The 277,471-nt window shown below is 35.4% G+C and overlaps 38 protein-coding genes, 1 long non-coding RNA gene, 3 other non-coding genes and 4 pseudogenes across 77 annotated transcripts in view; 22 read left to right on the top strand and 24 right to left on the bottom strand.

Moving 5' to 3' along the window:
• The window catches only part of LOC147535063 (DNA photolyase), a 6,406-nt gene extending 5,163 nt beyond the window's left edge, over nt 1-1,243 (top strand). For all 3 annotated transcript variants that reach the window (XM_086645997.1, XM_086645998.1, XM_086645999.1), the window contains 4 exons: nt 152-199; nt 319-429; nt 656-746; nt 856-1,243. In XM_086645997.1, coding sequence (XP_086502123.1) covers nt 152-199; nt 319-429; nt 656-746; nt 856-944 — 339 coding nt within the window. In that variant the 3' untranslated portion in view covers nt 945-1,243. The remainder of the gene's footprint in view (nt 1-151; nt 200-318; nt 430-655; nt 747-855) is intronic.
• A 461-nt stretch (nt 1,244-1,704) lies between these two features.
• Nucleotides 1,705-6,575, bottom strand: LOC147535062 (protein NRT1/ PTR FAMILY 7.3-like). Its single transcript, XM_086647398.1, has 5 exons — nt 6,266-6,575; nt 4,622-4,733; nt 4,197-4,414; nt 2,930-3,495; nt 1,705-2,766 (listed from the first exon to the last, which is right to left on the bottom strand). The coding sequence occupies exons 1-5, from the start codon at nt 6,326-6,328 to the stop codon at nt 1,896-1,898; spliced, it is 1,830 nt and encodes a 609-aa protein (XP_086503524.1). The 5' UTR covers nt 6,329-6,575; the 3' UTR covers nt 1,705-1,895.
• Nucleotides 6,576-14,416: 7,841 nt separating this feature from the next.
• Nucleotides 14,417-16,619, bottom strand: LOC147535061 (MYB-like transcription factor ODO1). The gene is made up of 2 exons (XM_086647492.1): nt 16,137-16,619; nt 14,417-15,364 (listed from the first exon to the last, which is right to left on the bottom strand). Exons 1-2 carry the CDS (start codon nt 16,397-16,399, stop codon nt 14,815-14,817), a joined length of 813 nt encoding a protein of 270 aa, XP_086503618.1. The 5' UTR covers nt 16,400-16,619; the 3' UTR covers nt 14,417-14,814.
• Nucleotides 16,620-30,020: 13,401 nt separating this feature from the next.
• LOC147535060 (endoglucanase 8-like) lies at nt 30,021-37,197 on the bottom strand (annotated as a pseudogene).
• Nucleotides 37,198-43,122: 5,925 nt separating this feature from the next.
• On the bottom strand, nt 43,123-45,533 carry LOC147535059 (endoglucanase 8-like). The gene is made up of 6 exons (XM_086648300.1): nt 45,168-45,533; nt 44,970-45,062; nt 44,692-44,865; nt 44,391-44,505; nt 43,810-43,973; nt 43,123-43,726 (listed from the first exon to the last, which is right to left on the bottom strand). The coding sequence occupies exons 1-6, from the start codon at nt 45,516-45,518 to the stop codon at nt 43,403-43,405; spliced, it is 1,221 nt and encodes a 406-aa protein (XP_086504426.1). The 5' UTR covers nt 45,519-45,533; the 3' UTR covers nt 43,123-43,402.
• A 9,500-nt stretch (nt 45,534-55,033) lies between these two features.
• Nucleotides 55,034-57,292, bottom strand: LOC147535058 (endoglucanase 8-like). Its single transcript, XM_086648176.1, has 6 exons — nt 56,885-57,292; nt 56,538-56,630; nt 56,268-56,435; nt 55,919-56,033; nt 55,521-55,684; nt 55,034-55,357 (listed from the first exon to the last, which is right to left on the bottom strand). The coding sequence occupies exons 1-6, from the start codon at nt 57,233-57,235 to the stop codon at nt 55,034-55,036; spliced, it is 1,215 nt and encodes a 404-aa protein (XP_086504302.1). The 5' UTR covers nt 57,236-57,292.
• Nucleotides 57,293-60,195: 2,903 nt separating this feature from the next.
• On the bottom strand, nt 60,196-64,896 carry LOC147535057 (endoglucanase 8-like). 2 transcript variants are annotated; one of them, XM_086647930.1, is made up of 8 exons: nt 64,879-64,896; nt 62,876-63,034; nt 61,872-62,279; nt 61,492-61,584; nt 61,167-61,343; nt 60,973-61,057; nt 60,596-60,759; nt 60,196-60,519 (listed from the first exon to the last, which is right to left on the bottom strand). In XM_086647930.1, the coding sequence occupies exons 2-8, from the start codon at nt 62,921-62,923 to the stop codon at nt 60,196-60,198; spliced, it is 1,299 nt and encodes a 432-aa protein (XP_086504056.1). In that variant the 5' UTR covers nt 62,924-63,034; nt 64,879-64,896. The 2 variants fall into 2 exon arrangements, with proteins under 2 accessions (XP_086504056.1, XP_086504055.1); XM_086647929.1 differs by lacking the exons at nt 62,876-63,034; nt 64,879-64,896 and having other exon boundaries at nt 60,973-61,093; nt 61,185-61,343; nt 61,872-62,237.
• Nucleotides 64,897-67,404: 2,508 nt separating this feature from the next.
• On the bottom strand, nt 67,405-71,415 carry LOC147535056 (endoglucanase 4-like). Its single transcript, XM_086647490.1, has 7 exons — nt 70,965-71,415; nt 69,810-70,217; nt 69,605-69,697; nt 69,214-69,504; nt 68,812-68,926; nt 68,564-68,730; nt 67,405-67,972 (listed from the first exon to the last, which is right to left on the bottom strand). Exons 1-7 carry the CDS (start codon nt 71,181-71,183, stop codon nt 67,643-67,645), a joined length of 1,623 nt encoding a protein of 540 aa, XP_086503616.1. The 5' UTR covers nt 71,184-71,415; the 3' UTR covers nt 67,405-67,642.
• A 561-nt stretch (nt 71,416-71,976) lies between these two features.
• Nucleotides 71,977-75,575, bottom strand: LOC147535055 (hsp70-Hsp90 organizing protein 3-like). The gene is made up of 7 exons (XM_086647489.1): nt 74,388-75,575; nt 73,343-73,631; nt 73,162-73,247; nt 72,836-73,059; nt 72,682-72,748; nt 72,508-72,567; nt 71,977-72,318 (listed from the first exon to the last, which is right to left on the bottom strand). The coding sequence occupies exons 1-7, from the start codon at nt 75,282-75,284 to the stop codon at nt 72,205-72,207; spliced, it is 1,737 nt and encodes a 578-aa protein (XP_086503615.1). The 5' UTR covers nt 75,285-75,575; the 3' UTR covers nt 71,977-72,204.
• A 3,167-nt stretch (nt 75,576-78,742) lies between these two features.
• On the top strand, nt 78,743-92,847 carry LOC147535054 (tubulin-folding cofactor D-like). Of its 24 annotated transcripts, none has more exons than XM_086647477.1 (20): nt 78,964-79,225; nt 79,328-79,400; nt 79,835-80,141; nt 81,372-81,919; nt 82,558-82,660; nt 83,555-83,731; nt 84,511-84,690; nt 85,387-85,503; nt 85,694-85,798; nt 86,214-86,384; nt 86,475-86,690; nt 87,209-87,407; nt 88,308-88,513; nt 88,597-88,821; nt 88,915-89,454; nt 89,547-89,816; nt 90,417-90,461; nt 91,354-91,539; nt 91,856-92,185; nt 92,434-92,847. In XM_086647477.1, exons 3-19 carry the CDS (start codon nt 79,899-79,901, stop codon nt 92,147-92,149), a joined length of 3,825 nt encoding a protein of 1,274 aa, XP_086503603.1. In that variant the 5' UTR covers nt 78,964-79,225; nt 79,328-79,400; nt 79,835-79,898; the 3' UTR covers nt 92,150-92,185; nt 92,434-92,847. The 24 variants fall into 24 exon arrangements, 13 of the variants coding, with proteins under 13 accessions (XP_086503612.1, XP_086503607.1, XP_086503606.1 ...); XR_015227547.1 differs by having other exon boundaries at nt 79,012-79,225; nt 91,055-91,539; XM_086647483.1 differs by having other exon boundaries at nt 79,012-79,225; nt 92,491-92,847.
• Nucleotides 92,848-93,351: 504 nt separating this feature from the next.
• Nucleotides 93,352-95,083, top strand: LOC147535053 (uncharacterized). Its single transcript, XM_086649143.1, has 2 exons — nt 93,352-93,394; nt 94,131-95,083. The coding sequence occupies exon 2, from the start codon at nt 94,151-94,153 to the stop codon at nt 95,060-95,062; it is 912 nt and encodes a 303-aa protein (XP_086505269.1). The 5' UTR covers nt 93,352-93,394; nt 94,131-94,150; the 3' UTR covers nt 95,063-95,083.
• Nucleotides 95,084-99,294: 4,211 nt separating this feature from the next.
• LOC147535052 (pectinesterase 2-like) lies at nt 99,295-101,557 on the top strand. The gene is made up of 2 exons (XM_086648455.1): nt 99,295-100,219; nt 100,616-101,557. Exons 1-2 carry the CDS (start codon nt 99,325-99,327, stop codon nt 101,302-101,304), a joined length of 1,584 nt encoding a protein of 527 aa, XP_086504581.1. The 5' UTR covers nt 99,295-99,324; the 3' UTR covers nt 101,305-101,557.
• Nucleotides 101,558-103,771: 2,214 nt separating this feature from the next.
• BETA-VPE (beta vacuolar processing enzyme) lies at nt 103,772-107,592 on the top strand. The gene is made up of 9 exons (XM_086650334.1): nt 103,772-104,373; nt 104,510-104,674; nt 105,595-105,751; nt 105,917-106,002; nt 106,110-106,309; nt 106,497-106,545; nt 106,636-106,845; nt 106,943-107,146; nt 107,239-107,592. The coding sequence occupies exons 1-9, from the start codon at nt 104,167-104,169 to the stop codon at nt 107,419-107,421; spliced, it is 1,461 nt and encodes a 486-aa protein (XP_086506460.1). The 5' UTR covers nt 103,772-104,166; the 3' UTR covers nt 107,422-107,592.
• A 439-nt stretch (nt 107,593-108,031) lies between these two features.
• On the bottom strand, nt 108,032-108,103 carry TRNAT-UGU (transfer RNA threonine (anticodon UGU)). Its single transcript has one exon. It is a non-coding gene; the product is annotated as a tRNA-Thr (tRNA).
• A 2,497-nt stretch (nt 108,104-110,600) lies between these two features.
• On the top strand, nt 110,601-114,261 carry LOC147535049 (putative methyltransferase PMT17). Of its 2 annotated transcripts, XM_086646932.1 has the most exons (3): nt 110,665-111,311; nt 111,355-113,071; nt 113,658-114,261. In XM_086646932.1, coding segments are annotated over exons 1-3 (1,938 nt in total). In that variant the 5' UTR covers nt 110,665-111,310; the 3' UTR covers nt 113,878-114,261. The 2 variants fall into 2 exon arrangements, with proteins under 2 accessions (XP_086503057.1, XP_086503058.1); XM_086646931.1 differs by having other exon boundaries at nt 110,601-113,071.
• Nucleotides 114,262-114,636: 375 nt separating this feature from the next.
• TRNAI-AAU (transfer RNA isoleucine (anticodon AAU)) lies at nt 114,637-114,710 on the bottom strand. Its single transcript has one exon. It is a non-coding gene; the product is annotated as a tRNA-Ile (tRNA).
• Nucleotides 114,711-116,249: 1,539 nt separating this feature from the next.
• On the bottom strand, nt 116,250-117,386 carry LOC147535047 (auxin-responsive protein SAUR36 pseudogene; annotated as a pseudogene).
• A 15,663-nt stretch (nt 117,387-133,049) lies between these two features.
• LOC147535046 (12-oxophytodienoate reductase 1-like) lies at nt 133,050-135,113 on the top strand. Its single transcript, XM_086647915.1, has 5 exons — nt 133,050-133,319; nt 133,463-133,603; nt 133,744-133,874; nt 134,002-134,163; nt 134,358-135,113. The coding sequence occupies exons 1-5, from the start codon at nt 133,261-133,263 to the stop codon at nt 134,939-134,941; spliced, it is 1,077 nt and encodes a 358-aa protein (XP_086504041.1). The 5' UTR covers nt 133,050-133,260; the 3' UTR covers nt 134,942-135,113.
• Nucleotides 135,114-139,535: 4,422 nt separating this feature from the next.
• LOC147535045 (12-oxophytodienoate reductase 1-like) lies at nt 139,536-142,861 on the top strand. Its single transcript, XM_086647914.1, has 5 exons — nt 139,536-139,771; nt 140,040-140,180; nt 141,611-141,741; nt 141,868-142,029; nt 142,111-142,861. The coding sequence occupies exons 1-5, from the start codon at nt 139,713-139,715 to the stop codon at nt 142,692-142,694; spliced, it is 1,077 nt and encodes a 358-aa protein (XP_086504040.1). The 5' UTR covers nt 139,536-139,712; the 3' UTR covers nt 142,695-142,861.
• A 934-nt stretch (nt 142,862-143,795) lies between these two features.
• LOC147535044 (12-oxophytodienoate reductase 1-like) lies at nt 143,796-145,780 on the top strand. The gene is made up of 5 exons (XM_086646892.1): nt 143,796-143,885; nt 143,966-144,106; nt 144,399-144,529; nt 144,629-144,790; nt 145,026-145,780. Exons 1-5 carry the CDS (start codon nt 143,818-143,820, stop codon nt 145,607-145,609), a joined length of 1,086 nt encoding a protein of 361 aa, XP_086503018.1. The 5' UTR covers nt 143,796-143,817; the 3' UTR covers nt 145,610-145,780.
• Nucleotides 145,781-150,217: 4,437 nt separating this feature from the next.
• On the top strand, nt 150,218-150,559 carry LOC147535043 (12-oxophytodienoate reductase 1 pseudogene; annotated as a pseudogene).
• Nucleotides 150,560-157,234: 6,675 nt separating this feature from the next.
• LOC147535042 (putative 12-oxophytodienoate reductase 11) lies at nt 157,235-160,018 on the top strand. The gene is made up of 5 exons (XM_086646889.1): nt 157,235-157,498; nt 157,861-158,001; nt 158,446-158,576; nt 158,905-159,078; nt 159,291-160,018. The coding sequence occupies exons 1-5, from the start codon at nt 157,425-157,427 to the stop codon at nt 159,893-159,895; spliced, it is 1,125 nt and encodes a 374-aa protein (XP_086503015.1). The 5' UTR covers nt 157,235-157,424; the 3' UTR covers nt 159,896-160,018.
• A 12-nt stretch (nt 160,019-160,030) lies between these two features.
• LOC147535041 (putative 12-oxophytodienoate reductase 11) lies at nt 160,031-163,149 on the top strand. Its single transcript, XM_086646891.1, has 5 exons — nt 160,031-160,312; nt 160,843-160,983; nt 161,670-161,800; nt 161,959-162,135; nt 162,289-163,149. Exons 1-5 carry the CDS (start codon nt 160,242-160,244, stop codon nt 162,891-162,893), a joined length of 1,125 nt encoding a protein of 374 aa, XP_086503017.1. The 5' UTR covers nt 160,031-160,241; the 3' UTR covers nt 162,894-163,149.
• Nucleotides 163,150-165,026: 1,877 nt separating this feature from the next.
• On the top strand, nt 165,027-177,086 carry LOC147535040 (putative 12-oxophytodienoate reductase 11). Of its 2 annotated transcripts, XM_086647664.1 has the most exons (6): nt 165,027-165,303; nt 169,015-169,155; nt 169,529-169,659; nt 169,848-169,875; nt 170,449-170,598; nt 176,265-177,086. In XM_086647664.1, the coding sequence occupies exons 3-6, from the start codon at nt 169,600-169,602 to the stop codon at nt 176,867-176,869; spliced, it is 843 nt and encodes a 280-aa protein (XP_086503790.1). In that variant the 5' UTR covers nt 165,027-165,303; nt 169,015-169,155; nt 169,529-169,599; the 3' UTR covers nt 176,870-177,086. The 2 variants fall into 2 exon arrangements, with proteins under 2 accessions (XP_086503790.1, XP_086503789.1); XM_086647663.1 differs by lacking the exons at nt 165,027-165,303; nt 169,015-169,155 and having other exon boundaries at nt 169,583-169,659; nt 169,848-169,877; nt 170,452-170,598.
• A 213-nt stretch (nt 177,087-177,299) lies between these two features.
• On the top strand, nt 177,300-179,423 carry LOC147535039 (putative 12-oxophytodienoate reductase 11). Its single transcript, XM_086647662.1, has 5 exons — nt 177,300-177,482; nt 177,765-177,905; nt 178,053-178,183; nt 178,338-178,514; nt 178,684-179,423. Exons 1-5 carry the CDS (start codon nt 177,409-177,411, stop codon nt 179,289-179,291), a joined length of 1,131 nt encoding a protein of 376 aa, XP_086503788.1. The 5' UTR covers nt 177,300-177,408; the 3' UTR covers nt 179,292-179,423.
• Nucleotides 179,424-182,737: 3,314 nt separating this feature from the next.
• On the top strand, nt 182,738-186,056 carry LOC147535038 (agamous-like MADS-box protein AGL12). Its single transcript, XM_086647671.1, has 6 exons — nt 182,738-183,235; nt 183,450-183,534; nt 185,025-185,086; nt 185,213-185,312; nt 185,405-185,446; nt 185,755-186,056. The coding sequence occupies exons 1-6, from the start codon at nt 183,054-183,056 to the stop codon at nt 185,845-185,847; spliced, it is 564 nt and encodes a 187-aa protein (XP_086503797.1). The 5' UTR covers nt 182,738-183,053; the 3' UTR covers nt 185,848-186,056.
• Nucleotides 186,057-189,123: 3,067 nt separating this feature from the next.
• LOC147535037 (GDSL esterase/lipase At1g71691-like) lies at nt 189,124-192,424 on the top strand. Its single transcript, XM_086649292.1, has 6 exons — nt 189,124-189,169; nt 189,468-189,960; nt 190,635-190,756; nt 191,143-191,382; nt 191,655-191,904; nt 191,992-192,424. The coding sequence occupies exons 2-6, from the start codon at nt 189,543-189,545 to the stop codon at nt 192,216-192,218; spliced, it is 1,257 nt and encodes a 418-aa protein (XP_086505418.1). The 5' UTR covers nt 189,124-189,169; nt 189,468-189,542; the 3' UTR covers nt 192,219-192,424.
• Nucleotides 192,425-193,065: 641 nt separating this feature from the next.
• On the top strand, nt 193,066-195,421 carry LOC147535036 (ras-related protein RABA2a-like). Its single transcript, XM_086648428.1, has 2 exons — nt 193,066-193,545; nt 194,723-195,421. The coding sequence occupies exons 1-2, from the start codon at nt 193,381-193,383 to the stop codon at nt 195,203-195,205; spliced, it is 648 nt and encodes a 215-aa protein (XP_086504554.1). The 5' UTR covers nt 193,066-193,380; the 3' UTR covers nt 195,206-195,421.
• A 611-nt stretch (nt 195,422-196,032) lies between these two features.
• On the bottom strand, nt 196,033-198,938 carry LOC147535035 (ras-related protein RABD1-like). The gene is made up of 8 exons (XM_086650448.1): nt 198,688-198,938; nt 198,523-198,595; nt 198,380-198,427; nt 198,249-198,296; nt 197,497-197,568; nt 197,106-197,261; nt 196,775-196,878; nt 196,033-196,310 (listed from the first exon to the last, which is right to left on the bottom strand). The coding sequence occupies exons 1-8, from the start codon at nt 198,699-198,701 to the stop codon at nt 196,214-196,216; spliced, it is 612 nt and encodes a 203-aa protein (XP_086506574.1). The 5' UTR covers nt 198,702-198,938; the 3' UTR covers nt 196,033-196,213.
• A 1,088-nt stretch (nt 198,939-200,026) lies between these two features.
• Nucleotides 200,027-200,100, top strand: TRNAI-UAU (transfer RNA isoleucine (anticodon UAU)). Its single transcript has one exon. It is a non-coding gene; the product is annotated as a tRNA-Ile (tRNA).
• On the top strand, nt 200,078-203,386 carry LOC147535033 (uncharacterized). 2 transcript variants are annotated; one of them, XM_086647644.1, is made up of 7 exons: nt 200,078-200,331; nt 200,403-200,469; nt 200,586-200,665; nt 200,786-200,936; nt 201,757-201,885; nt 202,041-202,265; nt 202,895-203,386. In XM_086647644.1, exons 1-7 carry the CDS (start codon nt 200,228-200,230, stop codon nt 203,033-203,035), a joined length of 897 nt encoding a protein of 298 aa, XP_086503770.1. In that variant the 5' UTR covers nt 200,078-200,227; the 3' UTR covers nt 203,036-203,386. The 2 variants fall into 2 exon arrangements, with proteins under 2 accessions (XP_086503770.1, XP_086503771.1); XM_086647645.1 differs by having other exon boundaries at nt 200,154-200,331; nt 200,414-200,469.
• A 261-nt stretch (nt 203,387-203,647) lies between these two features.
• Nucleotides 203,648-206,467, bottom strand: LOC147535032 (zinc finger/BTB domain protein). The gene is made up of 3 exons (XM_086647647.1): nt 205,324-206,467; nt 204,459-204,573; nt 203,648-203,938 (listed from the first exon to the last, which is right to left on the bottom strand). Exons 1-3 carry the CDS (start codon nt 205,549-205,551, stop codon nt 203,865-203,867), a joined length of 417 nt encoding a protein of 138 aa, XP_086503773.1. The 5' UTR covers nt 205,552-206,467; the 3' UTR covers nt 203,648-203,864.
• GXMT1 (glucuronoxylan 4-O-methyltransferase-like protein (DUF579)) lies at nt 206,358-207,482 on the bottom strand. The gene has a single exon (XM_086647646.1). The coding sequence runs from the start codon at nt 207,480-207,482 to the stop codon at nt 206,598-206,600; it is 885 nt and encodes a 294-aa protein (XP_086503772.1). The 3' UTR covers nt 206,358-206,597.
• A 1,215-nt stretch (nt 207,483-208,697) lies between these two features.
• On the top strand, nt 208,698-215,850 carry LOC147535030 (uncharacterized). 5 transcript variants are annotated; one of them, XM_086646310.1, is made up of 11 exons: nt 208,698-209,785; nt 210,358-210,600; nt 211,423-211,597; nt 211,764-211,922; nt 212,340-212,436; nt 213,485-213,555; nt 214,063-214,114; nt 214,803-214,851; nt 214,932-215,072; nt 215,213-215,332; nt 215,428-215,850. In XM_086646310.1, the coding sequence occupies exons 2-11, from the start codon at nt 210,404-210,406 to the stop codon at nt 215,558-215,560; spliced, it is 1,194 nt and encodes a 397-aa protein (XP_086502436.1). In that variant the 5' UTR covers nt 208,698-209,785; nt 210,358-210,403; the 3' UTR covers nt 215,561-215,850. The 5 variants fall into 5 exon arrangements, with proteins under 5 accessions (XP_086502436.1, XP_086502437.1, XP_086502438.1 ...); XM_086646311.1 differs by having other exon boundaries at nt 208,866-209,775; nt 210,348-210,600; XM_086646312.1 differs by having other exon boundaries at nt 209,287-209,775; nt 210,404-210,600.
• A 2,412-nt stretch (nt 215,851-218,262) lies between these two features.
• LOC147535029 (electron transporter, putative (DUF179)) lies at nt 218,263-221,017 on the top strand. Its single transcript, XM_086646308.1, has 3 exons — nt 218,263-218,893; nt 219,841-219,995; nt 220,126-221,017. Exons 1-3 carry the CDS (start codon nt 218,638-218,640, stop codon nt 220,801-220,803), a joined length of 1,089 nt encoding a protein of 362 aa, XP_086502434.1. The 5' UTR covers nt 218,263-218,637; the 3' UTR covers nt 220,804-221,017.
• Nucleotides 221,018-221,232: 215 nt separating this feature from the next.
• Nucleotides 221,233-226,233, bottom strand: LOC147535028 (putative serine/threonine-protein kinase At1g54610). Its single transcript, XM_086646307.1, has 8 exons — nt 224,446-226,233; nt 223,870-224,154; nt 223,447-223,764; nt 223,043-223,270; nt 222,786-222,886; nt 222,501-222,597; nt 221,997-222,413; nt 221,233-221,842 (listed from the first exon to the last, which is right to left on the bottom strand). The coding sequence occupies exons 1-8, from the start codon at nt 224,968-224,970 to the stop codon at nt 221,639-221,641; spliced, it is 2,175 nt and encodes a 724-aa protein (XP_086502433.1). The 5' UTR covers nt 224,971-226,233; the 3' UTR covers nt 221,233-221,638.
• Nucleotides 226,234-228,447: 2,214 nt separating this feature from the next.
• On the top strand, nt 228,448-233,752 carry LOC147535027 (FAD/NAD(P)-binding oxidoreductase family protein). The gene is made up of 9 exons (XM_086647308.1): nt 228,448-228,829; nt 229,184-229,407; nt 229,956-230,066; nt 231,099-231,152; nt 231,316-231,603; nt 231,954-232,145; nt 232,247-232,405; nt 232,704-232,940; nt 233,269-233,752. The coding sequence occupies exons 1-9, from the start codon at nt 228,664-228,666 to the stop codon at nt 233,581-233,583; spliced, it is 1,746 nt and encodes a 581-aa protein (XP_086503434.1). The 5' UTR covers nt 228,448-228,663; the 3' UTR covers nt 233,584-233,752.
• Nucleotides 233,753-235,408: 1,656 nt separating this feature from the next.
• On the bottom strand, nt 235,409-237,343 carry LOC147535026 (uncharacterized). Its single transcript, XR_015227515.1, has 2 exons — nt 237,231-237,343; nt 235,409-235,992 (listed from the first exon to the last, which is right to left on the bottom strand). It is a non-coding gene; the product is annotated as an uncharacterized LOC147535026 (long non-coding RNA).
• A 3,802-nt stretch (nt 237,344-241,145) lies between these two features.
• Nucleotides 241,146-242,871, bottom strand: LOC147535025 (uncharacterized). The gene is made up of 2 exons (XM_086651287.1): nt 242,629-242,871; nt 241,146-242,307 (listed from the first exon to the last, which is right to left on the bottom strand). Exons 1-2 carry the CDS (start codon nt 242,804-242,806, stop codon nt 241,457-241,459), a joined length of 1,029 nt encoding a protein of 342 aa, XP_086507413.1. The 5' UTR covers nt 242,807-242,871; the 3' UTR covers nt 241,146-241,456.
• Nucleotides 242,872-255,516: 12,645 nt separating this feature from the next.
• Nucleotides 255,517-258,836, bottom strand: LOC147535024 (uncharacterized). Of its 2 annotated transcripts, none has more exons than XM_086647714.1 (4): nt 258,322-258,836; nt 257,896-258,082; nt 256,738-256,895; nt 255,517-255,780 (listed from the first exon to the last, which is right to left on the bottom strand). In XM_086647714.1, the coding sequence occupies exons 2-4, from the start codon at nt 258,059-258,061 to the stop codon at nt 255,673-255,675; spliced, it is 432 nt and encodes a 143-aa protein (XP_086503840.1). In that variant the 5' UTR covers nt 258,062-258,082; nt 258,322-258,836; the 3' UTR covers nt 255,517-255,672. The 2 variants fall into 2 exon arrangements, with proteins under 2 accessions (XP_086503840.1, XP_086503838.1); XM_086647712.1 differs by having other exon boundaries at nt 257,896-258,090; nt 258,322-258,677.
• Nucleotides 258,837-259,200: 364 nt separating this feature from the next.
• On the bottom strand, nt 259,201-260,618 carry LOC147535023 (uncharacterized). The gene is made up of 3 exons (XM_086647711.1): nt 260,346-260,618; nt 259,670-260,157; nt 259,201-259,432 (listed from the first exon to the last, which is right to left on the bottom strand). The coding sequence occupies exons 2-3, from the start codon at nt 259,991-259,993 to the stop codon at nt 259,289-259,291; spliced, it is 468 nt and encodes a 155-aa protein (XP_086503837.1). The 5' UTR covers nt 259,994-260,157; nt 260,346-260,618; the 3' UTR covers nt 259,201-259,288.
• Nucleotides 260,619-262,282: 1,664 nt separating this feature from the next.
• LOC147535022 (uncharacterized) lies at nt 262,283-263,502 on the bottom strand (annotated as a pseudogene).
• A 2,328-nt stretch (nt 263,503-265,830) lies between these two features.
• On the bottom strand, nt 265,831-267,117 carry LOC147535021 (uncharacterized). Its single transcript, XM_086650164.1, has 4 exons — nt 267,096-267,117; nt 266,728-266,809; nt 266,376-266,561; nt 265,831-266,233 (listed from the first exon to the last, which is right to left on the bottom strand). The coding sequence occupies exons 1-4, from the start codon at nt 267,115-267,117 to the stop codon at nt 265,831-265,833; spliced, it is 693 nt and encodes a 230-aa protein (XP_086506290.1).
• An 86-nt stretch (nt 267,118-267,203) lies between these two features.
• On the bottom strand, nt 267,204-268,256 carry LOC147535020 (histone-lysine N-methyltransferase, H3 lysine-9 specific SUVH1-like). Its single transcript, XM_086650163.1, has 3 exons — nt 268,241-268,256; nt 268,021-268,103; nt 267,204-267,635 (listed from the first exon to the last, which is right to left on the bottom strand). The coding sequence occupies exons 1-3, from the start codon at nt 268,254-268,256 to the stop codon at nt 267,204-267,206; spliced, it is 531 nt and encodes a 176-aa protein (XP_086506289.1).
• A 13-nt stretch (nt 268,257-268,269) lies between these two features.
• On the bottom strand, nt 268,270-270,993 carry LOC147535019 (large ribosomal subunit protein uL3y). Its single transcript, XM_086646802.1, has 6 exons — nt 270,835-270,993; nt 269,918-270,026; nt 269,675-269,785; nt 269,262-269,566; nt 268,764-269,173; nt 268,270-268,681 (listed from the first exon to the last, which is right to left on the bottom strand). The coding sequence occupies exons 2-6, from the start codon at nt 270,000-270,002 to the stop codon at nt 268,423-268,425; spliced, it is 1,170 nt and encodes a 389-aa protein (XP_086502928.1). The 5' UTR covers nt 270,003-270,026; nt 270,835-270,993; the 3' UTR covers nt 268,270-268,422.
• Nucleotides 270,994-272,624: 1,631 nt separating this feature from the next.
• LOC147535018 (small ribosomal subunit protein eS12-like) lies at nt 272,625-274,645 on the bottom strand. Of its 2 annotated transcripts, none has more exons than XM_086647441.1 (5): nt 274,529-274,645; nt 273,960-273,999; nt 273,240-273,531; nt 272,987-273,052; nt 272,625-272,897 (listed from the first exon to the last, which is right to left on the bottom strand). In XM_086647441.1, the coding sequence occupies exons 2-5, from the start codon at nt 273,965-273,967 to the stop codon at nt 272,838-272,840; spliced, it is 426 nt and encodes a 141-aa protein (XP_086503567.1). In that variant the 5' UTR covers nt 273,968-273,999; nt 274,529-274,645; the 3' UTR covers nt 272,625-272,837. The 2 variants fall into 2 exon arrangements, with proteins under 2 accessions (XP_086503567.1, XP_086503568.1); XM_086647442.1 differs by having other exon boundaries at nt 273,240-273,528; nt 274,529-274,612.
• Between the last annotated feature and the right edge of the window lie 2,826 nt (nt 274,646-277,471).

Raw genomic sequence — 277,471 nt, 5'->3', positions numbered from 1 at the left:
TCATATTATACCCATTAAAGTGTACGGAGTATCTGATATTTCGAAACTTAATAAAAATATTAAAAAGGAGTATTCATGTTACATATCTTGTAAGTTATTTTGCTTCTGGGTGTTTCTTAATGCTTGTTCATGGTTGCAATCTTATCTGTAGAACCCCGAGAAGGCTGATGATTGGCTTATCAATGAAATGCTAAGAGCAGTATCCTCATTTACATGTGCTAATCTTTGGGAGCATTCTTTTCGCAACGTATTCTATTTTACTTGGATTTATTAGTGAAATTTGAAACTCTCATCTGTTTCTCTTAACAAAAAACTAAGTCTCAGGATCCTGGTGTACATGTAGTTCTTGAAAGTATTTTCAGCTTCAACCTTTCAATTCCTCTTAACCATCTATTGAAACCACATGAAGGAAAGGTTTTGATAATACAGGTAATTTCTGACAAACAAATGTATATCAAATCTTTTGTATGTATAGACGGCCAACCCGTCCCATGTGTGGCGGTTTGGCCAATTTTCACTCTGCCAGAACCAGTGGGCAATCCGTAAAAACGGGTAGAAATGGATTTGTCGTTTGTACACGTAGCTTCGTAAGATTTATATATGTGCTTTTGATTCTACTTCATGTTGTTATTGTTTTCTTTATCTCCACAACTAGGGAATGAAAGACCCACTTTCGAAATCGGAGGTGATTTTATCCAAGTTCAAGAAACATTGTAACGGAATTGTAATTAAAGAATTAGATGCAGGTAATAACATCTTTCACTTGAACTTCTTTATCTTCTTTTCTGATTCTTACCCCTTTATTTTCCAGTCTCAGTTTTCACAATATGTTGAAAATCAAATATCTTGTTACAGGACATTGCCCACATGATGAGCAACCAGACGATGTAAATTCAATTATACGTGAATGGGTGGTGTGCGAGAACAACGTTCAACCCAGTTGATATCAACCGCTGTATTATACATAGACCAGTAGTATTATTTCTGTAATGTTTCGTTTCTGAAAGTCAATGAAGAATATAGACTCGTAACACACTAGTGTTTGTTAAGTTTGCTTCTGGGGCCGATGGAAGAAATTTTGAACTTCCAAATGATTCCCCCAGATGTGTCTATATCTGTCGAGGAATCTGTGGTTTGTTATTTCGATGAATTGTCAGTCGAAATAGAAGAAATTCAATGAAGAATACTTGTACAATTTTTTTTTGTTATAAGCTAGTAATTCGGTGCCATTGTGTGGATAAAATCTTCATTTATTTTATTGAATCAAATCAATTATGTACTTCGATTTGAAGACTCTTTGTACTATGTCCGTGTTTGCCCAAAGCGACCTACTATTTCTTGATACTCATAACTCATTCTTCCCTCCCTATACTAAGGTTACTATTTCCTTTCCTAACTTCAAAAATTCTAGCAATATGTGTCTCACTATTTCTAACAAAAATGAGTTGTTCCATCAATATCTGGGAACTTGGTGCAAAAAAAGCTATAAGAATCTTACTCTGCAAATTCTAGATAGGGAGTTGAAGCCTGAAAAAATAATGGATTTTTAGGCTTCATTTTCATGACCTTCAGGACATTGTTAGTATTCTTAATTATCTATCCCATTTTTTAGAGTATTCAACTTCGAACCGATGCTATTATAACATGTATCATGATGAGCCCAAATATCTCAATGATATGCTGGACTACAATATGAAGTCCACATTTAAACAAAGAAAAGTATCTAGCATCAAATTACAAGAAGATTTCTAAAACAAAGTCATCAAAGTTTAAGTAACTAATTTAACTAGGGCTAATGTTTAAAAGTAGTATTCATGAAAGATGAGAGAGAGAGAGAGAGAGAGAGAGAGAGAGAGAGAACTACTAATCTAGTTTTTCACCTAGCTTAAACTTCTTCAAGCTATTGCTTCATTATTAGAGTCAACATCTTCTCTCTTCTCCAAGCGTATAGATTTATACCTTTTGGCACAAACAACATAAGCTCCAAGATTAATTAAAGTAATTCCAGCAGTAAGGAAGAAAAATCTATCCAAATGACCATCATTAAGATTTGGAGGCACCCATCCTGGTTGCCCATTTTTTGATGTAATTTCCATCACTATTGATAGAAGAATACTGCACAAGTAACTACCCATGGCTGTCGACGACATACACAAACCGATCCCCAAGCTCTTCAAACTATCGGGTATTTGCGCAGAGAAGAATTCTAGTTGTGCAACATACATAAATGCTTCGGATATTCCTACAAGCACGTATTGAGGTACTTGCCAAAATATAGTAAGAGAACTAAGCTCTTCAGGGTTGTTTTTCGCATATTTTAGTCTTTGAATCTCTACAAAACCAGCCGTTATCATAGCTATCATAGCGAAGATTAGTCCTATTCCCATCCTCTGTAACTCGGTCGGTTCTATTGGTTTCATTTTTGTGAGTTTTGTAAAGAAAGGAACGATGAGTTTGTCATAAAATATGATGAAAGTTGATATACTAATAATGTCAAAGACTGTCATACTTGCAGGTGGGATGTGGAAGCCGTAGAGTCTTGTGTTCATGGCCGCTCCTTGTTCGACGAAGAGAGAGATCATTTGTATGAAGACAACTGAGTAGAAAATGGTGCATAGCCAAATTGGGAGTAATCTTAACACACATTTCACTTCTTCTACTTGTGTTACCGTGCAAAGTCGCCATGGATTTGGTGAATTAGTCTTGCTAGTTGGTGTCACTAAACCCATTTCTTGGGGTGTTATGATAGCCGCCTTGTCGAGGAACCTGTTTTATTAAGAAACAAACTGTTACAAGCTGAATGATCAATTATCCTCAATTAAGTCACAATCAAATGAAACACATATTTAAGACATTTGAACACTTATATGTTTGAAGTACTAAATGATTAGCTTGAGATATGAAGTTAAAGAGATGTAAATATACATACTTGAAGTCATTAGTATGAAGTATTCTTCTCTCTCCAGCATTAGTTGTGCTATCACTTCCATGTAGTTCATATAACCCATCTCCATTTGAAGGAACCTCAAGTTTCATTTTCTTTATAGAAGCAACTAATACTTGAGAAAACCTAGAAATTGGATTCCCTGAGGGCTTGAAATGTCTATACCTAAAGGTTCCACTTAAAAACAAGCCAAAAGCAATAATACCACAACCTGTAGATATCCAAAATGTAACTACCCAATTTCCTAAATTTTGAATATATGCTAGTACTGTCTCAGAAAACATTGACCCAAGATTCAACGCGACATAAAAATAACCGAAGAATGAAGTTTTCGATCGCTTCTCTTCTGCATCTTCTTCGTCAAATTGATCGGCACCAAAAGTAGCTAATGAAGTTTCATATGCTCCATTTCCTAAAGCAATTAGGTATATTGACATGTAAAATAATGCCATTTCTAAGGGTGAATGAGAGTCGCATGGAAAACCTACTTTCCCACAACCATGTGGCTTTAACAAAAAGAAGAATGTTGATAGTGATAGCATTGCTAAACCCTGCAAATTTATTTGAGAAATAGTCATTAGACCAACCAATATAATGAACAAGGAATAAGTTACTGGTTTAGCAGTTATATGTAATACTGTGCCCTAAGCCTTAGCAGTTAATGATTTTGTCCTCGCTTTTTGCAAACACAGGTAGAGGGTTTTGTTCACCACTTACTAAGCTTGAGCGATGTGAGACTATCACAAATACTTTGTTAGAAAAACATTTTTTTCGGACTCAATAAAAAGTGTTTGTGTATGGAATGACAATAGTTTAGAGCATCTCCAATGGGACACTCTAATAAACACTCAAAAAATCTAGTTGTCAAGTGTCAAATAAAGATTCTCTTTCCTAGTGTCAATATAGAGACACTCTACATTTGTTTGGTCTCCAATGGAGATCTCTAAAATCTCTTACTTAATACACATGTCCCTCTTCAATTCAATAGATAAAAAGTAGTTGAAAAGCAAAGTTTTCTATTGGTTGGAGTTATAAAGTAACACTTAGAGAGTCTCAAGTAGACACTCTCATTTTAGAGATTCTCTCTCTAGACACTCTATAATAAATGTGTCCAACTCATAATAGAGTGTGTAACAAAGTGTTCCATTGGAGATGATTTTTTAACAAAAACTCCAAAGAGTCATATGTGGCACTCTAAGTGTTAGAGATTGAGTGTCCCATTGGAGATGCTCTTAGGTTATATATAACTTACTACAGTAAAAACAACTTGAAAAATGGCACAAGACAAGTATCTGCCCAAGTAGGAATCACTTAGAAAGGCCCCCATGAGAGAGAACAAGTTAACAGTTCCCATCCATCTACTAAAGGTATTTGCTGCTTCAGCATTGGTTTGCTTCAAAACCCTTGTTGAGAAAAGAACCATATTCACTTCCACTCCAACAAATGCTAGAGCTCCTAATCCTTGATTTACTGCAAAAGAAAAAAAAAACAAATTATTTTAGAAAGAAGTATGTGCTATTTTTTTCTCTGTTCTATGTTTAGTTCTGATACCATATTAAAATGTATAGCATTTTTTTCTCTGTTCTATGCTTAGTTCTGATACCATATTAAAATGTATAGCAAGTATTGGGCTCGTGAAAAAGTTATTTTAGAAAAAAGGACAAGGAATAAAAATACCTAACAAGAGGAATCCTGATTTCCACCCTCCACTTTTATTTCTAATTGCAGCTTTTCCAAACCGATTCAATGACCCATCCTTGGTGTATATTTCTTCTCCTTCCTCCTCTATCTGTCCAATTAATCATTTAACTAATCAAACACAAATTAATAGTTATATGCAGATTATACTTGAAAAATAGGAAAATGGCTCACATAAAATAGGAGTAAAAATAACTTCATGACAATTAGGAGAGTGGCCAGTGGATTATCTATTTAGAGGATAACCATCCAATAATCCCAAGCAACCAAATTCTTTTTTTGAAATGAGAACTTGTTTCTACTTAAGCTAGACCCACAATAGAATTATTAGAAAAAAATAAATAAAAGTAGAGTTTTTATTTGTTTATTTATTATCAAGTAGATTAAGTTTTATAATACTTCAAAATAGTAAATTGTGACATTACAATCTGATGTCGTTATTGTTTCAAATTCAAAAAATTGTTACTAATACTCAAGCATTTTGTGTAGCATATATAGAATAATTTAGAACTTAAATAAACGACATATAAATACAAAGACTGGTTAAAATGGGGTTACAAGAGGAAAACAAAAATAGTTTTTTATGACGAACAAGTGGGGTTTTGTCACACACACGTAATGAAATAGTACTTTTATTTAAGGATTTCTCAAAAATTTTCAGTAGCTTTCTTTTCAAGCAACATTTTGAAGAATACTAGATTTTTAACATATGTAAAAGATATGGAGAAGCAAACAAGGTAAAATGATTCATATTTGTAGTCTAGGTAGGATTTTGTCATCGAAATTCTTTAACTTTATTCATTCAGCCTTTATTTTCTTTTGGCACCTTTGACTATTTTGACACGTCAATACCATTGGATTGTGCATTAATTACGAGGTAATCCCCAAGATTGTCACAGGCAACTACAAATATTTGTAGAAATACTGTGTACAATTTCCAGATATCAGAGATTTAGTCGGAAATAGCTTGTCATTGAACCTACATTTAGTCTGACTATGATTCACTCAAAGAGTGTCTCAGTGCGTCTGTATACCTCACACTGTCTTATATTTGAAGATAAATTTGATAAATTTAAAAGAAATAACGTACTAAAACTACAAAACGGGTAGGTCACACCGTTAGAATGGTTTGAAATCTAATAAACAAAAAACTTAGTGAGAGAAGGGGACAGGCAAATTGAAGATTTACCAATTAAGGGAGAGAAAAAGATGAATCCCCACAAGAAAAGGGTAAATGGAGAAACCTAAAACCTAGAAAGGTGTTTCCTATGGAGTTTTTTTTGTTGAGAATGTTTCCTATGGAGTTGAAAAGGACCATCAAGTTATCAATTGATGATTTTATAATATTATTAAAGCGGAATACAATATAATATTAGACTACATAGTAACATATATATATCTGCGAATATAGAATCGCAGTCGAAGTAAAAGACAGAGAACTCTGTGAAGTAGGATCCTATTCAAAGTAAAATATGTAGAAATCAACGAATTTAGAATCCAATTCGAAGTAACATAAAAACCTTGCAATATCACATACATATAGAGATTAACCCCTTCACATCTAAGTGTCGAAAAACTCTGAAAAAGTGTACTAAAAATTGAAGATAAAGGGATGGGAGATACCTTGGAACCATTGTTATTGGTAACTAAAGAAGATTCAAGACTAGGCTCATCGGATGTCTCCATTAGAAATTGGCAAGATAGAGAGCTTATCTCAAGAAAGTAAAAATTGGGGGAGAATAGAGAGCCGATTAGTGAGGTAAAATAGGTGGGGAAGGGGGATTCAAATGAAATTTAAGAAAAGTAATTAAATGTCGGTGAAGGAAAAATAAAATCCTAAAGATGACAAGTTATCAATTTTGGGGTGTCATTGATCTTGCATTTTGATCTTTGCTCCTAACACTTTTGCATGTTCCTCCTTCCTTGCCTTTTCAAATATTTACTTGTGATTTTGATATTATATAGCCGATTCCATTTTTCAAATGCTTGCCCAAATAATGGAATATCTTTAAAGTCAAATAGAAACATGATTATTCCTTAACAAAAAAAAAAATAGAAAAATGATTAAATGGTTCTATATCACGGGCCAAATCCCTTAGGTCTCAAGATGGCCAAGCTTAGGCTCCTCATGGTACGGACTCAAGTTCTAGTTTACAACGGCCCAAATTAAGTATCCCGTCTTATGCTACAGAGATGACTGTGGTACATCAATACTTCACGTTTTAAACGATAGTGGTTGGTTTTATTTTCTACTTTAGGGTTTAAAATGATTCCAATATTGATTAGAATATGCCATATGTGTTGTAAGTCTCTAGCCGGAATATGATTACTTTGTTATTTTGTTCCACTTCTAGAGATTTTTTTTAACTCATAATCATTTTTGAAAAGCTCATTAAATCTTTGCTATAAAGATACATATCCAATCATAAATTATTTTCAGTGTTAACGAGTAAATGTTAAATTCATTGAATTATTTTGCATAATTCAAAGGTTTCTCAACTAAAAATAAGAATTTACAATGGTTTAACATGTTCTCTTATGGCGTATATTAGGTAAAGCCATTTATAATGGTTCAAAACTCCCGTAATTGATTACGTCCGATCCAATGAATTTTGAATTAGAAAGTATATATTTCAAATGATTTTAACATGAACTCTTTGAATGAGTTTTTCTAATTAACAAAAGAAAAGAAGAATATGTATTTGAAAAAAGATTGGTTATATCTACTTTTAACTTGTGAATATTCAATTCCTAATCAATTATAATGATTTTGAAGTTTCTTCTTTAAGCTAGGAAACTTTTAGTTGTTATTTGGAAAAGGCATAAAAGGAGATTTCTTAAGGGCAAATATTAGGATATAACATCTTATTTTAAAATTCACCTCATTAAATTGTACGAGTTCAAATATTTCTTAAGTTAAAAGTCAAAATTATTAAATTCTTAAGATCTTAATTAGGGAAACAAGATGAACCAAATACCCTTTTTCATTGGAAACATCTTAACTAGGGAAACAAGGTGGATCAAATTTCTAGCTAATCTACACATTAGAATGTGTGAAGAGCACCTAGAAAATGTAATACAAGCCATGTATATTCTCTATGAACATGACACAAAATTTGATAACAAATTTAACCACAAACAAATTTGATTAGTTTGAAAGTTGATCTTATTTTGAAATGGACACTCGATAGAATGGATGATTCGAAATTCAACATGTTAGTTGGGAGCCTTATTTTTTCTTCGACATGGATGTGTGATCTAATAATACGAATATATAACTGTTACGAAATAACATGAAAGTCGATACTCTTACCCTTCTTGTATCTATAAATTAAATGTGATTATTCAAGAGGGAAATCACCATATCTCGAATCAAACCTAAAAGATGCACACTCATTGAGTTAAAGGTTGTCTTATAGTAACAAATTCAGAATGAAGTAATCTTTTCATGTCATTTTTAGTACAAGTGTTAAGACGATTTGAGATTTGAGATGAAATTTGAACAAGTTGAGCCTGTGTCGCTCAACATCGGGTTCCAGTTGTTGCTTGAAATTATTATTGTTTTTAGAAGGATCATTACTTCATATTGAATGATTAAACATGATAGGACATTTTCAACATAAAAAAAAAGACATGATAGGACATGAATACATCAGAAGTGTTTGAGAACGCCTGTAGAATATCAGTAAAACAGAGGTGTAAACTGGGATGTGCTCAAGCCCTGACCAGGCCCAAGATCAGGATGGGCCGCTATGCCCAGCCGCTTGGCCTCGCTAAGTCCGATACCATAGACTGGGCCGCTGGGGGCAGTTTATATACCCAGCAAAACGACCTGCTAGCCCTAGTCCGTTGTTTAAAGACACCATCCCTGAAAGTCCTAAAATTGATTTGATTAGCAAAAGTTAAACTACTAAAATTCTTCATCATTGATTGATATTCTAAAGAAAAATAAAATTACATTCCCCACACTTGTCCAAAACCCTAACCCTAATAAAAAAAAAAAATTGATCTGATCTCCTCCTCACGATAGAGAAACAGACATTATGATATTACTATCCAATCATTATATAACTGTTTAATCCAATCACCCTTTTAGAATCTTCTTTATTTTTTTGCTTCCAATTCTCTTTTTTTGTTCATGTGATTCTTCTACTTGGTTATTAACCCTATCATCATCATTATCACCATTAAGGTTAAACATGTAGCAAGTTTCCTCCAAACCCATCTCCGAAAATAAATTGAAGTTATTAATAAGGAAAATACCAGCAGCCACAGTACCAGCAAGTGTTTTCTCATCCATCTTCATCATCATTGCTTCTCGATCTTTCGCCATCAAAAAATCCATCATCTTTAAAACCCAACTTTTGTTAATATCTGGTAATATGTATTTTTCTCCATTATCGAGTTTTACTATCGGTTCGTATGAGAACTTACCAGACATCAACCATGACTGATCTATTTCTAAGTATTTGTCTATACCTAATTTATCCATAATATTCTTCTTCTTTTCTTCATCTGGTACTAAATCCATTCTCACAAAACTTGAAAATTTGTATTAGAAGCTTGTAATACTTGGTTTTTATAGTAGTAGATTTTAAGAGTTACTACTACTTATATAGAAGTAATCTTACTTAGAGTTTCTTCTAAAGTTTCTCCGTTTTCTATTAGAATTAGGTTTACTGTAGAAACGTGTTTTATAATAACAGATCGGATGAGAAAGTGGCGGTGCTAGGATTTGTATCTCCATGTCACCAATTTTAGTCTTCTATTATTTCTAAATATTTGCTTCCCATATCTAAATAATAATTAAAAAGAAATTGTTTTAAAGATACGCTCCCAAGGCCACGTCACAGCAACATACTATCACTCGGTTCAAGTATTTGGAAGGTCCCAAGCGAAGTTATTTTGGTGTGGGGGTGGGGAGGGGGGGGGGGGCGAAGTTATTTTTGTGTGCGGTGTGGGGTGGGGGGGGGGGGGGGGGGGGGGGGAATTAGAAGTTGGACATCTTTAGGAGGCCATTTTAGTGAGTTGGTCATCTTTAAGGGGCCAAAATGGAATTAACCCTTTTTTTACTTAAATTTACACAATTCTGTTTTATGATAGGAACCAAGTTAAGAAAGCTGGTATTCTACGAACAAAAAAACAGGTATGGGTACAGATCCACACAAAAGACCAACTAAAATCCAGAGGGGCCAAAGCCAGGCCAGGACCTGGAGCTTGTTTGACTACATGTGGGCCTCCTCGGCAATCTTTGAGTGTTAGGAGATATTCAACGACAGGGCGTGGGTGAAGGGGTGTCATAGGTGCGACCGCACCGGGCCCCTCACCCATTCTCACACCTTCTGGGGCCTCTTTTTTGGTAAGGATAAGTAAATATAATATAGTGGTGAATGTAAAACTGCAACAAATTAAAGGTCCAGTCAACTTGGTAGGGATGTGTGTCAAATGTGTTCAAGGTCCAAGGTTTGAATCCTGCTCACTCATTAATTTTTTTGTATAGACATCCCTCTTAAAACAATAGGGGAGTCCATTACTGGAGTTTAGAAACACTATTAATCTATGGAAGAGTTTAACCAGACAATTATTGTAAACACAATTTTTCACGATAAGTTATAGATTTATTATTTTTCATTTTGAAATATATATATTTCTTTGTACGTATTAATGCAAAAAACCATCTTTTATATTTTTATATTTCTTTGAACCACAATATTCATTTTGTTAAGTAATGCTTCTCGAAATTCATATTTTTTTTTTCAGTTAACTTGTTGTAGCTGTCCAGTGTACCGATCTAGAAAGGAATAGTGCTTTTGATACATAATTGCTATGAAAACAAATTAGTTATATAAATAATGCGTTTATGCATAAATTCTTGCACAATACCTCTTTGTATGATGTCGTTAATGATATTAGGATCAAAATGTTTCGAAATTTAAATATCATGCCTTTCAATTTTTTTTCAATATTATTTTGTTTGGGGACCCGATCAAAAATCTCGCACAGGACCCCCAAAATCTCAGCGACGCCACTGCCCTAAGTCTGCTGATTTATGCGAAAATTCGGAGTAGAAAGAGTTAGATGGAAAAAAACATTTTGTTTCCCATAATCTCCCCCACCCCTTCTTCTCTTTTTTTCATCAAATCTAGAGCAACCTGCAAATTCAATGAATATGAACATACTAAAAGGTAGTCGAGAATATAACAAATCTAAACTCTATAATCTATTATTTTAGAGGCACCTCTTTTCACATAAAGGGCCACAAAATTTGACTGCTGGTTTGCCTATAGGCTATAGCAAGAGCAGTGACTTCTTTAGAACTTCTCTTTACTCTTTGATAAGATTACAAGGTCGACTCAAAGATATCTGTAGGAAACAGGTACACATCTCAGGTGTTTCCGTTTTGTGAGGAGTCAATTTTATCAGATTTTCCACTATCATCATTCTTCGAATATTTGATTCACTGCCTATTCCATGTCGACCTTTTCTAGAATTTTTTTTACTCTTATTATCCCTATGCTAACTCAATTCTGCTTCATCTGATGGAACGAATTTTTCTAGTTAACTTCTTGGGTTCTTAAACTTATAAAATTGTAGAAGTTGTATCATTACCATTGTTCTTGTATCAATGAAATATGGGTGCCAATATATGGACAAACGAAACTCTTAGATGGACAAAAATCCTGGGCGGAAAAATAATTAGATACTTTTAATCGGGGATAAAACATGCCTCTTCATATTCACCACCACCTTCAACCGACCACCACCGCCTACCGCCGACTACTTTTAGTTCGAAATTTCAAAAAGAACAATGAAGAAGAAGAAAAATGAGTTTTCCTGATCAAATAAGTTATGGTGATTAAGTAATTTTTATCTTATTTAAGGTTTTTGATGTGATCAATCTTTAATATTATCGGAACAAATTTGTCAATTTTGAAAAGAGATTTGATGAAGTTTCAGGTTTTAACATCTCTTAATTTTCATCATATTATTCGTTTTTGCCGTTTTGGGTGCAAATTCTGATCTCAGGTTTAGTTCATGTTCTAGGGTTCTTGCACGGTGAACAAATCTCTGTCTTAATTTTAGGATTTTCTATGTTTTTTTTGCCTTTTCTTCTATTACATCAGACCCAACATGAATAAATATCATTTGAAGTTCAATATGAAATTTGCAGATCATATTGAGAAAACCCCCCAAATTTCATATTGATATCACCATTAATTAACATTTTAAGGGCAGTTTTCAACAAAAAAAAAACATTTTAAGGGCAGGGGACACCATCTCCTCTTCCATTCTTTCTAGAGAGAGAAAGTAAATGAAGAACATAAATGAAGTTCCTCTTGGAATAAGAGATGAGCATAGAGAGAGAGAATGGAGAAATGGCAAATTAGGTTAACTTTGATTTTGAATAGAGACAGTGAAGGAACAAGAAAAGTGAGAAAGACGAATAGAGGTGGTGTGCTCGGGTTAGAGGTACAGAGACGGAGATGGTTTTGGTTGTCCCCCATTAAAAAAGTGTTAATTATGTTTCCACCTTCCTATCCTTTTGTCCACATAGAAAACTTAGTTGTCCATATATTGGCTCCCTAAAATATCCATTATTATGTTTTTTTATTCTAATCAACCCTAATTGTTTTATTTTATTAGGTTACATTAATTTCATACAGGGCCGGCCCAAGTATATCGGAGGCCCCAAGCGAAACTAAAAATTGGGGCCCCATAAAATAGATATAGAAAAAAATTAAATAAAATTTAAACAAATACGAAGGTTAGGAATTGAACACTTGACCTTTTATCCAAGACCTAAACTCTTTACCACTAAGCTGCACCTTAAATTACGTTTGAAATTGATTTAAAGTATGATTAATTTTTCGAAAGTTACATACGAAATAAGAAACATGAGGCCCTTGATTATTTGGGGCTCAAATCGAACGCTTTGGTGGCTTTGGTCACGGACCGCCCCTGATTTCATAGTCGATCTTTGAATAGATTATACATTTTTGAGAAGAAAAACCTTATGCTTTGGCTTTTAAAAGCTAGTAATTTTAAATTAGTTGGTTGTTAAATCTAAGTCATTTCAAAATAAGGTCAAATATATTACTTTTTTTTTTTGTTGAAGAGGTCAAATATATTACTTAAACATCACTACTTATTTCCTATAGTATTTGCTTAATTAATTGGTAGCTGGTGTTGAGGAAAGGGGACCAAAGAGAAAGTGAGGTAATCTCTAATCATATATGTGATTAGCTTTAATCACCATTATAGAATTGAAGTGTGAAAGTCCACACGTATGTATGTATTAATATATTACTTCATCCTAATACAAATATTAACTTAGATACCAGTACCACCCGTGTTCTCCGACTTGTATACCATGTCAATCCGTGGAGATAGTGTGTGTTATATAAGTTTGTGGTCGTCAAATTCAAAATTAATTAACAATGAACTGAGGGGACTTATACATTATGTTCTTGTTTGCTAGGTCATTTTCGTTCATGTAAGATTATTCTCACAGTATGCATGTCTAAAACTAAAAAAACTAAAAAATAAATAAAATCATTGGATCAACATCGAGATTCATTTTATACACTTTAGTAGTATTAGTATTAATTAGTAAGAGGACTCCATACTCATTAAGATTATCGCCTAAGTTTTCTTGGTTTCAAAAGATCCATTGAATTATGACACGAAGACAAAGTGTTAACTTTAATTAAATGATCAAATTAACAATTTTTTTAATTACAACTCGGGTGTTTCATAATTTTACTAATTAAAGTATTACATCTAAATTAGTTAATAATGTGTGATTAAATACTCTTCTTGTTCAAATTAACTATATGCCCGTGTTATTTTACATGGTTAAGGATTTCTTTAGCAGGAAATGGGCAATTATTTTAAGGACTATATGGTATAAAGTCCCCATCATATACTTCCTAAGTGAATTAGGGATTATTTGTCAATTACTCAACGTGTGAGATCTAGGGTTTCTGAGGAGATAATATGAGGAGATTAGGACAACTATGGTTTTATATGGTCAACGACCTAAAGAATAGTCAAATAAGTCAACAGGAGTCCAAGCCCGAACTATCTTCCACTTCTGCTAAAGGCATCCACCTAACATGAAATCAAGAAAGGTTGTTAGGTTCTGTTAGTTTCTATTTTTCTGTTACTATGACTGTAAATTCTGTTATATCTTCTTCTTCTCTTATCTCTTCATCTATATAAAGAGAAATGTAATACAAAGAGAATTGATTGGAATAAACATTTTCGAAAGAAGTTCATAAGAATACCAATCTATAGCTAGATTAATTTCAAGCTTATGTTTCTTTACTCTTTGAGCATTTGATCTCATCTAAATTTTGGCGTCAAATTTTCACTAGAATTCTAGTCTTGAATTGCCATTCAAACAGAAAGAATATGTCATTCAAATTTTCCCATTCCTTGCATGACCATGTCTATAGGTCAAAACATTAGGTCAAACATCTTTATCAGCATGCATACTTGATCCAACTTCAAAGAATTAGGTATTTTTAATCACATTTATCTTTAAATATTAGTTTCTCAATTATTGGTTGTTTGGGTCTTTAGGTTTGTTTTTTTTCTTGTTGAAAGGGTCCTTAGGTTTGTAATAGTCTTAAGTTAACTCCTTTTTGTAATATTTTGAGTTTTATCACATCTTCTTAGTACATAAGTGATGTAATGAGGAACAATACTTCCTCCATAAAATATTATCTTAAATACAATATTTTTAAGGAATATTTTCACAAAAAAAAGCACTAATATAAAATAGCTTTTCATTGATTCTTTTTTTTTTTACATAAGATATAAATGTACATTTACATGCAGTGACAAGACCCATATGATCAAATATCATTTTATAAATTGATCATTATGTCAAAGTTTTCATAATTACAACCTATATTTTCATGATGATACCAACTTTTCTTTTCTATCTTGCTTTTGGTATATATAGCTAGGCTCCACCCATCACAAGGTATATTGAACTTGTTTGATTGCACAAATTGATCAACTCTAAATGAACCCACTCAACATTTGTTGATTCAACTAATCAATTCATGACATCAAACAGACCCTTAATAATTACCTAGGGCAGCTTACGCGTACCTCGACTAATTTACATGACCTTAATATGTTTAACCGATTAGACATAAGTCTCAGTAATTTTGGGATGCTTCCAAAGTGCTAAAATCCATGTCAAAATCCATATCAAAATCAAAACCAAATTCATCCGCACCGAAGTTTTGATCATAATCAAGAAACCACCCATAATTGTCTATCAGCGAAGTTTCTCCTATGTTATTTCCTGCGTTTGTTGGGACTTCGCCAGACGGATTAAATAGAAGTGTTTCATCATCTTCCCAAAGAAGCCTCACTAATGGGTCTTCATCAAAATTATAGTCCGATGATGATCGAGATTCATCACTTGAAGTAGGACAGTTTTCGGGTGGCGATGAACTTAAATTAGTTTCATCCAATAACGCATCCACACCTCGGACACTCTCAGATTGGAAAAGTAGATTGTTGTCCGTTTCCGCTTGATCACCAGTCACCGGAGATGTTTCTTCTGTTACCTTTTTAATAAGAGGTTCATGGGTGGCAGGATCAATCCCCATCTTGGTAAGCTTTTTCTTGATGTGAGTGTTCCAATGATTTTTTATCTCGTTATCTGTTCTTCCAGGCATTTTGGCTGCAATTTTTGACCATCTACAAAAATATACAAAAGTAAATAGGAGTAGTTATTAACAATGATAGAAATAATAATTTATCTTTTATAATATGGTTGATAGAGATATACAAATTTATGACAATAAATTGTGCAATACTTACAACATTCCATTGATAACACATTTATTTTATAAATATACGTAGGAACGACAAAGAGCGATTATATTCAGTTAACTTGGTACCATAGAACGGGGTTTGACCTATACCTCTCCTAAACACAACTTCGAAAAAAAAAACTTAGACAACCTCTCGACAAACTTAATGAGAGTCGCAAGACTACCCTAAATACCATATGGAATTATCTACTTTTTGTGCAAACAACAAGTATAATCAGTAATATAACACTATATTTCTTCAAAAAGAGAGGCAAACGTATAGGTGGGAATATATATATATATATATATATATATATATATATATATATTTGCAGCTTGTAATAAATAGAAGAAACATATATTTTATGTTTTACTTGTTTAAAAAGGAAGGGTTAAAGGGACACCAACCAAACCTAAAGCTTGAGCAACAAAAGTAAAATCATCATTAGGTCCATTTGCCACTAGCACCCCAAAAAATATTAACTTTTTCAATATTTTTACAAGAAGAATTAAAAGGAACTATACAAAGAAAAAGAAGTAATCTTCTACCAAAACTAGTCTAGTAATCTAAAAAGGACTTCCAAAATTTTGAATTTTGGGGAAGAAAATGTATCATAAGACATAGTAGAGTGATTAGTTTAGCGTTAATTAAGTACCTATTCCCAAGTCGAGCATGAAGATCGATAACAAGTTGTTCTTCGGCTTCCGTAAGAAGACCTCTTTTCAAGTCGGGTCGAAGATAATTTGTCCAACGAAGACGACAACTCTTACCACAACGAAGGAGTCCGGCGAGCTTAGGGACAGCCCTCCAACAACACTGGCCATTGTTAAGGATGAAATTCACTAGTTTCTTGTCTTCCTCAGCAGTCCAAGGTCCTTTCTTCACACCAAGTTTGTCACAACAAGGTTGTCTACCCATGATGATCAATACTAAAGATAACCAAATATTATTACAATATCTCTCACAACTAGTAGTTTTAGTTTCTCACCAACTTCTTTAAGTAAATACTACTTCAAAGTCACCTCACCCACCCACCTATAAATAAGACTAATTTGCAAGCATTGTAATTATACATTGCTCTTGGAGAGAGACAGAGAGAGAGTGATGTAGAGAGAGAGAGAGAGAGAGAGAGTGATGTAGAGATTGAATAAGGGTCTACCCATCTCTAAATGAAAGGTACTTTAGAACTACGATCTCCTGTTCATTATGTTAATTCATCTCTCTTTTGATCTCTATATGATTATGATGTTAGTGTTGATGACACACAAAAGTCCCCATAAAACTTTTTTTAGGAGGAGAGATAAAGTCACTCTTTCATATTAACACACTTTATTTTCCCCTTTATGTAACTTTCTAACCTTAATATTACATCACCATTTCATCACCATTACATGAATCTCCATTATTATTCAATTAGTTCAATTTTATTTTAAGAGTCCACAAATTTAATATCATAAGAGGACTATACTACACTATATTTGGCGTAACAATGCGTGTATTGTTTCAGGTTATTTAGTAGAAAGTAAGACACTTACTATAGCTAGACGTTGAGACATAATTTTCATAGTATCTATGGGTAGGTTAGTACGTTCAACTACCAAGAAAAATAGTTTAACCAAAAATTCAACTTGGGTCACATTCCACTCAAGCTAGTGAGATGGTCTTTGCTAGACTTGAGTGTTTTTTTTTTTTGAACTTGCTAGACTTAAGTTATAGTAGGCATTTGTCACATTGAACTTGTATAATATAATTGTAAGAAAAGAGAATTTGTATTGATTGTATTGATTTCCTAAGCTATTACATAAGTCTTTATAAGGAGTTACATAGGAGAGAAGTTTTATCTATTGGGCAATGTGGTACTAAATATTCTAAAACTCATATATTCTAACATTCCCCCTCAAACTAATGACTTTTGCTAGTGAAAAATTCATGAGTTTGTTAAAATTTGTAGATGTTGACTTGGTATTGATATGGAGACATCATTGTGAGGTTGCTAAGTTGTTGTTCTTTGTTGTTGTTGTTGTTCTTTGTTGTTGTTCTTTGTTGTTGTTCTTTGTTGTTGTTCTTTGTTGTTGTTGTTCTTTGTTGTTGTTGTTCTTTGTTGTTGTTGTTGTTGTTGTTGTTCTTTCTTGTTGTTTTTCTTTTCTCCATTGGAAGACCATTTGAAGAAAAGTTGGCGCCATTGCCAGGTATTTTCCCTTTTTAAAGAGAAAGCGGACAATTATAACCCATTGTCCGGTTGTGGGCGGAGATATACTCCTTGCTATCTTGTTTGTTGTTGAATATTGTTGAATGTTGTTGTTGAATGTTGTTGTTGAATGTCTTTTCTCCCTTCTCCATTTGAGGAAAAGTTGGCACCATTGCCTAGGTATGTTCTCTTTTTAAAGAGAAAGTTGACAATTATAAACCATTGTCAAGGTTTTGTTTGGAGTTCTTACTCCATTGATTTTAATAGCCCTCACACATGATTATTACTCCAACATCATCAATGTAATATAATGCAAACCCTTGATCTTATAATTTTATCCTTTTTCAAACACTAGCAATCACCATTCTTAATGTTTCTCACTTCAATTCTTCTCTATACTCTTTTATCTCATCTCCTCTTCATTTGATCTTATGAAAACTAAGGAACAATAGTTTGAGAGTTCTCAACTTTGACATAAGAAGTATGAGCAAATCAACTAAGAGAATAAACTCTTTTGCCATTAAAGAACCCACAAACATGTTTTCAAACCATCAAAAGAAAACCATCTTTGAGAATAAGCAAGATTTCTTTGATGCATTCTATCAAACACTTCATGTGCATCATATTGAAATCAAGATTTTGGACAACTATAAGTATAGTTTCAAGATAAACATGGGGTATATAACTATTCTAACAAGAAATCAATGAATTCTTTTCCCCCTCTCTAATAGCTTTCCAATTTCTCTCAAAATATAACTTCATGGACCATGGATACACATAGATTTGATGTTGTGGAGGACTTGACATTTGAAATGCTTGAGATCATTGAAGAGTATATCATGTGATTTCTTCAACAAATCACTCTTGTTGGATCTTTCATCTTCTTGTTAATCTTCATCATCTTCAAATACTATTGAGAAAAGTATTGAAGAATGATTAGATCTCAACAATAGAAAAGAACTACTCTTATTGGAAAGGAAAAAAAAAAACACTAAACTTGAACTAAAAACCGATAAAAGCCCGGCGGACGGTAGCCATTAATGGGACTACCGCCGCCGGCAAGCGGAAGACTCTATTGACTAACCCAAGAAAGAAACCTAGAAGCTCTGATACCATGTAAGAAAAGAGAATTTGTATTGATTGTATTGATTTCCTAAGCTATTACATAAGTCTTTATAAGGAGTTACATAGGAGAGAAGCTTTATCTATTGGGCAATGTGGTACTAAATATTCTAAAACTCATATATTCTAACAATAATAACTTGTCATTGTATGTTAGGGGTTGTTAGACTCTAGTCCAAAATAGATTATCACTTAAATTAAAGGGTATTTATTTTCTTGATCATTGAAGACAAAATCAGTGTGTAGAGTATTGAAGTTTCATCTTCATTGTAGTTGCTTTAGTTTATCTTTATATTTCTAATCATGTTAATCTTTGTTATATAGTCATAAAGACCTTAATTTCAATTTTATCGATCAATACTAATTATTAGAGTTTAAAACATAACTTTATTTATTGATAATATTGTTAATTAAGGGCGGCGGCCAAGTACAAGAGAAGATATTATTAAGCCGTATACGAGTAACTATTTTATTTGTATTTTAGAATCACATGATTTGTATTTATTTTTAAGGGGTTTGATTCATCTTAATTCGAGTCCTCATCTTATATCTAGTCTGAAAATAAGATGGTAACTTAAATTGAATCTAAAGTATCTATTTTTAACTCATACTTAAAATCAAATTCTACTTAAGCTAGTTTGTATTTGACAATATACTTGTATTTGAGGTTTATCGAATCAGAAATTTAGAACAGAACTCAAAGTTGGAGGAAGAAAATATTGAATTATGACTACGATTGAGTTAGACCCTGAATCATATTTCACGTTGAAAAGAAACACCAAAATTATAAATCTCATCCGTAAACTAGCTTAAGTCGATATTGCGACACAGATAGTAAGTTTGAAATCAATCGGAAAAATTTGAGAAAAAAGAAAGAAAGAGAATTTCGAAGATTGGTTTCAAAAGTGGACTTTTCTATAAAGATGGGTCAATTAGAACTAAATATCCATTATAATTATTATTTTGACTTTAAACCCTGTATTAATATTAAGGTGGACTAAATGTGTGTTTAGGTGTAGATTTTTGGACTAGGAACTCAAAAATTATAAAAATAAACACAATCTTAATTTTATTTTTAGTAATGTGACTTAGTCCAGATCTTGATATTACTATTTAAAAGTGTCAACGGATCAGTTTTGCTTCACAACCACGAACAAAACCTATATACAATCGGTCAATTTTCTGTAAAGTTCATTTTGAAGGGTCGGAGTTTTACTAAAATAACGTTGATCTACTACAATCTAATTTACCAAAGAAATAAAAAAGAGTTACTTTAGGACAAAATAAATAAAGATAGAATTTTGAGTGACAGGAGCAAATATTGTTAACCCAGATTAAGAATTATTCGATTGTGATGTCCTAAATAACCCATGCCCATTCTTAGAGCAAGTCCAATCCCAGCCTGTCTTAGGCCGAAAAAACCACTTTTTCACCTAAAATTATTGGCCTCAGCTCAGCCTCTAAAATTCAGCTCCAACCCCAGCCTCTCTTGAAGCCGAAAATTTGTTCATGTGGGAAACGCGTGTGTGCACTTTTAGTTGGTGTGCGAAGAACGTGTGTGATTTTATGTATATATAAAATACGTGTTTGAACTATTTTTCGAAAAAAAATATATTCGGGGACCGACATTTGGTGGGATGTATTTTAATTACTAATATATATGTTTTTCTAGAATTTTAAAAAAAAATTAAAACTAATTAGAATTACAAAAAATGTATTTTGATTTTTAAGTTATTTATAATTTTTTAATTATTTTTAATTATTTTTAATTGTTTAAAAAAAATAAAAAAAAACAAACAGATCTGGCCGTTGGATAAACCAACGGCCAGATCTGTCCCCCAAGTGACCGTTGGGGCCCCAACGGTCACTTGGGGCCTCCATTCAGTCGCCCCTAATGTTAGGGGCGACTGAATGGCCGACCCCAGCCTCCGCTCCAAGCGGCTGGGCTTGGAGCGGGGGGCTGAGGCCATAAATTTGAATTTATGGCCTCAGCCCGGCTGGGGTTGGACATGCTCTTATCACGAGAAGATTGAGCCTAAATCCCACTGTTACAGGCCCTTATGATTGTGGCCCGTCTTGAGCATTGTGCAACAGAGTTCTACCGTGGTACATATGCATTCACATTTTACATGAAGAGACGGACCATGACCCATATATGTTTAAGTAGATTGTGTCGAAGCCAACTAGTATATAGTCAAGCCCCCTCGAATGCCACACTATATTTATCCTGTCCGATATCATGTTAAATTTGTTACTATTTAAGGAAAAAATTAACGTTAATAAACGAGAAGACTTGCATATTCCGAAAAATTAGATACCATCATAATAGGGAGCAAACATTAAAGTTAATCAAGGAATGACGGAAACTGAGAGTAATAGAATCGTCATGGAAACTATGGGTTATAATCCTTTTGCCTCATACACCCTTAAAAAGAGGAGTCAAATCATGACACAAGAGAAAGAAACCCCTTTCTTTTCTAGGGTTTATGAGTAACACAATCCATCCATCAGACTGCTTAGTAATAACAATTTAGTCGTCCCTACTACTCCTCTTTGCATTTAGGGGTTGGCCGACAGTTTATTAACTAACAAAAACACTAGTATACAGTAACCGAAAGTCTCACCAACTCCACCAACACAAGAAAAAGTACCCTTTGAGTTTTTTCAGATCAATGATTTGTTTCTGACAACCTAACAGGTATTGGATCTTTCTCCATTACTCTATCAATCTCTCTCTCTTTTATCCTGTTTTGGGAGCTACCAACTTCCTTGAAAGATAAAGATTAAAGAGTAAGCTCTTTTCAGGAGTTCAGGTGAGTGGAAATTTGTAGGACCTTACTCTGTTTTTTAAACTCACTATTTTATAGTAGTATATAATTTTAAAGAGAATTTATTACTTTCTTTAAGACATGACCCATCATCATAATGGGGGGAAAATAGAGCAGAGAATGAGCTCATTCTTTCGTATGGAAGTCCATAATCGATGAAACGGTTATTTCGAAAATCATAAATCACTTTCTCTAGAAAATTCCTTCAATAATTTTAACTCTGTTAGTATGATTTAGAGAAACTCATGATCTTGCGTAGTTGCACGAGTCATTCATTTATCCAACTAGTACCACATTGATGATTTTATTCTTTTATTTTCTTATACAACCTTTATAAGAGTAGTACCTTAAGTAATAGCTCTACTCACTCATGACATGTCTCAGTCCGAATAACTCTTTCTCTCACGAGTTGGCCTTCCGTATGGGCCTCACCTTTAATTGGTCCCTGGTCAAGTTTCTTAATTCAGGGACCCTTACATTTTATTCGGTTGGGCCCAGTCGTCTTACCTTATGGGTATTCCTTTTGACCCAGGAGGATACAGTGGGGCCCACCCTTATTTCCACTGGGCTCATTTTGACCATGATAGGACAGTATGGACTATTTTGGAAACACTATAGGCTTCGATTTTGGTTACCACGACTATTTCTGCCTCAGACTTGCCCATACTTTTAACCGATCTTTGTTCTCTGCCACACTCCTCATCCTTCGCATTTTGTTTGCGTTTTTTGTTGGCTTTGCCGAGCATTTTACTTTGTTACCCATGTTTCTAGGTGTCGGATTACGATCTCTTTAGATTGTCGTGGGGCATTATTTCTCTTTCAAGAAAATATATGTGGGGTACTCTAGAATCTCAGGGTTCCACTTTTAAGAAATCACTCGTCTTCGACCAAGTTATGAAAAGAAATACATCTATATAGATCTCTCACGGTTACTGAATTAAACATATATTAAACATATATATACTGTTACGGATGTACACTGATTTACTTTGAGAGGCTTGAGGTGGCTACATCACACTTTGGTGGCGACAATCCTATATGAGGTGTCAATAATATATAACAACCATGGCAAGTGAGACACTTCACCTTAGTGATGTGTCATATTACTGGTGGGTTTTACACCCGTCTACTAATGTTTATAGCGGAATTAAGACATCATATGTCTAACATTAGTATCCCCAGGATCACATGCATAAGCCAATAATACTAAGTAAGTAAAACTAGTTCGATAATTACCTTAATCGCTAGTTTTTTTTTCTCGAATCTTTCCAATCGCTTTTGAGAAGACCAAGAGCTTCAAACGTAGCTCCTCTACTTGAGACACGAGCAATCAACTTGATCTCCCACCTTGTTGTTAGCTAGAACTCCAATGGTGGTTGGATGAAGAACTACTTCTTCATTAACTAGATAGATAGTTGGGAATCAGCTCACTTTCTCCTCTCTACTTGATGTGGTAGAGTAAGAAAGCTTAGAGAGAAATTCCACACCTTATTCTCTGCCCTAAGAGTCTTTTTATAGATCCCAAATGAGAGTCCACCTCTAATTTGGTTTCCTAAAAGACCCTTTAGAATAAGATTAAGGAAATTGCCGAAAATAACAACTAGTTGATATTTTCTCAATGGCCAGCGCTTTGGGGAAAGCTAAATAGTTTCCGGGGTGTGAAGACTTGGTCAATTTTGTTTGACAATTTTATTTTTTAAATTGTTAGGGGGAAAAATAAAAAAGCCACCCCACCTCTCTCTCTCTCTAAAAAAAAAAAAAAAATTTGGTTTTAAGACCTAGATCTGGTCTATTCTTGAAGAACAGACCAAGATCGTTCTGTTCGTGAGGAACAGATCTGTTCCTCACGAACAAACCTTGCTCCAGATCTAGGTCTTAAAACAATTTTTTTTTTTTTTAGAGAGAGAAATTTTTTTTTTAATGTTTGAAGATCGCTGGCCGGAAAATTGACCGGCCGGCGACCTTCGTCGGTGAAGATGATGAGGTGGCAGAGATAGAAGATGAGATGGAGGAGAGAGATGAGGTGGAGAGTTTTTTATTTTTATTTTGAAACATATTCCCCATAAAATATGTTTCCCCGGAAAATTTTTAAAATTTTGCGTATTCCCTTTAAAATTTCACACCCCGGAAACTATTTAGCTTTCCCCAAAGCGTTGGCCTTTCTCAATTCCTTAAGGAGGTGACTTCCGAACTCAGCCAAAATTGGCAGATTTAATGTTCCTAACATGAGGAACCGACCCTCCAATTTTCAACCCAATCCGAGGCCAAAAAGTGTTGCAATCGGTTTAGGCCCAAAATCCCGTTTTTGGGCTTTTTGTACTATTTTTGCCTAATTTCTCTTTAGGCCTATGAGATATGTTTATGGGACACTCCCATAGTTATATCTCACTCCCACTATTCATATCCTTTGATCAAATTGACACTCTTATGTGTAACCCGTTGTAAGATCGTCGAAGTAATTCGACGATCGTGGTTGGTTTCTAGCTTAAACTCCAGGACCCCTAAATCAACCGGACTTGATGATCTTCTTCATCAATCGTCCTATCTGACAAATTGATCGCATTGCAACCTTGGTCGAAGGACATCTCCTTCAATTACTATATGAAGTGCTTATGTGTGAAGTGTAAAGAAGAATACACCCTAAGAGCATCTCCAATGGGACACTATAACACACAATCTAAAGTCTCGTTGTTAAGTGTAAAATAAAGATTCTCTTTCCTAAGTGTGAATATAGAGACACTCTAAATTTTTTTGGTCTCCAATGGAGATCTCTAAAATCTCTCTACTTAATACACATGTCACTCTTAAATTGAATGTGAAAAAAGTAGTTGAGAAGAAAAAGTTTCAATTGGTTTAAATTTTAAAGTGACATTTAGAGAGTCTCAAAGAGACACTCTAGTTTTAGAGTTTCTTTCTCTAGGCAATCTATAATAAATGTGTCCACCTCATAATAGAGTGTCTAACAAAGTGTCCCATTGGAGATGGTTCTTTAACAAAAATTCATGGCGCTCTAAGTGTTAGAGATTGAGTGTCCCATTGGAGATGCTCTAAATACATAATGACTTCTAAACAGATGAGGCGTCTATACAAGTTGCATTCTCCACACTACAAGGAGAGGTAGTAATATTCAAATCATCCCAACATCTTCACAAACCAAGAGAAAAGAATGTGAGTGAGTGTTAGAGATAAAGTATAATTTCTTCTATATACTTGTATTTTCTTCTGAAGTAAGAAAGAGTTCATTGTATTTCTCCTACTATAAGAGAGGGGATTTAGAGAGAAGAAGTTGTAATTCATTTCTCACAAGTGAAATACATCTACAAGTTGCTCATCTTTGTGTTATTATCAATTCGATTTTAATTACAATTGAGTTATTTGAGTACCTAAGACTCACAACCTTTCTAAGAGCAAGTCCAATGTGAGGGCTTAGACTCTCAATTTCGGGAGTCCATGATTTTTTTCAACTCCGACGTCGACCTCCCAAATTCAAATTATGTACATGTGTGGTGTACGTGTGTGAGATTTGTGTTTCAATTTTCAAACATGAAATTATGTACTGGGGTTAATTTACTAATTTTTCTGTATATCAGTTTAGTTTAAATATGTATTTGACTTTTCAATCAATGAATTATTTATTTAAAAAATCTACAAAAAAAAAAATCGGACTTACCATAAAATTGGAAATTAAAACATCTACAAAAAAAAAGTAAAAAAATAATTATTTAAAAAAAAAAGTAAGGGTAAAATGGGGTGGGTCCCCCACCCCATTTTACTATTGGGAGTCCCAACGGCTATTAAATGGGGTTGAGGGGCTCCCGGGTTGGAGCGTCCACAAGCTGAGCTGAGACTCCCAAATTTGAATTAGGAGCCCCATCCCATGCACAAATTGGACTTGCTCTAATATATAGAACAAGTGTCAAACCTATTTCGTATTTAAGACATAATTCACGTTAATCTACAAGCATTGTTGGTTTTTGTTGTTTCTTCATATTTTTCAAATGTTATAAAGCTAGAAGCCTTGAATCCCCTAAGCAATTATCAGCAAAATCATTTAGATTTCTCTCTGTTGCTCGAGCATGAAATCGTGTTATCTCTCTCGTAAGTTTCTCTCTGTAGTCTATTTGAATGAGAAATGAGGCAAGGACGCTCCTGGAATTAATTGTTAAGTCCAGGGACGAAAATAGAAATAATGCCTAGAATCTTCTCTTTCTCGTACGGGATTGCCAACTTGATCCCGAGTGGCAGGCCACGTCACGTTTCGGACCCAGATCGGGGACTGCCACTCAGGCCAAGTAACATTTCTCTAAAAAAATGATTGGGGGCAAATTTGATTAGATGGACTTTTATTTCTGGTCATGAGCGTACCCATTAAGAGACCAGACTGGGCTCTGCCTCGGTCTGGATTTTTCACAATTAAGTAAAGAATTAGATAGGAAAATTTGAAAATTTTCCGGTCGGCGACCTGTCGGAGAAGACAGAGAGGCGAGGTGGAGAGAGAGAGGTGGAGGGAGGTGAGGTGGAGGGAGGTGAGGTGGAGGGTTTTCTATTTCCCTCTAGCATTTTACAAAATAAAATTTTCAAACTAAATTGACCAAATTTTGACCGAGTCTTCACACCCCGAAAACTATTGGTGACCAATACGTGGACAATCACTTTTTTTGTATGGACAACTAATTTCGGGTCCAACGTGAGTCAATTATGCTTGACTTAGTTGACTTTGATTTAATAAGGGGACAACTTCATAAAGCCTTAAATATTAACTGTTATTAACTTTTATTAACTTTTGGACGATACAATAAAAGGCCCTAAAACCCTCCTACACAAATTTTACTTTGTTCTCTTCAAAATTGGCATCTCGACGTTGATCAATCTCAAAACCAGTACTCAACTTTTTGAAATCCGCCATTAATAAACCTTCGACTACAACCCATTCCTTCAGTTCATCTTCCTTGCTAAAATCCCACCTTTTCAAGGCAAGAACAACCTTCCTTCCTCCTCAGTCCTCCCCTTCTCTTCTAATCTCCCCAATTGCTCACATTCTCAATGAAATTAGTATCAAATTGTATAGATTTTGATAAAGATTTGATCTGATTTAAGAATTAAGGGTACCATTAGAGATGGGTTGTGTTCAATCTTTGTTACCATTGTATAGTGTTGTTTCTTCAGCTCGTTTGACTTCATGTCTTGGCATGGATGCTACTAGTTCTTTTTTGATGGAAGATGGTACTAGTTCAAGATCAATGTCTCAGGGTACTCTTTGTTGTTCGAACCCAGGGGTTTGATTTATCTCTCAGTCCCCTTTTTATATTTGTATGAAATGAAATTAGGTCTCAATGTACCGCGATGAATGATCAATGGCAGAAAAATCGGTGTGGGTATTGCTTTCTTTCTTGATCTGTTTCTTCCTTCATTTATTTTTGGGTTCTATCAATTAATTGATCCTTTCTCTCTCTAACATGCAATTTGTTTTTGTTGATCTATTTTTTTCATATGGGTAAGGCCATTATTCATGATCTGGTTTCTTGTATTCTTAGAACTATTCTGTGATCTTGTGATAAACTCTTGATATCTACTAATGGGTATTTCTCAATTGACGGGCTGATTGAGGAAAAAGATAAGATGGAAGAGGGAGAGTTTCGATGTTGGGAAGAACTAATACCAATACTTTAGGGTTAATCTTCAGTTTTGTTTAACTGCGAGTATGCAAATCTTGGGACAAAGTTTTTTCTCTCTCTAGAAATTTAGGTGTTGGTGATGAAGAAGAAGAAGGAAGACTAAACTTAGGTTTACTGAAAAAAAATGGAGGAGTTAAAATATAACATCAAATTCTAAGAGGACTTGAATGAAAATAATAGAAAGTTGTCCCCTTAAATACTGTTGTCCATATAAAATTTTTAATTTTTCTGGTTGTCCACATAAAATAGTTGTCCATATAAGAAAAATGGTTGTCCACGTATTGGCCACCAAACTATTTAGCTTTCCCCAAAACGCTGGACTTATTTATATATTATTCTAATACCTAAGAGATTTTGAGCAAAAAAGAACACACCTAAGATATATAACTACTCTTCCATGTAAAACTAGTATTTTGAACTCCATTTGATTAAACATAATTACTTTTGCAAAAGAATTAAGGTTATTTCAGCATCTTGATATACACATGTGAGATTATGTAAATGAGCGATTGGGCCCTTGGTCCAAAAAGGGGCCCAAAATGAAAATCCCACCCACGGTTGTCTAAAAATGAAAGGGAGGTCCAATGTGTCAGTTTGGAGTTCAAAATTACGTAAAGGGCCCTTGGAAAATAAAGTATTTACCGTTCATGCCATCAAAAATTACAAAATTGCCATTGAAAATTACAAAATTGCCATCGAAATTTCTCGGGAAACGATTTTTTTTCTGAAAAAGAATTTGACAACCTGTCCATCAGAATCTGTATTGTTCAGAAATTAACGGAACTGCCACCGAAAAAATCCCGGGAAGCGAAATTTTTTTTGAGAAATTATTTTATTTACTGGAATTTTTTTTCTGTACTAGACAATTTTGCTGGGCGGGAATTTGAAATTTCGTTTGAAAATTTCAAAATTTCGAAAAAAAGATTTTGTGACCGGGAAATTATTTTATTTACTGGAAATTTTTTTCTGTATTAGACAATTTTGCTGGGCGGGAATTTGAAATTTCGTCCAAAAAAATTTGAAATTTTAGACGGATATTTGAAATTTCAAAAAAAATTGAAAATTGGAATTTTTGTGTACGGGAAATTATTTTATTTACCGGAAGAGAGGGTTTGCTGGGCGGGAATTTAAAATTTTGAATTTTTCGTGTACTGGTAAATTATTTTATTTACCAGTCAGTTTTTTTTCAGGAAACGTCAGCATGTCCCGTCCAAGCAGGGGCGGAACCAGGATTTCAGAACCGGGAGGGCAGACCCTTTACTTAAAGTTAGTAAAAAAAATTCGAAGAAGGGAATAGCTTGCGAGAATAAATTGTTAATTCAATTGGTTGATTATTAATGATTTAGGGCTTTATAACTTATTTAGGATTGAAGTAGAAATTTTCTATTTTGTGGACTATAGCTAATTTAATTCATAAAAGGAGAGCAAACTATATCAATCGCAAAACCCTAACTTATCATTAGAAAAGAAGATTGGGTAGAATAATTTACATCAATCATTGGCAAAACCCTAACATATCATTGCTAAAGGAAGAAGAATAAAATACATCAACACCCTAACATATCATTGATTAGAATAAATAACATCAGCAAAACCATTAGCAAAACCCTTAACATATCATTTCTAAAGGAAGAAGAAACAATGTTAATTTGAAGTTTGAGTGTGTTAAGATTAACTATTAACCTGCTTGAGTTGCAGGTTTGATCCTCAAGTGAAAGATAATGGAGGCACTAAGGCTTGTGAGGCAGTTATTTTAGGGAGAAGTTAGAATCAGACTTAATCTTCGTCTTCTATTTGTCTCTTTGATTGGTAGTTATTCCCTTTCGACAAAAGTAAAAACGATTGGTAGTTATCCCCTAAACAGGAATACAATCCCTCAAAATCAAAACAATCCGAATCGGTTTACCCATGAGAGAAATTTTCTACAGCATTTGAAATTACACAAGTACCCATACTTTAATAAGAAACCTACAAATTCCATGCCGGGCAGCTGCCCGGCATGGTCTCTAAGTGGGTCCGCCACTGCGTCTAAGGGCAAGAGGGGGATAAAAAAAAACTGACATTTGGACCTTCAACTAATTTTTGGGCAAGAGTGGATTTTTTTTGGGTTTATCCTCCAGATTTTGGACCGTTGACTCAAAAATCCTATGTAAATACACAAGATTTTGTAGTGAATTATCGAAAAAAGAAGTGGTATTGGGCAGTGTCAAACAGAGGTTGTGAGTTTGACACTCTTCCGTTCCATTTTTTGTTTCTTATTCGGAAACATATATTGTTATCCCAAGTTAAGAGTAGACATAAATTTTCTGATTATGGCCTATTAGTATTTCCGTGCTAGCTAGTGAGTATGATTGATGGGATTTGGAGTTTGATACTCATTGTCTCACTTTTTAAGAGTATTTAAGTATTTTTCGCCCAACGACACAAATTCTTAATCACACCATTGACCATGCCAGAGATTAGAAAAGGAATGAAGTCTAACCAAAAGACATGTTTCTGTTGGTACAAGCATGAAAAGCTAACTGCATGTGTTGAATACAAAGAAAAACTACATCTTATCGAATGTTATGAAATTAACGGATTATATATATAGCTTACATGACAGAGACATTAAATACGTCCGAGTTAGTTGATCCAATGCACTAACCCGTAAATCTCATTCATTTTCTCTCATAATGTAAGTGTAATATCCGCCTTCTGCGTGGTCTACCGATCTCTATTCAGAATCAATGATTATGAGAAAAATAAGCCAAGAGACCAACAAGAGGAGCATTTATATAAGTCGTAGGCTCGGATTGGACAAATAATGATCTAGAATCTGCATATTTATCATCAATACTAGGTCCTCCAGTAACAGCTCCAATCAGTAAATTAGGGTTAGGGTCTTGACTTTCAAAATAGGGTGTGCCTCCATGACATTCTATGTGTTCTGGGTGTTGATCTATTGATGGTAGAGATGAGCCTCGATGGTGAATCCTTTGTGGGAATTTACTTCCATATCCCACCATATATGACAAGCCAATTGGATTGCTTCCCAAAATGTAGTCCACCTAATAAAATATTTAAAATTTTATAATCATAAAACGGCTTCGTATAACCCAAAATCCAATGGACCAAAGAGCTGAGATTAATACCTGACTCTTGGCGAGTGCAACCAGTGTGTCTGGAGTTACGGGCTTATTGTCACATTGAATATTTTGTTTGGCTTCGTTCAAATAGCGAGCATAAATAAGTAACAAAAACGAAAGTGATGTTGGATTTTGCATGTTGCTTCCATCGTCTTTGAACATAAGCCCACCTAAATGACAATGTCATAGAAAATAGAGTCACATTCTCCTCATTATTAGTAGAATATTATATCACTATAGAGCTTATAAAGCGTGGTTAATGGGGATGACGAAATTTGACTGATATGTAAATGACGAACTACATCAATGTCAAACGAACGTTAAATAAGGATATTAGGCCAACAAACTCTTGGTTGGAGTGGTAAGAGGTTTGGTCTTCCACTTTAGAGGTCAAGGGTTCGAGGCACACTGACAATTAAACAAAAAAGAACAAGGATATCAGACCTGGAGAGTATTTGACACTTTTTAATGTTGAATCGGGTAGGAGACTGCAAGCAAATTTATCAGCATTTAACTTATATTGAGCATTGGGTGGTGAAGATTTATCCATTAATTGTTTCTAGCAAAAGAAAAAAAAGAGAATTAGAATCATCCCAACTACTCATGAAATACTCTCTAGTGTCAAGACTAGTATATATGTTTGTCTTTGTTTATATTCATAAGGTCATTATTGTAATTGAACTACTCCTTTAGTTTCTATAAATACAAACGATACCCTACTTTGTAGGGCATCTTGAATGCAATACTTCACATGGTATCAAGAGCCATCAATCCCTAAGAATTTTCTTGGTTTTCAGTGCCATATTCCTTCTTCTCTTTCATCTCTTTCAGTCTCAAACTCTTCTTTCTTGTCTTAAACATGGCCGCCTCCATTGAAAATACCAACTCCCCTACTGTCATCTCTTCTCCTTCAACTCCTTCCACCATTTCCACTCTTCCCTCCCTCACAAACATAGCCAACCTCATCTCCATTCGTTTGGATTCAACCAACTATCTTCTTTGGAAAAGTCAGTTGCTTCCCATTTTGCATTCTCAGGATCTTTTTAAATTTGTTAATGGCTCATTCCCACCTCCACCTGAAACTCTCTTATCCTCTCTAACTGAAGGCACCTCTTCCCCAATCCATAACCCTGATTTTGTTTACTGGTACAGGGTGGACCAGATGCTCCTTTCATGGCTGAATGCTACCTTAACAGAACCTATTCTCACCCAAGTTCTGGTCTCACTTCTTCTCGAGCAGTCTGGGAATCTCTTGAAAGAACTTTTTCATCAGTTAACTCAGCTAGGTTAATGAATCTCAAACTTCAACTTCAAACATCAAAGAAGGGTTCTCTCTCTGTTTCTGACTACCTTCTTCGCCTGAAATCTCTCTCTGATTCACTTGCAGCTATTGGGCATCCCATTGCTGATGATGAATTGGTCCTCATTGTTCTTGCTGGACTTGGAAGTGATTATGAAAGTTTTGTAACTTCAATCACTACTCGTGCTCTGCCTCCAACTTATTCAGAGCTCCACTCTCTTCTCCTTACCCATGAGTTTCGCCTTCAATTTGTGGCCAACTCCACCTCACCACCATCAGCCCTTCTCACCCATTCATCTAACCCTCCACCCTCTTCTTTTCGTTCAAATACTCAGTATTCTAATCGAGGGTCCAGGGGTCGGTTCTCTCACAGAGGTGGTGGTGGTCGTGGTCGTTCTTCAAACAGAGGAGGTTATAATCGATCCTCTGTTCTTGGTCCTCCACCTGAAAGACAACCTCTTATTTGTCAATACTGTGGAAGAGTAGGTCACTCTGCTCGTCAATGTTATCTTCTTCATCGATCAAATGATCTCAATCAATCCTTTGCTGCTCTGGGTATAGACTCTGTTTCTTCTGACCCAAATTGGTACATGGACTCAGGAGCTACAACTCATATTGCTTCTGATAATGCTTCTCTCATCTCTCGCTCCGACGCTCCAGTACCTGAAAATGTCATGGTGGGCAATGGCAACACTGCATCAGTAACTGGTATTGGTAATATTCTTCTCCCCTTTCATAATTTCACTCTTAAAAATACCTTACTTGTCCCTTCTTTTAAGAAGAATCTCATATCTCTTTCTCGCCTTCTTCAAGATTTTAATTGTGTTGCTGTTTTCTCTCGAAATGGGTTTTATGTTCAGGATCTTCCCACAGGGAAGAGACTTCTCGTCGGAACGATTGTTGATGGTCTGTTTCGAATCTCCTCTGCTCCTGATTCCCCTGTTCAAGTCAGTCTTCTTGTTCAGCATCTTCCTCCTGGCTCTCGCACTTCATCTGACATTTGGCATCGTCGTCTTGCTCACACAAACTTGCACAATTTTAATTTATTAGTTTCCAAGAAGTTATTACCATTAAACAAATCTGTACTAAGTAAGTTTCAATGTGTAAGTTGTGTGTCTGGAAAACTGCATCAGTTTCCATTTTCTAATGTTAATCATCAATCAAAAGCTCCTAATGAGCTAATTCACTCTGATCTTTGGGGGCCTTCACCAATTTCTTCGAATTCTGGTTTTCGTTATGTTTTATTACTTGTTGATGATTATACCAGGTTCACCTGGTTGTATTTTCTCAAACAAAAATCAGAAGTTTTTCATCACTTTCAAATTTTCAAAACAATGGTTGAAAAACAATTTTCAAACCCCATTAAAACTCTGCAAACCGATGGTGGTGGTGAATATGTTAACACTGATTTCTCTGAATTTCTTACTAAAAATGGTATCCACCATCGTCGTTCTTGTCCCCATACACCCCAGCAAAATGGGGTGGCAGAGAGGAAGATTCGTCATCTTGTCGAAACATCCCTCTGTCTTCTTCACCAATCTTCAGTCCCTCTAAAGTACTGGCCTGATGCCTTCTCCACTGCTATTTTTACAATTAATTTATTACCCTCTTCTGTTCTAAATGACAATTCTCCTTTTCAAATGCTTTATCAAAAACAACCTAACTACAATTTTCTCAGAACGTTTGGTTGTTGTTGTTATCCTCTTCTTACTCCATATCGTTCATCCAAATTAGACTTCAAGACCAAACCCTGTGTATTTCTAGGTTACAGCTCTAACCATAAAGGTTATCGTTGTCTCGAAATATCTTCTTCTCGTCTTTTCATCTCTCGTAATGTTCTCTTTGATGAGATTAATTTCCCTTTTGCCTCTGTTTCAAAAACTCCATTGAACTCGTCTTCAATGAAAAACCCTCTGTTACCATTACAATGGACGGTCCAGATTACTCCATCAAGTCGGACCGTTCCTCTCTCCAATTCAAATCAACGCCACCTCACATCTGTTCCTCATCCGTCTCTCTCTTTACGTGTGGGTGATGAAAACCCACACGTACCCTCTCCCACTATTCGTAATCCTCACCCTACTGTAGAGGGTGATAATACACCTGTCCTTTCTCCACCAACGTCTCCTGATTCCACTGATTCACCACACCTGTCCTCCTTGTCTCCAACTAACCCCTCCTCTCTCTCTCTTACTTTACCAAATATCAGTATCAGTACTACTGTCCCTCTTCCAACGACCCAAATCTCTGCTCCACCTTCTTCCTCAGCTTTGCCTCTTCATCAAGAAATTCCCACTCAATCAACGATTCCCCCTTCCTCCTCTTCTCTCTCTACTCACCCTATGGTCACTCGAAGTAAGGATGGCACTCGAAAACCTAAAATTTTAATTTCAACCATTTCTACTAACACCAGCACTTCGAATCTCGAAGAACCTTCAACTTATCTTCAAGCTTCGACACAACCTCACTGGATTAAGGCAATGGAGGATGAAATAACTGCTTTACATAAGAATCACACATGGACTCTTATTCCACATGATCCGAAAATGAATTTGGTCGACTGTAAGTGGATTTTTCGTATCAAACGACGATCAGATGGTACAATAGAGCGGTATAAGGCACGATTGGTCGCTCGGGGATACACTCAACAGCAAGGAATCGACTATGCAGAAACATTCAGTCCAGTAGTTCGTCCGGCCACCATTCGAGCAGTTCTCTCTCTTGCTGTTTCAAATCAATGGCATCTTCGTCAATTAGACGTCAAGAATGCCTTTTTAAATGGTGAATTACATGAATCGGGTTTTATGACTCAACCCAAAGGATTCATCAATCCAAATTTCCCAAATCATGTTTGTAAGTTAAACAAGGCTCTGTATGGCCTCAAACAGGCCCCTCGAGCCTGGCATCAGAAATTTAGTAATTTTCTTCTACAATTGGGATTTCTTCAATCTATTTCAGATCCTAGTATGTTTTATCATAAATCAAGTAAGGAATTAACGATTTTATTACTGTATGTGGACGATATTATCGTCACTGGTTCGTGTTTATCTCTTTTGCATAACCTGATTCAGGCTCTTAAGGAAACCTTCGACATGACCGATATGGGCGATCTTTCTTACTTTCTTGGAATGGAGGCACATAGAAATTCAGACTCTCTGATTCTCACACAACAACAATATACGAAGAGTTTACTTAACAAATTTGGGATGATCTCTTCAAAACAAGTCAATACTCCAGTAATTACAGGAAAGAAATTATCCAAACATGATGGAGAACCACTATCTGATCCTCAATTATTCAGAAGTCTTGTTGGTGCGTTACAATATCTAACCATGACTAGGCCGGACATTTGTTATGCAGTTAACCAAGTTTCGAAGTTCATGAAATCTCCTACAACAACACATTTGATTGCAGCCAAACGCATTCTTCGATACCTTAAGGGCTCAATCAGTGAAGGTCTCTGTTTCAAACGTGCTCTTTCTTCTCCTATTCTTGGGTTCTCTGACGCTGATTGGGCCGGTTCTCCTGACGACCGTCGATCAACATCTGGTTCATGTGTCTTTCTTGGACCAAATTTGATCATTTGGGGCTCCAAAACTCAACCGACAGTGGCTCGATCTTCAACTGAAGCAGAGTATAGGGCAGTTGCTCACACCAGTGCAGATGTCATTTGGCTTAAGAATTTATTAACTGAGTTAGGTATCTCTCTGCCTTCTTCTCCAATTGTTCACTGTGATAACATCAGTGCTACTTATCTTGCCATTAATCCTATTCTTCATTCAAAAACAAGACATGCTGCTATTGATTTCCATTTCGTGAGAGAACAAGTTCTATCTGGTACATTACAAGTTCGATTCCTACCTGGAGATGATCAAATTGCGGATATATTTACTAAGGGGCTCTCCACTTCTCGGTTTCATGATTTGAAGGTCAAGCTCTCTCTGGTTTAGACCGTTCGGCTTGAAGGGGGGTGTCAAGACTAGTATATATGTTTGTCTTTGTTTATATTCATAAGGTCATTATTGTAATTGAACTACTCCTTTAGTTTCTATAAATACAAACGATACCCTACTTTGTAGGGCATCTTGAATGCAATACTTCACATCTAGAACCAAAAAATACCCTCAGCATTTGAATTGGATGATTTGTTTAAGGTTGTATTTGATAGGAGTCACTTGGATAGAAATTAAATTTAATCCAATCTAAGTAGTGTGCATTTAACTTAAAAAAGACTTACAATCGAAGAGAGCACATAAACACCAGCATGCTTGTCGTCCCACCCAAATTCACAATTTTCCCCTTTCATATTTATATCCATAGTCGAAACTAAATTCATCTTAACCGTATACTTCCAATAGCTAGTCTTATTGGTAGCCTTGTACAACCAAGAAGCAGCCCACGCTAATTCATCCTACAAGAGTTAAGTCGGAAAATCAATTAAAATTTAAGACCAAAATGATGACTTTAATAATAATGGCGAGTTTTTATTATAATGTTGGTGAAGTAGCAGTACATCGTAACTACCCCAATCGCAGTAGAAAGGGCAGACAATAGGTCCAAGACTATCGTTATAGCTTCCTTGATACTTATCTGCAAAGGTGAAAACCTACAAAAGAAATACATAAAGTTATATTATAAGAGAGAAATCAACCGTTCCAAAAGTTATTTAGAAACAAACCTACAAAAGAAATCCATCACTCTGTTAGTGAACTATATCTTGGGGGATTGTGAGAGACTGTTTTTTCACTTCTTACAACGGGTCAACAGAAGTGTTGCCAAAAATCTACACGTTACGTGTTTTCATTACACTGTGCCTCATGATGAGCTATAAGGGACCAACCTCATATTTTTGATACCTTATGCAACAGTTTTCAGTTTGAGAAAGTTAAGTTGATAATTGTTCTTTTTGGATTATGTATGAACCGTTGCAAAACCGGTATATAGTTACACGCTTAAAGCCTTAAATCTTTAAGTGTTGCTAATAAATGTATATGGTTGCTCATAGTTATTGAAAACATGGCAAAACAAGCATTTTATTTAAAGAGGATGAAGGGAACATGAGCAGATGGTTCACCTGAGAAGCCCTATCAAGTAGTTGATTGGAATATGCAGGGTCTGATGACTTGAACACAATAGAGGAAGCTGCTAGGGCAGCAGCAACTCAGCTGAAACCTCAGAACCCGGATGGGTCGCATTCACCGCATACGCGGTTCTATCAGTGTCCATGTCCTCGGGACGTTGCCAACAGGCATGGTCACTATAAGGTTCTCCAACTTGAACATAAACCACATTAGGGATTTGAGTGGACTTCAAGAAGTAGTCAGTTGCCCATTTTATCGCCTCTTTAGCATGTCCTAGATCAGAGTCCATGAGATCGCCGAACTCTATCACACTCCATGCCAATACCGTTGTTGAAAAGGCCATGGGAAGATTGAACTTCAAGTTGTCTCCGGCATCGTAATATCCCCCGCTTAAATCCAACTAACAAAATATCAAAATCAATTAGACAATTGCAACTAATCATCTGAAAATTGTCGAAATAGCTAGAACTTTTTTCAAACTATCGGAACAAACTTTGCAAGAGCTTGTTCCAGATGGTGTAATATTAATGAACCGTTACTGATATAACAAAATATAAGTTACAATTCAAACAGAAAAATGTCAGAAAACAATTAATGGAAATTAATGAAAGAGGATGTAGTAAATATTTTCTTTCGTTCAAGAGGGGGAATTTTTAAATAATCGATGAAAGAACTTTTTTTCCTTTACAATTATACTGAGAGACTCATTCAAAATCAATTATTTTTTTAAAATGTTACTGATTAAAAACCACCCACACAGATTCATCTGTCTTTTCTTGTAAATAAGTTAAATCATACGCAATAAAAGCTAGATTTGTAACGACTTTTTTTTATTGTTTTGAAAAAAAAATGCATATTGTACGGTTAATATATATATATATACACATACAGTGGGAGCAAGACTCTAAGAGAGTAAAAGAACAAGTAAATAGAGTACTGTGAACAACTTACTCCCACATTGTAACCATCATGGAGAGCAGAATCTTTCCTCCAAGTCATTCTTTGAGTAGGAGGTAATTTTCCTGATCTTTGACCTTCAAAGAACAATATGCTCTTTGTTAATGCATCTTTATAGTCATGAACTTGAACAGCTAATGAATCCTTCTTCATCACTGTCATATATAATATAACCCCAACTAGAAATAAGACTCTACAATAAGACCTCCCCATTATTTCCTCTTCTCTAGCTCTAAGTAACCCAATCTCCCCTGGCCTTTGTGTCTCTCTATCCTGATATTCTAACAAAAACTAGAGAGAGCTAGAAAGATAGTGAAATGGAGTAGGGAGAAGAGAAAGAGAGAGGTACCTATTTGTAATGGATTACTTGTGCAGTTAAAGGAAATAAAGTAATTTTTGGGTTATCAGAATTGAAAATATCTATGATAGATTATGATTCATCTTGCTCTTCAATTTGTAATGAGATTAATTATGCAGTTAATGGAAACAAACTAATTTTTGGTTTCATATTTGAAAATATGTGTAGAAGGGTAGATTATGATTTATCATGCACTTAAAATTTGACATTTCTTTAATGCAGTAGGTATGCAAAATATTTTGTTGTAAATTCTTTATATTCTTAAGTAAGTTAAAAAATGCAATTCATTTGTTTGTATAGATTCTTTCTAATCCTAGATTATTTTCACTTTGGACAAATCAAATTTCCAACAGTTTTTACTTACAAAATTAGAAACTTATAAGGAATTTATTTCTAATCGTTGTCCTTAAAAAATTTCTTTAAAAATCTATCTTTAAAAGACAAAATTCAATTTTTTTTTCTAAACGGAGTCCCAATTTGTAAGCAACCAAAAATTTAGTCCCAATATTTTTTCAGCCTTCTAAAATGGTCTTCAAAATCATATATCTGTTGGTCAACTTTAAAACTTGATTTTTTTTTTCTATCATTTTTGAGTTGTTTCCTTTTGGCCCCCTACTTTGTGACCAGCTTTCCTTTAAGGCCTCCTGTTTTTCGTAAATTCAAATATGGCCCACTTTTGTTAACACCGTCAGTCAACTTTTATGGTTAATTTTATTGTTTCCGTATTTACCCTTCTTATAAAAATGATTTCTAAATTCAAAATTGACCCCTTTTAAGTTTGGGTCAATTTCCAAAAAATGATAGCTACTTTAGAAAAAACTAGGGGACCAAAATGGAATACATATTTTTTTTTTGACAGAATAAATGGAATACATATAAAAAAAGTTTAAAAACACCTCATCTCTCCCTCTCTCTCCTCCACATTATATATCGCGCCACCTCATCATCTTCTCCGATGAAGGTCGCCGGCCGACCAAAATTTTCGGCGACCTTTAAATATATATTTTTTTATCTTTCTTTAATCTCCCTCTCTTTAATCCCTCTCTCTCTAATCTCTCTAAACAATCTATCTCTCTCATTCTCTCTCTCTCTCTCTCTCTCTCTCTCTCTCTCTCTCTCTCTCTATATATATATATATATATATATATATATATACTCTCTCTCTCTCTCTCTATATATATATATATATATATATATATACTAGGGTATATCCCGTGCCCTAGGGCACGGACACTTGTATCAATCAAATGTTACGAAATTTATTAGTTATCATTTTATTGAGAGAGAGAGAATTTTATTAGTTATTATTTTTTTGTATTACTTTTTTTTTGTTTCTAATAGTTATTATTTTATTAAAAGAGAGAGATTTTAATTTCTTTTTTTAACCTTTGAAATTTATTTTGTTTCCTTTATTTTCTTAAATTAGTTATTTTATTTATAAGAAGGAAACGATTATTGTTTTTTAAATAGGTAACTTTATTTCTACGAAGGACTATATTTTAAATTTTGAGAAGGGCTTATAGACAATATCCTTTATTAAAAAAGGATGTTTGTCCCAGTCATCGTTTTCCCTTCTGTTTTATATAATAGATATATATTCAGGAGAGGGAGATTAGTTAGCGAGAAAGAGATTAGTTAGAAATAAATGAGAGGGAGAGGGATTATAGAGAGGGAGATTAGAGAAAGATTAAAAAAAATAAAAATTGAAGGTCGTCGGAAAAATTGGTCGGCTGGTGACCATCATCGGAGAAGATGATGAGGTGGCGAGATATATGATGTGGAGGAGAGAGGCGATGAGATGGAGGAGAGAGATGGGGTGTTTTAAAAAAATTTGTATATGGATTCCATTTTGGCCCCCTAGTTTTTCTAAAGTAGCCATCATTTTTTGGAAATTGACCCAAATTTAAAATGGGTCAATTTTGAATTTAGAAATCATTCTTGTAAAGAAGGGTAAATATGGAAACAAAAAGATTAACCATAAAAGTTGACTGACGGTGTTAACGAAAGGGGACCATTTTGAATTTAAGAAAAACAGATGGCCATATTCTATCACACTCCACCCTAATATAGTCGTTGTAAAAGCCATGGTGAAATTCAACTTTAGGTTATCTCCTGCATCGTAATATCCTCATGTTCAATTCACCTAATTCCTTAATTGCACATTCACTTCTAAGATTAAGCCATGGTCAATATTTTTACTAATCGTTCACAACTATTTGAAGTTGAATAAATGTATTATAAGCAACAATAAGATTCAGAAGAGATTGGCTACTTGGAAATGCAAATACTTATCCAAAGGAGGGTGAATGGTTCTTATTAAGAGTACATTAACAGCCATTTCGATATGCTATCTCTCGCTATTCCTGATGCCAGTTTCTAGCAGTAAGAAGGTTGATCGTATTATGAGAAACTTTTTATGGGGAACAACTGCAAATAAAAGAAAATATCACTAGATAGCTTGGTCTAAAATCAACAATAGCAAGAAATTAGGTGGTCTGGATATTAAAAACTTGGCATTAATGAACAAAGCTCTTATAGGCAAATGGGTTTGGAGGTATGGACAAGAACCTCATAGCTTTTGGAGGAAGATTATTGATGAAAAATATAAGGGAGGTGCTGCTCCATGGTTCCCAAGCGACCAAATAACTTCCAAAAATGCTGGCCCATGGCGAAGAATATCTTCCCTGACCCCTATCATCACGAAGAAAACCAAACTAGAGATCAACAGAGGTCGTCAAATCAACTTTTGGTTGGATGACTGGACGGACAGAGGGTCTTTCAAGTCTAGATTTCCTACTTTATGGAGAGCTACCAAGAAGAAATTTGCATCTATATAGGATTATTTGGGTGGTGCTTTCGTCGATGACTCATAGAATCTTCATTTTTCTAGTCCAATCAGAACATCAGAGATTGATCGCCTTACTGCTCTCCTTGAGTCTACAACTGAAGCTTCATCTTCCCTTCATTCCTCGATTGACTCACGTAAGTGGCTTCCTTCGAACCATGGTTTCTGAGTCAAATCCTTGTATCTAGAGCTAGAACAAATGTATTCCTTCGAAAGTCTTTTTTCTTCTCTGGGCTATCATCCATAAAGCTGCTCCAGCCATGGACAAGATTATTCAAAGAGGCTTTATAACTCCAAACAGATGCTTTTTGTGTAAATTCAATTGTGAATGATCTGATCACCTATTCCTTAATTGCACATTCACTTCTAAGATTTGACAAGCTTTAATCCCCTCTCATCATACAAACAGTAGCACTCAAACAATCTCCAATTTCTTGATTGAATGGAAACCAAAGAAAGTAACAGATAGAAAATCCTTCCTCCATTTTTGTACCCCACCGGCAATCATATGGGTCATATTGTTAGAGCGTAATAATAGAGTTATGGAGATAGAAAGTGACAGAGAAGCTACACGGGATAATATCATCATTCAAGCTAAGAGCTTAATTCACTATTCGGCAACCAATCAACTATGAAGCAAATCGACCCCTTTTAGTCAATACATCACGAATTGGGATGCTTTATCTAGGCTATAAGCCTCATGTAACTTTTTTCTTATCTTTTGTCTGTGTAATGGATGGTTAGCCATCTAGGCTTCTTCCATTGCATTGTTTGTTTTTTTCATCAATGATACCATTTTATCTTCTCCAAAAAAATAAGCAGCAATAAGAGGATCAAGAAAAGAGATTTAGAAAACTAAACACTGCTCATACTATGCCGGACATAATCCGAGCTGGAATACTTGGCCGAGCCAGGTTTAGAGCATCTCCAATGTAACACTGAATCTTAGAAACTCTGAGTGCCACAAATGATTTTTAGGATTTTCTCTTAAAAACTCTCTCCAATGCAACACTCTATTTGGATCTCTAAGATGACGTGTCGAGGGTGGAATAGAGATATCTCAAGAGGACATTGTGTCCTCTTGAGATATCTCTAATTGTCCAACTCATCAATATTTGACTTTCATCCAATGGAAATCGAGTCTTCTATATTTTCTAAATAATTAATAATTTATTTACAAAAACAACTGTGCCACATAAGTAAATAAGATAAGTTTAGAGTTTTGCATTGGAGACACAAAAAAATTGAGAATCTCTATTTGGCCACCTAAGAGTGAGAATCTCAATTGAAACTTGACACATAGGATGAGTAGAGATTGTTTTGAGTTTTGCACTGGAGATGCTCTCACTAGGAGAAAGTTAAACACTAACCCTATTTGGTGATCAAACAATCCCCAAAATGATAAACCCTAAAACAAGTAAAAGCCCCATGAGCCATGACTTCAGTTTTCGGTACTTGCCATAATTCCAATTTGCTTCTCTAATTTGTGACAACTCACCTTTTTGTCCCCATATTTTAACCAAATAAATATATAACCCACTAGCTAACAGATTCGTCTGAGTTATGTTAAGATGTCGTTAGTACTTTCCATTTTCACAGTTTTGGGAAGTGGTAATGTTTCATATTGTTTTACTGGCAGTTTGGGCTTATTTCTTTATCTTGATATACCCACAAGAAACGATGTAAATACATGAAGTTCTATAATGGATTGTCGAAAAAAGAATTGGTATCGGGCACTGTCAAACGAAGGTTGTGGGTTTGATGATCTTCCATTCTGATTTTCGTTTCTTATTTGGAAATATTGTTATCCCGCACTATGAGTACACATGCGATTATGACCTATTGATAATGTGTAGCTTAGTTGGAATTTCGGTGCTAGCTAATGCCTAGTGAGTATGATTGATGGGATTTGAAGTTCGAACTCATTGTCACTCTTTTTGTTATTTTTCAAACTGTTAGTTTTCGCCGAACGACACAAATTCTCAATGACACCATTGACCATGCTAGAGATTTGAAATGGAATAAAGTCTAACCAAAAGGCATGTTTGTGTTACACTGTTGCTTTTTCCCACTTTTTCATTCAACAATTTTTTTTTGAAGAGGGTAAAGTAGATTTCATTAATTGCAAAGGTTGCAATTACAAAGAGAAAACAAGAAAATGAAGAGAATTTTTCATTCAACAATTAAAATACTATATCTTGGTACAAGCATTAAAAGATAACTGCATGTACTACATTACATGTTGAATGCCAAAAAAAAACCTACATCTTATCGAACATTGTAAAAATAACGGATTATAGCTTACATGACTGAGAGATAAAATACGTCCGAGTTAGTTGATACGTACAATGCACTAACCCGTAGATCTCATTCATTTTCTTTGGTAATATAAGTGTATAATCCGCCTTTTAATTGTGGTCTACTGATCTCTATTCAGTATCAACGAGCATGAGAAAAATAAGCCAAGAGGCCAACAAGAGGAGCATTTATATAAGTTGTAGGCTCGGATTGGACAAATAATGATCTAGAATCTGCATATTTATCATCAATAGCAGGTCCTCCAGTAACAGCTCCAATCAGCACATTAGGGTTAGGGTTTTGACTTTCAAAATAAGGAGTGCCTCCTTGACATTCTAGGTGTCCTGGGTGTTGATCTTTTGATGGTAGAGATGAGCCTCGATGGTGAATCCTTTGTGGGAATTTACTTCCATATCCCACCATATAGGACAAGCCACTTGGATTGCTTCCCAGAATATAGTCCACCTAATAAAATATTTTAAACTTTGTAATTATAAAACGGCTTCGTATAACCCAAAATCCGATGGACCAAAGAGATGAATTAATACCTGACTCTTTGCGAGTTTAACCAGTCTGGTTGGAGTTACGGGTTTATTGTCACATTGAATATTTTGTTTAGCTTGTTTCAAATGGCGAGCATAAATAACTAACAAAAACGAAAGAGCTGTTGGATTTTGCATATTGCTTCCAACGGGTTTGAACATAAGCCCACCTAAATGACAATGTCATAGAAAAATGGAGTTACATTCTACTCATTATTAATAGAATATTACTAGTTTAACTGATTCGTAGAAACATTTTTACGAGTATGTAGATCTTTGCAAGAGATCATCATTGAAAGTTGACAACCTACATAATTACCCAAACCCTAGAAATTTCTATCTTCATGTGACATCGATGGTTGATCTATAGTTGTTTCCATGTGCCTCACATCAACAAGTTTCAATACTTCTACGTTGGTTTAGCTTATTTCACGTTTTATGACTACATTAATGTCAAATGAAAGTTAAGTAAGGATATCAACCCAACAATTCTTGATTGAAGTGGTAAGGGGTTTGATCTTATACTTTAGAGGTCAAGGGTTCGAGACACGCTGACAATTAAAGAAAAAAAAACAAGGATATCAGACCTGGAGAGTATTTGACACTTTTTGATGTTGATTCGGGTAGGAGACTGCAAACAAATTTATCAGCATTTAACTTATATTGAGCATTGCGCGGTGATGATTCGTCCGCTAATTGTTTCTAGCAAAAGAAGAAAAAGAATTAGAATCATCCCAACTACTTATTGATTACTCTCTAGAACCAAAAATTACCCTCGTATTTGAATTAGATGTTTTGTCTAAGGTTGTATTTGATAGGAGTCACTTGGATAGAAATTAAATTTAATCCAATCTAAGTAGAGTGCATTTTTAAGTTAAAAAGACTTACAATCGAAGAGAGCACATAAACACCAGCATGCTTGTCGTCCCACCCAAATTCACAATTTTCCCCTTTCATATTTATATCCTTAGTCGAAACTAAATTCATCTTAACCGTATACTTCCAATAGCTAGTCTTATTGGTAGCCTTGTACAACCAAGAAGCAGCCCACGCTAATTCATCCTACGTACGAGAGTTAAATTGGAAAAAACAATTAAAATTTAAGACCAAAATGATTTTTACAATAATAGCGAGTTTTTATTATAATGTTGGTGAAGTAGTAATACATCGTAACCACCCCAATCGCAGTAGAAAGGGCAGACAATAGGTCCAAGACTATCGTTATAGTTTCCTTGATACTTATCTGCAAAGGTGAAAACCTACAAAAGAAATGCAGTAAATTATTGAAAACATAGTTATTGAGACATAGTAAAAAAAGCATTTCTATTTAAAGAGGATGAAGGGAACATGAGCTGATGGTTCACCTGAGAAGCCCTATCAAGTAGTTGTTTGGAGTACGCAGGGTCAGATGACTTGAACACAATAGAGGAAGCTGCTAGGGCAGCAGCAATCTCAGCTGAAACCTCTGAACCCGGATGGGTTGCGTTCACAGCATAAGCGGTTCTATCAGTGTCCATGTCCTCCGGACGTTGCCAACAATTATGATCGCTATAAGGTTCTCCAACTTGAACATAAACCACATTAGGGATTTGAGTGGACTTCAAGAAGTAGTCAGTTGCCCATTTTATGGCCTCTTTAGCATGTTCTAGTTCAGAGTCCATGAGACCGCCGAACTCTATCACACTCCATGCCAACACCGTTGTTGAAAAGGCCATGGGAAAATTGAACTTCAAGTTGTCTCCAGCATCGTAATATCCTCCGGTTAAATCAAGCTAAAAAATATCAACATCAATCAAACAATTGCAACTAATAATGTGAATATTGTCGACATAGCTAGAATTTTTTTTTTTCAAACGGTCCAAACAAACTTTGTAAGAGCTTGTTCCAGATGGTGTAATATTTGAGAGTCAGTTACTGTTATAACAAAATATAAGTTACAAGTCAAACAAAAAAATGGCAGAAAACAATTACTGAAAATTAATGAAAGAGGGTGTAGTAAAATATTTTGTTTCATTCAAGAGGGGAAACTTCTTAAATAACCCATGAAATAATTTTTTTCTTTTAAAATTATACTTGGAGACTCACTCAAAATCTTATGTAATATGACTCTAATTAAATACTTTAATCGACTAATTTTTCCAAATGTTACTGATTAAAAATCGCATCTACAGATTCATCTGTCTTTTCTTATGAATAAATTAAATCATACGCAGTAAAAGAAAGACTTATAACGACTACTTTTTTATTGTTTTGAAAAAGATTACATATCATCCCATAATATATACCTATATATATATATATATATATATATATATATATAAACTTTGAGCAAGACTTTAAGATAGTAAAAGAACAAATGAAGTTTCAACAAAAAAAAAAAAAAGAACACGTGAAGTGTGTCAGCAACTTACTCCCACATTGAAACCATCATGGAGAGCAGAATCTTTCCTCCAAGTCATTCTTTGAGTAGGAGGTAATTTTCCTGATCTTTGACCTTCAAAGAACAATATGCTCTTTGTTAATGCATCTTTATAGTCATGAACTTGAACAGCTAATGAATCCTTCTTCATCACTGTCATATATAATATAACCCCAACTAGAAATAAGACTCTACAATAAGACCTCCCCATTATTTCCTCTTCTCTAGCTCTAAGTAACCCAATCTCCCCTGGCCTTTGTGTCTCTCTATCCTGATATTCTAACAAAAACTAGAGAGAGCTAGAAAGATAGTGAAATGGAGTAGGGAGAAGAGAAAGAGAGAGGTACCTATTTGTAATGGATTACTTGTGCAGTTAAAGGAAATAAAGTAATTTTTGGGTTATCAGAATTGAAAATATCTATGATAGATTATGATTCATCTTGCTCTTCAATTTGTAATGGGATTAATTATGCAGTTAATGGAAACAAACTAATTTTTGGGTTATCAGATTTGAAAATATCTACGATAGATTATGATTCATCTTCCTCTTCAAATTTTTTCTTAATCCCTATTTGGTGTGCTAGTTATTTGCCGTGGTATTTAGTATCATACTTAGGTATGAAATTGATTGTGAAATATCAAGGAATCTATTTCTAATTATTGTCCTTGCAAAATTAGTTTAGAAAATCTATTGACAAAATTCAAATTACTTTTTTTTCTAAATTAAGTCCCAATTTGTAAGCAACCAAAAACATACAAAATTTCTTTAGAAAATCTATGGACAAAATTCAAATTATTTTTTTTCTAAATTAAGTCTCAATTTGTAAGCAACCAAAAACATAGTCCCAATATCTTTTCAGCATTCTAAAGTGGTCTTCAAAATCATATATTTGTTGGTCAACTTTAAAAGTTGATTTTTTTTTTCTTTCATTTTGTACCATTTCTTTAAGTATTTCTCTCCTATCTTTTCTTCTTGTAGGAAAAGGGATGGGCAGACGGGCGGCCGTCTGTCTGTCGACAATATTTTTCCACTATGAAAAAAATTATAAGATGAAATTACTTATGAAATAAAGATATGGTGCCATAGATATTTTGCATGCATTCTAGCCCCAGAATTTTTTTTAAGTCCAAACTAGGGATGACCCTGGACCTAGACGACCCTGTCGGTTGCCAAGGACCCCCAAATTTAGAGGGCTCCCAATTTATAAAACATTATATATATATATATATATATATATATAATGTTATTATATGAACTATTTTATATAGATTTATATCAAGTGCGTTTGGGTAGTAGAGTTTGTTGACTAATTGATTATTGAAATTAAGGTCAAGTGTTCGACTCTCATAACTTATATTATTTTTTAGACAATTTTTCCTTCAAAAATAGACCGTAGAAGTAAAAAATGTAGATACCACCTCACAAAGCTTACCCAAATCTACTCAAACTATAAAAACAACCTAACTAATAGAAAATTTAAAAGACAAATTAAGACATAACATTTAAACTTAATGTTGTCGTTTATCAATTTTAAATTTTCGATAAATGTTGTTGGTAATTTAGAAAAAGATGGATAAGAGAAAAAAAAAACTATGAGAAACAAAAATACGTTGGTAATCATAACATCGAAGAAATGGGAAACAAAATATACAGAGAAGGGAAGTGAGATCTCGAGTGAAGGAAGATACCACAAGATTTGATTGGATTATTTAGAGAAATTTGATTGATTGTTGGGCGCCATAATTTTTGGGTACTCTCTGTTTCTCTCTAAAATATAATCGTTCTCTCTCTCTCTTCTTCTCTGTTAAGAAGGAAAGAATAATTTAAAGGATTATTTCTCAAATAGCTCCCAACTTTGTGACCAGTTTCCTGCCTAGCCATTCTGTTATAACACCGTTAACTAGTCATCATTTCTCTCTCCTCCGTCTCATCACCTGTCTCTGCCACCCTCATCTTCTCACCACCTCATCGTCTTCACCGGCAAAGCTCGCTGGCCGGCCAATTTTCAGGTCGGCGACCTGCAAACCTAAAAAAAATAAAAATTATCTTTTTCCTCTCTCCTCTCTCTCAAAAAAATTTTTTTTTTTTCTTTCCTATCTCTAGATCTGTTCTAGAGAGAGAGGAGGTATTTTCTTGAAAACAGACCTCCTCTTTCTCTAATAGATTCAGAGAGAGAGGAAAGGAAAAAAAAAAGTTTAGAGAGAGAGGAAAAAAATTTATGTTTTCTTTTTTTGGGTTTGAAGATCGCCAGCCGGAAAATTGGTCGGTCGGCGACTTTTTCCGGTGAAGACGATGAGGTGGCAGAGAGAGGTGATGAGATGGAGGAGATAGGTGATGAGATGGAAGGAAGACGGATAATAGTATGGAAGACTTGATTAGAGGCTTTGTAATTTTTTTTTCCTTTTTAATTTAGCACTTTCTAACTTTACAAAATTATTAGTATTTCATTTTTCTTTTGGGTTCGGTCGGTTCGGTTTGGGCGGTTTCTAGAAACTCAAGTCGAGGCCAAACCAGACCAATTTTGAGTTTTTCGGTTTTTTGGCCGAACCGAGTCGAACGGTGATCGGTTCGGCCCAAAAACCGATCGGTGCGGTTCGACTTGGTTTGGTTCGGCCAATTGGTTCAATTTTTGCTCATCCATAAAAATAGTGATTTGGAGGCCGAGGGACTTGAACCCGAGTCACTCACATGGATAACAGGATGAGTTTCCAACTTAGCAAACGAACTTCATGTTTTGTTAACGTAGCTTTAACTATATATTAACTTAGGTCTGTAACAGAAATGGGCCCTCAAAGGTGGGGGGCCTAGTGCGAGCGCCCTGCCCGCACTGGGCCTTCCACGGGCCTGCAACCAATAATGATAATTGTGATTAGCCCAATGGTTGAAGGGAAATTTTACCACTCTTGTGATCGCAGGTTCTAGACCCCTCATTCATTTTTCTATCTTTATTATTATGTTGGAACTCTGAAGCAAGAACATAGAGTATTTCGTGTGTTGCTTTAACATAGCTTGCAACTTGGCAGATTGATCGGAACTCATGGCAATTTTAGGAGGGATTCAGAAGGTCGTAGGTTCAAACGCCACAACCACTTTTTGTGGTGTTAGTTTAGGTTTGTAGAATTTCAAAATTTTGGTCGCATTTTCCTAACCAATTTTAGAATACTAATCTTCAAATCTTGTTATTTCTTTTTTCAATAATCTTTTTTTCTATAAATCTACAACTACTATTTGCTTAAATTTCTATGATTGTCATTTTTAGAAGGGACGTAGTAACTTTTTAGACCCCCCCCCCCCCCCCCCTCAAAGTAAATCCTGGATACGTCACTGGGCGAGACGATTACAACTGAGACAATATCGACAATTGCTAAGTTTTGGGCGTCACAAAACAACCCCCAAAATGATAAACCCTAAAACAAGTAAAAACGCCATAGTTCAAAAAAAAAAAACACCATGACGTCAAATTTTTTGTGCTAGCTAGTGGGTATGATTGATGGGATTTCAAGTTCTATATTCATTGTCTCACTTTTTATTAGTACTAGGTATAACCCGTGCCTCCGGCACGGCTAAACTTGTTTGATACATTATTCGATTTGCAAGTACTAAGGTCTGACACACTCGTATGTTGCATTTGTTTATTTCTATACTACTCCACTTCTTATGAATAAAATCATTAATCATATTATGTAAAGAATAAAATAACAGTTTGAGTACTTTCATTACAGAAATCCAATACAAACTCCTTAGTAATTGACAATTGAGAAAGTATAAATGTTAACAAAATACAAACAGCAAATTCCTCTGACTCCTTTGGACTGACCTTGGAGCTTGGCTACGATGGTTGTCCAGTTGACCAAATAATAATCCTAGAGATAAATCATGTACCTGTGGAAAATAAGAGAAACGAAGATGGCAACAAATAACTCTAGTTCAATAATGGGCGAACAGTTTGTGCTATAAAAGAGAGTAAAAAGTAAAGGAAGATTCACCGAGATACTACGAAATAATATAAATTTTAGGGAAATTTAACATCATATGCCCAAATGTTGCAACAACCAGCATTAACGCTGGTGATTTTTATACATTTAACGGGTTTATTTAGAAAGCAGATAATGGATGCGGAGAAACCAATTGTGGTTATGAACGATGGATTGCTATTTAAAGGTGATATGAAGAAGGATAAGCAAATTTAACAACATATGCCACAAACATTATTAGTTAATTAACATTAAGATCATCCATCATATAATATCATCTAATGAACTGCAGAAAGGGACTAACGAAATTAAACTGCAAAATGAAATAAATAAGAAACAAAAACTATAGTTGCACTACTAAATAAAGCCTACCTATCTGCCTCATCAGATAGAATCCACGACAACTTTCTGTGCACAAATGATGTTCCTATAAGATAGACAAATATCAAAAGGAAACCTGATTTTGAGTAAGATCCATAATTCCCAAAACTGACAAACAAATATGTACGGTCCCAACAAACTATAACCAGGAAAAACTTACAAACTATCAATACTTCGGATTCTTTTCAGCAGTTATGACTTTGGTCATGTTATCTCCGAACGAATCTGACACCCTTTTATCAAGAACTCTAAATGTATCTTCGAGTGAACTGAGATGAGTTGAACCCAACATACAATATCTCTTTCATCACTGTACTCGAGATCAGTTGGACCTCTGCCTATTGTCATTTGTATTAGTACAATACCGAAGCTATATACATTGCTCTTTTCTGCCACTTTAAGAGAATATGCAAGTTCTGGAGCTATGTAACCATGAGTACCAGCAAAACAACTTCAATCGGACCATTAATTAAAAATCTTCTGCAATCCTAAAATCAGCAATCTTTGTTCATAATTTTCGTCGAGTACAATATTCATACATTTGTTTAACCTCGCTTTTTTTTTCGTTTGATCGGTTCTCAACACCTAACCGGGAACGGGTGCAATAACTTTTTAATGGTTTCATAAATGTGAATGTAACTCTCGCGTGGTAGAAGCACCAACGCTATTCAAAAGAGTTTTTTACCTGCAAATACCTAATACAATGTCATCTTATTCACAAGTTGGCCACTTTTCAAACACAAAAGCGATCATTACCTAGGTCTTATCACCCCTACGATAAAAAAAAGTGCTAACAACGGAATAGGTGAGTTCCTCGCAGGAGATGCATTACATAAATTAGATACATTGGAAAGATCAAAGATGCTTGAGTTGCTTTTCTTTTCTAGCGTTAGGTCACACTGATAAATTTACATACTTTTGGTGATTGCTAAGTGATAATAAACGTTGCAAAAGAATAGAAACTACGATAATCTATAATAGGCCAATCCAAATTGAAGATACAAATGACATCATCAATGAGTTAGATACAAATGATGATAGGTGCCAGTTCGTCTAGTGTTAAACAACCAGATCAAGAAAATACAATTTTACTCAATAAGATTATTGCTTTTGATTCATATATCATTTATTTTCCCATGTCACATGAAGTTATCTTGTGTTTAGATTATTCCGTAGAAGATGCTTGCTAGTGTATTATTGCCCTAAGAATAGGGATGCTTATCTTTCGGCGGTTCTTCGTAGTTTAATTCAAAATATATTATGTGGGCAATTTCTATTGTCTTGGTTACTCCAATAGGTGCAGGTAAATGGTTAGTCTAAATATCTAACCTTCACTGCTGATAGAAACCATGTTATGGTTTAGAAATTCAAGAGATTTAAGTGCTCATTACCCACGAATGTTTCGAGGGAGCCATCTTATTATTTGATGTACCATGGAGTGTGAAGTGTCGCACTACAAATTCATTTTTTAGATGTCTTGCTATTCGGATCTAACTATTCTGGGTTTCTGTTGTTGCTTGGGATTCTCGTTGGGTGACTTGTAGGTATCTATAGTGTAAGTTGAGAGATTTTTTTCTTGCATTTATGTTCTCGGCTAATATTCTACTACAAAGTAAAGAACATTATTGCGATCTTAATCTATAATAGGCCAGTCTAGACTATATTTATGTTCCAAAAAAATAAAGAGAATTTTCACCATCAAATATGAAAAAAGAAAGAGATTAGTAAAAGCAACCTCCTATTTTCCAAATTTTTAGTATCCAAGTCATAGACAACCAACACAACATGCATCTGCACTCACCAAAATCACCTTAAATCCCGTAGTGTTCACTTCTTGAATCGACATACATTAAACATTATAAGCTACAAGAAATATTGAGACATGGGAGAGAAATTTAAATTCAAGGTATTGAATATACCTGCTCACAGAGGGTTCCAAGTCTCCCTAGCGCCAACCTCACCTCGTGAAACAGTAGCAGTCTCAACCTATAAAAATCATGTAACAACATCAATACAACTATGTAAAGAAATAAGAATTTGCCGAAACTCCATGATCAAGTGAAGTCCTCAATCTTCCACGAAAATCAACATTTTGTTCCAAAAAAATAAAGAGAATTTTTTTTTTCAGAAAAAATAAATCTGAACTGCTGGTCTTTCCAGTAGAGAAAAAGACATCATACATATATGTTGGCACTTAACAGAAGTGAGGTTCTGTTGTGTATGATGAATCAAAGCACAAAATTGAACATTACTTATTACGAAGCACAAAATTGAGAAGGGGCTAAATTGAATGTTTTTGGTTACCAAGCACAAAACTGAGAAGGGGCTTCTTCTTTCTATGAGATGTAGACGGTAAAATGTCTACGGGTCGGAAAGTCTGACAGTCAACGGGTCAACGGTCAAAGTCTTGTCGGGTCGGGTCGGATGCTTCGGGGACCGGCTACGTGTCGAAAAGAACCTGCACACAAAAAGAGAGAAGAGATCGTGAAGCCTCTGGGACACCGGGATGGTGCCGGCCTAAGGGGGCTCCGACGGTCAAGTCAGATACTCGGTCAAATATAAATAAGAAAGTCAAAGTGGGCAATAGAAGGGTAACCGTCGTCGGAGTGCTTAGGTGTCGCGGCTCGTGGAGTTGTCAGGACAGATCCCCACGGTAGTGATATACTTACTGTACTAAAAAGGGTGATGATGATGATATATTGTCGTTAACTTGCTGGTCGTAAGTGGGACTTGCGATAAGGTGCTGGTCGTAAGTGGATCAGACGGTGAGGATCGTTGGATGGATGATGACGATACGCCTAGCGTCTTATCGCTAGGTGAGTGATGCGGTAAGGAGGTGGCCGTATTAGGATGACGATACGGCCAGCTAGTTACTGCGAGATAGTGTTGCGGCTAGCTAGTTACTGCTCAATTCGGGACTACCAAGCTTTTATCCTCCAACTTCTAAGACGATGAGTCAGAGACTTTGGAAGAGTGAAGAACTCTTTGAGAGGCTTATCGAAGAGAATGGTAGTGAAGATGGATTGGATTACTCGAGTATTGCTGTCGAATATTGGATGCCCTTCTCTAAGTGTTGCTTCTCGTATTTATAGTGGTGGAGAGGGATTGCCTGGATGACGACCAGCTAGTAACCGACGTACTTATTCCGTGTCATTACTCCCGAGAGATACGTTAAGGGCTAGGGGATCTGACCATCAGATGAGTATTCGAATTTCTCGAGGGACGGCCAGGATGTTACCGCGTGTGCGGTAAGCTACTGGCCGGTAACGCCCGTCTTCAAGTGGAAGATACGGAATATTCACCATTAGTGCGGTTATGGATTGCGCAATAACCTTCTAGCCGTCAGATAGCTTAGTACTAGGAGGTGGCTATCGCGCGACACGTGTCAGATACGCTTAGCGTTAAGCGGGTATGGATCTGGTGATCATGCTAGCGACTTGGACCGTTACCGGGCCTCCTTATCAAGCTTCGCGGATTTTATCCTTACGAAGCGGTTGTTCATAATTTCTACGGGCACCTCGTGGGGCGGATATTTGCCCATACATGAGACATTTCATCAAACACATACATGGCAGCATCAAACACATACATGGCAGCATCAAACACATAAATAGGTAAACCACATTTTGACATTTCTATTAACATCATAACCTTCTGCTAACATTCACAAAGATCAAGTCTTCATTATCTAATCCATCCAATCTTCTCAAAATAACTAAATTATGACCTAACAATTTGACTGGAAAGATAACAAAGGTGGTGAAAGTTGGAATACCTCCTTCAGTTCAGTAAAGAACATATAAGAAAATCATCAATAACATAAAACCAAACTGTTCAAATGAGAAAATGCAAACAATTAAGAGAATAAAAGATGAAGTTACCATTAAATAAACTTATGATCAATGAGAAAATACTAACATAAACAAATCGTAAACTGTGTATGATTTCAACCGAGAAGATATGTCCGCTGAATCGAGAAGATGCGTCGTTGAGCAAACACGAAATCAGCTTGGAGAAAGGAAAGGACTTTGGCTATATTGCGCCCGGGTGCTAATAGATTTTGCCAATCCAACGGTGGGAATCAGTGGTGATGTGGGTGGGACGGCTGGATTTATCCAGAGGTTTGTCCCAGTCAGCACCCATCCACCTATTTTATTATATAGATTTTTCAAGGTGTTATTTCCGGCACAACTACACAAATTCTCAATCACGCCATTGCCCATGCTAGAGATTTGAAAAGGAATGAGGTCTAACCAAAAGACATGTTTTTGTTGCTTTTGCACTCAACAATTGAAGCACTATATATTGGTACAAGCATGAAAAGATAACTGCATGTACTACATTATATGTTGAATGCAAATAAAATGCTACATCTTTTTTTCTCATAATTTAAAGTGTATAAATCCATCTTTTAAGTGGTGGAAAAGGCCAGTGGACTGGACTCTCTATTCAGTATCAATAATAATGAGAAAAATAAGCCAAGAGGCCAGTAAGAGGAGCATTTATATAAGTTGTAGGCTCGGATTGGACAAATAATGATCTAGAATCTGCATATTTATCATCAATACTAGGTCCTCCAGTAACAGCTCCAATCAGCAAATTAGGGTTAGGGTATTGGCTTTCATAATAGGGAGTGCCTCCATGACATTCTATGTGTCCTGGGTGTTGATCTTTTGATGGTAGAGATGAGCCTCGATGGTGAATCCTTCGTGGGAATCTACTTCCATATCCCACCATATATGACAAGCCAATTGGATTGCTTCCCAAAATGTAGTCCACCTAATAAAACATTTAAAATTTTATAATCTCAAAACCTCTTCGTATAAATTATCAATAGTCATATTCCTATCAACCCCAAATCCGACAACAAAAACAAGAGAAGGAGAATGTTGTCGGATTTGGTCGATATAGAAGATGGATCAGAGAGTTGAGATTTAATTACCTGGCTCTTGGCGAGTGCAATTAGTCTATCTGGAGTTACGGGTTTATTGTCACACTTAATAACTTGTTTAGCTTGGCCCAAATAGCGAGCGTAAATAAGTAGCAAAAACGAAAGTGCTGCTGGATTTTGCATATTGCTTCCGTCGTCTTTGAACATAAGCCCACCTAAATGACAATGTCATAGAAAATAGAGTTATATTCTACTCATTTTTAATATAATTTACTAATTTAATTAATTAGTAAAACGAAATAATTGTTATAATGTGCTTCACATCACTAAATTTGGGTGTCTTTGATAACATCTAGCTATAAACTGAAGTTAAATGGGGGATGAAGAAATTTGATTGATAATGACAAGCTACATTAATGTTAAATGAAAATAAAATTAGGATATTAAACCTGGAGAGTATTTGACCGATTTTGATGTCGATTCAGGTAGGAGACTGCAAACAAATTTATCTGCATTCAACCGTTGTTCAAAATTGGGTGGTGATGAGCGATCCATTAATTGTTTCTAGCAAAAGAAAAGAAAAAAGAGAATTCGAATCATCCCAACTACTCATGGAATACTCTCTAGAACCAAAAACTACCATGGCTTTTGAATTAGGTATTTTATCTAAGCTTGTACTCGATAAGCCTCAATTCAACCGAAATTAATCGGGAATTTTAAGTAAATAAGTCAGTTTATATCGTTCAAATTTAATTTAAATCCAATCTAAGTAGAGTGCATTTAACTTAAAAAACTTACAATCGAAGCGAGCACATACACACCGGCATGCTTGTCGTCCCACCCGAATTCACAGTTTTGCTCTTTCATATCCATTGTTGAAACTAAATTCATATTAACCGCATAATTCCAATACCTAGCATTATTTGTAGCCTTGTACAACCAAGAAGCAGCCCAGGCTAATTCATCCTACGAGAGTTAAAGTCGGAAAAACAATCAAAATTTAAGACCGAAATGATTTTAACAACAATAGCACATTTTTATTACTATAATGTTGGGAAGGAGTAGTACGTCGTAACCACCCCAATCGCAGTAGAAAGGGCAGACAACACGTCCAAGACAGTCTTTATAGTTTCCTTGATACTTGTCTGCAAAGGTGAAAACCTACAAAAGATATACAAAAAGCATTGTTAAAAGCGTTGCCAAAAAATCTGCATTTTACCTGTTCTAATTGAACCGTCGCTCCCGATGAGTTCTGACTTCTGAGGGAGCAACCTAATATTGGGTGGTTATATGTGAACCGTTGTAAAACCAACAAAATTATATGCTTAAATCTTTTAAGTGTTGCCAATATTTATGGAAACCATCCCAAAAAAAAATTATTTAAAGAGGAAAAGGAGAATATGAGGAGATGGCACCTGAGAAGCCCTATCAAGGAGTAGCTTGGAATATTTAGGGTTAGATGACTTGAACACAATAGAGGAAGCTGCTAGGGCAGCAGCAATCTCAGCTGAAACCTCTGAACCAGGATGGGTCGCGTTTACAGCATAGGCGGTTCTATCAGTGTCCATGTCCTCCGGACGTTGCCAACATGCATGGTCACTATAAGGTTCTCCGACTTGAACATAAACCACATTAGGGATTTGAGTCGATTTCAAAAAGTAGTCAGTCGCCCATCTAATCGCGTCTTTAGCATGTCCTAGATCAGAGTCCATGAGATTGCCGAACTCTATCACACTCCATGCCAGTACAGTTGTTGAAAAGGCCATGGGAAAATTGAACTTCAAGTTGTCTCCAGCATCGTAATATCCCCCGGTTAAATCCAACTAATAAAATATCAAAATCAATTAAACCATTACCAACTAATAATGAGAATTGTCGAAATAGCTAAAAATCTCGTTCAAACAAACTATCAGAAGATACTTTGCAAGTGGTTGTTCTAGATGGTTTAATATTGTAGAGTCTGTTGCAACAAAAATATAAGTTACTACAAATCAAACCCAAAAATGTCAGAAACCAATTAATAGAAATGAATGGAGGTAAAATATTTTCTTTCATTAAAGAGGAGAGAAATTAAAATTAGTCAATGAAATAACTTTTTCCCTTTAAAATTATACTTAGAGACTCGCCAAAAATCTTATGCAATGCGACTCAGGTTAAATTATTTCATCAACAATCATTTTCTTGTAAATGTCACTGATTAAAAACTAGATACAGAAAGTCTTCTGTCTTGCCAAAAACTTTTGGTTGAACGGTTCGAGACAAGCTAACAATACAAAAGACTTATGGAGACTTCTACGAAAAAAAACATAAATCGACATTTTTACACATACAAGTAAATAGAGTATCAACAACTTACTCCCACATTGAAACCATCATGGAGAGCAGAATCTTTCCTCCAAGTCATTCTTTGAGTAGGAGGTAATTTTCCTGATCTTTGACCTTCAAAGAACAATATGCTCTTTGTTAATGCATCTTTATAGTCATGAACTTGAACAGCTAATGAATCCTTCTTCATCACTGTCATAAATATAACCCCAACTAGAAATAACATTCTACAATATGATCTCCCCATTATTTCCTCTTCTCTCTAAGTAGCCCAATCCACACCCCCTCTCTCTATCAATGTCTCTCTCAATTATTCGACCAAAAACTTGAGCGAGATAGAGAGAGGGGGAAACAAACTAATTTTTGGTTTATAAGGTTTGAAAATATTTATGGAAGGGTAGATTTATGACGCACTTTAAATTTGAAATTATCTTAATCCTTGTTTAATTTAATTAGAGCTTATTTGGTATGGTAGATTTTTTACTTTGGTATTTAGTATAATGCTAAGGTAATAAAGGTATGAATTTGATTGGGAAATTATTTTGTTGTGAATTCTTTATATATTCTTAAACTGCAATTTATTTTCAAACCCTAGATTATTGTCATTTTGGACAAATCAAATTTTCATAAATTTTTATTTAAAGTAAGTAGAAATGAGTAAAGAATTTATTTCTTATTATATGTCCTTTAAAAAAACTCTTTAGTAAGAAAATCTATCTTGTAAAAGACAAAATATTCCAATAAATATATCAATCATTTTTTCAAAATATGGACCCAATTTGTAGTCAACTAAAGTTTTGGTCCCTACAGTTTGTTCATGTTAAAATTATTTTCAAAATCATAATTTTGTTTGTCAATTTTAACTGTTGATTGTTTTCTTTCTTTTTTTACCGTTTTTCTCGAAAGTATTTTCCTCGTATCTTTTCTTCTGGTAGGAAAAAGTTGTAAGCAAATGAACGACAAGTATCTGCCGACGATATTTTCCCGACTAGACAAACTGATAAGAGAAAATTACTTTTAAAAGAAATAGTAAAGAGTAGTTCCAATAACTTATCGTGCTCGGGATATTATTTAGGCACCTCCAACAGCGGAATTTCCAAGTAAGAACCTCCACTTAATTGTTGTTCCTTTAATTCGATGGGAATTTTATATACACTCACTAATTTTACCTGATTTTACCCGCAACACTTACATTTGAGTTGATTGGGTCAATTTGTCGTGATCGAGTCAAATTTCTTCACACTCACCACTAAGTCAATATTGGTCAAATTGATTAAAAAAAACGATAATCCTCTACCACTCCCAAAAACCTACGAGCTTCTCCATTAAATCTTCCATTCACCACAAACACTACTTCATTACTTAAAGTTTTTTGGTCGACAGACACATTCCAAATCAAACAATTATTTTTCTCTAAGATCATATTCAAACTATTTAAGCATTTTATTTGTGTTTTATGGTAAAAAGTACGGAAATGGGAGAAGCTTCATATTTTTGTTTTGATGTAAATAAAACTATAAAGACTGAAAAATCACCTACTATAGAAGTTCGCCTACGACTTTGTCTGACTAAAAAATAAGATGAGGTGGTGAAACTTAGGGCCAATATTTATTCATCAATATTTCACACTTCACACTCTCAAGATAATTATTTCAGTTGTGAAATTAATAAAATTCTTGTAATATTATAACTCCCAACAATCAACAATTTCATTAGGAAAAATGACACTCCGATTCAAACCTTCCGGACTAGTGCATAAGTATAGGTGTTTTCTTACTCAAACCTTTACTAGTATCATGGTTGGAGTCCTCGAACCCATGGACGACCCACAGAGTGCCTGACCCCAACTACAAGAATTCTAGGGTACAAACAGAGAACCCCGAGAATTGCGTTAAAGTTTCAGTGACCTTTGTATGCAACAATAAAAACCTACGAACAGATATTCAAGCAACAATTGTTTATAAGGCCGTTACAAAAGTTGGGTTGTCAACTGATTTGTGTTGACATAAACTCTAAAAATTCTAGAGGTCTCAGGTTTGATCCTCATAGGAGGTGGAATTTATGGTTATTGAATTTGAGTATTCCCGAAGTGGAATCCATGTAATGAATAACATCCATATTCAAAAAAAAAAAATTAATGGGCTAATCTTATCCATGGTGATTTAAGAGCTTATTGCAACGGATTGTGGAAACTATCTTTGCTAAAAATCTGCATTTTATTTTGTTAATGTGAACCATTGCTATCGGTAACTTGTTAGGGAGCATTGCCCACCTTTTAGAACATACGTATCCCCTTACGAAACCATAGCTATGTAAGCTTGAGGGGTTTACATGAAAGTGTCGCTAATAATAAGTAATTAGAGACACAAAATCAAACCACATGGAAAATAATGCAACTCTATCAATGGTAATAAGAAAAGTAAGCGAAGAGACCAACACAAGGGGCATTTATGTATGTTGTAGGCTCTGATTGACGGAATTCTGATCGAGAATCAAGATATTCATCATTTCCTTCTGGTCCTCCAACAACAGCTCCGATCAACAAATTTGGATTGGGGTTTTCACTTTCGAAATAGGTCGTTCCTCCATTACATTCTATGTGTTGTGGGTGTTGATCGATTGATGGTAAAGATGAGCCTCGATGATGTATTCTTTGGGGGAATTTTTTTCCATATCCCACCATATATGACATGTTCAATGGATTACTTCCCAAAATGTAGTCCACCTATTAACCAAAAACATTACATTATGTTTTTTTATTCTAAAAAATAAAAAAAATACAAATAAACGCTTGATTTTACCTGTGTTTTTGCTATTGCAATTAGATTATCAGGAGTTAAAGTTTTATTGTTGCAATGAACAATTCGCTTAGCACGGTCCAAATACCGAGCGTAAGTAAGTAAAATGAACGACATCGCCGTTGGATTTTGTAGATTGCTTCCTACTTGTCTCGTCATGAGTCCACCTGGATTATAATTTTCAATTTTGAAAAGTAAGTATTATTTTATATTATATATACTGATTTAATTTACTAGAAACAAAAATTTAAAAATCTTTTATTTACATCATTATAACATCTTTTAGAAGATACAATCTAATTTAGATGTATTATCTTAAGTAATGTGTTCAGATAAAATTACTCATCTACTTCAAATCAAAATAGAGTAAATATGTGTACCTAAGGAGTAGTTGACGCTCCTCGGTGTGGCATCGGGTAGAAGACTGCAAACAAAGTTATCTGCGTTTACTTGGTATGACTTCTCCTTCGTATCCGGTAGCGAATGGTTCAACAATAATTCCTGATTCCATGTAGAAATAGTTATTGAATTCATTCTTAGCACAAAAAATTCTTAATCCTGTCTAATGATCTACATAGATAAAGTTACTTACAATGGAAGTGAGAATATAGACACCAGCGTGCTTGTTATCCCACCCGATTTCGCCAAATGATGAATTATATCGACCTAAATTCATATCTAAGATGTAATTCCAATAGCTAGTCATGTGAGTAGCCTTGTATAGCCATGCAGCACCCCACACTAACTCATCCTTCAATAATCATGTCCAAAGAAATTAAACCGCAAAATTAGTCTTCTTTTTATGAACCGAAAATTAGTCCAAACCGATCAAAATTAAATGAGTATGCATCAACTTAATTTAAAGTAATAATAAAATAGTAATAACATTGAGGAGCTACCGTGTAACCACTCCAATCGCAGTAAAAAGGGCATACAATTGGACCAAGACTATCATTATAGTTTCCCCGGTATGTATCTGCAAATCTAAACACCTATAAAAACACGTCATTAGGATCGGAAAATACCTTTAGCAAGTACAAACGATTGAAATAACCGAAATTAATTCATTATTTTATTTTTGAATAGAAAAGCTTGTTTTCAACATAAGGGATACCTATTTTTAATATGCCTAATTTTTGTAGGAAATATAAAATTACTTCCTTCAAACCTTTATGTGACGGTTATCAGACTGTCACTAATAATGTTCATTAGTTACACATTGGATGAGAACCGTTACTTATAGATTTGCATCTCTATGAACTCTTTGAAGAATATTTACCTCTTTTGCCCTTTTAAGAAGTTTTTTGGAGTATGCAGGGTCAGATGACTTAAACACAATAGATGAAGCTGCTAGGGCAGCAGCTATCTCGGCTGAGACCTCCGAACCAGGATGGGTAGCATTCACGGCGTAAGGAGTCCGATCAGTGTCCATGTCTTCTGGTCGCTGCCAACAGGCATGGTCACTATAAGGTTCCCCGACTTGAACGTAAACCACATTAGGGATGTCGGTTGATCTCAAGAGGTAGTCGGTCGCCCACTTAATCGTGTTTTTAGCATGTCCTAGATCAGAGCCCATGAGATCGCCATATTCTATCACACTCCAAGCTAACATAGTTGTTGTAAAAGCCATGGGAAAATTGAATTTTAGGTTATCTCCCGCATCGTAGTATCCTCCTGTTAAATCCACCTAATTTTCGAAAAGCACAAAATTTAATTTCAAACCGTCGCAATAAAATAAATAGAAAATTATCAAACAATTTAGATAACATGGAAACTAATAAATAATCATGGACGAAAATCCATTTGAAGGTAGATGGAATTTGAAGTATTTTCATATAAGAAGTAAGAAATATTACATGTTCAACTAAAGGGCGCAAATAGATTTACAAGAATATAGCCTTTATTGCTTGAGAACGGCTAAAATTAAAGTGTTACTAAGCCTCTTCCCTAATGTCATGAAATTTTCGTAATTAAAGTTTTACTAAGACTCTTCCTTGGATTTTCAAACTAAAATTATTGATAAAAATATATGGGCAGCGTGATGCCACATCAACATAATTTTATAGTCCGACTATCAGTCGAACTATACATACAAAAGCATTTCCCCTGTTGCAATTTATATGGCTAAGCCAGTATTTTTGGGTCGGTGAATTTTAAACCCATTGACAAATGTATTGTTTCAGTATAAGTAAGTCGACCTATGATACGTATACAAATAGGATTTTATTTATCTACAAAATCAATCAAATCAAGACTATATTATAAGTAGTATCAAAATCTTACCCCGAAATTTAGACCATCATTGAGAGCAGAATCTTTCCTCCAAGTCATTCTTTGGGTAGGAGGTAATTTTCCTGATCTTTGACCTTCAAAGAACAATATGCTCTTTGTTAATGCATCTTTGTAGTCATGAACTCCTCTATCATTTGATGAATTCTCCCTCATCACCATATTCAAAATCATCCAAATTACAAACAATACATTGATTGAAAAAGATATTACTATCAACATTTCATAAAATGACCTATACTTCTTCATATCTCTCTCTTTCTTCATCTCTCTCTCTTTTCTCATCTCTCTCTCTTTTCTCATCTCTCTTCTCTTTTTCTCTATATCTCACACTTTAGTAAACAATCACTCTAATATAATTAAGAGAGATTGAGAGAGAATGAGACACAAGTTTTTCTATAAAAGCTATAGAATTTTTTAAAACTAAGATTTTTTACTTAAGAAAGATAATAAATATTGAAAGGTCTAGTTAGATACATAGTTCATCTTACGATTCTTATCTAGGCAATTTGAGTAGGTTATGAAGGCAAAGTTTGAATTTAGTTGTGTGAAGATAGCACTTATTCTGTTTACTAAAATGAGAAACTAATAATTTGGTGATTCTTTTATTTACAATAATTTGTGATCTTAATTTGGGGTTGATCATTTTGAATCCATGTTCAAAATTTGGTAGGGTTTTTTTAAGGAAAAGAAGAAACAAAGAAACTATTGGAACAACATCATTACAATAGTTGTAGAACAAGATTCTATTCCCCTATTCTTTTTAGTAATTTTATTTACCATTTTTAATAATTCTAATATTATTTAGAAATAAGTATAATTATAAAACTTGAGCTCTTTTTGTAACTATCGTAAGCTTGTTATATTGTAATCTTAATTGAAAGGGAAACTCCACGAGCTACAGACTTTTAACAACATCACCCAAACAACAAGAAAAAATACAAAACAAAAATTATATTGGTCAATTTTGGGAATTTCTGCACCTTCCTAATTTTTATCCTTTGTTTTTTTCCATTTTGGTTGTCATAACATATAGCCTTGTAATCATTTGGTACAGCGAAAATGTAAAATTAACACCTTAAGGGCATATATGATAAGTCATTGTTTCGTTTTTTGTAGAAATAGACTACAAGAGTCATCATTGCAGGGCGTTGATACAGCATGAAGAGATAACACAAAATATATCAAGATTCATGATCAGAAAACGATCAAATCCCGCCCACTAAATTTGAGAGGTTAAATCTGGTCCATTAGAGATAAACATTTGAGAGGAGAACCTAGCCATTGGGTGATTGGGAGGAGGGGGAAAGATACCCTCCTCTCCTATTATTTAGATGTCTTTTACAGATCATCTGAGGTTGCCTAAAGCTCAACTAATCTAGTTCTACTTTATTTATACCCAAGTATAACAAATCCTAGATTTACACTTCTATGAGACACCAGAAAGTTGATGCAGGGAGATTTTCATGAGATATTCCAAGTATCTTGGATATCTTAAAATCTAGTTATTTTAGTAGCATAATATTTTTGTTAGTAGAGAATTATTATTTTTAGCAGTTTTATATTTTTTAGGAAACCTTTTAGGTTTTAGATTCTAGTATTTTATTTATTTAGAAGTTGTTATTAGAATTTGATTAGGTTTAGGAAATTAGTATTTTATTTATTAGAAAGTGCTATTTGAGTTTGACTAAGATTAAGAAACCCTAGGCCTATATAAAAAGGGTCTAGAAGTTGTTTCAATCATTCAAGTTTATCAATAAAGTTCGGTGTTTTAGTAGTAAATCTTATTAATTTCGGTTCCATAAGTCTGTAGACGAAGATCTAAGACTTTTTCTGAGTTTCATAAGTTTTAGACGAAGTTCTAATTCTTTTACGGAATTTTCCGCTGCGTCAGTTGGCATCAAGAGCGAGGATTTGCCTGGTTCGATATCATCTACGCGAAGATCACTTTAGAACACATCGATGGATTTGCCAAAGATGCATCTAAAGTTGGTTTAAAAAAAAAAGAAAAAAAAAAAGAAAAAAAGAAAGAAGAATCAGATTATTATTCGTTCTCTATTTTGTTATCAATCACTCAATATGGAGAATTACTATCATGGTAACAATTTTTCAGTTCAAGTGTACCCACGTAGAGAGTATAATGAGTATAACATCAACGAAGAAATACCAATTTTCGATGGTTATTCAACTATTGAAGAGTTTTTCGATTGGCTAGATAAGGTCGAACGACATGTCACTAATAAGTGTGCTACTATTCTCAGTGAGCAGATAGTTAAAATCATTGTTTATAGACTTAGAGGGAGTGCTGCAGATTGGTGGGATCAATTACAACTTCAAAGGAAGAGACAAGGAAGGGCTCCAATTCAGAGTTGGCCGTCTATGAAAGAGAACTTGCAGGAGTGGTTCTTACCTCCTGATTATCAACAACACTTGTTAAGGATATACCAAAACTGTAGACAAGGGTTGCGTTCAGTGAGTGAGTACTATGAGGAGTTTTCAAAACTGGCTCAAAGAAACAGTATGGAGAACATTATAGAATATGAAGATGTTATAGCAAATCGATTTTTAAGCGGATTAAAATTTAGTTTGCGAGAAAAAGTGGGGATAGTTACAGTTTGGACTATTCAGGAGGCGTACAACTTGGCCTTAAAAATTGAAGCTGAGGAACGGGAATATAGGAAGTTTGGATTTCGGAGGGAAGAACAACCTCACTTAACTATTAAAAAGGTAAAAACGACTCCCTTAGAGAATGTTGAACCGCCACAAATTATCACCATAGACGATTCAAACAATATTGTTCATGAAGCAAAATCCGACGTTATTGTGTTCAAGGATAAGTCTCCTAAAATCAATTTACACAATAAAATAATTATTTCTGAAGAAATTATTCAGAAAATTGAGTTAAAGGAAGTGGTTCAACCAATTGAGTCAAAGGAAGTTGTTCAGGAAATTGAGACAACGGACGTTGTTCAGGAAATTGAGACAAAGGACGTTGTTCAAGAAGCTGAATCAAAGGAAGGTGAAAAACTTCGGAAGTCAGACATTAGTCCAATTGAAGTTCCTTCATACGTAGATCTGTTCTCAGAATTTTGCGAATCTCAAATTGTTTCACATGGATTGACAAGTAATTTTATTCGAAAGTCTTCATCGAAGTTCATAATTTTCAATCACTATACTCATGATCTGTACAAGTTTATTTTTGGGGTGAAAAGAGAGCTTGAGTCAAATTACAAATATAGGCAGAAAATATTTTATGGCCTAGTAAAATCCTCAGTCAAATCTGATAGCTTGGTGATTCCCATGCACAATTCACGACAAAGTTTTCTCATGGGTGTACCATCCAAGACAACCTTCCAATCAATCAGTAAACTCGAGGCGAGTTTCTTTGAAGTGGAGGAGACTGATGCGGGGAGATTTTCATGAGATATTCCAAGTATCTTGGATATCTTAAAATCTAGTTATTTTAGTAGCATAATATTTTTGTTAGTAGAGAATTATTATTTTTAGCAGTTTTATATTTTTTAGGAAACCTTTTAGGTTTTAGATTCTAGTATTTTATTTATTTAGAAGTTGTTATTAGAATTTGATTAGGTTTAGGAAATTAGTATTTTATTTATTAGAAAGTGCTATTTGAGTTTGACTAAGATTAAGAAACCCTAGGCCTATATAAAAGGGGTCTAGAAGTTGTTTCAATCATTCAAGTTTATCAATAAAGTTCGGTATTTTAGTAGTAAATCTTATTAATTTCGGTTCCATAAGTCTGTAGACGAAGATCTAAGACTTTTTCTGAGTTTCATAAGTTTTAGACGAAGTTCTAATTCTTTTACGGAATTTTCCGCTGCGTCAAAAGTGGTGGACACAAGTTATAATTTCACAATTAGAGACTTCAAGCAAATTGATACAAACCCTAATCTAATGTCATTAATATAATAACAATAATAACCATCAAATTTATGTAACTTCTCTATTCTTTAGCCAAAAAAAAATTATAACTTCTCTAGAACCTCGATTTGGCCGAAGACAACCCGGACCCTTTTGACTTCTAAAGTTAGGCTCTCCATAATTCAGAATTGATGCTCCGCCCAGTGAAGTGGGTGCCGATGGGCCCGAGCCGAAGGGGTTCAGGGTACCTTTGACCCAGGTAGAAGATGATGGTTGCTTGTAGAATTTCCAATATTTCTAAAAGCACCAGCAAAGTCGAGATTCTTGACAAACAAAGAATCAGAATTTATAGCAATCCCACACTCGTAAAGGTAGGTGCGCAAGCGCAACAACTGCTACTCTAGCTAGTCAAAAAACTCCACCGAAAAGAAACCCGAAAGAAAAGAAAACACATGCTTTCTAAAACTTGATTCGAAACAACTCAAATTTTGAATGAGATTTTATTATCTAAACGCAAATAATATTACACTAAACCTAGCATGTTTATACATGTCTTACTTTCTTCTGACGGTAGGATTCATTTCCGACAGTCAAGATTTCTCGTTCTTATAGATAAATAAAAAAGTAGAGAACAGAAAATAGAGAATTCAACAAGATCATTTACCACAAAAATACATTATATAATTACCTATTTAGGTTTGAACTTGCATTTTATCCATTTTTGTTGGACAAAAATCTCACTTGCTCTTTCTCGAAGGCAAAAATTACAATCAAGTATAACAACAAACTCTAATTCAACTTCTAAAGAATTACAACGATTAGATGTGTGTGTCTATATATATATATATATATATATATATATATATTATATATATGTTGTTATGTGAGGGGATGATTCTTGAAGTATGCTAAAAGACCAACAAAAGGGGCATTGATATAAGTGGTGGGTTCGGATTGAACAAATTGTGATCTCGAGTCAGCATAAGCGTCGTTTATATCAGGTCCACCAACAACAGCTCCTACTAATATATTTGGATTTGGACCTTTGGATTCAAAATAAGGGGTCCCACTTTTGCATTCAATGCGATCTTCATGTTGATCAACGGATGGGATTGAAGATCCTCGATGATGTATTCTTTGTGGGAATTTCTCGCCATACCCCACCATATATGACATATTCAATGGATTATTTCCCAATATATAGTCTACCTGCACACAAAAAAATTCACATTTTAATATGCTGTACAAAATATAAAGTTTCCTTATGGACCATGTGGCCCGAAAAACAGTGGGTGTAGGTTAGAGGGGTTGCCACACCACCCAGCCCGTTAAGCTCCACCTCGTCACGACTCACGACATGCACATAGCAATGTCATCCCTCCTTGGGGTCGTAGCTGACCCTTCAAGGTCTAGCCACGACACAAACACAACATGTTGATGGCCGTGCCAATTGGTTGTACTGTGACAGTGTGAGGGTTGGCTATGTCAGCCCATCAAGCTCCACTGGCATCCACAAGTTCTTTTGTTGATAGTCCACGAGTTGGTGCCTTACCTCGTCACAGACTATGGGCACAGCCATGTCATACTCCCGGTTATGGTCGTGAATGACCCTTCGAGATCTAGCCACGACACAACAATACATGTTAAAGGGTCGTCCAAAGTGTGGTCGTGGTGTGTCAGCCATGCCACGAGAGTCGAGGGTGGCCGATTGGGAATCTTTGAGAGTCTGAGACTTGGAAAGTTTTCTGCCCCAACTTAAAATTTCTAGGTTCCCCCACATAATACTAGAGACATATCTACCTGGCTTTTGGCAACTTGAATAAGCCTGGAAGGAGTAGCAATAACACCATTTCCACAATTGATGACCTTGTTTGCATAATTCAAGTTTCGAGCATAAACTAGCAAAAGAAAAGAGAGAGCTGTCGGATGCTGCATGTTGCTTCCCCCAGACTTAAATAAAAGCCCCCCTATACATTTTTAAAATTTAATTAATATTATTATCATTATAAATGAAATTTTGATAAATTGAATTTGAGATAGAGATAAACCAGGGGAATATTGTACGCTTCTTGATGGTGATTCCGGTAGTATTGTACATATAAATTTATCTGCATGCGACTGGAATGGCTCAACGAATCTGGTGCCCTTACCCTTCAATAGTAGCTACACCAAGAAAAAAGGAAGAGATTACAAAATTGCCCAGACTCACCTAAAAATGGCCACTCTGCCCAGTCAGTTAGCCCGGTAGAACAGGGCCATTTAGAAGCCTGGCAGCTAGAGTACATACTACTATGCTACTGTATGGTCGAGTCCGAGCAACATATTAGCTGGTCGGGCCCAATTGAGACATCACTAGTTTCCCTCCAATTCATTGGGCCTTTGGTTGTGGATAAATATGTCAGGGTCCAATAACCCAACTCAGAAGAATCAGAATAGAAGCTCAGAATTACCTTGGACAAGAATATGTTAATTCCAGCATTTTTTGAATCCCATCCAAATTCAGCAAAGTTGCCAACACCATTGAATGTATCAGGTTTTTTGGCTCCGAATTTGAATTCGTAATTAGTACCACCAACTCTGTAAGGACCAGTTTCTGCTACTCTAAATTTGGGAAAACGGGTTCTGTCTAATCCGAATTTTGGTTTACTTTCCAAAGTGTGGATATTGTTAACCACATAATTCCAGTAGAACCGTTTGTTTGTGGCCCAGTGTAACCACGACGCTGCCCATATCAATTCATCCTGTAAGGAAGAGTAAAGAGAAAAAAAGAAGTTACTGTATTAATCAAACATTAGAGTTTGAGCTCAAACTTACTAAAATCATATTTCCGAAAAATTGTACCTTGTAACCGCTGTAGTCACAATAAAAAGGACACACCCATTGTCCGAGACTGTCACTGTAAGATCCCTGATATTTATCAGCAAAACTGAACACCTAAACCATATTACAACAAAACCAGTTACTAAACAAAACGATATGGAACATTTTATGTAATATAAAGAAGGATTTCTGGGTTAGAAACGTGTATATAGCAACGGTTTACTACCGTGGCAGAACGGTTTAGAAGCTCAGCTGAATAAAGAGGATTTGTATATTTAAACACAATGGAAGTAGCAGCTAGTGCAGCAGCAATCTCAGCAGAAACTTCAGACCCCGGCTTATCGGGACTAACAGCGTAAACAGTCCGAGGGGTGTCCATGTCCTCTGGTCTTTCCCAACAGTTATGGTCAGCGTAAGGATCACCAACTTGAACGTAAACTATGCCAGGGACACTAGTAGCTCTGAGTAAATAATCAGCTCCCCATCTAACAGCTTCAAGTGCATATTTCAGATCTGAACCCATAAACTTTCCAAATTCTAAAACACTCCATGCTAACATTGTTGTCGAATATGCCATCGGAAAATTGAATTTTATGTTGTCCCCGGCGTCGTAATATCCTCCTACTAAGTTCACCTGTATGAAAATAAGGGTGAGTTTGGCTTTTTTATCAGGTGGGATATCAAATATTACTCGGTGCATTTAAATTGTTTCAAGTCATATTTCAGAAAGTTTGTTTGAGTTAATTTTCTCTTGAGTCAGATAACTCGGATTAAGATGAACCAGATGCAGACTCAAGTAAGAATGGGAAAACGGCCCGATAACCTGATACTCGCTTGAGTCCGAGTTTGAGGACTGCGGGTATCTGATACCCATCACAGGCATGTCCGGTATTTAACATGCGAGAAGTGATCAAAGGGTCTTGACGGGACCTTTAATTTTAGGGTGTGATCGAACTATGTAAGGGGCTCAATACTGAACTTTCCTTATGTTGTATGATTTGTAATTTTGTACTACCCTCTAGAATCTTGCGATATATGTATTTTAATATTAAACTTTTTTTCATTATTTGATTATTCGGTTGGTGGTCAGCCTTGAATTCGACCGACCCGATATGGAGAAGTCCCGTCCCTTCAGTTGGTCACAAGCGGGTCATGATAAAAGGAATTTGTGATTTTGACCGGATCAGACCGCGTGATTGAATGCACGGAAAGGTTCAGTTCCCAATCAAGACTAGCCCGAGAAGTTTAGTCGTGCCGATAGGCGGACCGGACCGATTCCCACCGCTAGACTCTAGAAACAAAAAAAACACCTAACAATAGTTTCCTGTTTGCAAATTATTATTTGGAGAGAGAGAGAGAGAGAGAAAGAGTGATAAGTTACATGGACTTGATCTCCATCATGAAGAGCAGAATCTTTCCTCCAATTCAACCTCTGTGAAGAAGGTAATTTCCCTGATCTCTGTCCTTCGAAGAACAATATACTCTTAGTTAAAGCCTCCCCATAATTGATCTTTTTATAATCACCATTTCCTCCTGACACCCTTCCCACCATTATCATCACTACCCACACCATGATGACCATCTGAATTGGCACTCCCATTATCCCTCTCTCTCTCTCTGTAGAATTCTTCCACTTTCTCACTCTAGAATATGTCAAGTCTCCGAGTGTTATATGGAAATGATTGAGTAAAGATAGAAAGATTAATGGAGTTCAACGCAAAATTTGGGCACGGACCCAAAATATCCGGTTGATGAAGATACGAGTTAGAGAGAGAGAGAGAGAGTAAACCGTTACTGATATTAGCGGTAAAGTTGGGGGTAACTTTTCGTCCTTTAGACTTCTAAGCATCTCTCTTTCTTATGGGGACGATACAAAAAGGTGGTTTTGAATCTTGAACGGAAAATGCTCCCCCCACCCGGCCCGATCCGGATTCTTGTTGCTTGTGGAAGTATTATGGGCACACAAGGTTTTTAAAGGGAATAAATTTTAAACACAGCCTATATGGTCGGCCAAACTGACCAGACCAAACTCGGCACAACCGAACCAAACGTTCATTGTTTCATACCACTTGAACTTTTGAAAACCACACAAACCAAACCAACCCAATTATACATGTAAACATTAGTAGATCATTTTAGGTATTCAAACAGAGACATTGAATTCTAACTTTCTTCCTTCTTGCTTAAGTTAACTTTTTTAGTTAATTGACTGAGTTGGTTAATTGATTGAGCTCGGTAATTGAGTTATAACTCAATTGATTTTAGGTATTTGATTTAATTAATTGAGTTCGGCTAAATGGACCAACCGAACTTGATCGGGTCATACAGAACCGGATCGAAGACCGATTTGTACTGCTCCAAAATCATGAAAGTTAATCCAGCCAAATAGCCAATTGAAATTCAAACTGTACTGCTTAAATTCGTTATCCCTTAAAAACAAAGAAATCAGCTCGAAATAACATTAAAACCGTTCAATGACCAAAACCCTAGACCTATAAAAGAACAACCCCCAGTTCAATCATGCACAAGTCAAATGGTGGGATACAAAATCAGAAATTGATAATTTACTACTGCCTTGACAACTTACACCTTCAGCTCCATTGCCCTCCCTCATTTGTCTTCTATCCTAGCCGAACAATTCCTGCACTCACCAGCTTCTGTATTTTGTTCATAACCTGAGGATTCTTTAGATGCTTTTGTGCTGCAGCTGGGTTCTCTTGCATATCAGCCAACACCTTCAATCAAAACCAAACACATTTTCATTACACAAGGTTTTTTCCTAAATCAGATATAAAATCTTCAATCAAATCAACGTTTAGGCCTGACTATAGTGTTTGACTCTTCTAAATAGAGCCGACCTTGGTGTCATCTTAGCGGCAGAACTCAAATACAAACAAGTCACATTCCAATAACAATTGACATACCTGTCTCATAATTGGATCAGATAAGATGTTTTGGATTTCAGGATCCTGCATAGCCTTTGCCTGCAAAAAGGGAATATGATTTTTTATATTACATATTCAAACCATCTCCACGTACATAAATCGGTTCATCAAAAATAAAGTACACAAAATGACCAGGATCGTATTAACACATACCTGTCTCTCTTTCAAATCATCCTCGCTAATATCACCACGATTAGTCTTGTTAATCTGTTCGACACATCTGCACAGAAATTTTTTGGTATCAGACACAAATTTGCAATATACAACATCAATCCCGTAGTCATTATGATCCGAGCCACATATTTACCTTCTCACACCGTCCATAAGTTCTGGGTTATTATTGTCATGCTTCAAACCTTCCTGGTAGGTCTCCAAAGCTTTGTCATATTCCTTCATGAAGAACTGGATAGCACCTTTCCTAGTGTAACCCTTGGCGAATGATGGATCAAGCTCAATGCATTTCTCTGCATCCTTCAAACCTTCAGGTAATGCTCCTAGCTTTGTATAGCATGCTGCTCTGTTACTATATACCTGTTGAATAACAATCAACAGAAGTCAAAAAAACAAAATGGGGAAAGATCGGAACACGTCTGCACTTCGGATTATAATTTAAACAATAAGATAAATTAGTACCTTTGGATCCTTTGGGTTCCTTCTCAAAGCTTCGGTGTAATGTTTCACAGCTTCTGGATATTTTTGCTGCTTGAAAAACTCATTTCCTATGAACAAATACAGAGACATGATCAGGAACTGATTTGAATCAAACAACCATATTCAACCTTTTAACTCTTTAGAATATGTTAGGGTTTACTACCTTTCTCACGCTCTTCATCTGCCAATTTTGGATCAAAATACTCTTGTTGCTCCAGGTCTTTCTTTGCTCTCTCAGCCTCGTTAAGCTTTTTCAACGTATCCGGGTTTCGATGCTCAGTAAGAGCTTTCTGGAATGCTTCGATGGCAGGTGCATAGTCCGTGGAGGTTTTTGCCATTTTCACATAAGCAGTTCCCTTCCTTGTCAATGCCTTTGCAACCATCTTGAAATCTGCGCGAACTTCTCTTCCCCTCTCCACAGCTTTATCACAATCCTTGATGCATTCTTCATACTGTGCATGAAGATTTGTCATTATGAAGTCAAGAATGACGAATTAAAAGGACTTTAGTAACACAAGCAACTAGTAAGATCATGACGAATTAACAGGACTATTAGATAGTAAAACTCTTACAGAAGATAGAAGAGTATGGTCTCTTATAGACTATAGAAGGGGGTTGGTCTCCAATGGAGCTCTTTGTTTTACAACACCTCATTTCCCATTCCCAAGCATCTAAATAAACATTCAAAATCATGGCATTGTCCCCAGCGAAGTATAGATTAACTCCAAATCCGAACTTGAGCTACCTGAGTATTGATGAGCCCTTGATAAATTAGATGGACACCTAACTACATGGCTCATCAAAAGACTACTCAAAATACCGATTGAAGAGGTAGTCACTAAGGCCTAACAAATCATATCGCCTAGCATATAAATAAACCAATACCATGGTTGTCAGATTACATGGTTCTTTCCCTAGCCGAGAAAGGATCGATCTCCAATCATCTATGTCGGGGTCGTCCATAATAGCTCAATCTCAAAAAGGTCTCTGTACAAAGGGACAATTCCAGAATGTCGTTTTGCTTCCCCCAGTCTAGTCTATACTACGTAACTAAGCTTACTCTAATTCTCAGTTCCTACTTACCAAGACATCATAAATTGTGCTAGCTACAAATCTTTCAAAACCCTAATAAGTAGAAATTAAAACAAACAAAACAAATAATATGAACTGTCATCTTAGAATTGCTGATAAAAAAAAAAAAAACTTACCTTCCCCATTTCCAAGTAAACAGCTGCCCTATTGGTAATGAACGAGATATCCTCGTCATTAAGCTCCATAGCTTTAGTGTAATGTGCAATTGCAGTATCAAAATCTTTCTTTTTATAAGCCGCATTACCAAGATCCTTCTCCTTCTGCGCCTCCTTTTTCTTCTCAACTGCTTCCTTCTCTTCGTCAGGAATATCCATTGGTTCAGGTTCTGGTTGGGGCTCTGGTTTCTTCACTGGCTCAGTTTCCTTCTGTTTCTTCAACTCAGACATAACCTCACCACCTTCCTTCTCCTTCATCTCCTCTGGAGTTGCTGTCCTCAGATTAACATTAAGTAATACACCAAGTGCTTGCATCATCCTCTCGTCCGACAAGTACATATTAATATTATTAGGGTTTTTCTGAAGATCTTGTATCATCTTAAGAAAATCTGGTTGTTGAAGATAACCTCTAGTTGATGGATCAGCCATTAACTTAGCCCATAACTCTGGTCCTTGAAAGATATTTCCAAAAGGAGAAGCAGAAGAAGATGAAGATCGAGATCGTGAAAAAGAAGATTGAGCATCAGCTAATCCAGATTTTAGGGCTTCATTATTTGGATCAATTTCAAGACCTTTTTTATAAGCAGAAACAGCTTCTTCGTGATCACCGAGACCTACGTGAGCAGCGCCCAGACGACTGTAACCTTTAGACCAGTCCGGTTTGAGTTCGACTGTCTTTTTAGCATCAATTAGGGCTTCACTATATTGATGAAGTGAAGCGTGCGCCGCCGAACGATTTGAGTAAAGTACGTGATTGGTAGGAGCAAGATCGATTGCTTGGGAGAAGAAATCGATTGCTTCAGTGAATTTACCAGCGGAGAAGGCCGCGTTACCTTTAGCTTTTGCTTCGTCCGCCATGACAGAATCAAGATGAAGTTTCAGAATCAATGGATTAGAGTTGTGTTGAAATAAATAATTGTAGTGAGAGAGAGAGAGGTTTTTAGGTTGGAGAAGGAGGAAAAGGGGGCGTTTTTAAAAGGAGTGATAAGAGGGTTCTAGGAGGAAGACTGTCTAACGAGGAGTTCTGGAATGTTCGAGGGGTTGTGCCGGCGAGTTGTACGTGTGTGGAGTTCGCACGTTCGAGGTTTCGTTGAGGGCTAATTTCTATTTGCCCCCAAGAAGTGACCGGATACCAATTTGAGATCCTACTTTGTTTAACTTGGCTCTTTAGCCCTCAAGATTGGTTTTCGGCCCCAAACTTGACCAACTCTCCTCTATTTGTTATAGCCATTTCCGGAAGGCCAATTTAGGCTTACTAACTATCCGCCTTGTAGGGTGCATTTCCTTTAGGTCGCGACTTTGGAGAATAAGAAAAACTTAGTCAATCAAAATTGACTTAGGAGGTATACTTATTTTGTGACCCAAAATTTTACTTGATTGAACTGTGACTCCTGATCTTCATCTTCTCATTACCTACACCACAACTTCCGACCAACCCCACCATTCCGAGCACTACTGTCGCCTCTTATTTCTTATCTCTTCTTCTATCCATATCAATCTCAACTGCTCGTTCTCGCTTTCTCTCTTTTTCTTTATCTCTCTCTCTCCTTCCATTTTTATCTCAATTTGTACAACTATATCGTTGCTTTCTCTCTCTATCTTTGTCTCGATTCTCTCAAACACTTATGACAAAAAGAAGTTTCTCTAGGCTGGAGCGGTGTGAGAGAGAGAGAGAGAGAGAAAGAGAAACAGAGAAACAGTGAGATAGAAGCCACAGATGGAAGAGTTATATGGAAGTTCGGAACTCGTTCTTTTCTTCTGTAGACATGTGCCCACAATCACATCATTCTTTGATTTATATGAAAGTTTCCCTGGGCTGGAACGGTGAGAGAGAGAGAGAGAGAGAGATAGAGATAGAAACAGAGAAACAGTGAGATAGAAGCCACAAATGGAAGAGTTATATGGAAGTTCGGAACTCGTTCTTTTCTGTTGTGGACATATGCTCACGATCACATCATTCTTTGATTTATACAGATGGCCAGAACTTGGGTTTGATTTCCCATTTAATTGGGTAAAAGATTCAAACACAAAACCAACACCTATGAATTATGAATTGCCAATTGAAATGTATTTGGAATTTTTTTTGGGTCAGTTAATTCTCCCACGAACGTGTGTTTCAAATCTCAGGCATCTTCTATTCATGGAAATCAGCAAATCATGGATTTAATTTCTTGTCTGCCCATTCAAGAACCAACTATTTTGAAGCAATTTCCGTTTGACGATTTTGAGAACAATGAGAAGCAACAGGGCTATGGTGTAAACCATTTTTCAGATCAAAACTGCAGTCCTTCTTTGACCAAACAATGAGGGAGAATGAGAGATCTAGAGAATGGGCAACATTGAGAGAGTGTGTGAATCGGCCGGAGAGATATAGAGAGAGATAAACAATATGAGAGGATGAGATGAAGATTAGGGTGTAATGTTTGATCAAGTGAATTCTTGGACCAAAATCAAATATTCCCCCGAGAATGTACAAAAAAACATAAATTCCCTATAGAATTTATTCCCCGAAGATTTTTATTTATTCCCCAAAACCGCGACCTTCCTTTAAGTGATATCTTGTACTCCAATACGGGTTGTTGACCGTGTTTGTATCTTTAAACACTTAAATCTAGCCGATCATGTTTGGAATCTCAAAACCTTTAAGAAACCTGTAATTTTGAGTTTGCAGGAAAAAATAGAAGTGTAACTTTTTTTTATTTTTTCTAGATCACTTTGACATAAATGGTATTCTGTCAGGTTTTACCATTAGAATAAGTGTGGCACACCTAAGTGGTCAGTGAGTTTGTTAGAAATTTCTTGAAAATATCGACTGACGCAAATACTTATAAATAAAGTCATATTAACTAACTAGCTCAGTGCTAATGGGTATGAAAGCAAGTCGAAAACGTCTACTGAATCAACATACATGGCTCAACACAACTACTTTGACTAGTTCTAAAACATAAAAACCGAAGATCTTCATATTAGTAAACAAATTGTGTTTTATAATGAAATCAAACTCCCCAAAGATAGTTATGGAACAAAAAATCTCGAAGAAACAACTTTACTTGGTGTCTCAGTGATGATCCAAATATTGGTCATTAGTGATCGAGTCCATAAGGCACAGAAAGTTCACAGATCAAACGGGTCAATCCATGTTCAAGTCATCAGGGAGGTGAATCCGAAAGAGCTCTGTCACCTAAGCCTGGAACTGGGAGGTCCGCACGGGTATCTTATGCGCCTTAAGCCCTTCCCTGACTAAAAAACAACCATGTCAGTCCTGGTCATAACTCTGCCACGGATCTTAAAGCAGTGAGGAAAGTCTACGGAAATCAGCTTGACCCTTAAGCTAGTCTTGTCTCAAGGCACGGGAAGTCGAATCTAGGTTCTGGTTTACCCAACATAAGCCCTAACCTGATCTAAGGTTCCTGGAGGAAAAGTCGACAACATCTAAGTATCGTAAGAGGCTAAAACATGTCGGAAAGCCAACTTCCCATATGATATCTACAAAATCGACAAGAGCATTTAAAAAGAAAACACAAAAGATATGCAAACAAGGAAATTTATTTTTCTTCTGCCCGTCAAACACATGGTCTCATCTAAGACGATGATTTATCACTGCATCATCACTAAGCATATAAAAGAAAACTTGTTCGTAGAAAGATAAAACAAACATATAAGATTCAACTTCTAAACTCGTACTTTCGTTATCGCAGTCGGTTAACCGACCTTGTATAAAGGCAACAATTTGCTATGATCAACCATGTAAAGTTCAACTTCTTTAACTGCAAAAACACCCCAATGCCTCGGGCGCCAGAGAAATTTTTTAGTTTTTTGCAGGTTCTGTGCCAGAATCACGAAGAGATCTCCATTCTTTGGTTCGCTGAATCTTCGTGTAATAACCTAAAAGTCATTTTTAGACATCATGAGTTGAGTGAATATGAGATGACATCAATAACAAGATAAGACCATATTTATACATATTCTCCAAAAGCACCTCACAAATATCCCCCTATATCTGAATACTTTAAGCATATGGATTCAAATCAATCTCAATATGTGAGACAAAACCAACATTTTAATAATCTACTCCTTAATAATAGACTACTAGTCTATTATATCTCAACCAAAAAAAAAGACTACTAGTCTACTCAAACTTTGTAATTTTGAGAAATCAAGAGATTGATTCAATCGTATACAACTCACGACCCGAGTGACCAACCTCTCCAATTTCACTAGCTCTCTCTCTAAGAGCCCGTTTGTTACGTGGAAATAGTTATGGGAAAATGTTTTCCGAGAAAGTCATAATGTACGAGGAAATAGTGATTAAAAGTGGATGAACCGATTTCTCGTGGTGGAATTTTCCTCTTCGTCCAATGGAAAAAATTCCGCCACACTCGGAAAACCATTTTACCACTTTTCCCTCCAAAAAAGCGCTCTCTCCTCACGCTCTTGCTCTCTCGCGCTAGCATATCAGAGTCTCTTTCTCTCTCTCAAAATCTGCAACTTTCAGCAAGGGCGGAACTACAAGTAGACTATCCCTGTCGTATAGCCAGGGGTAGTTCCATTATATTTTCAAGAGGGTAGGGTTAATTTCGTATTTGCAGCCAGTGGTTCAATTTTTTTTTTTTTTTTTTACTGAAAGGAAAAAGCTTTAGTTCAAAAAAAAAAAAAAAAAAAAAAAAAAAAAGAGAGGGAAAAAGCTTTGGAAGAAAAATCGACTAGAGCGAGAGAGAAGGAGCGGTGACCTTCAGAGAGGAATTCGTTTATCCCAGAGAGAGCCGTGATCGAAGAGGAAGCCTGTTCATCATCTCTCTGTAATCTCTAATTCTCTATCATCTCGTTCTTCCCTCTTACTTTGTCACCTTCTCTAACAATTAATCACTAGGGTTTAAATTAAAATTAAAAGTGAAATTTAGGGTTCTTCATCTTCTCACTAATAAACAAAATCAACTAATCAAGGAATACAAAGCTTTGTTATCTACCATCTAGGTAAGTGATATGTTTTCCCTCTTGTTTTTTATTCTTTCTAAAGCTTCTGATATTTCAATATCAATTTTTTTTTTGGGTAATTAGGTTATTGACTTTGATCTTATGATTCTCTTTTTTCTATTCATTAAAAGTCCAAATACTTCTAAAATCCTTTTTTCAATTTCAATTTAGCATAATTAAGTCTATTTGTTATACATTATGATGTTTAAATTACAATTTTGTGATTACATATACATTGCATAGTAATTTTAGGCTAGCCAGGTTTGTGTACAAATCCTGGCTCCGCCCTTGACTTTCAGATCTCTTTCTCTCTCGTCACACAGATCATCTCAAACTCTAACCCCAAAACTTTTCAAGCAATCAACTTTGGTCTCTATCCTTCGTTTGCTTCATCACATTTATTTGTTTAGTTTAATCAACGTCTCATTTTACAGACATTTCTGCTTCAGAAGTTGAATCAACTTAGACAAACACACATTCAACATATATCTCTAATCAATGGCATCGAAAGAAGAAGTAGAAACCCTAACAACAACAACAACAGCAACTACGACGACCAAGGCCACCATGGAAATGTTGATAGGATCAAACGAAGCAGAAGATGACGAACACGACTCTTGTGAGCTCGTTCTAAAGAGATACTTCCTCCAAGAATGGAAGCTCGTCAAATCTCTTCTCGATGATATCGTCGCCAATGGACGCGTCGTTGATCCCTCTGCCGTCAATAAAATCCGGTCGATCGTAAGCCCTATTATTCTCTCTCTGATATGTAGTTTCTACATTGACAATTTATAATTGTAGCAATTACTATAATTCGCACAACTTGAATCAATTTCCTCCCCGTATTATAGTAATTGTGACTACTTTCTGCAAAATCTATATAAGCATAAATAGAACCCTCAAAATTGGAACCCCCATGAACACAGAAAGACTGACCTCAGGTAACTAAACAGCTACCAGGAGCAACTAACTAGTACTAAGAAAACGAAAACGATAACCTACTTAGATAGTAGTCATTACATCCATCTGCTGGTAGTCCTAAAGTATCTAAATTCTAAAGTTGGGACTTTTCAGATAACATTGAACGTAGGAGATTGTAGCTCCTTTCTTCTTTATCTGAGCAGCTTTCATAGCTGACTAAGAATCAGAACTTAGCTAGATGAAATGATATCCTTGGCCAAAGCCTATACCATACCAGTTCACAAATGTCGGCAGGTGCAACTATGAAATTGGTCGTCATTCTATAAGACCATGAGTAACGACTTTGTACTGCCATTTCGAAGTGACATGTCATCTCAAAGCCAAACGATCTTAAAGAAGTTCATAGATCGAATTCGGGGTCTATTGAGTTACAGAAATGCAGCACTCTATCACAATATACACATTCTGTCAATCATGCCTAAATGTTAATAAGGCTACCTTAGACACTACCAAAATCATGCAGATCCTATTTTTTTAGGTGTAATGGTTGATCCAACTGAGCAAGTCTTTATCCTCAACAAATTATCATGTTGACTCTGATATGTGGTCTATAAAACCTATAGATACAGGTCCTGGCATTCGCTCAAGGCACATCAACTACTCCTATTTCTTTTAGTCCCTGATTGTCATTTGAGAGACCTCTACTTTATTACTTCATTATCTTATCCTTTTATCTAGATCATTTCGGCTTGACGACTTGATTTCTAAATACCTCTTTTCACGATGTTATCATATGGTTCCTCTTCATAATCACGTTATTAGGCTTCTCCTTTAAATTAGAAATAACTTCAACAAAGAAAAGTTGATGGATATAATGCTTTAGCAGCACTGTCATATACCCTGTTTTGATACTTCCCTTGTGATTGGTTTTGAATCACGGGTTCTTTCAATCTATTAGTATTACATCTGCCTTTGTTATTTTTTTTTTATTTTGCATGATCTTGTCCACAATTTGCAATATCCTAAAATGCGATTTTATTTGTTATGCAGCTGGATAAGTATCAACAAGAGGGCCAGCTGATTGAGCCATACCTAGAGATTATTATCTCCCCTCTAATGTTCATAGTTCGTTCTAAAACAATTGAACTAGGAGTGACGTCTGATGAAATTCTTGAAGTAGTCAAGCCCTTGTGCATTATTATTTACACTTTGGTTACCGTTTGCGGATACAAGGCTGTTACAAAGTTTTTCCCACATCAAGTCTCTGATTTAGAGCTTGCTGTTTCTCTTTTGGAGAAGTGCCATCATACAACTGCAGGGACATCACTCCGACAAGAAAGCACTGGAGAGATGGAGTCTAAATGTGTCATACTCTTGTGGCTGTCTATTCTTGTTTTGGTTCCTTTTGATATCTCATCTGTAGATACTAGTATTGCAAATGATAACAAAATGGGTGGACTTGAACCACCCCCTTTAGTGCTTAGGATATTGTCTTTCTCAAAAGATTATCTCTCAAGTGCTGGTCCCATGCGCGGCATAGCTGGCTTGGTCCTCTCAAGACTTTTAACACGTCCAGATATGCCAAATGCCTTCACCAGGTTTCCCTTAAATGTGCATTCACTCCCTTTAATATTTTACACACACACACACACACACACACACATATATAGTGTCTGTCTTGCAGTCTTAATTAGAGTTACAAATGTCATTTTGATAAAATGTTGAATGGAAATTGATACATGTGCTATAATGATACAACGATGCTCAAACATTGTGATGGAAGAGTCCAATACATTTTGACAGACTCATTTCACAATATTTTCAATGAAATATAGTGGATCAATTGATTAATGATTGATAATAACATATCTAATATCTTTGGAATAAAAATGAGTGGAATGCTTTAAATCATGTTTAATTAATATGTCCGCCTACGTGGTGGTTCCTTGAACTTTGCCTCTTTCATATTTGGATTCTTCAGATTGTTCAAAATGTGATTTAATATGTCTGTTTTGAGTTATGGTAATCCAAGTGGCTTTTAAATCTGATATTTGCTGCAGATTATCATATTTTTGTCTCGCAAGCCTAATGTTTTTATTACTTTTACGTACAAAGTTTGATAGTAATGTAATGAATAGGTACCTGAAGAGACCAGTATGACGATACATTCAACCATGGTCTAGATATATTCTTCTTAATTTGCACTTATCTTCTTCTTCTTTTTCTTCCTGGCCAGCTTCATTGAATGGACACACGAAGTACTATCTTCCATCGAAGATGATGTCGCAGATCGTTTCCTATTACTTGGTGTTGTGGAGGCACTAGCAGCCATTTTTAAGGTTCAACCTCAGCTTTTCAGCATATATTTTCACATTTATATCATTATAAACATCGTTGCATAGCAATTTTTACTCTTTAACTGGATTAGTAAGTTCAACTGAAAATTAAACAAATAAGTAAATGAAAAGTGCCGCATTCTTAAGAGTTTATCTGCTTTTACTCTCTTGGAGTCATATAGACTTTTGATATATGCTATGAAGCTATTTGACCTATTTCGATCATTATTTGGTTTCGCTGGGTTGCTATTCTTTTTTTCTTTAGTTTGCGCTTCCTATACCCGCTTGGGTAGTTTGGAAAACCTGAAGGCAGTGTAGGCGCCTCAAGATTGCCAGGGCAAAAATCCATGGGGGAGGAGGAAAAATTAGTTTTTCTTTTGTGGTGGTGGTGGAGGCTGAGCGCCCTTATTATATGGGTATATGATTTACATAACATATTATACAATTGGCTATTTGATACATATCGTGCATGATAAACCATGAAACCAGTCATATATTATATTACATAACATAACAAATTCAGAGGTTGGGCAGTTGATCCTCCCTCCTGTTGAAGCCTTTTAAGATTCAAATGCAGTCACTTCATTATATATGTTCATCCCTGTTTCGTTTGTTCTGCTTATCATTACAATAAATTTGTTATTATGTTAGATCAACATTCAAGAGGTCGATTCGAAGTTAGCTACACCTCATTGATCAAAATAGACAGAAGCAAAATGGCTTCATGACTAGATATCACATTAACATTTTTTTGGCTTGCTCAGGCTTTGTACTCTAATAGCTGGCAAATTTTGACATTTCGTTTCCTCTTCTTGATCTTTGCTTTTTAATGTTGCTACTTGCATCTGTTGCACTTTTGAGCTTTAATTTTTTTTTTTTTTTTTTCTTATTGTGCAGACTGGTACTAGGAAAAGCTTACTTGATGTAGTTCCTATTGTTTGGCAAGACACCTCAGCCTTGATGAAGTCAAGTACTGCTTCTCGAAGTTCTTTACTTCGTAAATTGTTGGTGAAATTAACTCAACGTATTGGGCTTACTTGCCTCCCACATCGGTCTCCAACGTGGCGTTACGTGGTTAGAAAATTCTCCAATTTTTTCATGTCTCGTTTAATGCTTGAAAATCATTAATGTCGTTTCCTCTAGAGATTCTTGTACTCAGTCATATGCTTAACTAATTATGTTATACATAATACGTTCCCTTCTTTTTCTTGTGCTTCCTCCATTTTGTTTATAGGAAATTTATTTGTGTTTCATATATTCACTACCTTTTCTGCTCTCTACACGAGGAATTTACATACATTGAGTCCATTTGAATACTTGAAATCTTGATTTTATGTTACATTTGGCTAGAGTTCAAATCATTCAAATCATTGAAATCTTGATTTTATGTTACATTTGGCTTGATTTTACGTTTGCTCCGAAATTGTGAAGCATCACCTGTATATGCCTCGATGCGCAAAAGGCGTGCATTAAGTCTTACAGAAAAATATAAGGTAGTATAGTCTTTTTCACTTTGCTACAATAATATATAGACTTAACTGTTTGACAAACAAGAAATATAAATGTTGGTACTTCTTATGTTGTATAAACTTAAACAAATCTTGTAAGTTTTGTTCCTTTTCTCTATAGCATTTACAGCAACCGACACAGATATAGGATATTTGAAATCTTGGAAGCCAAGCATAGTTTTCCTTTTTCAGAAAACTGGTACCACAACTTAAAGTTGCTTCTAGTAATAAGGAAATTAATTCTGAGCATCTGCAAATGGAGGTGTCAAACAGAATACTATTGCTATCTGGTTTACCGGTTTAATGTTTGGTACTTAAGACTGTCAATTTTACTGATCTATACAGGGCAGAAATACTAAATTAGGAAGGAACAATTTAGCGGAAAATGATCAAAGCAGTCATGGTCTGGGTTCAGATTCGTGTAGTTTAGAAGAAGTTGCGAGTTCTTCGCAAGATGACGACATTGATGTTCCAGAAATTTTAGAGGATATCATCGAGTTATTATTATCAGGATTGAGAGATACGGTATGTATGAAGGGTGATATCTTGTTCTCCTTGTCTTTCTTAACTTTTGAAATGTTGACTTGTTCAGCTGTTCTCCTTGTTCTATTCTATTAACACGGTCTAATTAGAAGGACTTAGTTTTGGATCTCCACGTAGATTGTTTAGTATCATGTAAAAGAACATTAGTTTATGCTGTCTGCTATTCAAAGTGATCAGGTCGACAATGAATCATTGTAGTTCTTGGATTTGTTCTCATGTGCAATGTATTTTTTGTCCCTCGACGACCAAAGAAGCATTTGGAAAAAAAGATAGACACCAGTATTTTGTTCTATATGCACTAGCAGCAGTGTTTACATTTTCAGTTGGATTTAGATTTTAGTAGCTCCTGTCTTGAGCTTGAAATTTTTTAAACTAAAATAGTGTTAATTAATTCAAGACCGGTATGGGGGCTGAGCCACTGACACTACTTAAGGGTCCCCTTTTCCTCCCATAATTCAAAGTTCAAACTCTGAGGTAGACAATGGAGCATCAGTCCAACAAATAATCTATATGCTCATTTTTTTCATAACATTCAGAAATGGTTGCTGCTTTACGAGCCCTCCAGAACTGGTTCTTGCCCAATTAGAATATGTCCAATTGTCCATACTGAATATCCTCTCTCGCTGCTGAAAAATCTGAACTTGGTTTTGTAATAAGAAAATGTTATTGTTAGTGCAGGATACTGTTGTTCGATGGTCAGCAGCAAAAGGTATAGGACGAACTACGACACGATTGACATCTGCCCTTGCTGATGAAATCCTCTCATCTGTTCTGGAACTTTTCTCACCTGGCGAGGTTTGTTAGTGTAATCATTTCTTCTTCTTTCTCTGTAAGTCGGGTTGGCCGATAAAAATGGTTGTGTAGGTCCTTCTGCTGTAGAAAATTAAATTTATCGCAATGCTCCTGCGTCCCGATTTCTGCAAGCCCTTCATCTCGTCAGTTAGATAGAGTAGGCAACCGCTAATTTTGTACTTTGATTATGTAGGGAGATGGATCATGGCATGGAGGTTGCTTAGCATTGGCTGAACTGGCTCGGAGAGGATTGCTATTACCTGTTAGTCTTCCGAAAGTTGTTCCTGTTATTATAAAGGTATTTCAGTCTTTCTTAGCCTTGAAACCTAACGCCATTGATAAAATAGGTGAGAAGTAACCGGTCCAAACTTTTGTTACTTGCCTGAAGTTGTCACGTTGACTACCAGTAAGTTTCACAGAAAAGCTCAGTCTGCCCTCCCTTTTGCTCTTGAGGGTATTTTTTTTGCTGCTACTTTATCTTTTGAAATATAGATATAGGAGATACGTCAACCTCTCTCTCTCTCTCTCTCTCTCTCTCTCTCTCTCTCTCTCTCTCTCTCTCTCTCTCTCTCTCTCTCTCTCTCTCTCTCGTTTGGAAGATTTTGTGTCATTAATCTTTTAGAAGTTACTGCTTTGATCTCTTTTAAATGGATTAGTATCTGCTGCGTGTGGCACGCGTTTCCTACTGAGTTATGATGAAGCGTTGATTACAGGCATTACATTATGATGTTCGAAGAGGTCCACATAGTGTTGGATCTCACGTGCGTGATGCTGCTGCATTTGTTTGTTGGGCATTTGGTCGTGCATACTTTCACTCTGATATGAAAAGTATATTGGAAGAGCTTGCCCCGCACCTTTTGGCTGTTGCATGTTATGATCGCGAGGTGGTTAAGTTTTCTCTTATACTGATTCTCTACCCCTCTGGTAAATCTCCCTCAAAGATCTTAAAATCTTAATCCTTCTGTGTTGCTTAGGTTAACTGCAGAAGAGCAGCTGCGGCTGCTTTTCAGGAAAATGTGGGAAGACAAGGAAGTTATCGTCATGGAATTGACATAGTGAATACGGCAGATTATTTTTCTCTCTCCTCGCGTGTAAACTCATATATTTGTGTGGCTGTATCAATTGCTCAGTATAATGAGTATCTTCTTCCTTTTAGTGAAGAACTGTTATACAACAAAATTTGTCATTGGGTATACTTTCAGCTCTCGAACTATTTTTCTTAGTTCTATAATTTGTATACCTATGTAACATGGACACATGTAGGGTATCAGTATCCGACATCCCGCCGGTTGTTGATATCCAACACTGCTGCGGGTCGTCGATATCTGACACCAATGTGGATAGTTGATATCCAACCCCACTGCATTTTGTTGGTAGCCAACATCGCCATGGGGCATCTGACATTGGTTTCGAGGTACAATGAGTGAAAAAGGCCGAAGCGAGGATACAACTTATAAATATATACAGATTTAAATGTATAAATGCATTTTCTTATCGTAGTTATCAGGTCCTTTAGTTTACTTACACCTTTTAACTCTAGGATCAACCCTTGTTACGTGATAATGACGTTAACCTAGGTGTTTTATGGTTCTAACATGACTGTGCAAGTTAAAAACTATGGGTGTAGCCCTTCCATTATCTGTTTGGATTTACAATGTATATTTTGATTCTATATTAAGTTTAACTCAAATAGTTTTGACATATTCAGGAGAAGGGTTTGAGAGAACTTGCAGCTAAGGCCCTGTCAGCTCTTGTAAAATATGAGCCTGGACATTTTGCTGACAACGTTCTGGACAAGCTAATCTCCTGCACTCTCTCGTCTGATTTGTGCATGCGTCATGGTGCTACTTTAGCCGCTGGAGAACTTGTTTTGGCTCTGCATTCATGTGATATTAAGCTTCCCACTGGTATGTGTTTTACCTTCAAACTCGACTTGTGGGGTATTGCTGGGGAGTTCCATGATCCATCGAGAATGTTTGTGCTATGGTTATACTGCTGTTACACCTAGGGTTATATGCTTGTAGTAGCTATTGATGTCCATATTAGGACATCCTTTTCACATTGTATCCACATGGTTTTGAAACCACAGCAGAGGCATCTCCTTGCTTCATTCATGTGATATTAAGCTTCTCATGGGAGTTGTGTTACCTTCAGGCTGATCTTGTCAGTGACTCGGTTATTTTTTGGGAATCCTATGAAATTATTTTGGTGCTGTCAAACCTAATTGTATGCTTCTAGTTGGTAAAGATGTCCTTGCTAGAGTACAAGCTCTCTTTTTCCTCTTCAGACCCGTAGGGTTTTGAACCCAAGGCCAAGGCTTCATCTGCTGACTCATGCATGATTTTCTGATGCTTGACGGCAATTACCTTAGTTGGCTACCCAGAACGAGTAGCCAAAATTATTCTGCCCATCATACTGATTTAGTATATCACGCCGTCGTTACAAAATTGATGAATGTAACTGTGACTTTCCTCTTAGTGGAACAACGTCGTAAAAGTTTTGGGGTTCCTATATCCTATTCGTCATCTAGATGTCCATGTTTTGACCCACCTGAGCTCGACATCCTTTGAATATTCCCACTTTCAACAACCAAATGAGGGTTGTTAATCTGCACATGTTCCTAGTTATCCAATTGATTAGGAAATTTAGGAATTCTAGAATGTGATACCGAGTCTGTTTATGGTTAACACTTAAGTAGCTCATATTGATGATAATAATATTAGTGATAATAGTGATCAAATAAAACTAAAAACATAGTGGAAGCATCATGATGGGTGAAATCTATATCTATTTTCTCCTTGGTATAGATAAGCAGAAATCTGTTGCTGGTGTAATTCCTGCTATTGAGAAAGCACGTCTTTATCGTGGGAAAGGTGGAGAGATTATGCGTTCTGCTGTTTCACGTTTCATTGAGTGCATTTCTATTGCTCATATATCTTTGCCAGAAAAGATTAAGAGAAGTCTGCTTGACACTCTAAATGAAAATTTGCGACATCCCAATGCCCAGATTCAGGTGCATATTCTTTTTTTAGAATTATGTTGCTTGTCATTTTTAGCTTACCCTGGCATCTAAATACATATTCCGACTATGTACAGAATTCCGCTGTTGAAGCATTACAGCACTTCGTTACATCATACTTTATTAACAAAGATGATGGAGGTGCCACTGATATAACCTCAAAGTATCTAAAGCTCTTAGATGATCCCAACGTTGCTGTAAGACGAGGATCAGCATTGGCAGTTGGTGTTTTGCCGTTTGACTTTTTGGCTAAAAGATGGAGGGATGTGTTACTAAAACTTTGTTCTTCTTGCGCGATTGAGGTATATACCAATATTTCGTTTAATGACATTGTTACTTATCTCCATCTTTTGACATAACGGATTGTGATTTGCTAATCTAGCTTCTCACTGCAGGATAACCCTGATGACCGGGATGCTGAAGCCCGTGTCAATGCGGTCCGTGGTCTTATATCAGTCTGTGAAACAGTAGCAGCGGAAAACAAAAGTTCCTTTTTCGGTTCTGAGGAGACATCTCTGTATCTTCTACTTAGTAACGAAGTGATGCAAACTTTGTTTAAGGCTCTTGATGACTATTCTGTAGACAACAGAGGTGATGTGGGTTCTTGGGTACGTGAAGCTGCAATGGATGGCCTTGAACGATGTACTTATATACTTTGCAAGAAACAGTCAATTGGTTTTCCAAGAAAGACAACAGAAGTTGCTTGTTGCACGGAACAAGATGACCAAAAGCACATACTTTTTGGTGTAAGCCATGCAACGAGGTTAGTTGGTGGCATAATAAAGCAATCCGTCGAGAAGATGGATAAATTAAGAGAAGTAGCCGCGAGGATTCTCCAAAGAGTTTTATATAATAGCAACTATTTTATACCATGCATACCTTATAGAGAAAAACTAGAAGAAATTGTTCCAAGTCAAGTAGAAGCAGAATGGGCAGTGAGTGTACTTTTATATTGTTGGGTGAGCTTTTTCATTTAATCTTTCTGTTTTCTTCTTACAGAAACCTCGTTAGTGCTTCTTTTTTGCAGGTGTCTACTTTCTCATTTCAACGTTTTGTACAATTACTTCAGTTTAGTTGTTACAGCAAATATGTGGTCTCTGGTTTAGTAATCTCTGTTGGGGGTTTGCAAGATTCATTGAGAAAGGCGTCGCTTGCAGCTTTATTAGAGTATCTTCAACATTCCGCATCCAGAGAGCAAGATATGAGAAAGTCCGGAGAGTACATACTCAGCACTGACCTTCTTTGGGTTCTGCAAGAGTACAAAAAATGTGACAGGGTGATTATCCCCACTTTGAGGGTAAGCTACTTTTAATGCCCTCGCCCTTGATGGGTCTGAATATACTTGCATCATTTCCTAAGAGATAAGTTAACATTTACAAAAGACTATCTGTGCAAGTTAAAATAGTAAACTTATGGCCTCACTACCACTCTATTTCCTCAATTGGACTGGTCGTGTGGGGCGGGAGGGCTACATGGGTCCCCAGAAAAACTTATGACAGAAGTCTTAGTCTTAGAAGAAAGCAACTCTATACCCACTTGTTGTATTATGAGCGCACGATTGGTTAACACTAATCAATCATCTTATTGCACCACAGAGCAAATATATGTTGTAGAAATCGACAAATAGGCCAGCAAAATCGCCCATAAAATCGGTAGGAGGCTGCCCACTGACCCGATTTCCCGCGATTATCGACTCGGTAGTCCCTTGGATCATCTTCATGAATACATAAATGGAGGTTTAAGCTATTACAAAAACACGTGACAGGGTGATGGTTGCTGCTCATTTGAGCCATTAGTGAGCCTAATTATAAGAGTACAGTTTTGATGCCACACAACTTCATTATTATTCTCCTACAGTTGTATTTGGAACTGAACTCTGATATTAACTTTTCTTCAGGTCATTGAGATTCTCTTCAGCAAAATGTTTTTCTTGAACATGAAGGTCAGTTGACTGATTGACTCCTACTTTCCACCATGCCTAATAATTGAATTTGTTAACCTTTGGTTGTATAATGCTCCTTGTCTTCCGATTTGCTTTTCCTTTATTTCTTTTTATCTTTTACGTTTAAAAGATTAATTTGTATTGTATATAGTTTCTCTGCATTTCATATTCCCTAATGTTTTAGGAGACAGTTGATTGATAACCTTGAACTTGAACATCTTTGGTTTAATGTAATTGTAGCATTTATTTCTTATATATATATGGACATTCACTTACAGTAATTCATGCCTCCTTGTTTTAGTACGTACCAGTGAGAGAACAAACAGTTGAAGGGAGCTCCCCTCTTTGGCTTGTTTATTTCTTTAATCTTGTATCAAAATTTGTGCGTGCTTATTCATGACATGAGCCTATGTTCATTTGGGTTAAAAATTTGAAATCAAAGAGTCCTGCACTGGTTTCTACCCATGTGTTTACTATGTCCACAGTCAAGCTGAGAGCTTTTTGCATGAATGAATGCCTAATTATATCCTTTGGCTGAATTCCCTTATTCAGAATGTAATTTGGAAACCATATTTCAACTTGAAAGCTTTCAGGATGCCCCTAATAAGTTACGCAAGGCAAGTTCCTTTTGGTCCAGTCAAAAAAGGACAGATCCAATGTCAATGTCAGTAAAGATTTATGACACATGTACATGGTCTACTGAATGTGTCTGAGCGGCTGAGCCTACCCCACAGGTGTATTAGAAGTACCTGTGGACGGGTCTAAAGCTAAGCAAATTGACTATCCTTTTCTTCTCTTTATTTTTCACTTCTAAGTATTAGTTCTATGATTCATCATTTTTGCAAGTATTAATCTGATTGACTCTAATAATATTGCCTTAAATGGAAAACAGGACTACACATGTGACTTCTGTGCTGGTGTCTTGAATTCCTTGCTTGTTGAGTTGAAAAACTCGAAGGACTTCTCCAAATTATACACAGGCATTTCTATTTTTGGATATATAGCTTCGGTTTCAGACCAGATCAAATACCGGGCCTTCTCACAGCTTCTTAATTTTCTCAGCCACCGATACCCGAAGGTTTGTCGATTACCTGACAACATATTATGATTTCAATACTCTTCCGAAAAAAAAAAACAATATCAATTTTATATTAGACACTAGGTACCTTTGCAATCTTTTCTATTTATCATTGCGTAATATTTCTCGGATGCCTAAGTAGTTGTGGCTTATATTTAGCGCCCTGCCCCCGGGCCTAGCCTGGCCGAGTATCTCCTGTGTGACTCAGCAGAGTTCTCAGCCATCATGTATAAATTTAGTATTCCTAAGTGACTCCCGAGTGACTGATTTCTCCTTGAGATACTAACCGCAGTTTCTCCATCATGATTTGCTTCAGATACGGAAGGCTTGCGCCGACCAGGTTTACCTCGTGCTTCTGCAAAATGGGGATCTTCTGACGGAGGACAAAATGGAAAAGGCTGTCGAAATCGTTTGTGAAACTTGCTGGGAAGGTGATATAGAAGAAACAAAGCATCAAAAGTTAAAACTATTCGAAATAGCAGGTTTAGAAATGGGATCACTTTGCAGTACTACCAATAAAGATTCGACTAGAGACAGTGACGGCAAGAAGAGATCCACGGTTGATGAAAATGCATCTTACTCTTCATTAGTTGATTCAACAGGATTCTAAGCTGCAGAAATATCTCATCTCCACCCAATTCCCTCTGTAAGTTTCCACTAAAATGAAAATCGGTCATATTCCCGATTTTTATATTTATGACTCTCTTTTGTTATTAAAGTTGTGCTATTTATATACTTTATTCTGTGTCCAAAACATGTCCTTACACATCATTTACACATGTATGAACACTTGTTTTATCCTTTCCAAAAATATAAGATCGCTTTTGTACTAAAATTAGGATCATTTCTTGAGCAGCAATCGAAGAATGTTCCTCAAAAGCTTCATTTTTGCAGGGAAATAACATATAGAATATGGAGAGTCAGAAATAACTGGTTTGAAGAGTTTTCCAGGTTTCGGATTTCGGAAAGACAAATGTTGATCAGGTGGGCAAGAACTGAGGTTGCTCGTAGTGATGATCCATGGGCTGTCGATGTTTCTTGTTTTGGTTGTCATTGTCAGTTTATTTGTAATCCTCTTGTGTTATAACTGTTATTATGGCCAAAAGAGCATCTATGTTCAGCCAGTTGTCTTAGATAGAACCAGGAAAAAAACATCAAATGTTATGGCTAAATTATTGACTTGTTGCTTCAGAAGTGTTTTTTTTCTGTTCTTTTATTTATTTTAGCAACTAAAGGGTAAATATATGAAGATAGCAAACGGATTACTTTTTCAATATTTGTTCGAAATGATTCAATTTAATTTTCATCGAAGAAGTACGCGTAACGAGATATCCAATTCTAATGTAGTAAATAGTTACAATATTTTTACAAATGATCCATTTAAGGTTTTACATGTATCAAAAGAGTGATACAAATAAAGTTTTTGTTCAAGGAATGGACTAGAAATCTAAACAGAAACCCGATTGTCACAAGTTGGGATGACATATCGGTCAAGAGATACCAATTCAAACACATAATCATCATAAGTTTGTTCTCCTTAGATTAGCAGAAGGGTAAAAGCGAATCTGACTAACGAATTCTAGTTCTTCTTTCTTTCTTTCCGATCGAAAACACTTGCTTTATAGACAACCAAGTTTCAAATCTTCCGGTATTCAAGTAAGTTAGGGGGTGCTATTAGTAAAGATGAGCAAATTACGATGTATTTCATAATTTCTAACTCATGAAGGACCTTTTACAAAAAAATATGACGATAACGATACAATTTAACACTGAATCTCAAAACTCAAAGTTTAGGTCTTGAAAGTGAACTCCCCGATTTATCATTTCTCCGGCAACTCATCGTCGTTTTAAACAGGTGAGATTTCAATCAATCTAGTTCTTTCTAGAATTCTCTATTGAAATGCCCTTCATTTAATATTCTTATATTCAATACACTAATTCTGATCTATGATTTCTAGGGTTTCTAATCATTTTAGTTAATTGAAAATACTAAATTGTGTTTGTCAAAATCCAATTAAATTTTTGAATGAGGAATTAGCTTATTCTTGTTTATGCATTTCCCTGGTATTTTATTGGTTTGTCTTAAAATTTGTTTCACATTATTGACCTAAAATGTGTAATATGAATCAACCCAATCCGCCTCAATTGGGCGGTTCAAATTTCAAATGGGGTTGAGTTTTCAGAATATCATAGCTTGAATTACTGGAAGTTATGCACTAATCGATCTCGATACAGATATTAGAGCATGAGATTTGGGAAACTGTAGTATTGGTTGAACTCTCATATTCATCCTTCACTGGTATTCTCTTATGTTCAGGAGTTAGGATGGGACCATTAGCTTAGGGGTTAGAGATTTTCGGTCTCTCTCTGAGAAAACCTAGTCGCTATTTGTGTAGTCTTCTTCTACGATATATTCATTCAAATTTACAATTTTTTGGGTTCTTTTGATTTCATGGGAGTCAGATTCGTCATCAGGGTCTCGGCTCTTCAATATATTCTTATTATTCATGTTGTGGATTCTGCCGTTATACAATAAATTCTTTCAGATATAGGAGACATTGGTTTTATTCTTTCCTTATTTTGTATATCAGAAAGAACCAAATAGAATTTGATGAATGGCGTTTCGACATCGAGTGGAATCCGAGCAGCTTTTTCTCACTGTGTACAACAAGTACGAACCTACGATTACCACCATTACCTTTGTCTCCTCCAACTCGCCCCTCATATGCGGAAAGCTGCATTTGCTCTCCGTGCTTTCAATGTAGAAACCGCCAAAGCAATGGATGTTGCTTCTGATCCAAGAATTGGTCTTATGCGTCTCCTTTGGTGGCAAGAAGCCATTGACAAAATCTTCTCTCACAAGAAAATCGAACATCCCACAGCTCAGGCTCTCTCATCTATAATCGTCGAACACAAAATCAGCAAAAGTTGGCTAAAGAGATCCGTTGAAGCTCGGATTAACGACGCAAGAGGAGAGGTAAATGACATTCCCGAAACAATCGAAGAACTCGAAAAATATGCAGAAGACACAGTATCCACCATCTTGTATATGACACTTCAAGCCGGAGGAATAAGGTCAACATCAGCTGATCATGCAGCCTCACATATTGGGAAAGCAAGTGGTATTCTTTTACTTGTTAGATCTCTACCTTACCATTTTAATCGTAATCCTCAGATTCCATATATACCAGTTGAAGTAGCATCGAAACACGGGTTGTTAGTGAGAGAAGGAGGCCAAACGCATATCCGGATGGATAACCGTGATGGTTTACCAAATGCAGTTTTTGAGATGGCTTCTGTTGCTAATGTTCATTTGCAAAAGGCTCGAGAGTTGGCTAAAATTGTACCTTCCGAGGCTCTTCCTGTGTTGCTTCCTTCTATCCCTGCTGAAGTTATGTTAGATTCACTACGAAAAGTGCATTTTGATGTGTTTGATCCAAGGTTGACAAGAGGGGTTTTGGGTGTTTCTCCGTTATGGTTTCAGTTAAAGCTCAAATGGAACGCCTGGAGAGGAACATATTGACGTCTTTTCACGTCTCAGCCATTCTCTTGGGTTAGTCTTACTCGATGTATAATTTATAATCTCTGTAACCTTCAGTTGTGGTATTTTCGAGCGCTTCGGCCATCCATTGCTTAAAATGGATTAACTAGGATTAAATAAATTCCAGTAGAAAATGCTTGGAATTCACAGGGAATGTTGAGATCCCTTGCTTAATCTTTGGTAGAAATCAGAATTTCAACAATTTTGTAGCGCTTTCTCTGCAAAGAAAAACATTGGGATTTTGATTAGGGTTTGAATTCATTTATTCTAGCTAAGATCCAACATTTTTTTTAGTGCTGGAGGTGGCTCTAGATATATCCTGGATACTGTTTTTTCTTGGGAATTTTTCAATTCTTCTGTTTTGAGTTGTAATAACTGTAGTTGCTTGTAAAAGCAATAATCACTGGGAAAAATAGTATGGAAGTGCTACAACAAATATCAAGTTCTTTGGTTTTGTACTTTCTTGCATGTATACTCAAAAAAGTAGTTGATGAAAGTATATGATTAGATAATTCAAGAAAAGAAAAGAGTCGGACACCTGGTAGTTTTTTTTTTTGATGAAAGGGACACCTGGTAGTTGAGATCGTTGTCATAGTATGGGTATAAATACCAAATGAAGCTAACAAAGAATCGCGATTGAATTTCGAATAAGGGTGGAAGTGAAAATGTTAAGGAGTTCAGATAAAAGGTTAATCAATTCAATAACCAAAGGCAAAAGTAAGCGACAAAAAATGAGCTGGGAGCTGAGTAACAAAACATGGGCGACAAAGGAGAAGATTCATATCCATTATATTGTATCCTCCTGGGTCCAAGGGTAAATTAAGATTATTACTGTAGTACTTTGAAGAAAAAGAGATGGGCTATTGAGATGCAGGGTCTAGGCACCTAGCAAAATTGCAATTCGCGCCCGAAAAGGAGATGGGCTATTGAGATGCAGGGCCTAGGCGCCTAGCAAAATTGCAACTCGTGGTCGTACCTAAATGAGATAAGCGCCCGAAAAGGAGATGGGCTATTGAGATGCAGGGCCTAGGCGCTTAGCAAAATTGCAACTCGTGGTCGTACCTAAATGAGATAAGCGCCGGAGTGCCCCTTCCTGCCCTGATTTCTCCTTCTTCCTCCAGTTTCTTCATAGTTGATGGGCTTTCGATTTCTACTTCATTCCGTTAAATAAATCATAGTTTGTTATAGGATGGTGCGGACCAGCCTTCCACACTCCTATCTCCCACCAATGTGGGATTGCTTTACAAGACACCCTCCCAAGACCACATCATAGTAGAGCGAATCGTGTTGATAACGTGTTATAGGATGGTGCAGACCAGCCTTCCGGGCTGCTAGTGATACTGTCTGCTTTGGCACACCTGGGCCTCATGGTTTTAAAAGGCCTCACTAGGGAAGGGTGCTTAACCTCTTAAGAGGAGCACCACACTCCTGTCTCTCACCAATGTGGGATTGTTTTACAACATAGTTGATGGGTTTTTCTCCGTTATTGTTCATTTACTTCCTCCACCTCCACAATCAAACTCATTTGTTACTCAAACCAGAAATCCGGGAAAAAGGGAGAAGTCTTCCCTTTTATCAATAAGCTTTGAAGCTATTCTTCCCAACGGAAGACAATGGTGTAGAAGTATCATCTTCTTCTCTCCATGATTTTTAACTCAAAGATGAATATGGTTTTTTCATAGTACTTACTGATAGAATTAGAGAGAATAGATAATTCTTATTCCATGATTATTGTTAGTTACAACCGAACTATATATAGAGTCTCACAGTCACTCTATTAGGTAAGAAGACTAATTAAAATATCCTCTCAATATCACAATATATCTTTCATAAATACAATACAAAACAATATATTTGAAAGATAATATCATGTTAAGTCTTCATCATCTAACGACACATGTTGTTGATGTCTTCATGATCCATTAGCAGATATTAGTCTCATTTACATCCCCCCTCAAGCTAAGCTGGTCGTTAGACTTGTTTAGCTTGCCATATAAATTGTACTTCTTCCAATTTGTCAAATATTCTTCAAACTTTTTTCTTGTCTTTAAACCTTTTTTTTTCGTCTTGTTTTTTTTGTAACAATGGATGCGATTTTTTTTTTATATACCCCTTATAAAAGAAGTGAAAAACCAGAGCTAGATCGACTTCCTTTTTTTAGCACAATTTCACCCTTCATTGTTAGAAAGAGAATAGAAGAATTAGAAGAAAAGAAATAGATAATTATAGCTAGGCCTTGAGTTCAACAAATCTTATTAAATTCTTTTTTTTTGTTTTGAGAAAATGAGAGAGAGAATTTTAGCTAGAAAGCAGTGGGGTCATTGAAAACCCCATGAGAGAGATAGAGTTATATGGATTAATAAAAGAGAGACCATAAAGATCCAAGAAAATTGTAACTGCAGAAAAGAAGCCAGTTATAATGAGATTGAAGAGAGGGGAAAATTTGGAAGAACTTGAATCAATTTACCTCGATTAAGATCAATCTTTGAATTGGATTCATGCATCCTCTAGATAGTAGGAAGGTAAAATAGAGATTGAGATTTAAGAAAGGAAAAATTAAGGTAGCTAGGAGTAATCAAGGTTTGATGTTCATAAATCTTGATGAACTTAGGTGACACATGAGATCAAATTGTTGATACTTGCAAGGAAGGAGTAATTTTGTAATGTAAGACATCCAGAACTCGTTATCTCTTTGTCTTTTTTAGATCTTAAACATTTTTCTACTATGGAAAAGTAGGAACAATTCTAGATCAAGAAGTTTATTATTCTTTTTCTAAACTAAATGATTAAAAGGGAACATAAATTTAGAAATCAGTAAAAAAAAAAAATTAATAGACAATATTCCGGCGGACGGTAGTCATTGATATTGGCTACCGTCGCCGGTTTTGCGGAAGCTCACTAGGATCTAATTAAATACTCGTTAGAGTTTTTAGGCTCTAGATACCATGATAGAATTAGAGAGAATAGATAATTCTTATTCCATGATTATTGTTAGTTACAACCGAACTATATAGAGTCTCACAGTCACTCTATTAGGTAAGAAGACTAATTAAAATATCCTCTCAATATCACAATATATCTTTCATAAATACAATACAAAACAATATATTTGAAAGATAATATCATGTTAAGTCTTCATCATCTAAAGACACATGTTGTTGATGTCTTCATGATCCATTAGCAGATATTAGTCTCATTTACACTTACCTCATGATTCAGATTGTCAAATGAGGAACCCTTTTCAAGTCTCATCTTCTCCTCTCCATGATTTTTAAGTAGTTCAACACCACTGGGCTTGTTCACCTAATTCTCAACTTCGTCTGAGATAGAGAGGTTAAAGAAATCTCGGTCTGACCAGTCCGAGAGCCAAAACAAAGATTCGGACTAGCCCAGTCCGATACCTTCGGGCTGGTTCGACTCTAAGGCTTTGTTTTAGCTATGGGATTGGTTAGTCTGAAAAGAGCGCCTACAAATGTCGGAAGTCAAACGACTAGAATGAATCCCTTTTCTAAGGCTGCGAGTATCAATTTCAAGAGGCCGCTTTAGCAGCTCTGTTACCAATTAATAATACCAACAATCATATATTATGATATTGGTATTTTTCTAGGAAAAATGATTTGATATTCCAATAACAAATAGTATAAAATAAGATTACAAGGAAGACTTCAAAAATAATCTAAATAAAACAACCAATTGTATTATTCTTTGTGTTTCTTAGGTGCTATGGAAAGTTTAGGGTACAGGTTGTACATAGGCCACCAAGAAGTTATAGTTCACCATGTTTCCAGGGGAAGCATTTGAGCACCTCTTATCCAATAATCAAAATGGAGTTAATTAAGGATTACAGGTCTGAAGGCTTGAATAATTGGGTGAAAATTGTGCCATGAAATCATTCTTTAAAGATTTTAGCTTAATTTCAAGATTCTTTTAGGGTTGATATGAGGTCATGTTCTTCCACCTTCTATAGATTAAAGTCAATAGCATTAAATACCCACAAGGCCACAAGTCAATATCCCATGTTCTTTTCTCCAAAAAATAATTGATAATAACAAGCACTTATAATTACTTAATTATAATCAATTTTTTAAATATAATTAATTATTAATTTCTTATCTCTCCCACATTCAAAGAATCAAACTATGAACTTCTCAGATCTGATCCCAATTACAATTTTTTTCTATATAAACTTCAACCACCCTATCTTCATCAAAAGATCAAAGTCTAACTACACAACTACTACGGAAATGGCGACGGTTTTGAAGCTTTTCGCAACGCTTTTAACCTTCTTTTATCTTGTTTCGGTGACGGTTTCCACTAACGATCCGAACGACATCAACTTATGGTGCAAGAATACACCATTTCCTGATATTTGTGAGTATTTCATGAATTCTCATGGACATTTAACCCCGAAAACAAAACCCGAATTTCGGAAGGTTGCGTTGCAAGTATCGATGGATCGAGCGCTTCATGCAGGAACTCACACAAAATCATTTGGAAAAAAGTGTCGCAATAAAAGAGAGAGAGCTGCATGGGCTGATTGTATGGAGCTTTATCAAAACACTATCTTACAACTCAATAGGACATTAGTAAACCCTAATAGTACCTACACAAATTTTGATGTACAAACTTGGTTAAGTACAGCTCTCACAAATTTTGAGACTTGTAAAACAGGATTCTTGGAGTTAGGGTTTGGAAGATCAAATTTCATGGCACCATTTAACAATGTAACTAAGTTGATATCCAACACTTTAGCCATTAACAAGCTTGAACAAGAAAAAGAACAAAAACAAGAAGATTACAGTGTCAATGGTGGTTTTCCAAGTTGGGTAACGACAGGTGACCGGAAACTCTTGCAGAAGTTCTCCGCGTTGTCATTAAGAGCAAGTATTGTTGTGGCGAAAGATGGGTCGGGGAATTACAGAAGTATTAGAGAAGCTCTTGCCGCTTCGAAAAACAAAATAAAAGGAAGCAATGAGAGATTTGTTATTTATTTGAAAGCAGGGGTTTATAAAGAGAATGTTAAGATTGGAAATGGGATGAAAAACATAATGTTGATCGGAGAAAGTGCCAAGAAGACGATCATTACGGGTAGTAAGAGTGTTAATGGAGGTTATACCACTTATGGTACTGCAACTTTTTGTAAGTATACTATCTAAGTTTGATGCTTTTATTTTACAATCGTGATACTCTCTGCCCACCGGAAAAGGGAGGTGAAATCAGATCGAGATCCGAGGTGGACAGCCTGATTTTGCGCCCGAGTGTCTTAGAAGGAGAGGTACGGGGCAAAATCAGGCCCTTCACCTCTGTTCTCGGCCTGATTTCCACCCTTTCCCGGGCAGAGAATCAAATTTACTTGACTTCCTACCCCTTAGTTTGATTCTTTTAGTTCATGAGTCCATGACTATGGCTAACTTTCAAATTTTCTTACCCATTGTTTACATTAACTTGACACCCTAGCTCTCAATATTCAAGAAGATGCCCAATTCACATGAAATATCAAAAGCTTACAGTTAGTTTTCATACGATTTAATGCAGCTGTGATGGGAGAAGGATTTATTGCACGCGGAATTACATTCCGTAACACAGCAGGGCCCAAAAGTCAAGCAGTTGCGCTAGTATCAGGTTCAGATTTATCGGTATTTTATCAATGTAGTTTTGAAGGATACCAAGATACACTTTTCGTACTTGCGCAAAGACAATTCTATAAAGAATGTTACATTTACGGAACGGTAGATTTCATATTTGGAAATGCAGCGGCAGTACTACAAAATTGTTTAATTTATGCAAGAAGACCGATGCCAGGACAAGCAATTGTGATTACTGCACAAGGAAGAACCGATCCGAATCAAAATACAGGAATATCAATTCATAATTCAAGAGTCTTACCTGGTTCCGACTTAAAACGGGTTCTTAAATCAACCGAAACATACTTAGGTAGACCATGGAAACAATATTCTAGAACCCTATTTATAAGGACATATCTTGATAAATTTGTTCATCCTTTAGGTTGGTCAAAATTTCATGGAAATGCTGGTCTAAATACATTATATTATGTTGAGTACAAGAATTTCGGACCTGGTTCTTCGACATCAAAACGAGTAAACTGGCCGGGTTATCATGTGGTACAGAATCCGTCTGATCTTACGAGTTTTACAGTAGGAAATTTCATTTCGGGTGGTTCGTGGTTGCCGGAAACTGGCGTGCCATTTAGTTCTAGCCTTTGAGTTGAGTAGTGGAAGGATAAGAAAATTGGCTTCTTATTTTATCATGTGTTTGATGTACATTTTTGTTGTTGTTTATTTGATAAGATATTCAAATTTGTTTGTTGATTATTTCATTACTTAGTTGATCATTTATTTTGAGATCAATTTGGTAGAAGTTTGTACCTATTTATTTGAGTTGTAAAAATAGTAGGAGGACTCTGTTTTTAGTGAGGGTTTAATTAATATATTCTATATCATTTCGGTTGTGGTTGAATATTTTTTTCCCAAAGTAAATGAATATATACGATATGCATCAAACATTTTAAATACGAGGATACATCATAAGGACGAAATATTCTTATAATTATACTTGCATAGTTTTGGTAGGTTTCACCACAAAACAAATGATTGAAATCCAATACAAAAAGAACCATTTTGATAGTCAAGTTTTGAAAAGAAAGATAAAAAAAAACATAACGCTAGAGGAAGGGGTCGAACCTCCGACCTTGTGGTTAACAGCCACACGCTCTAACCAACTGAGCTACTCCAGCTCTTGGTTTACTTCGCTTGTAGAACATTTATAACTCTCTAAGTTATGTCTATACATCTTCAATCCGACCTACTACTTTGTCATTTCTTTATCTGTTTTTTTTTTGTTGAGTAATCATTTCCTTGTCATCATCCCCCGTTGTGTGAATTCTAATCTATATTTCGTGTGTTTCAACAACAACAAAAAAAAACTATAGAGAAATTTTATAAGGCCTCCCCAATTTTGTTAAAAGGCCTCTCCATGAACCATTTTACTTGCTAAATTATCACTGAGGGAAGGCCTTTTAACAAAAATGAGGGGCCCTATAAAATCTCTCAAAACTATATTTCCTCTTAATATTTCTTTATATCTCTTTCTCAAAAGCGATAATATCTTTTTATATGATAATTAATTTTTTGATAATATTTCAACTATCCAAAAAGTTGGTTTGAATTTTCATTGGACGGTTGGATTTACGCCACTTTTTCTCTGTTGATGAAGTAAATCGTGGATCTCGATTCACGCCAACTTCAAGTCAAGATTTTAAGCTGTCCAACCATAATTGTTAATTTTTCTTCATGTTCTCTTTTTCTTTAATATTTTAAATTGATCACATTGGTTTTGAAAAATAAAGAGAGCTCTACATTTAGGATTGATTATTGTTTGTACTTAGTAAGGAAGATTCTTTGCTTTCAAATTAAAATTACACTATTTATATAATCAAGTTTCATTAAAGAAAAGATAGAAAGGCAAAAGTAGTGGAGGAACTTTAACAAATTAATTAATGAACTATTAATAAAGTGGAAAATAAATTATTTTTATTATTTTATATTATTAAGGTTGATTACTTATTATGGCTTTAATTATAATATGTGTAGTTTCTTGTCTTAAAAGCTTCTGGCTTTTAAATTTTAAATATAATATGATCATGGTATTTTTCGAATTTGTAACTAAATTCAAAACCTAAATAAATTCGTAAAATAATAAAGAAGTTTGTCATTTTCTTTTCAGAACTTCTACCTCATACTATTAACATCTCTAAATGTCTTATTCGAGTTAGTTTATGGTTTATACATCTAAATCAAATTGAAAAAACTTAAATTCAATTGACCTCCATTAACCAAATATGAAAAGAATCTCTTCATTTTATTAAATTTTTCTTTAGAATGATTATTTTATTAAGTTTAACTAATTAATGGAGCCGAAATAGCAAGTGGCCTTCAATTTTAGTTCATTTTCTTCCCTTATTCTTAAATCTTGTTAAGAATTTTCTTATAAAAATTCATTTTCTATCCGAAAATGATAGTCTATATATATATATATATATAATAAAATTTGGTTAAAATTTAATATTATATTTTTATTTTGGTGAAAAGAGATCACGCAATTTAATTTAATCTTAAGCTCGTTAGGTATTTTCGAAATTTGCAACTGATTGCAAGAAGTTTGTAACTGGTTGGTAAAAAAATGCAAAAAGGTTGCAACTTCTTGGTAAATGATTGAAGTGTTTGCAAAATTTTTTTTTAACTAAACAAAATACATCTCTTTAAAATTTTTAACCAAACAAAATATAAATTTATAATCAGAGCATGTAATTTATCTTTTGAACTGAAAAAACTTAAAATTGGACTTTCAACACAATTTTCTGTAAAAAAAATTCAATAGAAGTATAGAATAGTTATTGGGTCATTGTCTTTAATTTTTGGAAATCCAAATCATTAAAAAATTAATGGGATACATACACATTAATTCAAGTTAGTTGGTTTAGTGTCTAAAAGAAGATATTGGTTTAGATAATCAGGATACACATCTTGCCAAGAACAATTAAGAGATAGCAAAGAAGTACTTTTAATTAAACCCTTGTATATTCTATTTACATACACAAAAGAAAGTAATCAAAAGAAACCCTAAAGCAAGGAATAGTTCTTATAGCACATGCTTAGAAGTCTAGTGGGACTTGGAGTTGTTTTGCCATTGAGTCTGTCTATAGTCCATCTGGCATCTCCTTCCACCAATATGTTTCTCTAACCCTTTGCCATAGCCAGCAAAATTTGCTAGATACTATTTTCAGTTTCAAAATATGATCTGTCTTTATTATACACAACTATTTGAGTGTCTTGTAGAGAGAGAGAGAGAAACAACATTTACACGTTTAAAAGTTCAATTTGTGGGTATCATTTTCCTGATCCCATTTGTACAAAACAACATCTACACGTGTCATTTACCCTTTACCTTTTTTTGCATGGCTGCTTAATTGTTTCACCTAAACCTCTCAACTATCTCTTCATTTCACCACCTCAAAACATCTCTCTCTCTTTCCTCCTCTTTCTCTCTGGTCTAGAAACCCGATTTCCATGGCGAATTCCTCGGGGATCAAAGCCTTTTTGTTACTCTTCTCGTTACTATTAGCTACGGCCTTTCATGGTCAAACTTCTCGACTAGATGATTTTAATCAATGGGAGTCAACGATTAAACTTCCGTCGGAGAAAGAGGATGAAATCGGGACGAGATGGGCGATTCTGGTAGCCGGTTCTTCCGGTTACGGTAATTACCGTCATCAGGTAAACTAACTTTAAAACAACGCGCGCACTACCACCGCCGGTGTGTCATGTGTATTTATTTTACAAGGGGGGAGGAAGTTGTTGTTGTTACTTGTTAGTAAGGGAAGGAAGGGGGTTTTGATTGTGTGTGATGCAGGCGGATGTATGTCATGCGTATCAGCTATTGAAGAAAGGAGGATTGAAGGAAGAGAATATTGTTGTGTTTATGTATGATGATATCGCAACCAGTGAATTGAATCCAAGGGCTGGTATTATAATTAATCATCCACAAGGTCAAGATGTTTACTCTGGTGTTCCTAAGGTAATAATACTATCAACTTAATTATTATTATTATACTCTACTTTTTTTTTTTCATTAAAAAGTTAGTATTTCTTTATTGGGTTTTTTGTTATATTTTAATGAGGATTTATTATTATAGTAGAAAAAATAAGTCTAAAGCAATAGTACAAAAACAAGTAGAAATAGTTCAAGACTTCAAGGGCTTAAAATAAAAAATGAGAGCAACAAAGGGGTTAGGGCTTTTAACAAAAAAAAAAAAAACAAAGGGATTAGGGTAGATGGCTTGTGTACAACTTATTAGAACGAAAAATATACATTTTAGAAACTAGAGTTCCCAAATAACATAAAAGAAAGGTAATCTTTTTAAAACACTCATTAATCATGATACGCTTTTGACATATCAAGCTGGCTAGACAAGGGGGTAGATGGCTTGTGTACAACTTGTTTAAGAAAATCTCACACTGCTTAGCTAGTGAGCACTGCCTAGGTTTTCGGCTGGCAACTTAGCCCGCCTATGACCTAAGTACCCAACTAAGGTCTAGTCTGTGTCGCAATGATGTCGCATGCTGGTCCGGGTTGCTCAAAGCTATATTTGTATAAGCGATTAGATAGTGCACCTTAGCTTACTTTGTTTTTTCTCTCTTAATTACATATTGTAGTTACTATGAGACTTGTCATATGCCACTAGAGTCCGGTTACTCAGACTGTGCAGTCAGCCGATATTCGTGTACCTTATCGAGGCCCAACCTATACAATATATTGGCGGGGCATGACATCTTGAGCCTCATTTAAGCATCTGAGGCAGGCATGCCTAATTGACAATCCTAGATAAGCTCGATAAGAAGAAGAAGCACCCAAGACTTTTTTAATTGATGACATTGAACTTCTTCTTGTTGTTGCCAAACTGGCCAACATTCATCTTTTTATCCGCATTTTTTCAGGATTACACTGGGGAGAATGTCACCGCTAAGAACTTTTATGCAGTTCTTCTTGGTGACAAGAAAGCTATCAAAGGTGGAAGCGGAAAACTTATCAACAGCAAACCCAACGATCGGATCTTCATATACTATTCGGATCATGGCGGTCCAGGAGTGCTTGGTTAGCATTAGCTTTCTCAATTCCTTCCCATATAATTTTTTTCTTGATAAGCCGTTTTTATAGCTCAACTCTAAAGGATATCAGAATCAAATCTTGTAAATTGGATGATTGGTTTAACTTTCTTGAATATGAACGATGTCGATTGAATTTTTGTTTGATGGATAGGAATGCCCAATATGCCCTATCTGTACGCTGGAGATTTTATCGAGGTTTTGAAGAAAAAACATGCATCTAGAAGCTACAAAGAAATGGTTAGACCTCTCTCAGTTGCTAATTTCTTCGTCTTTCGTCGTCCTCATATCGCTTTAACTCTTTATAGATAAAATGATTCAAAATATTGTGTCATATGTTTTTGCAGGTTCTCTACATAGAAGCATGTGAGAGTGGGAGTGTTTTTCAAGGGTTGATGACAGAAGATCTCAACATTTATGTCACAACGGCATCAAACGCCGAGGAGAGTAGCTGGGGGACATATTGCCCGGGAATGGATCCCCCTCCCCCTCCCGAATACATTACTTGCTTGGGAGACTTGTATAGTGTCGCGTGGATGGAAGATAGGTACCGAATCTTACGACTTTTTAAGTTAATAATATTAGGATCATTATAAACAAGACATTATAGGTATTCGCCTGTCTGTCCATCTCTTGTACACACTTAAATTTGACATATATAACTATATATTTATATGTGAGTTGAATTTCTTTTGTTTTTCTTCCCTTATTCGATGATTTTGTATTCTTTGCAGTGAGTCTCATAATTTAAAGAAAGAAACCGTAAAACAGCAGTATGAGTCCGTAAGATATACAAATCCGAGCATTTCAACATAGTGGTTTGCTTTTATTAGAACGATTTTATAACTACAGATGCTCATTTTCTTTTGGCAGGTAAAGAATCGAACATCGAACTACAACACTTACAACGCTGGATCTCACGTGATGGAATATGGGAACAAAAGCATCAAATCTGAAACACTTCACATGTATCTAGGCTTTGATCCTGCCACTGCGAAAATTGACAATAACAACATTGATCGAAATACTCCCCTAGAAGTTGTTAACCAGAGAGATGCCGACCTTCTCTTCTTGTGGCAAAGGGTTAGTATGACTTGCAATATTTTCTCAATAGGATATTCAATTTGTGGATTTACAACTTTTGTGTCCAACAAATTTATAGTGTTTTTTTGCCGTTCAGTACAAACAACTAGAGGATGGATCAATCAAGAAAAAGGAGACTCTTGAGCAGATAACGGAGACGATGATGCACAGAACTCATCTTGATGGGAGTGTTCAAATGATAGGGAAGCTCCTCTTTGGGCCACAAAGAGGTCCTTCAGTTCTCTCTGCTGTGAGACCTGGTCTGCCGTTGGTCGATGATTGGAGTTGCTTGAAGGCAATGGTAACAAAAAAGTTCCAAAAGTTTCCATCTCTGATTTTCGGTCATACTTGTCTTATCAGTTAGATTTTTCATTTAACCTTGGACTCTTACAGGTTAGGTCGTTTGAATCAGAATGCGGATCCTTGACTCAATATGGGATGAAACATATGAGAGCATTTGCGAACCTGTGTAACAATGGTATCTCAGTGAACGAAATGAAAGCTGTTTCCAGGACGGTTTGCAACCGATATCACTTCGAGTTATGGAGTCCTTCAACCCGAGGTTATAGTGCTTGAATTCAACTGCCGTGGTAAACGAAAATTACTCTTGTACAAAAAATAAGGTACCAAATGTTTCCAGGTTTGTGGCTAAGAGGGTTTCATCTGTTTAATGCTGCTGATTAGTGTATCAGAGAAGTGGTAGGGAATTCGAATTACCTTCAAATAATAATATTGAAATTACTGAAATTGTACCAGGACAACTGAATTTGGATGAGCACCATGACAGACACTTCAGACATCTTAGGTCCTAAAAAGACATCTTGGGTCCTAAAGGCCGTGTGAAGACCGTTAGGGCCATCTTAGGTGGCCTAAATGTCCAATTACTTTTACATTTTACTTTATTTATTGCCTAAACTATATGGGTAAATCTTGATAATAAACGGTTTCCATCGAGATTCGATCCCAAGACTTCGTGGGTTTGAGAGGGAGTGTGCAACCACTGTACCGAAAGGCAGTGACATATGTTTTGTTTCTTGGAAATGTGCATTTTTGTGAAGTATATATTGGTTGAGGTGGTAATATATATGCCTTATAAGCATAAAAAGCTTTCCCTAAAATATGCATCCCAAAATACGATGATCTTCTTGGTAAAAAGGGTAAAAGAAGGGGAGAGAAGTGATATAGTTGCCCACATGCAGGATCGAACTACAGACCTCCAGTTTACAAGACTGGCGCTCTACCACTGAGCTATAGGGGCTTTACGTTTGAATGTTTCGATTATAGAACTTTATTCATTGCGGCAGGGAATCTTGGAGGGGATGTACATTTGATCCATGCTCAAGTAGAGAAATATTAAAATGCTAGTTGTATTTGATCATGGAGGGGATGTACTTGTAATCCTTGAGAGACTATAGTGACTCAAAATAGATTAGTGTCTGTCTTTAGATGAACAAACACCTCTCAAGGTGAGGTATCCGCAAACTAGAATTTTGGATTTTTGTCATTAGATGAACAAACCAATCCCATGGTGAGGTACGCACAAAATAGTATTCTGGATTTTGGTTCAGTTATTTGAGTGTAGTGGTATAGTTCTTTATATGCGAGTCACCAGATTTTTGGTAAGTACAGAAATAAAAAATTGTTAAAATACGTTTTCGTTAAAGAACAATACCGTAGTGTGTTGCACAAATCATTATGTATTATATACAAGGGAATGCATTGACGTAGAGTGGGATTGTCAACCTTCAGATGTGGTTTATAAATCTTATCTTCTTCATTTTAGCTCTGTTCTTCTAAATTGGATTAAGTTTTTGTTGCGTCCTTCAGACGTGCTACATTCTTGGCAATGTCGTTAAGATAGATCACATATAATTGTGATTTGAGAAAATACTTTAATTTGAAGTTGAAGAAAGAGAGGAGAAAAATATATAACATATTAAACAAAATATTTAGTCTTTGCTATTAAAAAAAAAACTATATCAGCTGTTGGATCTATTTTTTATCAAACTCTCAACAAAATAGATGGGTCAGATTTATCTCTCTGTCCTATTTCTATTACTATAATAAAATAATATAGATTATATGTTGAAGGGGTGACACTTTTCTTTAAGCCTAAGGTTTTAGAGCATCTCCAATCCAAGCCTGTCTTAGGCCGAAAAAATCACTTTTTCACCTAAAATTATTGGCTTCAGCTCAGCCTCCAAAATTCAGCTCCAGCCCCAGCCTCAGCCTCTCTTGAGGCAGAAAATTTGAATTAGAAATTTCTCAATTTACTAATAAAATTCAATTAAAAATATATCGATTACAACTAATAATTGATTAAAATTTTAAAACTACTTAAATACGACTAAACAACACTAGAAAAATTAATTAAAAATAACTAGAAGGGGTTTACTGGGTCTCGTGGTAGACCGTTGAACCAAGCGTCTCGCGCCGCTAAAAGCATTCGTTGAGCATGTTCGTCGAGAGACCTAACATCAATTTTCATTAAGTCCATCCCATATTGTCGGTTAGCCAACTCCGTTTACACCTGTAGAAAATCTTGTTGCGCCTTTAGGGTCTCTTGTTGAACCCGTACAACTTCACTCAAACTTGTTGATCTTTGTTGGGATTCTTCATCTTTTTTTTCCCAATATCCCTCATTGGGAGTTTTTGAAGCGGTAGAATGTGTGGATGGTTCGCCAACTCTTGCATTTGCTTTGGCTTGTTTACGACCAATTGGTCTTTCTTCCGATGGGTTGGTATTAGAATCTCTTTTGCCGGATGTTGACTCTCCTGGCATGTCTGCCATCCACTTGTTGTGTGTCATCAAAATTTTGTAAACATGTAGGAACCTAAACCCTTTACCTTGATGATTTTTTTATACAATTCAATAGCTCTTTGTAACTGAAATAAACAAAATATATACAAGTATATATTATGAATGAAGTGAAAAGATAAAAAGAAATTAAAAAGTTAGAAATAATTACCCGGTCATAATCGTTTTCTCCGCTTTTTGGAACTTTATTTATTATCCTCAAAGTCGATATAAAACTTAGACATTCCGAGCTTATCTCACTAAAACGAGATTTACAACTTCTAAGTGTGCGTTGAAACTTTGCACTCGCATTATATTCATCCGATATATTTTGCCAAAATACTTTATATTTTTTACTATTTCCGACAACCGCATCAAATGTGATTCTCAAATAACAATTAGCAAGTAAAATATTTTCATCCGTCTTATATGGTTCCCGTTTAATTATCTTTGTCGAAGTTGTCCCTCCTTGCACGCAAGAATCCTCACATACTTCATAATCATCAACTCCTAATTGAGCCGACGGGTAAGTAGAATTAGGGGACAACATTTCCATATAACTTTGGTTATCGAATTCGTTGATGTCTAATGGATCCATGGGTGAACAAATGAAAAGATAAAAAAAATTGAAAGAAAGAGAGATAGAAATGAAATGGAGAGGATGGAAGTTGCAAGAATGAGAGAAAGAAAGTGAGATGAAGAGTGTTGGAGATGAATAATGGGTCCAACCCCTATTTATAGGGGTTGGACCCATTTCTAGCCGTTGGAGCGAATCCAACGGCTAGGGGCATTCCCCAAGTGACCGTTGGGGGCCCCAACGGTCACTTGGGGCCTAGCTTCAGTCGCCCCTAATGTTAGGGGCGACTGAGCTAGAGGCTCCAGCCTCTTGGAGCGCCGGGCGGAGTCCATAATTTCAAAATTATGGCTTCCGCCCGGCTGAGGCTGAAGATGCTCTTAGGTGATTTTTGGGACTAGTGCGCCTGCAACATTTTTAGGGAAAAGATGTGGTTTTTTTCATCTTTTCCACATTAAACTTTGAGCAATACTTTATGTTATCTTCATCTCCTCTACTCATGTTGTCCCCTCTCTAGTGTTTATCCACACAATCTAAAACTCCACTACAGAATGTTTGTCACTAACCAGATCAGTCATATGCTAAAAATGTTGGAAATTTTCAAAGTTGGTTATATTTGTACTGTTTTAGAATGACCACTCTTCTATAACCAGGTCAAATTTTATTAGTTAAAAAGCTTGGAACTTCCTCTGTTTCCTTGTTTTGATGGTGAAAGGTTATAGTTCAACAAGTCCCTTCCGTTACAATCTAAAATGGATGATACAAAATTTCAAAACCCTAATATGGGTTTCATTTATTACTGGTTTCTGTGTTTTAATCTACCTTTTTGGAGCTCCCCAGAATACAAATGTCTCTCCCACAAATTATTTCCAGGTTTCTAATCAGAGCATACCAGATCCAAAAAACTCTTTTTCATTTACCCAATCACCACCATTAACGATTCCTTTTGATTTAGCAGCTGAACCTAAAGTGAGTAGTGATAAAAATCTCAATTTTGGAGATGATTCTAAGGTGGGTATTGATGAAAAACTCAATCTTAAAGATGATCCTAAAGTGGGTATTGATGAAAAACTCAATCTTGAAGATGATCCTAAAGTGGGTATTGATGAAAAACTCAATCTTGAAGATGATCCTAAAGTGGGTATGGAGGAAAAACTTAATCTTGAAGGTGATCCTAAAGTGAGTATTGACGAAAAACCCAATCTTGAAGATGATCCTAAAGTGATTATTAACGAAAAACCCAATCTTGGAGATGATCCTAAAGTGAGTACTGATGAAAAACCCAATCTTGAAGATGATCCGAAAGCGGGTATTGATGAAAAACTCCGTCTCGAAGGTGATTCTGAAGTGGGTGGGGATGGAAAACGCTTTGAAGCTGCTCCTAAAGTGAGTAACGGAAGACTCGACTGGAAAGATGATCATAGAGAGAGTATCAATGAGAGAAAACAGTCTAAGAAGTTTCCAATTTGTAGGAGTTATTACACTGATTACACACCATGTCAAGACCCGAATAGAGGGAAGAAATACAACCGAGGGATGTCGAAAAGTAAAGAAAGACATTGCCCTGAAAAAGGAGAAGTATTATCATGTTTGATTCCTCCTCCAAAGAATTACAAATCCCCTTTCAAGTGGCCAAAAAGCAAAGATTTTGCTTGGTATGATAATATCCCTAGGAAAGAACTAAGTGTTGCAAAATCAGAACAAAATTGGGTCAAGTTTGAAGGAGATAGGTTTAGATTTCCAGGAGGAGGTACTATGTTTAAGTATGGAGCTGATTCTTATGTTAACATGATTAATAGCTTTATCTCTCTAAAAGGTGGAACTATTAGAACAGCACTAGATACTGGTTGTGGGGTTGCAAGTTTTGGTGCTTCATTGTTAGAAAGAGGAATTTTAACAATGTCGGTGGCACCGAGAGATACCCACGCAGCACAAATTCAATTCGCTTTAGAACGAGGACTTCCTGCCATGATTGGAGTCATTGGTTCACAAAGAATGCCTTACCCAGCTAGAGCTTTCGATCTCGCTCATTGTTCGCGTTGTTTGATTCCATGGCATTTATATGATGGTTTATATTTGATTGAGATTGATAGGGTTTTAAGACCAGGTGGGTTTTGGGTGCTTTCAGGTCCTCCAATTAGATGGAAGAAAAATTGGAAATCTTGGAAAAGAGATCAAGAAGAAGTTAAACAAGAACAAGTTAGAATTGAAGAAATCGCTCGAAGCCTTTGTTGGAAGAAAGTAGTTGAGAAAGATGATCTTGCTATTTGGCAGAAACCTATCAACCATGTTTACTGTTTGAAGCTCAAGAAAGTATATAAAACAACACCAATCTGTGAAAAGACAGATGAAGCTGATTCTGCTTGGTATAAAGAATTGGAAACTTGCATAACTCCGTTACCAAAAGTGAACAATTCTGATGAAATTGCAGGTGGGTTATTGACTAGATGGCCTAGTCGTGTACACGATATTCCTCCTAGAATTCGCAATGGTTTAGATTCAATACCTAATGCTGTTAAATTCCATGAGGATACTGAGATATGGAAGTATCGGGTAATGCATTATAAGAAGATCACGAACGATTCATTTTCTGAAAATCGATTCAGAAATGTAATGGATATGAACGCTTTCTTTGGAGGATTTGCTACTGCATTATTGAAAGATCCTGTTTGGGTGATGAATGTGGTTCCCGCCATTCCAAATTCCAATTTAACTTCAAATGAAGATACATTAGGTGTTATTTATGAGCGAGGATTAATCGGCACATATCAAGATTGGTGTGAAGCGTTCTCGACTTACCCAAGAACATATGATCTTATTCATGCGAGTGGTGTTTTTAGTCTTTACCAGCACAGGTACGAAAAGAATTCGACTCTTCTTAAATAACCTGTTTTTAGTCTTTACCAGCACTTACGCATAAACCATTTTTCTTGAAAATTCACATGATACAAAGAAAATTCTATGATAAAAGTAAATAGATCTATATGATAGTGATCTAGCACATGTTTCAAGACCAAAACCGTATTGTCCTTGATTTAGCAACCTGCGAGACCCACTAGCCTAGTTCCGCAGGTTACAAAGCTTTTTCTTGGCATGGGCCTACCGTTGACCACCAAGGCTTCTGCACTAGACCAACCAGAAGGTCAAACCCACCAAATGGTGTAGCTTTTTATCGACTAGACAAGGTGGTTTCGTTTTTGAAACGTACGATTTGAACCATGTTCCCTGTAGCAGAGAGGCACATATATAGCTTCATAGACACGGTGAAGGTCTTCCTGGAGCAATGTGGTACTAAGTGCTTTACTGATAAAACTTCAGTTTAACATTGAATAGTGTATAAGCATGGTGTAAGTAAAAAATGTTACAAATGGGTCATATAGAAATCGTCAATGAACAATCGAAATTAGTATGCTTATGGGTTTCATTTTTCTTAAATTGCAGGTGTGATATGAAGTTCATACTATTGGAGATGGATAGAATACTAAGGCCAGAAGGGATGGTGATAATAAGAGACTCCGTGGATGTACTTGTTGATGTGAAAAATTTAGCAGAGAGAATGAGATGGAAGAGTTGGATTGTGGATAATGAGCTTGGACCTCTTGAATCAGAGAAAATTCTTGTTGCTGTTAAAACTTATTGGACAGTTGAATCTTCTCATTAGCAAATAAAGAAACAACAGAAATCTTCTTTCCAATTTGGGCTCATGGACTTCATGGGGTTTGGTCGAGGCCCAAGCCCAAGAAGTCATTAAAGAGATCATAAGAGAAAATTTTGATGGATATTCAAATCAGAGCTTCTAGCTGCCATTAAAGAGATGACAGAGCAAATTTTGTAGCTGCAAGATATACTTCATGCAAATCAACATCTGCAGAGTTGTAAACTTAGTCTAAATTTTGGAACTTTCTCTCTCTAGTACTGTTTTTTTTTTTTTTTGTAGTGAAACTCTATGGGTTTCTTTTTCCCATGTTATTTATGGTTCAATTTTTCATGTCATCATAAATTTCTTTGAGAAATAAGAAGGGAAATCTTAGACCAGTTGCCTTCACTCAATTTCTTGTTCTTCTTACATTGAATTTGCACCCGTTTATAACGCCTTTGCCGAAAAAAGAAGTGTTAGTAATTATGTTTGAAATTTCTTATCATGGATATCATTTTGAAACACAATAGCATCTATTCTTTCCAAGTTAGAACAATCTTAATTTCTACGAGAAGTAAAGAAGACGTGGATGCTTAGGAGAATTCGACGCCTAAATAAGAGCGTTACAAAATGTAGGAGAAAGGAGTGCTAGTAATTTTGTTTGAAATTATTTCTCATCATGGATATCATTTTGAAACACAATATGATTCGAAGCAAAGCAGACGTGGGTGCTTATGAAAATTCAGGCATAGAGTGTTACGAAAAGCATGAAAAAAAAAGTTGTGGCCTATGCAGGTCTCGAACCTGCGACCTTCGCGTTATTAGCACGACGCTCTAACCAACTGAGCTAATAGGCCAATACATTTATTTTGCATCCATTAATGGATACAATTGAATGAAGATTAAACTTTCCCAAACAAGTAGACAGTCCGACCTTTCTATGGCTATACGTAGGATAGATTTAAGAGTAGTAACTAGTTCTTCGGGTTTTTATCTATTTTTAATGCTTCAGATTGGGCACCATATGTACTATTCTTCTTTACTTGTGTATTTTATTTAGTGACACATTTTTCGTACAAGTAAGGGATTGATAGTATGTGTAGTTTTATATAATTTGAAACAGTCTACTAGGTTTATTATTCATACTAATGTAAACACAATCAATAGCATGGTCAAAAAAGACATTTCTAATCATTAGTGCTACCTCACACCAAAATCAAAAGCTTTGATCAGTAGGAGGGGCAAATGGGAAACAATATGCAATTTGTCTATAAAGTTTGGGTGCCATATTTGTCCACTTTGAGATTTAGATTAATGTAACCATCTCTTTCTAGAAGTAGATAAGAATGTTTAAATCCAAAGATTGAAAAGAAAAGAAAGGAGAAAGATAAGAACAATTTGAAAGGGGGCTCTATCTAAAGAATTGATAGGGTTTGATGGGTACTTTTTTTTTGTCAAGGAGGTTTGATGGGTACTTAAACTTTAAAATTTGAGATACAAAGTATGCGTCCTCTATGCTTTTATGGGCTTGCTTGGTAGGCGTCAAACTTTGACAATCTAGTAAATTGCATCTTTAATTCATAAGCTCAATCTCTCATACTTCAATCCCTTAATCTTTCGGGCTCACAGTTTAGTCCTTAATAAGAAATAACAATTTAGCATACAACCACTTTTAGCACAAACTAGAAAAAATAAGGAAACAAAGTGGTGTCCTCAGAAGTCGAACAGTGGTAGTTTTTGACAAGGTTGAAGAATTTGTATTTTGTAGTGACCTAATAGATTGATCAAGCGGTATAAACACCTAACAAAATTATCAGAGTTAGATCTCTTAGAATGAATTAGATAGTTAAGTTTTCACAGAAACCTCCTTATCTTGGTAAAAGAAATTTGGTAAAAGAAATTTTACTAAGATATCTCCAACAAAATCTTGTACAACATTTTTTCCTCAAGATCAAATATAATTTTCAAATGTGTTACATCTTTTTTGAGAAATTATCATATTCTAGCCAATCAGTTATTTTAAGTTGTAAATTTACAAATCGTTCTAATAGAGAACCCATACAATAACCTTTTGGTCTAGAATGCTCATGTCTTAGTGAACATTCATGTATGATCATGCTACGAGAAAAGATAAAAAATTATGTCCTATATCTATATTCTTTTGATTATATCTCCACATTTAATTGCAAGTTTAAGAAAACGAACCATAAGGTGGGAGACAACTTAACATGGGTGGTCCCATACTCCTATTGTAAGGTGGAGTAGATCCCCAACTCAACTTACTTTTATGATAACAAAGTAATGGTAAATGAGCTCAACAAAAAAATAAGTAATGGTAAATGAGCTCAACAGAAAAGAAGAAAAAAAGAGTAATGGTAAATGACTCTTGAATAAAATACCTAAAAGAGAAGTCCTTTCATTTATACTTAAAATCCTCTGTTACACCACTATTAACAAAAAATTGTAAAAGAGGACAAAAAAAACTTAATGAAAGAACCCACTAATAAGCTAATATTTTCTAATCAGTCACATCATAATCAGACTAATTCAACATAATACTCTACGCCATCGCACACGACAGTGGAACACTTGAAAATGTGAAATTGTCGGCTCCGTTTAGCAACGACCAGCCGCTATTCTTGTTTTTACATTTTCAAACTCAGAAATTCGACAAGGAATGGTTATTCCACCGGGATGTTCATAACCGTATTTCTTTTCTGCTTCTCGTAATAACTCACCAAATAACGGGTGGTTAAAATAAATAACCGGAACCAAGACCCGACGATAATCGTCGTCTTTATCACCCACGTAAACAGCCAAATGTCCTTTGGGTACTGAAACGGGTTTTGGGTTATGAAACGGATCATCATGACCCAAGAGAGCATACTCTTTACTCTTTGGCTTGTGAGAAGAAAAACAGAGTCCTTTAGCTCCTCGCTTTAAAAACCTACCCAAATTGCATATTTTCGTCATTGTCTTGCTTTTTTGATGATGGGTTCTCGGATCTCTTTGTAATAGTAAATTGTAGCCGGGTTGTTTTCTTCTGGGTCTTATTACCCATTTGAATACCCGACAAATTCTTCGCCCAAGCTTGAATCCTCTTGTTCTCATCTTTGTTTTCTAGACAGAGAAAGAGTAAGATAGCAGAGATAGTGGGATTAGAGAGAGAGAGAGAGAAGTGGGTACGTAATAATTTTCAAGAGCAAGGCTCAGGATCTGCTACAGAGACATGGTGAGGGAAGAAAGAGAAAGTTGAATTTTTGACAACATGGGTAGATTGAGGAAAAATGATTGAAAGAAATGAGATTTTCATCCAAATCTGATCCAATCAAGCCTTATTGAATCTACTATATCTTCTGTTAATATCCACCAAAACCAAATGAAGCCTAATTGAACAAATCCTCTGTTTTTCTGTAACTTTCTCTCTCTAAGTGGTGGTAGATGGTAGTGGAGAAAGTAGAAAGAGAGATTCTTGAATTGAAAACAAATGAATCAGGTTTCAATTAAGAAGAGGTTTGTGCCATTTTATAAGGACTTTGAGGAAAAAGAAGTTTCAAAGGCGAGTGTTACAGGCGCCTTCTTCAGTCACAAATTCTCCACCTTGAGGGAGGCGCTATTAATACTTACAATGGCGCCTTTAAAACTCCCGAGAGAGGAATAGTCGTCACGATATCAAACTACTACTCATCTAGAGAGAGAAAGTCGTATAAATCAACGGTCTCAGACACTTGGCGTTTATATCTAGTAGAATAGAAAGTCAGATGAGCATTAGGACGTTAAATTGTGTGTCAGTCATTAATATCTGTCAGGTATGGTTTCGTATGTGATGGAAACACGTGGCAATCATCTCTGAACTTGTATGTCAAACGGTTACAAATCAGTTTGACTGTCTCCCACGTGCCAAGATCTCTAACTAAAACAGTCGGATGGTAGAAATGATTTGGGAAAACGCTTTAGCAAAATTAACGTGGTAATTAGTGATAATAATTTCGAGATTATGGAAATTGAGAATTGGGTCTGGCCGTTAGACCAAACTCAAATGCATTTAAACGCCATCTTTCTTAAAAATTCTACAACTTGCCCCCCCCCCCCCCACTAACTATATTTATATTTATTTATTTTGTTGAAAATATACCTCTATAATGGTAAATGAAAACTCTATTTCAGCCTTCATTAAGTTATTGCTCCTAGTTTTGATTCTTTTTTACCACTATAAGGAATTTCTTTTTGTAACAAAACTAAACAGACTCACACATGTACTAATAATACTCTCTCTTCCTTACTCTAAATATTGAATTTGAGGACTACGACCTGAACCAATTTCATGCTAAATATTGAATTTGAGGACTACGACCTGAACCAATTTCATGCTATAAATTAGTTATAGTTCACTATCTAAGCAAGTAAAAGTTTAAGTCAACTAGTTTGGGGATGTAGTTGCCAATGACTTGTTTTTTGTGTTGCATAGCATCCAGAGGCGGAGCCAGGAATCTGAGTTGGGACGGGCTGAATTTATATCAAGGGTTCAGAAAAATTTTCAATTTCTATACAACACCTATTAATTCAGTAACTACAAATATTCGTGCACCTGAAAAATGTCGCATAGAAAAAGAATTATATAAACGATCATAATCATTGTGCAAAATGGACATTATTTGATCCATATCTTTATTTTCGTATAAAATAGACATTATTTGTGTTTAATACTAATAGGAATCTTTGTACGAAAAAATAAAAAATTTAGTACGACTCTCTAAGAGAGAAGAAATATACACAAAAATTAAACTTTGAAATAATCCTTGAACAAGTGAAGAAATTGCATTTAAGTTATAGTAATTGATGTTAATAAAAGAATTTAAGTTATAGTTGTTAAAAAAGGGAAAACATTGGGGATGCAGAGAGTCGAACACGGATCTCATGGGCACATTTCACGCACTTTACCAACTAAGCTGGTAAAGCCTTTTGCTCGTAACTTCAAGTGCTCATTCATTTAAGACAAGCTCAAGTGCTCAACATAAAGTACAAGTTACTGGTGGGAAGACCCGGGCTGCAGCCCGGCTCAGCCCACCAGTAGCTCCGCCCCTGATAGCATCCCCTAAATCTCCCATATGTCAAATAGTCTCGGTCTTGCGCGTGTGACAACACATGACATACAATAAGTAACTTGTTGGATAGTCTTGGGCATCTCTCACCCCAAAAGTTAGCTCAAGAGACAAGACTTCTCGCAAACTTATTAACGCACCCTGCCCCTTCCACAACCAATGTGGGATTAACCTAACAATCTCCTCCTCACACATTGGCTATTACCTTCAATACTTATTGAGCCGAGACTTATTGTAACCCGGACTCTGATACCAGTGTTGGGTGGTCTTGGGCCTCTCTCACCCCCCAAAAACTAGCTCAAGAGGTAAGACTTCTCCCACACTAATTAGCGCACCCCATGCCTCTTCCACAACCAATGTAGGATTAACCTAACATAACTAAGTTGTCTTTCATTTACCATGTTCTATGTCTTACTCGTAAGAGTAATGTACTCTATTCTACCATTTATTCCAATGTCATATTTATATTTATAGGTTGTCCATTACAAGAGTAACTATTAGTGGTAATCTAACTATATGCGTCTTTACTCAAATCGTTTTCTTAGTGGGATTAAAGCTAATCTAAAATTAGCATGTACTAAGATGATTTAGCTTGCACATATTATTGAGAGAAATTTGAATTCAAAAATAATTATGAACTCGTGGAAGTCACTAAACTAGACTGGTTATAAAAACATAATTTAAATATACAAAAGGCGACTGAACTCGCCAAAAGTTTCAGAAAACACTCCATATAAACTGAATCACCTATATATCTGTCATAACTACATTTGTATCATCATTGATATCTTAATAAAGTAGTATATTCTACTTATCGTATGTCACCCTCAAGTTTTGAAGATCATGCTTAAATTGAGTTATAGCTTCAATCAAAAGGAAAGAGAAACAAGGAAAAGCAAAAATTCGTTAAAAAGAAAGTTAGGATTTTGCAAACTTTAACAACTTTAATAGGACAAACGTGAATATTACGGCTTGGAGGTTATAGTGGTCATTTTTTCATTCCTTTGTCCTTGGATGCTACTATATGCAACTTCAGTTTTGCTAAGGACAACTACTAGACAAAAATAACTAAATAAAATTAATTAAAATTGTGTCCTAAATTGCTAACCAACACCAACACCAAAAATCAAGTATAACTGAATCTCTCTTCCATTATATACACAACTCTAAAAAAATTATTACACAAAATAACTAAATAAAATTAATTGAATTTTGTCTTAAATTGCTAAATCCAACACTAAAAGAAAAAAAAATCAAATATAATCAATTTTTTTCTCAAAATTCAAATTTCTATTACCATAATTAATTATTCATAAATAAAATTTATTCGAACATTAAACTAAAAAGTTAACCAAATATTAACAAATAACAAAAAAATATTATATTCCAATTCAGAGCATTCCAAGCTATAATTTGAGGTAACATCCAAAGAAAAAAAAATCAAATATAACGAATTTTTTCTCAAAAAATATTGGGTTCAAAGAGATAGAGATAGTATCTTTTATAATCCTAATAACTATGACTTAGTCAAGCTTAGTTTAAATTTTGGTTCCTCATCAACAAGTATATTTTCAACAAAAAAGAGTCCCAACGGATATTCATTCATAAAATCATACATAAAATCACCAAGTATCTTCTATAACCCTAACTACTATGACTTAGTCAAGCTTAGTTTATACCTTAATAGTGTATATTTCATTAAATCAAATAGTGTTTATAGATTAGAATTTTGGTTTATCAAGTCCAACGGGTATTTATAGATTAGAATTTTGGTTTATCTAAGTCCAACGGATATTGTTCAACAAAAAAAAATCTAACGGATATATTTTCAACAAAAAAAATCCCATGGATATTCATAAAATCATACAACATAAAATGACTATGTGTATTTTTAAGCTTAGTTTAAACTTTAATAATGTATATTTCATAAAATCATACTACATATAAATAATGTATATTTTTTAAAACCTATAACACGTTCAAGTATTTTATTTAAATATTAGATAACACGTTTATTTTTGTTTGATAATTTAATAAAAGAAAAATTGTGTCTAGTAAATAATTCTGGGAAGTTAAAACATAGTTTATATTTGGCAATCTAAGATTCAAAAAATTATTTGCTAGATAAAACTAATAAATCGATCTTTAGTGTTGTTTAGCAATTTAATAAAAATTAAATGGTTGTGTCTAGCAAATAACTTTATGAAGCAATTATGCAGCTTCGTTTAGCATTTGTCTTGTCCTTTGAGTGTCCCTTGGGACAACTTGATTTTAAGCCCTAAACAGCCGTTGGATACTCGTTACATCATAGATTAAGGACTAGGATTTATAACAAGGTGATTTGGATAGTTAGACGTCCGTACAGATTACGGCGCCCGACATAACGTTTTCTTTTTTAAAGTAGAGGAGGAAAAACGCGGGGGTCCTACGGATTTTAACAGTTACGAGTTATTGTTGAAAATATCGGTCCCACAAAATACAAGTGTTTTAATCATACTAGTTGAAAGTTGAAACGTTATCGAACCGAATCTAGACCTCTGGTAGGACCGCGTGCGTACTTCTTAATATTTCAAATTGATCCTTTTTAATTTTAGTCCAACATTGTGAAAGTATTTTAATTTAACTTCTAATCTTGGCAGATGAAAATGTAATTGGACAGAATGGGTCGACAACCGTGTACCTTCTGAACGGGGTTCACATAACAACTGTGAAAGCATTGATCTGGAGAGAAAGCATCGGAATGGTGAGACTAATCACCATTTCAACATTAATTTTTTCAAAATGAATTCCTTGCAAAAAAAAAAAAAAGTTAATGAATCTTGATACTATGTCGTACTATCATCCCAATGACATCTCGGTCGGTGTATGTTCCGAACCAGATTTATAAAGAGAAAATTAAACAACCTTCCTTTCTTAATTTGTAAATATATTAGTAGTATACAAAAATTGAAGATTTCGATTCATATACAAAGAAAATGGATACAATGTATGAAAGCTAAAACCTTTTGGAAAGTTTGACTTGACCAACTTGACAAAGACTTTAGTGACACAAAGGGATTAGAAATAAAATTAAGACTCCAATTACCTCCCCCAATTAATACCTGGTTCAAATTGAGCTTTATTTAAATAATTAGTCAATTTTGAAATGTATTTGTAAGAAAAATTCAAGGTAAGCGCTTGATTTATGCTGCAATTCTCTCAAATAGGAAACACGCATTTTAAGGCATCGATACATACAAAATTTACCTAAATAAAATTCATAGATTAATTATTAGTTAAACAAATAATATAGTACCATTTTTACGCCCGTACTTATCGGTTATTAATATATTAAAGTACAATGACGTTTATTACTTTATGTAAATATTGTTAATTAATGGATTCATTGTTAAGCAAAAGGATTATTATGTATGACATGTCGAGTAATAGTTTAATCACGCCAGAAAGTGCTATGATCTTACCTCAGTTAACCAATCAATTACGATTACAAACATCATCATTAGATTGTTGCTACCGAATTTTTTTAATGATAAATGAGAGAGAGAGAGAGAGAGAGAGAGCAAAACTAACTTTATCTACTTATTTTAAACAGATATCTTTTGACACCACCTAACATAACCACTAAAATTATGGATTGTCTTAATTATGAACAAAGAAAGAGCTCTTCTCGTTTCCATTAACCATCCTAAACTTTGGCGTCCCAAGTTATATTGATTCTATTTGCTTCATGAATATCTAGTTATAGTATTTGACTTTTTTTTTTTTTGTTGAAGGTAGTTTATAGTATTTGACTTAATAGTTTTGAGTTGACACATTCATGATGTTTTTAAACAAACTAGAAGGAAGCTATAGACATATCCTGCAGTCTCCAAGACTCCAATATTGAATCTTGAACACACACATTTACATACAAGACCAAGACCAAGTGTATCTTTGTGATTAATGAAAGAGATTTACATATAATTAATGCTCTAAAAATGGTGTCTTAGAGTTCCTAAGTATATTAGTACTATAACTTAATCACATCTAATTAACGATTAAAAATTAATTAATTGTAGGGAAAATCGAGCATAGTCGTGGCCCTTCTTAAGATCCACTCCTAAAGCTCTCTCTCTCTAGGTGTAACTTGTGCCTTGTTGACATGAAATTTATGCTGATTGTAATTAGTTTAATTGGTTATTTCGGTTGATTAGGTGTCTATTATGGCTCCTAGTAAACTCAAGCAAAGCTGAACCAAATCAATGTGATTGATATTGTTCTCGACATAAACTGGGTTTTGTTTCTGCAAATCTAAGACCGTCGGAACCAAACTAGCATATCTTCTCGATCAATTTTTGTTTAATCTAATTATATCTTAATTTATGTTATGTGTATCTTGTTGGGATTCGGTATATTATATGATCCAGCTACCTTATTAATATTAGGTAAGGCGAATAGGATCTGAGCGTGATTTATGATGGTTTTTTGTAGTGGTGGTCAATGGACGTGTCGGTCCTTCTACACCAACATGACCCGTTTATAAGGCAAAACGATAGAGCATGAAATGATTAGTGCGCGCCGTGCCGACCCGTGACAAGTCTAGGATTTTAAGCTCTCAAATACGTCAACCACGTCACGATAGGAACAACAACACGGTCCACCACGACCCTACTGTTCCTGACCTGTCACGACGATGCTAACCCGTTAGAAATGAATTATTTTAATTTTATAAAATATTACTAACACCTTGTTGAAACTAATTATTAATTTTTACGAATAAAAGAAAACAAAGTAAAAACCGTTAGTTGGTAATATAATCCAACATCTAAAAGACTAAAAGATAAATGATCATCACCAAATAAACAAAGGAAAAGAAATACATGTAAGGATTTAAACAAAATACCACAATGTTCCACTTGGGAAAGGTAAGTGCTATATTTTGTTATCTTTCGTTTACAAATAAAATGAAGAATTTAAGTATTGGCGAATGGACTGGAAACGCCCAGACCATTCGCCATGGCGTGGCACAACAACGTATGGAAACGCCACGATAACGACCCTCAATGGCCTAGCTGTTGCTATGGGGAGTTTTCGTGCCATACCTTTTGTGCTCTGGGCACGCCACCCCACAACTATCAAGCGTGCCCTGCCGTCACAACACGACCCGTTGACCACCATTATGATTTTTTGATCTGGTAGGTAATTTTATCTGAAGCAGGCAACATGGATCATTTCTGTTTGGCCGTTACAAAATAAAGATTGGTGGCGCCACAACCACTTGTTTAACGTCCCCTCAAAAGGTACGTGTGGCATTTAACTAATTATAATTCTTTTTTAGTGTCTGAATCTAACATGATTAATTTGACTAAATTTGAAATCATCTGACTCGCTGGACTAAAAATTAGTCTGATTCAGTCATCCAAACGAATCAGACACCAGGAGTCAGACCAAAAACAAACGTTCTAGAACCAAATTCAAGTTAATCTAAACCGTTATTGTTTGTATTGTGTAGAGAACACAAGTTAAACCACCAATTAGTTTTTTTTTCGTTGAAAGAACAAGTAATTAAAGAGACTAGGGTATATGCCGTGCCATAGGGCACGGACACTTGTATCAATAAAATGTTACGAAATTTATTGTTATATTTTATCGAGAGAGATCAGAGATTTTTATTAGTCATTATTATTTTTTGTTTCTTCTCTCTTAAATTAGTTACTATTTTATTGAAAGAGAGAGAGAGATTTAAATTTCTTTTTTTTAAACCCTTGAAATTTATTTTGTTTCTTTTTTTTCTTAAATTAGTTATTTTATTTCTAAAAAGGAAACGATTATTGTGTTTTAAATATGTAACTTTATTTCTACAAAGGACTATATTTTAAATTTTGAGAAAGACTTCTAGACAATATCCTCTATTAAAAAAGGATGTTTGTCTCAGTCATCGTTTTCCCTTCTGTTTTATTATATAGACTAAGGTATATCTCGTGTCGTAGGGCACGGACACTTGTATTATTCAAATGTTACGAAATTTATTGTTATATTTTATTGAGAGAGAGAGAGATTTTTATTAGTTATTATTTTTTTGTATTATTTTTTTGTTTCTTTTATCTTAAATTAATTATTATTTTATTGAGAGAGAGAGATACCCTTTAATTTCTTTATTGAAAGAGAGAGAGAGAGATTTTAATTTCTTTTTTTAACCCTTGAAATTTATTTTGTTTCTTGTTTTCTTAAATTAATTATTTTATTTCTAAGAAGGAAACGATTATTGTTTTTTGAATAGGTAACTTTATTTCTACGAAGGACTATATTTTAAATTTTGAAAAGGACTTCTAGACAATATGCATAATTAAATAAGGATGTTTGTCCCAGTCATCGTTTTCCCTTCTGTTTTATATAATAGATTTTGTGGACCGGTCGGTGTGTATATGTATACCCCACAATGGACACTAGCAATACACACATGCTATTTATCAGACGCATTTCACCTCTCCCACACGGCCACACCATATAAGTTCACATGCCATTACTCAATTATTAGTTGGGGCTGGTCCATTTTATCTTCTTTGGGCCACACAAAAAATTGTGCCAAAATGATATCTATATCATTTAAATGGAATAATATTAGAAAACTAAATTAAATCCTACCAAGACTTGGAATACCTTAACAAAATAAAAGAAAAAACCAAGACTTGGAATAATAATGTTCTTTAAAAGATTACGAAAATAGTCAAGAAAACAAATACCAACCATTGGATTATCTACATATGAACTACTCCCTATGCCCGTTGGATCAATAATGTAACATAAACCTTCAAATACAAAAATAAATAAATAGAACACATACATGATACTTAAAACATGCGACTATGAATTAACAATGACAAATACAGTAACCTAAGCTTGAATTTTTTTTTTGTTTTTTTTTGTAATAATTAGTATAACTATAGACAATTACGATTGTTGTCTACAAAATTTATCCACGAAATCCGGGTAGGGTCAAACAAATCAGAATAATTTTGATGTTGTTCTTTCTTATTTCATAACCCCTTGATTTGTGCTTATGATTGTAACATTAACAAAATCTTGTTAATTAATAAGTGTTAATTAAAATGGAATACAGTATAATACATTATGGTGGTTGCCATCAATTTCCTGATTATCAGAGAGATAAACTTAATCAACTCATAATATTCTTGTTTTAGTTATCTAAGATTGTCTTAATTGGTCTTTAAACAAGTTCGGGTTAGTCATGAGTTAAATTGAATAAGTCGATAATCTATTCCTTCTACTTTTCATGAGTATTTTTTACTGCTTAGTGTTATCATGATATCAAAGGAGACAATCACAAAAATATTAAATAACACAAAATATTTCTAAGCAAAAAAAAAAGAGCCAACTCAAATTGATGTAATAGCATAGTTTTATTTTAATTACTCAAATAGACAAATTTAGATCAGAACTAAGATAATCTGTTTTTTGTCTTTATATTTTCTAGCACTATATCATAATCTTGTCTTTGTTAATCTGTTATTATCTTAACTCTCATATCTTTTAATGTTATTTTATTCTGTACTTATATTTGTACACCTCCCTCACACCTGGATTGGTTCCTTTTTTGTCATTCTTCAACATATATTAATATTATTATTATGTAAATATTGTCTTATTATGTAGCTCAGCAAGCATACAATATAAAGTAATACTAATGTTAATTTATGTTTAAAAGTTAATACTATTTTTAATCTTGATTTGTCTTTTGATGTCAGAGGTTATAATATATCTATAATCAACTTTTTTATATCCAAAATGAATCCACCACCCTAATTATGCTTTCATGTCTAGTTTAATTATATTAAGTTATAGTTACTTCATATAAATTTGATAACAAATATCAACTATTTGCACCTATTTTATTCCACAATATTCATCTACCAACAAAAACCTAATATTTTTCGATGAACTAAAAAGTATGAATATATTTATTTGTTTTTTTTCTTTTATAAATTGCAAAAGAGAGCAAATTTACCCGACTACTTAAAGAAAAATACGAAGATTATAAAGGTTGATAAGCGGGCATGCACTTAAGAAACTCCAAAATAGTACTTAAACAGTTGATCTCGATTTGTCTCTCTGTCCACATGCTTAATCTCGAAAAGAGGAAACAAAATTAGTAAATTAGCTTTTTCAGTTAAAGCAAGTTCTGATGATAACACTTCACTTATTTTAAGAACAAAATAAAATAAAATAGTGCATTACAGATTATATAAGCTAAGATTCAAGTTATTAAACGACGAAATTGTCCTAAAATACCGAACCCCATTATCGTTTGCACACGTGAAATCATATATTATGACTCAGAAGTATCGAATTCATGGTTGTTTACCTGTTTATTATATGAAACAGTGGTCGGAATTTGATTACATATTTGCTGTAATACAATCAAAATAAATAAGAAAAGATAAATATATTTTCGGCAGATAAGACAATCAAGAAAACGACAAATTATCGTAATTACAGATCACGGAAATAAAATAACAATTACTTCACTAAAATTTCGAACAAGTACTAGTTGATATGACAAACGCCTAAACAAAAAGAAAAGTTGATGTAACAAATCTTGTTAATAGTAGTGACAACCATTATAAAGAAGGAAACGGAAACAAAAGGATCAAAATAGAGGAGCCTATGTCGTTAACTACAACTAAAATTATATAAATCATGTTGCTTCGTGTGCTCATAAGTCAAAAAAAACTTATAGTAGAAAAGAAGAAGAGTTTACATTCATTTGTACCTCTTAAAAGCAATGAACCGGGTGCCTATTACAGGAGAAGCAGCTAGGAAGAAATGTAAAGAATTAGAATTGTTGAAATTAGCATATTGGAAGATGAAAAATTGTTTCGATAACTATAAGCTCACCTAAATGGTCAAAGGTGCCCCATTATTTTTCAAGTCTTCTTCTTCACTAATTGGGTGGGAAAAAAAGTCAAAAGAAGGTGGCGGCCTTAGACACAAAAAATCCGCCTCAGAGGCGCTTGGGGCTGCCTATAGCCAATTAAAGGTGTCTACAGCACTTACGTCTTACTGGACTTGTCAAAGCTTTAGCTACGCCTAATGTATATATGTAACATATGGGTCAAGTACTAATAAAGGTAAACGAGAAATAGTCTTAATAAGTATCTCCACGATGAAGAAGAACGAACAAACTACTAAAAACCCTCAAAATATGAGCTATAAGGTAACTCGATGTATTATTAAAGTAGGTTTGCCTTATCGAAAAAATACTCGGTTATATGCTTCAGTCTTGAAACTCTCTTACTCTAGTAATAGACAGTCTGAATGAAAACATTCAACATCTCCGCGTAAACTACGCCGCGATTGAAAAAAGAAATACTAAGTAAAAATCTCTTTCAATTTTATGTAATTTTTGTTTTCGAGCACCTTGTTAGCTCAATCCAGAAGACAGTTGAGTTTCCTTCAACCTTTATGCCTGAACCATTTTGCAGAGCTCGCCATTCATTGTCACTATTATACCCTTCAAGGGAAAGAGAGGGACTAAAGTAATTTCATATGTTGGCCAAGAAAAGTTCAGTGGATCTGTTAGCGAGAAATGCTAGAGAGCAAGAAAAGCTGGGTACCTGGACTTTGGACATAAACCTTATATAATTTAATGTGATTCGTAGTCTAGTGGATCAAAATCATCAAAAACACGAATTACGATAAACTACATGAGTTCTTGGACCGAGAGGGAAAATCAAGTGAAAAAGCAAATTATGAACTTTGCACTTCTCAGACAAAACGACGGGAGGAATAGGCCTTAAATCAACTATATATGGTGCATCATTCATCTTTTCCGGAAATTCTAAATGTAGATGGTTAGCCCAGTTGTACAGTTGCTTCCTCACGTGAGGATGTGGGTTGGACTCTGGAGGTTGGAGCTGGCTGAGTTCAACCCAACCCGCCAATAGTACCTTCATGTGAAGGTGTAATTGTTTAATTGGACCAACTGTCTGTACACCTAATATGTCTCGGTCTTTTTATGAAACATGTCATCTTCAAATGATTATTTGTCAAAAGATAAGATAATTTAAAAGGAAAAATTTGGCCATTATTCCTTAAAAAATATGGACTTTGATTAAAAAGGATTTATCAACATTTTATAGGCTTCAGCTCCTTATGGCATTTTTGTAAATTATCTGATATAGGAAAAAAAACGAAACTAATCTTATTGCAAAGCAGTGCAGACCAGATTTCAAAATAGAGCAGACCAGATTGCAATGCTTTGCAAAACAAACCAGATTGCAAAGTAAAGCAAACCAGTTTGTAAAGCTTTGCAAAACCAGTTTGCAAAGCTTCGCAAACTCAACATAAACTCCAGCAAAATAAGTAACTAAGAAGTAAGATTATGTCTTGAAAAATTATGAGATTCTCCTTCCTTTATTGTTTATGAGTATAATTATGAAGATAACTATATATAAACCCTAGCAAAGCTGAACTATAAGTGAGAAATTTGTACTTCCTCTCTAAAAAGTTCTTTCCCAAATCTAATGAAAACCATCAAAATCAACTCCAAACAACCAATACAGAGATTCAAACAACTAAACCTAAAATAAATTGATGATTTGATAGAAAAATATCGATTGAAACCTTGCGCTTTGAATCAGCTCGCGTTCCCACTTCCCCTTCACTCTCTCTGAACTCGTTAAGATTCTAAGTCATAGTTTTTTTTTTTTAAATTATTGGTTAAACAAAGAGCAATTCCGACATTAAAAATGAGAGTGCTTTTAAAATTGTCCTTCAAGTGCATTTCCAAACTTTATATGGTGTCTAGAAGGACAAAAAGATAATGTGTCTTTGGAACAAAAAAACATGAAATTGGGCCTTCGTCTTGAATATCCAAAATTTAGGGGACAATAGGAAATTAGGCCCAAACCTCAATAATATTTAAGAAACTCAAATCGTAAAAGTACTACTTTACTCTGAAATGAAAATTTCCCTCAAAATTCAACATGATAAACAACTTTGAAAATTTCTGAACCAATTTCAGTTTGCTCGCAGCAATTTTGTAAATTTCTGAACAAATTCGTTTTTGCTCAAAAATTGGTTTGTAAAAAATGTTTTGCATTTGAAAAACACATGACTGACACTAACATTTTAGCTAAAACATTTTTCGATTTGTTTTTGTTTCGACGGAAACAATTAGACTAATGCGTTTTTTAATTTGTCTTTTACAAAAATTAAAATGTACTCATATTATCCTTTGTATTTGACAAAACCATTAACGAAAAAAATAATATTTTGGCTAATGTATTATATATGATGTTAACAATTTATAACAAGTCGGGACAACTGCATATGTTGCCAACATTTTATAATAAGTCAGGAATTATTATATATGTTATCACAGTTCATAACAACACAATTATATATTTTGTCAAAAGTTTATAACAACACGACTATAAATGTTGCCAACAGTTTAAAAAAGTGTTTAACAATTGATTCTTTTTTTTACATTAATTTTCCGGGTGAGTTTTCTTCCCCATTTAGGTCCTGATTTTGGGCTATTCATGCATTATTTCTTGCTAAAATCTAGTGGGATCGAGTGTCTCTTTTAAGCTCTATGTGGTCATACCTTCTGCTATTAAAGCAAACATGGTTAACATCTTTATTTATCACCAAATTTAATCTACTAGGATATAGGCCGTGCCTCCGACACGAAAATGGTTGTCAAGTACTTATACTGGATTGATTAAACAGAGTTGAATCATCATTTTAGATTGAGGAAACTATTTTATAAATCATTCTCGAACTACAAAATTTTCTCTAATAAAACCCCAAAAACAACAATTTACGAAATTACAAAAAAAAATTAAGTTTACCTTTATAAAAAAAAAATAAGAGATTGCACAAGGATTGATTTCATGATTAGCTTCCAATAAATTTCAGCGACTATGAGTGTGGTTATAACATAATTGAAGATATTTTGGTGCCATCCTGTGAACCAAACTTCAACTAAACAACTAATGATATGAAAAAAAAAACAATAAAGGGAAAATATATGTGCGACCAATCCATGTTCAAATCTGGTCAACCCTCGTTAATGTCTTTCAAGGTAACGATCAAGTCAGAACCCTGAAAAATTAGATTACTGTGATAACACTTCTATAGTGGGGAATTAATATGCAAAGAAAATAACCTTAAATCTCTAATCAAATCTTACCTTGAAGAATACAGACAACAAACACATGTATTCAAATTTAATCAAACATATCATCAAACACATAGCGTGCAAAAGATTACTATGATATAATGAAGCCAGAACCTCAAAACCATCTATTTACAAAATATGAAAATTTATTCTAGTTTATATAACCTTAAGAAAACCATATGATACTCCAAATTGCAAAAATGGAACCTTGAAAAAAATTAGATTTACTATGATACAATATAGTCAGGACATTAAGAACAAATAATGACACTTAACCATGATATAATCAGAATCCCATTGATGAGACTGTTACGACGTGGGGATCGAAGAAGATTGATTTAGGGAAAGATGCCTGAAGCGAAGTCGATTTAGTAGAAGATGGAGTAGCAAAAAAAATCAATAGGATAGAGAAAGAAATTTAACTTAATTTGGACCGTACATTGATGGGCTAACGAAAAAATCAATTGCATAGGGAAACAAATTTAACTTAATCTGGACCGTCAATTAATTTCAGTACAATTTCATATTAAAAAATCAAAAAAAGACACTAAAGAAGGACTACATTGTAAATTTTAGGAAGGACTGCTTAAAATATCCTTTATTAAAATAAGATGTTTGTCCAGTCAACTTTTTTTTCTTCTATATTGTTATATAGATAATATATTCAAAGAGACCAGGTGAGAGACAAGGTGAGTGGACAATTAATTTTTTTTTTTTTTATCATATATTTAGCTGGATATAGAAATAAATCAATAATTTCCCCGAAAGACAATTTTCTTTTTTTGTTGAATGTCCAAAAAGACAACTTACATGTCCCTATCAAAATTTAATTGTGACTATAATAAAAATAATCATGGTATCAAAACTTAACTTTGACTATAATATAATGATAATCATGGTGGCGAGCCGTAACAATATAATAGCATAGTTGACTATCTAGGGAATCAAACTATCTTTTGCTTTCATACTATGATCCCCTTTCCTTCGCCGTGTTGTTCTTCTTAGGTTGTGTTGGATGTCAGGAAAATAGTTTCATAAGAATAAAAGATTTTTATGGAATGTTTTTTATGGAATTTCTTCCGTGAAAATAAGAGTTCTTTCATTTAGTTGTCATTTATTATTTCTTGGAATTACAGACTCTAATATTTGATTGACAACTAACTTCTACGAATATAATATTCAATTAAGAATTTTTATTTACTCTTTATGCAGTCAAAATGACATTTTTACTGTCATGTTGTTAAAATTACATTTTTACCCTTATCTTGTAAAAATTATATTTTTTTCCTGATGGATGTAACTTTGACAACATATGGATCAAAAAGAGAATGTCATTTAGACCACAGAAGGTAAAACTGTCATTTCGATACTATACGAGGGTAAGATTGTCATTTTGACAATATAAAGGTAAAATCTCAATTTGATATTATAAAAGGGTAAAAATGTAATTTTGACTACATAAAGTCAAAATGTCATTTTGACAACTTGATAAACGAGTCATGCGGTAAGAAGGGCAAAAATGTCATTTGCTCGATGTATAAGTAAAAGTGTGTTTTGGTAAATGTTTTGGTGAATGTTTAAGTAAAAATGTCATTTTGAACGTATATGAAGATAAATATGGAGTATGTTTCAAGTATCCGAATATATTAAAATAGTTTTATTTTGATTTTTGACTTTTCACGTGAGCTACTTCCGAAGGGGAGCAAGAAATTAAAAGTGGACTATTTCATTAAATAGATTCTCTAGGAAATTGAAGCAATAAAATGATGCTTCGTATCAAACGGTGGAAATACCTATTTCTACAAAAATTCTTTCATTTTCATGGAAATAGGTGATATCAAACACATATTACATTCTTTTATAAATGGAATAAAATAGCTATAAAACTCTAAACAAAATATAAGTGGATCACGAGGAATTTTAGTTGCATTTTCTTTTTCCTTTTTTATAAATTAAAGTCGTAGTCCTCCACTAGGGGGCAACTTGAAAGTAAACATAGGACTTGGGGCTTAAATGTTACCAATGATTTCTATGTTGACAATTATTTATAAGAGTTGTTGATAGATTGGAGTTGGAGAATAGAGAGAAAGAGGAAAGAAGTTAGACTGTGAGAGAACAAAAATGGCAAAAATTCCACTCCTAACTCCTTACAAATTAGGAAATTTTCAACTTTCTCACAGGTATGTTTTTGAAAGAAAAATACTGCCATGATATTCCTGTGGACATAGAGCTAACGTGGAAACCGAAAAATAATTACACTTAATTTTTGTCATATTTATATGATGGTTTGTCTAAACATTTTTTTTCCCGATTTTCCCAACAGGGTTGTTTTGGCACCTCTGACAAGGAGTAGATCGTACGGCGGTGTTCCTCAGCCCCACGAAATCTTGTATTATTCCCAGCGGACTTCAGAAGGAGGCCTTCTCATCTCAGAGGCCGTTGGAGTATCTAATACTGCTCACGGGTAAATTTGAAATATCTGTATAGATAGTTTTTTGCATGTTGTATTAAATGATAAGATCATAACATTATTTTAGGAGACAACAGAGAAAACTTTGACCTAAGATTTTTCAACATAATTTGTTTTGATGATATAATTTGAAGGTACCCAGAAACCCCAGGAATTTATACACAGGAGCAAGTGGAAGCATGGAAACCAATTGTTAAAGCTGTCCATGACAAGGGTGGGATTTTCTTTTGCCAAATTTGGCATACGGGAAGGATTTCCACCTGTGGTACATATTCCTTGTCCTCCTTCCATTTTCTAGTTGCATCACAATATAATATTATTTTTGTTGTTTTCGAAATCTGAAAGTGCACATATGTTTAAATACTTTTGTTTGGTGAAACCGTGTTACACAGGATTTCAACCCAACGGTCAAGCTCCAATATCTTGTACCGATAAAGGAGTAACGCCTGGTATCTACGGAGTTGATTGGCCACTTCCCCGTCGATTAACTGTTGATGAAATTCAGAATGTCATTCAGGATTTTAAACTTGCTGCAAGGAATGCAATTGAAGCTGGTATTTTCTTCTTTTTCCTAACCAACAAAATATATATTAAAAACCACATAAATATCGTAATTAAATTTTGAATATTTGACACACTCACACATTCACACACACACACACACATATATACACACATACACATATATGTATACACATACACATAATGAGTTAATGGTTGTTAACAAAAAGAACATACATTTGTGTAGGTTTTGATGGTGTAGAAATCCACGGAGCACATGGTTATCTTCCTGATCAATTTATGAAAGACTCAATTAACGACAGGATAGACGAATACGGTGGAAGTATTGAAAATCGTTGTCGATTCACTCTCGAAATTGTCAAAGCTATTACAGAAGAAATCGGAAGCCACAGAGTCGGTATGCGGATCTCTCCATTTGCCGATTACATGGAAAGCGGAGACTCCGACCCAGATGCCCTTGCTCTATTCATGGCTAAATCATTAAACAAATATGGAATCGCGTACCTTCATGTGGTTGAACCAAGGATGATAACAATTTTTGAGGAATCAGAAACTCCTCATAGTACTTTACCAATGAGGAAAGCTTTTAAGGGCACTTTCATATCTGCTGGTGCATTTAACAAAGAAGTTGGTAACAAGGCAATTGAGGAGAATCATCTCGACTTAGTCGCGTTTGGGCGATTGTTTTTGGCTAACCCGGATTTGCCTAAACGATTCGAGCTCGATGCACCATTAAACAAATATGATAGGGATACATTTTATACACCCGATCCAGTCGTCGGATACACTGATTACCCATTTCTCAATTAGTTTCGTGGAATAACTTTTTATTCCTTCTCTGTTCTTTTCGGTTTGGAAAATAAGATTTTTAAGACCAATCGTGTGTTTTTATTGTTGTAATTTATTTTGGGTGAGTTTGGGAATGTAAGATGTAATATGGCGTGATTATTTCAATTTCATGATTTAAATATTTCGTATCCAATTTCAATTCAATCATGTAGCATAAGTAGCAAAGAACATTACCTGAAACTTTGATGTTTCCCGTAATGTTAGAGACAAACCAATTGTTAATTAATTTTCGGAGTATTTCATAAATTACTCGCTCTCATTGATTTTTTTTTTTTTAATGTTGGGTCACTTCCCAAATGCCTCTACTTGATGACTGATTTCTTGTCTTGCGTGTCCTCTAGCTTATGTAAAATATCTAGATGATTCTTTTTTGTATTTTCAATGTATTGACTAGAAGTTCCTATTTTTTTACATTCCGAAACTAACCTGTTTAAATTTTTCTTTTTATCTCGTCATCATATCTCTGTTTCATCTTTCTTCCCATTTTTTCTCTCTCCTCTTTATCTTTCTTTTCCGTAAGGGAGATGCTAGAGTTACAAAAGATTTTGACAAAATAAAGTTTTCAGCAGATGTGACGGTTGTAATATTCATCCCTCAACGGCCTAGATTTGATCAAAATTTCAAACCGCAACCGCCACATCAGCTGAGAACTTTCCTTTGTCAAAATCCTTTGTAACTTTAGCATTTCCCTTTCCTTCTTGTACTTATTATCTCTCTCTATTAAAATTTCTAATCTATTTTGTTTTGAATTATTTAATGTTTGGTATTAATTTGTTTAAAACCATTTGGGATTGTATATGGGAATTGAAGTTTAATTTCAAAACATTATTAAGGTACTGATTTTATTGATCTAGGTTAGCTTTCATAACCCATTGAACAGAATTATCCTCAAATTTCATTAATACGGAGTATATACTATGGTGTTGTTTTAGGATTTTTGAGTCAACAGTCCAAAATCTAGGGGGGTAAACTAAAAAAAAATCCACTCTTGCCCAAAAATTAGTTGCAGGTCCAAATGTCAGTTTTTTTTTAATTCCCCTCTTGCCCTTGGACGGGACATGCTGACGTTTTCCTGAAGAAAAAAAATGTCTGGTAAATAAAATAATTTACCAGTACACGAAAAATTCAAAGTTTCAAAATTTTTTTAAAATTTGAAATTTTCAAACGAAATTTCAAATCCCCGCCCAGCAAACCATCTCTTCCCGGTAAATAAAATAATTTCCCGTACACAAAAAATTCCAATTTTCAAACGAAATCTTTTTTTCGAAATTTTCAAACGAAATTTCAAATTCCCGGCCAAAATTTCAAATTTTTTTGAAAATTTTAAATTCCCGGGCAAATTTTGAATTTTTTTTGAAAATTTTAAAATCCCGCCCAGCAAAAGTGTCTAGTACAGAAAAAAATTTCCAATAAATAAAATAATTTCCCGGTCACAATTTTTTTTTTCAAAGTTTTGAAATTTTCAAACGAAATTTCAAATTCCCGCCCAAATTTTCAAATTTTTTTACGAAATTTCAAATTCCCGCCCAGCAAAAATTTCTAGTACAGAAAAAAATTTCCAGTAAATAAAATAATTTCCCGAAAAAAATTCCGTTTCCCGGGAATTTTTCGGTGGCTGTTCCGTAATTTTCTGAACAGTACAGATTCTGATGGACGGGTTGTCAGATTATTTTTCAGAAAAAAAATCGTTTCCCGAGAATTTTCGATGGCAATTTTGTAATTTTCGATGGCATGAACGGTAAATACTTTATTTTTTAAGGGCCCTTTACGTAAGTTTGACCCCCAAACTGACACATTGGACCTCCCTTTCATTTTTAGGCAACTTTGGGTGGAATTTTCATTTTGGCCCCCTTTTTGGACCAATGGCCCAACCCCTCGTTGTTTTACTTACCCAATTTTGATTCTAGTGTAAAAGGAAATTGAAATTCCACATGACCACATCCAGAAGCAGCTTACAACATCCTAAAGCAGCTTCATTTGTTGATTTTTATTTAAGTTTCTTTAATTTCTAAATCAATCTGGTTAATGATGGAGAGAGGAGACCTTATTTGAAAATGAGATTTTAATGGCGTACCGTGAAAATGTATTTGTTCCATTAGAAAGGGGAATTTCGTTATAGCTGACAGGGGATTTATTTTCTTTGCAATAATCTAAAGTTTGAGATTCAAATTGATTTTGGTTGAAGAACTTGTGAAACTGATTTAGAGTTTTGTTTTTCTTCTCTCTATCTTTCTCTCTCATGTGTAAAGAATTAGGGTCGGGTTTTATTGTAAGAATTAGTTTAAGGTTGATGAAATTTGAGGTTTCCTCTTGAGAATTTGATTTTGACTGAGAAAATTTGATTTCCAATTCTATAGGTGATGGTACTAGTTAATAAACAATTTGCTTTGGTTTTTTATGTTAAAGTTACAGAGCATTTTAGTGGTAGCAAACCGTAATAAATTTATTTAAGTCAAACTTATTGTTATTGAAAAAAAGTTACCACCTTAATTGAACCCATCATCTTCAGTGTAATGAAAGAATTACCTTCTGAACTTGGCATTTTGGAGCTTCACTATAGTGAAAGTGAAACGGTGAGGGGAAAAAAATGAAGATGAAAGCAAGAGAGAGAGGTAAAATGAAGATGAAAAGGAAAACAAACAAAAGTAAAGAGGGGTAGTCTGGGGAAGTATAAAAATTGACTTTCCAATTGATGCATTGAAAATGCGGAAACAGAGCTATATGTGTATTTTGCAAAAATAAGGGCACTAGACAAGAAACTGGTCATAAATTATGGGGTCGGAAAATTTTTCCTTTCTTATAGAAGAGTTCAATTCTTCCTTTTTTTACAAACGAGTTACCCTTCCAAAATTCTTCATTTTTTACGCAAGAGTTCTCCTTCTAAAATTCTTCCTTTTTTTACAGAAGACTTCCCCTTCTAAAATTCTTCCTTTCTACACAAGAGTTCTCCTTCTAAAATTCTTCCTTTTTTACAGAAGACTTCCCCTTCTAAAATTCTTCCTTTCTACACAAGAGTTCTCCTTCTAAAATTCTTCCTTTTTTACACAAGACACCCCCCCCCCTTTCTAAAGTTCTTGCTTTCTACCCAAATTGTTCACTAAAGTTTTATACAAGTGAGATGTGGGTTGAGTTCTTGATTGAGTCATTTCATCCTAACACTTCGGATGTTTTATCAAATTCACCTCTGAAACACAGCGGCTCAATCAGACATAATGTGAAGTCTTAAAATGATACTGTGTTATTTGTGGATGGAGCGGCTTGTACTGATTGTCGAGGAGTTTGGACTGTAATTGTTAGACCACATGAGGCTTGTTGTCAGCTATCACTTTAAAGCCCTAAGCTCGACTCATTTATATTATCGTGTCGGTCAAGTTGAAACCGTCTCTAGATTTCGAGTGTCTATAGACTCTAACGAGCTCAGATGTCTCCGACGGATATAGGATTTTTGATATTTTTCCCTGCCCTATACCGAATGCAACAATGCTACTTGGGTCGATCAAAAGTAGTCTGAATGGCTCAACAAATCAAAATTTATGCATGATATCAGCAATTTTGTCTTGTCAGACCATTTTTTGTAAAGTCAAATAGCATTTTCTCTTTTAATGTTGTTTCCAGTATCAATGAAAAACAAGTAACGCATGATGTAAGAGTAACTTACATTTCCTTTCAACAACAACAACAACAACAACAAAAAAAAAAACTTACATCTCATTTATGTGAGTGTTCAAAGAAAAAAAAAACATAAGGTGTCTCACAAAGTTCAAAAGTTGGCCTCTCACAAAATGGGTCTTTAGTGGTTTCCGACCCATCTTAAGTTTGTGAGGTATTGATCCGGGCTCGCTGCAAATATATGATCCTCAAAACTTATCTTTTGTAATTATCTACATAAAATAGAGTAAATACTGTCTAAATGTCTAAGGCCTCTCGAAATAACCTTTAGAGGTCTTAATGACTTTTAAGGGTCCAAGTCTCAAATAGGGTGCCTAGTTGAAGATGAGCCTATTATGATTTTATTTGAGAACAAAGGAAAAAGAATGATACTATAATTTATGAAATTTACACGTCTTTACATGAAGGAATGGTTAACATTGAGCCAATTTTTCTTTTGTGAGCTTAACCTAGCTACTGACTAAGTAAAAATAAAAATGTGAATAATATGTTGCAAAAGTTAATTTAGTCCTTACATCTCACACAATTTGGAAACCCTTGAATCAACACCCATGATATAATTTTCTTCAAACAAAATATTATCTTTTGGATGATTGATTTATTTGTACTAATTGGTCTTCCTGTAAGTCTATCTCTGCATTTTAAAGCATAGTTGTTTAGTATCTTCATCTTTTATAATTATGTGCATATCGAAATAATTGATTAGACGACTTACTAATTTAGATTCTCCATTCTCTTTCCATGTTTGTTTAAAGTATCAAAATTATTAGTTGAATAAAACATCTCCAAACATTTAATAATAAAAGTGAACTACCACGAATTTCATTTTAATTTATTCTCTTCTAGTCTTCTTTTTTATAGATTAAAGTTGTGGTCCTCTTCAATTGAGCAATTGTGAAAAGCACTTATTGAGGGGCAACTCAGAAATTAACAAAAGATACAGGGGTTAAGTGTTACCGACGGTTCCTATATTTAACTCTGTGGTGAAAGCTTTAAGTTGGAGCAAGTCTTTTAGAGGGAGAAAGAGGAAGGACACAGAAGAAGTAGAGAGAGAGAGAGAGAAATGGCCACAATTCCACTCCTCACTCCTCACAAAATGGGAAATTTTCAACTTTCTCACAGGTATGCTTAGAAGAATCAATTATCTATGATGGGTTTTCTTTTTGGTAAATAAAATCCTTGATGGTTTGATCACACATCAAAGTTAGTTCATCCCCAAGTCTTTTGGGGTCGTTGACTTTTTTTTTTTTGTTTTGTGTATTTATGACATAAGTAGTCATTATGTAGTACTACTTGTTTTTCCTAACTAATAAGATTTGAATTGTAATATTTCGACCATCTCAAATACTTATATAATTTGAGTTAATTTGTGGGTTTTTTTTTTTGGCAGAGTTGTTTTGGCACCACTAACAAGGAATAGGTCGTATGGAAACGTTCCTCAGCCACATGCCATCTTGTATTATTCTCAACGGGCCACAGATGGAGGCCTTCTCATTGCGGAAGCTACTGGAGTATCTGAAACCGCTCAAGGGTAAATTTTGGAATATCAATATATTTCTTTGCACTAGGACCGAGAAATTGCAATGCAACAATGCTATGTTGCCATAATTTTATTCTAAAAGCGCGGAGAAATATTCTTCACATCTAGTCATACCATTGCAAAATTTATTACTAACATTTTTCACATGAAGGTACAAAATTTAGGGGTTAAGTGTTACCGACGGTTCCTATATTTAACTGAATGGTTAGACAAAGTAGAAGAGATGTATATATAAATAAATACCACCTAAGAGACTTGGATCTTTCAATAATTGGTAGTGATTCATCATCACCAACCTCCATGTTTTCTTCTCGTTTTTGCCTTTTATTAGTCTCAGAACCGTCGTAGTTTAACACCACCTCCTCCATGGTTTTCTTTCTTTCTTATAAATTATTTTAGTACTAGTATATATAGCTAGGTAACTCATTCAACCCGTGGCCATCCGATTCTATTTCCACCTCCATCAATTTTACGTGCTGGGCTTTTTACAAATCCAGAAGTGGACAGACAGACCTCTTCGGGCTCTGGGTGCAGGCTCTTTTCTGAGTCTACAGGCTCCCATATAGATAATAGTATTATCATAAGACCTCTCGCTACAGGTCATCATCCACTAGATTGGCTCGGGCATACATTATCTTTGGGGCGTCCGTAGCTTAAAAGTATCCGCGAGCCCGCTCCGGTTTCACCGAGCCCCAGGCACTGAGTTATTACCCTCAGTGCAAAATTACATTAAAACACACCGTCAATGGGGGATTTTCTGAGTGCATTTTAGTGAGATGAAACAAAAAATATATATATATATCTTCTTTCTCATAAGCTCTAATTGCCATTGCTCCGGCTATAGATTCCCCAAGACTGCTAGCTACCAATTACTTAGTTGTTCCATTTATCCACATGAACTCTTTTGCAAAAGGAGAATAGAGTCTCGGTTGAGTAAAAAGTACACAGTTCAATCCCAAAATGCGGAAGAAGAAGAAGAAGAACAAAGGAAAAAAAAAAAAATGAGAAACATAAGCATCATGCAGTTTTCCAAAGAAAATAACATTTCAGTTGCCAAAACTCTTACCCGACTTAGTATCCATCACAAAGGCTTACACTAGTAAAAAGCTATAGGTGAACGGAAAAGAGAACTCTGTATAACGATTTCGGTAGCAGACATTTAAGTTGGAAATTATTACTAACATTTTTCACATTTACTCAATATCAGAATTCTATGTTATTTGATAATGGGATCCTCTATGTTTGTAATGTGGTCAATCTCTTCTGTCTCTGCCCTGAAGAGTAATTTTGTTCGCCCATTTGTAGTATCGTCTCTAAATGTTATGCTCTTTTTTGTACTTGTAATCGAACAATAATCTCGTACAACAATAAATAATAAGAGACTTATGAAAAGTATAACACAATTTGTTTTGACTATGAAGGTACCCAGAAACTCCAGGGATTTGGACAAAGGAGCATGTAGAAGCATGGAAACCAATTGTTAAAGCTGTCCATGACAAGGGTGGGATTTTCTTTTGCCAAATATGGCACGTCGGAAGAGTTTCAACATATGGTACACATATTTCTACATTCTTGTTTTCACTGTTTTCGAAATTTAAAGTTGTGTATCTCTCCAAAATGTTGATAATGAATAAGCAGATAATTGTCGTGTAATTTTGTGTATGGAAAAATCACACAGATTTTCAACCTAATGGTCAAGCTCCAATATCTTGTTCGGATAAGGGAGTGACACCTGGATTGTACGGAGTCGATTGGCCACCTCCTCGTCGACTAACCATTGATGAAATACAAAATGTCATCAATGATTTCAAACTTGCTGCAAGGAATGCAATTGAAGCCGGTAACTATATGATAGATTGATAGATACTTTATATGTAGAATGGTTGATGGTTGTTAACCTAAAGAACAAAAATATGTGTAGGTTTTGATGGTGTCGAAGTCCACGGGGCAAACGGTTACCTTCTTGATCAATTCATGAAAGACTCAGTAAACGACAGAACAGACGAATACGGTGGAAGCATAGAAAATCGTTGTCGTTTTCCTCTCGAAATCGTTAAAGCCGTAGCAGAAGAGATTGGAAGTGACAAAGTTGGTATACGGCTCTCCCCATTCGCCGATTATATGGAAACCCCAGACTCCAACCCAGATGCCCTAGGTCAATTCATGGCTAAGTCATTGAACAAACATGAAATTTTGTACCTTCATGTTATTGAACCAAGGATGGTAACAATAGCAGATGCTTCAGAAACACCTCATAGTAGTTTACCTATGAGGGTAGCTTTTAAAGGCACTTTCATTTCTGCTGGTGGATATAAGAAAGAAGATGGTAATAAAGTGATTGAAGAAAATTCTGCTGATTTAATTGCATATGGTCGATTGTTTTTGGCTAACCCGGATTTGCCTAAACGATTCGAGCTCGATGCACCATTAAACAAATATAATAGGGATACATTTTATATCCCCGACCCAATTGTTGGATATACTGATTACCCGTTTCTCAATTAGTTTAATTTTCATGTGATAATTGTATTTTTCTTTTCTGTTTTTTCCCTTTCGAAAATAAGATTGTTAAGATCATTAATGGGAAGTTGTTGTAATTTATTTCTTGTGAGTTTATCGATGTAATATTGAGAGATTATTTGAGATTTAATGAATTTAAATATTGTGTCTAATTTCCAATCAATTGTGTACTAATAGGTACATGAGCTCAATTAAGTAGGAGTAATACTTACATTAACTCAAACAAAAAAAGAAAATTGACTTCCTACTCCCATAGTCCCATGGCTTTAAGGATCAGCAAAAAACCTTTAGGGCTCAAAAAAAATCCAGTGGTCAAAGTTGAGGTCCCATTACATGATACATTATATTTGGACATTTTATATTAGTGACTATGACGTTTACAATTACATCATAATGCCCTCCTCTTTCATAGCTAAAAGCGCTATGAACTTATAAACATTTTACTATCTCTTAGCTTTACCACTGCTTTTACTATGTTACTTCCAAAAAAAAACGACCTTTAAGTTTGTATATATCTTAATCAATACTTTATAATTCCACGATATGCCCGAGCATATTCATCTCACATGTTTATTTGATTCCAAACACTAAAAAACACATGATATTTGTTCTATTCGATGGCATAAAATAGAGTCTCGAGTGATTTAGGTGGATGATCAAAATTTATAGTAAATCGGTAGAGATACTGCAGCCAACGCCCAAATTGCCTAAGGCCCTCGAAGCCCGTAGGGTCTCGTGTACCCCCACGGGCCAGAGGCTCTTCAGTTCCCCCATCAGCTCGACTACCCCTAATGTGCACTTAGGTTCCCTGCCAGACGGGCGAAGCCCGACTTAGAGTGAACCTGGGCTCGAAAGGGCCAGCATGTTTCCCACCCCTGCGTCAGCTCATACGTAAAGATACTCCAAATAAAAAAAAGACCAATCCACCTACCTGGCTACCCACTTTAATTACTCCATATTTTGTTTCCAGCAATGTTGGTGGTACACATGCCATTCTCGATTCCTGTTTCTTCATGCCTATAAATACAGGACACCCATAATCACTTTGTACAAACACTTCTAAACAGAGAAATTAAGCTACTAAAAACAAGAATCAATTTCATCAAAAATGGGTACTGAATCAATTATCCCTCTTCTTACTCCATACAAGATGGGGAAGTTCAATCTCTCTCACAGGTTTGTTTTATTTTTTAATCTTATTCATTCCCATTTCTTCATTTAAAGAGATGAACTAAGATATCTTCACATCTTATCAGAGTTGTTTTGGCACCACTAACACGGAGTCGATCTTATGGAAATGTTCCTCAACCACACGCAATCTTGTATTATTCTCAAAGGGCCACAAAGGGAGGCCTTCTCATTACAGAAGCCACCGGAGTATCTAAAACTGCTCAAGGGTAAATTTAGAATATTAATATATTTCTTAATGTTTTACTATATGTTTTCTACTACTACGAAAGTTAACAATACATCCGTTATACTAACTCTGCCCATAGTGACAAACTGAAATTCATCCTGAATTTGGCGTAGACATCTCTGAAAGCAAATAGAGAAAATTTGAGCCAATTTCAGTCGTCCTCGTTTTTATCACACAACTGACATTTTCCTTTTTGTGTTTTTTTGTTGTTGAGAGTTCCTTTTTGTGTTAGAGTATAAGACGTTCTAATTTGATGATATACTACTATGAAGGTATCCAGAAACTCCTGGTATTTGGACAAAGGAGCATGTAGAAGCATGGAAACCAATTGTTAAAGCTGTACATGACAAGGGTGGAATTTTCTTTTGCCAACTTTGGCACGTCGGAAGAGTTTCAACATATGGTACACATATTTCTACATTCTTGTTTTTACTGTTTTCGAAACTTAAAGTTGCATATAACTATTTGTAATTTTGTGTGACGAAATGCTTGTGTCACACAGGTTTTCAACCTAACGGTCAAGCCCCGATATCTTGTACGGATAAGGGAATAACACCTGGATTCTACGGAGTCGATTGGGCACCTCCTCGTCGGCTAACCATTGACGAAATACAAAATGTCATCAATGATTTCAAACTTGCTGCGAGGAATGCAATTGAAGCAGGTAACTATCTTATATATCATGTCGATATAGTAATATAGATTGTCGATTGCATAATTGAGCTACGGTACAGATTGTTTTTTCCTACTCTTGTCTCTCGGTAAAACTCAAAAGATATTTGGAGTAAGGGAAATAATAATATAGGTTGTTTTAGTAAAATCAATAATAAAAAAGAACATTTGCCCCTATATCTAGAATGGTTGGCGGTTGTTAACTTAAAGAACAAAAATTTGTGTAGGTTTTGATGGTGTTGAAATTCACGGGGCAAATAGTTATCTTATCGATCAATTCATGAAAGACACGGTAAATGACAGAACTGACGAATATGGTGGAAACATAGAAAATCGTTGTCGTTTCCCTCTCGAAATTGTTAAAGCCGTAGCAGAAGAGATCGGAAGCGACAAAGTTGGTATACGACTCTCCCCATTCACCATTTTCATGGAAACTCCAGACTCCAACCCGGATGCCCTAGGCCTATTCATGGCCAAGTCATTGAACAAATACGGTATCTTGTACCTTCATGTTATGGAACCAAGGGTGGAATCAATAGCAGATGCCTCAAAAACACCTCACAGTACTTTACCAATGAGGAAAGCTTTTAAAGGCACTTTCATTTCTGCTGATGGATATAAGAAAGATAATGGTAATAAAGTGATTGAAGAAAATACTGTTGATTTAGTTGCCTATGGTCGATTGTTTTTGGCTAACCCGGATTTGCCTAAACGATTCGAGCTCGATGCACCCTTAAACAAATATGATAGGAATACATTTTACACACCAGACCCAATTGTTGGATATACAGATTACCCATTTCTCGATTAGTTCAATTTTCATGTGATACTTTTATTTTATTTTTCTTCTCTATTTTCTCATTTTGAAAATAAGATTGTTAAGATCATTAGTGGGAAGTTGTTGTAATTTATTTCTTGTGAGTTTATCGATGTAATATTGAGAGATTATTTGAGATTTAATGAATTTAAATATTGTGTCTAATTTCCAATCAATTGTGGACTAATATATACATTAGCTCAATTATGTATTAATACGTAGATTAACTAGTAAATGTTATTGCTGATCGACTGGCAAATGAGGATGCTTATTGGAAAATGCTAATTGGTGGAAAGTCGCAACCACTTCTGAAATTGGATGTTGGCATTTGAATGTTTGACTAGATCTGGGCCGTTGAGATATGAATATTACAACCACCTCATCAGCTTACAACTTCTTTTATCAAAATTCAAAATCTTTAAAGGTCTTTGACTTTTTAAGTGTCCAAGTCTCAAATATAAGGCCTCCGATTAAGATAAGGCCACCATGATCTAGTTTGAGCATAAAAAAGAAAGTGATATAATCCTGAAATTTACACATCTTTACACCCGGATAGTGGGCTAAATCTAACTACTATTGCATCTCACATAGTTTGAGTGAGCCTTGAATAAGCTACTAAACAAGGTGGACTCACTGACAAGTAGGGGTGCACATATATCATCCGAACCGACCAAACCAAACCGATCCAAACCCATTTTGACGGTTCGGTAACCGATCCAAGAGCTGCCCGGATTGGCTCGGATACTACATAATCAAAACCGACTGGATTGGTTCGGCCTTTGGATTTCCTTGGCGGATAACCGGCCAAACCGAACCAACCCATTGTTTTATATCTTTTACATATTATATGTATATAAATAGTTAAATATAATAATATATGATGGGAATGTAAAGTGATGAGTGGTGGAGATTGAATAGTAATGTTAGTTCCATCAAAACATCAAAGTGTTAACATATCAACCATATCCAAGACTCCAAGTAAGTCCGAAAATGAGAAATCGCAGTAGGTCGAAAAATGAGAATTGTATATATAAGAAGTACAGCAGTTGGTTCGGTTATCCAACCGAACCAAACCGCTCATATAGGGTTCGGTTGGATAACCGAACCGAACCACGCCCAGTTTGGCTCGGCCAGCATTTTTCATTAACCGAAAGTTTCGGTTCGGCCTTTGGATGGGCCGAAAAATTCGGTTATCCAACCGATGAACAGCCCTACTGACAAGTCACAAGTCCCGTCAAAACTTTATTTTGACTAAATAATAATCAAGGTGGAGACAATATTGCCAGGAAATCAATAACTTTTGCATTGGTACTAAGGGGGGGTAGTGGTTGGGGATTTGGAAAGACATTGCCATGTCCCTCCAAATCCTATGTTATTGGTTGGGGACATTTAACCCAAATGTCTGTGTTATTGGTTGGGGACATTTAAAATGTCTCAAAATGTCTCTAAATGTCCGTGTTATTCGTTTGAGACATTTCAAATGTCCTGAAATGTCTGTGGTATTCGTTAGAGACACGAAATTAAGGACATTTCAAGACAAATTGGTTTTGGAGACATGTGAGGACATTTTAGTGTAAATTTGGAGAGCTTTTGGAGAGAAAATGTCTCTCAAAATATGGAAGACACTTGTGGACATTTCATTAAGAAATATAAAAATAATTATTATTATCAAATTAGATTAAATAATTTATAATAAATAATATATAAAAATATTAATTATTATAATACTTTATTATAGTAATAATTTATTATAGTAATAATGATATTATTGCCATTACTATATTATACTATTATTATATTATTATAATATTATCTTATTATTATATTATTATACTATATTATTATTATCTTATTATATGTTACTATATTATTGTATTATTATTATTATATTATATTATTACTATATTATATTATTATTATTATATTATAGTAATAATGATATTATTATCATATTACTATATTATATTATTATTATCCTATTATTATTACATTATTTTCTAATATTACTATATTATTGTATTATTATTATTATATTATTATATTATTGTATTATTATTATTATATTTTATAATATTATCTTATTATATTACTATGTTATATTATTATTATCTTATTATATGTTACTATATTATTGTATTATTATATTATTATATTATTATATTATATTATAGTAATATGATAATAAATAATGAATTATTATCATATTACTATATTATATTATTATTATATTATATATATATATATATATATATATTAGTATACTATATAAAATAATACATATTTACCAATTGTCTATCAATGTTCACAGATATCTACGGATGGTTACCAAAGTCGAAAAATATATTTTCAAAATAATGGTACAATTATTTTTATTTCATATGATTAAACGATAATGATAAAATTAAATAAATAAATGTCCACCAATTGTCCATAAATGTCCTCAGATATCCACAGACGTCCACAAAACTCGAAAAATATATTTTTAAAATATGAGTACAAATATATTATTTTGTATGGTTAGACAATAATGATAATACTAAAATAATAAATGCCTACCAATTGTCATCCATGATGAGATAATAATAATAATAATAATAATAATAATAATAATAAAAATATTAATAATAATAATAATAATAATAATATAATAATAATAATATCCACTACACATTTTGTCCATGGATTCAATATGTTGAAATGTCTCCAAAACATTTTGTCTATAAACCAAATGTCTTGAAATGTCCATAAAGACTTTTTGTCCATGAATCAAATGTCTTAAAATGTCTATAAAGACATTTTGTCTACAGACAAATGTCTCGAAATGTCTTAAAATGTCTCGAAATGTCTATGAGACATTTTGTCCACGAATGTCCTCCTAAATCCCTATCCACTACCCCCCCTAAGGTTCCCCTTAAACATTATATTTGGTTTGTGGCTATCAATATCAAAATTAATTAAAAATGAATGAGGATGACTTAAACATTATATTTAGGGTTAAGTATTTCTGACTGTTATTTAACTCTGTTGAAAGCTTCAAGTTGGAGCAATTCCTTAGAGAGAGGAAGGAAAGACCAGGGGTGGCCCTGGGCCAAAGCGAACAAAGCGTCGCTTCGGGCCACCGGCTTTTAGGGGCCACCAAGACATTAATTTCTGTAAAAAATATATAAGAAGTCCAACTCTCTAACAAAATTATAAGGGCCCCATTTAAAAAACGTTAAGTAAAAAGGGCCACCAAATTTGATGATCTTTAAATAGATGGTGGGGCCAACAATTTGTTTGATTTATGTGAAAGTAGAGTAGAAAGTGTTGATTCAAAAACTGGTGGATACAAGTTATGATTACGAGAAGCTTATCCGATTTAAAAAATGTTAAGTAAAAAGGGCCACCAAGACATTAGGTTTCAAGCTCCACAATTAGGAGAAGCTTTAGAAGAATTGGTGGAGACAAGTGATGATTCAAAAACAGTTTATGATGCCAAAAATATATTAAAACAAGACTTTAAAAATTTTGAATTCCTTTTGAGCATAATTATTTGGCATAATATATTGTTTGCGGTAAACTCTATTAGCAAAACACTTCAAGCTGAAGATATGGATATTGATGTTGCATTAGAGAAATTGAATGGACTCATTCGTTCTCTTGAAGATTATAGAGAATTGAGATTTGAAGAAGGCATGGTTGAAGCTAAAGAGATTGCCATTAAAATGGGAGTTGAAACAACATTTTGAGAAAAACGTATTATTCAAAGAAAGACACAGTTTGACGAGAATGCGTGTGAAGATCCATCAATGTCACTTGAAGAAGCATTTAGAGTTAATTATTACATATACATATTAGATCAGACTTTTTCTTCATTTAAGAGCATATTCGAGCAAACTAGAAATACAAAGAAATATTTAGTTTTCTGATTGAGTTAAAAAAGTTAAACTCCCAAGATGATGGTAATTTGAGATATTCATGTGTTCGCTTTGAAACCTTTTTCAAGCATAATGAGTCATATATCATAGACGGACTAGACTTAGTTTCTGAACTGAAAATGTTGAAGCGTCTTTTACCAAATGAGATCAAAAGACCAACTGAAGTACTAGATTTTTTGAAAGATATGAAAGGTTGTTAACCAAACACAGGAGTTTCTTATAGAATTTTGTAAAAGATAACAGTTATTGTTGCTTCTGCAGAAAGAAGTTTTTCTACGTTGAAGTTGATTAAGTCTTATATTCGATCTACTATGTCAGAAGAAAGGTTAAACTGGTTAGCTATTATATCTATTGAGAAGGATATAGCTGACAGCCTTGATTATTAGACGATTATTAGTGACTTTGCATCGAAAAATTTAAGAAGAACAAAATTTCAGTGATTGTAATTATCAAAAAAATTATTTTGTTATATAAATATGATGAAAATATTTTGCGGTACTTAACGTTTTCATGTAAATACATTTAGACGTTTTACAATTTGGTGGAAAGGGCCACATTTTTAGACCTCGCTTTGGGCCACCGAAAAGTCAAGGCCGCCCCTGGCGACAAAGTTGGTATACGACTCTCCCCATTCACCATTTTCATGGAAACTCCAGACTCCAACCCGGATGCCCTAGGCCTATTCATGGCCAAGTCATTGAACAAATACGGTATCTTGTACCTTCATGTCATGGAACCAAGGGTGGAATCAATAGCAGATGCCTCAAAAACACCTCACAGTACTTTATCAATGAAGAAAGCTTTTAAAGGCACTTTCATTTCTGCTGATGGATACAAGAAAGATAATGGTAATAAAGTGATTGAAGAAAATACTGTTGATTTAGTTGCATATGGTCGATTGTTTTTGGCTAACCCGGATTTGCCTAAACGATTCGAGCTCGATGCACCATTAAACAAATATGATAGGGATACATTTCATACACCCGACCCAGTAGTTGGATATACTGATTACCCATTTCTCAATTAGTTCAATTTTCATGTGATACTTTTATCTTCTTTTCCTTCACTGTTTTCTCATCTCGAAAATAAGATTGTTAAGATCATTAGTGGGAAGTTGTTGTAATTTATTTCTTGTTAGTTTATGGATGTAATATTGAGAGATTATATGAGATTTGATGAATTTAAATACTGTGTCCAATTTCCAATCAATTATGGACTAGTATGTACATTGCTTAAAAAAAAGTACTCAATATTAATATATACATTAGCTCAATTATGTACATACTAATACTTTGATTAACTCAAACTTGATTATTTGAGATTTGATAAATTAAATATCAATTTTATTTCAAATGAAGGTGCAAATTAAGATTTTAACTCGGATCAATTTTTTGTATTATGACCTAAAATTCACTTATATAAATAAAGTAAAACAAAGATAGACATTACGTCCACCACAAGTACTGGGCATAGTGGTTGGACATCCACTCCGTATAATGGAGATTTAAAAACTCATAGGAGTAGAATTTCAAAATTTATTGAACTTGGGTGTTAGTAATACAGATGTAAGAGTAACTGGATCTTCGTGCCCCACATAATGTTCTTAAGGGTTTTATATGGCCATTAGGCCCTAGATGTAGGTGACGTGGTAGTTTATGAGTTTATTCAATTGATGATTTAATATATTCATAGATGCATTAATGCCAAATATTATACCATGGCTCTTGATTCCATAAAAAAAGAAATAGACACAATTACAGCCAAAATTAAATTAACTCTTTAAAAGGTAACTCAATTTCTAACAAAAACTAGTATGGAAGTTGGAAGTAGATGGATGTTAATTGATGATGTCTCAAAAAATTTGGTGGAGAATTCTCATAGAAATAAAAATTACTATAACTTACTGAATTTGAATATAAATAAGCTCTCGTCCTGCCATTAAAATCTACTTAAAATCCTTAGGGTATATCGAGATAACATATAACAAGGGCCAAGATTCGAACATAATATAGTTTAAGGGATCGGAAAATATGACCCAGGTCAAAGTTTTTTTTTGTTGACAAACCTAGGGTCAAAGTTAATGTTGAGATTGCTCGATACACTGTATTTGGACGTTTTTTTATTAGTGAATGACTGAATGTGATGTTTACAGTGACATCATAATCGCCCTCCTCTTGCGTGGCTAAAAATGCTACAAAAATTATAGTACTAAACATTTTAGACTGCTCTAACTTTGCTTTTACTATGTTTAGTATAAAAAGGACCTTTAGGTTTGAAGACATATAATTAATATTTTATGTTAATCCATGAGACCAGTGAGCATATTTAATGTTTACCCTATATTATGTTATTTGATATGATATATGATGTATCCAGCGTAATGTTGATAAAATATACAAATTTTTCGGATACATATTCAGACATTAAAAACACAAAAATGATATTTTGTCTGATCCATAGCCTAGGTGGACGACCAAAATTTGGAGAAAGTCAGTCGTGATACTGCGGCTTAGAAGTCTACCGAAGTTTCATCACATTAGTTTGTGTGATTAAATCCTCACGTCACCTTAAGGCCAACTGGCCAAGGAAATGACCCCGAGAGTTACAACCTAGTCGTACCAACCCGTCCCCATAGGTAGTCACTGGCACCCACTACCTAGATTGGGTGGGTCTAACTTGTGAGATCAAGCAGACATGGTCGGACTCCAAGTGGGGTCCCTCACCTCGACCCCAAATAGTTTAGTTCGAAAGTAAAACTACCATCTGAGTCAACCCATTCTCCATCTGCTATCCGAGTGAGTTGTATTTGGTCGAAGAAGAATGATGTCTTTGGTAGACCATACAATTCCAAAATAGGATCTGATGATCCAAATATTGGTCATCGGTTGACTAAGTCGATAAGTTAAGAAAAGACTAAAAGCTTAATGGGTCAATTTGTACCAAGTCACCAAAGAGGTGAATCTGAAAGAATTTTGTCACTCAAGCCTAGAACAGGAGGGGTCAGCTCGAGTTTCCTAGGCATCTAAGCCTTATCCTAGCTATAGATACAATCAGGTCTGCCTTGAATTTTAAAAAAGTAAAAGGAGGTCTGCGGAAGTGGGCTCGATACTAAAATACTGAAAAATTGGTGGTAGAAGCGTGCCTAATACTTTCCCAACCTAAGTCCAATACAAGATTTTGGGCAAAAAATATCTTAAGTAACTGAAGATACAATGATCTTGCGGGAAAAAAACTTTCCCTACAAAATCTACATGATCGGCAATACGGTATATCAAAAATACGAAATATCATGAAACAATGAAACTGAATATCATCACAATCAATCGAATATACGGAAGAAGCCCTAACAGGGAAGTTTAATCTCTTTTGACTACGAAGTGGTAGTTTCATTCTTAGACCGTGGATCTATGTCGCCTCATCACAACCGCTATCATCAGATCTCTAAACTCGGAACTTCATATTCAATTAATTTAACGACAAAAATGCCCTAACTTGAGTGTCTTAGAAATTTCCTAGTTCTATGCAGGTTTTGCTCCATATTTGATGAAGAGCAGTTTGAAATTAAAAACAACAGTCTCTTTATCCTAAATGTTTCATAAAAGACAAATTAAGAATCATCAGGATCCATCCCATTCACAATGTTTATTAAGATGCAATTGAACCCTAGAATCAAATTTCATGTCGAACATATATGTTTGTTCAAGTCGTTAAGGATAGTTGAGCAGTGATGAAAGACTGCATTTTTACACTTAATACTCTCTTCCACGAATTTCTTCTGATGCAGGGGGCACCCGGCGTGGAGGCTTTTTCCATGACCAAACCGGGCCATGGGCCATCCGGCCATGAAGAGTAGTTTTAGGAAGTCCCAATTTTAGTATGATTATTAGAGAATTTAGGTTTAGGAAATTATGTTATTTTAGTATTTCCAATAATTGGAAAGGTCCAGATTTGAGTCTAGTTATTTAGGAAGTTGCAGTATTTTAATTATTTAGGAAAGTCTAATTCAAGTCTATCTAGGAAAGTCCATAATCCTATAAAAGGATATCTAGTTTGTCCATTATATTCAGATTGAAGAGAAAACCCCCTTGAGTTTAATAAAGTTTATCAGTTTGAGAGTTATTTTAATCTTTCTTTTAATTGTTTTTCGTATATTTTATCGTCTTCTTTATTTCCGCTGCGTTCTAAATCAAGTGGTATTCAGAGCCATCAAAATTCTGGATTTTTTTTTAATATTATCGTGAAGGTTAGTTCTTATATCAATGGATTCTTCATCCTATAGTGATGAAAGTTGTTTTGAAGATCAATCGCATTACGAGGAAGATGATTTGTCTTACCAAGATATTTATTCCAATGATCGACAAGAAGACAACTTCCCCTACTATGAGGAAGAAAATTTTGATGAGCCAAATATGGGTGATTTTGAATGCGAACGGGACTATTCAAAATATTACTACGAAGACAAACAAAAAATTGATGAACATCATAATCCAAAGAAGAATTCGACATGTTCGTATGATTGGGAACCCGGAGACGAAGCAAGTAAGTCATATTTTCGTCCTTCCCCTCCATCTTCTTACTATTCTTTAGAACAACCAAATCAAACCCGTTTTTTCACAAATCCCGTGCCGACACAACCACCACCTTATTCTCCACCACCATATCCGCCACCACCACCGTATTACCCTTATTGTTTGACACAAAACCATTACCCTACACCTTCACTAAACCCTAGTCCACTTCCCCACCCATACGAAAACCCTAGCCGTGAATGTTATAACCTGAATTCTTTAGACACCCATGGGTTTTACGTTCCTAATATTCCAAACCCAACTATAGGCAACAACTACCTCACCTTCTCCCACTTCCACCAACCGATTCATGCTTCCCCCACAACATTATGGTGTCAAACACCACCACCTAATCAAAATCCAACTTCCAATCTCAGTTATGTAAGTCCCCCCATTGCTTTTTTACCTCAACCTACCCTCTCATACTCTTATAACCATCCACAAGTTTCTAATGAGGAGCAACAACAACAACAACAACAATGGGCTATGATGCAACCTCACCCATATCAAGCTCCACCTCCTGCTTGGAACCAACACCAACCACCACAACAAACTCAACCTTACATGATGCCTCAACAACAACAACAATCGTATCCAGACCCTCAACCAACTAGTACCGATGAGGTTCGAACTCTTTTAATCAGCGATTTGCAACCTTGGATGGATGAGAGATATATTCATGGATGTTTTGCTAATACAAGGGAGGTTGTTAATGTAAAAGTAATTCGTAATAAGCAAACGGGTCAATATGAATGTTATGGGTTTGTTGAGTTTGTAAGTCATGCTGCAGCAGAAAGGAATTTTCAGACTTATAATGGGTCATTGATGCCTACTGCTGAGCAGACTTTTAGAATGAATTGGACATCTTTTGGTTCGGGAGTGAAGCGTCAAGATAGTAATGCTGATTTCATAAATTTTGTAGGGGATTTGACTTCTGATGTTACTGATTATACTTTACACGAGACTTTCCCGAGTCATTATTCTTCTGTTAGGGATGCAAAAGTTATTACTGATAACAGTACAGATAACCTCTACTACAAATGTGAGAATGAGATTTTTGTGCTTTTGGAATCTGATCAGAGTGGAGAGAAAGAAAAGCACCAAGAGACACCAATGGTTCTCGATGAACATGTTAAAGACGAGCCGATTGACGTGGATTGCAGGAATAATGAAGAATCTCAAAATCCACCTCCTATTTCCGAACGATTAGAGGACACACTGATTGATCTTTCTTTGACGGGGTATACTCAATCAGAACCCAACCTAATGGGTGATTTGGCAGTAACCGTGGAAGCAGATGGATCTGTTCTAAGAACGAGATATGCAACTCAATCTACTCGTGATTGCTTGTTCGAAGATCCTATCATGGATAGCAACAATTTGATCAGGATTTGGAACTTGAACAAGTTAGTAGGAGTTGTGGGTAATTTTAACTATAAAGGAGCAGGAAGTTGGCAAACGAAACAAGAACCTCTTGAAGACCTAGTTAACAAATCAAAGTTAAAAACACTTTATGGTTCTGTCAATCCTAGCAATGTTGAATTCCTCAAAGAGATTGCAGGTGATAACTGGACTGGAGATAGTGCAGTTTATGCTTTAATTTCAGGGTTACTATCTATAGTACCGACAAACAAAACGGCGGAAGTTTCTTTAGGTGCTCTACAATGGAAAATTTATATTGTATCTCCAATCAGAGAATACAATCAAGTGGGTTCCTTTACCCCGACCGATTTGTTTGATCTGTATAATTCTGGAGGTGCAATTGAAGCGTTGACCGACACCAATAATTCTTTAGGTTGTACCGTAAAAGTTAAAGGGCGGGGTTGTGGTAGTTTTGGAGCTTATTCAAAAACACAACCTAACTCTTATTGTGTAGACAGAACCGAAGAAAGATTTGATTATTATGGTCCAAACGTCGTTACGAGTATTCCAATTCTTATTAAACGAGGAGAGGCAGGAATCGTGATGGCTTGGGAGATGAATATCAAGGTTCGAATCTTCATTAAGAACAATATGGTATCTGAACTCTTCTTCATGAAACTACAAGATGATGGAAGATGTCGAAATTTATTGGATGTTCATTCCCTACTATCGTTTTTGCGAAAATCTTCGCATCATGGGTTTCAGTTTATCGTTAGTGAGTTGGTCCCTTTTTCTAACCTTTGGATTTCATGCACCTTTCGTGCAAAATGGGAATTAAGGATCGCTATGGCAGAATTCATCTTATGCGGGTACATCCCACTTTTCTTCATCAAACGGTTCGGGACGAACCTCTTGGGAGAAGGGGATGCTGATGCAGGGGCACCCGGCGTGGAGGCTTTTTCCATGACCAAACCGGGCCATGGGCCATCCGGCCATGAAGAGTAGTTTTAGGAAGTCCCAATTTTAGTATGATTATTAGAGAATTTAGGTTTAGGAAATTATGTTATTTTAGTATTTCCAATAATTGGAAAGGTCCAGATTTGAGTCTAGTTATTTAGGAAGTTGCAGTATTTTAATTATTTAGGAAAGTCTAATTCAAATCTATCTTGGAAAGTCCATAATCCTATAAAAGGATATCTAGTTTGTCCATTATATTCAGATTGAAGAGAAAACCCCCTTGAGTTTAATAAAGTTTATCAGTTTGAGAGTTATTTTAATCTTTCTTTTAATTGTTTTTCGTATATTTTATCGTCTTCTTTATTTCCGCTGCGTTCTACATCATCTTCTGTCATGAAAACCCAGGACACTCAAGTGAGAAACTTGCTCAAATCGGAAAAACAAATCGAAATGGGAAATTGATATGTGAAAAAACAAGTTTGTCTGTCAACCTAAAGAAGATGGTGATTGAGATCTGAAGAAGGAAATCACATATGGGTCGTTGATCTTTATCCGCAACCGATTTTTTTGTCACCTTAGGCTTGCGAATCCCGTTGGGTCTCGTGTACATCGACGAGCCAAAGGCGCTTGAATCTTTCATTTTACTCCACCCACCATCACACGACTATCCTAATATGCACTTAGGTTGTCTGCCCGACCGGCCGAATCTGACTTAGAGTGAGCCAAAGCTGAAGCCCCACCCGAGCGCAAACGGCCCAATCTGACTTAGAGTGAGCCCGAACCTGAACGGTCCAGCCCGTTTCACACCCCCCCACGTCAGCCCATACGTAAAGATACTCAGAAGGAAAGAGAAGATCCGTTTCCAGCAATGTCGGTACAGCATGCCATTCTCCATTCTCATTTCTTTGTGCCTATAAATACAGGACACCTCTTATCACTTTGTACAAACACTTCTAAACAGAGAAATTAAGCTACTAAAAACAGAAGAAATTAATTTCATAAAAAATGGGTACTCAACAACAATCAATTATCCCTCTTCTTACTCCATACAAGATGGGGAAGTTCCATCTCTCTCACAGGTCAGTTTTTTTTTTCTCCAAATCTTGATTCCCATTCCTTCATTTAGAGAGATGAACTAAGATAGCTTCATATTGAAACTTAACTTAAATACCCACAAGTTTGAAATCATTTGCCATTTATTTTATTTATATTTTGTAAAGATTTATGTGTCTGGTTTGATTTGCTTGATTTCTAATGTGGGATGTGTGTCAATTAGAAGATCTGTAATTTAGATATAAAGAACTAAAGAGGGTATCAATTTTTTATTTGGGAAACTTGTGAATTCAAATTGAAGAGCTTGAACTTTACTGCAGATGAATCTCAAGTGTTTGTAATAATGTCTCACTGAAAGAAAAGTTTTTCTTTTTCTCCATTCATGCAGAATTGTTTTGGCTCCATTGACTAGACAAAGATCTTACAAGAATGTGCCACAACCACATGCTATCTTGTATTATTCTCAAAGAACTACTAATGGAGGACTTCTCATTGCTGAAGCCACTGGTGTCTCTGACACTGCTCAAGGGTAACTTCCTGTTAACATACTATATCTATATATATATATATATAGATTTGATAGTGACAAACATTTGATTATGGACAAACATAAATGGAAAGGCACGATTATATGTTTTCCTGTTATACATAAAAAGGAAAAGAAAGTATAATATGAGAATGTGAAAAATCTTACAGGATATGATTTATCCTACCATATAAGCCCAATCCCACGACATCAGAGTAGATTTCCGGATACCACCATTCTTCAATGAGTATTGCGACCGGTATTAGCCCATGGTATGCACTTTCTTGGACCATGAAAATGATGAAACACTTGGTTGGTCTGTCTGCTAGATTATCGTTTGGATTGAAATTCGAAGCACTTTACATATACTAAATTTACATGTGTTGTTTGAATTTAGGAATCCTCTTGGAGACTGACTACTTTTATCCTTTCGTTCCATTCTCTCAGGTATAAAGATACACCTGGTATTTGGACAAAGGAGCAGGTAGAAGCATGGAAACCAATTGTGGATGCCGTTCACGCCAAAGGTGGTGTATTCTTCTGCCAAATTTGGCATGTGGGAAGAGTTTCCGATTCTAGTAAGTTTCGAACTAATGAACTATGCATCTCTTCTCCTTAGTTTCCGAAATACTTTTTTAATAGAGTTGCTGCACCGGAGCTACTTGGTCATGACGTTAGCAAAATAACAATATTAGTCTTTTATAAATTATTAATAGAAACTTTGAAATGATAAAATAAACTTACCCTTAAAAGGCCTAGCAAGGTAATCAAATAGTATAACTACACGATCACGCAAAGGCATACAAATTCCTTCGAAGTACCATGTATGTCCACTACAAATGTCACTTTTTGTTTCTAGTTGACTACTTCAACTTTCCCAACATCTTAACTGATTCCTATTCACAGGTTTTCAGCCGAATGGGCAAGCTCCAATATCTTCAACGGACAAGCCATTGAAACCCCAGTTTCGATCCAATGGCGACCCAGTAGAATTCACTCCTCCACGAAAGTTAAGGACCGACGAAATTCCACAAATTGTTAATGACTTCAGAGTTGCTGCAAGGAACGCTATAGAGGCTGGTATTTTTTCTAACCCTACCAGAACTTTTACATTTAGAAGTATTTTATCTTAAGGCACTAGTACAAAGCTAATTAATAGATAGGAAGATAGTTTTAAGTTATTGTTCCGACTTCTGGAAAAAGTTTGTTTCCTCCTCAATATGTCCATTAATCTTCTTTTGTATCTTATGGACTATATACCTTCTCATTATGCTAACTTTATTTGCATGAAGGTTTTGACGGAGTAGAGATCCATGGTGCTCATGGCTACTTAATTGACCAATTCATGAAAGACCAAGTCAATGATCGAACAGATGAATATGGTGGAAGCCTAGAAAATCGCTGTCGTTTCGCACTAGACGTCGTTGAAGCCATTGTCAATGAGATAGGAGCGGATAAAGTAGGAATTAGGCTTTCTCCTTTTGCAAGTTACATGCAATCAGGTGATTCTAACCCAGAAGCTCTAGGCCTATACATGGCTGAATCTTTGAACAAATACGGGATTCTTTACTGCCATATGGTTGAGCCGAGGATGAAAACTGTTGCCGAGAAGGCTGATACTCATCAAAGTCTAACACCAATGAGAAAAGCATTCAAGGGGACATTTATGGTTGCTGGTGGTTACGGCAGAGAAGATGGTAACAATGCAATATCGAGTAATGCTGCTGATCTTGTTGTTTATGGCCGGACATTCTTAGCAAACCCTGATTTGCCAAAGAGATTTGAGCTCGATGCCCCTCTCAATAAGTACAACAGAGAGACATTCTACATTTCTGATCCTGTTGTAGGTTATACTGATTACCCATTTTTGGAATCTGTTCCTGAGATACCCAACTAAATATTGTAGGTGAAAGGGGATTCAAAATGCTATTATTAATCGATTCCTAGTATTTTTAATAAGTGTTCAGAAAATGTAATACCGTATATGGTTATCAAAGAAACATAAATGTTTTCTATTTTACTTGTGTTTCATGATATGCCTCCCCTATTCAGCTTGTCTATACTGGAGTTCTTGCCAATGTTCAGAAGAAATAAAGTTTGAGTTTAAGCTAGTCTGTCATAGATTTTCACTTCACATGAAAAGGAGGGTTGGTGTCTTGGGCTGAACCCAGCTCGACCCAACCCATCAACCTTCCCTTTTATGAATAAACACAAAACAGATAAGGCAAAGAAGAAGAAACAAAATGTCTGAAGGAAAATCAATAATACCTCTCCTTACTCCATACAAAATGGGGAAGTTTGATCTTTCTCACAGGTATATTTCTTGATCCCCATTTTTTCATATATATATAAATATATATGGAGCGAGAGAGAGAGAAACTAAGATGATACATTCAAGTTTTCAAATTTAAAAGCTTAGATCACCACAAATTTAAATCTATACTATGTGAAGCTTTATGGGTTGTTGTTAATTAAACTAATCAGTTTGCAGGATAACAATTGTTGTTAATTTCGGCTAGATTTCATAAAGTTTTTCTTCTGAGAATTGCTTGTTTTACCCAACTAAATCAAGAGTGACTTGCTAGTTATATGTTCATTATGTTGAGTGAATTGTGCCATTTGAATCTTTGATTTCATATCTGGTTTTTATTTTTGGTTTCTAAAGTGGGTATAGTTTGGAAATTTTTTTAAATTTTGTAAAGAACTTCATTCATTTTTCTGATTAAGGAACATTTTGAAATTCAATTAAAAGGGCTTACTTGTATGAAGATGAGTTCAAGGTGCTGGTAATACTGTCTCACATAAAGAAAGTATTAAACTTGGTTCTTTTTTCCCTTAATGCAGAGTTGTTTTGGCACCATTGACAAGGCAAAGATCTTACAAGAATGTAGCACAACCACATGCTATCTTGTATTATTCTCAGAGAACGACTAGAGGAGGGCTTCTCATTGCTGAAGCCACTGTAATTTCAGAGACTGCTCCAGGGTAATATTCCTGTCAACATCTATTACACAATATATGATCTCTCTTATTAAATAAGCCTTATGTCGCGGCAAGGAATTAGATTTTTGGATACCACCATACTTGAATAAGTAGCCGAAGCCATATTAGCCACCCAAAGGACTCTAATGGTTACCATGTTCTCGAATCTTCTTTGAAAGCCCGTGAAAGACTTCTTTATTCCACAAAGAGTTCCAGCCTGGTATTTTTTCTTGACTTAATTAATTAAGATAAATCTAGTCAGCTCTTATGATATGAGTGGAAGGCTCTCATAGTCATAGACAATTTTTCCTTAGACCAAAGGCCTCTTCAAGATCTGAACTAGCCTCGAAAAGGAATGGAAAAGCAAGTGAATCTCAAGCCTAGCTTTGGATTGGTGGGTAATAGGAATGCGTAAGCCAGTTGCAAAATCCCTTACTCTTCGATCCTAGGCAGCATGACTTCTTAACCCACCCCCCCACCCCCCTCCCAATCAGGGTACTCGGCTTCGTTCTTTCATATAGTAACATTTGAGGTTGCCCCTCCACAATAGAGAGGCAGACATGTTACCACCCAAGCCAGGGGGACTCTAGTAGCATTGACGTTTATGGAGTATGAGTGTGATGAATTACTACCATCCTCTTTGAATATCCATGATTCTTCTGTTTCTATGTTTATTGTATCATTTTCAGGTGCCTGGATACCCCTGGTATTTGGTCAAAAGAGCAGGTAGAAGCATGGAAACCTATCGTTGACGCTGTTCATGCCAAGGGTAGTGTGTTCTTCTGCCAACTTTGGCATGCTGGAAGGGTTTCTAGTTCGCGTGAGTTTTGAACTTTCTAACGTTTTCTTCTTAAAATGAATGAACCGTGGTTCTGAAATGCGTGCAAATTTAACAAATACTGCAAATATTGCTTTTGATTTTTTAGTACTGTTTCATTCTTCCACATTATCAATCTTTAACCTGTTACTTAATTACAGGTTTTCAGCCAAATGGGCAAGCTCCAGTATCTTCTACAGACAAACCATTGAAGCCCCAGTTTCGATCCAATGGCATCGACTTAGTACATTACACTCCTCCACGGCGGTTAAAGACAGATGAAATTCCACAAATTGTTAATGACTTCAGAGTTGCTGCAAGGAATGCTCTAGAGGCTGGTACTTTTTCCTAACCTCTCTCCTAACTTTACAAAAATATAGTATTTTCTTTACTCGATTGTAGATTGACTTTCTCCATATAATTACATAAATTAACTATAATCTCAGGAGGTCAATTTCGTTATTCATAACATTAACTTTTTTGGTGTGAAGGTTTTGATGGAGTTGAGATCCATGGTGCTCACGGCTACATAATCGAGCAGTTCATGAAAGATCAAGTCAATGATCGAACAGATGAATATGGTGGGGGCCTAGAAAATCGTTGTCGTTTCGCACTAGAGGTCGTTGAAGCTGTTGTCAATGAGATAGGAGCTGATAAAGTAGGAATAAGGCTTTCCCCCTTTGCAAGTTATATGGAGTCAGGTGATTCGAATCCAGTAGCTCTAGGAATATATATGGTTGAAGCATTGAACAAATATGGAATTCTTTACTGCCATATGGTTGAGCCAAGAATGAAAACCGCTGTGGAGAAGGCTGAAACTCACGAAAGTCTTGCACCGATGAGAAAGGCATTCAAGGGGACATTTATGGTTGCCGGAGGTTATGGTAAAGAAGATGGTAGCGTTGCAATATTGAATAATTCTGCTGATCTTGTTGCTTATGGTCGGTTATTCTTAGCTAACCCTGATTTACCGAAAAGATTTGAGCTTAATGCTCCTTTGAACAAGTACATCAGGGAGACATTCTACACTTCTGATCCTGTTGTTGGTTATACTGATTACCCATTTCTCGAATCTAATGTTGGAATTTCGGGATAAAAACTGGGGATCTAAAATTCCATTACTAATTAATCCCTTTCGCAAGGTATTATTGATCTATTTGTTAGGTCAGGATATAAATTGTTTGGTTTATGATAATAAGGGTTTACAACAGTTCACAAGATATAGTAACAGTGTATGGTTGTTGCAATTCTGTGTATGATGGGAACAATTTGTAGGCTGTGTGTGACGATGTGCTAGATTATGTACTCTTTACGTATTTCCCACGAAATAAATATGCGACGGTTTGGGTCCAGTATTTGTAACGGTTTGGGTCAAGTATTTGTAACGGTTTGGGTCAAGTATTTGTAACGGTGTGGGTCAAGTATTTGTAAGGTTGGGCCACATTTGTCTTTGTTTGGGCCATGTATTTGCAACGTATTGGTCCAGGTATTTGCTACAGATTGAGGTGAAACATTTGAGACGGTTACCACCAGATGTTGACTTATAGGTGTATATCAAGGGGATTCAATATTCATAACCTCGAGATCTGAAATGATCACAAAATCGGACCATAGTCCTGGTACCACCTAGCTACATTTTATTCCACAAATTATCTGAAGTGTTAAATGAGTTCAAGCCAACAAACAACACTCTTTCCTTCATTATTTGGTATCCCAACTTTTTCCTGTCTCTCTTGGATGCATGGGCGAAGTTAGGATTTGAAGTCACCATGGGCTAGCTAAAAAATTAAAGGCTTAGGAAATAATTTGATCAGAAAATAAGGGGTAAATTTAAAGGGCCAAACATAAAACAAAGTTAAAGTTAAGGGGTAAATGCGAAATTGTAGAGAAAAGAAAGTTCAAAAGAAGAGTTAATAAAAAAAAATAAAGATGCTTCCGACATGATTTGAACGCAAGACGTGTAAGGTACATCGAGCGTTTGTGACGATGAATTTCATGTCAATCATAACAACGAACCTTTTGTGTTCTTACTTTCTCAATCTACTTTGACTCTTACACTATTTTTTCGACAATGATTTTCTTGTCGACATTCACCTTCACAACATTTTTGTTGACATATTTTTTCACATTGTCCATATTATGATCAACTTTACATACATGACAACAATACATTTAGTTTTGTTGTCGTTGATTTTCGTTCAATCTATGATCGCAATTTTAACGTTTTCGTTGTACTGACTTAATCCACTCATCTTTACCAAACATCACAAATCCGAGAGTTGCAAGAAGACAGGATGTGTCTGAGAAAAGAGATATTGTGTAACATGTGTATATACGTGACGGATCGAGAAGACGAGATCCGACGATCAAGAATGATTCAAAATATTTGAAGATATATTCCAAGATATGTGAAGATCTAGAGATATTTAGTTTCATGTATTTAGGATTCTTGTAATTATCTTTATATCTATTCCTAGTTTAGTTAAAAGGACTTAAGAAATCCTAAACCCCAATTTCTTTATAAATAGGAATTAAATTATCGTGTTATGTCTGACCAATGTAATCGATCAAACCCACAAATTGCAGTGATTACTAATGAAACACAGATCAAACCTACAAATTGCGGTGATTATTAATGAAACAGTTAATTTCTCTATGGATGTAGGTCGTGAATCTCCGACTGAACGACGTTAAATTATCGTGTCAATTATTTTATTATAGTTCTCCGATTATCACGTAATCGTGATTTAACATGTGTGTTATAACGCATGTGACTCTCCCTCCCCTTGGTCATTACTAATCTTCAACTTGTCTCCTTTCCAACGTTTAGTTCTTCTTCACAATTTTTATTCCCATACCATGTAATAAATTTGTCTGATAACTATCTGGGAGGTGCTAATAGCATTCGTTCAAAGTGTTGTAGGACCCCGAACTACACATAAGACCTTTTTCGATTTGTGAGTAATGGGGAGTCTCCAACACTTTGAACGAGTGCTATTAGCCTCTCCCTAACTATTTGCTGCATCTGACTCCTGCGATTTCTACATGAGGCGTGTTTCCAAAAAAAAGTAAGAAACATGGAGCACGTTTTGGAGAAAAAACAAGAAAGATATCAGGCAAGTCACACCCCTTTCTCCAATCCCTCTTGTCCACTTATCCTTCCTTTTTTCCAGCGACACCTCCTGAGTCCTGCCCTACTTACCCATCAGTATCACCATTACCCAACACTACCCCAACAATTCACATGCCAGTCAGACCATCCACCTTTTTCTCCTCATCTACCAATCCCCATTCACAAACCTTTCATAAGGAAAGGAGGGTTGGTGGGTCGGGCTCAACCCACCCGAAACAACCCACCAACCTTCTCTTTATATGTATATAAACACTAACCTGAGAAGCCAAAATAAAAAAGCAGAAGAAACAAAATTCATCAAAATGTCTGAAGAGAACTCAACAATACCTCTCCTTACTCCATACAAGATGGGGAAGTTTGATCTTTCTAACAGGTATATTTGTTGATCCCCAATTTTTCATACAGAGAGAGAAACTAGATGATAACTTTTAAGACTTTTTTTCTAGCGTGCCTCCACACCCTTGACCTCTAAGATGGAACGCTAAACTTCTCACCGCTCCTACTTTTAAGTTTTCAAATTTAAACTTAGCTTACTAACTTAGATCACCAAAAATTTAAAACAATGTGCCATCTCTTCTATCTACATTCTTCATCAAAAAAAAAAAATCTCTTCTATCTACAATATATTACTATGTGAAGCTTAATGGGTTTTTGTTAATTAAACTAATGATCACTTTGAAGGATTATAATTCTTGTTAATTTCAGCTAGATTTTCATAAAAAACTTCCTTCTGAAAGTTGCTAGTATTACCCAACTAAATCAAGAGTTACTTGCTAGTTATATGTTGAGTGAATTCATGTGCCATCCGTATCTTTGGTGTCATATCTGATTTGTGGTATATGGTTTCTACAGTGGGTCTGGTCACGGGATTTCTAATTATTGTAAAGAACTACAGATTGTATCAATTTATTCATTCCTCTTATCGAGGAAAATTTTGAATGGTCGATGTTTTGGAAAAACAAGAAAAGTTTCTGGGTATAAAATTTTAGGGTTATTTCCGTAATGGCCCCCTACTTTGTGACCAGCTTCCCGCCTGACCCCCTACTTTACGAAAAATACCCATATGGCCCCCTTCCGTTATAACACCGTCACTCTCTCTCCTCCATCATGTTTTCTCTCTCTGCCAACTCACGCCACATCATTTGTTACGCCACCTCATCACCTTCTCCGGCAGAGGTCGTCGGCCGGCCAAATTTCCGGCCGGCGACCTTCAAACTAAAAAAAAAAAAATATAATTTTTTTCTCTCTTCCTCTCTCTCTCTCTCTAAAATTACTCTGGCGAACCCTTCGCCGGAGTGGTCTGTTCAGTGAAGAACAGACTCGGGTCTGTTGAACAGACCCGAGTCTGTTCTTCACTGAATAGATCTGGTCTGTTCCTTGAAGAACAGACTGAGATCTGTTCTTCAAGAACAGACCACTCCGGCGAAGGGAGCCTTCGTCGGAGTAATTTTAGAGAGAGAGAGAGAGGAAGAGAGAATTTTTTTTTTTTTAGTTTGAAGGTCGCCGGCCGGAAATTTGACCGGCCGGCGACTTATGCCGGAGAAGGTGATGAGGTGGCGTAACAGATGATGTGGCGTGAGTTGGCAGAGAGAGAAAACATGATGGAGGAGAGAGAGTGACGGTGTTATAACGGAACGGGGCCATATGGGTATTTCTCGTAAAGTAGGGGGCCAGGCGGAAAGCTGGTCACAAAGTAGGGGGCCATTAGGGAAATAACCCAAAATTTTATGGGGTGGAAATTTTTTAATTTCTCCAAAACACACCCTCTTTTTTCCATCTCGCCGGACAGAGTTGTTGGCCGACAACCTTTCTCATCTTCATTTCTTCCTCTCTCTCTTTGATCTCTTTCTCTCTCACAAATCTCTCTTTCTATCTTAAATATCTCTCTCGGATTTCGACAAACCTCTTTCTCTCTCTCGGATTTCGAGAGACCTGTTTCTCTCTCGAATCTCTCTCCCCCCTCTCGACTAAAACTCTAGGGTTTTAGTTGAGATATAAGGAGAGAACAAAGGGATCAGAGAGTCGAGAGAGATTAGAGAGTCGAGAGCAAGAGAGAGAGATCAGAGAGTCGAGAGATTAATCCGAAAGAGAAGTCGGAGAGAGAGAGAGAATTCTGAAAAATAGATTAGAGAGAGAAAAAAAATGATGGTTGTGGTGGTCAGAAGTGGTGATAAAAAATGGATGATCGAAATTTTTGGCCAGAGATGAGAGGAGATGGAGGCAGAAGAAACTGAAAAAAAAACCATTAAGGGCGGGTGGTATATGGAGGAACAGTAGATTACAATTTGTTTTGTTTCCGCCCAAAAATTTGTATTCAGGAAAATTTCTTTATTTCTCAAAAACATCGACCTTTTAAATTCAATTGAAAGGGTATTTTCGAATGTAAAGTAATTTTGTTTGAGAAGCTTGAGGTGGCGCTACATGACATTTTGGTGTCTACACTCCCATATGAGGTGTCAAATATATAGAACACTCATGGTTAGGGCTTGGAAAAAAATCTGAGAACCTGGAACCCGTCATAGACATTCGAATCCAGTAGAGCCCATAGGTACCCGAAATCGGATTTAGCCTGACCGACTCAGTGAAATCGACTGATCTCACTGGGTTTTGAAGTGCTACCCAGCATCCCGCTCGAACCGGACCCTTTAATATTTGCCCGACATAACCCGCTTCTCGTCCATTTACCCAATTAACTTGTGCACATTGTGTGTATGTTTGTATATATGTATCTATGTATATGTATACTACCCTAATCCAAAATAATATACTTTATTACCTATAGTCGTGGCGGTGGACCACGAACGTGATGGTTGTATATTAGTGGTTACCAGAGTGATGAAGTATGGTGGTGACCTGGTGAAAAAAATGTATAAAATAGATTAATAAATTCTTAGATATTAAATACACTTTGATACTTTTTAAATATTTTAAATATATATTGGTCTCGAGGTGTCCTTTTCTTCAATAGTGAAAAAAATGAAAACTTGATACTCGATCGCCAAATACTCGAGAAGCCCGCAAAATTTGATGTTTTCTTCTTGTGAAGACACCCTAAATACATAAAGACACCTCAATACGTAACCGTGTCTACATAACATCATTCTCCACACCATAAAAAGATGAGAGATAGTGGTAACAAATCATCCCATCCCAACATCTTCACAAGCAATTTAATTAAAAAAAAACATCCTTCACAAGCAAGGGTAGAGCCAGGCTGCAGCCATGGTTCAACTCTAATGAACTATTACAATTTATGTGGCATACATTGCAAAACCCAGTGCCAGACCGAGTGGTAGGTTCTTAACCCTAACGCACACCAGATCACCGGTTCAGACTCCCATACCACTTAATTTTGTTTTTTACTTTGTGAATTAATTTTGTATTGATCCTTGCATTACATATTCTTTCACTTTTGGTCCCTACTTTTGAACCAGAGTCTATTTTGACCCCTTCTTTTTACTAAGTTAAATTTTATCTCTTTCAATAGGTTCCATCCTATGTTCTAGTTCTTTGTCTTCAAATTACCAATGATCGCATACATTAATTTTAACGGATGTGAAGTTTTTTTTAAGCATTTTATGTTTGAATTATTATCAAAAATTTCACGTAGATCTTATTTTATGTAATGAGAATTTTCGGAATCACTTGTTTTGGCTTGAAAAGTTAAGTTACATATAAAAATAATGATAGAAAAATATCGTATTCGGCAAAAAATTACTTTTAAATTACCACTTATTAGTGCATATACACTAAAAGTAAAAAAAAAAGTTGTTCTCTAAGTAATTTTAGGCTAGTCCGGGTTAGTTTAAAATCCTGGTTCCGCCCTTGTTCACAAGCCAAGAAAATGGTTCATAGTATTTCTCCTTGTATAAGAAAGAGGTTGATCATAATTGTCTCTTCTTATTTAGAGAAAGGTAGTAATTCGTTTATCATAAGTAAAATCCATTTATAAGTTGATCATATATTTTTGTTATTGTCAAATCGGTTTTAATTGCAGTTGAGTGTCTAAGACTCACGACCTTTCTTAACAACTAGGGCTAACTTGTGCAAAGTATCAAACTGGTTATGTTTTTCATTAATGCAGAGTTGTTTTGGCACCATTAACAAGACAAAGATCTTACAAGAGTGTGCCACAACCACATGCTGTCTTGTATTACTCTCAAAGAACGACTAGAGGAGGGCTTCTCATTTCTGAAGCCAGTCCTATTTCAGAAACTGCTGCGGGGTAATACTCCTGTCGATATCTATTACACAACATATGATGATAATTTATTGTCGATCTCTCTTATTATATAAGCCTTATGCCGCGGCAATATTGAATAAGATTTTGGATACCACAATTCTTAATTGAGTACCTAAACCGATATTACCCGCCATTAACCTTGAGAATCGGGGTACTTGCCGTTATTCTTTAATGCCGTAAGATTCGAACTTTGGCCTCCAGTAAAGCGACAGACATGTTACCACTTACCACCCAAGCCAGGAGAGATTTTACTAGTGATCACATTCATGCATGGACTATAATAATGATGAATTACTACCGTCGTCTTCGAATTTCCATGATTATTCTATTTCTGTGTTTATTGTATCATTTTCAGGTGCCTGGATACTCCTGGCATTTGGTCAAAAGAGCAGGTAGAAGCATAGAAACCTATAGTTGACGCGGTTCATGCCAAGGGTGGTGTGTTCTTCTGCCAACTTTGGCATGCTGGAAGGGTTTCTAGTTCTTGTGAGTTTTGAATTCCTAATTAACCTTTTCTTCCTCGAACTAGTGAATCGTGGTTCTGAAATGCTGGAAAAATTAACAAATACTGAAATACACAGATACGAAAATGTGTATCAATTCCTTCTTCCAAGTACTGTTTCATTCCTATTCCACGTTATCAATCTTTAATTAACCTGTTACTTAATTTACAGGTTTTCAGCCAAATGGGCAAGCTCCAGTGTGTTAGAAAATATTGTCTTTGAATACACAAAGAAGATGAAAAAAAGAGGGATGGAGATTAGAGGCTTGAAACGTGTACTAAGTACACTTTCCTTAAAGCATTATTTGCCCCCTCTCGATCGAGATTACTTGAAGGTTCAAGGCAAATTGCTTCCCAAGATATGACAAGCCTTTGTGAAACTGCATCAAGTAATTAATGAAGATTTCACGATAGGAGCATAAGAACCTTAAGATTATGGCAAAGATATTTGTTGACACAAAAACTAATATAATAGTTTCTTCTCTCTCAAAATTCTCTACACTTTGATATATATTGATTACAAATCAGATTTAAGAAACACTTATTTATAGAAATCAAAATACATCTATAATGAAAAGTTGTATCTTCTTTAAAAGATAACTATTGGTAATTGAACTTGAATTCAACTATTAATGTGAATAGTCACAATTATTTACAAATCTCTTTCAACTTTGAATTCAAACTATTATTGTCAATAGTCACAATTATTTACTTTTAACTTTTAATTGGTATAGTATTAATTTTATTAATATTGTCCAAAAATTCCAACACAGTGTCTTCTACAGACAAAACGTTGAAGCCCTATTCTCGGGGCAATGGCATCGACTTCGATTATTTCACTACTCCACGGCGTTTAAAGACAGATGAAATCCCACAAATTATTAATGAATTCAGAGTTGCTGCAAGGAACGCTCTAGAGGCTGGTACTTTTCTAACCCCTCTCCAAATTAACTTTAGAAAAATGTACATTCTTTACTGTGAAAAGATAAATACCTTTATACGTATAACTCGAATTGAGTCGAGTTATAGAGGAGATGATCGGGTGAAGACCGAGAGGAGTGAGGTAGCTTGAATAACTCTCGGTTGAACCCGAGGAAGAAGATAAGTGACTCTCGGTTATAGCCGAGGTTGGAAGCACAAACCTCTCGGGTATGACCGAGAGTTTGGTGATGATCCTTCTCGGTTATAACCGAGTGTTAGGAAGGAAGACTCTCGGTCAGACCAAGAGATGTTGATGATGGTGAAGGGAGAAACCGAGAGATGGTGAAGAGTTGATCGTGAGAGTTGATAGAGAGAGAGAGCTAGGTTAAAAACCTTGTTTATTACACTTACAACTTATCTTTTACATTATGCATGGAACTCCTTATATAGTTTTACATTGGAGAAGTTTTAGAACTATAAAACTCTCTAAACTCTTATCTAATACAACAATCCTAATAGCACTAGGACTCCTAATAATACTAGGAATCCTTTTCCTAACCATAGACTAACCCACTCGGTTTAGCCGAGTGGAGTAGACTTCTAACACTCCCCCTCAAGTTAGAGCGGGAATGGAAGTAACGCCTAACTTGCCAATAATGTTCTTGAACGGTTCTGCCCCAAGTGGCTTTGTGAAGATATCCGCTAACTGATTATCTGAACTGGTGAAGCGTGTGGCAATGACGTTGTCTTTGATCTTTTCACGAACGATGTGGCAATCTATCTCAATGTGTTTGGTACGTTCGTGGAAGACGGGGTTGTCAGCAATGTGGAGAGCAGCCCGATTATCACAGTAAACTGTCATCGGGTCAGAGTGATTAATTCCAAAGTCAAGTAATAAATACTTGAGCCATTGTAATTCACATGTAAGAATGGCTAAAGCTCGATATTCTGCTTCTGCCGAAGATTTTGCAACTGTAGGTTGTTTCTTTGATTTCCAGGAAAGAGGACTGGATCCAATCATTGTAAAATATCCTGTAGTTGATCTACGGGTTGAAGGACAACCAGCCCAATCTGAATCACAGTATCCTGTAATGTGGAGAGAGCTGTTTGCGGATAAGAAGACTCCTTTATCAAGTGTTCCTTTCAAGTATCGTAGTACGCGATGAGCAGCGTCTAGGTGTACTTGACTGGGTGTTTGCATGAATTGACTGAGGTTATTTACTGCAAAAGTTATGTCCGGTCTTGTGACCGTTAGATAAAGTAGTCGACCAATGAGACGACGGTAAATTGACGGATCGGCCAATGGTATCCCGTCGGTTGGAGAGAGTCGGAGTTTTTGTTCCATAGGGAACTCCGAAGGACGTGCAGCGGTTAGTCCAGAATCTTTTAGAATGTCAAGTGCATATTTTCGTTGACATAGAAATATGCCTTGAGAAGAGCGAGATACTTCAATTCCGAGGAAGTATTGTAGGCGGCCCAAATCTTTTAAAGAGAATGCCTTGTTAAGAAATATTTTCAACTGGGAAATAGCATGATCATTATTTCCCGTGATAATTATGTCGTCTACGTAGACGAGGACATAGATTTGAGTGGAGTGAGATCTAAAAGTAAAGAGAGAATAGTCACTTTTAGACTGAGAAAAGCCCCGTTCGATGAGAACGGAGGAAAATTTTGAGAACCATTGTCGAGAGGCCTGTTTGAGGCCATAGAGAGACTTATGGAGACGACATACTTTAGACTCCCCCTGAGATGAAAAACCGGGGGGTAATTTCATGTAAACTTCTTCATGAAGGTCGCCTTGAAGAAAGGCGTTATTGACATCCAATTGATGGAGAGTCCACCCTTTAATGGCGGCGAGAGAGAGAAGGACACGAACAGTAACTAATTTAGCAACTGGAGCGAAAGTATCATTGTAATCTAATCCTTCGATTTGTGTGTAGCCTTTGGCTACCAATCGTGCTTTATAGCGTTCAATGGAGCCATCGGACTTAAATTTGATTTTGTATACCCATTTACAACCGATGGGTTTCTTGCCAGGTGGTAGACTTGTAATTGTCCAAGTATTATTTTCTTCTAAGGCCGAAATTTCTTTGGCCATGGCTTCTTTCCAATGAGAGGACTTCATTGCTTGAGTGAAAGAGGTAGGTTCGGTTGTCGTTAAAACCGAAGAGAGAAATTGTTGATGAGAAGTGGAAAACGAGTTGATTGAGAAGTAATTTTCAAGTGGATATTTGATTGAACTCGTGTTGGAGCATACATAGTCCGCAAGGTGAGCTGGTGGCCGGCGATCCCTTTTGGGTCGACCGGAGTTCTCGTCGGCCGAATCTGAGGCGGGAGTGACGGTCGGTGATGGAGATGACGAAGATCCATCTGAAGGCACCGACGATGAAGACGCTCCTGGAACAGGGAGCTCTTCGGTGGACTCTGCAGGCACCCCCGAAGGGGTGGTCTGTAGGGAACCCGAAGACGAACTAGCAGGGGTGTCTGTAGGCACCCCTGTGTCGTTAATCTGTCCAGATTCGACAGGAACAGCAGCGTCGTCCAAGCTGCTGTTCGTCGTCTGGACAGTGGCCTTAGGGACGTCGACCGGAAAGTTGAAAGTGCCATTGTCATCAATGGACAGATGTGGCGTTGGGTAATGAGAGGACGGTGCAACCGGAGGAGAAGATGACATCGGAAACCGATTCTCTATAAACGTTACATCTCGTGAAATAAAAATTCGTTTTGTCGAGATGTCGTAAATACGATATCCTTTCTGTCCATTAGGATAACCAAGAAATATACCGGCGGAAGAGCGGGCATCCATCTTTGTTTTGACCAAGGGAATACGGGCAAAACAAAGGCAACCAAACACACGAAGATGGGAAAGATTTGGAGGAGATCCAAGAATGATTTCATGAGGAGACTTACCTTTTAGGTTAGGTGTTGGTAACTTGTTTATCAAATAAACGGCCGTTAACACACATTCTCCCCAAAAAAGGAGAGGAAGATTCGCTTGAAGGCGTATGGAACGGGCCACTTCAAGAATGTGACGGTGTTTTCGTTCAACCACCCCGTTTTGTTGAGGTGTGTAAGTACAACTACGTTGGTGTACGATTCCTTTATCAATGAACCAATTTTGTAAATATGTATTCATGAATTCGGATCCATTGTCCGATCTTAAGGTTTTGATCTTGCAATTGAATTGCGTGGAGACATAATAAAAAAAACTAGTGATGAATTTGCTAGCATTGGATTTGGAATCCATAAGAAAAATCCAAGTACAACGTGAAAAATCGTCGACGAGGGTTAAAAAATATCTACATCCGGAGGTAGATGGGACCGGAAAAGGTCCCCATACATCCGCATGGACTAACTCAAATATATGAGAGGAAGAAGAAGTACTAAGTGGAAAGGGTAGCCTAGTTTGTTTAGAAAGTGGACAAACATCGCACGGTACTTTATTCGATAAAAACTTAAAATTTAAACATGGAAGTTTAGAATTAAAAAATTGAAAACGACTAAAAGATGGGTGTCCCAAACGGGAATGCCATAAAAGAAAAGACTCTTGACTAGAACTATCTAAACTTGAAACCGAAAGGATGGGACGCTCCGTGCGAAGGAAGTAAAGATCATCATGAAGACTACCATGCCCAATCTCCGTCCTCGTTGTTCGGTCCTGAAAAACACACAAATCGTGGTCAAATAGGACGGTACAACGAAGTGATTTAGATATTTGAGAAATAGATAAGAGATTAAATTGAAAAGATGGAATATGAAGCACATCTTGTAAATAAAATTTATTTGAGAAATAAATTGTACCAATATGATCAACCTTGATTCGGGAACCATCCGGTAATCGAACATAGAAATCCGGAGGTGCAAGGGAATAAGAAGAAAATCGAGAAAGATTTGAACAAATATGTTTAGCGGCTCCCGAATCAATGACCCAAGGAGGATGATAAGAGGAAGAATACGTACCCGTTAAGTTGACAAGAGGATCCTTGTTGGCGCCCTTAGAATTAGTAGATGTGGGCTGTTGAGATCGTTCCAAGAGAGCAAGGACGTTTTGGTATTGTTCATTGGTTAAAGAAGTTGCTGTAGGCACCCCCATACTTTGATCCAAAACCGAGTTGGCCCTAGGGTCTTCTCGAGTGCGATTTCGATTGCGTTGGCCATAATTGGGTGGATAACCATGTATCTTATAACAAGAAGTAACGTCATGACCATGAATCTTGCAATTGTCACAAAAAGGTCTAGGTCTTTTTGTGCGTTGCCTCTCCGAACCGTTGTAACGGTTTTGATTATATTCATTGGTACCAACGGCAAGGGCAGCATTGTTGGAGTCGATATGCATAGGAGTAATGAGATTTTGTTGAACCTCTTCTTGTTTAATAAGGGAATGAATACGTAGGATTGATGGGAAGGGTTCAATCAATAGGATTTGACTCCTAATTGACGAGAATCGGTCATTAAGACCTTGAAGAAATTCCATAGCTCTATCTTGGTTGGATCTTTCAACCAATGAGCGACCATGTCCACATATACAAGGCTCGGTGATTAGCAAGGAATTGAGTTCATCTTGAAGGGCCTTGAGATGTGTGAAGTATGTAGAAACGTCTAAATTCTCTTGTTTGAGACAAGAAATAGCTCTCTTTAATTGAAAGATTTTAGGAGCATTGGTTTGGTGAAATCTATCAAAGAGATTTTTCCATATATCGGATGCCGTCTCATCATATAAGATGGATGATCGAAGAGGTGGGTCTACCGAATTAATGAGCCAACTAGAAACAAGATCGTTACATCGTCCCCATTGTTCTAATTCATTAGGATCGGTGGGTTTAACGATGCTTCCATCTACGAAACCTAGTTTGGCCTTTGCCCTTAAGGCTTTTGACATTCCTCGAGACCATGAGGAGTAATTATCACCGGTTAGAAGTGGTGTAATAAGAATAGTAGTGGGAGAATCCGAATGGTGAACATCAAACGGCCCACTATTGATATTAGAGTGAATTTGAGAAGTTTCCGAAGATTCGGGAGTAGTCATGATTCAAAAAAAAATTGAAGGCTCTTATACCATGTGAAAAGATAAATACCTTTATACGTATAACTCGAATTGAGTCGAGTTATAGAGGAGATGATCGGGTGAAGACCGAGAGGAGTGAGGTAGCTTGAATAACTCTCGGTTGAACCCGAGGAAGAAGATAAGTGACTCTCGGTTATAGCCGAGGTTGGAAGCACAAACCTCTCGGGTATGACCGAGAGTTTGGTGATGATCCTTCTCGGTTATAACCGAGTGTTAGGAAGGAAGACTCTCGGTCAGACCAAGAGATGTTGATGATGGTGAAGGGAGAAACCGAGAGATGGTGAAGAGTTGATCGTGAGAGTTGATAGAGAGAGAGAGCTAGGTTAAAAACCTTGTTTATTACACTTACAACTTATCTTTTACATTATGCATGGAACTCCTTATATAGTTTTACATTGGAGAAGTTTTAGAACTATAAAACTCTCTAAACTCTTATCTAATACAACAATCCTAATAGCACCAGGACTCCTAATAATACTAGGAATCCTTTTCCTAACCATAGACTAACCCACTCGGTTTAGCCGAGTGGAGTAGACTTCTAACATTTACTCAATTGACTTTCTCTACAAAAAGTTTCATAACTCTAGCTTTATCCGCGTGAAGGTTTTGATGGAGTTGAGATCCATGGTGCTCACGGCTACATAATCGAACAGTTCATGAAAGACCAAGTCAATGATCGAACAGATGAATATGGTGGGAGCCTAGAAAATCGATGTCGTTTCGCACTGGAGGTCGTTGAAGCAATTGTCAATGAGATAGGAGCTGATAAAGTAGGAATAAGGCTTTCTCCCTTTGCAAGTTATATGGAGGCAGGTGATTCGAATCCAGAAGCTTTAGGCATAAACATGGCCGAAGCATTGAACAAATACGGAATTCTTTACTGCCATATTGTCGAGCCAAGGATGAAAACTGTTGGGGAGAAGGCTGAAACTCACCAAAGTCTTGCACCGATGAGGAAAGCATTCAAGGGGACGTTTATGGTTGCTGGAGGTTATGATAGAGAAGATGGTAACGATGCAATATCGAATAATTCTGCTGATCTTGTTGCTTATGGTCGGATATTTTTAGCAAACCCTGATTTGCCAAAGAGATTTGAGCTTAATGCTCCTCTGAACAAGTACATCAGAGAGACATTCTACATTTCTGATCCTGTCATTGGTTATACTGATTACCCATTTCTAGAATCTGATGCTGGAATTTCCAACTAAAAGCTGGGGGAGAAGCGGGGAGGGATCTAAAATGCCATTACTAATTAGTTCCCTTCTCGTCAAGTATTATTAATATATATTTGTTAGTCTTGAAATAATGTTTGATTTTATGATAATAAGTGTCCACAAAATGTAGTAGCAAATATGCCTACATTTGTATTTGTAAGGATGCATTGATCATTTGTGACGGTAAATAATATCGTAACGGTGTTCATGAGTTTTTGCCTTTTAGGTAGATATATATCAAGATTGCTTAAAAAAAAGGTATATATGAAGAGGATTCAATTTTCATAATGTCGAGGTCTGAAATGATCAGAAAATCGAACGGTAGAACTAGTGCCACCTAGCTACATTTTATTCCACAAATTATCTAAACGTGTTAAATAAATTTCAGGCCAATAAACAACACTCTTTTTTCCTTCATTAATTCATATACCATCTTTTTTTTCTGCTATGCTAAATAAAGTTAGGAAACCACATTTCTTTTCTCCTTTAAACAAACCAACAAAAAAACAGAGCAAGTGAAGAGGAAGAAGAAAATGAGCACTGAAAAATCAGAAATCCCTCATCTTATGACTCCATACAAGATGGGAAATTTCAATCTCTCTCACAGGTATGAAGATTTCTCTAAATTCTCATACTCCCAATTATAAAAGAGATGAAATTAAATTTCTTCAAAATTATCACCACTTGGGTTGTGAATTATGCTATTTGCTTTCTCCTAGTTTTGGGGAAGAACTAAAAAAGGGTACCAATTTATTTCATTTATTTGGTGGGCATAATAATCTTGAATTGAAGAAATTATTGAGATGAATTTATATGTACTTGTGCTAATGTTTCAATGGATTAACACTAAAACTTGTGTTTTTTTTTGCAATTATGATAATAAATGCAGAGTTGTTTTGGCACCATTAACTAGACAAAGATCTTACAAGAATATGCCCCAACCACATGCTATCTTGTATTATTCTCAAAGAACTACTAATGGAGGACTACTCATTGCTGAAGCTACTGGTGTTTCTGATACTGCACAAGGGTAAAAATGTCATTTTCTCATACACCGATATGATCCATTTGACTAATGTGGTCACAGTCACTTGACAAACTTAAGGGTACAACAAGTGACTATTGACGTCCTGTCCCGATTTGATAAGTGTATACTGTTTTCGAATTCGTTTTTCAGGTACCCAGACACACCTGGTATATGGACACAAGAGCAAGTAGAAGCTTGGAAACCTATAGTAGATGCTGTTCATGCCAAAGGCGGTGTCTTCTTCTGCCAAATTTGGCATGTAGGAAGGGTTTCGAACTATGGTAAGATCCAAATATCGTTTTTGTATTGCTTTCATACTACTTGTATATATGAATCTTGGTTACTTTCTCTTTTGGTGTTATTTGTGTTACAAATGTTTGCATATGCATTTATAGTGTTATTCTAACGTTGTCTTAAACAAATTATCGGTCACAGGTTATCAGCCCAATGGTCAAGCTCCAATCTCTTCTACGGACAAACCATTGAAGCCCCAACTTCGAGCCAATGGTGTTGATGTAGGAGAATACTCTCCTCCACGGCGGTTAAGGAAAGATGAAATCCGGCAAGTTGTCAATGACTTCAGAATTGCTGCAAGAAATGCAATAGAAGCTGGTATTTGTCTTTTACCCCCAAAACGTTTAGGTTTCTTATTTATATTACAAGTGCAATGCTTCTTTCCCTATAATTTTATTCAGAGTCTTACTTAGAAGCTGATTCAGCATAACCCACATCACATATTTTCTCTCTACTTATATGTTACATAAATCCTTTTTACACAAAGGTTTTGATGGAGTTGAGATTCATGGGGCTCATGGATACTTAATCGATCAATTCATGAAAGATCAAGTCAATGATCGAACAGATGAATATGGTGGCACCCTAGAAAACCGTTGTCGTTTCCCACTAGAAATAGTTGAAGCTGTCATAAATGAGATAGGAGCTGATAAAGTAGGCATACGTCTTTCTCCTTTCGCAAGTCACAACGAGTCAGGCGATTCAAACCCACAAGCACTAGGCATGTACATGGCTGAATCATTGAACAAATATGGAATTGTTTACTGCCATATGGTCGAACCGAGAATGAAAACTGCTAGTGAAGAATGTCAAACAAAGCAAAGTCTTTTACCCATGAGAAAAGCGTTCAAAGGAACATTCGTGGTTGCTGGAGGTTATAATCGAGAAGATGGCAATAAAGCAATAGCGTGTAATAATGCAGACCTTGTTGCTTATGGTCGATTATTCTTAGCAAACCCTGATTTGCCAAGGAGGTTCGAGCTTGATGCTCCTCTAAATAAGTACAACAGAGAGACATTTTACACTTCTGATCCTGTTCTTGGTTATACTGATTACCCATTCCTAGAATCTACTACTACTATATTAAATAGTTAATAAACTCATATCCTCGCTGCTAAAGCATCATTACTTTCGCGAAGAATTTACCCATATTACTCGCAAATTGGTATGCTCTCTTATTATGTATTAAGGATCATAAATTATGGTAATATTATAGTTCGTATTTCATTTTGCAGCAGTCTCATGATATGCTTCTATTTCTTCAGCTAATCTTCTCTTTAGTTCATTCAAATGTTCTAAATAACAGTTAATCGTCTCACTGCAAAAGTAACAATTTCTTCGTTTTGATTTTCCGTATGTTGATGAATTTTGGTGTGAATAGTATTTTCCCACCTTATTCTCATTCTTATTTTACATAGATGTCAATATTCTTTAGGCTCGGACTCTGTGCGAACTTTACATCTACATACAAATTTGTGTAAATCTTACTTCAAAAACAACAACTTACTAAAAACTGGTGATCTTTTTTGTTCGGCCATTTCTATCTTTATTATTGTGGAATTACAGAATAAAATCATCAAAAATGGTACGTCTAACCTTTTTAATATAATAAAAATTCTCTTGAGATGGTGTGTTCCCACTATTATTATCTTAGTGGGGGTTTTGTGTTTTCGATTTCTCCGATGTATGATCATTCAATGACACATTTTATATTGTATGTTTTTCTCTTATCTAATCAAAGTTTGTACTTAAAAAATAAACACATGAGCTTTTGTTAAAGTGGTGAACTTCTTTCAAGTAGATCCTAGGTTTAATACCTACTCCTCACAAGTAACAAGGATAAACAATCTCTTTGGAGGAGTGTTGTGGAATTTTTCGATACACATATAAAATAATAATACGTCGTATAGAAAAGTACTCTTAAAGACTGTTATAGTGACGTTATAAATAGGTTTTTGTTACATCCGTGCAATGGCGGGCAATGTAGTCGTGTTATGTAATTGAATGTTCAACAATATAAATTATTTAGCATACGATTACAAAGCTACGCTCAAACCTCGTTTTATAGTTGTGCTCGAAAAGTTAATGAAATACTTGGAAGAAAGCGACGCTGGCTTCAACTACTACACCATATATGTGTTCCTTCTCTTTTCTCTCCATACGTAGACTTCTCTGGTGAGGTATTCCTCGCATATTTCATTTATTATTGACATAGATGAAAATTTCAGAAATTAATTTCATGGAACAATTAATACTTGAGATTTCTATATGAATTAGTAATTTGGGATTTAATGAAATTGAGTATTTCATGTTTGAAACATGAAGAATATAATGGTTCTTTCCTTACATTACTTATAATGGAATTTCAAGATAAAGAAGGACCTTATTATCCACTAGCTATATAGTTTAAACATTTTAATACCTAAAAACACAAATAAAGACTCACCCTTTTAGGATCTGATAATCCACTTGCCATGTATTCTTAACATTTTAATGCCTAAAAAAATACAAATAAAGGCCTACCCTTTTGACAAGACCTATGAACTTTGTTCCTCACTATTCATTTTTTCTATTAAAATTAAGATATGACTAATCTTTATACCTTACATCACAGTTGCACCCATTGATTTGAAGTTGACAGTGAGAGGATCTCAATTAGGTTGATCTTAAATGACATATTTCAGAAGACTTTTATCACATTTAAGGTTTCCAAGGTTCCGACTCAATATCCACCTCTAAAGAGGAGTCTAATGTATCAAACTTTATCAATTATCGATATTGTTGATGTTTTCTTACACTCAGGTCTAAGTCTAACATGTACGAGATCTTGTTCTTAAGGAAAACTTCACGGGTCTTTCTTTCACCCAAAAATATGTACATAATTTTGTTTGTGCTGGAGGTTCTACGAGCTTTCTTTCACCCAAAAAAAAAAACCTTGACACTTACTAAACTTGAATACGTATCTAAAAATCCAGACACGCTAAAGTGATGTGTGACTATCAAATCCCCAACCCGTGAAGACGAGTCATCTTTACCTTTGATATCACCTGTAGCACCCGAGGCCTTGACAGTAGTTGATATTGTCCTACAAACCAAACATGGTGCTGGGACTCCAATAGCAATAATTACTAAACCATGCGAATTTCTCCATTTTAGAAAGAATTCAATTCTCAAAAAAGCATCTCCCCACCATCAATTCGAATAGATAGTCCCACAAACCTTTGCTAAGGAATATATATGTTCACCAAAACAATAATCCTACCTAATTATTTGTTATATTTCATTCGTACACATATATATTATTCCTAGTACTCTATCCAACAATACATTTAACTAATTTCTTAATACAAACTACTAGACAGATTGACCCAAACTAACTAGTAGTCTAGTACAGATTAACCCTGTTAAATCTACTCGATACCGTCATACTCGTGAGTATTAATTAAACACTCTTATGCAGAATTACTACCTCACTGAGATGCTAGAAGAACATGAAAAAATTGAACTACCCGATCTCTAGGAACTACTCGAACCCAGACCTAGAAGGCGAAATTAAGTTCAAGACAGCTTTTTTGAATAGTTGTTGTTTTGTAAGTTAGGAGGATGTCGACATATATGGCAACTCATGTCATGTCAAAATTTGGAAATATTAAACTCAGATTTTAAAAGGTGAAAGAGGGAAATGAAAAGCTGATTTCTAAAGATTAGTTTATATATGAAGTATAATAAAGAAAGATAAATGATGAACAAATCCAACTAAATCTAAGTTTCAGTCACAAAAACAAACAGGAAAGTATAAAGGGCACTAGCTAGAAAAGAATCAAATAGAGAAACTAACTAGTGAAAAAGGCACCAACCCAACATGGACAGTTCATTGGTTTATGGCAAACTTCACATGCAAGGCAATTTATAACCTGTTCCATTAAGTAGACAACAGCCCCTAACCAAAACCCTAATTCACTAATAAGCTAGCTAGTGTTAATCCATAAGTGTTTTGGCCGCTCAATAAAGGACTGACATCTCTATATTAGTATTAGTGTTGTTGGTTCAATGGTTCTTCATAGCTACAAATGGCATTCCTTCATTAGTTAATAGTTATGGGTGCTAGTAGTGTTAGAATGAGCACAAAAATTAAGAAAATTTATGGGGCCTTTTGGGTGCATGGGCAAGATTTTGGCATTGATGTGCAAATTTTTGGGTTAATTTTGGCCTCTTCTTTTCCTTTCTATTTTCTCATTTTCTGTGTAGGCATTAGTGGACCCTCAATAAAAGAGAGAGAATCAAACAAGAGAGACATGGTGAAGTGGGAAGTTGTAAGAGAAAAATACTACTAAATGTTTGGAAAAAATGGACTTACCACAGACCGAAACCTGATGTGACCGACTCTTGTTGGACGGCTTGTGTGGAGAGAGAGACGGCCCGTCCAATGGGAGCTGGCCGCATCGGCTTTTGGCTTGTGTTCGTCCCATTTTTTCGGGCCATTTAGCATAGTTGGCAGTAAGAACACCTAATAAAAGGTATTACTTTAGAAGGAGATGAGAATCACATGAGCTAAAGAGTATATATGAGACTCTAATGGTACTTGTCCAAAGAAGAACTAAGTAAGTTGTGAGAAGTTCTAGGCTTCTAGCTAGTGAGAAAAACAAGTGAGCAAACAACCTCGAAGCTAATTTAAACTAGTGGGAGGTTGTCTGCAAGGGAAGCAGGCAATTAGGATACCTAAACAATTAATCCACAATCAAATCACAAAAAAGAAACCCTCCATCTCCAAAACAAACAAAAATAAGAAAAAGAAAAGTACCTAGTGATTTGGATTCTTTGAAAGCATTCTATAAGGAAGAAAAATTGAAAGAAATAATGGCAAGAGGAAAGGTGCAGCTGAAGAGGATAGAGAACCCAGTTCACAGACAGGTGACGTTTTGTAAGCGACGATCCGGGTTACTCAAGAAAGCTAATGAGTTGTCTGTCCTCTGTGATGCTGATGTCGGTGTTATCGTCTTCTCCACCCATGGCAAGCTTTATGAGCTTTCAACTAAAGGGTACACTATAGCTCTCTCTCTATCTCTATACCATATGATCATTGATGGTGACATATTCTCGATCGACCCTAGAAAAGCTTTATGATGAGCTAGGGTTATTTCTTTTCTACTGTAGAGAGATCAGAGTTCGAATCTTACTGTTAAAAAATAATTTATGATTATAGTTAGATTGATGTAACTTGATTTAGTAGTGTTGAATATGCAAATAAATTAGGAGCATGAAAGAAATGAGTGAGAGGTACATGGAGACATCACAAGGAGCTAAAATTGCAGAAGCATCTGAACCCAAAATAAGTCTGGTATGTAATTATAAACCCTAAATTAAATTAATTAATACATCTTGATTTGTTACAATTAATAATCATACTAAGATAATTTCTAGGATAATAAACTAACTAAGAAAGATGATCTTAATTTGATTGTTATTTACTATTTATATTCTGATAATACTAGGAACCATATGAACATAGTATTGCCAGCAGTCATATTATGCTAAAAGAAGCACTTCTTTATTTCTAATTTAAAAGGCTGAGATGATCAATTTCTTCTACAAGAACATGTGAAAAAACTTATCTTTTCTTTTTTTTTTCAAATGAAGGGATTATATATTGAATTTGAGCGCGTAGGAAAGACGAAAATTAAAATTAGTACAAGTAGTTCAAATAGAGATTCTCAAAATATCTAGTTGAATGGTTGGATTGATCGACACTATAACTCTACCGTGTTATCATTTGTTTCAGAAAGAGCGGATTCTTTCTACCTATACGCACCACCAGGGCCGTGCCTGAGAATCCGGGGGCCCGGTGCCAAATTTTTTAGTTGGCCCCCTTGTATAAGCAAACGTAAAATCTAAATTTTTTTACGCATTCGGTTGTTTTTGTGTATGTCAAGGTTGTGGCTAACTTTTTCATCTCACACATTAAATTATAGTTTAGTTATGAATGATAATGAGAGTTTGGATAGAGATTCATATGATAGAAAGAATGAGAAATTTTAGAGAGGAGAAAAAAAATAAGGATTAAAAAGAAAGTTATGTGTCAAAGAACAAATTGCGTTGCGATAAAAATTATAGAAATATCATGTCGCAAGAGAGACTGAGAGAAAGGAGATTTGTGATAGTTAGAGAATAGTTTTGTTGTCCTTATTGGCTTTGGGATGAAAATACTATATATTATACCATTTTTTTTTTTGTTGACATGCACTTGAATCATTGACCATTAACGTTTCAATGTGACCTCTTCCAAAAAAAATTAAGAGAAAGTGCTACCGGTAGCACTCGAACCCAAGACTTTTAGCCCAGGAGATGAACAGTGCACCAGCTGAGCTACTTCACGACTCATGCTAATCCTATAACCTTCCCGGTTTAATAGGGTTAATAAATGGCCAAAAACTTAAAAATTACCCTTTGTGGTGGGGGGCCTGTGCGGGCGCACGGCCCGCACCCCCCCACTGCACGTCCCTGCGCACCACCATCTAAGTATATCATGTGTCTCTTTTTTCACATCCAATATAAGTTTAATTTGAAACATGAGCACCATATGTTTTATAGTTGTTTGATTTGTGTGTTTTGCTTCAAGATTAATTTTAACCTTAAACTACTGTTAGGTTCTTTACTTCTTAAGACCTAACAAATTTGTATATGTATTTAGGGATTATAGTCTAGTTAAAGAGAGAAGGATGAATATTTTGGTTAGTGAAGAAATTTCTATCAATTTGAAGAAATAATAGTTAAGTAAAAGTAGCATGTCAACTATAGAAAAAAAAAATGTAAGTATTTGAAATCATGCAGGAATTAGAGGAGGAGATCGCTACAACAAGGCACGAAATTCAACTTCTTCAGAAAGGTCTTGGGTAAAAATGAAAAATCAAATTACTCCTAGCTTTGAATTACATTTCCTAGCTCCTAATGATGGACGCCCGTTAATCCAACAAAATATTTTTGTCTAATGAACACTTGTGGTTAATGATATTGCACAGATATATTTTCGGAGGGGGAGCTGGAAATATGAATTTGGTTGAATTAGATGCATTAGAAAAACATCTTGAGCTTTGGTTACGTAATATCCGCACAACCAAGGTATATATATAATCGATCTCTCTTCCTTCCAAAATATAAATAGTGCTTATATAGTATTATACCAAAAGAAATTATTTACACTTTGATTACAGATGCAGATTATGTTTGAAGAGATTCAAGTGTTGAAGAATAAGGTCAGAACTTATATTTAATTTGCTCTCTCTCTCTCTCACACACACACATTAGGTTTTTGGGTATTTTATCAAGCAATGACTTGTGTGTCTACTTTCTTTAGATTATACTAATTAGTTTGAGTTAATCATCGATTAGACTAGTCTCTGTCAATTACCTCGCTTGTAATATAAAGATATTCCGGAAATGCCCAAGGGTGGCTTGGTTCCATGTATTTTGGAGTTGAGATTATTTTTCGGCATAAATACTCAAGTCCGTACTAATTTTTCGGCATATACATCCCCTACATAAATGTATTATTATTGTGCAGATAGAGGAGCAAAATGGATTATTTGACATAGCTCCACTTATGACTGGATTTCCCTATCAACTAACATTACCAAATGATATATACATGTTTTAAGAGTGAGGGGTCATTCAAAAATCAATGACCCTTACAATCACTCTCACTACTAAACCTAGAGTGTGCTTGTGTGTTTTCTTTTCTACTCCTATTTTAATATGGTTGCTTGAACTTTGTCAATGTGTGCTTGATAGTTGAAACTTATTATGTAATGTGTGATGGATTAAGTATAAAACTTTATATTATGTTAAGAAACTATATATTGTGTATAGTTTGCTCTATTTTACACTCATGTATATATATTAGCAACTGGTTTAACATAATAAATGAATATCCCGAAAAATTCATTACAAAAGATATCTTAATTACAAGAACTAGCTCATATATATAATCCCTTACACTAGGTGTGGTTTGTGGAGGCATATATGTTTTTACGCCAATCAATTCAGAAGGTTTACACTGACCGACTCACTTTCTTTTATCAGATTCTCAATTTCGAGTTGTCTCTCAGTTTATTTTTCGTCAGTTAACTTTAATTTATAATTTTCTAGTTTTGTACTACATGTTTTTCTCTATACTCTCCCCTACTCTTTCTTTTTTCTCCTCCTCTCCCACTCTCTATTGCTCCCCATAAATCTTGTCTACAAAAGTGGGTGCCCATATCATTTATCTTTATGGCGGGCTTCAATTCATCGAGGCAGTTGTCCCCCAAGTATTTAATTGGTCCCACCCATGACCCAACTTCTAACCCAGTAAATATCCTCACCGAAAACGTCTCAACAACCTAAATTCCCCGAATTACGAGGACGTTGAAAATTCCTTTCTTATAGTCAAATGTCAACGGTAGATTACAGCTCAGCTAATTCAATACAGTGGGCCCATCTAGTCCGTCGATTATTAAATCCTGACCGCTGAATGTAATCCCTTTAATCTGGTGAGCTAGGATAGTTAAATTAGGGTCCCATTCTGAATAGAAACCTTCAATAAATGAAGACCATATGGTTTCTGAGATAAACATTTATGATGGAGGGAGGAGTTGGAGAAACCCTATTTATTGTGTTCATCAAAATCTTGAGTTCTAAAGAGGAAAGTTTATAATCGAAATAATTATGTCTACTTCACAAATTTTAATGTTTTCTTTTTTATGCAAAGAAATTTTAATGCTTATGGCCATATGATAAAATATTAATTTCTTTCACTAGCTCATGTCTCGGCCATCCCCACCTAAAGTTACCAATTTCTAACTGTTTTCGGAGACTGAATTATTAATTCTAATACTACCATTTTTAAGCACAATGAGGCTATCACTTAGTAAAGTTCACTAACTAGAAAATGGTCGTCTCAAACTTATTCGCTTCGTAAATAATAAGGTTGAAAATGATGTGGAGTTGTCCTCATAGTTGTAAGAAATTCATGATAGATAAATGGATTTTATTTACCTAGTGTAGGTCATTTGTAATAAACGTGAAATTATAAGATACTACATAAAATAGAGCAAAAAAAAAGAACGATTGAACTTAACAATATTTCTTTTTTATTTATTTATTCTACTAAGCTATTGGGGTCATGATGATCTGAAAATCTATTTCAACACAAAAATATATCTTTTATCATCTTGTTCTTTTTTTATTGTTTTGTCTGAATTCAATGATTATACAACTCATTCTAAAATTTTAATATTGCAGCTCTAGCTAATTTTCAAGAATATATAACCTAATTATTATACATCATTCATTTGAAAGTGAAGTTGTACTTAGAATTAAAAACCTCTAGTACTTGTATTATTCTTAACTTTCTTTGGGACATCTATGGAGTTGTCTATGGGGAGTATATATTTAGGGTCCCATGGCAACAAGGCTCCTAGTTAGTTTGAACTTTAAATTTAGGTCTCAAGTGACTATTGAATCATTTTGACTGCTCAGAAACGATTGCAAGCGAAAGTCCCTAATTTTATTAAATTGTATTTTACAAATCTTGCTTAAGTTAATAAAAATGAAGGCTGGGAATTTAGCCCGAGAGCCCGAAACTCGGCTCGGGACGCCCGAGTCCAATAGGAAAAAGCCCACCCGAAGCCCGACATAGATAGTGCCCGCCCGACTCGCCTCTGGATAATGCGCGGGCATGGGTTCCATCCAGGAAAACCCCACCCGAGCCACAAATCCAATCGTTAAGTCCAGCCCGTATAACCCGACTTATACAAGTCGTCAGTCGTCAGATTAGGAGATTATCACTCAGCCGTTAGATTAAGTGTATGTTAGGGTTTCTTATAAAAGCCTCTTTATAATACACAAAAAGAAAAAAATATCTTCATTTCTATATCTCAAAAATTCTAGCTAGATGTACATACAGTTAGGTCTGTAAATCTTTTATAGACGATGACATACCAATGTTGGCTTGTGATTTTTGTGTGAGATTTCATCGGTACTGAAAATGAGCTATAAAAGTCTAAGGAAAACATTTCTGTCAAATAAAGTTGTATTCCTACAAACTTCACACATATCACCTGTTTCTATGAACTTTTTTTTTTAAAGAACGTTTGTTTCTGTCTACTATGCCATTGGTAAAATGAGTTCTTCTAGAAATCATCTCCAAGTTGATGGTTTTATCCAAATACTTGGATATTTCCTATGGGTAGGAGTAATTTTTATTGACTGTTTAGCAGTTAGTTGGTGGTAGTTAGAAGATTATTGAAAGAAATTGACTTCCTAGCTAGGTTCAATTCACAGAGTTGCTTCCTCTTTTATTACCAACTTTCAATGTGGGTACAGAAAACTCATCACAATAGAAGGGCTCTTTTGTAATGTTACATATTAGAGTCAAAAACTGCCAATTCTGTTGGTAGTGTATCTATTCCAAAATTTCGGATGTCCTCAGTTCGATTCACAGCTATACGAACATATTCCATCTTCTCATATATCAAATGCCAATGAATGTAAGTGTAACCATGTTTTTTTTTAACGATCAGTGTGCCTCATATGTACCTCTTAACAAAAAAAAAAAAAAAAGTGTGCCTCATATGTACATCATGTTGTTCTAAAAAATGTTAAATATTAGAATGACCCAAAACTTATATGGCATTTCATGTGGAGTAGTTTTTTTTTCTCATCGTCATTTGACTCTTCTAGGATCTTTTGAAGTACGCAAAATCAATTTTGAAACAACCAATAATAACAAACATTGTGTAGTCTGAATTGAGTCAACTCAGACTTCAAGTTAGATTTCAGATCTAACTTAGAAAAAGAAACACATAGCTACCTCAATCTTTTTTCATTTACCACCCTAGGGCCTAGGTTTAATATGTTTCAACAGACCCCAACTCAGTGGGCGTGTCACAATGAGAATGGACAACCAAGGCAACAACAAGGTAAAAAATGGAAAAGTAGTACTCCCTCCGTCTCAAAAAGAATGACCTATTTTGAAAACCCAACTTATTAAGGGAACATCATTAATTGGTGTTTGACTTTCAAAAATAACATGGTTTTTCCAATTGTATCCTCGTTAACTATTATAATTTACAATGAAAAAGTTGAACTTACCTTTAAATAAAGTTGTCATTAAATTTATAGTAGTGGGTATTATTGGAAATAGCGAAAAATTTCTTTCTTTATTTTTAGAAATAGGACATTAAAATGGGACAAACCAAAATAGAAATTAGGTCATTCTTTTTGGGACTGAGGGAGTACTACTATTCTGCAATAAAAACAGATGAAAAACAACATTAATGGTCATTGATTTACCCACCACCGCCCCATTGCATGTCTATTTATCTCTTTCCCACAGTCTCCAATCTCCTTCACTACACTCTCTCTCTCAATCTTTCTCTCTCTCTAGTCTGGAACAACAATAGTAGTAGTACTAGTAGTAGGCTAGTAGCAATGGGTAAGTTGCAGAAGTTATTTCCACAAGTATTGATATGTATATTGTTGTTAGCTCAATATGTAGGAATATTATTTGTGTTGAGTCAAGATGATGTTGGTGTTGGAGAAGAAGCTGGGAGTAGAAATAGAGAACTGGTTCCAGCTATGTTCATATTTGGAGATTCACTCATTGATAATGGAAATAACAATAACTTAGCTTCTCTAGCTAAAGCCAATTATTTCCCTTATGGTATTGATTTTCAAGGTGGTTCCTCTGGTAGATTCACTAATGGTCTCACCATGGTTGATGTTATTGGTATGTATAGTGTATACTTTCTCTCTCTATTATACTCACATTTCCATTCTTCTTCTTTCACTTGATCTCTCTGCGTTTTACATTTTTCCTGCTCTGATACTCTAGTTTCTTTTAAACACAATAAGACATATTAGTCTGTTGTTTATATTTGAGCAACTTTTTTGGTTTCTTGTTAAACAACTCCTCATTTTCTCATATTATCTAAAAGCCCTCCTCCTTAATGGTCTTCTAAAATCCTAAACAACTCAACAATTTAGTCCACCCGTTGAACAAGTCAGTGTTTTTTTTAATTGTCAGCGTGCCTTGCACCCTTGACCTCTAAAGAGGAAGATCAAATTTATTTACCACCCCAAGTCCCCAACCAAGGGTTGTTGGCTAAACAAATCTGTGTTTAAGATAGTTTGACCAAGAATAGGGTTGTTGGCTGAAGTTAAACAATTTCAAGACCAATGTTCAAAATGGATGACTCGGATCTGGATTTGTCTACCTATTGGGTTGAATTGTTGAGCTTTGTAACCATTTCTTGAAATGATAAATGTCTTACTAGCCTAGTAGGGTATAGGTAACTGTGGGGTCCCATTCGAAAGAAAAAGGGGTGTATATTCAAGAATGGAAATAGTATAGGGATGTGATATTTGAAGATGTTAATTTGTTTGTGTTGTTTGAAATTGCAGCTCAGGAATTGGGGTTGCCATTGATTCCACCCAACTCACAAGTTTCAGGTGATCAAGTACTTCACGGGGTCAATTATGCATCGGCCGCTGCCGGAATACTTGATATCACTGGTAGAAATTTTGTAAGTTGCTTCACCTTCCAATTAGATTTGGATATTATCTCAACTAAATAAGAAATTAAGAACATAAAGTAGATCTGACTTAGGTGGTGTTCGATCATTTTTTTACTCCTTTGACTTGTTTGACCTCTTCTGAATCGTCTTAAACAAATACTAGATCTGAAACTAAAATCAACTCAATTTAGTTATTCAGACAAATCGAACATTACGACTCTGAAAACATAAACACTTTGAAATGTAACTCGAGTCAATGTATACACCCTGAGTTAGATTTTAAATCTAACTTAGAAATAACACAGATCTAAAAACTAAAATCAAGTATTCAACTTAATTAGTCTAATTAACAAGAAGTCTAATTTTGTTACGATCTCATAAATGTTGTTGATCAGGTTGGGCGTATACCGTTAGATCAACAAATTGGTAACTTCAAAACGACATTGGATCAAATAACAGACAATCTTGGAGCAGATGATGTTGCAAATTCGATAAGAAAATGCTTATTTTACGTGGGAATGGGTAGCAACGATTATCTAAACAATTACATCCTCCCTAATTACAACACTCGCAATCAGTACAATCCTTTACAATATGCTAACCTCTTGGCCCAACAATATACTCGTCAACTCACTGTAAGTATTTAACCTTTAATTTGTTTCCTCGTCTTTCTCTTGTGATACGTACAGCAAAATTCGAACTTTAGTTTCTGCAGTAGGCAGACACTTATATACTAGGGCAACATTGACAATGGAACAATTGTATGCCCTCAGATCTATTAGATAAGTGGATATGAGGGTGTTCAATCTTATTATCTCCATGACTACATCGCCCTTGACGTTAAAGTAACTAATGTCAATATCCTCTATTAGAATAGTAACAAAGTTTTTACCCTTTGTTTTTGTAGACCTTGTATAATCTTGGAGCCCGAAAATTTATCATAGCGGGGATAGGGTCATTGGCATGTATTCCAAGTTTACTTGCACAAAGTCCTAACGGTCGTTGTTCAGACACTGTCGATCAACTAATCATTCCCTTCAACAACAATGTGAAATCGATGATTAACAAATTCAACACTGATCTTCCTGGTGCTAAATTCGTTTACATCGACATTTTTCGTATGTTTAAAGAAATTCTTGGCAATCCTAGAGCATATGGTAAGTACTTCATAACTTCACTAATTTTTGGAACCTTTTGATGGGTATTTTTGGAGTCTAACCATTTTCGACGATTTCTGGATATAGGATTTAGCGAGGTGGATCGAGGTTGTTGCGGGATAGGGCGAAATCGAGGACAAATAACTTGTCTGCCATTCCAAATGCCATGTTTGAATAGGAAGGATTATGTGTTTTGGGATGCTTTTCACCCAACAGAAGGAGTGAATATAATTCTTGGAAGACAAGCCTTCAATGGTAATAACAATTATGTTTACCCCATGAACATTCAGCAACTTGCAGCTCTTGATATTTAACCACCATCTGCAAATTTAAACCACCTTCTTCATCACATGTTCTTTCTCTAAATCTATATATTTATATATATCACTAAATGAAAACTCGATCAATGAGAGTTGTACTAGTGTTTACTTCTATTTTTATTGGATTTTGTGGTGATGATTTAGTAGTACTACTTGTTGTTGATGAATGATGAGATGTTAAATGTACCCTTGTTTGGCTACTGTATTGTTTACTCCTTAAATTGATTTGACTGATTACGATATTTCGAGGCTAAAAAGGAAAAAATGCATGAAAAATGGGTGTCTCTACGTCGGTGGATATTGCAAGTTTGAACCTTACAATCTGCTCATGTAATTCTTGAACGTAAAAATGTTTCATTAACGTTCATCAAAGCATGGAATCAGGTGCCTTATACTTGTGGTTATGCACCAACCCTCCGTTTATGTCGTTTAAAATGTGGTTTTGAAGTGCTAGAGCGGACCATTAGCAAAACCTTGAGCTTTACATATTATAAGTGCTCTCTGTTCACACGTTACACTTTCCAAAAAAAAATTCCCGACATGAATTGATGAAAAGATGAATCAACAATCACAACTCAAGGTTGATCAAGATCATCCCTATAATTAAAGAACAATCCAACATTTGTGTTTGAACAATAATCTTAGTTTCTGACCTGTTACTAATTTACTATTATAAATGTGACAAGCATGGTGCTTTGAGTTCTGCTCAAAATAAGAAAAATTAAACCGATGCGCTTTTTTTTTAACTCCGTTTACTATGATTTCAGTCTATGTACTATCCTTCCCCTTTCGGCCTACACGCCAACGTAATATGAGAGTTTGTTTAGCCAGAATAGGGGTCGAAAATGAAGCCCAAAGGTATCCAAGCACGACCTGATTTCTACCCCTAATACGCATATTATATTCGTCTCAGGATGCTTTGTCGAAGGTACCCACAGCCACAGGTACTCGAACCGGACCGATGTCCTAAGGCCTTTGGAGGCTATCACTAAACCCCCCGACATAATCCAACTGGGCCAGCCACACTACAAGTTGGGATCGAGAAGGAAAGAAAGAGACGCTTCCATTTTCTTCCAAAATAAAACCATCAGCTTCCTTCGTCCAGATTTGTAAATAACAAGAGTTAGAGAGAGAGAAAGTTTTCCGTGAAAAACTGATGGCGAGGAGAGCGGATGATGAATATGATTACCTGTTCAAGATCGTATTAATCGGTGACTCAGGGGTTGGTAAATCCAATCTTCTCTCCCGATTCACTCGTAATGAGTTCTGTTTGGAATCTAAATCAACCATCGGCGTTGAATTCGCTACTCGTACCCTTCAGGTCCGTCTACCCCCCTTTCTCTCTCACTACCTTCTCTATCTTAAGGTTCCCTCATTTCGTTCTTACTTTGATCCGTTTACTTAGATCTGTTCTGAAAATTATGTTATCCCCCTTAAAGATCTAGATCCATTTCTATAAGTGAAATCGTGCCTGAATAATTGAGTTGATTTCCTTATTATTTAACTTTTTTTGCTATAGTTATTTGATCTGATCTTATTATCTTATAGGTGGAAATGAAAACCCTAGCGTTCTTCTAACCCTATATTGTTTCGATCTTATTGGAAAACCTAATTGAGTTGGTTTATATATCTCCCATTCATTACACAATATCCACTTTTGCTATGTTTATTATATGAATTTGATGGGGTTTTTTTTCAATCCGTATGACCCGTGTACTTTGTTGGGAGGTTGATGTGCAGTAGTCTGTGGTTTGGATGTCATTTTGGTAGTTTCATGGTTGTGAATATATGATCTAGGCTAGGATCATGGTGGATGGTCTTGGCCCTTGGGACTCCCTCGCCCTAACCCAAAAGCTAGCTCAAAGGGTGAGTACTTTCCCCATAAGTGACCGACTTCGCCTTTCACAACCAATGTGAGATTATCCCAACAATTCAATCAACCTACTTTCTTTATGTGAATGTCCACTTTAGATGGTCCTGACCCGAGGAATGAAATTTCGATTTCAGTGGAAATTTCGGTAGAAATGGAAATATTTCGGTCATTTCGATGGGAAAATTTCAAAATTTATTTCCTTGACAAGACATTGTTGAGGGGAACTTGGTTAAATTTCAGTTTCCATGGGAATTTCGTCAGGCATGGAAATCGAAATATTTCGGTTATTTCGACCATAATATTTCGAAATTTAATTCCTTGGTTCTGACTAACAAATCGACGGGGTGGAAAGTTTTTTAATGTAGTTCCCATCCCAAGTTTCAAACCTTTTTATTTAGATGTTTCGATGGGTTGAAAAACCTATTTGAAAAGTTACGACCCAAGATGGATATGTTTAGAAAAACAGCAACCAAAACCAGCAATAAAGATTTCACTATGGTTATCCTAGCTGTGTTCTGAGTTTCTATAATGGTCTCTTAGTATCTTCCACTGAAAATTTTCATTTTGGGTTGTCTTAAGATATACGTGCTGAACTAAACGATATGTTTTTCCATGTTCCTTTTAGGTTGAGAACAAGACGATAAAAGCACAAATATGGGACACAGCAGGACAAGAGCGATACAGAGCTATCACCAGTGCCTATTACAGAGGTGCAGTGGGAGCTCTTCTAGTGTATGACGTGACAAAACAGACAACATTTGAGAATGTTAGTCGTTGGCTCAAGGAGTTACGAGACCATGCTGACTCCAACATTGTCATAATGCTAATCGGGAACAAAACTGATCTTCAACATCTCCGAGCTGTGGCAACAGAAGATGCTCAAAGCTTTGCCGAGAAAGAAGGTTTATCATTCATTGAGACTTCCGCTCTAGAAGCAATAAATGTCGAAAAAGCTTTTCAGACAAACTTAGGCGAGATATATCGGATAACTAGTAAGAAACAACTTGCTTCAGAGGAGTCTGCACCTTCCAGTATAAAAGAAGGTAAAACAATTGATGTCGGTGGATCTGACCCTAACACAAAGAAATCATGTTGCTCGACATCGTAAAGTTAGTCTTTCGTTTTTATCGTTCTTGGGGGATGGTACTGTTCCAAGTTTTTCAGTTCCTATCTGTTTCCTCTGTTCTTTCAGGATCTAATTGAGCCCTTTCATGGGTTTTCCACTGTTCCTTGCCTGATTTTATATGTCTGTCCATGTTGCTACAAATAGATAAAAACAATTCAGATTTCAAAGATGACAATGTTATGTGAATTTATTTATTCATTTATTTTGTTTTCTTGAGCACGGTGTTTCTTATAGAAACCCTGAGTTCTTGGTCTGTGACCATGTTTGATTTTTAATCACTAAATGATAAATGCCCTGAAAATTAGGTCGAAAATAGGCTGAATGGTAATGTCCCGGGCTCCAATTGGGCCGGCTGACCCGTTGTTGGCCCAATTTTCGGGCCATTTAGCAGTTCTCTTTTAATAATTTTCCATTTAGACATAAAAAAAAGTGAACACATGATTTCTAACTCCCAGGTATCTCTTTCAACAAAAAGAAAGCTCCCGGGTAATCTTCCATATTTCGTGATGAACAGACATAGCACCGGCGAAGGGAAACCCCGTTCGCCGGAGTTTAGAGAGGGAGAGGAGAGAGAATTTAAAAAAAAATATATTTTTTTTAGAGACAGAGAAGAGAGAGAAAACATGCGGAGAGAAAAGAAATGGAAGAGAGAGTAACGGTGTTATAATGGAAGGGGGTCAAATTGGTATTTCTCGTAAAGTAGAGGGCCAGGCGGGAAGCTGGTCACAAAGTAGGGGGCCATTAGGGAAATAACCCTATTTTTTTTATCCACATTTTGCCGAAAAATATGTTCACTAAATCTTCAACCATTTTCAATTAAAAACCAAATAAAATTGAATCATATATTAATCAACTAGTTAGCAAATCATGTTTTTACATAGAAGGTTCATAGTTCAAGGTTTAAAAAAGAAATCCACAAGATTAGCGAAGATTTACGACGTGCCAATGGTTGCGATAATGTACATACAAATTACAAGAAACGGAGAAATGCTAGCCACAACAGTTACTCTTCTGCTGTTGAATTGGCTGCCCTTTCATTTGGACAGAGGGTGCCGCTTTCTTGTTTGAGGTTGGTTGATTCCCCATTCTGCAGAAAATGGAAGAACAATGTCGAAAAATAAAGTTATTTGTTTTGAAGGTGCAAATGAAGAACTATATATCGTATCAAATTAATAAAAGTCTAATCGGCTAAACCATGATATCATATCCTGTTTAAAGGAAACAATGAACGAAAGAACTAAATTTAGACCAGTTGCCATCTTAAAGTATACTTAGCAATAGAGCATTCTTTGGCCTTCTAAGGGGGCCTGCCCCAGCTTCTCGTGTGCCAGAAACAGGTATAACACTTACACAAGTATCTCTATGATAAATGGGCACCAACTTTGTACCAGTTTTTGCCGAATGAACAAGTTAGAGGATCTTAGCTCTTTTGTACTTTTTGTACATTGAATCAAGTCATAGTTGCGCGAACCAAATGGTCGTGGGAAAATTGATTGATGAAATCATACAATATATATATATATATATACAGTTTAGGAATGAGAATTTTACTTTTTCTTAATTTCAGCAGCCATGGTTAAGAAAGCTTGCTCCACATTAACAGATTCTTTAGCACTAGTTTCAAGGAAAGGGATTCCAAGCTCATCGGCAAATGCCTGGTTTCAGAGAATAAAGTTAGTCAAGATATAAAGAAATAGTTATCCTTTTAGAATCACATTGTTGAAAATAACAATAGAACTCAACTTTTACCAACAAATGCCCTCTCTTTACTAGAAAAACGACTATAAAAAGTGCAATTGTTGCAAATCTTAAGTAAAGTTAGAAGGTTTAAAAGGTTGACAAGTAATGGAAACTGATCTTATTGATAGTAGATGAAGTATACCTTTGCAGTTTCGGTCTCTACAACTTTACTTTCAACCAAATCGCATTTATTTCCAACAAGAAGCTTGCATACATTGTCATTTGCATATCGATCTATCTCACTCAACCACTGCTTAACATTGTTGAAGCTCTCCATCTCAGTGGTATCATAGACAATCTGTTTCAAGCTCAAATCATACATTGACAAGTTAGAAACTCGTTCTTTCTCATTGATGATAGACTTAAGAAAATGTAACAACGCCTCTCATTGTACTCCTTTTATGGTTCTAAATTAGAAATTTACATTTTCGGTTTCTTTTTAGCAAAGGAAATACTCGGGGAAATGTAAGCTTGTTTACGGCTAAACATACTCATTTTCATGATACTATAAAAGAGAAGAAAGCTATTCTCACAATGATTCCATGAGCTCCTCGATAGTAACTGCTAGTTATTGTCCTGAATCTTTCCTGCCCTGCAGTATCCCACTACACAAACACACAAACAAAAGATACCCAAAGCGATCTTCATTATGCTTCTTCCTTCGGAATCCGACATAATTTACTTCAATAGAAAGAATTTTTTTTCTTTCCACCCGACCACAGTACAAACTTAAAACCTCTTCTGTGTAAACTATAAGCAACATAAACATAGTCAATCAAAACTTCGAAAACAACCTCTTGCTCTTGAAGATAGAGTGTATGTCCAGGAAATTCAAAAGACCAGACCGGTTTAGTTGGCCCGGCCTACAGGTGGGTGCTTAAGCTTAGTAAGTGTCAAGGCCTTTTGGTTGGGCTCATAGAGCCTTTGCTAGGAACAAAATCGCATACCAGTGGCCGTGGACTTGGGTCACGGTGTCAAAAGCGGAGAATTGCTAAGGCTTTGGGCGTATTACAGGAAGTATGGGGATAAAATGTAGGATTTTTAATATTCCAGGTTACATTTCACACAACCGACACCATAGGATAAAGACATTCCACTAAACCCTAACAAGAAACAAGTTTATTTTGAAATATCAAGTTCAACAACAAGTTTATTTTGAAATTTAACCTAAAAACATTGAAATTGGACTTGAGTTTTAAAAATTACTAAAAGAAAATAAAATAAAACTATTAAAGACTTGAAAATAACTTTTCACATAAGCAAAGTAAATTGACAAATTACTTACAATCTGCAACTTGATTGTCTTCCCTTCCACCTCCAAAGTTTTAATTTTCTGAAAAAAAAAAAAGTTCACCTCAGAAGAAATCACCATAAACAAGAAACCGAAGCAGAAAGTGGGTATCAACTAAAACTCACAAAATCAACTCCAATCGTACTGATATAGCTTTCTGCATATGAATCATCCTGTAAATGAAAGAAGATTCATTTTTTTTACTAAAAGATTACAAATTTCAAATCTGAAATTCGAAATGACCCACCAGCTAAAAATATAAACTTACTGTAAATCTGAGAAGAAGACATGATTTTCCAACGGATGAGTCTCCGATTAGGAGAAGTTTGAAGAGATAATCACTATAACAAAAATTGAATTCGAACAAAAATTAGATTAATATGCCAAAAGGAATAGAAGAAGATGGGTGGATTTAAAAGGACTAAATTCTTACTATTCGTTGCTCATAGTTGAAATTTTTGGGGGAATTTGAAGAGATTTTTGTTGGGAGAAGAAAATTTGTTGACGTTGGAGAAGTTAGAGAGAGAAAGAAAATGGGGGGAAGTGGAATATTTAACCGATAAAAAGTCCTTTTTTACCTGTCATGAGTCATATATACTCATCATACGAGGCTTTAACCTTTTTCTTATTTTATTTTCTTTCCTATTCTTTACGTAAGCAAAAGGTTTTACACTATCGAAAATCATTTCTTCTGGGTCTACCACTTTCAGGTGCAGTAATTGAAAACTAACGGTTACAAAGGTGGTAGCTACGAAATGCTTTGTGTGGCGGCTTCTAATGCAGGCTCGAGAACTACAATTAAGAAAACGAGTTTTAACTGTATTTTGCAGGTTTTAACTCTTTTGTTGTAATTTTGTTTTTTTTTTATTCCGTAAACTTCTGAAATATATTTAATACAGTGGTTATAGTTTTCTTTAAAAAAAAATACTTTTTGTTAAGTGCATGACACTCCTATTACCAGTTTTTTTTAGTGAAGTCTTTGTATATATTTCTTAAGTTCTAGAAGTTCGAATCTAGATAGAAGTGGTTTATCTATAAGATATATCAGAAGATCTCGTAGAATAACCTTTTAAGTTTGACAGTTTACGACTTCTCATCAAAAAAAAAGTTTGACAGTTTACGACTTGTTATCGAGCAACCTTAACATGTTATAGCGAGAAGCGAATGCATTTTATAAGTCCACTCATTCTTGGGTTGTTAGTTGTTCTTGTTGAAAATTACTAACATACGTGGTGGATTAAGTTAGTCAAAAGTATAGAGAATACCATGCTTTATAATCAAAGACTGATCGCTGGTTGTCACCCGACCAATAAGAATTGTATAAAGAGATAACTATAACTATATTTTGGAAATGTTCATAAATTAACATTTGAATAGAGCTTACAATTGATACTACTTAAAGAACTTCAATTTTTGGGGACGATTAACTTCTGAAAATCTAACTTTCAAACTACATCCTTTCAAGTTTTTCATTTATTCGCTTACAAAACTTACTAACATATACCACAATTTCGTAGGAATAACACCTATATATGATGTTGGTAGAATTTTGTAAGAGAAAAAGATATAGAAAACCATAACTTTATCGGTTAATGATGAATTAGTATTTAGTGGCATATCACAACATAAGTTTTGTCTGCCAGACTCTTCTTCATCATTTGGGAAGTATTGATATTGAACCGTAGAAAAGTCTCAACCGGTCAATTAGAATGTCAACCTTTTGATCAAATGTTTTTAGTATTAGTATATTAAAATTACAAATTAAATAACAAAGTCCCGTAGCTCAGTTGGTTAGAGCGTTGGTCTTATGAGCCGAAGGTCGCGGGTTCGAGCCCCGCCGGGACTATTAAATTTTTTTCCTTTTTTTTTTTTTTTCTTTTTAGCACCAATTATTGTGAATTTCTCGTGATGATCATGACTTTCTACTGTGGAAAACACACCACAAACAACTTTCACTTTTTTGTTTCTCAATAATGGAAGCAAAACTCACTCATGATGTATTACCATCAATACCCCTCAAACCTAGGGTTCTTCTTCGATCTTCTTCACCTCTACCCACCTACCCACTTACTCGCAGGTAATCAGTCTATTTTCATTCTCTCTCTCTCTATCTTCTTCACCTTTATGTTCCTAACTATCTTTCCATAGGTTTCCTTTAGAATCATTGGGAGAGAAGAAGATATTCTTCATTAAACGCTTTCAAGATCTCTCTGAGGTTTGCTATTTTCATTCCCTTTAACAAATACCTGTTTGGGTATGTGTTAAAATGTTTATAATAAAGTGGGTTAGTTTTAGATTCATTTATATTATGTTTGATTAATGGTTTTACAGAGATGGGAATTTCATGTTGTTCAAGAACAATTCAAGGTTCAAAATTCAAATAAGCAGTTCTTGGTTCATGTTGTTAAAGAGTAATTATACTAACCTATATGTTCATTACATTCAGTGTTATTGAGTTTGGTATTTGATTTCAGTTTACTTGCATTTTATTAGCTAAATTCTGATATTTGATAGGTATGATTGTTATTTAGGGGCGAAACTTTGACATCGATATCAAGACGGTATAATATTTCCATACAGGAAATTGGTGCTGTAAACGACACAATAGTCGATGTCGATTTTGTTCTGGAAGGGCAATGCCTTAAAATTCCTTACATTGGTGATAATGTTGATACGCAAATTGTAAGTTTTTGTGATCAATTCAATTTCATTGTTGTTGTTCTTCATATCTACTAAGTTTTAAGCTCAGATCTTTAGCTTCCATTTGTAAAAGTTTTATCTCTAGTTCAAGAACACAAGGCATCCCATTTTCTATTGCACTCTTCAAAGTCCAAACAAAGTAAAAGTTATCGCTTAAACTGTACTGACTCTGACGGTCTGACCATATCGATAAAATTGTTTACACTTTACATTCGTCATTTTGATCATCTGGTGTAAGAATTGCTTTTGAAACTTATGATTTCGCTTTCCTTATGTGAAAGTTCTTGTGAAAAGAAGAAATTGGTTTAAGGCTGTGGGCTTTGGTTACTTGTATCGAGCGTTGAGGTACGAATATCGGTAACAGACATCAGTACAGAATGTTGGGTACAGTAACCTAATAAAATCTCAAGATGGCGAGTCCTGTGGGGAAACGTGGACCAACCGTAATTTGTGAAAGTACAAATAGAATGTGTGTACGAAAACGGCACATGCCCATTTCGGTATTTACGACAGTAACCCTAGTATTAGATATAATTGTTGGGCATCTGATACTACGAAAATGTTAAAAAAGAGTATCCATGTGACCATGTTACATAGGGTCATGCATACCTCTGCGTATAGTAAGCTTGCTATCATCTTCGCAGTTTAACTTCATAATGAATTAAATCATTCACGAATATATAGTCTCTCTGCAAGTCACAATTGTTTATTGTTCATGTTGTAACACTCCTTCAATAGAAAAACTTGCTTCCTGATATATTGCTTTGCTTTGCTTCTCACTATAGTAATGTAATCTCCTCAGAATTCAACCTTAAAAAGTTGGTCATATCTCATTGATGCACACAAAAGACGCCAAAGTTCGTTTAGTATCTCTGAAGGACATGAAAACCACAGGAATTTCTCTGTGCTCTCTCCGCATCATTTACTCTTTGTAAGTACGAAACGAAGCATATAGGAAACTTTGAAATCTTTTAATTCTTCGGTAGATTCTTTTGATGCTTCTGCCGAATCATGATTGTTTATCTTATTAGTTTGAAACTTTACCAAATTTAGTGACCTCAACTGACTTTTTCATCTTATTATCAGGCGAAAAGAACTGGTTATTTTCTACTTCTGGTTCCTATCATGGTAATTTGTGTCAGATGCATAATCAATGCGTTTCATCATAGGATATCCAAAAACATCAAAAATCTGGGTGTAAATAAATCAGAGAAGCGTAATATTGGGTCAGGGAGTGTGAGGTGGAAATCTGCTCTTAGGGATATAAGGGAACCAGAGATTTCGGATACCAGGTCGAACCACGAATTCGATGTAAGTACTAAACTGATAATTTCTAATTTGGTTTCATCGTCTACTTGAAATCTCATTTTAGCTTTAAAATCATATAGAAGTTACCGATTGTAGTTCATGTCACAAACATCTTGCAGTATAGATTTGATAAGTTGTTTAGGATAAACACTTGGCTTTTATGAAGAATTTATTGTGCTATGATTACCAACAAGAAGCAAAGCAAATCAAACATTAGTCTATAGTTATGATCCGTAAGCATAGTATAAAAAATAAGGCAAAAGAGTTAAAATGTGTTTCATACAAGAAGGAACGCTGAAATACCATAAATTAACTCAATATTAGGACAACAACTTGAAGAAGAATCTAAAAGACCATTCCACCGATTCAGCATACCGTTCATCTTAGTTTCCATAGACCAGGGGATTCATATCGAAGTAGGTATGATGCGATACGAATCATAAAATATATGATAATAACATCTCATATCTAAGAGAAGTGAAGAAGTGAGTAGTTCTTGGTAAGTTGAAGTGATAGGAAACAGAGAAGTTAGTCTTAACGGTTCAAACATTTTAAATTTGTATAAAGCATTTGGTGATTTGAATTACCAAGGTATTCTGTGCTCTCAATTTTCTTTCTGACTATTATTACAGAATCCGTCATATGATGAATCCGAAGTTCCTTTCGACGATATTGCCCATGATTATTCAAAACTTGAACCCGCTTATCAGAAATTCTTGTCGGAATGTGGAATCAGTGAGTGTGGGTACTGGCGAGGAGGTTCTCCTGATTGAACTGAAGCATTTAAATCGGTGTCGAAGTTATAGCTTCCGTTATATCTTCATTCAAAGGATCTATGTACAGAGCTGCACTACTTTTTTGATGCAGAATACAGATTCTAGGAGAAGATGTGTTCGGATACCTACTACCTATTCTCATTTCTCTTATTTTGTGAATTTGTCAAAGAATCATCGACATTGTACTTTTCAAATTCATTATTTTACCAAGTGATGTAACAATGCATATATGACTTGGTTGTATCTTATTATGTCTATATAGTTTTTAGAAATCTTGGTGTTCGACTGTCAGGAAAAACAAAATGTATTGTTGAATATCAAATCTGAATTCTGTATTGTTAAGTTTCAGCCTTGGCAGATTTTTACTGGTCTGTTGTATATTGAGCTCATGGAAATCGAGTCAGTAGCTTAGATGACATAAATGATTCACGAGCGACCTACCAGAAACTCCCCTCTTTCATCACTTTAGTTTCCTTTGTTATATAGACCCACATAACTTGGTGAGCGTCAGCCTTTTGAGTGGGCTCATGGAGTCATTATTAGGAATAACCCTTGCACTCGTTTGGTTTAGGCATGCGTAGCAAAAGCTGATACAACATTGAAATATTCTTTTGTCATCGATGAACTACCTTTATACATATTTTAGCAGCTCTCACTAGATTAAGCCAACAACGGAATGGAAATCACTTCAGTATTTCAAAGACTAAATATATAGAGTAGAATCAGAGCTTGAAAATGCATTAAACAAGCCAAAGTTCGCAAGAGTCTAGGATTAAACTAAATAGCTCAAACAACTGGGGAGCAAATCATGTTACTTCTTTAAATCTTAACGGACACGACGGACTTTCTCTTCTTGTCCCAACCCAAGTGATTTCTGCGCATTCGAGATGCCTTCAGGATCTGCATTAGCAGAAAGAAAGAAAAACCAATTTTGAGTCATCTCACCAGTTACGAAAAAAGAAAAAACAATGACACAGCACTTCGCTAATTGTACCATGTGGTTTCTTAATGAAGTACTGGATTGTGTCTAGTCAAAATAATCATGTATACGACTCGGTAGTAGAGGAAGGAAGCAACTTGTGGATGAGATATCAGTAGAAGAAATAGAAGAAGAAAAAAAGGCTGACGAGTGAGAAATATAACAAAAATTTACAAGAACAAAATCAGCGCAGAAGATGAAGATGCGAGTTCAAGTACATGCTCGATTTTTCAACAAAAAAAATGTTCATGCTCGATTGATTTGATTCCTCAAATTATAAAAAAAGAACAGGTAAAAATCCAAACAAAAATGAAGCTTATGACAATTGTGGATGAAAGTTAGTGATCACCGATGACTATTGGATTCCACTATTTCCCATATTACCAGAATAGAAAATGGGCATCATAAGAAGTTATACAATGTTGGTCAAAACAAACTTACCGAAGAACTGTGTGAAGATGCGAGTGAAAAAGCTCAAATTGCGAGAAACATTGTAAGCCAATGCGGGAGGAAGAGGTTTCACAAGGGTGTCAATGCTAAACACTCGTTGAAGAAACTGCAGGAAAAAAGGCCAATTGCAACTCAGTAGGTACTAAAGAACAATTCACATATAAAACCATAATGTAAACAGCATAAGTAGTTGATGCTCATTGCAAGATCGAGTAACAAATGATAATCAAACGTAAATCGCTATTCGGTTCACAAAGAAACAAATGAACATTTATATATTGACTGATCAAATGGTTGATGGACTTGGATAAAGACTGAAATGTCGAAAATTTCAAGAGAACATGGTATTTCCCCTATAGTACTTTATCACAAAGTTAAACACAATCAAAATCAGTTAGATGAGTTCAACCAAAAGTGTTTCGTTATACGAATCAGTTATTTATTTATCCTAATAGCTAATTAGCTAGTAATTACAACTAAATTGTCCAAACTACAATTCATTCTAACTTAGTATCCATCATTAGTTTTTATTCCTAACCTTCAAAAAGATACACAAATTATATAATTACACAATGTGTACTTTCTCTAAATATACTTCTAATCACTTCAATTTGCAATACTAAGATAAACCCTAATAATATTATGGAATTTCTTAATTATAAGAAAGATGATTAACAAAAATTTTACCTTTAGACCATAATTCATGAAATTAAACAAGGAAACATCAAAATTGTTGAAGAAAAACAAGAAGTGTGTACCCAAGATATAAACCCTAAAACTACTAAAAATACCAAATTTCACACACTAATAAAGATAAACCATGAAAACCCAAGTAGGTGAAAAAGAAGAAGAATACCATGGAGTTTCTCTGGAAGCTGTACTTGAGTTCTGGGTCAATTTCTGATAGGGAATCATTGTTGTTTTCTTTAATGGAAGAATTGGATTTCTTTCCAGGAACATACATGGTAGAAGTACCACCAGGTTGGCTTGTAACTTTGAGTTTCCCATCTTTGAACTTTTCTTCTTCTTCATCATCATTTCCCCTCCATGGAGCTGAAGATAAGAGTTGCTTCTTCGTCTTCATTTACCACCCAATCGTACTAGGTATGAAAAATTTTAGAGAGAGAAAGGAAGAGAGGTTGAGGAAGAGGCCTGTGTTTAATTTGAAGAGTGAAGATAAATATTGGGTTTTTTTCTCTCCCTACTTTATATGCTTGACTAGTTGACCCCAATATTTTGATCTATTTTGGGTTCACCCCCTGTGACTCGAGTTATTCTTGTACACCTCCTTTTGTGTCAAGGTTAACTAACCAAGATAAATTAGACTAGTGATGTAAAGACCTAAGCTTTAGTAGTTATCAACATTATCTCTGCTTTAGTAGTTATGAAAATTATCTCCACCTTAGATGTTTAGACCCTAACCCAACGGATACGAGTCCGGTGAAGACTCCAACCCACGAGTCCCATCGAAAAGCTTCGACACCTACTACACAAAAGCAATGTGAGACTATTTGTGGTAAAAGTAAGAGTGTTACTACACAAATTTCTTATAGTTTATGAATTCCTTATCATGGAAATTTTATTATGAGAACTAAATGCATTTTTTCTTCTTCTAGTATCTACGATATTTTAAGGGCAATGTGACTGTTGGAGAAAGTTATGGACCTATGTACAAATTCATGCATGAACCATTCATTGGCTTCATCCTTTGTTTTGCAACTGAATTTATCAAACATGTAATAGGAGTATGTGGGCTTATTTTTTTCCTTGTCTAAATCCCACTCGTCTAAATTTCTCGCTCAAATGGATCCAATATCACTAAATATAAATTCTGGATCCAATATCACTAAATATAAATTCTGTTAAGTTGATTCGGTGGACAAATTTGTCTTTGCGGGAGATTTGATGTAGTTATTCTCATACATGAACTGATAAAAAAGAAAGCGAAAATTCTAGTAATACAATTTGTAAGAATCAAGTAAAGAATAACTATGAAAACATATGGAAAGGGAATATAGAGATACCACCTTAAATGAACCCTAAATTGATACTTTAATTATAAAAAAAGAAAAGAAAGAAACATCACCAAATCAATTAAGAGAAACAAAGAAAAGCTCTTTTTTTTTTTCTTCAAGGACAGAAAGGTCTATCCAAAGAACTCCTATGACTTGGGATAGTAAAATGCCTTAACCTACCCTCTTGTTCCTTCAAGTACCCTTCACATAAGAAAGCCTTGGAAAACTTATCTTCCACAACTCTATTTACATCATGAACAAAAACATCAGTCTCTCCATCTTCTCTATTCCTAGCCAACAACCCGGCAGTATATATCGCATTCATCCTCCCCGGTGCATTATCAATGTACCCGGTCGGAGCATCAACCATGATCAGATCCCATTGAACCTCATATATCTCCATTGGTAAACCTTTTAATGCAAGTTGACACTTAGAATATCTTGGGTCACTTACAACTTTACAATTTTCACCTTGGCCTATCCTCATCAAATCTTCATGTTGATGGACTTTAGTATCATAAACTACATGATAAGATTCTAAAGAAGGTAATTTGTTTTGAATTTCTCCAATCCATGCTTTATCTTCTTCAAGAAAAACAGTTCTGCCACCATGGTTTAATGCAGTCCACATCAAACTATCATGACCAAGACCAAAAACTAAGAAATTACATGGAGATTTCTTTTCTAGAATTTTGGCTGAGACTGAAATCTCTTTGAATGTTTGTTGTGGTGTTATGTTTGAGGTTGAGTAATGGATTATAGCTTGAGAAAGTGAAGGTGGGATTTTGTTACAAGTTAATGAACAATCTTTTTCTTCTTCACCAATTAGAGAGGATCTACTTTTTGAAGAATGGGTCAGTGGGTTTTTGAGAGATGAAGTTTCCTTACTTGAAGATGATGATAATACACTTGATCTAAGGGCCAAAAGGATGAAACCAATAACAAACCCCAAGATGATAACCTTCAAATTGAGTGAAAATTTGGGTTTTGATCTCATCATAGCTTGATTCAAAGGAGCAGGCTAGATGATCAATGTAAGTTGGGGTTGAAGATTTTTGTCTAGATCTCTATTTTGTTGTGGATGATGATGAAACAAGGAAGGGGAGGAGAAGAAGCTTGTCTCATTGAGAAGGATAGGTTCATGTGGGCATTCATATATAGTTGGTAGTTTTTTTCTTAAAGATTCTTGGAGAAGTAGTAGTAGTAAAGAAAGATTATTTGGGAGGTTGATGACAAGACATGAGACCTACTAAGAGTTTGGTTCTCATAAAAAAAAAAGAGTTTGGTGAAGCAAATACAATAAAAATAACAAGGTTGTTTTATGACAGATCATGAAGTTTGGTAATGTCATGACAAATGTTTGATTTGATGACTTTCAAGAAGGTGGTCGATTTCATAATTAAGTAATTTGCTTGATCATAAAGAAATGATTTTAATGGTAGTTTTGGTTTGTTCTAGGAATAATATTGGTGGCAATTTTTCATAGAGTAGTTGAATTGCTTTCATTGGACCAAACTATATTTGGACCTCCTAACTTATGGCCTACAAAGAAAATGATCCATTTGTTGGTATATTTTTGGTTAAGTTGTTTTCTAGCTGATGAGAGATACACTATACTCGGGTTTCTTTCTTTATCTTTATTTCAAACTTCACTTTCTCCTTTGATTCAAGGAGGGGCGAACGGGAAAAAGAAAATAGTTTTCGCGATGTTGAAAAGTTTACTTACTAGGTCGTGTCATATTCGATGGTTCGAACTGATACTTTCAGTTGATAATGTGGATTAGGAGAAATGTCAGCTAAATGACTTGTCTTCGTAACAAAAGATTAACTTTTTGAAATCAAATGTACTTGCTTCCTATGATGGATTGATTAGAGATGTTTTATAAAATCATGTATGGTAGTTCTTTATGGTCCTTGGGTAGTCTAGGGTAGGCATATAATTGGATTGGGGGATAAAAACTTGAAAGAAAAGCTTGGACGTGACATTTAGTTGGATTTGTTTATTATAAACCCAAGAATAATATAGTTGGTGGCAATACGCCAGAGCAGGTGAATATGTTGTGTGGTAGATGCTGAGGGTAGACCAAACTAAGCATGTTACTATGTGAGTGATTCCTCTATCATGATCATATATTATATATCATTGCTTGTATAATAATTCTCACATATAATATAAAAAGAATGGATAAATGTAGACTAATAATAACATATAGATGACAATAGGTTGGGTTCAGAGTGGGAAATATGAATCTTAACGATAACTCCACTGTTGAAGTCTTCATATCATTACAAACAAATTTTTGGAATTATAGTGCAAACAATAATGATTGACGGCCAATGAAGAACCTTTACTAAAAAATACAATGTCTAAAGTTGTAAGTTTGTTCTCAATTTTTATGTACTTATTATATTTTATGTTATTGTTATCGTTATGTATTTATGATGATACCACCGTTTCATGTGTTTGGCTCACAAAATTGGGTCAAGAAAACAGACCATGTTGTATCAACCCATGTCGGATGTCTTTGTCGAGAAGGGGACCTTATCTAATTCGAATATCGTTAGTGCTTATATTTGGGTGGGTTTGAAGAATGGGCATCAAACTTCTTTTTTGTATGACGCTTCGACTTCTGATCACCCATTACGATCACTTTTCAGTTCTCTTGCGAACTTTGTGGTCCAAGGACATTTCGATACATGATCTCATTTGGATTGAGAAAAATGAAAAAAGTAGTTGATCTTTCACGTTTTCTAGACCATTTTGTAAAGTAGAGGTCTCTATGATAATTGGCTTCATAAGTAAAGTTGTGAGACTATCATAAAAGGAAAAAAACATTAGAGGGACTCCTGACTCTATAAAGAATTTTTCGTTCAAAACATCATACAATTCACTACAAGCCAGAGTTGAAAGCAATATTAATATGATAATTCCTTATTAGAAAATATTGAAGAACGTCACTCCTTCAAAAGTCTCTTTCTTTAACCGGTTTGCTATTCAAGTGAAAATCCTTGTTGCAAATATGGTTACAAGGCGAGAGGTATGACTACGGTCAATAGAGGATATCGTTGCAAGAGAGATGAAGAACTTGTTTATCATGTCTTAATTTTCGGCAAAGACAATCTTGAATTGTGGTAACTCTTCAGACTCTAATTTTTGAAGGATTTGGAAGTTCGACCACGGTAGAAAACCGTTCCAAAAAGGAAAACTATATAAGCGGAGAGCTTCTTTCTTGTTGGAGCTTAAAACTGCCGTCTTATAGTATTTTTTTGGGAGGGAAAGATAAAGAAGACATGTTACTTAGAGCAGCTCCAACGTGCATGGGGCTGGGGCTCCCAATTTGAATTTGGGAGCCCCAGCCCCAAGCCTCACCACTCCAACCCGGGAGCCCCAAGCTCCCGGGCTCCCAAATGGGAGCCCGGGCTGGGGGGCTCCCAGCCCCAAATATAGCCGTTGGGGGTCTCCCAACGGCTATTTTGGGGTGGATCCCCTAAAAAGGGGATCCACCCCACCTTATTTTATTTTTTTAAAATTTTTTTTTTAAACTAATTTTTTTTTTTAATATTCTTATTATTTTAAATACTACTTTTTTAAGTATTTTTCTCTAATTTTTATTTTTGTGTTTTTTTTTGTGTTTATCTTTTTGAAATTATCTCTCTCGAATAATATCACATTTTAATTCATAGTCGAAATCTAATAATTTATAGTCGAAATTTAAAACTAAAATTTCGCACACATACTTCGCACACGTATAATATATTGATTTGGGAGCCCCGGTTGGGAGCCCAACGTTGGAATTGAGGAAAGCCCCGGGGCTCCCAAAATTCAGGGGCTCCCAAAATTGGGAGCCCGAGCCCCACGTTGGAGTTGCTCTTAGGGGGACTGGAGAGTAAGGAGGACGTGTTAAAAGAAAGAGAAGGGAGATGAAGTTCGCAGTGAAAGCATGGAGCAATGGCGGCGGAAAAGCAAGAACTGGAGCTCTCCATCTTAGTAACTGCCCTTCACCAATAGAAACCCCAGCTCTTCTTCTCTCTACTCGGAAAGGTCTCCCCGTTTTCATTGCCCCTGACCTTCTTCCTTCTCTTGATTCCCATCTTCTCCAAATTAATCCTCTTCACTTGTAAGTAACTTACTTAATTTCGGGGGTTAAACAATACAATAGATAGTGGGTCATGAGGAATGCTTTTAAAAAATTCCAACTTCATCAGGTTAAACAGCAAGTGTATAATCTATAATGCATATTATATGTTTGTGATTATGACTCCATTAACTTCAAAAAATAATGGGTCATGAATGTTTTTCAAAAAATATTCAACTTTAACTGGTTTATACATATTATGTGTTTGTGGTTATGACTCAATTACTCTAAACAATGGTGGGTCTGAACACTTTTCAATCTATAATGCTTCCATGTGGTACACCCCCAAACCGTATTGCAGCAATTGCAAATTTGCTAATGCAAGATACTGATTTTTGTAAATGAGTTTTGAGGTGGCGCCTTTTCGTATAACTTTTGAGGGCTTACATCTCAATATCACTAGTTTAAGCCAATTAGCTAGGACTGAAGACCAGCAATCTCTATTTCTTTTATGTAGATGAGCATGCTTGGGCTTACTTCTCAATGCACATGTTACTGGTCCATTGTTAATGCATTAAGGTTGATGAGCGTGCAAGTGCACCTTTGTGTCGCGATTTTGCAAACAAAACAAATCTATGTTTAAAAAAGTCCAACTAGACAAATTTAACAATCTATATTCACTTTTGGCTAAAGAAACCTCCATATTTGGCCATTTTGTAGAGTAAAATAAAACCAAACTCTCGCCTCTAGGGTAATAAGATAAAATTTTGTTCTTTTTGTTTCTTCATGAAAAAGGGTTTAGCTTGGTGAATTAAACATATTTGGTTCTTGACCAAGTCACATGTGCACCATTGGACTCCGCAGTTTTGAAGGCCCTTCACCTAAAACTATATCAACTATTGGGGGGTTGAATGAGATGCTAGGTTTGCACAAGTATGGCTTTACAGCTACTCCGAGGGATTCTATGGTTTGTGTACCAGTTTGTGAGAAAACTAACAACATTGGAGCTTCTTTTGAGACACCTTGTGGTCGTAAATTGGTAAGAACTTTAGGGTTTTCTTTTACCCGTCTCGCATATTTCTTATCTCTAGGAGGTCAGCTATTCAACGAGTTTTTCTTCACTTAAGTTATCTGGTACATTATCTTAAGATATTTTAATGGAAGTTATTAATGTTTTTTTTCTGTATCTCAACTATTTTATGCAGATTACACCTACTGTGTACGTAGAAATGATTTCATCCCTGATGCCAAACCTATGGGCTAGTTTACCAGATGAAGTGCCTGCAGATGTTTCTGAGAAAAGGAACAGGACTTCTGTGGACAGGACCTTGCGTTGGCTCGATGACTGCATTTCCATAGACTCGGTCTGTAATATTAGTCTTGGCATACTTTAGGAGGTCATAACTTGCTTTATTTGGGTGATATTATGGATAAGGAGAATCCTAAGTTTGATATATTCCTGGATTTTATGTAGCAAGATTTCGGAGAATTTTGTGACACATGCATTGTGTATAGTCAAGATGACAATTAAATCTTTATGCCTCAACAAAATCGTATTATCAAGTAACATAGAGAGCCACTGGCTATTTATAGTATATACAACCAAACAAGCCAGCCACTTACTGAAATAAGTGTTTTAATTCAGAACCTAGACCTGTCACTTTTGCTTGAAGACTCATGATAGCGTCCAATTTTTAGTATTGTATTCTTTACTTTCTGTGCATTGCTATGCACTAAAAGTTGAATCAATTTCTTATAGATGGTTAATTCCTGCAATTTAGGCAGGTGGAAGCTCCGTTTTAGGAGCCATTGTAGGAGGATCCAGCATTGAAGAGCGAACTCGTTGTGCCCAAGAAGTTTCAAAGCGAAGTGTTGCAGGTTAGTTCATTCCGCGTTATTCTAGATCTATGATTCTGTGGTTTTTCGACTCTTCTTAGATATGAAATCAGTTATCAGGGTAGTCGACCTTAATCAGCACACTGACTCACTGATAGTAATCTTGTAAAGCAACACTTACAAGGGATTGGTTGGGCTTTGAACTCGAGAGTTTACTATTGTAGGTAACTGTATTGATCGATGACTGGTTTCCTACAACTACCCGTTAACCAGCTCAATGGGTTAGAGAATATAAAAAGCATTGACCTAGAGTCAAAACCGTACTAATAGAGCATCATCATACCATGGAATGATTATGTTGTGTTATAGTCTAAGGGTCTAACCAACGTATTACAGTAGCACTTAGATACCAAGAGCACAAAATGATGACGAGTTATGTATTGATTATCACAAAAAAAACGCTACATAAACAATCATCATTCATTATGAACTTATCATGCATGACTATGAATTCATTGTGAACTTTGAAGGGCATATTGCCAGCAAGGGGTTCGCGATTACCTACAACTGGCATGTTTTGTTCATTCCACTTCAACTTGTTTTGGTTGTTATGTTGTTAAAGATAATGATAATTAAGGTTTCACTATTCTTCTCTGGATGTTTCTCTTGATTTGGAGCTTCCTCCTATTTGATTGACGTCTCTTTTCTCCCAAAGACTACTATCGAGGCCCTTTATAAAAATTCAGTACAAAGAAAAAAAAGAGAAATGCAAGGGGTTCTAGGTGATAAGCACTCTGGTTTCTTGTTTTTCTTTTGATATTATAGCACTGGTGATATTCTTGTATATGATTGTTAATACCTTTAAGTACTTGGGCACACACAAGTTCGCGTTATTATAGTAGGGGTGATATTCTTGTATGTTATTGTTAATACTGTTAAGAATTCGGGCTTACACATTACACAAGTTCGCGTGATTGTTGTTCTTTTACCTGCCGAGTTTTAAAAAAATTTCTTAGTTTATTCTGCTGACTTTTAGAGTTACTGTGGTTATTATAGCTTTCTGAAGATGTTCAGAAAATGCTTGATGTAGGTTTCTGGATCGGAGGTTTTGGGCTCGGAGAGAGTATGGACGAACGCCCTGCTCTGCTAAAGGCAGTTGTTGTAAGATACTAAACCTGGAAAACGATAATTGACTAAGTCTCCTTATTTATCCATAATATTCACCAAACAGAACGATACGGAGAAAAAGAGGAGGAGAATACTAGTTAATATACATAGTATAAATTATGTAGTTAGAGTCATGTAGCTGATGATCATATTCAAGTGTTTCACTGTGAATCTGAGATAATCTAGGTGGTGATGATGGGATCTGAAGCAGGATATGATGTTTCTTTTGCCACATTATTGTTTATTACTCGTCTAGAATTGAGAAACTGACGGCTAAATCAAAGGATAATGTCTAATTGTCTATTAACATGATGAAAGGGCTGGAAATATGATTGAAAGTCATGCTCCAAAGTCTAAAACCCAGAAGCTGCGCTGACCATGATTCGCTCCGGGACGCTAATTTTGTCCACTATTTTCTCTAGTTAGCACGGTCCAATACTTGCTGTTAATACTCGATAATTTCATGTGATCATGTCAGAAAGCTCACTATTTATTATTCAGGACAATTTACCAACGGAAAGGCCACGTCATATTTGTGGACTCGAACTTCCAGGTATGGTTGCTAGTCCTCTACTTCTTCCTATAACATTGTGGTCATAATTCTTACATAATAAAAGAAGCTAGCTCCTTAATGTGGTGTCTTTGCAACTTCCAAAAGCTTTTTCTATGTTTCACGTTTAATGATGATATATATCAATTAAAGTTATCACTTGTGAGTAGTCCCTGATGGAATTTTATTGATGCCTCTCAAGCAGTTGATATTGCAATTGGATATTGGAAATTACACAATGTGATATACGAAAAGAACCGATAATTGTCTAACTCTAAACAATATTGCGGGCAGTATATTAGTCATATCCTCCATATAACGGCAAGACTAAACAAAGTAAAACCTGCACTTTTCTTTTCATCTTCTTTTTCTGGTATTACCCCTCTATATATTAGTCATATCACTTATGACCCTTTAGATGATATTGTCCACTATCTACGATTCAACTATTGTGCTCCCAATTCAAGTCAGTTGGTTCACTCTGGGTGTGCTTCAGTTTTTCTGTATATGCGTACCGTATCTTATTGAACCCATTGTTGCCATTCATGGATGCATCCGTACCTTTCGACTCCCCCCCTCTAATTTTTTAGTAGATATCTCAATCTACCCGACTCTTGTACTAGAGTTGTCTGTTGGCCTGTTTATTATTAAAATTTCTATAACCATTCAACTTACGATTTTATTTTCACAGAGGAGATATTACAAGGCATTGCTGCAGGAATTGATCTTTTCGACTCTATGTATTTCCCTCTCTCTCTAAGACCAACCACTCTTACCTTTATCTTATAACAAAGCTTGAACAATTTAATTACATATGCAGGTATATTAATCACATCACACTGGGAGGTTTTGCATTAAACTTTCGTCTAGATAGAACTGAGAGACGTATTACTGATTCTTATCAAAGTGATTCTACTGGTAGCGATAATACGAAGATAGATCTCCGAGCAACAATTTATAGGTGAGTGATAAGATATTCTTCTACTTCATTACAACTAGAATGGTCAAAATTTTGGTTTGATTTTGTTTTTGGGTGTTATTATTTTACTCCACAAACTTTAACAATATAGCCAAGGATTCTGTTTCGTTTTTACACTTCAGGAAAGATGCATCACCTATAGTCGATGGTTGTAGCTGTTATACATGCCAAAACCACACAAAAGCATACATAAATCACTTGATCAACACTCGCGAAATGCTGGCTCTGATTCTACTAGAAATGTAAATGCTTCTCCATGTCCTGATGAGCTCTCTGCTCTCCTCTCTCTATCTCTCACGTCTATTGGTGATATTGAGTTATCTCGTTTATGTTGCAGACACAACACACACCATTATCTTCATTTCTTCAAGAAAATAAGAGAAGCTATCAAGAAAGGAGAATTTGACATTTTCTGTGAAGAATTTATCCATGGAAGGCGAGATCATATAGCTATGGCTGCAGTTTGCTAGTCACTGCACTACTGAAACTAATTAGGCTCGACAGACACCAGGTAAAGTTACCCTTTTTTACAGTACAACAGAAAACTCAAACTTGTTATACATAAGCGAAATCTAGGTTCTACGGATGTTTACTGTTTCGCCTCAAGTGCCTTATGCACGGGCAATTTTGATGTTATACGAGTGATTATTCTACAATCGAGTTTGGTAATTTTACTGAAAAGCAATGTCTTCACAACTTTAACATTGTGGTTGACTTTACAATGCCTATTCTTTTAATGTTCATAGACACTGTTTCTCCATATCGTACAACATAAGTTCTATACGCACCAATTTTTTTGCTAAACCCCAACCTCTATAATTGCTGTCCTTTTCGAGTAAATGGTATGGGCCTTAAAGCCTGCTTAATCCAAAAGGATAAGAAATGAGAAGGAGATTACAACCATAAGTGAAATATATATAATGGTGTCATATCAGGGTGGAAGCTTCCAAGAAATGCAAAAGTTCAAAAATGAAAAGATACCTAATTTTGTTGTCCTAAATGAGGTTTAGAATTTTTGATTAAAGTACAATTTTTGGCTAAGAAGAAATTTAGAGTGTTCTGCCAATGAGAGGTTGCTTTCTATATAAGTGGCACTGTCATACCACTCTTTGCTGTGGTGTCTAAATATGAATGGTTGAATGGCTTTTCGAACTTGGTTTTATGATAGGTAAAGGGATAATTTGATCCAAGAATCAGCCCAAATTCGGCTACTTATACGAGTCAAACCCACAAGTGAGAAATCTAAACTAAGATAACACATTCTGAAATTTGATTAAAAAATAAATCAAATGTGATTTCGTATGCAAATTCCATTAAAAACAATGAAATGGTAGGTACGGGGTTAGGTAGTTATGCATCCATAACCATAATGGTTGTGATAAATGGCAAGTCTTTATCTCTGGTAAGGTTGATGTTGATATTATCTTAAATGAATGATCAAGACATTCAAGAAAGATCCAACTTTACCCCTTCTATACACGAAATGAATTAGTCTTACGTACTTTTATTATGTAATATTTATTTTTGAACGATCATTACATCATAATACTGTGACGTATAGTCGGTCCACAAGGCATTACATAAATTACTATCGAACTAAAATCAAACAATAACAAGGGTCGTGAAGTCTATGTTAGGTGAATGTTTAGAGTCCTCAAATTGAGTATTCAATTGGAGATTGCTATAAGTTGTTGGCTTAGAGCATCTCCTATGCAAATTTTAATCTTAGAAACTCGGAGTGTCACGTAGGACTTTTAGAATTTTTATCTTAAAATTCATCTCCAATGTAAAACTCAATTCAAATCTCCAAGATGACACGTCGAGGTTGGAATTGAGATATCTCAAGAGGACACTCCATATCTAGAGTGTCCTCTTGAGATATCTCTAAGTGCCAACTCAACATTTTCATATATTTTAATTAAAAAAAATGTCACATAAGCAATTTTTGGAGTTTTAGAGTGTTGCATTGGAGAAGTCGTTCGAATATAGGATCTCAATCTTGACAAATAGAAAAGAAAAAAAATTAGAGATTGACATTTGAATCTCGACACATAAGATTTTTAGAGTTTCTCGAGTTTTGCATTGGAGATGCTCTTAGTGGCTCCACAAAAGATATTACAATAAAGGGTTATTTTCCAAATACCCCTCAACTTTGTGACCAGTTTCTTGCCTACCTCCCTACTTTGTCAAAAATATCCAGATGACTTTCTTTTTTTCAGTTACCGTTAAATGTTTGTTCTCTCTCTCTCCTCCATCTCATCACCTCTCTCTGCCAACTCATCTATTACGCTACATCATCGTTTTCACCGGCGACCTTCAAACTTCAAAAAAAAATTTGTCTCTCCTCTCTCTCTATCTATAAAAAAAACATTATATTTTTTTAATGCTCTCTTCTCTCTCTAAACACTTCGACGAAGGGAAACCCTTCGCCGGAGTTAGGTATGGTCAAGAACAGACCTAACTCCGACAAAAGGTTTCCCTTCGCCAGAGTGTTTAGAGAGGGAGAGGAGAGAATTAAAAAAATATATTTTTTTTTTAGAGAGAGAGGAGAGAGAAAAAAAATTGAAGTTTGAAAGTCGCCGACCGGAAATTTGGCTGGCCGACGACCTTCGTCGGTGAAGACGGTGACGTGGCGTGATAGATGAGGTGGCAGAAAGATGTGATGAGATGGAAGAGAGAGTGTAACGGACATTTAACGATAACTGAAAAAAGAGTTATCTGGGTCTTTTTAATAAAGTAGGGGCCTAGACAGAAAACTGATCACAAATTTGGGAGCTAGTTGGGAAATAACCCTACAATAAATATAAAACCTCAACTATTGAATTGAATAATAGGAAAGGAGAATCTACTACCATCAAAATTCAAACTTAAATCCTCTCATTAATATTAAGTGGAACCCCACGATTGGACTAAGCATGTGCACATATGACATCCTCTGCTACAAATACGATAGAAGCCCAAACTCGACCACTAGGTCCTGCTCTTTGGTGCCAAACAGCCACCATCAATCACAGGAAAGATGTTTTAGCAGGCACTCTAGAGAAGTATTTAGTTCTAGCGAAGGGACTAAAGACCCCGACCAAAATGTTGTAGACCACGGGATTAAAGACCCCAGCCAAAATATTGAAAGCCCCAGGATTACATATTGGAGTTGGGACATCTCCAATTAAGTAATGATGATGTGCCCGACCAATATCCCTGCCGGTTTACTTGGACAAGCATGATCTAGTGAGAGAAAGTCTCCCCGTCGAGATATTAGCCCGACATAGCATCAAGGCTCTTCCCAATTTATGCTTAATTCGGGGCCTCCAACATTTTTACGAGGGGCCTTTAGCTCCACCAAAGTTCTCGTCCTACGTATATTCTCTCTCTAATTATATTCCGTTACCCTTCTCTCTTTTTATACCAAAACAAATTTCTCTCTCTTTTATTTTCTCTCCCTCCTCCTCTCGTTTTCTCTCATCTTCTTTTGATCATCATCCAGATCAGAGGACGATAAAGTTACAGTTTTTTTTTACAGAAAAAAACCCTTTTCAAAGGGTATTTAATGGATCTTTGTTTACTTCATCTCAATAATGGAAATCAAACTCTTTTATGTCCCAAAATTTGCTCTTTGCTCCAGAGAAATTCGTTTTCTGAAAGACCCTTTTCATGCAAGTTTGGAAAATTCGTACCTTTCAGAGTTGAAGATGAAAATGTTGTTGATTCTAGGGTTATGAGGTTCAATTTTTCTTCTGGTCATCGATCTTTTGTTGTAAGAGCGATGGGTGGGAAGAAGAACCATGATAATTCGTCCTCTCATGGTAACAAATTTTCTCTTTCAATTAAGTCTTTTTTCTTGCTGCATGATTAGAATTTTATGATTAGGGTTTCAATTACTTTTTTATTTCTATTAATAAAGATTGGGGTTTGGATGAATTGGGTCCTGGAAGAGAAAGAAGAGCTGAAGAGAGATGAGAGTTTTTTTTTTCTAGTAGCATTGACTTTTCAGTGTTGGTTGAGTATGGACAAGTGTGAAGTTCTTTTACCATCAGCTAGGGTTTGGAGAAAAAAAATTTGATTGATTACCATTTGAATTATTATTTGTTAGAAAAATTATGTTACCTGAGCTCATTAATGTTTTGAATTGACAATCTATATGCTAATAAATCAATCAAAGTTGGTCTATTTGTAATTCGAATAAGAGCATTTTTTTATCCAAGTTGGAATTAACCTGATAGTTGTAGGCATCCTACTTAGTTACTTTAAGATTGAAATGGGGGCTTTACTTCTATGTGAGTTTTTAACGTTCTTATTGGTTTATCAATTAGCAGAGAAAAAAGACTTTGTTATCTTCGATTGTTTGATTGGTTTAAACCCCATGATTGTAAGTATGTAACATGGGTATCGGTATCTGACATCGATAGAGGTGTCAGATACGACGGGTGGAAAAGGCCAGTAAGGGGATACAGTTTCACATAGTTATTAGGTCTTTTATCTAACTTTCCGTTACACATCAACCTAGAGTAGTATTTTGAAGTCCTAATACGATTCTTTGTTCTAGGTAATGTTGTAACTTAAAAGTCTCCTGCTAGCGCTACATTACATATATCCGTCCTATATCTATCCTATTATATTCTATTGCCATGCTGTGTCTGGGTAAAAACTGGGTTTGGCTGGTAACAGGAAGGCTTTAAGCTTCCGTCTATCATATCCTGTGTGATATACATTTGAAGGTAAGTTGTAAATCTTGACCATGTTATTCTTACAGGAAGTAGTGATAAATCTGTTCCAGAGGGAGATGGTTCAAAAGGAAGCAACCCCTCTCCTGATGGCAATAAGTCCGAGGATGCTACCACCCATAAGCCGCAGCATATAATTTCAGACTGGAGAGATTTCAGAGCACATCTTGTTGCTCGAGAGCAGGTAATAGTAGAAATCTTTTTGTTTGACCTTTTTCTTGTTAATTAGTAATTATTACTTCATATCTATTTAGAGGGTACTACTGTTGTTGGGGGGTTAAAACTTGAATTGAAAAGTAGAAAGATTTTTACAGGCACAACTCGTGGACATTGATGCTCCTGTTGATAGGTTTACCCACAAGTCTCCGAAACTGCTTGCTCCAAAATGGGCTCATCCTATTCCAGTTCCAGAAACAGGCTGTGTATTGGTAGCAACAGAGAAGCTTGACGGTGTTCCGACCTTTGAAAGAACTGTCGTGCTACTCCTCAGGTCCGGGTCAAAAGATCCACGTGAAGGCCCATTTGGAATTGTTATGAACCGCCCGCTTCACAAAAAGATCAAACACATGAAGCCCACAAATCTTGATCTCGCCACGACATTTTCTGATTGTTCTTTGCATTTTGGAGGCCCTCTGGAAGCTAGCATGTTCTTATTAAAAACAGAAGAGAATCTACAACTCCCTGAATTTGAAAAAGTAATGCCAGGCCTTTGTTTTGGTGCTAAGAACAGTTTAGAAGTAGCATCGGAACTAGTCAAGAAAGGAACACTTAAACCCCAAGATTTCAGATTCTTTGTTGGGTATGCAGGATGGCAACAAGACCAGTTGAGAGAAGAGATAGACTCCGATTACTGGTACGTCGCTGCTTGCAGCTCAAATTTAGTTTGCAGGAACTCGTTGAGTACTTCTTCGCCAGATCTATGGGAAGAAATTTTGCAGTTAATGGGTGGTCGATATTCGGAGTTAAGCAGAAAACCGAAGCAAGATGGTTGAGGAAGAAGCCTACAACCTTTATTGTACAGAAAGTACGTCCGACTTCCAATATCTTCGTAATGTTTTTTCTTGTATGTAAGATGGTATTTTAGGTAAGAAAGTGAGGTTTTAGTACTTAAAAGGTCAGGAATTTAACCTTCTATGGAAGGAACTAACAATGTAGGTTTTGATGGATAAGTTTTATTTAATGGGGCAACCTACTTGAAGTTTTCAATTGTCTCTTGGGAGTAAGAAATTTATATATTAGAATTTTGATTAGTATAATATTAACTCCAGACAGGTTTCAAAATGTTTCTGTTCGATTGATTTGTCATGTTTAATTCGCCTGAATGACTCGTTCGGGTTCATTTTGTTTAGACTATTCACATCCAGACGAGTTAGATAGAAACAATGAGAAAAAACAAACATCACTTCTCTCCCAATTCGAGATTAAAGAGCAAGATATTAACAATATGTTATTGAAGAGCAAGATATAACAATACACAAATGATCAATATCATAATTAATATTCTAAGTCAAACATTATTGAAGGCTTTCTATTAGATTGAGGGTAAAATTGATGACAGATTACCCTCTCTCATCCTCAAATTTCCTGTACAAAACCATCCCTTCCCATCCAAAATACACACATACAAGATAAAGACGCGAACAAACATCTGCACTCAGTCTACCAACAGTATTTCGCACAACCATTTGTAACGATGACTCTCGAATTTTATCCACTTCTAAAATGCAAGCTTTTCTGCTGTTAAAATTATTCTAAAACCACCGAAACTGGATCAAAGGTGAGAGAGCACGACCTAGAGAGGGCAGCTTGAGCTCTAGCAAATACATCCTATTTACCAGCTCTTCCTGTGAGAAATATCGCTTCTGACTGGCTATTACCACCATATGTTTTTGTATTTGCTTTGTCAATACGAGCTTTCCGAACAGCCTGTTGAATTTGCCTTTCATGTTCTTTCAACATTTCTTCCATGTTTCCTCCGGGAGCCATCAAAGGTCCAGAGTAATGGATCCTGTTCTTCTTAGGTACATAGCTCTGAGATCACAAACATAGACAATTTATTAGTTTCTTAAATTCTAACATCACAAACTCCCAAAGAAGGAAACTAGAATTATACGAAAAGAAATTTTAATCAGCGTTGGCTTAAGAAACGAAAGAAGCTAAAGGAAGTGCTCAAGCTGTAAGTTACCGTGGTCGAGTCTTTGCTAAATATCCTGTCAGCTTTCTTGTTGAAAGACGTCGAGCTATCCGCCAAATGGTTGGCCCATTCCCCTTTCTCAGAGGGCCCGGAATCATCAAGTTGATTGTATCTAGCATTTAATTTATGTTCTGACAATGTGGCTCCCTGAGGCATGTAAGATCTCTGTGTCCTTAACTCTGGGACATTTCTAGAAGAACCACACATTCTTGGAGGACCCACCCGAGTATCATACTCCTTCGCTGTCTTACTTAGTGAGGATCCAAACGTTACAGGGTTTGTGAGAGGACCAGAATGAAAGAAACCATTCTGCGTTGATGTTCGAGGAGGGTCAATAGGAAACCCAGACCCACTATCCTCTTGCTCACTGTATTTCTCGCTAGTGCTTTTTGGATTTAAATTTCGTTTCTGGAAACAAACAAGAAAGTGGGAATGAGTGAGTTTAGATCAAGATTCAATGGCCGAAGAAACCATGTTGATTTGAAAGAGAAGTACCTCAGCATTTGGATCTGGTTCAGGCACTGCTTTGGGGTCTCTTGAAACCCTTTTCCGTGATTCATTTCCATGACCTTTTATCGATGCTGCTCTTTGCCTTATATCAAGAAACAACATATACAGAGAGGTTCTTTAATAGTTTGGTATGTAAGTTGCAACTTTGAAAGACTAAGAAGGGTGTAAGATAGATGCAATGTTGGTGCTTTTTAATGATAACATCCTATATTCACATAAAAAGATAGATGTGCATATAGACAGTACTAGTGAAAATCAAGTCATATATACCTTCTTGCTTCCTCATCGCGAAGTTTAGCATCAAACTCCTTGCTAGGTTTGTATTTAGGTAAACTTGATGGATCACAAGGGTGAGGCTCCATAGTAAAGAACTGAAAGGAGATGCATGGTAAAAACTTAGTTTGAATATAATGAGACAAGGACAAAGGGAAACTCGACTGTCATAGCTTGCTTTAGGTTTACGATCTTCCTGGTGAAGCACGATCGCTAATTGACACAAGCGACCAAGAAAAGAAAGACAAACTGACCTCACTTTTGAGCGCAGAAGTTGCAGATCCCCGCCCTTCGGGTTCTACTGAGAGGAGAACTTCAATAAGGGCCAAAGATGAAGATGGTATGTCCTTGAATGTATCGGCAACACATCGTCTATAAGGATGTTGAGGCTTGAAAATCGTTGTATGTGGCAATCTTGCTTTCCTCCAATAATCCTCAGATGGTGAACCACAAAGTTTAAAGATCTTATGCATTTGTTCCACCTATTAACATGAATAAAAAAACTTTGAAACATCAGACAGACGATTTCACTCAAAAAGCTTACAGTAATGCCTTCAGTACTTAGTATGGGATCAAGGTCTATCGAGAGCCAAATAAAAAGATTTTTATTCTAACTTAGAGTCATTCGAAACGGGTATTACTAACGAAACTAATTTACCTCTGTTCTTCCTGGCATGATAGGTCTACCCACAAGCAATTCAGCAAGAATACAACCAGCACTCCACAAGTCCACACCAGCCCCATACCGTGTTGCACCAAGCAAAAGCTCAGGAGGTCGATACCAAAGAGTCACAACACGGCTCGTTAATGGCTGCTTCTGATCGGGATGGAAAGAGGTTGCTAGACCGAAGTCAGCTATCCTGAGAATACCATTATTGTCTATCAAAAGATTCGAACCTTTGATGTCTCGATGCAGGAACCCACGACTATGACAATGTTCAAGTCCGAGAAGTAGCTGCTGCATATAACACTTGATCTGCGATGGCAACATGAATACTCCCAAAGTGAAATAACAAAAAAAAAAGATCAAATTCAGATGTCATACATTAGGATTTCAAAAAGGCAAAGAGGGAAGGCGTACCTGTGGCTCGGTAAACTTGATACCAGGTGAAGCCGCAAGTCCAGCAAGATCATGCTCCATGTATTCAAATACAAGATACAAGCTACAAGACATCCGTGATGTCACCAGACCCTCAAGCTTTATAACATTTGGGTGATCAAGCTTACGAAGGATGTGAATTTCCCTAGCCATAAAACGGACACTTTCTGGATCCATGTTAGCAAACCTCACTTTCTTTAGAGCAACAATTTTTCCTGTTTCAAGGTCACGGGCTCTGTATACATTGCTATAAGTTCCTTGTCCAATCTGCAAAACGGAAGACCGTTATTTAAAAACACAGTAGGTACGAATATTAGTTAGGTTGACCACTTATTTTCGCAATATAACCATAGGTCATGTGCAAACTACTGGGTTGCCATTTGAATACGTCCATATTCTTGTTAGATTCACGAACCTTTGCTATATATTATTGTAACTCCTCTATCAAATAGTTCGAGCTTTCAAAGAAAGTTATACTAGTTAACTAATTCGATATAAAGTATAATAAGTTCCAACTTTATCTAATAGTTCGAGCTTTCAGAGAAAAAGATGACTCACTTTGTCTAACTTTTCAAATGAATCAGCTCTTCTAGGCAGCCACCCCTTGATTGCTTCAGAAGCAACTGTCGTGAGCCAAGACGGCCAACCTGCAGCAACCTGTTCTCCTTCGATGGCACGGGGCATACTAATGATTTTAGAGACCGGTGTCTCTACTATATGTACCCCATTTTCCGTTGTTGATCGTCTTTGATGATGCACGGTTATCCCTTTCTCCTTAAGTGATGGCTTCTTCTCATCCAACAATCTAGGAGTAGAAACCACAATTTCTTGAGATGGTGGCTTTGATAATAACCTTACTGATGTTCCATTAGACCCACTACCACTACCACTACGACCACCACCACCGCCACCAAAACTACCACCACCACCAAAACTACCACCAGCACCACCAACCTGTACTATAATTGCTTCTTTCTTAGAGGAAGCAACAAATGATTTAGATGACTTGCTAAATTCTTTCTCATTTTGGGTATCAACATATTCATTTATATCTGGAGCACCCTTTGAACAAATACAGCCCATAATCACACTCCACAGGCTAAATCTCAAAAAGCCAAGCTAAAATCAATCAGCATTTCAATCTCTCAAGTTCCCCATTTGGAACGAAAATAAAATAGATAGAATCAAAACCTCCAAATTCAAAACATTCAATTCTTTTCCCCCTAATTGGAGAATCCAGAGAGATTAAACCCAAATTCAACTAATCAAATGAAATCGGTGAGAAACGTTAGAAATTCGAATTTCTAAAACCCCAGAATAAAAGCACTTGAACCAGAAGACCGTCGTCCAAAACCCAGACCAGAAATCCAGCTAAGAATACAGGGAGTGAATCAAAACGGAAGCTTTAGGGATTCTGGCCTGGATTGGACTTCAAATGGCGATTTGGGTATCTCAATATTATCTCTGTTTACTAATCACCATCAAAGAAAAACACAAAGAACCTACTCCTATTTATTTAATCTTCTTCTTCTCAAGAAAGAAACAAGTCCAAAAAAACAGAACAAATAAAGAAGAACCGATTGAACAATAACTCTAAACAATAAACTGAAAGCAAATTCTGTTTTTTGAGAATCGAATTCTTAGAGTATTGTGAGTTGATGAGTTGTGAGAAAGAAAGAGAGATAATGAGGATTTTTCGGATCTGGGTGACCCCTAAAAACGCGATAAACCAATGGATTTTGGGGATTTTACAGGTTGGGTGATGAGTGGGTAAATCGTTAGAGTCGAGCGAAGCAAACGGAATTCTTAATCTCTCTGTTTCTTCTTCTTTTCTTTGTTACAAGGATAAGGAGAGTTGTTTCAGTCATACTTACTAGTAATTTTTCTAGAGAGAGAGAGAGAGAAAGAAGAGATTTTTAGAGAGAGAGAGAGAGGGAGAGACAGAGAAGCACGACCTTCTCGTGAAGAAAACAGAGGAGTGGGGAGTAGAGGAAGAAGATCCTTTGTTTGTAGTAAGGGAAGGAGTGGGGAGTCAAATTTTATGAAAGACGTGCTTCCTCGTTTTGTCTGGACCTACTACTTCCTATTGACTGTCAATAGTATAAGTTACACCAATAACATATCCGTTTAATAGTTGGGGTGTTTGTGCAAAATGTCCTAAAAATTAGGGTTAACATAATGGACAAATCCGCCCCTCTGGTGTTGTGGCTGGACACTACCCTCGTAAGCTCATGAGGTCGTGAGATCGAATCTCGGTGTAAGCAGTTTATCATCAAGATTTATCCTATTTAAGTTAAACAACAAAATAAAATAGATCTAGGAATATATGATCTTTCAAGCTCCCAAACATAGACCCTAATGGTCTTTATATGACCTTTAGGGCTCAAGATATCTTAATACGACGGTTATAATGCTCATCCAAATCCATGATGTATTACATATTATATTCATGAGGTATCAATGTCATCCAAATGTAATGACTCTTGGAGTCCATTCTAAAAAAAAAGAAAATGGACAAATCCGATGACGGAGAAAATAAGGGTCATATCAAAGACGTCAGGTTCGAATTGACTAAAAAGTCACGCGTCAGCGTACGTTTGTATCAGTAAAGTTGTAAGCTTTGATGCATAAACCTCGTTTTGTAACATATTTTTCATTTGTATAGCACATTATAGTAGATGTTGGGCATGTAACGTACATCGGAACTAGACTTTTTAGTCCTCAATCTAATTTCCAACGAGTCTAGGGAGCCCGTAATTTGGGGACTCCCTAGAACCCGTCCAACCTTTTTGGCTTACAAGACAAAGAAAATTCTAGAGAGAGAAAGTGATTTGATTTTTGTCTTGTAGTCAACTAGGTCGGACGGGTCCTAGGGAGTCCCCAAATTACGGGCTCCCTAGACTTTTTATTTGGACTAACATTTCTTTTCAACTTGTTTGTTAAGCTTAACAGTTGGGTGATATGTGTGCATGTACACCTTGGCTTAAAATGGCAATGGGAGATTGAACCCTTTCTCTGCCTTCCCTCTGTTATTACTCGGATTTGGAGAGATTTTGAGTAATGGAAAGTACCTTTTGGGGTTATTTGAATTCCATCCATGTCAAGGTTCTTTCTCCAATTTGGAGCTTTATTTGGTGATTAGGTGAAGGAGGAGGAGAAGAGAAGGTGGAAGTAGCAAGATTTGAGAGGAAAATAAGACCCTGTTTCATTTTTAGCTCTAAAAAGTATTATATGTACAACGAAATTTGCATTATGAAGTTATAATTGAATAAATAAGTCCGTCTTCACATTATTTGACAAGTAAGATTGGATTATTACACTTTAAAACAACTACGATTAAACTGTTTTTAATTTGTATTGAATTATAATGTTTTATTCTTTTGCGTCAGGAGAGGACAAACTCTCTCTTTTCTTTTTTATGAGTAAAAAAGATTGAGGGGTTGGGTCATTGGTCCAAAAAGGGGGCCAAAATGAAAATCCCACCCAAAGTTGCCTAAAAATGTAAAGGAGGTCCAATGTGTCAGTTTGGGGGGTCAAAATTACGTAAAGGGCCCTTAGAAAATAAAGTATTTACCGTTCATGCCATCGAAAATTACAAAATTGCCATCGAAAATTCTCGGGAAACGATTTTTTTTCTGAAAAATAATCTGACAACCCGTCCATCAGAATGTGTACTGTTCAGAAAATTACGGAACAGGCACCGAAAAATTCCCGGGAAACGCAATTTTTTTTGGTAAATTATTTTATTTACTGGAAATTTTTTTCTGTACTAAACATTTTTGCTGGGCGGGAATTTGAAATTTCGTAAAAAAATTTGAAAATTTGGGCGGGAATTTGAAATTTCGTTTGAAAATTTCAAAACTTCGAAAAAAAAAATTTGTGACCGGGAAATTATTTTATTTACTGGAAATTTTTTTCTGTACTAGACACTTTTGCTGGGCGGGAATTTAAAATTTTCAAAATTTGCCCGGGAATTTAAAATTTTCAAAAAAATTTGAAATTTTGGCCGGGAATTTGAAATTTCGTTTGAAAATTTCGAAAATTTTAAAATTTCGAAAAAAATATTTCGTTTGAAAATTTCAAAAAAATTTGAAAATTGGAATTTTTTGTGTACAGGAAATTATTTTATTTACCGAGAAGAGATGGTTTGCTGGGCGGGAATTTGAAATTTCGTTTTCAAAAAATTTTGAAACTTTGAATTTTTCGTGTACTGGTAAATTATTTTATTTACCAGACATTTTTTTTTTCAAGAAAACGTCAGCATGTCCCGTCCAAGGGCAAGAGGGGAATAAAAAAAAAAAAACTGACATTTGGACCTGCAACTAATTTTTGGGCAAGAGTGGATTTTTTTTTTGGGTTTACCCCCCAGATTTTGGACTGTTGACTCAAAAATCCAAAAAAGATTCAGAGACAAAAACGCAAACTACTAGAAAATGAAAAGGATAACATAACTAACCACAATAACACTTACAAATACCACTTATGTTAGTTTAGGAGTCGAAAATGATTGTTGATAGAAATACAAAGGTCAAAATAGCTAATTGGTCATAGTATGGGACCAAATAAGAATGAATCAAATTGCATTTATGGATAAAAACGCCTTTCCGGTTGTTGGAGTAAGTTGACGTGGCTAAATGGAAGCCACGCCAGCAGCTTCTCTCTTTCCCCCAATCCCCACCTCTGAATTCTGATTGGCCTTCTTCTTCTTCTTCTTCTTCATCATCATAAGTTCTTCAATTTTATTTCTGGATTTCAATTTAGGGTTTATTACTTTTCATGGCCTTAGGGATTCTTCCTTACGCTTTTCATTTCAACCTCCATTCATTCAATTTCAAATTCCCGCGGCAAAATAGAACCGTTTTGGCGCGAATTTCAAACGGACAAGAAACCTCCACTTCCAACGGCTCTCCCACCACTCTCAAAAAGAACAACTCCTTCCCAGGTTCTCTCTCTCTCTCTCTATAGACTAGTTCTGACATATTCTTTCATTGAGTATTTGGGAACCCTAAACTCTTGCGTTTTTAGGGTTTTTTTTATGGAATCAAAGTAATATGTATTCCCCATTTCAAAATGTTTAATACCCACTAAGCAAAAAAAAGGGTTTCATTGAAGCTAAAATCCCCTCATCTCTTGATCTTACCTTAATGCATCATCCATATCCAAGTTCAGGATATGCCTCTAGCTAGTAGACAATGGAGAATACTATAAGTTGGAAAAATGATAACTTTTTTAGCTCTTAGTATTTTTTTTTTTGTATTAGTATATGGCGTTTAATTCGAGCATAAATAAATTACAGGCAAGCAAGAAGCAGATGTTGTTGTGATTGGTAGTGGTATTGGTGGACTATGTTGTGCTGGACTTCTAGCCAGGTACAAACAAGATGTTCTTGTATTAGAAAGTCATGACCTTCCAGGAGGTGCTGCTCATTCTTTTGAGATTAAAGGATACAAATTCGATTCTGGTCCTTCTTTGTTCTCGGGTTTTCAGTCCAGAGGTCCACAAGCGAACCCTCTCGCACAAGTATGCATATTGTTCTTGTATCTTTTATATCATGATCAGACTCCTCTAGTTTTATTGTCATACTCTTGAAGTAAGCTCCGAGACTCGGACGGGTTTGCTTTAATTTTGAGAATGACTGATATATGTTTGGGTTGTTTGTATAGTACAACAGTGATAGTTGAAAGAGGATATGTGAACAACCGTAGGTTAAATAAGTATGTAAACATGTCTTACATAACAATTCATGGATTGCCTTTGTTTTACTGATCCTTGTATTCAGACTGGAAATCGGGTTAGTCCAAAACTGTTTAGACAATTCTCTTTATATTGTATCCTGCTAAAGCAGCAGGGTAATTCACTCGAGTTGTAACGAAAAACAGTCTTCTTTATTGTTCGCTGGTGAGGACTGAGGAGAAAGAGCCCGTAACTAGGGCACACTGAGGGCATTCAGAAAAATGACTATACTATTATCTGTTTCTATATTGATTTGACTATTGCAACTTATCTACAAATTTGATTGGATAGAGCAATATCTTCACATTAAGTGACATGATTTGTACGATTTGTAGGTTCTGGATGCGTTGGGTGAGTCAGTTCCATGTGCTGCTTATGACTCATGGATGGTTTACCTACCTGAAGGTGAATTCTTGTCACGCATAGGCCCAACAGAGTTTTTGAAGGTGAGTGTGACTTCCACTTTAATCTTCCCTTTCCTTAGATATAAAGGTTCACGAAGTATCACCTTCGCAATTTTTAGCCTCCCTTTGGTGAATAGATTTCATTTAGATACCGATAACCAACCTTCTTGTCCCTAATTCTACTCAATACAGGTTCATCATTTCCTTAGTTCTCCAAATGATATTGTTCCCTTATCTGTTTATAATGCTGAAGCTATGGTAGTTGTAGAGTCTGTATGAACTGGCCTGTTTAGTTGCTTATACACAAGAAGTAAGGTTTGTCTTCGTCTAGTTACTGGGTGGAGTGCTCGTGTCCCATTCGATGGACACTGAAATACATATGTCAAAGGTATAGGAGAGATACCGCTCGTAGGAACCATTAGATGCTTTGTTACAGCAAGATGGAATTGCAATCAATATTATGTACGGGAAATACATAATTAAAGCATGATGGAAACTAGGATTTTATTGTATTTTAAGTTTAGGAAGGTTTACTTCTCTTCTTTATTACTCTAGTGAAAAATATAAAAGTTGGTGGGTGGAAGCTTCAGAAAACAATACATAATTGTGTCGAAGTACGAAGCAATGACAAATAGAGTAATCGTATGCAATATGCTTAATATGCATATTTAGTACTCATCTCAAATTTCTCCAATCTTTCTCAAGCCGTAACAGACCCGTACTAAACAGAGACATGGAAATCTCTTCTTGAAAGGTCAGAAAAATTATAATAAATATTCTTTAGTGAGTCTAATCCTTTATATCATCTTAATCTTTCTATCCTTGTCATCCGAGTCACTTCATTTCAGCCAACTTCTCATTGAGCTGAAATCCGAGCTACCCATCCCTGTATCAGATGTTAAACAATTTTTTGTTCTCAACTTCTCCTTGAGCTGAAATCCGAGCTACCCATCCCTTGTCATCCGAGTCAGTTCATTTCAGCCAACTTCTCATTGAGCTGAAATCTGAGCTATCCATCCCTGTATCAGATGTTAAACAATTTTTTGTTCTCAACTGACTGGTGTACTTCTTCAGGATCTTGAAAAGTATGTAAGCTTGGACGCTGTTAAAGAATGGAGAAAACTCCTAGTAAGTATAGATGACACCTCTCTTGATTGCTGAGTTTCAACTTCTTATATTTGTCTAGCTTTAGGACGAATTCTTAGAGTTCATCCATTTGCGACTTGAAAGATCACTGGTTGATTGATAATCTTATTATTTCTTTCCCAAGTAAGAAATGCAACTTTTGTAGGATGCCGTGTTGCCCATGTCTGCTGCTGCAATGGCTCTACCACCTCTATCTATTCGAGGTGATTTGGGTGTTCTCTCCACAGCAGCTGCCCGATATGCTCCTTCACTCTTGAAATCTTTCATCCAAATGGGACCTCAAGGAGCTCTAGGGGCTACTAAGCTTCTCAGACCTTTTTCGGAGATTGTTGATTCATTGGATTTAAAAGAACCTTTTGTCCGTAACTGGGTGGATCTTTTGTGTTTTCTGCTAGCAGGGGTGAAATCAACTGGTACTCTTTCAGCAGAGATAGTAAGTACTAAATGGGGATTGTGCTTTGAAGTTGTACTTCTTTTCTCGTTCATTCCACTTTTTTCTTTATTTTTCGTATTAAGTAGCTTTATCAGATAGAAATAAAGCCTCTTTTACTCATGTTGCTATGTCTAAAGCTGTAGTTAGTTAATTACAATTTTATACATCTCGGAGGATGTAGATGAAAATAATAATTTCCAAGATGTTGTCTACACAAGTTAACAACTAATCACCACCAAAAAATAGTGTATCTGCTTGGAGGTTTATTTCCTACCATATATTACAAATTTCTTCTGCAGTTCTGCATTTTTTGTGTTTTTAGTATTCTCATATGCAATTCCTGATGTCAGGTATACATGTTTGCGGAATGGTATAAACCAGGTTGTACACTTGAATACCCTCTTCACGGGAGCGGCGCAGTTGTTGATGCTCTTGTACGGGGTCTACAAAAATTTGGCGGTAGGATCGCTCTAGGAAGTCATGTTGAAAATATTGTTGTTGAAAATGGTCGAGCAATTGGTGTCAAGCTAAGAAGTGGTCAAGTAAGTTCCTGTAAGTGATGCAATAGCCTCTTGGAGTGACTGGGATTAAATTGCATTTACTTTTCATTTTTCTGGTCACAAAATGAACATGTTTCTTGCAGTTTATACGCGCTAGGAAAGCCGTAGTTAGCAATGCATCTATGTGGGATACTCTGAATCTGTTACCTAAGGAAGTTGTTCCAAAGTCATACCAGGACAGAATCGAAAAGACTGAACAATGTGAATCGTTCATGCATCTTCATTTGGGTTTTGACGCAAAGGTGAGCCTAGTTCTATCTTTAACTAAAATCCACATGTAAACATCAAGTCATATTTCACTCACAAAAGTTAAGACCTTTTCTTAAGTGCATATTCAAAGTATATGAAATGCCGTTTTTTGGTTTACAAACAAGTACGCGTTAAGAATTCAAATAAGTGATTTGAGGTTGTTTAAGACTTAGCAACAATACATATGTATTTCCCCACCATAATTGCATTATGTTTTCTGTTTTTCACTTGTTCTTCCTGGCTTCTTGCTGGTCTTTAAAGGTTTATCTAACTATCGTAGATGGTCTGCAGGGCATTCCTGAAGACTTGGGAATCCATCATATAGTTGTAAATGACTGGGAAAGGGGAGTCGATGCTGATCAGAATGTGGTTTTGATCTCTGTCCCTAGTGCTCTGAGTTCGGATTTGGCACCTCCTGGGAAACATGTCTTACATGCATATACACCTGGAACTGAACCATTTGGGTTGTGGGAAGGACTTGACCGTAAAAGCTCCGAATATAAAAGGCTCAAAGAGGAACGGTCCGAGGTAATTGCATACGCAAATATTTGCGTTGGCGGACTTATCTACATGTTTGAAAATTAACATATTGAGCTATAGCAGCCTAATCTGGTTCCTTTATAAACATGGACATAGATATCAGTATCGGTATTTTATAAACCTCTCATGATCGCGTGCATGTAAACACAAGATACACTCATTTATATACAAAATCTCAAGTCCAAGGGTTTGTGTAAATTTGACAAGTATGTGACTATCTGATACTGAGTATCAATGTCTAACACAAACATTTAAAAGAAGTTTACATGTTACATAGGTACGAACCCTTGCTTATAAATCTCATGGTGGGTTGTAGGTGATGTGGAGAGCTGTCGAGCGAGCACTTGGTTCGGGCTTCAGCCGGGAGAAATGTGAGGTGAAGCTGGTAGGAACACCATTAACACACAAAAGGTTTCTGAGGAGGAATAGAGGAACATATGGGCCGGCAATACAAGCCGGTAAAGACACATTTCCTGGGCATTCAACTCCTATTCCACAGCTTTACTGTTGTGGAGATTCTACATTTCCTGGAATCGGAGTTCCTGCAGTAGCTGCTAGTGGTGCAATTGTTGCCAACTCCTTGGTCTCCGTCGCTGAACACTCTGAGCTTCTTGACGCTATCGGCATCTGATTACTTTTCAATATATTTTCATTGTTTGGCACAATTAGTATGTAGATCTTCTACCTTTCTTTGGCTATATCTTTTGGTCTATTTAGTGATTATGGAGAACTTTTAAATAATTGATTTAGTGATTTTAAATGGTTAATGACTATGATAAACTAAGTAAGCTCTTAATGCATCTTCCGTGCAACATTAATCTGGGGGGGGGGGGGGGGGGGGGGGGGGGGGGGGAAATTGTCATATAAGATAACTATAATTTTGCAAAATACTCTTCGGTGATAACTAGAATTTTGTCCAACCTGAACTTTGACATTATAGTAGTTAAGAGTAGAGGTCTTAAAGTCATACGTTATTGTTAGAAGTTCAACGTGAGGTTTTCCCTTCATTGTATCTTATAAATTTTAGTTAAATATATTTCTATCCGTTTATAGAAACTGGTTAAATAGGTATAGAGATATACCTTGAGGCATGATCGTGTAGTTTTTTGCCTCAAGGCGTTTGAACAGGAAGGCTGAAACAATAGTGTACACATGGGGTAGAGAGATATACCTTGAGGGATGATCGTGTAGTTTTTTGCCTCAAGGCGTTTGAACAGGAAGGCTGAAACAATATTGTACACATGGGGAACGCCTTGAGGGGTAAAAGGTTGGGACACGATGTGAAAAATTACAAGTTAATAGTAATTTTCTCTTGGAATATTTTTAAGGAAAAAAATAAAGAAAAGTAATAAAGTAGAAGCATTAGGTTTACATTGGAGTGTTGATGTGTTATTTTTAAGAACGGAAGTAATTACAACAGCTAAAAACTTTGTTTGTAGGACTCGGACACTTTAGACTTTATATTATTATTGCAAAGTAAAAAAAATGGTTATAGTTTCTTTCTATATAAACATTCTTTTCAAAATCGAAGTAAGCATTTTACTCCTCGAGGAGTACACCTCAAAGTGAAGATCATATTTTCGCCACAACAATTACATGTCTTATTTTTTTCAATTCTAGAGAGAGGAATTTATTTTACAAGAACTAAAATTAGCAAAAATCCACGAAAATTGAGAAAATTAGGTCTATTTATATTAGTGAAACAAAAGACTCTTCGTATGGCCACACGTTACTTAAGAACCATTGTATAAATATTAGAAATTCAATTTACTCTAACATCTTAAGATATTATTTTTTGGGTCCATGGGTTTTAAGTCCAAAATAAAGTTCAAAAAAAGTTTAAAGTCCAATCTTCCCAGAAAATAGGTTTTTAGTCCTTTTCGTTTTGGAAGAAACATTGTTGATAAATAACGTGTTATGTATGACACATATAAAAAAAATGAAATAAAGTATGGAAAACATGAAATAAAGTATGAAACTTTAACAATAAATAACAGGTAATTTATGAAACAAAACAAGAATTTTTAAACAGAAAAATACTGTAACTTTGAAGTCTAGACATACTTTAACTAATTTGAACTAAATATCCATTATAATTATTATTTTGGCTGAAAATCTTATATTAATATTAGGGGGACTAAATGTGTGTTTAGGGGTAGATTTTTAGACTAGGAACCCAAAAATTCTTATTTTTTTTGTCAAGGAACATAAAAAACCAAATTAAATAAAGTTTGTTTATAAGGGAGATTTTATAGGGCCCCCTCATTTTTGTTAAAAGGCCTCCCCGTAGTGATAATTTAGCAAGTAAAATGGTTCATGGAGAGACCTTTTAACAAAATTGGGGAGGCCTTATAAAACTTCCCTGTTTATAATTGTGAGATGGCTTGCAAAGGTGAGACTAATGGATATAGACTCAAGAAAAATGGGGATGCATATATAGGGATATTAAGTTTTAGTTTTTCTTATATCACAACTCTTTGATGTTGAACTGTTTCATGTAAAACTTACAGGCATATATATAAAGAAAGACCAAAATCCACTCTTCGATCAATGAGTAGACTCAGCAGAACAACAACCTTCTCCATTCCCATGAGGCGAAGAATCTTTATCGGATAGATGATGATTATGATGATCATCTTCATCATCATCGCTGGTGTCTTCATCGAATGATTTCTGTTTATGGAAAATACAACATTTTTTGGAACTCTTTCTCTGAAGGAATTCATTATCGACGGTTCCTTCTTTCCATGTGACTTTCTTCGAAGGTGGACGTAAACGTAAAATTAGGGTTTGCTCTTGGCGTGGCTGAGCAGGTATATAAGAAGATTGAGAAGGAGTTGGATCGTTTATGGTTACGGTTAGGGTTCTGGTTCCATTTGCTGATAAAGATGACGAACCAATTGTTCCACTATTTCTCATCGGTCGCGCCATCTCTGATCTCTCTCTCTCTCTTTACCCCCTCTCTCTGTTTTCTTGCGTAGAGGGGAAGTGCGCCAAATTGCTTTCTTATGCGATTTAATTGTTCCAGTTTTGCTCCAATCTGGTTCCACATTAAGAACCGAGTTAGACTACTTGTAGTTAACTACTCAACAACTTCAAGCTTTACAAAAGAATTAGGTTTAGACATCAGAAAAGGTTATGCATCTATAATCATGAATGAAATTAAGAAATCAATAAACACCAACTATCAGGAATACCTAGATTCAGAACATAAGACATCAAGGAATTGCATAAATGATAAATGTTTAATTTTCAACAAGAGCAAACACTAAATTTAGGGTTTTTTTTAATGGGGGCAGAAATCCCTTTTGAGATTCAAGCATTTATTACTTAAAAGATGTTTTCAGGAGAGAATTTTAAACACTACTACTAGATTAGGGCAACAATGTTATAACTCAGTAAGTAAACCAAACTAGACTAGTAGCAACAAGATGTCTGTTTTCTTCTTCTTCCCCTTTTGATAAATCAAAACTAGGTTAAATGATTCAACGAAATTAAACTCTGATTATTCCAGATGGAGTTCATGAGTTAGCATATAAAATCATGAAAAATAGAGAATCAATAAACTAGATCTAGATCGTCAAAAGAGCTGGAAGATAATACCTCTAGGAACGAAGAAGAAGATCCACAAGCCTTACTCTCTAGAAACCTCATTTATACCTTATACTAATAACCTAAGTTCTATAAATCATGAATTTCACTTCCGTTAGAAATTGATAAAGAAGTAGTATCTGTTGTTGGCAGTTTAGCATCTTAGTAATTAGAACTATATGATAATCAAACATCAAACAGATGTTCATTGAGGAATATAATCAAACAGGAGAAAGACGTCTAGGTTTTCATTTCCATTTGAAAGAAAAACCACATGATGATGGATATTAAGAAATCTAAAATCCAGAGTGGGAAAAGAACCTGTCAATGGGATTATTATGAATATTGAGCTGGTGATTTTCCTAAAACAAATAAGATTTGATTCCATCTAATAATATACTACTAATGTATAAAGGTTGGTTAATCTTCTCAGGTCATATAAAACAGAAGGGGTTTAGACCTTAATTCCAATTTCTTTAATTTTGACAAAAGTCATTTATTAATTCCCTTTTTACATTTGACTCCTAACTAATTGTGTCTGAAAGTTCGATCTAGCTGTTCTAAACACAAATCAAGGGGAAACCAGCAATCACCAATTTCGAATGGAGCTAGAGAGAGAAAACCAACCAGAAATTCCCATCAATTTCCTTCTCAAATGGAGGAGAGAGAGAGAGAGAGAGAGAGTACCTGGTAGGGGAAACCGCCGTTAGTTCATCGAGCATTCAGTAATTCCCATCGATTTCCTTCTCAAATCGCCGACTGGTAGGGGATTGCTGGTTTCAATCGAGAGTTTGCTGTTCGTTTATGGGTGGGTGGGGGAGGATGGGAGAGAAGGGTTAGAGGGATATAAGCGCCCCGGGTTTCAATCGAAAGCGCCTTATTTTTGTGTAATAAGCTGGTTGCTAAAAGTGGTTATTTAGTAAATGGGCAATTGAGTCATTTCCCATGAACTAGCAGCGGATTTCTGTTAAATCTAACCAAAAGTGGGGTTTTAGTAATTACTAATAAAAGGTGGGAGTTTCAGTAAAGGACATTATCAAAAGGCAGGGGTTCAGTAATTCTCCCAAACCCCTAGGGAAAGGAGGACTATGAGAGTTTGGCTTCGTCTTAAATACAATTGAACAATTATGATTGGTTCAAAACGATGCTACGATATATGCCGTTCGATATGAAAATGAAAGAAAAATCAAGGGTTAATTCTTATTTGACCCCATATTGTGACCACCTCACGCTTTTGGCCCCTATAACAAATTAAAAAAGAAGATAACAAGTTAAATCGATTTTTTTGGAAAATTTTAACGGTCGATAGAACATATTTGTAAGAATTTTTATATGCTAATTAGGCTAGAAATATAAAAGTACAAAATGGCCGAATATAATAGTTTAATAAATTTATACTTTAAGAATGATGCACTTATAAATTTGATCATTATTCATGCTCATGTTACATCTTATCGGGGTGAGAAGGAAATGAAACGCCTTCCAAAAATGATGGGTGCTCATCGATTTGGATCGCGTCGTTGTTTTTACTAACTCCAACGCCAAAAGAAGAAGAGATAAACATACAAATTTAAGCAAGAGGGATCATATAATTTACAAAGGTATCAAAGGTAATGTACAATTTCTTCTCATTTTTATCATTTTCGTATTCATCCTCATCTTTCTTGTCCCCGTTTTCCTTTTCTCTCTATGTTTCTTTAGGGGAGCGGGGTTCAAAACCGAGGTGCTCATATAATTTTCCCTTGACCACGTTTTACTTAATTCTTGGCCCAAAAAAGTAACAAGAAAATTTCTAGAGGAGCCCAACAAGAAGAAGGCATTCTTTGACATTTTTTCCAACCAACCCTAAGAAGAAGATGCACAATTGTTCCTCTAGTAGAGTATCCAACTTGCAGAGGGGTATTTTATAAACATGCCAGTATCCGTATTTTATAAACCTCTCACGGTCGCGTGCATGTAAACACAAGGTATACTCTTTTATATACAAAATCTCAAGTCCAAGGGCTTGTGTATATTTGACAAGTATGTGACTATCTGATACTGAGTATCAATGTCTGACACAGACAAAGAACATTCAAAAGAAGCTTACATGTTACATAGGTATGAACCCTTGCTTATATATCTCATGGTGGGTTTTAGGTAATGTGGAAAGCTGTCGAGCGAGCACTTGGTTCGGGCTTCAGCCGGGAGAAATGTGAGGTGAAGCTGGTAGGAACACCATTAACACACAAAAGGTTTCTTAGAAGGAATAGAGGAACGTATGGGCCGGCAATACAAGCCGGTAAAGACACATTTCCTGGGCATTCAACTCCTATTCCACTACTTTACTGTTGTGGAGATTCTACATTTCCTGGAATCGGAGTTCCTGCAGTAGCTGCTAGTGGTGCCATTGTCGCAAACTCCTTGGTCTCCGTTGCTGAACACTTTGAGCTTCTTGACGCTATCGGCATCTGGTTACTTTTCAATATAGTAAGTTCTTGTTTCTTATTTTTTATCTCCATATTTCCGTTCTTTGGCATATATGTAGATCTTCTACCTTTCCTTTGGCTATATCTTTTGGTCATTTAGTTAATTGATTGTCTAAGACTAATGAATCTGAAAAAACACTAAGAAATCAAGTTCTAATACAGAAGCATTATTGGTACCTTAATGAAGCTTAAATAATGAAGTGATGAGCAGTGAATTTGGTAGAAGATAAAGAAGTAGAAATGATCTTGATAATCTAAGGAAGCTATTAAGGCATATTCCGTGCAACATCAATCTGAGCCAGCATGAACTTTGACATTGTAGTAGTTAACTGTAGAGGTCTTGAAGTCATTTGTTATTCTTAGAAGTTTAACGTGAGATTCTCTCTTCATTGTACTCTATAAATTTTAGTGAATCATATTTCTATAAGTAGCGCAAAGACAATCCGAAGATCTCTTGGTTTATAGAGACTGGTTAAATAAGTTGAGACATACACCTTGAGGCATGATCTTGTAGTTTTTTGCCTCAAGGTGTGTGCACAGGAAGGCTGAAACAATTGTGTATGCATGGGGAACGCCTTGAGGGGTAAGAGGCATTGGGATACAATGTGAAAAACTACAAGGTCATAGTCAGGGACGGAACTAGAATTTTTGTTTAAGGGGGGCCGAACTATTCTGGCCATAAACTATTTTGAATGGGAGATGCTAGAGTGCCCAATTTTTTGGGCATTTTAATGCCCAGGTGATGTGGAATCACTAAAAGACAAGGTTTTTTCAAAGTTTGACTATGGTGGGGATCGCTTTTGTTTCTAAATTAGGAAATATGTCACCCTCTAAGTACCAATTTCTAAGTCACTCTATCATTTCCCTTTTGAAAAGGGAGATGCTAGAGTGCCCAATTTTTTGGGCATTTTAATGCCCAGGTGATGTGGAATCACTAAAAGACAAGATTTTTTCAAAAATAAAAATGACATGAGACTACCATGTCTGATAGTTTTTTCTCTTTAACGTATCAAAATGGAACCCGCCACTCTTTCAAATCTCTAAAACCATCGAGGTGGATTTCGGGCTAAACTTCTGAGCAAACTTTTTCCGATGCCACATTTGAATCATCATAAGCAATTCGATTGCCCACGTAGCTTTTTGAATCGTACAATTTGAGAGACAACAGATTTTGGTTAACGATAGTTCAGACTTTAGATAAGTCGAACTGATTTCTCTTTACAATTAGAATCGATATGTAATTAACAAATAAAAAAGAAATCAAAATAAATTAACAATTGAAACTTGATACAAATAAAAGATAATGTTTGAAATAGATATTTGACTTAAATTAGGAAATAGTAAATCTTATAAGTATAAAATTTGGAATTAGTGTAATGTAGGTTATGGAAGTTGAGGTGATTTTATTGGGTAGCTAGGTGGGCCGTGGAAATAGGGTAAATAGAAAATTAGGTCAGGTAATTAAGTGGGTAGGAATTTGGCCTTGATTAAGGTTGAGTTTTAATTGGGTTTATGGAGGGACCAATAAACACTAAAGAGGAAAGTTTCATCCTTTTTCCCGTGCCTACTATTAACCGGGAAGAATTATTTTTGTTACAACAAGCATATCTATGTGAAAACTGGACTGTATGGACAGAATCCTTGAAGGTCGTTCTCGACATCGAAAAACCTGATATTTTACCTTTCAAGAAAGGCATGACAATCTTTCTTACTAATGGTGTTGTAACTTTGATAATAAATATTAGAAATTCAATTTACTCCAACATCTTAAGATATTACTTTTCTTTTCTTAACTAAGGAACACAAAAAACCAAATTAACTAAAGTTTGTTTATAATTGTGAGATGGCTTTCAAAGGTGAGACTAATGGATATAGACTCAAGAAAAATGGGGATGCATATATAGGGAAGCTAAGTTTTAGTTTTTCGAATATCATGACTCTTTCATTACTTATCATAGAATAAATGAGACAATGGTTAATAAAATGTGATAGTGCAATCATAAATATATTATGTTGGCTATGTGATCCTTTGATGTTGAAACCTATTTTGGAGAACATTGCTAGGGACAAACATTAGACTACAAACCAACATGTATAGACAACATTAAAGTTAACACCGTTTATAATTGCATAGTAAAACAATAATCGTGTTTGTATACATTATTGAAGTATTTCATTAATATATATTGTTTTACAAAGACTCCATCTTCAATGGAGTAGCATCTTTGAAGTCGAAATATACACAACTTTTTACATTACCAGAACAGAAACATAATCTATTTGAAACAAAATAAAAAGTAACCATAAGTATAAACAAATCATGTTTTCATGTTAGAAGAAAGTTAACTACTAGCTCCTTCGATATAATCTTTCGTTGCAGGTGACTTATCTCTGCAAATTAACACACAATGAGTTATCTACTTTGTCTCACTGGAACAAATTATTTCATCTACCATGAGTGCATGTATGATCCCATGGAGAAGAATCTCTGTACTTCATTTCCATGTTTGTTTCAGGAGACCCATAAGTACCATCACTAATTTCAGAACTTCCATTTTTACAGTATTCATCTACATTTCCATAACCTGCAGCAAAACCCCATGACCCTTTTTGTGGTCTACTGCTTGGTGAATAGTACCTAATTGGATCCAACTGAAACCTCCCAAGTTCATTTTGTCCAACTGATAATGCTGTTACTAGCCTTTGACCTCCTCCTCCTCCTCTATATGAATTCTGTTTTTTCAGTGACTGGTGGTAATATGGGTTTTGTTGATTAGGATGATAATGGTGGTTTGGGTTTCCAAGATTATACAGTGTTGGAGAACTACTCACCCTATGAAACTCTTTGTTGCAGCTATTCTGATAACTATTTGGTATGAAACCTTCATGGTTATTGTTGATATTATCAAAGTGGTAGCCTTCATGTTGAATTGATCTTGGGGATGAACCATTAGATGATATACTGAAAATAGAACGATTTGAATTACTTGTCGAACGATTTAGTTTACAACCATTAATGGCATCAATGTATAGTTGATCCATATGAAATTTATCATTATTGTTTGGAATATTTTGGTTATGAGTGAAGTTTTGATTTATTGGGAACAAGAAAGATCTAAGTCTTGGTGTATTACCACTTTCAGAATGTTTCGATTCCCATCGGTCGTATTCATTGAACATGTTTTGAAGATCTTCATCACATGTCACAGAGACTAAGATGTCTAAATCTTCTGGTATGACTTGGTACTTAAGGACCATTTCACCATTAGAGAGTGTATTAAGCTTCTTCATGAGTTCTGTAAAAAGAAGTTTGAGAAAAAAATGAAAATGTTAGTTCAAATATGATAAGATCTAATTAATATTTGATTTTTCTAAATTATTTTCAGCATCTCTTATAAAAAATCGCATCATTCAAGATATAAAAGTGACTATATGGTTTTCGACCTTTTTACCTAATCATTTTCAACCTCTCATTTAAAAAAAAAAAAGTTATTTTTGCAAGTGTTATAACCATGGATTCAATTTGACCACTCTTTTAGAATTTATAAAAGATTACATAAACCTAATCCGTTTATCGTTTGAGAATTTTAGAGATTGTAAGAAAAACGAAATTAAACCTGAGAAACTGATGTCACGAAGAACCGAGACAACACGAGTCTCACCCCCAACATATTTGAGCTGCCCATCAATAGATGTGGGCAATATTTTTCCGCCATGGCTGCACAAGAACTTCACTTTATTCCTCGGGGAACTTAACGGGGTTATCACCTCCATATCTCTTCCGTTCACAGCCATCAACAACTACCAATCGGATCTCTCGTTCAAATCTTTTATGAGGACAAAAATTGAAAATGTTTGCGATTGCAATGAGAAGAGTTCCTGATTTTGTAATATGTTGATGAGCAATGGAACACCCAAAATTAGATTTCTTGTTTCTATAATTAGACAATCCAAAATTTGTTAGTTTTGGATCCATCAAAATGAAAACTAAATTTAATTCTACCATTCCGACCCCAGATTTTGTTTTATCATCATTGAAGTGTTTTTTTTGTTCTATGAATAAGCCACCTTTAACTTAAACCCACCCGCAAACCCACCGACTAGTCCTCTAAGTCTACCGCTTCATCGTTTAACTTACAACTGTAGTTGTGCAGCTGCTAGGTTTGTATAGCGATTCGGATACTGACTGTTTAGCTTATCCACATATCAATCCGAAAGATTCGATTGATTTGATCGCGAGACAATTTAATCTGAGTCATTCCGTATACCTGAACAGTTTAGTTCGGTTAGATAACTAACCACGAAGTTACAATTCAACGAGAAATTTTGACCTTAAGATATAAAGTTCTTTCTATTTTTTTTATTATATAATATGGACTTCCTTTTAATTTTTGAAATTTTTTTATGTGTTTTGTGCACGGACTTAAATGTTGAATATCCACCGTTCATCATAACCATCATACATTTTTTTTTTTTATATGTATAATATACAGAATATATCAAAATAATAGTTATTCAATTTTATTTTGTTATCGATCACAGAGTTCCCCTACACTGAGTCACTGATACATTAAACTAAACCTTTTGGTTATGGCCTTGTAACATCCGAGCCTGGTAACCCTTGATTCCCAAACCACCCAAATCGCTTTGGATTGGATTAGTTTGATTGGCTTGGATATTAAGGGTGCTTCTAAAGGCACCGAGCCAAAAGGCTGTTAGCATCCAACTCTATTAGCACCAGACCCAACTGCTCCCTTCTCTTTTAGCACCGCCCAACTATGTAGGCACCTGTCAAAGTGGAGAGTTAACCCTAACCCCTCCATCGTTCTTTCTTATAACTCACGTCGGAAAATATTGCAAACATTACACCATTTATTAATCTTAAAAACAATGTTAGAATTTTTTTTTCCTACAATTTGTTGTATTCTATTTGCATTGAGATAAAGAAGCATCGGATATTCAGATCAAAATGATGTATAAATCGAAAGGTCAGATAGAGAAACAAACAATAAAAATGTGTGAAGATCTCAATGAAAATGAGAATGCACAGGAACAACAACTTTAGAGAGATTTCACCACCAATTCCAGCATCTTCAAGTGCTTTCTTACCAGCTACAAGACAATAACCAAGACAATCATGAAGACGACGATCATTTTGGCCATCAATATAACCTTGAGATTCAAATCCACGGATCTGACCACCAAATCGGGTAGGAAATTTAGAAGCATGAAAACGATCAATAAGAGAAATTCCACTTTCTCCAGAGAGTAGCCGTTCATAATAAGTATCAACATCATTTCCAAAGACAGAAACAAGTCCCGTTCCAGTAATGACAACTTGTTACATTATTTGTTGGTGAAGATGAAGCAGATATCACAAGAGATGATGGATTCTTCTTCTTAGATCTGTTGTTGTTGTTGGTGGTGGAGATGACATTGTTGTTGGTATTGAGAAGAGGAGATTGCTTACGAAGAGATTCTAATGTTGAACTCAGAGAGAAGATGAGGATTGAAGAGTTTGCATTTTGTCTGCAAATTTTAGAGAGAGAAAGAAGAGAGATGGTGGTGGTGGTTGTGTGTGGATTTGGAGATGATGAAGATGAGTTTTTATCATAAGGGTTTTTGAACCAACCTTCTAAACATGGAAGAAGATGGAAGAAGCAAACGAAAGTGACCGTTACTCACATTAAAAACAGGTGCTCATAGAGAACTCGGGTCAATGGTCATTGACCCGAGTCATTAAAATTTCCGGATGCTAACATCCTTTCGGCCAGGTGCCTTTAGAAGCACCCGGATATTAAATGTATAGCCCTACTAACACCATGATTTCGAAGTCCCCCAATGAATAAGAAAATCTTAGAATTAGACTTCTATTTCTTCTTTCATCTTGGTTTTCTTGGCCGTAAATTTACAAGCACATGGAGGTGTTTTACAATTAATTCTCTTGTAATTTATTATAAATTTAGTCCAATTGAAGGTCATAATATCTAGCTCTAGTTTTTTTTAAGGGAAATTTAATCAAGACTGCTTATAAACTTTTTATTTTAATGAAAAAAAGATCACTTAGTTTTTAGTCTTTAACTCTCTAACTATTTTCGTAATTTGTAACTAATTGCAAGATATGTGCAACTTGTTGCAAGAGGATTGCAAGTGGTTGTAAAGAGTTTAAACCAAACAAAATCCAAATGTAGGGTTTATAACCAAAGGAAATATAACTTATCTCTATTAACTTAAAAAAAAAAACTTATCTAATTTAATGATATTTAAATTTTAATACGTATTTTTTCTTTCTCAAGTACCTAATAATTATCATTTTAATTTCTAATACCTCATGAATGAAAATATTTCTAATTAGTTTTGAATTTAATAATTTTATTATCTAGTCCACATCCTAGAAAGATATAAGGCTAGATCAATGGCTAAGGGATATCATCAAGATGATAGTATTGATTATAACGAGGCTTTATAACCAAAGGAAATATAACTTGAGACTAATCATGACCTTTGGAAATCAAGCAATTTGATGTTCCAACCCCATGTGTTTGTTGCTAAGAACCAGAAATCAAATCTTTGTTTTGTATAAGGGGAGTCTTCTAAAATTGTCATAATAAAAACCATAATTAAATACTAAACATTCAATTTACTCCAACATCTTCAATTTATTCAAATCAACTAAATTTGTTTATAATCGTAAGATGGCTTACAAAGTGACACTATTGGATATAAACTCAAGAAAAATGGGGCATATATAGGAAGGGGAAGTTCAATATCATAATTATTTCATTTGTTATCATCGAATGAATGAGAGAAAGGTTAGTAAAATGTGATGAATCATAAACAAGTTATTTTGGAATTTGAGGGTGTTTTTACAATTAATTCTCTCCTGTAAACAAACTTTATTAACTAATGAATGCACTTGCACACTCCAAAGAGTCCTCAAGTCTATTACTTCATCCTTTTAAAGCCCGAGCTCAACTCCAAATTTACTTAAACCAGGATTCGCAGCTATGCAAGTCCCATACATGAACGCTATTTACTTTTTATTCTGTCTTACTTTTCTTGGTCCTAAATTATTAACAAGTACATGGAATTTGAGGGTCTTTCTATTTATTCTCTCCTCTAGTTTAGTCCAATTGAAGGTCATAATACCTCTAATAGTTAAAATGACCCTAATTATGTTTCAATTTTTTAGAAATGTCTTAGCTAATTGGGCTCATTCCGATTTGATCTCCAAATTGTGACCAACTAGCCAGTGTGGCTCGTATAAGTGTGACAGTTTGTTTCAACCCAATATCCCATTTTACAAAAAAAATAAAAAATATTTTTGTGGTATTATTGTAATATTTTCTTTTCATTTATCCACCTCAAACCTTTTTCTTACCACAATATTACATCTTCCAACCTTCTCCTACCTCCACCTCACATCTTCTTCTTCTTATCCACAGTCGGAGGAAGTTGTCTCTAGGCGACCTATTGTCTGCATACGTTTACAGGAAGAATTGGTAAGTTAGAGAGAGTTAATGATGTGATTATGATGTGGAGTAGATAAAAATGATTGAGGTAGATAAATGAAAAAAAATTATAACATTGTGAAAAATTAGAGGTCAAAATAGAATAAACCCTTACTGGGCAATTATTTTTAGTAATGGTGATATTTCTTTTTATACATTTCATCTGATCTACAGTCTACCTATCAAAACATATTAGTAGCTCATCGTGAAAATCAACATTCACTAGAAAAATCCTAATGATATTAAGATGCTTTTAACAAACTTGACTTCACGGGCCTTCTTGAAGGTGTTGCCTATAAACTCGTACTTCTTGGCTATCACTCAATATTCAAGATCAAGTTTCAACCGTTAATTAAAAAAAAAAGTTTCATAGGTGACTCAATTAAGAAAAATTAAGAAATTTGGAAAAGGATCTATTGATAGTTTGGCGTGTTGTTGATATAGTTGTAGAAGAAGATAAAAAAGCCCACGAAGTTGTCTTATTATTTTGATAAAACAAATCACTCATTTCATTTGTTAAGTGATCTATATGAATCCAAGTTTTAGTCAAATTGAATTGATTGAATTTTTCAAAATTGTCTTCCACTGTGCTCGTGAGAAAAACCATGATTAGATATTAAAAATTCAGTTTACTCCACCATCTTAAGTTATTATTTTTTTTGATTCTTTCATTAGTTATCATAGGATAAGAGAGACAAAATTTAACAAAGTGTGGCAGTGCAATCATAAACAAGTTATGTTGGCTATTACTCTAGGTGATCTTGACTATGGTTCCCCGTCGTCTACGTTACTAAAGAGAAAATGTGAGGCCAAGAGAGAGAAAAGGGGCGGGTAGGGGTATGAGAGAGCAAAGGTGTGGTGGGCAGTGGTCTGTGGTAGAAGAAGAAGAGTTTTTCGAACTGAGAGTTGACCATGAATATGTGAGGTGGAGGGAGGAGAAGTTTGATGATGACAATTGAGAGAGTTACATAGAGGAGAGAAAAAAGATTGAGGCCAAAAACTTAAATTTTAATAATGCCATAAAATTACTTTTAGATATAAGAATTAAACTCTTAGAGGCCAAAACTAATTGCCCATACTTATGTTATGTAGGCCAAACCGCCAATTAATCACCTCAACATTGACATTACATCACAACGGCATGACTAAGGTGTTGTTTGTTTTTTAATTTTTTCAGATCTGAGATGTTTGTTTCTGAATTTAAAGAAATCTGAAAATTTAGCTGAATTGGGCCTAGGTCTGAATTGGCTGAAAAAAAGGCCAATATTTCAGACCTCAAAACAAGTCTGAAAAGTAGGTCAAATGGCTGAAATGCGATAAATGACGTTTCTGCCCTTGCATATTAGACACTTTTGTCCGGTCCTAACTATGAACAACACCGGCAACACCACCACCGGCATCACCCATCAACACCACGACCGGCAACACCCATCAACACCACCACCGGCAAACCAATCAACACTACCACCGACAAAACCATCAACACCACCACCGGCAAAACCACCTTCAAAACCACCCCTGTAACAACCACAAACCACCGGTAAAACCACCTATATAACCACCACAAACCACCGGTAAAACAACCACAAACTACCTGTAAAACCACCACAAACCACCAGCAAGACCACCACAAACCAGACCACACCTTAAATACAACACCGAAACCACCACAAACCCACCATCGCATGTACTACGGCCACAACCGTAGAGCACACAACCAATTCGCTAGTAGATCTGTGAACCTTCTTTTAGAGAGAGATAGTCGGCCAGAGAAAGAGAGAGGAAGATGCAAGACCTACTAGCGAATTGGTTGAGAGTATGTTTGAGAGAGATAGTTCCGGCAAGAGTAAAGAGAGTTCCGGCTAGAGCTCGACATCTTTATGAGAGAGATAGTCCCGGCTAGAGCTCCATCTGAGAGAGAGAGGGAGTGGGAGGCTGATCTGTTTGAGAGTATAAATGAGGGTATAAGGGTTTAGGGTTTCTAGGATTTTATTAGGGCAAATAAAGTTAGGGTATGTTTGGTGAAAAATATATAAATGAGGGTATAATTGTCAAAATCATAATTCAGACTCAATAATTCAGATTTGGAAAACAAACATCTAACTAACAAAATAATTCATCCAATTCAGATTCAGCCATTTCAGTTCAGCCAATTCAGATTCAGCTAATTCAGATTCAGACATAAACAAAAAAACAAACAGCACCTAAGAGTTTCACGTTATTTCAGATCTGGAATCAAAATAAAATATAAAAAAATTCCATGGCCTTCCCATCTTTCCTTACAAAATATGAAAATCATTTCTTCCACTAAAATAAATCCCGACTCACTAATGATTTATGCATATTCTAGATCACAAATTATTGGCCATGAATGATCCTACCCCTAAAGGCTAAAGGGAAACTTATCATTTTGCTTAAGCAAAACTTACCTTTTAGATTAAAAGACAAACACACAAAGGGAGTAGATTGCTATATGATTGTGCATATATCTAAATATAAAGGAGCTAACTTGAAAAGTTTAGAACCAATCAAATCACAACAAAAAGTATAAGATCTAAAAGAAACCCCATAAATTTAACTCACAAAGTTCCCAAAAAGGAAACAAGTAATGATAATTTAAAAACAATAGTACAAAAGAAAGACGTAAAAGTATTTGAAACTAAAGACCAAAGAAACTTTTACAAGCTTTAAAGATCTTGCCTGATCTTTTATTCTTCTTCTTCTTCTTGGATTTGTTGTTGTTATTGTTATTGAGATCATCTTGAGTAGGAGAAGATGAAAATGGGTCAGATTGATCATGAATTCTTGAATAACCTTCTGAAACTGAAGCAGATCTTCTCATTGAGAATGCTCTTATAACTGCAGCTTGAAGTGCTTTGTTCTGTTTCTGATCAGCACTATTAGTAGAAGCAGAAGTATCAGAAACTCCTCCTCCCCTGTATTTTTGTACTGAAACTGAAGAAGAAACAGAGCAATTTCTAGTCAAAATTACTCCAAATTTTTGTCCAGTAGAAACATCTTCTTGATCATTAGAGGTGGATGAGTCATGGGTAATTGTTGGTTTGATTAAATTTTTGTTGTTGGTTTCATCAATTGTTGAAGGTGTTTGAGATTTAGGAGTAGGAGTTGGAGGAATTGTTGAGATAGGAGTTGGTGGAATAGTTGAGATTGGAGTTGGGTTAGGATCAGCTATTGATTTTGGAGTTTGAGGTGCTGAGAAATTATCTAATGATGTTATGTCCATGGATCTTGATTTTGTTGAGTTAACAGATCTGATCTTGCAATACACATTCATTGTTTCTCTCTCTCTTTATATATATCTCTATCAATCTATCTTTATCTCTATCTTGGTGTGTTTGGAGAGAAAGGGAGACAAAAACTTGGGAGGTATTTATAATGTTAATTGGTGATGCTTGGATTGGATGGGTTCTCTAGGTGTGAATGTAAATGTTAAGAGATGATGTCTGCCTTTGAACATAAGTCCGATTGACTAGGTATGACCATCAAGGGCTTGAACTTGTGAAGGGAATTGTTTATAGTTATTTATTTATTTTTTGTTGAAGTTATATTTATTTAGTTAATGTGAGAAAAAAAATGTAGAGGTGTCAATCGGATCGAGTCATGGCAACCGCACATTTCAAACCTTGGTCGAGCCACACCATCACCAAGGAAGTTAAAAGTTGTTATTATAACTGTGATTGACCTTCCTACCGTTATAAAAAGACAACTATATTGTATCAGTATATAACACAAATTGAGATTCAAAATAGCTCGCTTTTATATATAGTCAAAATGATGTAAATTTTGGTGATTTAACTTGGAATTTTTTCAGCACAAAAAAAAAAGTTGGGAATTTAACACCAAATTGTAAGTTGAGTAATGGTAAACAAAGATAGGCAGATAGAGACATGAAATTGGACAGACTTGAAGACAAGCTAGTTAATACATGGGTCATGTTAACATTATTAAGGTCCCACTTAACTTGTTTTCCTTTACTATAATTTGAAACACTCTTAAATATTTACACCCATCACTACTTCACTAGTAACTAAATTATGAAAGGACAAAAAGTTGTGCTTAGTCAATTATAGTATACTACTAATTCACCTTAAAGGTGGAAAGATTCTATTAGGAAAAATAAAAACCTGACGTATTAGTTACCGACTTTAGTTGAAGATCAATCACTAAAAGATTATTAGTATAATGCACCCGGCACCTTCTATCGAGTCTTAAAGACTGAAACAAGTAATATTATCTTACGGATCCATATATGATAATAAAAGGGTAAATAATTTTTATTGATAAAATTTAGTGGAAAGATAGATAGTAATGGGAGAAGAGAAGAGAAGAGGGAGTAATGAATGAGAGAGTAGATAGATAGATAGATCTTAAAAATGATTAGGTGTCTGCTGAAATATAGGTGTGTTCACATGCAATCCAGGTTAGATGACATCTTTGACTTATTAGTAATTCACCTAACATGTTACGCACGTGACTCTTCCTTCCTACACTATCTCTCTCTCTCTTAACAGAGTCTTTTAAGAAGAGTCTTTAACGAGTTAAGGTTGGGGTGGTGGGAGGGGGGGACCTTCTTGCCTTCCCACCACCATTAATAGGACTCTTCTTTAATGCGGCTACCTGCATATATATTTGTTTATAGCAGAAACTCCATCTTTTTATCAGAATTCTTTTACCATAAGTTGTCCATGAGAGTCTATAAATTCTATACTCACCATCTGTGGGTGCACCAAATAGGGTTTGACTCATAGTTTTACTCCATTCATTGATGACAGACACATTGTGTATCTGTGGAAACAACATATAGAAAGCTATTGTTAGGAAAATGTCACCACACCTTCCAATCAAACTCTGGGTAGGAAGGAGCCACGAGAATTTCAACTAAAAAACACCCTATCAGAAACAAGTATAAAGAGCCGAGAGACCCGAGACACCAAAACTTAATCCTCGTTCCTCCCACTTCGTCAAATTGCCCACTTAAAATAACTACGGTTTAATAATTAGTTCCATTTGTGACATGTAATTCTATAATCAAATCTTCGCGCTAGTCCGTTTGACTTTATTATATCTCAGTTAACAATCAATATCACCAGTTAGTTTGGATTCCTTTCAAACAAGAAAATTTTGTTCTTCCTTTATGCCCTAGAGGAAATTCATAATTTATGTCTGTCATAACTGTGCAAGTATGACAGGACTAGTTAATTCTAACACTTGACAATGTGGGATTTACAAATATAATAAGCTAATTATAAACCCAACCAGGACATGTTATTAGGGCATCACTTGGAGGATCAAATACAATAAAGCAATGTCTGAATGAAAAGTTTGAATGATGGAATCACAACTAACTAAAAGTGATTATTACCAGAGATTATGCTTCGAAACAACACGAAATAAGCAACAGAAATATCTATATCATCTTCATAAATTCTGAATGTAAATATCAGCTTACAAAAGATTATGGCAAATTTTTCATTTTCTCGAGCGAAATGTATCACAACAGAAAAAGAAAAAGAAGATTCCGGAAGATCTTTAGCTTGTGCTTAGTAGGGTTTTACTATACAAAACTATCAAGAAAGAGAACTGAAGCTTACTCTTATACCAGAGTGTAGCCTGTAAATCATCTCCATGTTGGATCAGAGTTTGTCTGGTAATACTAAGTGAAGTTTTCAGCATTATATTGCATAAGAAACGATCCTGACTGCAACAAAAATGAAACTTTCAAAAAAGTAAGAATTAGATACTAATTTGTCGGACAAGCAATTCAATTAAAGATGTCATTAAAAAAAAAAGACATAAAAGTTGATATAAGAAGGAATATTGATCTGCAAGAGTGTATTAAAGAACTTTAATCAGTCCAAGGGTTCAAAGCCTAAAAGGTCATAAGCAATAAGCATTCATGCCATGATCAAGTTTAAACTCCTACTGATTATGCCAATAAAGAAATTATATTGGAAATGATAAGCTCTCAAGGAAACCACCTCCATTCCCATTTTCATCAGCAATGTTATCCAAAATGACAAATACCAAGTAAATAATTTACTATAGAGGCGAGATGATAGTAGTAGTCACCATAAGTCTATGTGAATGACAACTTTGTTCGAATTTCGAACAGATTTCGGTATGGCATATGGGACTAAATGAGTAATTCTTTTCACAAATAATAAACATAAAGGACGTTGTTCACTAGAATAACAGCCACAATAACCAATCCCCCGTGCACATTAAAACATGGTCATGGTCAGATTTGCCATCACATCCACAATTGACAATACATCACCAAACATTCAAACTTCACCCGTTCCCATGAAAAGAGTCCAAATATAACAGTGATTACCCTTTATGAGCACGAGGCTGCTTTGTATTACTTCTCAATGGAAAACCCTAAACAAGCCTTAGATCTTTTAGTAACTCACTCCGACAAAAAACTTGAGGTATATCCATTAGCCCTTGACTTAGAAAGTGATCAAGTCCTTTTCTAGTCTTCTTCCAATGATTTTTTTTTTTGAAAGTACGAATCAATATATTGAAAGGAAGAATATGTAGAAAAATTACTATAACTATGTTTTACATGTTACGGAACTGCCTGAGCTTCTTGATTTCTTCTTCCTATGCTTCAGTGAACACCTAACACTAAAATCACCAACTCAGCAACAATCTCCTCAAACTTTACTCTATCACTCTATGTCTTGTACACTTTCATGTGGAAATGTGTAAAGGGCATGCATCTCCTACCTTAAGACCACACAACCAAGCAGCAACGTTTAATGATCGGTCTATGTCTAAAAGACTCCCTATTCATTGCTAAAAATCCATGGTATGCCAACCACGGTCTCGTTTTTGTTTTCCATTTTAAACTTTACAAATAATATTGACTACTACTTGGCTGCAGCTATTTAACTTTCTAATACCATGATATCATCACAAATCTCCAATCCCAGTATTGCTGCATAGCATTTAATAAGACATCTAAATTGACTTTGCCATTACCACCCCTAACAGAGGTTTATGCAACCTTTACCAATTTAAATCCTCCAAAATTCTACCATTATAAAAAACAGTGAGCACATTACAACCTGAAAGAAAACCTCCTAAGCATCCATGATAAAAACATCAGACGAGCGTCTTTCTTATTACTCTAAAGTCATCTAATCATCGAAAAAAGGCACTTCCAATTGATCCAAAAGGCCCAAAATCCGTTAAATTTTGTTACTCGCGCATCACTTGATTAAGAATTAACTCTAAACTAAATGCGGCATCCATGTTTAAATCTTTGAAGATCCTTTCGTATTTACTTCAACCTTGAAAGCCTTCCGATAGCTAAAAATCGAGGTTTCTTAGCTTTTATAAAGTTAATATAGCATCATCCATATATCTCTAATTTCACAATAATTCCCAATTTCAATAAACCCTAGATAAGACTAGTTAGTCCTTACTCGTAATGGAATTAGAATTTCTGAACATTAGCACCAAACAGGGCAGAGATAGAATCTATTGAATAACATCACCATAAAGAAAAATCACAAATTACTCCCAATTTGGGCGCAATCAACAAAACCCTAGAACATAATTTCAAATTTGTACTTCTAATGAAATCAAACACTTCAAGGGATGCAATTTCAGAACGAGAATTATTGTTTACCCAAATAGAACAATTGTATTCCTTAATGTAAAACTTACAGGCATATATAAAGAAAAGACCAAAATCCACTCTTTAATCAATGAGATGCTTCACCAGAACAGCAACCTTCTCCATTTCCATGAGGGGAAGAATCTTTATCGGATTGATGATGGTGATGATGATGATCGTCTTCTTCATCATCGCTGGCGTCTTCATCGAATGATTTCTGTTTATGGAAAATACAACATTTTTTGGAACTTTTCCTTTGAAGGAATTCATTATCGACGGTTCCTTCCTTCCATGTGACTTTCTTTGAAGGTGGACGTAAACGTAAAATTAGGGTTTGCTCTTGGTGTGGCTGAGAAGGTATAGAAGAAGATGGAGAAGGAGTTGGATCGTTTATAGTTAGGGTTAGGGTTCTAGTTCCACTTGCTGATGAAGATGACGAACCAATTGTTCTACTATTTCTCATCGGTCGCGCCATTTCTCTTTCTTTCTTTCTCTCTCTCTCTCTACCCCCTCTCTGATTCCTTTCGTAAGGGAAGTGCGCCAAATTGCTCTTATAGGATTCAATTGTTCCAATCTGGTTCGGTTCCACATAAAGGACCGGGTTAGATTTGTTCCTAATTTCCGTTCTGGGACCCATTTGCCATTGGTGTGAGGGCCATCTTGAGTCTCCACGGGACCACGAGGGGTCGGAGTTCAATGTGTTCTTCTATGTAACGTGATCATTCATTTCTACACCCTTCTTAAGCCTATGAGGTCGTGGGATCGTCCAGTCTAGGTGAAAACAGTTTGTCATCAAGATTTATCTCATTTAAGTTAGACAATATATAAAGTAAATATCAAATAAATTTGTCGGGCTTTAGACCTCTTTCACATCATCGGATTTTAGACCTCTTTCATTATGGTTTAAATTAGGCGGTTATCGTACTCATCACATCTTCATGATGTATCAATGCCTTGCAAAGACTAACGCAGATCATAGTCGATTTCTCCTTCAGAGGTAGTATTGTTAAGATAACTTACCATCTTACATCAATTGTGGAAGGGTTAAATTATACGTCTACAAGTGCGAGAAAAAACCTCTTAATTCTAGAGCTAGATTTTGGTTGAAAAAACCCACATATCCCAATAGTCTATCTTTGAGAAAATATGGTTAGGATAAACCCAAATTTGGTTGACGAAGAAGCAAGTTATCAGTTTATAAGTGTAAGGAAAAAAGAAATCAGAGATCGGTAAAACCGCCAAGTAGATAGAGACTTTCAAGTCGATTAAATGAACGAAAGGTAGAAAGATTGGATGTCATCATTTCAGATGTCTGTAGATGCAAATACCCTATTGTATGCTTTCAGTAACTAAACAAAGCTCTTTAAATCCATTAACAATTATCTGATTAAACAGTGTTTGCATACTATTATTTTGCTCTCAACTAAAAATAACCTAGCAACAAAATCCGAGACAAAGTCACATGTTCGTATACGCGAAAATTACCAACGAGTAGAAGACCATCACAAAGCATTTACCATCTTCTTCATTTCAGCAGACCTCCTAGCATCAGGTTCTTCAATTGCTCTCTCAGTAAGAACATGCTTGATTCTACACATTGACTTCCTCACCTGAATCCCAAATAAGAATGTGCATAAATAAAACGAATAGAAAGGTTTCAACATTAAGTTCCCATCAAATTTAGGTCTAGTTTCATGCAATAGAAGTTCGGTAAAAATAGTAGAAGTAATGATCCATGAGAAGTAAAAGAAAAGGATAGTAAACTAAAAAAAACTTGAGTTGCACTACTAGCATATGACAATTAGCCTATAGGTCTCTAATAACCAAGCCTCTTTTCTTTTCTTCAGAAAAGAACTCACCTATTATACATATAGAGTAAAAACAGAGGGTGAAGTGACAACCAAGTTCATCAAATTCAATTAGGGATTAGAGCTGTGATATAAGCTATGGGCTTATATTTCAAAAAACCAAGCATCTTAAGAGACCAAATTACCAATCAAGTGCCTCCGTGCTAGATTGAGATTTTTTTTATCAAAGACAAATGGTTGTAAAAAGTATTAACTCATAATTTTAGAAGTGAAAATAAAACCGAACAACCTCTCTTTTAAGTGAATATATAAACCGTGAAACCAAAAAAATCACCTTCAAAGTTCAAACTCGTATTTACACAGAGAACCAGACAAGAGCTAATGTCGGTCATTCGAAATGAAGCCTTTTTGGATGTTATAAAGTTATAATAGATATTCTTAAGTTCATTCTGTGGACTCTAACAGTAACAGCAACGACATGAGTGTTGAAGAAGGAAAGAGCAAATTAATACCAAGCACTTCATCGAGCAGAGCTACCACAATATAATTTTCTACCCTTATTCAGTCATCGGCAATCAAGTAACAAGTATCTATAAAGACCGTGTGAAAAGATATTACTTGTATTACTACCAAAGTACCAAGGAAATGTCGATGCCCATTAAAAACGACTTACATATTTGATAACAATTAACAAGTAGTAGAAATGAAGATAAAATTCAATAAGACAGAGTACGTGATATCAAAACGAATAAACAATACCTTGGGAATACGCTCTGGGTTAGGGAATCGGAGGTTCTGGGCATTGAGCATTTGGCGTTGTGTCATAAGCATGTTTTTTTCCTTTAACAGCACATACCATAGCTTTTGAAGATCATCCCAAGATTTAAGACGCAACTCAGAAGCTTTCCAACTTCGACCTGAAACACCATAGTGCTAGATATTGTAAAAGTAGTAGAAAGCTAATACGTGTCTACTCATATTAGACGGTCAGTGAACTATATATTGATCTAAAAGTAAAAAAATAATAACAATTTGTTAGCTAAACTAAATGACCAAAATTCATAAACTCAAACAACAATGTATATATATATATATATACACACACACACATACACACACACATGACCGTATGCTGGCCTTTTTCCACTCACCATCTCTCGCACCTCTTTACCGGCATCTGATATTAATACAGTCACATAGGTAGAAGGATACTACTTTAAAAACAAATTAATAAGACTATATTACATAATACTCATATTATTACCTATAACTAGTTTTCTACCATTGTATACACTTCAAGTTCAAGGGTCTAATCCAAGTATGTGATGATGCAATCCGGACACAAAAAGGTGCACACGCATAAAAGGAATATTTGAAGCATATATCATCGACACAGAAGAAGATGAATCATTCGAACTTCAAACATTTTCCGAGTTTTCTTCTTTGATTCATTAAAATTAACAACCCAATCCATTATTCATGAGTAATGAGAAGTCAAATATTCCCTGATCGTTGGCATCTATTTTCTCTAGGAGACATATGAATATTCAACATCTGAAAGTCTTCCCCTTTTTATCTTCCTTTTGTTGTAACGTGATACATTAACACTAATGAGGTTGGTACTCGGCGCCTAAAAGATAAAACTTCTACAATTTTGCTCCATTATTTAACATCAAAGTTCACATATAGGATTCGACACATTCCATGTGTTCAACCAAAAACTAATTGTGGAACACAACAAAGGGTTTATATGAATCCAGTTACATGAAGAAAGAAACACTGAAAGCATCTGAATCAAGGTCCATAGGTTCATGTCATTGATTTACTTCATAACCCACAATAGAAAAAGTTGATCAAGTAAAGTTCATACACTTTGACATGATTGTATGAAAATATTTTGAAAATGTAAGGGTTTACCATAAACAACAGGTTTTTCCTCCTCTTGACTTCTTTCTGCCTCAAAGAATTCCTCCAAAGGGTTATGACTTGTTCGAAATGAAGTAGCAGCAGCTGCAGCAGAAGGTGATGCTTCTGATCGAGCAGCCGCAAAGAGTGTCCTTCCAAATATCCTTGTCAAGAACATCGTGAAGAATGAATCCCTTCTCTATAACCCTTCCACCAATCCAAAAAAGGAACCTACTTTAGAATGATTAACAATAATCTAGAGACCCCATTTGCAATAATAGTCATGAAACTGAGATTTTAGCAACATGGGTTGGTCTCAGATTAGTTTCGGTTGAATTTCTTTCATTGGGGAATTCCGTCGAACACATCAAATGCAAGTCTAAAATAGATGAATCTTAATGAAGTACAGAAAACTTTCTTCTCCATTGAGAAGCTTACCTGATTCAATTAAAGCTCCCGTGAATATGAAGTGCCTGAACTTGGGTCAACTTAGATTGAGCGTATGAATTAGTTGCCACTGACCTTGAAGATTTCAGCCAGCTTCGAAATGAGAGAGAGAGAGATAGAGAGACTGACTGGTTAACGTTAGGGCTTGATCAAGATTGGGCTGACTATGACCAGTTGTGTTACTGACTATATCCAGCTAGGCCCGGCCCAATTTTTCAAAGACCAGCCTTCAACTTTTAGGGGACAACTAGTGGTGGTAGGAGGACCTTGTTCTCTATCTTTTTCTTCTTCACAGGACTCGTGTGAATATGAAGAGGGCGAACTATAAAACTTCACAAAAAATTTGTACCACACTCTTGAGAAATATTTGCTAGTATATCATACTCGATCGGCATTTGGTGACACCCAATTCTATCGTGAAGTTTTTTTTTTGTTGAACTACTTCTATCGTGAAGTTGGTAATATAAATATTAGCTCCACCCATGTTCTTAGAAAGACGAAATTGTGAATTTTTTTGTATGATTGAACGTTTTCGTGATGATGTTTTTAACTTCTTTTGGCAAACTTTGGTTTGCACTACGGTCTAGGCTAAGCCACCGGCCATTCCGCCTCTGCAAGCAAACGTTTTAGTTTCTTTAGCCTGTGTTTTGGAATTAATATTATGTTATCTTTTCTTTTTTGTGCCTATAGTTATTGGCTAGTTGGGCAGGATCTACTCAAAGGCACAGCCATCTATCTAATGATTATGAATTTCTAAAACATGAAAAGATTATATATTCTCAATAGATAAAATATATGCAATAGGAGCATCATTTGCAGAGAGAAAATTGTTGTAGAGACTAGAAAGAGAAGAAGTACAATGATGATGACGATAACAAACACAAGGAAGTGGATTTCCATTAAAGAGACAAATATTTATGTGCACATATATTATTTGTATAATATGTAAGAATGGTAGCTAAGGGGAAACAAAAGCATGTCCATGTGAAGGCCAATAAATCTTTTCTCTTGGGCATGGGAGTGGAGCAGGTTGAGCAATGAATGTTGGGCATTGTTCCCCTGGCATCAACACTGAATAATCTTGGGAATACGACGCCGACACCTGTTCAAGAAAACCCCATAAATCAAAATACCAAAGAAAAGAAATTGTATACTTGATATGAGGTCGAGTACTAATCTGAGAATTCTGTGTCGAGTTACTACTTGTGATGTGCACAGAATTCTCAAGCCCCAGTAGAACATAGGATTTAAACACAATAGAATTGTTCTTTATATATGAAGAAGACGGGAAAGAATGAAAATAAACTATAACCTTAAAATTTAGGCGAAAAGAACTTACATTCTGTGAATTTCCAAGCTTCTCCAGTGTATGAATTTGAACCCGCATCTGGTTCATTTCTAATGATTCTTCAGCTACATCTTGACGCGATGAGAATGCCGATTTAGGCCATATCAAATGTTCAAATATAGCCATGATAATAAACATGGAAATTAGAATTGCAGTAGCAACAAAACCAAAAGAAATTGCATTCAATGAAGTTCCTAAGCTTTTCCAGGGCACTACTTCTTGATCTCCTGCTCTTCCTGTATGAGATGGGCTGGGATTATTCGCGCTTGTATAAACACTCCATGGTTTGGGTCTCATCGAGTTGAACTCATTCATGGTGGCTTACTCACGCTCTTCGAATTTGAGTCTGTTTTAATTAAGAAGTCCCAAATTTAGACGACGAACAATGTGAATTGACTCGAGTATTCAGAGCTTTAAGGAGGTTAATTGACTAGATATACTGTAAAGTTTCTTCTGACGGAATTGCTAACTCGGTTCACCTGTTTATAAGACAATCAAGAAAGTGTTTGAAGCATGAATTACAATGAATTCACCACATAACCCATAAAGAAAGAAAAATGTAAGATCATATAGGACCAAAATATGACACATTTTACCAAATGAAGTTGAGAAACTAAGACAGAAACTATCAACAAAGAATTCAGGCATATAAAGAGTTCACGGTTACCGATTGAAAAAACCCAAGTTGATATAAGTTGTGATACACTTTTCCCTTCTTCCCAATCTCTGAACCAACAATTAGAAGCCACAAAATGTTTGAAAAATAGTGAAAAGGAGTTGAAAACAGAGGAGAGTGACAGAAGTAGTGAATTAAGCAATCTTTCACAATGCCAATTACTAAAACATGAGCTGCCCGAATACACTGTTCTCGAACGACAAACTCGGGATGACTTCTCTCTCACAACAATGTCATCAACTTATAGGTAATTCTATACAAGTCATGATAAAGTTAGCACAATATAGAACATACAAACAAACCCAAAAAACAAGAAAGTAAACCCTAAAAATTTCTCAATTGTACCCTCCCTTCACAACTTTTAACTAATGGACAAAGAATGATCTTAAACAATCACTAATTCAAGTACAAGTAACATGGTTCTAGTTTGAGATAATTATGTTTTAATCCATAGTTGTTAATGTCAATGAGTCGAAAATCCTACTTTATACTAGTATACTTTTTAAGTTTCATATGTAATTACTCAAGAAAAGAAACATGCCCACATGATCCAACTTTGTTCAATCAATACTTATTTAAAGTATTTTAAGTAATTAGGTTAATCGAAATCGTATTATCACCTAAATAAGATACAATGACGTAAAGTGGAAGCAAAAAATAAAACAAAAGTATGAGAATCTAAACTACTACAACTTTTATGTTTCCTTGTTTTGTGTTTTCATGTATAACTCAAGGAATCATATTCTTATAAGATAATCAAAAGGGAAAAAGAACAAAAAAAAGTGGTAATTCTTTCAAATAAGGGTTTCTATCAACTTGTTTTGATCTAGATTAATTAAGTTCATAATTTATATGAACAAATAGAGGGATGGGTATATGTGTAATTTTCCTATTTGGTGTCCATTAAAGTAATAGCTGTAAGACCATTTTAGGTGTGATCATGGAAAAGGCAGTAGAATCCTCTACATAATCTTCCCACTACTTGAAAAGAAAAGAAAAGAAAAGCTGCCAAAGAAGATATTAAAATAAAACAACATCAAAAGGCTGCTAAAAGAAATGCAATAAATATTTCCATATGGAATTCAAAATTGATAACCACCATTTGATCTAATCTTCAACATATTAGGGAACAGAGAATGGATAAGGATTACTCTAACTAAGAAAGTTTATAAACATATTATGTGAAACCAAAGAGCTTGACAAATTCGCTAGTGTTTCATATGCAAACTTTAGAAACAAATAAAATTGATCGATAGCCAGTTTTCTTTTGTAGTTGGGGAGCTTGAAACCCAAGTACTTCAAATTCCTAACATGTAGGTCGTTTCTACGAAGATATTAGAATTTGTAAAGTAGATTACTCTTGAGTAATTATTTTCATACGAAGTCTGTTTTTAGGAAGAGTTACATCCAATATGTTCTGACATGTACATGAAATATTGGTGTAGAGATGGTTGTATTTTGTAATTTCATCCCCGACTCCCCGTTTGGAGGGAGAGTGTCTAATTACTCCAGCCTTGGCATTCGAGAGAGATATTAACATTATCTCATACCGCGTGAGCACTTAAATTTGTAAAATAGATAATTTTGAGACAACTTTTCTTTAGAAGCCAGTTTTGGAGAAGAATGAGACCAGTACAATCTAACAATCGTTAAGAAGTACTATAAACTAACAAATATGTTTATTTATTTTTTGCATTAATAAACTAACAAATATTTACTTCTAATATAACTCAGTTTTAACTAAGTTACTCTTAGTTTTTATCTAACATTACTTCATGGATGAATTTGTGAGAGAACCCATAAAATATAAGAAAAAGAAAGGTGTAATTATGAAAGCTTTTGGTTTTTAATGGATTTTCAGATTTTTAGGTTTGGTGTTGTCAATCAAGCAATCACTATGTCTGAGAAAGAAATTGAAGCCTATGATAGAGACCTAATTCAAGCAAACCAATTCCAATTACAAATAATGTAGCCTGTCTATTGCAGAAGAAATTTGGTATCTTTGTTAAAATCATGAAAAAATGATTTATTAATATGGGTTTGTTTTGGATTAGTTATGACATGAAGAAGAAAAAAATGAACAAATCAACACAAATCAAGGAAATGGCAAGGGATTAAAAAAAGGACAGAGATTGTTTATTCTTTGTTAATTATAGAAGGAAAATTATGGAAAAGGCAAAATTGTTCATCAAACCACAAACAAGAACACCCATTCTGATTTGTGTTTCATTTTATCAAAATCTACTGCTACACTTATTGAATCTTGATGATAAACTTAGCTACTTAATACATAATTTAACTACAATTGCCTTCTTTAATTCTCCATGTCAAGCAACATCCAGATCTCATTAACCCTGTTCTGGTAATCGAATCGAGAACTATGTTGAGCCACAGTGAAGTTAGATTTAGTAGGATTAGTAGCCCGACTTTTCTCAATCAGAGATGCCCATTTAGAACCTGCAAGACTAGCATAGAGCGTTGCAGCTTCTTGTCCAACTTCAGAGTCAACATATGCAAACCCACCGAATTGTCTAACAGCGGCATATTTGGTACTCCAATTTTGAACTTGTAGGCCATTACTCGTTGGTGGATTAGCATGATGTCGTTTAGGGATATAAAGGCTAATGATGAATGATGAATCACATAAAGGACCATCACTTGGAGAGACATGGGTTAGTAGAGGAGTTGTCATCTCTATTTTCTTGTTTAACTGTTATTCCCTTGAATATAAGCAAATAGCCTGTGTAAACATGAATAAGTGAGCTATTTAGACAAAATAACTACTACACAATATATTTATTTAAGTGAAAACAATCAACTTATCAGAAGAAATTTAGAAATCAAACAAATTCGGAACGTTTTTAATGTGATTGAAATTCTTACTGTCGAAAACCAGCTTTAGTCGAGTCTACGAAAGAGATATTTTCGATTGGAGAAGTGGACATCTACAGCGAAGAATTTAGAATTGAATCGGCGAATTTCGAAGTCGTTTCCAGAATGAATGACATCGAAACTTGGACATTCTATACGGCCACAATTAGAAGGAAAAAATGGAAACTTTGTTATATGTTGCCCAACTTGGAGTAAGAGCACAAAGAAATACACCAAATAGATAAAAGGATAATTTCAAGAAAGTAATTTCAGCCATTTTGATTGTTAATAGTTGAGGAGAAAACAAGTCACTTCCCTTTCTCAATTACCAATAGCAGGATTAGATATTAAGGTTGAAGGTTAATGAATTTTGTGGTAAGTGATTATCTGTATTTCTAGATTAGACATTTGGGGTATACAAGATATTTAAGAAATTTAGGGGGATTAAAATTTTATTTTGAATATATATTATACTATGGTATATACAAAACATATATATTTATATATATTCCATATCGACTATATTGGCGTGAAGTTTTTCTATTAACTTGTAACATAACAAAAATACAGAAAAACTAGTAGCCCATTTAGTACTTAATTGTTTCCCAAAATATATTAATTCTAAGTTAACAATATTGTATGGATAAATATTTGAATTATAATGAAAAATCCAAGAAAAGAAAACAAGACAAAGAAAAAACATATCATATCTTTCATATTCAACTATTGTCTATCGTGATTAATGCCTCATAGATTGACTCTTAAAATGATCAACAATTTTTTTGTAAAAAGGAATGTATTTTTTAAAAATTGATTCAAATTTTTGTACGTGGACTCATAACTTAACAAATCAAACAAAACTGTAAAGAAAAATATTTGGACTATAATCCTCACTTAGAAAATCTAGCAAAGAAAACCTAAAAAACATTTGATATGGTTCATATTAAGTTAGTTGTAATTTTTCTGTCTAGGATTGGACAGAAATCAAGGATAGATTTTTTTTAAAAAAATTCCCTACGGCCTCCTTTAAACTTGGACTTGTATGTACTCCCACGATTGTCGATTGAATTCAAAATTGATTTGATCTTATCTTTTTTTTGAATTGTTCAGCGTGTGCCTCGAACCCTTGACCTCTAAGGTGGAAGATTATACCTCTTACCACTCCAACCAAGGGTTGTTGGCAATTTGATCTTATCTTACACATAGCAAAGAATAAAAAATAGATCAGGATATATACCCAAACTAGGAAAGTAAGAAATCTTAATTATGTGCAACCTAGGAGCTTGACAAATTTACTAGTGTTTTGACATGCAAAATTTAGAAATAAACAAAACTAACGGATAACTTTTCTTTTCAGTAGAAGTGAGGAGTCCGTGAAATAAAATGTGTAAAATAGATAAGTTTGAGACAGCTAGAATTCAGTTTGTCGAGAAGAGTGAGACCCAATAGGTAGTATATTTCATCAAGAAGTATATAATATGAACAAATAAGTATTTACATCCAACTCAGTTACTCTTGCTTTTTTCATCAAACATTACTATTAAGGATGAATTTATGATACATCTCAAAAAAAGAAGGATGAATCTATGAGAGAACCCATAAAATAGAGTATAAGAAAGCTTTCCTTTTTCAATGGATTTTAAGATTTTTAGGGTTTGGTTTTGTCAACCAAGCAATTTCTATATCTGAGAAAGACATAGAAGCCTATGATATATACCTAATCCAAGCAAACCAATTTGTTTGGGATTAGTTATGAGTTGAAAAGAAAGAAAAACAACAAATTAGCATAAATAAAGGGAATAAGTGAGAACTAGGTTTCTGCCACGTCTTACGAACAACTAAATTTATTTCTTCTATAATCGACTAACCTATTTTAATACAATATAAAAAGAAGGACATAATGGAAAAGGCAAAATTGCTCATCTAACTCACAAACAAGAGGACCCATTCTGATTTACGTTCCATTTCCTCAAAATCTATTGATACTTTTTAATGTTTAGACCAAATCTACTCACATTAACTATAACCCATCCATCATTTAGTGGGTCCAAATTCACAATCACTTTCACTTAGACACTTTCTCTTCAAATTTTGAGCAACTAAGGTTTGCACGAATGCACATATATTTAACAATACATCTATGCCGATTTACATAGGTTTGTAGAGGAAATCAAACTTAAAAAGGTATGGCGTCCAAATCGAAGAAAATTATAGTCATTTTTTTAATTCAAACCACAAATTTTGGTCTTCAACCTTATTTCCTATGGTCAAACATCACCGTCCTTTTCACTTCTTTAAAATGTCAAGAACTTCTATTAGAGGAAGTGCAATCTTAATTAGGCTACAGAGTTAGCCGATGAGTGAAAATTAAAGTCGAAGTAATTGTAGACCTTGTCAAGTTTATCATATAAAAGTATATAAATTGCTCCTCAATTCCAATGTAACTTTAGCGTGCATTACAAAACAAAATAATATATGTAAACCCGTGTCGAATGATCATAAACTCACATTTATTCAATCTTGATATAGCTTAGCTGCTTAATTAATTATTTAACTAAAATGGGCGGACTTCTTCTCTTCTTCAATGTTACATGTCAAACAACAACTAGATTTCATTAACCCTGATCTGGTATTCAAATCGAGAACTATATTGAGCCACTGAATAGTTAGATTCAGTAGGATTAGTAGCCCGACTTTTCTCAATCAAAGAGGACCACTTAGAACCTGCAAGACTAGCATGGAGTGTTGCAGCTTCTTGTCCAACTTCGACGTCGACAGATGCAAATCCACCGAATTGTCTAACAGCAACATATTTGGTATCCCAATTTTCAACATGTAGACCATTACTCGTAGGGGGATTAGCATGATGTTGTTTAGGGATGTGAAGGCTAATGACGAATGATGAATCACATAGAGGACCATCACTTTGAGAAACATGGGTTAGTAAAGGAGCTGTCATCTCAATTTTCTTGTTGTAACTGTTATTCCCTTGAATATATTGAAATGGCCTGTGTAAACATGAATATGTAAGTTCTTTAGACACAAATCTGTTCGACAATAGATTATTTAAATGAAAACTACAGAGTTACTAAAAGAAATTTAGATATTAAACTAATTGCTAAGTATTTTTACGGTGGTTGAAATTCTTACTGTCGAAAGCCAGCTTGAGTAGAATCTACAAAAGAGATATTTTCGATGGGAGAAGTTGACATCCACAAGGAAGAATTAAATCGACGAACTTCGAAGTCGTTTCCGGAATGAATGACGTCGAAACTCGCACATTCTATACTACCACAATTTGAAGGAAGAATGGAGACTTTGTCGTCGATTGCCCCACTAGGAGTAACAACAGAAAGGGAAATAAAGAACTCCAATTAAATTAACAATCAGAATGAATGACGTCGAAACTCGCACATTCTATATGATGTTCATTTGTATAGATTAGTGAAACATGTACTATTAAAAATTGTATCCAATTAAATCAATCCAAGGTTTTGAGAACAGAGAGGGAAATAAAGAAACAGATGCAAGTTGTTGCAACCCTTCTGCAAGCTGCTTCAAACGTATTGCAACTTGTTGTGAACCTACTGCAAGCTGTTGTAAATTGAGAGAATACCTAGGGAACTAATGACTAGAAGAATTGAGTGGCAAAAAATTTATTAAGAGTTTTGACGAAATTTCTCTTTTTTATTTTGTAAGTTGGACGTCGCCCATAAATTAGATGCCGCCCATAAATTAGATGCCGCCCACAAATGGCCGGTTATTCGTCACCAACTACAAATTCTTTTGATTTGGGCGCTTCTAAAGGCACCGGACTAAAATGCTGTTAGCATCCGGAAATATTATTGACTCGGGTCATTGGTCATTGACCCGAATTCTCTGTAAGCTCCATTGATGAGTGGCTTTCCATAAAGTGAAAGCTTCGTGTTGATCAGGAGGTACTCTTACCAATTTGTATTTGAAAACTCTAACACCTACTTAGTTTTTCTCTGTCCATGACTCTTGTATTTTAATTTTATATAAACCGTCATAGATATATACCTTCCCACTTGAGCTCAAAACATCCTTCACACCTCGAATAACTCTAACCTCGTCGCCAGGATGCAAACTTTTCTCTACCGCAAGAATTCCCCTTTCGAGCTTCTGATCAGGTGCTTCTTTGCCATTACCTTTCTTCTTAGACAGGTTACCACCTTGACCACTATAAATCAAAACATCTCCTGCATCTGCATCATCTTCATACCCACCTGAAGAAACAATACTCACAGCCACAGGCTCACCAACTAGGCTAAAGTTCATAACCATATAATCAATTCCGGCCATTATCTGACAATGTAATCCAACCAAGCATAATTGAATCTTGAGAAAGAAAATATCTCCAACTTCAATCCCAGGAACATTCCCAATCCTCTTCCTCAATTTTCAGAATTTGTGAGAGATGGATGTAGGGATTAGGGTTAACTCTCCACTTTGATCGGTGCCTACATAGTTGGACGGTGCTAACAGAGAAAGGAACTGTTGGGCCTGGTGCTAATAGAGTTGGATGCTAACAGCCTTTTGGCTTGGTGCCTTTAGAAGCACCCTTTTGATTTTTGTGATAAGAAAGATGTTTTGGAGAAACATGAAAAGTTCCTGGAGTACAAAATTCACATGATGGGAAAACAAAAATTTCTTCCAAACACACTCTATCTGTTTCTCTCTCTCTCTCTCAAGATCAAGAACATGAAAATTTAGCCTCCCAACCTCAACATTAAAACCAAGATCAGCCTCTATCTCAAAACTCTAGCCTCCCAACCTCAACATTAAAACCAAGATCAGCCTCTATCTCAAAACTCGAGATCAAGAGCAGCCATTCAGATAAACTCAGAATCCTTAGATCTGGAAATGGTAGAAGTGATGATTATGAAGTATAATTTTTGAAAACAAGGTATAGTTTAATCTGAAAATCTGAAGATATTAATGGGGATTGTTCCTTTGGAAGATCAAGAAATTCAAGCATCAAAAGAGAAGATAACCAGGGAAGAGTAACATCTCAAGAACAAGGTAACCAGAAGGCAACTCATATTTCAAAACTTCTAAGCAAAAACAAACTCTGCAAATAGTTCAGTAACTAGAAAATGTAAATATTAGAAAACTCAGTTTTATCTTAAAACAGAAACTGAAAGCATGAAAAAATAATTATCCATCACTGTTTAAACTATGCCTTGACTCGTCCATAGTACTTAGACTTCTCTTCATTAGTCTGGAAACGACCGTGACCAAACTTCGAGGATGTATCGATGAACTTAAGCTTAATCTCTTCCATGGCAACCCTAGATGTCTGCTTTTGAAGTGACTGCCTCAAAGTCACAACTCGTTTCTTTGGCCCAACACAACATCCTTTGATCAGCAAGTAATCTTCCTTCACAATTCCATAGTGAGGGAAACCACCCATTGGTGTTATGTCCTTCTCGGTCCTAAAGAGTCAAATTCAATCAACAATTAATTCATGATCAATGTATATGTGCAGAAAATCTTTGTAGAAAAATGGGTTCTTACCGATCATATTCAGTATCAGCAGTATGAGACTCCTGTCCGGCTTTTCCTAGCTTGTAAATCTTCTTGTTCATCTCTGTTCGATGATGGTACCCATTTTGCCCAGCCCTAGCAACTGTAAATGAAACCCTAGCTGGATGCCATGCACCGATACAGGCTACCTTACGAAGACCTCTGTGGGTCTTGCGAGGAAGACGAGTAACACCCCATCTAGTTACCACACCCTCATAACCCTTACCCTTGGTGACACCAATGATATCAATCATTTCATCCTTCTGAAAGATGGCATCAATTGGGATCTGCTTCTCGAAAAAGCCGTAAGCAAAATCGACCTTTTGAGCAATATCACCACCGTTCACCTGGATCTCCATCAAATGGGCCTTCTTCTGCTTCAACCCCTTCATCTTTCGGATCTACAAAAAAAAAAATTGATTTATAAACCAACAAATTATGGGTTGTCAGCAAAGTAGAGCTTTACTTGATCGAACAGAATATATATACCTGGGTATGAGCCAAAACACGAATGACAGAACAATATTTCTTCAATTTTTCCAACTGGGATTGGATATCTTTCTTCCCTTCTTCACTTTCATACTTCTTTGAGTACTTGACAAAAGCCTTCTTCTTGGACTTGGCAAAGTTCTTGTAAAAGCGCCTCTTCACTTCTTCATTGAGATGCTGAGCCCAAACAGTGCCCAGTGATCTAAGGCCTCGGGGTGTTTTCAAGTATCCAACAACTCCAACAACAATCATAGGTGGTGTTTCAATGATTGTAACTGCTTCACAAGTCTCCTTCTTGTGCAATTCTGAATTAAAATAACAAAAATTGAGGATTAAAAGAACCCAATTACAGGATGCAATTGACATCGAACAATTCAAGTTTTGAACATTTTGTTAGAGGATAAGATAAATACTTGATCCTGGTTTCTCGACCTCCCTAACAATATGAGTCATCCCTGCCTTGTATCCGAGAAATGCTGTCAAACGACAAGGCTTTGTTGGATCATCCTTGGGGAAGGACTTCACTGCAGGAATCCATGAATGTTTTTCAGAAATTGAAGTCAAGAATGCCCAAAACAGAACATAAATTCATGGTCTATAAAATCGATCCAAAAAAACATTAAGCAATTCATAGTGTGGGAGATAGAATTGACAACCTTTTCCTCTGTGGCGGGCAGCTCTCTTCCTAGGAAGAAATCCCAACGAACCATGTCTAGGATGTTCAAACTTCCGGTGAGACATTTTTCTTCCTACAACAAACTCAAACTGCAGAAAATATATTCTTAAAAGGATGCAACATCCAATACTAAAAATAAAAACAATTCGAATGGGTGAGAATTTTGAAAAGAAACAATAACTAAAAAATCCTCGTAAACCGAAAAGATAACTACAAAATGAAGGTAATTTTTTTACAATTCAATAGAAAAACAGCCAAAAATGATTCATTTGTAACAAAACATTAAAACAGTAAATTCAATTAAAAGCACTAACAAAACATCTATGTTGATTTAAAAAATTGAAAAAGATTTTAATTTGGAAACATACCCACTTCTGAAAACATAAGAATGTAAATTCTATATCAAATAAATGACTAGAAATTGCTCCTGTACCAAAGGCCTATGGCATATATATTATATACCAATTCTCGGTGCTCTTGTGTATTTCATACCAAAAAACCAAAATTAGGTTTTTATTGGTAAAAAGCACTTTTGAGATTCAAGCCTTGATTACTTACTATTGTTTTCAGGATAACATTTCAGTCAATATCAGATAAAGAGAACATTCAAATGTTTTAAAAAGTAGCTTAAAAGCAAGATCTAAAACTCGATTTTATGAAAAAATGCTAGAGATTTACAATATAAAACGTAGATCTAAAGACTAACCTTTCAATTGAAAATCAATAAGAGTAAAACGATAATCGAATACAACATCATCAACACAAAAGGATTTCATAGATAATTGTTAGTGATTCATATGAACAAGAACTAATAACAATAAACAAATTAAGGATCTCGAACTATGAACTATGAACTATGAATCGAACAAATAATACAGCAAAATAGCTAGATATTACCTCTACCAACGACGAAGACTAGCTACAACCCTCTCTGCCTCACTCTCACAACCTCGCACAGAAACCCTAATGTGGTGTTCATGGACAAAGCTTCAGTTAAATATATACACAAATGAACGACTAGGATTGATTTTGCATGAAGGTATTATATGTGCCGTCAGATTGTCCAAATGAAACCCTAATTTTAAATGTGAGTTAGGGTTATTTTTGCCAAGCCTTTGTGTGTGTGGGCTTCGGACGGGTCCTAATCCCAATTATTCAGACCCAGCTCGAATTAGGCCCAGTTCGAGTACCCTCGGAATGTTCTGTTCCATGTGTTCATAACATAAGCTATGATTAAGAGCATCTCCAATGCAAGACTCAACGTGAGAAGCTCAGAGTGTCACCTAGGACTTTTTAGAGAAATCTCTCTTCAATGCAACATTCAGTTAAGATCTCAAACGGAAGTGACATAACGTAATGTTGAGATATTTCAAGAAGAAACTCAATATTTGAGTTTTCTTTTGAGTATCTCAATTGTTTTAGTCAACCCAATTATATATTACACCAATAAGAAGGTTTTCTTCATATTTAATTTATTCCTATTGAATCAATGATTGACATATGTATGCGTGGAGTTCTTTTTTAGATCTCCATTGGAGACATAAAAAGTTCAAATAAAAACTCAATTTAGCCATATAGGATTGAAAACCACAATTGAGACTTTGACACAAGAAACTAATTAACTTTTCTTTTTAAGTTTCGCGTTGGAGATGCTGTAAGGACAGGGAAAACGTGAAACTTGTCTGAAATACCAGAGTTTGTTTGAGCCCGTGGGCACCCAAAGTCCGAAGGGAGTCACTTCCCAGTTTGCCACACTTAGATTATGTGTGGTGGTGGGAGAATGGTGATCGTGGTTGTAGATTTAGAGGGTTGGTTATGTGTGGTGGTGTGAGTAAGGTGATGGTGGTTGTAGATTTAGAGGGTTGATTATGTGTGTTGGTGGTGGTGGTTGGCTGGCTGGCTCTTTTAGGCGTGGGATCCAAACGACTAGTACCAATTAGCCGAAACAAGTTATGCAGGCTTGTACAGGTAGTGGAACTGTGAACTTGAGTATTAACTAGTCCTACTACTACCGATTAGCCGAAACGAGTTCACCAGGCTTTGGACAGGATAACGGAACTATGAACTTGACTATTACCTGGTAAGCTCTGCAGGCTTGTACGGATAGTGGAACTGTGAACTTGAGTATTAACTAATTCTACTACCACCGATTAGCCGAAACAAGTTCACCAGGTTTTGGACAGGATAACGGAACTATGAACTTGACTATTACCTGAACTTGAGTACCTGGTGGGATTCTGCCAATTAGCCCTGATGGATATAGATATCAGGGGGAAATGTAGTGTGCAACACCGGATTCCCACCCTAATCTCGAAAAAATGAGTTAAATTCCCCTCTGATTCGTAACATATCCATTCACGAACATTGGCAAGGATGATATTGTTCGAGATATTATGTCCTAGTTACCGACAAGGTGAAAAGGTGAAAAGCTGATGCAATTACAATAATCACTTGATAGAAAATTGATAACTTGTTTTGATTTTATTAACTTGCAGCAAATTTGAAGTAATTACAAAAAAAAAAATTATGATTTTTATTTTTTTTGTTTCTTGTGATTTCTTTCACCATTTTTATGAACTATAGTAGTAAACAATACCCCCATGATTACTAATTTAAATCATCTGAACAAACAACACGGTTAATGTTAACTGTGGATGAATTAGAAGACACAAAGAAGAAACATGAGAGAGAGAGAAGCATAATCAATAGTTCAATACCATGTGGAGGACATAACCTAATCCAAACCCAAACAACTGGTTTTGCTGCAACTTTTTTGTTCTAACATAAGGTAACTAAAACAATCAATCAAAATTTAGGGTACTCTCTTTTGATTCAAGTCATTCAATAAAGAAGGGTAAACTCAAAAGAAGAAACTCATCATCCTACATTCCTAATACTGCTTAGTGGGATTTTACGTACTCCCGCACAATGTTAAGACCCTCGGATTCCTCACCATAATCCTGCAGTTCATTAAACTCAGATTTCAGTCCATATGAAAAGAAAATCGACGTAAACTTCTGCGAAATTACAATTTTGGTTGTCTTGTTACCTTCACAACTACCATGGAGCATCCTACTACTTTCCTTGCTTTTCCCTCCGAGTCAATCTTGCATAGCTATATTATTCAAAGAGCAGCAAATAACAATATTAACACTCCGATGATATTGTCTAAGAAATAACGCAAGTTTTTAGCAAGGGTATAAACAAAACCACAAGAGGTTCCACAATCAATATATAAATATAACCAAGGAATAAAAAAAGAAAACGTCGATAAATATCTAATAGAGACTAATTTTGCTTACCCCTGCCCATTCTCCAAGAGTTTTAGCACTTGGAACTGAAATCAAACTCACATTATGGTCGGCACAAAGAGCCTTGACCAATTTAACATAGTCAACTTGGTTGCAGTCCTCGGCCAGTACACATAGTTGTGCTGCGTGCTTCTCAATGACCTTAGCACCTTGATGGAGTCCACGGATAAGCCCGTCGTGAGCAAGTGACTTCTTTAGAACAAGCTGAAGTGCTGTCATTGTGTCCATGGGCTCTCCTAGAACTGGAGCTGGTGCCTCCACTGCAGCGGCAACTACTTCTTCTCTGAAAAATAAATGGGTACATGTGAATGGGAGCTCATTTCACAACAATCTTTTGTTGAGGAAATGGATTACAATAGAAATGAAAGAAGAGACTATATTTTTTATATATCGAACTATATAATATTTAACCTCAATAATGCTATTAACATTTTCTTAATACTTTCAGACGACTGACCCAATGTTATGTGCAACACGGATCGCCTACCATTTTCAATACGCATTACCCATTTCTTGGTTCTCTTCAAAAATTTCATTTCCGTGGAACTTGGAATCATTACTAATGAACTAAAGAGTCTTGCTACACAACAAGTTCAAGTTTTACGAAAGAATTTGGTCTAATTAAGGTGGATAATATCGATTATCTGCAATGGCTAATAACCTTAATAATAATATAAACAGGTAGCATTCAGTCGAATTTAGATTACATACCCAGACATGTTTGCAGTTTTGTACTAGAAAGCTCTTTTCCCTGCTAGAGCAAACACTATAGATTAGACATCAGAAAAGTTTATACAATAATGTCAATAATCATGAATCAAATTAAGAAATCAATAAACACCAACTATCAGGAATAACTAGAAGGGGAACTTAACACATCAAGGAATTGCATAAATGTATAATTTTCAACAAGAACAAACACTAAATTTAGGGGTTTTTTTTTATGGGGCAGAAAGCCCTTTTGAGATTCAAGCATTGATCACTTAAAGATATTTGAAGGAGAACATTTTAATCACTACTAGATAAAGGCAACAATCTTAAGACTAAGTATAAAGGAAACCAACAAGATCTCTGTTTTCTTCTTCTCCTTTTGATAAATCAAAGCTAGATTAAATGTTTCAACGAAATTAAACTCCGATTTTTTTCAATTTGAGTCCATGATTAGCAATTTAGCATATAGAATCATCAAAGATAGAGAATCAATCAAAGTAAAACCCCCAAAAAAATTTCAAACTTAGCTCTTGATTATGATATTCATCAAGAGAGCTGGAAGATAATACCTCTAGAAACGAATAAGAAGAAGAAGATCCACAAGCCGTACTCTGAAACTCGTTCTCAGAAACCCTAAAAGGAGGATTATGAAAGTTTGGCTTCGTCTTAAGTACAATTGAACGATTAGGATTGGTTAAAAAAGATCCCATGATATCTGCCGTTCGATTTCAAAATGAGAGCAAATTGAGGGTTAATTCTTATTTGACCCATATTGTGACCACCTCACATTTTTGGCCCCTATCTCTTAACTTATTATAAGAAATAGTTGAAACGAAATTATATGAAAAAATTTGAAGGAAAAAAAAATGAGTAGACTCTAATTCAAATATAGTAATTAACTTAGAAATATAAAACTGCAAAATGTCCAAACATAATAGTTCAATAAATATTTATTTTAATAACAATTCACTTATCAAATACTAAGAAATTTTAATCACTATGCATGCTAATGTTACATCTTATCGGGGTTGGGAGACGTAAGGAATTTATGTACTTCATGAGCACTTGCATATTTAAATTCTGTAATGGTTTGGTTTGTATCAACTCCAACAAAATTTTAATTTTTACAAAGGTAATGTACAACTCTTTCTATAAAAAGAAAAGAAGAAAATGAGCATAAACATAAATATTCCAAGAAAGAGGTGTGGAATATAAGGGTTGGAAAAAGTGTGGAGCTCTCTTTCCCTCTCTTCTCATCTTATTCAAAGCCGAGGTGCTCATATAATTCCCCCACATTTTATTTGATCCTTGGCCCAAAATGCAAAATAAATTTCTAGAGGAGCCCAACAACAAGAAGGAACTTTTTACATTTTTTACAACCCTAAGAAGGAGAAGATGCACAATTTTTCCTCTTCTAGAGTACCCAACTTTCAAAGAGGCTATTGTCAAATCACACTCCATGGTGTGTTCAGTGGATACTTCTATAATGTCACACTTTAAATATGGTTATCATATTTTTGTTTGACTTGGGGGACAATATATTCATATTTTAGTTAAACGGGGCCTATATTTTTGAACGCACTAATTGTGTTAAAATGACGAAAGACGATTGGTTAAGCTGACGCCGTTTTTGCGCCTACACTTAGATTGTGATTCTCATAATGATGTGCCTCAAAGATCTTACGAATCTTGCCCACATTTATTTCTTGTTCTTTTTTCCGCTTTATTTATTTTATTCAATTATAAAACTTTCATATTTGGATTTCATGCATTATTAAAACCTTAAATATGAAAGATAGCTTGATTTTAGGTTAGAAGTGTAGTTGTATGTGTAGTTTGACTAAGATATTGATGTCATTTGTTAATTTATGCAAAAGGACTAATATTTTTTGTAAATTGTAGATGGCCAATGTGGCAGACACTAGTGTCACTTTAGATAGTATTAAGCTTAATTCTTTTAATTTTTATTTTTTGTTGAAAGAGAGTATTAAGCTTAATTAGAAGTGATACTTCACACAAATTTTATCTCTTTTTGGATATGATAGTTGAGGAAATGTATTACATGTATTAACAATATTCATATTATATGGATTACATGTATTTTTCAAACTTATTTTTTTTTCGTTTTGAAAATTATAATCTTTGCGAATAATACTATGGTTGGATTTGAATCTTTAGTATGATTGTTGCACAAAATTAACAAGAATTACTAAGTAAATACAACTCAGTAGGCTAGATTTCCTTCATGATATGAATATCAACTTTCATACATCTCCCACATCCTTGTTAGTGCCTATGGTTTTTCTCAAATCAAGGATTAACTAAAGAGTGTCAAAAAATGGAGAAAATGAGGATTTGAGTTGCAAAATACAAACTACTACTTTACTATTGACCAAATACCAAAGTTTTCTCGAAATAGAAATCTCCCAAGAATGACATACATAATCTTCCTAAAAACATTTCTCAAATTTGAGTACCATACTATTCATTTTTGTATGAGTAGACTATGATGTAATAAATTAACAATGTGCATTTCATTACAATAAAAATAACAATTAATGGTAGGGCTACATAAATATGTAATAATTTGAGGGAAGGAGGTGAATATATTTGGTTGATTAAAGTTAAGGCATTGAGTGGGATATAGAAGTGAAGAAAATGAGTGCCTATAGGGGACATACATATGTATATGTGACTTGGAATTCCACCAGGGATGGGTAGGGAAAGGTAAAGAAGCCAATAAATATGCTAGTGGGTCAATCAATAATGGATGTCAATGGACTCACAATCACTTCTTTATTCAAGTATCCCAATATTTGGTGACCTATGCCTTAGCTCTTGGAGTTGACTTGAGATATTGGTCATTGTTATGTAGATGAAAAAAGTATATAAAAATAAATAAAATTAGTCTTAAGGGATATAAGCTAGTGCCAAAGTAGTCTCATCCTCATCTCCCAACAACCAACTTACCAAACTAGTCTGAAAAGTTTCAACACCATCTAGCCGAATCAACAAAGGTCGACTACTCCAAACTTCTCTAGCAATTCTACACTTGCGGAACAAGTGATCAATATCTTCGTCTTCTTCATCACATAATGGACATAGCTTGGATACTACGTGATTGAATCTTAGTGCTCTCTTCTTAGTAGGTAATGCATTATGGAGGAGTCTCCATAAAAAGAACTTCACTCTTGGCATTATATTTAGTTTCTTCCAAAACTGGTTCCAAGTGATACTCGATGGCAGTTCCGTATTATGTGAAGATGAAGGATTCGCTGTCTCGATTGTTTTATAAAGAGATTTAGTGGAGAAATTACCTTTCACCGTATGAATCCAGAATAATTTATCGGTTACACATCTTCCATTTAATGGTATTTGTAATATAGCACGAGCCGAAAGTTCATCGAATATATTCTCTATTAATTCCTTCTTCCAAGAACTTGAGGCATCAATTAAGTCCCTCACCAAGAATAAATTTGGGAGATCCATGTCTTCATATTTTTTTCCGGGCT

The sequence above is a fragment of the Eschscholzia californica genome, unplaced genomic scaffold (genome assembly GCF_041429995.1).
Source record: "Eschscholzia californica isolate CP2 unplaced genomic scaffold, dmEscCali1.0.p SCAF_6, whole genome shotgun sequence".
In the NCBI taxonomy this organism is placed as follows: domain Eukaryota; kingdom Viridiplantae; phylum Streptophyta; class Magnoliopsida; order Ranunculales; family Papaveraceae; genus Eschscholzia; species Eschscholzia californica.
Note: the sequence above shows the minus strand (reverse complement) of the source record. Positions and strands in the feature narration are given on the sequence as shown.

Coding starts and splice junctions, on each gene's coding strand:
- LOC147535049 (XM_086646931.1), top strand. CDS start 110,922: ATGGTGAAAGGTTATAGTTCAACAAGTCCCTTCCGTTACAATCTAAAA. Junction 113,072..113,657: donor TTTAGTCTTTACCAGCACAG/GTACGAAAAGAA, acceptor CTTAAATTGCAG/GTGTGATATGAAGTTCATAC.
- LOC147535025 (XM_086651287.1), bottom strand. CDS start 242,806: ATGGCTGTGAACGGAAGAGATATGGAGGTGATAACCCCGTTAAGTTCC. Junction 242,308..242,628: donor TCGTGACATCAGTTTCTCAG/GTTTAATTTCGT, acceptor TTCTTTTTACAG/AACTCATGAAGAAGCTTAAT.
- LOC147535039 (XM_086647662.1), top strand. CDS start 177,409: ATGAGCACTGAAAAATCAGAAATCCCTCATCTTATGACTCCATACAAG. Junction 178,184..178,337: donor AGGAAGGGTTTCGAACTATG/GTAAGATCCAAA, acceptor TATCGGTCACAG/GTTATCAGCCCAATGGTCAA. Junction 178,515..178,683: donor AAGAAATGCAATAGAAGCTG/GTATTTGTCTTT, acceptor TTTTACACAAAG/GTTTTGATGGAGTTGAGATT.
- LOC147535045 (XM_086647914.1), top strand. CDS start 139,713: ATGGCCACAATTCCACTCCTCACTCCTCACAAAATGGGAAATTTTCAA. Junction 140,181..141,610: donor GTATCTGAAACCGCTCAAGG/GTAAATTTTGGA, acceptor TTGACTATGAAG/GTACCCAGAAACTCCAGGGA. Junction 142,030..142,110: donor AAGGAATGCAATTGAAGCCG/GTAACTATATGA, acceptor AAATATGTGTAG/GTTTTGATGGTGTCGAAGTC.
- LOC147535019 (XM_086646802.1), bottom strand. CDS start 270,002: ATGTCTCACCGGAAGTTTGAACATCCTAGACATGGTTCGTTGGGATTT. Junction 269,567..269,674: donor GGTCGAGAAACCAGGATCAA/GTATTTATCTTA, acceptor ATTTTAATTCAG/AATTGCACAAGAAGGAGACT. Junction 269,174..269,261: donor GTGTTTTGGCTCATACCCAG/GTATATATATTC, acceptor TTTTTTTTGTAG/ATCCGAAAGATGAAGGGGTT.
- LOC147535021 (XM_086650164.1), bottom strand. CDS start 267,117: ATGGAGCTTACAGAGAATTCGG. Junction 266,562..266,727: donor GTTTCTTTATTTCCCTCTCT/GTTCTCAAAACC, acceptor TGTTACTCCTAG/TGGGGCAATCGACGACAAAG. Junction 266,234..266,375: donor ACTCAAGCTGGCTTTCGACA/GTAAGAATTTCA, acceptor ATGTTTACACAG/GCCATTTCAATATATTCAAG.
- LOC147535056 (XM_086647490.1), bottom strand. CDS start 71,183: ATGGGAGTGCCAATTCAGATGGTCATCATGGTGTGGGTAGTGATGATA. Junction 70,218..70,964: donor ATGATGGAGATCAAGTCCAT/GTAACTTATCAC, acceptor ATTTTCATACAG/GTGAACTTAGTAGGAGGATA. Junction 69,505..69,604: donor GTGACTACAGCGGTTACAAG/GTACAATTTTTC, acceptor TCTTCCTTACAG/GATGAATTGATATGGGCAGC.
- LOC147535057 (XM_086647930.1), bottom strand. CDS start 62,923: ATGACTTGGAGGAAAGATTCTGCTCTCAATGATGGTCTAAATTTCGGG. Junction 61,344..61,491: donor GCGATTGGAGTGGTTACACG/GTAGCTCCTCAA, acceptor TGATTATTGAAG/GATGAGTTAGTGTGGGGTGC. Junction 60,520..60,595: donor TTGCAATAGCAAAAACACAG/GTAAAATCAAGC, acceptor TTTGGTTAATAG/GTGGACTACATTTTGGGAAG.
- LOC147535018 (XM_086647441.1), bottom strand. Junction 273,053..273,239: donor CTCTTGGAGAATGGGCAGGG/GTAAGCAAAATT, acceptor TGAATAATATAG/CTATGCAAGATTGACTCGGA. Junction 272,898..272,986: donor GCTCCATGGTAGTTGTGAAG/GTAACAAGACAA, acceptor AATGAACTGCAG/GATTATGGTGAGGAATCCGA.
- LOC147535052 (XM_086648455.1), top strand. CDS start 99,325: ATGGCGACGGTTTTGAAGCTTTTCGCAACGCTTTTAACCTTCTTTTAT. Junction 100,220..100,615: donor TTATGGTACTGCAACTTTTT/GTAAGTATACTA, acceptor GATTTAATGCAG/CTGTGATGGGAGAAGGATTT.
- LOC147535054 (XM_086647486.1), top strand. CDS start 79,899: ATGGCATCGAAAGAAGAAGTAGAAACCCTAACAACAACAACAACAGCA. Junction 81,920..82,557: donor ATGCCAAATGCCTTCACCAG/GTTTCCCTTAAA, acceptor CTTCCTGGCCAG/CTTCATTGAATGGACACACG. Junction 86,691..87,208: donor ACAACAAAATTTGTCATTGG/GTATACTTTCAG, acceptor TGACATATTCAG/GAGAAGGGTTTGAGAGAACT.
- LOC147535059 (XM_086648300.1), bottom strand. CDS start 45,518: ATGGCCTTTTCAACAACGGTGTTGGCATGGAGTGTGATAGAGTTCGGC. Junction 45,063..45,167: donor TACTTGATAGGGCTTCTCAG/GTGAACCATCAG, acceptor TTTCTTTTGTAG/GTTTTCACCTTTGCAGATAA. Junction 44,866..44,969: donor GCGATTGGGGTGGTTACGAT/GTATTACTACTT, acceptor TCTCGTACGTAG/GATGAATTAGCGTGGGCTGC.
- BETA-VPE (XM_086650334.1), top strand. CDS start 104,167: ATGGCGAATTCCTCGGGGATCAAAGCCTTTTTGTTACTCTTCTCGTTA. Junction 106,003..106,109: donor CTAGAAGCTACAAAGAAATG/GTTAGACCTCTC, acceptor ATGTTTTTGCAG/GTTCTCTACATAGAAGCATG. Junction 106,546..106,635: donor TAAAACAGCAGTATGAGTCC/GTAAGATATACA, acceptor TTCTTTTGGCAG/GTAAAGAATCGAACATCGAA.
- LOC147535058 (XM_086648176.1), bottom strand. CDS start 57,235: ATGGCCTTTTCAACAACTGTACTGGCATGGAGTGTGATAGAGTTCGGC. Junction 56,631..56,884: donor TCCTTGATAGGGCTTCTCAG/GTGCCATCTCCT, acceptor TATCTTTTGTAG/GTTTTCACCTTTGCAGACAA. Junction 55,685..55,918: donor ATCGGTCAAATACTCTCCAG/GTTTAATATCCT, acceptor ATTGTCATTTAG/GTGGGCTTATGTTCAAAGAC.
- LOC147535061 (XM_086647492.1), bottom strand. CDS start 16,399: ATGGGTAGACAACCTTGTTGTGACAAACTTGGTGTGAAGAAAGGACCT. Junction 15,365..16,136: donor CATGCTCGACTTGGGAATAG/GTACTTAATTAA, acceptor ATATTTTTGTAG/ATGGTCAAAAATTGCAGCCA.
- LOC147535042 (XM_086646889.1), top strand. CDS start 157,425: ATGGGTACTCAACAACAATCAATTATCCCTCTTCTTACTCCATACAAG. Junction 158,577..158,904: donor GGGAAGAGTTTCCGATTCTA/GTAAGTTTCGAA, acceptor TCCTATTCACAG/GTTTTCAGCCGAATGGGCAA. Junction 159,079..159,290: donor AAGGAACGCTATAGAGGCTG/GTATTTTTTCTA, acceptor ATTTGCATGAAG/GTTTTGACGGAGTAGAGATC.
- LOC147535038 (XM_086647671.1), top strand. CDS start 183,054: ATGGCAAGAGGAAAGGTGCAGCTGAAGAGGATAGAGAACCCAGTTCAC. Junction 183,236..183,449: donor TATGAGCTTTCAACTAAAGG/GTACACTATAGC, acceptor CAAATAAATTAG/GAGCATGAAAGAAATGAGTG. Junction 185,087..185,212: donor CTTCTTCAGAAAGGTCTTGG/GTAAAAATGAAA, acceptor GATATTGCACAG/ATATATTTTCGGAGGGGGAG.
- LOC147535044 (XM_086646892.1), top strand. CDS start 143,818: ATGGGTACTGAATCAATTATCCCTCTTCTTACTCCATACAAGATGGGG. Junction 143,886..143,965: donor AAGTTCAATCTCTCTCACAG/GTTTGTTTTATT, acceptor ACATCTTATCAG/AGTTGTTTTGGCACCACTAA. Junction 144,791..145,025: donor GAGGAATGCAATTGAAGCAG/GTAACTATCTTA, acceptor AAATTTGTGTAG/GTTTTGATGGTGTTGAAATT.
- LOC147535062 (XM_086647398.1), bottom strand. CDS start 6,328: ATGGAGACATCCGATGAGCCTAGTCTTGAATCTTCTTTAGTTACCAAT. Junction 4,734..6,265: donor CCAATAACAATGGTTCCAAG/GTATCTCCCATC, acceptor TTAATTGGACAG/ATAGAGGAGGAAGGAGAAGA. Junction 4,415..4,621: donor ATCAGGATTCCTCTTGTTAG/GTATTTTTATTC, acceptor TTTCTTTTGCAG/TAAATCAAGGATTAGGAGCT.
- LOC147535037 (XM_086649292.1), top strand. CDS start 189,543: ATGTCTATTTATCTCTTTCCCACAGTCTCCAATCTCCTTCACTACACT. Junction 190,757..191,142: donor ATATCACTGGTAGAAATTTT/GTAAGTTGCTTC, acceptor GTTGTTGATCAG/GTTGGGCGTATACCGTTAGA. Junction 191,383..191,654: donor AATATACTCGTCAACTCACT/GTAAGTATTTAA, acceptor TTGTTTTTGTAG/ACCTTGTATAATCTTGGAGC.
- LOC147535030 (XM_086646310.1), top strand. CDS start 210,404: ATGAAGTTCGCAGTGAAAGCATGGAGCAATGGCGGCGGAAAAGCAAGA. Junction 213,556..214,062: donor CTCTGCTAAAGGCAGTTGTT/GTAAGATACTAA, acceptor TTTATTATTCAG/GACAATTTACCAACGGAAAG. Junction 215,073..215,212: donor CTCCGAGCAACAATTTATAG/GTGAGTGATAAG, acceptor TTTACACTTCAG/GAAAGATGCATCACCTATAG.
- LOC147535046 (XM_086647915.1), top strand. CDS start 133,261: ATGGCAAAAATTCCACTCCTAACTCCTTACAAATTAGGAAATTTTCAA. Junction 133,320..133,462: donor AATTTTCAACTTTCTCACAG/GTATGTTTTTGA, acceptor TTTTCCCAACAG/GGTTGTTTTGGCACCTCTGA. Junction 133,875..134,001: donor GGGAAGGATTTCCACCTGTG/GTACATATTCCT, acceptor CGTGTTACACAG/GATTTCAACCCAACGGTCAA.
- LOC147535028 (XM_086646307.1), bottom strand. CDS start 224,970: ATGGGCTGTATTTGTTCAAAGGGTGCTCCAGATATAAATGAATATGTT. Junction 222,414..222,500: donor AACCAGATCCAAATGCTGAG/GTACTTCTCTTT, acceptor GTTTGTTTCCAG/AAACGAAATTTAAATCCAAA. Junction 221,843..221,996: donor TTAGCAAAGACTCGACCACG/GTAACTTACAGC, acceptor TTGTGATCTCAG/AGCTATGTACCTAAGAAGAA.
- LOC147535035 (XM_086650448.1), bottom strand. Junction 197,569..198,248: donor AGACAATCAAGTTGCAGATT/GTAAGTAATTTG, acceptor GTGTTTGTGTAG/TGGGATACTGCAGGGCAGGA. Junction 196,311..196,774: donor GCTGCTGAAATTAAGAAAAA/GTAAAATTCTCA, acceptor CATTTTCTGCAG/AATGGGGAATCAACCAACCT.
- GXMT1 (XM_086647646.1), bottom strand. CDS start 207,482: ATGATGAGATCAAAACCCAAATTTTCACTCAATTTGAAGGTTATCATC.
- LOC147535053 (XM_086649143.1), top strand. CDS start 94,151: ATGAATGGCGTTTCGACATCGAGTGGAATCCGAGCAGCTTTTTCTCAC.
- LOC147535024 (XM_086647714.1), bottom strand. CDS start 258,061: ATGTTCTTGACAAGGATATTTGGAAGGACACTCTTTGCGGCTGCTCGA. Junction 256,896..257,895: donor GGAAAAACCTGTTGTTTATG/GTAAACCCTTAC, acceptor ATGGTGTTTCAG/GTCGAAGTTGGAAAGCTTCT. Junction 255,781..256,737: donor ACCCAGAGCGTATTCCCAAG/GTATTGTTTATT, acceptor TTTGGGATTCAG/GTGAGGAAGTCAATGTGTAG.
- LOC147535036 (XM_086648428.1), top strand. CDS start 193,381: ATGGCGAGGAGAGCGGATGATGAATATGATTACCTGTTCAAGATCGTA. Junction 193,546..194,722: donor TCGCTACTCGTACCCTTCAG/GTCCGTCTACCC, acceptor TGTTCCTTTTAG/GTTGAGAACAAGACGATAAA.
- LOC147535055 (XM_086647489.1), bottom strand. CDS start 75,284: ATGGCGGACGAAGCAAAAGCTAAAGGTAACGCGGCCTTCTCCGCTGGT. Junction 72,568..72,681: donor ATGATTTGAAAGAGAGACAG/GTATGTGTTAAT, acceptor CCCTTTTTGCAG/GCAAAGGCTATGCAGGATCC. Junction 72,319..72,507: donor CTGATCCAATTATGAGACAG/GTATGTCAATTG, acceptor TTTTGATTGAAG/GTGTTGGCTGATATGCAAGA.
- LOC147535023 (XM_086647711.1), bottom strand. CDS start 259,993: ATGAATGAGTTCAACTCGATGAGACCCAAACCATGGAGTGTTTATACA. Junction 259,433..259,669: donor AGCTTGGAAATTCACAGAAT/GTAAGTTCTTTT, acceptor TTTCTTGAACAG/GTGTCGGCGTCGTATTCCCA.
- LOC147535029 (XM_086646308.1), top strand. CDS start 218,638: ATGGATCTTTGTTTACTTCATCTCAATAATGGAAATCAAACTCTTTTA. Junction 218,894..219,840: donor TGATAATTCGTCCTCTCATG/GTAACAAATTTT, acceptor TTATTCTTACAG/GAAGTAGTGATAAATCTGTT. Junction 219,996..220,125: donor ATCTTGTTGCTCGAGAGCAG/GTAATAGTAGAA, acceptor AGATTTTTACAG/GCACAACTCGTGGACATTGA.
- LOC147535020 (XM_086650163.1), bottom strand. Junction 267,636..268,020: donor ATCTTGGTTTTAATGTTGAG/GTTGGGAGGCTA, acceptor AAATTGAGGAAG/AGGATTGGGAATGTTCCTGG.
- LOC147535027 (XM_086647308.1), top strand. CDS start 228,664: ATGGCCTTAGGGATTCTTCCTTACGCTTTTCATTTCAACCTCCATTCA. Junction 231,153..231,315: donor AAGAATGGAGAAAACTCCTA/GTAAGTATAGAT, acceptor CAACTTTTGTAG/GATGCCGTGTTGCCCATGTC. Junction 231,604..231,953: donor GTACTCTTTCAGCAGAGATA/GTAAGTACTAAA, acceptor TCCTGATGTCAG/GTATACATGTTTGCGGAATG.
- LOC147535033 (XM_086647644.1), top strand. CDS start 200,228: ATGGAAGCAAAACTCACTCATGATGTATTACCATCAATACCCCTCAAA. Junction 200,666..200,785: donor TTGGTTCATGTTGTTAAAGA/GTAATTATACTA, acceptor ATTGTTATTTAG/GGGCGAAACTTTGACATCGA. Junction 200,937..201,756: donor ATAATGTTGATACGCAAATT/GTAAGTTTTTGT, acceptor TAATCTCCTCAG/AATTCAACCTTAAAAAGTTG.
- LOC147535040 (XM_086647664.1), top strand. CDS start 169,600: ATGCCAAGGGTGGTGTGTTCTTCTGCCAACTTTGGCATGCTGGAAGGG. Junction 169,876..170,448: donor CCAAATGGGCAAGCTCCAGT/GTGTTAGAAAAT, acceptor ATTCCAACACAG/TGTCTTCTACAGACAAAACG. Junction 170,599..176,264: donor AAGGAACGCTCTAGAGGCTG/GTACTTTTCTAA, acceptor ATCCGCGTGAAG/GTTTTGATGGAGTTGAGATC.
- LOC147535041 (XM_086646891.1), top strand. CDS start 160,242: ATGTCTGAAGGAAAATCAATAATACCTCTCCTTACTCCATACAAAATG. Junction 160,984..161,669: donor ATTTCAGAGACTGCTCCAGG/GTAATATTCCTG, acceptor TATCATTTTCAG/GTGCCTGGATACCCCTGGTA. Junction 161,801..161,958: donor TGGAAGGGTTTCTAGTTCGC/GTGAGTTTTGAA, acceptor ACTTAATTACAG/GTTTTCAGCCAAATGGGCAA.
- LOC147535032 (XM_086647647.1), bottom strand. CDS start 205,551: ATGAAGACGAAGAAGCAACTCTTATCTTCAGCTCCATGGAGGGGAAAT. Junction 204,574..205,323: donor GCTTCCAGAGAAACTCCATG/GTATTCTTCTTC, acceptor TTTTTCCTGCAG/TTTCTTCAACGAGTGTTTAG. Junction 203,939..204,458: donor CATCTTCACACAGTTCTTCG/GTAAGTTTGTTT, acceptor CTGCTAATGCAG/ATCCTGAAGGCATCTCGAAT.